General features: G+C 44.4%; 5 protein-coding genes and 1 long non-coding RNA gene across 7 annotated transcripts in view; 3 read left to right on the plus strand and 3 right to left on the minus strand.

Moving 5' to 3' along the window:
* Nucleotides 1–3,388, plus strand: part of LOC135547588 (protein disulfide-isomerase A5-like) — a 54,479-nt gene extending 51,091 nt beyond the window's left edge. The window contains exon 17 of the mRNA XM_064976727.1: nucleotides 497–3,388. Coding sequence (XP_064832799.1) covers nucleotides 497–568 — 72 coding nt within the window. The 3' untranslated portion in view covers nucleotides 569–3,388. The remainder of the gene's footprint in view (nucleotides 1–496) is intronic.
* Nucleotides 3,389–5,193: 1,805 nt separating this feature from the next.
* Nucleotides 5,194–8,516, plus strand: LOC135546989 (uncharacterized). The gene is made up of 4 exons (XR_010456658.1): nucleotides 5,194–5,518; nucleotides 5,745–5,832; nucleotides 8,012–8,142; nucleotides 8,344–8,516. It is a non-coding gene; the product is annotated as an uncharacterized LOC135546989 (long non-coding RNA).
* A 29,316-nt stretch (nucleotides 8,517–37,832) lies between these two features.
* On the plus strand, nucleotides 37,833–56,117 carry LOC135547589 (vesicle-trafficking protein SEC22a-like). Its single transcript, XM_064976728.1, has 7 exons — nucleotides 37,833–38,059; nucleotides 46,994–47,211; nucleotides 50,036–50,199; nucleotides 50,598–50,777; nucleotides 52,863–52,981; nucleotides 53,280–53,345; nucleotides 53,986–56,117. Exons 2-7 carry the CDS (start codon nucleotides 47,027–47,029, stop codon nucleotides 54,184–54,186), a joined length of 915 nt encoding a protein of 304 aa, XP_064832800.1. The 5' UTR covers nucleotides 37,833–38,059; nucleotides 46,994–47,026; the 3' UTR covers nucleotides 54,187–56,117.
* Nucleotides 56,118–58,087: 1,970 nt separating this feature from the next.
* On the minus strand, nucleotides 58,088–66,527 carry LOC135546855 (uncharacterized). The gene is made up of 4 exons (XM_064975426.1): nucleotides 66,522–66,527; nucleotides 65,335–66,286; nucleotides 65,075–65,140; nucleotides 58,088–64,997 (listed from the first exon to the last, which is right to left on the minus strand). The coding sequence occupies exons 1-4, from the start codon at nucleotides 66,525–66,527 to the stop codon at nucleotides 64,825–64,827; spliced, it is 1,197 nt and encodes a 398-aa protein (XP_064831498.1). The 3' UTR covers nucleotides 58,088–64,824.
* A 2,253-nt stretch (nucleotides 66,528–68,780) lies between these two features.
* LOC135547590 (adenylate cyclase type 5-like) lies at nucleotides 68,781–216,213 on the minus strand. Of its 2 annotated transcripts, none has more exons than XM_064976730.1 (21): nucleotides 215,263–216,213; nucleotides 141,172–141,321; nucleotides 138,783–138,904; nucleotides 117,590–117,701; nucleotides 115,216–115,343; nucleotides 108,850–109,008; nucleotides 108,310–108,451; nucleotides 106,277–106,414; nucleotides 103,590–103,612; nucleotides 102,151–102,295; nucleotides 101,149–101,246; nucleotides 97,280–97,367; nucleotides 91,689–91,805; nucleotides 91,269–91,427; nucleotides 89,860–90,035; nucleotides 89,390–89,410; nucleotides 88,970–89,102; nucleotides 88,641–88,904; nucleotides 69,628–69,832; nucleotides 69,276–69,400; nucleotides 68,781–68,974 (listed from the first exon to the last, which is right to left on the minus strand). In XM_064976730.1, the coding sequence occupies exons 1-21, from the start codon at nucleotides 216,211–216,213 to the stop codon at nucleotides 68,846–68,848; spliced, it is 3,585 nt and encodes a 1,194-aa protein (XP_064832802.1). In that variant the 3' UTR covers nucleotides 68,781–68,845. The 2 variants fall into 2 exon arrangements, with proteins under 2 accessions (XP_064832802.1, XP_064832801.1); XM_064976729.1 differs by having other exon boundaries at nucleotides 102,151–102,310.
* Nucleotides 216,214–222,344: 6,131 nt separating this feature from the next.
* Nucleotides 222,345–234,072, minus strand: LOC135547591 (very-long-chain (3R)-3-hydroxyacyl-CoA dehydratase 2-like). The gene is made up of 7 exons (XM_064976731.1): nucleotides 233,892–234,072; nucleotides 232,060–232,177; nucleotides 230,890–230,908; nucleotides 230,210–230,298; nucleotides 229,624–229,745; nucleotides 227,908–228,086; nucleotides 222,345–222,960 (listed from the first exon to the last, which is right to left on the minus strand). Exons 1-7 carry the CDS (start codon nucleotides 234,014–234,016, stop codon nucleotides 222,881–222,883), a joined length of 732 nt encoding a protein of 243 aa, XP_064832803.1. The 5' UTR covers nucleotides 234,017–234,072; the 3' UTR covers nucleotides 222,345–222,880.
* Nucleotides 234,073–236,174: the final 2,102 nt, after the last annotated feature.

The raw sequence follows: 236,174 nt of genomic DNA on the forward strand, positions 1-236,174 counted from the left end.
GCATTGTGTTGTAATACAACTGCACATTTTAGTGGACTTTTATTGTCCCCAGCACAAGGGGTAGTCATGTTTAATCAGCTTCTTGATATGTCACACCTGCCAGGTGGATGGGTTATCTTAGCAAAGGAGAAATGTTCACTAATAATCAAATTTGTGCATTTTAGAGAAATAAGCTTTTCGTGCATATTGAACATTTCTGCAATCTTTTATTTCAACTCATTAAACATGGGACCAACACTTTACATGTTTAATTTTATGTTTTTGTTCAGTGTAGTTTCAGGCGTTTCTTTTGATCCTGCTACGCTAGGTTATAGTCTTAGTGCCCTATTAAAAGATAATTTATACACTTTTGTTGTCCTTCTTACCTTTGAATATGGAATCTGTCAACTTTCACAATTTCTATACTTTCTGTATTTATAAATTCTGCCTTATAATACATTTACACCATTAACCTCTACATCTTTATAACAGGCCTCTCCTGTCTCCCTCTCCCCAGGAGGCGGGGTTTATAGGTTTCATGCGCAGCCTGCGGGGGCGGGACCAGGGCAAGAGGAAGGAGGAGCTTTAAGGCAGGGTGTGGTGAGGAGGAGGAGCCTGTCGTTGCACTGACCCTGGACAGGGGCCTCTTAGCACTGACATCTAGTGATGTCATCATGATCTGACATCATGGGGCGGGGACTTGTGAACCTCAGCGTTTCAGCGAAAGGCTATTTTTTTTATACTGATATAGATCGATCATGTGATCAGCTTTGTAATAAGTGGGATTACCTACCGTGTGACCACTTGAGACCATTTTTTTTTCTTGATAAAAAAACAAAAGAAAACATGAAAATGTTGCCCAAATACTGTGACTGCATTTGTGAAAAGCTACACCTTATACTGTATCTATGCAATACCGGACCCTCCCTTTCAGATCCACTCTTGTGTGGTTGGTTGGTTGCTGTACTGGTGGTTGGATGGTGGGGAAACCACCTACCGTACTGTACATCACAGGGACCAGCACTACAGTCCTACCGGTCACTACATCCTTGTTCATTCACCTCAAGAGGAATACAATCTAAGCATACAACTGTTTGTTTCAATATAACTCTTTCAATATTTGTGTACATACCTGTCTATTAGGTATGGGTTTGTTTCAGGATGATAAGGATCAGGATCTAATAGCTAAAACTGTGGCCTTTTTAATAAATATGTATGAAAGCTAATCACTCAGCGCAGAGTCAGACAGATAGTAGGGTAGTGAATGATACGAGGCCCTAAAACATAAAGCTCTTATAGTGGTGTGTTGAAGCCTGGTGCTTCTGTTTTTCCAAGTCAGCTATGAGAGAAAGAGATGACAAATCAGACACAAATGTAAAATGACCCAAATAAATTTGAATTATTATGTTACTGTGCTGAACCTGGGGGCGGCAGAGTAGCCTAGTGGTTAGAGCATTGGACTAGTAACCGAAAGGTTGCAAGTTCAAATCCCCGAGCTGACAAGGTACAAATCTGTCATTATGCCTCTGAACAAGGCAGTTAACCCACTGTCATTGAAAATAAGAATTTGTTCTTAACCAACTTGCCTAGTTAAATAAAGGTAAAATACATTTAAAACAACTCCAGACTTCAATGATTTACAGAAGCCTCCTGTTGTCGTAGTGATATTTTTTTTTACTGTAGATGTGTTTGTTGTCTCGCAACAAAACCAACGTGCAACTATGGGGCACAACAGATGGGGTTGTTGACAACATGTAAACTTTATTTCGTCTCCAATGTTTATTGAAAACAAATACATTTGAACAATGAGCAATCGTCTCTCAAAAACATTGTTGCATTTGTTGGTTAGCTAGCTAGCAAATGTTTTGCTACATTAGCATAGACGTGACATTAGCCAAAACACCTCAAAACGAGACATGGTATCAAGAACAAGATAAAACTAGCGGAAACGAGCCACCTATGATTCCCAATGTGGCAGCTTCTTGTCATTGTTGCTAGCTATCTGCCATCCAGAATCACAACAGCATACAGACTTCTGACCCATTGAAGTGTGCACATAATTTCCATGTCAGCTAACCCATCTCTTGTCCTGCATTCCTTTTAGTGTTACTGAGATACGTCTAAAAAACAGTTTTGTCTCTTGCAAGTGTTTTTCCATGATATCATCGAAGACCAATTCAAAACAAAGCTCTTGGAAAATATATGGGGCCAAATATGGTCATTAATGTGCCATTTCCACAGGAACAAGACTGCGCCAGTCCCTCCCTTTTTGTCTCTAGCAATCAGAACCAGTCAGCTCAATATCAGGAGTCATATGGGATTATGATTAGAAAAGATCCAAGATATCAGTTCCATCTGAACAAAGTCAAGAATCCAAGAGCATATTGCCTCTGTGTGTGTGTGTCTCTGTCCTCGTCTAAGAAATGTTATCCCATATGTCTCAGGACATCCAAATGGATGACTTCAGATTTCACAGTGCAGAGGTGTGTGAGAAAGTCTGGACATCCTTAACACCCCCGCCCCACACACACACACACACACCACCCGAGCTTGGCACCATCATCAATACCGGAGCCATTATCTTTGTGGCGACTTTAAGGCTGTGTGTTTTTAACTCCCCGGCTTACGCCGCTATAAATATTTAAAGGCCTATCTGTAGCTGAACTTGTGTTTTATTATTCAGGAGTTTGGTTCCTTTCATTATTGAATAAGGTTCTCAGGGATAGCGAAAACACAATTAAAGGGAACTAGCTTGTTGTATTAATTTGCATTGCAGTTAGATGGTTTTGAGCTCTCGAGTCTCCACATTTAAAATAATTGTTTACATTTGTCTTGTATGGAAAAATAACTAAATGTATAGATCAATGGTCCAGTTTACTTTTCCTGTTCGAAGTAATTGCAGGAAGTATTAAATAAAACATGTTGTGCAAATGGGGGTTAATGAACTGACTAATACTGTACATTGTTTGGGTTTCTAAATGGATTAGTTGCAAATGAAAAGTCTTAAGTGAACTGCAGACTGACATAGAACACGGTCTCCAATCAATGTTACCATAACATTTCTGCGTCATGCAAAAGGAGCTGCGACATCGCAGAACGTTGAGGGAATGCTTTACTGTATGGAGCTGGATTTTCACACACATTTTCTTTCTGTTGGGATGATTTGCTTTGTTTGCTTTGACTTTTGTTTCTGCAGTACAAGGCCTACTCAGTGCTATCAAATGGTTAAAGACTTGACAAACTTATCATAAAGACCACCTTTGTCTCATCCCAAAGCCCTCATATTGTGTGGAAACTGTCACATCTATGCATAGAGGTCATTGTCGCCTTGGTTGACTTTCTGTGCCCAGCCATATGTACAGTTTTGCCCTTCGAATGAGGACCTTGCTAAAATAAAAACTCAAACATTTCCAAGATACTGTCATGTTCTCATTTTCAATGATTTATAAGCTTTGCAATAAGCTTTGCAAAATCTCCTTTAATTTTTACCTTAATGCTAACTTTTATGGCTAAGTATTACACTTTACTTGTAGATACTTTTGGATGGTGAAGAATACCATGTAGCATGAAGTCCGGAGATGGTGAAAGCAAAGAAGACTGGGATTGTTTTGTGTCCTAAGTTTGTTTGTGCAAGTATGTTCAACCTATGTCCTGTGAGATTCTAAACACAGATTGCAGCTGATCTCTTTTTTTGTTTTGTTTAGTTACTTACAAACTCAGCCAAAGCAGACAACACTGGACAGCCACCATAAAATACATAGAAATGACATAAATGGAGTTTGACATCAGGGGTCAGCGGCTTGATTGACATAACCGGTGAAGTCCCAGATCTGTTTGTTTCCCAAACAACGTTTGGCATTAGAATTCCACAAGGACTTGGCAAGACAACACAGGCAGATCTGGGACCTAGGCCTAGTGAAAGCTGTTTTGAACCCTCTCACCCCCCCTGTCTGGGGTCTGGCCTGGTTCTCCATCATCCAGTCGGGAAGACAAATAGGGCTGTAGCGGCTCTCAGCGGAACTGACACCCAGGAGTTTGTGACTAGAGCCTGGGCTGGAAGAGAATGGCGATATGTCCTAAATAAAAAATCCCTCTCTCCTCAGGCAGAGGTACCATCGTTATCACTTATTTGATTATTTAACCTTTATCACTACAGAGTTCTTAACCGTTAAACTTGACTAATAACAGTCTAAAAACCTAGACTCAGTTTTAACTTTGGTTTCTTTAAGACTATGCGTAGCTACCTGAATATACTCCTGCTTGGTAGATGCTTCCCACTGGGCACAGACGTCAGTTCAACATCTAGTTTGATTTACATTTGGTCGAACTGATATGAATTCAATGTTAAATTGACAAAAATTCACCATGACATTGCATTTAGGTTAGACGTTGGGTAAAAAAATATGAAATGCCCTTAAATGTATAACTTTTTGCAAATCCAATACATTTTCCGTATCAATTAAATGGCAGTGATTTTGGGGGGTTGAAATGACGTAGAAACAATGTTGATTCAACACTTTTTGCTCAGTGGGATACAACGTACAACTGCAGTAGCTAGCTGATTAATACCTTAGAGTGCAGGACTAGATAACCCACTCAATCACAATTTCACTTGGGAGGATTTTTGTGAGAGCAGGGCATTTTCTCCTGGCTGGTCACAATCCTTTGTATTGAAAGGAGGGTTGCAAACAGTATGAGGATATTAACCTAGAGCAGCGTTTCCCAAACTCTGTCCTGGGGCCCCCGAGGGGTGCACGTTTAGTTTTTTTGCTCCAGCACTACACAGCTGATTCAAATAATCAACTCAGAAAACTTTGATTTTAATTGGCTGTATAGTGCTAGGGAAAAAACTGAAACACGCACCCCCGGGGGGGCCGAGTTTGGGAACCCCTGACCTAGAAGATTAGCGATAGAACTACGTGTTAATGCAACCCAAGGACTGTCTGGAATGATATTAGGTCTCCTATAAAACCTTCCCCAGGTAAGGTCCATGTACGTTTCGTTATTTCGATTTCCGAGTCAAAATGGAGATTCTTAAAACGGTTAGTTTTTTCATTTCTGAGTTTTAAAAATGAAAATCCGAATTCAACTTGTTTTCCAATTTGTGTAAAACATTGACATGGAATAACTGAAAACAAATAAATGCATTTTTCATTTTGTTCATACCCGGAAGTACACACCCCTCATAGGGGTATTCACAGGGCTTTGGGGGGGGGTGTTTACAGCCTATGTTGACAGCAAAAAGAAAGGATTAGACTGAGTGTGACAGGAAGATACAAATACTCATGTTCGCTAAGATTCTGAACTTATTATGAAGTTAGCATCCCAATAAAACAAACTCGACAACTGAACATTTACATTTACATTTAAGTCATTTAGCAGACGCTCTTATCCAGAGCGACTTACAGAACAAAGTTGGCTTGCGCTAGCGAGCCCTACCTGGTTACTGGCTATAGTCATGCTAGCTAGTGGAAGTAAGTTAGTCCCTCAACCTGCTGCAAGATGAAGCTGCCCAGCCAGATCCACCTGCTGCAGAAAGGTCATATTTCTCCATTACTTTCTGTAGCTAACTTATTTTCCCTGGAGGGCCACATTAGACTATATTTTTGCCATCGCTGGCCAGAATCGTTACAGGATTGATTATACATCAAGTATATGACTGTGTTGACAGATATATCTACTGTAAATCATGTCCAGATATGCTACTTATTCAACTTTTTTAGCATGCACAGAATTAAACCACATCCATGTTCTCCTTTTGGTAGGTATTTTCATTATTGAACATGAAATGAACTACACAGAGGGAGAAGTACACTGTGCATCCAGCACCATGGACAGAACTCTTGTTAACAGGTATGCACAAAAACACAAGAAAGAACATTACATTTAAACTACTCAATCAGTGTGAGGAGTGAAGTCTCTGATGGGCTTTGACTAGAGCAGTGAAGTCAGGTATAGTTTCTGACGTCGCTATGAGCAGGATTGCTGAGAGGTGAGAGTCAGTAAGAGATGATCTGATCTTGTTATATTTCATCACTGAAAACGTCTGTTCACATACATAGGTCTTCTGAGCATGACTCCTAATCTTTGGAAAGTTGTTTTGTTCATCGAGAGATGCATAGAACCTTGTCAGTGACAATGTTTTGAAAAGTTATCCAATCACTGCATCAGACTGAAGATCAATAAGCTCAAGTTGTGAGTCAGTGAGAGCGTTATCCACATTGAAGGTAAAAGGAGAGGAAACCAACAGCATGTCAATTTCTAAGTCTTTGAAATCCTCAAATGACGAGAACTCACCGTTCGTAGCAGCAATGTATTCTTCTCCCACTGGTCATCTGATAGGGAACAGGCTAGTAGTGTCGAAAGGCGGAGAAGATTTTTGGCTTCTACTTGGCGGGTCAGGAGGAGTAATTTTCCCTTGAAGGCTTTGACAAGGCTGGACATCTGATGTGCAAAAAGGCCCTTCCCTTGTAGTTTGGAATTCAGTTCATTCATGAGGGCCATGATGTCCACAGTGAAGGAAAAATCAGCCAACCATTCTTTATATTGCAGTTGAGAGAAATCAACATTTTCCTTTCATTTGCAAAAACTCAGCAATCTCCGACTTCAGGTCCCCACCCTTTTAAGCAACTTCACCAAACTCAACCATCTCACATTTGTGTGGAAGGGGAGATCTGCATGACCCAACTCTGTCTCTTCCAACAGTGAGACAAACTGCCTGTGGTTTAAAGATTTTTCTCTTATGAAGTTTACCACTTTAGTGACTGTATCCATAACATGGCTCATTTTCAGAACACATTTACAGAACACCTCCTGATGAATAATGCAATGCAGGAGAAAACTAAATCTGATCTGGGTTCAGCTCTGCTACTTGATCTTGTATCCTTTTCAAAAAGCTAACGTTTTTTCCTGTCAAGTTTGGGCACAGTCACACTGGATAACTTTTCAAAACTTAGTCCCAGCTTTGCCACACACTTAGTAACCACCTCCAATAAATATTTCCCCCTGGTTGTGCTCTTCATTAACTGCACTGAAGCAAGCTCCTCTGTAATTTCAAAGTCTGGGGTTTTGCCTCGTATGAATATCAACAACTGCGCTGTGTAACGTGCATCACTGCTCTCATCCAGGTACAAGGAGAATGGCTTGCTATTTTGTGGGACAGTACATAGCTAGCTCTACCAATTCTGTCATTTGCTGAATGCAGTTTTGTGAAAAGTCTTTGCTGCTTTTCTTTCGATGCACTTGCCCTCTGCTCAGAAGACACATTCCTATGTTTCTCTGCATACTTTGTCTGGGAGTGTTGGGACAAGCTTTAGTCTTTCAAGACAGCGATGTCACTTTGCACACAGCTTTCCCTGATACCTCAATAAAGAAATATTTTGATGCCCACTCTTGCTTGAACACCCTACATTCATTGTCTACTTTCCTTTTCTTTGAAATATATATATTTTTTTGCAATTTCTAGCTAGCTGCTATTTGTAACTGTGACGTGTGTCAGCCTGTCAGTCACTGTCTGTCCTTGTGCTGTTGTTATTTATACATGCCTTCAAAATAAATGTCCCACAGGGGCACAGTATGTATGGCATCTGAGCAGAACATTGTGAACTTCATGTAGTTACATCAGCCAGTACAATAACTTCAATTTACCCTTTTTTATTGGTATGGATATACTTCTCCAACATTCTTTCCTGCTCACTGAAAGGCAGGCTAGACTATAGTCTTCAGTTCTGAATGTGACTACTGTGACAATTGTTCTACTTTTCTGAATCTATACAGGTGTAGGATCTTAATTTGATCACCCTGTTGCAGAAAATACAAACATGTAGCGTATTCAAGGTTTAAAAAGGCTTCTAAAATGTGTAATTTCCATGTTAAAATGTCATACTTGATTTTGCCATTACAGAAATGTCAATGAATTATAACCCACACAATAACTCACATTTCCAGTTGCTGCATTATTATTTTCATGCTGTGAGAAAATGATCAGGTAACTCTCTCTCTCTCTCTCTTTCTTGACAATGTTCACTCACAGATGGTATGTAGGCTTGTTGATGGTACCTGCAGGCCTGTTTCAGGGACAACTGGACAGGACACTTCTTGGACTTCAGCTGAGACCCATCTACGTCCTTCTTTCCTCTTCCTGTTTTGCATTAAGCTCTCAAGGTGTGTCACCATTTCTCTCATGTCGTGTGGTATTACCTATAGATGGTCCCTAAACACTTTAAAATGGTTTGCCTGTGAATGGTTGTCCACATCATCAGGCTATATACTTGTTACCTGTGTCTTTAAATACTGTGTCCACTCACCAAATTTTTATGATTCCTCAGCTGGCCTATGCTTTCTTTCCCCTCTCTTTCTCTCCAGGATACATTAGGGGAAGTTGTTTTTCTGTTGGCACCAATCCTATGCAGCCAGGCTGCCAAATCCCCCTCATATCCCCCTCATACTAAACTTTACTCACTCTTGTTCAACTGCCATTTGATTGAATCGGTTTAATTAAATGTTTAAATTTGCTTCAAGTGTGGTTTTTACTGAAAGTTGACAGTTGGCACTTGTATGGAGGGAAGAAATTGAAGAAACTCCCTCCCCTTATCTTGATGAGTAATACAAGTGAATGTAATTGCTGTATTTGACCTGTGATATAAAATATAATATTTTACAAGCTAAGACAAAGGGTCTTGCTTCAGGAAACTAGGCATGTGTCACTACTTCACAGGAGATGCATTTGAATGTAAACATACATTTTTGATCAAAATGCGTCTTTTGGTAGAAATTCTTTCTGGAACATGTGAACTTTAATGTGCCTTAATAGCAAACATGTATGCCATCAGTAAATACAAATACTACAATTGTTGGTTTAGCCACAGAAAAGGACAGAAACTTTACCGCTAGCCATGATTGGCTGAGATAATGGATGGGCTGGACATGCCGAGAGATGAGTTCAGATTAGTCTGCCATGTAGCACACTTCTGTCTATAACATGAGCTGCTCAGTATGTGTAGTTAATCCTTTTTAATGCAGCTTTTTTTAAAGATATCATGAAGAACTGCAAAAGTGCTGCTAATGCTCCCCACTTTCTGGAGGACCGAGTTTTGAAATCAATGGAATGTCAGGTGGAAGCAGGGTATGATAGCTAAGGAGATGGAGAAAATTCTGGTGTTTGATTGCAAATATGTGGAGGCAGTTGAAAAGAGAACACACAGAAGAATGTTGTATGAAACACCTGTCTCCGGATTACATCTTCAAACTAAGGGCAACTGAGAGGAAGAAACGTTCATCCATGTATACAGGTAAGAGAGTCTAGCTAGCTACATTTTCAGATATTATATGTTTCAAAGTTTTCATTGCAAGTTAAAGCGTACTGTTAGTTAGCTAACTAGCTAGCTAACGTTAGCTTTCAGGCTCACTGGCTAACGTTACGTGTATGATCTGTGTAGTAATATTATTTTATCTCAGAGCCATTTGCATTGCTAGTTATAGCCTAATGTTAGCTAGCTAGCTAACATTGAACCCAGTTGGTTATTTTATCTACCAGCAGATTCATGCAGGGTAGTAATGTTATGAGTTGGGATTATGGATAATTGTTTAGCAAGCTAGCTACATGTCTAAACAAAAGACTCCAATATGCAAGTAACGATTTCACTGTACCATTTACACCTTGTGTATCCTGTGCATGTGACAAAGATACTTTGAATTTATTTGATATAGTGTGTGTTTACCAGAGACTGTAATGTGAAGAACAACATGACCTGCACTAAAGTCAAAGTAGAATATAACTCTAGGCCAACGAGACAGTGTCCAAGTTCTACAATTATCCGGTAGAATGACCTGCTTTTATTTCATCACATTAACAACTGTAAGCTATTTTCTGTAATTAGCTCACCATTAACTTGTAAATAATGATCTTAGGAGTTTATTTTCCTGTAATAATGAATACAAATGAGCTAATGTTAAGACATCCGCTATATGATATGGTCATTATTTGAACTGGCTAGCCATCTAACTTAATGTTAGCTAGCCAGCTAACAAGCTAGAAACTAACCAAAAACATTGTTTAGAAAGTTGCTTTTAATTGTTTGGTTTGCTAGATTGATGTATACTGGGGTGGCAGGGTGGCCTGGTGGTTAGAGCATTGGACTAGTAACCGAAAGGTACAATCTGTTGTTCTGCCCCTCAACAGGCAGTTAACCTAGTGTTCCTAGGCCGTCATTGAAAATAAGACTTTGTTTTTTACTGACTTGCCTAGTTAAATAAAGGTAAAAAAAAAAACTAAATTAATTATTAAACGGATGGATTTATTGGTGTTAAAATACACCAACTATCTAAACATGCTATTTTGGACCACCGGGCTGCTGATGTCATACAGCCTGTCGTTTTTGTGTTTATACTTTTTCAGAACGACAAGTTTGATGTCGGACGACAATAGAATATCCATGATGTCACTGCGACAACTGTATAGACATGTTGATAGACGTAGCATAAACCAGCCTTTTGTCTTGAAATCTTTGTTTAGTACACTACCGTACTCACTCTGTTTTGCACACGGCCTCAAATGTAAATCCTTAAAGAGATGGGTGGGGCTAAGGCTTAAGAGGGTGTGAGCAATGTTGAATGGGTGTAGACAAAGAAGAGCTCACCAGTAAGTGTACCAAAATATTCAAGGGCCATTTTCTCAAAAGTGGGTTTACAAGTTTAGCAACTTTAAAAGCAGAATTACTTTCTCATTGTTCCTCAACTGTAGTGTATGATATACCATTTTCTACCTAGGAGTTTCTACTTTCATCCAATATTTTTAAAAATAAATTGTATTTTGCTACATCAGACCAAATCGAGCCGGTCGGTCACAAATGAGATTTCATGATATTACTTTGTCTTTACACATCTGGCTAAATGCAGTCACCATCCATCTCAGCTAGCCCTTCCCGTTTTTAGGCCTGTTATTTATTTATTTTTAACTACACAAGTCAGTTAAGAACAAATTCTTATTTACAGTGACGGCCTAGGAACAGAAGGTTAACTGCCTTGTTCAGAACAACATATTTTTACCTTGTTAGATCATGGATTCGATCTAGCAACCTTTCAGTTACTGGCCAAACGCTCTAACCATGAGGCTACCTGCCACCCCTATATAAAATGTTAAGGTAAAGCACTTTAGATGAAGTGTCAAAATTGTGACACTGGCTATATTGTTATGCTTACTTGTGTTTGTACTGTATGTACAATAAGATATCCAATATTCTTAAATCGGACAGGGGTTGGATTTAGTATCATTAGTTTTGTGTCAAGTCTCATATGGCTGAATTATAACATTTTACAGAATAACACATGTTGTACACTTTTTCATCCACTAGATGTCAGTAATGTGCTACCACCTTAAAAGAGGCCTAATATGAGAGTTTCCAAACGAATGAAATTCCCAGAATTTGAATTGCGAATGTTGCTTTGATGGATACTATATATGACTGCTTGGGATCCAGACACGTGGCAAAAAAAAACAGTTTGTGTAGAGGGTGTCAAGTTAAACGTGGAGAGGCTGTACCACACCCAAATTGTCCTCTAAAACTTATGCCCTTGTGGAGCTCTGAGATGACTTGACAGCACAGGATGTTGGTGGCACCTTAATTGGGGAGGACAAGCTCGTGGTAATGGCTGGAGTCCTCTATCTCTATGGTCAGGATCACTTTTTGAATCACCACCTACGCCATATGCACTTGTGGAGATCTGAGAGGATTTGATTGTATAACTTTGGGGTGGCAGGTAGCCTGGTGGTTAGAGTGTTTGGCTAGCAACCATAAAGGTCGCTGGGTCAAATCGCAGGCCTGTAAAAATCTGTTGTTCTGCCCCTGAACAAGGCAATTAACCCACTGTTCCCCAGGTAGGCTGTAACTGCAAATAAGAATGTGTTCTTAATTGACTTGCCTAGTTAAATAAAGGTTACACAACTTCAACCTAAGGTGGAGCTATTACCAGATTAATTACACCTGTCAAATCATCTCAGATCTCTGAAAGTGCATAGGTTTTAGGGGATGATTGTGCATTTTGGATTGGACCAGGCTCACTTCTGCGTTGACACCCTCTATGCTAACGGATTATTTGTTGTTGGGCTGATCCTTTTTTATTTTTGGTCAATTGTTGGGCTGTTGTCATCAATAACACTGTTTTCTTATGTTTTTTTTAAACAAAGTAAAAATTGTCATCCAAAAGTCTGACTGCCTCTATTTTTAATGCAATGGGTTTGTTTAATACATTTGTCATCTGCAATTTCAAGGTTCAACGTTCAAGTCTCAAATAGACTCCAGGGTTAACGCCTGCTCGCTACTGCCACCCAAAGGACTTTAAACGCTACTACATGAAATTGAAACTATTAAATAGGCCTTTTTCTGAAATGTTAATAAGAATGCCAAAAATATTTGTTTATATCCATGAAATCACATTTCTTTTGTTGTCAATACTGATGAGTTTAAGGTCTGCATAGGCGAGGGCATGAACAAATATTTTTTCAATAATTTTGTGTGAAAGGAGTCTGAATCAGACTGAACGCTCCAACTGACCCCTTATCATAAGATGTCATAAATAGACACAATTCAATATTAAGACAATTGTTTCATCGCTACAATTACTTATTGCATGTGACTTTTCCTATAATGGGAAGTTGATCAGGGCAGCTGCATCTGCTGACTACAGATGGACCAGATGGACCTTGGGGCGGCAGGGTAGCCTAGTGGTTAGAGTGTTGGACTAGTAAAGGTTGCAAGTTCCCCCGAGTTCCCCCGAGCTGACAAGGTACAAATCTGTCGTTCTGCCCCTGAACAGGCAGTTAACTCACTGTTCCTAGGCCGTCATTGAAAATAAGAATTTGTTCTTAACTGACTTGCCTAAAATGGACCTTTAAAAATACTCAGATCTTGTAGATTATTTGAGCACATTTTAGGGTTAGGAAAGTATATATAAATCATTAAAGAAAATGGTTTGGAGAGCCTTTACGCACATAATATTTAGGAATAAAAAATGCAGAACAAAATCATATTTAAATTCAATCCATGAAATGTTGGAATGTTGAAAAAAAGTGTACAATAGGTGTTGAACAATAATCCTATAAATCTACCCTAATTCTCACTAATCATGGAATTGTATGACAACGGTCCAGTCGTGGTGAACTGTGCGCCAGTATCCAGGTATAATCTGCTAAATGTGGTCGGAGTTATATGATGATTCAAATAGGTTCTAAATGATTGCACATTATATGATCCACTAATGCTAGGTACCCTCGGGAACAATTTACAAGAATGTGACATAGGAAAGAATGGGGAATGGAATAGAAGGATGCAAAAGTAAATCTTTGCGGGTATTACTGACGGTACCTCCCGATAGTACCTTATATTTAACTATATACAAATTGTAAAACAAAATGGAGAAAAGCGCGGGCATATAATGAAAACATTCTAAAGCCATAAACTCGGCAGGTTCAGCCCTACAGAAGGATATAGATTGGGTCTCCAAATTTCATTTTATGAGGGCACACAATTAGAATCCTGAATAATGGCACAGCTATTTATATCCCATTTCACTGTGGAAAAGGGGCCGCAATACATGTCATGTTGATATGATTTTCAGTATGCTTCCATATGGCTGGTTTCATATTCGGCTCAAGGGAAAATAATTGAAAACAATTGCTATGTGGATTTGCAATCTCCTTTTCCAACGGATTACTTATCTATCTAGTGCTTATCAATAGATCTTCTCAAATTGTAAATTACAGTGCATTATTTCTATCGAAAAAATGTTTGATGCATTTTCCACTCGGAACCGGCAGGTTTTCGCGACCTTATTTTTTTTATTTTACCTTTATTTAACTAGGCAAGTCAGTTAAAAACAAAATCTTATTTACAATGACAGCCTACCCAGGCCAAACCCTAACCCGGATGACTCTGGGCCAATTGTGCGCCGCCCTATTCATGCTTTCCTCTCGAGTAAATAGGGAATTAAGTTAAATTCAGAATACGGTTTATCTGTAGACACACCTGCACCACGCCTTCATTTATTCGAGCTCCACTTCAATCAAATGAACAGTGGGTGGAGAGCATTCTAATATCATGCAGGTGTGTGTATATACAGTGTCAGTCAAAAGTTTGGACACACCTCATTCAAGGGTTTTAATTTATTTTTTACTATCATTTACATTGTATAATAGTGAGGACATCAAAATGATGAAACAACACATATGGAATCATGTAGTAACCAAAATATATTTTATATTTGAGATTCTTTAAAGTAGCCACCCTTTGCATTGGTGACAGCGTTGCACACTCTTGGCATTCTCTCAACCAGCTTCATGAGGTAGTCACCTGGAATGCATTTCAATTAACAAGTGTGCCTTGTTAACTTATGGAATTTCTTTCCTTCTTAATACATTTGAGCCAATCAGTTGTGTTGTGACAAGGTATGGGTGGTGTACAGAAGATAGCCCTATTTGGTAAAATACCAAGTCTATATTATGGCAAGAACAGCCCAAATAAGCAAAGAGAAATGACAGTCCATCATTACTTTAAGACATGAAGGTCAGTCAATCTGGTAAATTTCAAGAACTTTGAAAGTTTCTTCAAGTACAGTTGCAAAAACCATCAAGTGCTATGATGACCCTGCTTTCATGAGCACAGACACAGGAAAGGTAGACCCAGAGTTAGCTCTGCTGCAGAAGATAAGTTCATTAGAGTTAACTGTCTCAGAAATTGCAGCCCAAATAAATGTTTCACGGAGTTCAAGTAACAGACACATCTTAACATAAACTGTTAGGGGGGGATGTGGGAATCAGGCCTTCATGGTCGAAATGCTGCAAAGAAACCACTACTAAAGGACACCAATCATAAGAAGAGACTTGCTTGGGCCAAGAAACACGAGCAATGGACATTAGACCGATGGAAATTTTAGATTTTTGGTTCCAACCAAGTGCTTCGTTAAGGGGAAAACATGAATGATTCATGGGGCCCTAGCCTGGTAGGCCCCTAAATGTTAAATCATTGTTTATCATTTAAAAAATGTTAGAAAAAAATCAGTAATGAAAATTAAAACATATAATCAAAATCAGATCAGGCATCTCTACCCAACCATCCCGTTTGTACCCCTCCACCCTCCCCCAAAATGCACATGGTTTGGTCCATTCTCCCCGAGGAGAAAAAAAACACTGCTGATCTGACAGTTGCTCCGCATATAGCTTAAGCATTCACGAGAGAGAACCATTATACCCCACTCAAAAACAAAAGCGGGTTTCCAGAAAAGGAAAGAAACGAAACAGACAGATACAGCAAAATTCCGGGAATAAATGATTTACTACGTTTTTTCCCAGAAAAAAAACGAGAAGGATTTTAGTCGTAAATCAGCTGCCGAACTGAGGAGCCTAGGCAGCCAATATGAGTTAGCTTGCTTGATAGCCAGCTTGATTGCTAGCTACAGGTAGCTGTAATAATATTAATCTAATTATTAACATGATGATGAGCTACCACTACAAACTATGGCTAGCTAATGAGCTATTATTTAGATATCATTATAACTGTATTTCCCAATATTTGCGTGATATTTGTTAGCTAGCTAACGTTAGACCAAAATTAAAACCTAACATGCAGCCTACCTAACCATACTGTAGATGCTGCTGTTACTACTACTGCTGTAGACAAATATCCCAATGTGTCATTTTTAAAGACCATTTTTAAATTGTAAAGTTAGGCACATGATGACTTAGACACACTTAAATACGTATTATATTTGATATGTATACTATAAAAAAATTTTTTCCAGTTGTAGATTTGTAGTATGGTAACCTTTGTAGGAGCGAACATTAAATCCAAAATTCCCTTTGTTTACTCACTTCCTAGTGCAAAGAGAGGCAGAATCTCAACAAATCAAATTTATTTATATAGCCCTTCGTACATCAGCCGATATCTCAAAGTGCTGTACAGAAACCCAGCTTAAAACCCCAAACAGCAAGCAATGCAGGTGTAGAAGCACAGTGGCTAGGAAAAACTCCCTAGAAAGGCCAAAACCTAGGAAGAAACCTAGAGAGGAACCAGGCTATGTGGGGTGGCCAGTCCTCTTTTGGCTGTGCCGGGTGGAGATTATAACAGAACATGGACAAGATGTTCAAATGTCCATAAATGACCAGCATGGTTGAATAATAATAAGGCAGAACAGTTGAAACTGGAGCAGCAGCACGGCCAGGTGGACTGGGGACAGCAAGGAGTCATCATGTCAGGTAGTCCTGGGGCTTGGTCCTAGAGCTCAGGTCCTCCGAGAGAGAGAAAGAAAGAGAGAACGAGAGAATTAGAGAACGCACACTTAGATTCACACAGGACACCGAATAGGACAGGAGAAGTACTCCAGATATAACAAACTGACCCTAGCCCCCCGACACATAAACTACTGCAGCATAAATACTGGAGGCTGAGACAGAAGGGGTCAGGAGACACTGTGGCCCCATCCGAGGACACCCCCAGACAGGGCCAAACAGGAAGGATATAACCCCACCCACTTTACCAAAGCACAGCCCTCACACCACTAGAGGGATATCTTCAACCACCAACTTACCACCCTGAGATGAAAGCAGAAAGCTGTCAGGCAAAGGGAGGAGGAAGAGAAGTTAGAGTAGCAGCAGTGCCAGTGAAGGAGTGACAGAAGAGATTGAACGAGCAAGTAATAAGGAAAATGAATAGTATGGACAGATTTGAAGTGAGGAAGATGAGGTTTTAGATGATCCAGCACTGTGGTCAGAGAAAGTACAAGATAATGAAAGAGAAGCTATTGTTCACAGACTAGCCAACAGGTCTGGTGAGGAGACAGAACTGTATAAAATCATGCCCCCAGACTCAGAAGGCAAGCCATTCCCCAGCTATTTACAGTACAGAGTTCTCTGAATAGTAAGGATGGCTATAAGATTTTGTTAACATTAGGAACCAAACATGTTTGCAATACTGTTAATATAGGCAAAGGATGAAGGTGGAAACTAGAATCTGCACAATTGTAGTATAGAGCAACAGAAGCTTATAGTTAGTACATTTATTAACACATTGTTCAGGACGTTATTTTAATTTGAAACATTCCGATTTCTATGTTAGGGGCCCGGTAGTTTTTTTTATGGGGCCTTTGAACTTTGCATGTCACCTGTCAGATGTGACTGGATCACAACCAGTCATATTTAGTATCCATAAAAGCAACATTCGCAATGTAAGTTCAGGGAATTTCATTCACTTGGAGATTTGCTCAGTACTTGAAGGGTGATTAGAAAAACTCACATTTAGATGTCTTTGAAAGTGGTAGCATATTACTTCCATCTAGTGGAGGAAACATTTTAAAGCAGGTTATTCTGCAAATACATGACAATTCAGACAAATTGAGACTCACGCAGGATTAATAACGGTAACTTAAACCATGTCAGATATAAGAATATTGGATACTTTATTGTACGTACAGTACCAACACATATAAACTCATCAAAAATAGTACAGCACTTTGAGATATCAGCTGATGTACGAAAGGCTATATAAATAAATTTGATTTGATTTGATCAAATATAGAAACGTTCTCTCACTGTCAATTGAGATCCGGGCTCTTCGCTGACCATGGCAGAACATTGACATTCCTGTCTTGCAAGAAATCACACACAGAATGAGCAGTATGGCTGGTGGCATTGTCATGCTGGAGGGTCATGTCAGGATGAGCCTACAGGAAGGATACCATATGAGGTAGGAGGATGTCTTCCCTGTAATGTACAGCATTGAGACTGCCTGCAATGACAACAAGCTCAGTCCGATGATGCTGTGACACACCACCCCAGACCATGTCGGACCCTCCAACTCCAAATTGATCCCGCTCCAGAGCACAGGCCTCGGTGTAATGCTCATTCCTTCGACGATAAACGTGAATCCGATCATCAACCCTGGTGAGACAACACCGCGACTCGTCAGTGAAGAGCACTTTTTTGCCAGTCCTGTCTGGTCCAGCGACGGTGAGTTTGTGCCCACAAGCCCTCGGTCCAGCCTCTCTCAGCCTATTGCGGACAGTCTGAGCACTGATGGAGGGATTGTGCATTCCTGGTGTAACTCGGGCAGTTGTTGCCATGCTGTACCTGTCCCGCAGGTGTGATGTTTGGATGTACCGGTTCCACAGGTGCATGTTCATTAATAGTTTATGGTTCATTGAACAAGCATGGGAAACAGTGGTTAAACCCTTTACAACGAAGATCTGTGAAGTTATTTGGATTTTTACAAATTATTAAGACAGAGTTCTGAAAAGGGGACATTTCTTATTTTTCTGAGTATATATATATATATATATATATATATATATATATATGTGTGTGTATATGTGCGTGTGTTAAGTATATGTTTATAAGCATAATCATAAAGCTTGTCTCATTTATTACACTTCATCCTAAGTGCTTTACCTTTAAAATGTTTAAACAGGCCTAAAACTGCTAGCTGAAGTGGATGATGACTGCATTTGTTTGTTTATGTGTAACTCTGTGTTGTTTTGTCGCACTGATTTGCTTTATCTTGGCCAGGTCGCAGTTGTAAATGAGAACTTGTTCTCAACTGGCCTACTAGGTTAAATAAAGGTGAAATAAAATAAAAAAATAAAAAATTGGCCAGTAGTGAATAGATTTGTAAAGACACAGTAATATCATGAAATCTGATTTTGTCTTAGCTTGTAACTTATTTTACACATTTTATTTTGATATTGTGTAAATTATGATTCATTTACAATTTTGTAAGAGATTATACATTTTTGGTTAAGGCAAATTAAGTCTGACATTTTAAAGTGGAAATTACAAACTTAAGAAGCCCTCGAATACATTACACTAAATTTCCTGCAACAACAGGGTGACCAAATTAAGATCCTACACCTGTACTGAACAAAAATATAAATGCCACACGTAAAGTGTTGTTCCCATGTTTCATGAGCTGAAATAAAAGATCCCAGAAATGTTCCATACGCACAAAAAACGTATTTCTCTAAGTTTGTGCACAAATGTGTTTAAATCCCTGTTAGTGAGCATTTTTCCTTTCCCAAGATAATCCATCCACCTAACAGGTGTGGCATATCAAGAAGCTGATTAAAAGGCATGATCCGTACACAGGTGCACCTTGTGCTGTGGACAAAAGTCCACTGTAAAATGTGCAGTTTTGTCACACAACACAATGCCAAGTTTTGAGGGAGTGTGCAAATGGCATGCTGACTGCAAGAATTTCAACCAGAGTGGTTGCCGAGTGGTTTAGAGAATTTGGCAGCACATCCAACCTGCCTCACAACCGCAAACCACGTGTAACCATGTCAGCCCAGAACCTCCACATCGGGCTTCTTGCCTGCGAGATCGTCTGAGGGGTGCTGAGGCGTATTTCGGTCTGTAATAAAGCTCTTTTATGAGGTAAAACTAATTCTGATTGGCTGGGCCTGGCTCCCAAGTGAATGGGCCTATGCCCTCCCAGGTCCACTCATTGCTGCGCCCTTGCCCAGTCATGTGAAATCCATAGAATAGGGTCTAATGAATTTATGTAAATTGATTGATTTCCTTATGAAGTGTAAAATCTTTGAAATTGTTGCATGTTACGTTTATATTTTTGTTCAGTCTATATACAGTATATGCATTCAGAGAAGTAGGCCAATTGTCACAGCAATAGTTGTGTTCACAACTATAAAGTATACCCTGTATACCCATACCAATAAAAAGGCTTATTTTCAGTAGTGTAAAGTACTTAAGTAAAAATACTTAAGGAAATAAGCCTTTTTATTTAAGTAAAAATACTTAAGTACTACTTAAGTCATTTTTTGAGGTATTTGTAATATACTATTTTGTATTTTTGACTACTTTTATTTCACTGCATTCCTAAAGAAAATAATGCAAGAAGAAGATCTAGCTAAGTTAGCTACAAAAATGAATGGAGAAGTCTGACCTTTCTTAGGCAGGTAGCTTTGGCCGGGCAGCTTCATCTTGTAGCAGGTTGAGCCTGCTAGCTAGTCAATAGCCAGCTAGTGCCAGCTAGCCATCTAGTGCAATCCAACTTTGTTCAGTTGTTGATGAGTTGTTTTTTTGGCACGCTAACTTCCTAATAAGTTCTGCATTTTTGCTAACATGAGTATTTTTATATTCTTTTCACACTCACACAGTCTAATCCTTTCTTTGTGCTGCCAACCTAAGCCATAAACACATCTCTTAAGCCCTATGAATGTTCTGAGGGGACGTGTACTTCCAGGTATGAACAAAAATACAAATCTAATAAATAAAATGGAATTCATTTTATTTTGTTTTCCTTTATTCCATGCCCAGTTTTTAGACAATAAATTAGAAAATAAGTAGACTTCGGATTTTTATTTGTCAAAATTAATAACAAAAACCAAAAAACAAGCCATTTTCTGTTTTTACATTCTCCATTTTGACTCTTAAATCAAAATAACGAAATGTACATGGACCCTGTTGCTTGGGCTGCCTTCTCCTCAAAACATTTTCCATTTGGATCACTGGAAATATTACCAATGACATTGATCCTAAACAAAAATACTGCCTTTGCCTGCAGTTTAGAAAATGAATTGCCTGGAAGATTCAATACACAGAGACATGGGGACAAATTGGTCTGAATAACAGAAGTCAAAGAAATAAATAGACCCTAAAGGATCAGCGCTATCTGGCGAAATAAAGATTTTCTTCTGCTTCTTTCAACGCAGTAATCAAAATGATTTACACCCTCAGCTGAAAGATCCATACTCTCATTTTGTTCAGTGGTATATAGCTGCCAGTCAACCAGCACTTTTTTTCTAAGAGTGTAGAACTGCTTCTGCCTTTGTTGCTGATTAGAAATGTGAAATTCGTAGTTTTGCGTGCCCATCTCAGAGCTTCATCATGTCAGAAGTGTTCATCTTTATTTGCTTCATTCTACACCATCAAACTCATTTTGCCTCGGTGGATGTATTTGGTCTTCAACGAGGTCTTGAGGGCAGCCCTGAAAATTGGTGAAATTTCCTTGTTGTCAAAATTAGCTAAAAAATAATCCTCTATCCATTGTGATCGGAATATTCTATGCTCTCTGACTGTCTAACTCTCGTTTAGGTGAGTAGTCGCAACCAGGACATTCAAGAAACTGCAGCCTATGAACGTACAGTGAGGGGAAAAAAGTATTTGACCCCCTGCTGATTTTGTACATTTGCCCACTGACAAAGAAATTATCAGTCTATAATTTTTATGGTAAATTTAATGTTAGGTTTTTTTGAACAGGTGAGAGACAGAATAACAAACAAAAAATCCAGAAAAACGCATGTAAAAAATATATAAATTGTTTGTATTTTACTGAGGGAAAAGTATTTGATCCCCTCTCAGTCAGAAAGATTTCTGGCTCCCTGGTGTCTTTAATACAGGTAACGAGCTGAGATTAGGAGCACACACTTAAACCTCTTGATACTCCCCATCCCGGATCCGGGATCGTGAATAAAGCCTCAGGCTCATTAGCATAACGCAACGTTAACGATTTCTGAAAATCGCAAATAAAATGAAAATAATGAGCCTGCTCTCAAGCTTAGCCTTTTCTTAACAACACTGTCATCTCAGATTTTCAAAATATGCTTTTGAACCATAGCAAATCACTAATTTGTGTAAGAGTATGCTAAGCTAGTTTAGCATTTTGAGTAGCATTTAGCACGCAACATTTTCACAAAAACCAGATAACCAAATAAATAAAATAATTTACCTTTGAAGAGCTTCGGATGTTTTCAATGAGGAGACTCTCAGTTACATAGCAAATGTTCAGTTTTTCCTGAAAGAATCTTTGTGTAGGAGAAATCGCTCCGTTTTGTACATCACATTTGGCTACCGAAACGAACCGAAAATTCAGTCACCAAAACGTCAAACTTTTAATATCGACCGAAACATGGCAAACGTTGTTTAGAATCAATCCTCAAGGTGTTTTTTCACATATCTCTTCATTGATATGCAGTTCGTAGAAGCCTGCATTCCCCTCAGAATCGCATGGAAAAATACCAGCAGCTGAAAATGACGCACCAATTTCGACGGAGGACACCGGGCGGACACCTGGAAAATGTAGTCTCTTATGGTCAATCTTCCAGTGATATGCCTACAAATACGTCACAATGCTGCAGACACCTTGGGGAAACGACAGAAAGGGCAGGCTCATTCCTCTCGCATTCACAGCCATATAAGGAGACAATGGAAAACGGAGCCTCAAAAATCCTGCTGGTTTCCTGGTTGCCGTTTCATCTTGGTTTTGCCTGTAGCTCCCGTTCTAGGGCACCCACAGACAATATCTTTGCAGTTCTGGAAAATTCAGAGTGTTTTCTTTCCAAAGCTATCAATTATGTGCATAGTCGAGCATCTTTTTGTGACAAAATATCTTGTTTAAAACGGGAACGTTTTTCATCCAAAAATGAAATAGCTCCCCCAGAGTTTCAAGAGGAGGTGTGCTCCTAATCTCAGTTTGTTACCTGTATAAAAGACACCTGTCCACAGAAGCAATCAATCAATCAGATTCCAAACTCCCCACCATGGCCAAGACCAAAGAGCTCTCCAAGGATGTCAGGGACAAGATTGTAGACCTACACAAGGCTGGAATGGGCTACAAGACCATCGCCAAGCAGCTTGGTGAGAAGGTGACAACAGTTGGTGTGACTTTTCGCAAATGGAAGAACACAAAATAACTGTCAATCTCCCTCAGCCTGGGGCTCCATGCAAGATCTCACCTCGTGGAGTTGCAATGATCATGAGAACGGTGAGGAATCAGCCCAGAACTACACGGGAGGTTCTTGTCAATGATCTCAAGGCAGCTGGGACCATAGTCACCAAGAAAACAATTGGTAACACACTACACGGTGAAGAACTGAAATCCTGCAGCGCCTGCAAGGTCCCCCTGCCCAAGAAAGCACATATACATGCCCGTCTGAAGTTTGCCAATGAACATCTGAATGATTCAGAGGACAACTGGGTGAAAGTGTTGTGGTCAGATGAGACCAAAATGGAGCTCTTTGGCATCAACTCAACTCGCCGTGTTTAGAGGAGAAGGAATGCTGCCTATGACCCCAAGAACACCATCCCCACCGTCAAACATGGAGGTGGAAACATTATGCTTTGGGGGTGTTTTTCTGCCAAGGGGACAGGACAACTTCACCGCATCAAAGGGACGATGGAAGGGGCCATGTACCGTCAAATCTTGGTTGAGAACCTCCTTCCCTCAGCCAGGGCATTGAAAATGGGTCGTGGATGGGTATTCCAGCTTGACAATGACCCAAAACATACGGCCAAGGCAACAATGGAGTGGCTCAAGAAGAAGCACATTAAGGTCCTGTAGTGGCCTAGCCAGTATCCAGACCTTAATCCCATAGAAAATCTGTGGAGGGAGCTGAAGGTTCGAGTTGCCAAACGTCAGCCGCGAAACCTTAATGACTTGGAGAAGATCTGCAAAGAGGAGTGGGACAAAATCCCTCCTGAGATGTGTGCAAACCTGGTGGCCAACTACAAGAAACGTCTGCCCTCTGTGATTGCCAACAAGGGTTTTGCCACCAAGTACTAAGTCATGTTTTGCAGAGGGGTCAAATACTTATTTCCCTCATTAAAATACAAATCAATTTATACAAATTTTGACATGCGTTTTTATGGATTTTTTCATGGTTATTCTGTCTCTCACTGTTCAAATAAACCTACCATTAAAATTATCAACTGATATTTTCTTGTCAGTGGGCAAACGTACAAAATCAGCAGGGGATCAAATACTTTTTTTCCTCACTGTAGGTCCATTATAATTTCTACACAGTTTATTATTTTAAAGTATATTAAGTTAATTTACCCCTGGGCTACACTGTCAATGGGAAAAGCTGACTGAAAAAGTGTAATACTGTCAATGGGAGAAGCTGAAGTAAATTCATTGTTTTCTTTAGAATAAATTAATATTATAAATTACTATTGTGTAAAATGAGTGTCTTAGGTCTCTCTTTATGTAGTTTTGTGACATCTCGTAGTAGATTGAAGTGGCTTTCAAATCCATTCACCATCTTGAATGGTTCAGAATTGATCCCAAATTGATCAGTGTTTCTAGTTTATTGACCCTCAGGATATCACACCCAGGGGCACAGAGCCTGCCTTGATACAGTACACTGATTGATTTACAGCCAGACTGCCCTCATCATGTTAAATGAATGTGTCTAGACAAGACTAAGTGGGCTTACGTCTGTAACCTCATTTGGTTAGTCTTAGCTCTTGGAAACCAACCCTGGGAGAAACAACATGACACTATTTTCTCAACAACAAAGTAAGTGTAAGCTCAATGCTTTTACCACCTACGAATCAGCTTAACACATTTCAGGGGATGAAGAGAGGGGGAAAGAGCGAGCGAGATGGAAAGAGAGAGGGAGAGAGAGACCACAATCTTTCTGCTTGTTCCTCCCCGTTTTATTTAGTCAGTATGAACACAATCATTGCCTCTCTCTCATTTGACAGTCTTTCAGCGCTAAACATTCCCCGGGACCACTGGCCATTCATCAAGTAGTCAGTGCGGTAGACATCCATCATCGTCACCATGTAGCTGCAGCACCCACAGCCTGGCCTGCTGGGGTCAAGAGAGAGATTCAGGGAGGTCCTTCCATGCTTAAATGGACCTCTAAGGATCAGTGTACTCTGGGGAGATGGGTGGGTGTGGTAATGTGGTATTAACGTAATTACACATACACGCCACCAGGTGGTGTAGCACTTCAGTACCTATTGGTATTGTTGTAAGAGTTTTGGAATGCACACTAACATTGAGTGTGACTGCCTAACTGTTTCACCATGCTCTGGCTTAGTAATAAAGTAATAAGATTATAAAGAGCTACTCCGTCACTCCTTCTAAGCCATAAAGAGTTCCATGGGTTATTACAAGTGGCGACGAGGTAAAGGTAAAAGGACAACTGGATGCATGAAAAGTTTGCGTTCTAGGGACATAAGGATTCACAAGCTGGAAGACTGAAGCTAGGTAAGCGGTAGGCCGGGAGTTGAAAATGGCGGGGAGTAGTGTGGACGAAATTGAGGAAATTGAGAACAAAGTTGGTGAAGCAACAGCTGTGCTGGAATGCGAACATTATGGCTGCTACTTTTGAGAACACAAACTCTCGCATCTTTCACAACAAAGAGTGAGGGAGTCCGGGGGATGACTGGAGGGGCAATGGTGGAAGTGGAAGTATTGTGCGATTCTCTTGGCGTGAGAATGAGTGGAAGATGGTGACAAAGAGTGCAGTTAAAAGGGATAAAGTTGGAAATGAACAGCAGTTTATGGTTGGAGTGCGATTCACAAACAAATATGTTTTTTTGGGTGACCCATTTGTGGTCTCGTCTATGGAGAAGGAAAATTTGGGTAAAGTGAAATCGGTCAGAGTAACCAGAAGCGGTATGACGTTGAATTCCTGTGTGTCAAAAATGCAAAAGAAGACAGCTTTGTGGCTCAACAAGATGTTGACGTATGATGTGGAAAGCTATGATTTTCAGAGTAGGGCACCGGGTTAAAGATGTCATCTGGTGTCTCGTTGGACATTGAGGCTGTGTGGTTAAGGGATAACATTCCAGGAGTGGTAGACACACATTGCTTGAATCGAATGACAGACTTTGCTCCTTCTTTTATTCTATAGGTTTTACTGTTGTTTGGTGAAGTGTTTCCCCCAACTAATGCAACACCTGGGTAGGTGAAATATGCAGAGATATGTACAGAAGCCGCTGCAGTGTTACAGTTGTAAAAAGTTTGGACACGTGGCAAGTGTTTGTCTAATAAATAAATATGTAGTAGTTGAAGAGTCAGATGAAGCATGTTGTTGTAATTGTGATGGGAATCACGTTTCCGGAGTGCCCTGTACAGATGGAGTTCGCAGTAACTAGGATCAGGGCCATCCAGCAGGTCTCAATGTGAATGCAGTGAAAATAGCTGAAGGAGTGAGTTTAACTGAGATGATAGTGGATGTCCCACAGTCTGCAGTGAAGCCATGCAGGAGAAGAATCCCAACACACTAATAGTGAAGAAGGTGGACTTTGTTGCGTTTTATAAGAGATCAATTATTAGTCAAACTAATAAAACATCTAAGAAGTTCGATATCACTGTGAAGGCGGCAAATAGCTTTCTGAATCTCCAGGATTTTACAGCCAAAGTGTTACAGGGATTTACTGAATGAAGAAGTTACCCTTCCCAGGTTCCTGAGCCTGTGTAGGGATCTGAATAGTACAGTCTGTTTTGGGGGGGGGGGGGGGGGGGTTAATTAGTATGAATTTGTTCATCCAAAACATATTTAGTTTTTGAGGTATTTAGTAAATGGCCACAATGAGTGTAGTCTGCCAATAATTCTCGAATAAAGCTGAAGCTAGCTGCTAACAGAGAAATGGCTACCACAGTAGGATTGGTATTTCCCTTTGATCATCATACACAATCGTGGGTGGAATACTGTGAAGTACTTGGTAATTCTTTCGAGGCAAACTAAATAGAAGATGATGACAAGAAAAGGCCATTCTGTTGAGTTCAGTGAGAAGCCAAACCTACTGTCTTATGAGAAATATGCTGAGTCCTGGTAGCCCTGGAGATCAACACTTTAAGGAACTGGTGGAGCTGCTAAAAGCACATTTCAACCAGAAGCAGAGTGAGATTGTGCTACGGTTTAAGTTTAAATCAAGGAACAGAAATGCAGAGGAGAGTGTTGTGGACTATGTAGCTGTGTTGCGTAAACTGGCATAACATTGTAATTATTGGGAAAATCTTAAGGAAATGCTGAGAGAGAGGCAAGTTGGGGCATAAATAATGACCAGATCCAAATAAAGTTATTACCGGAGGCTGAACTTAACAATTTTGATAGAGCATTGGTCTTTGCTCAAGCAATGGAGACTGCCAACAAGGATGTGCTCAAGTGCTAATGTGACAGGGCAGGGAAGTGTGCACATGAGGTGAGCAAGTGAAACCATTTTACAGATGTTAGGTGGTCACATGGAATGTGAGTGCACTTTTTCAGGATGAAAAGCGCCATAAGTGTGGTAAGCAAGGACACATGAAACAAGCATGTAGGGCTAAATCCACTCCAGAGAGTTCCAATCCAAAAGGGAGATGAAAGCATAGGCAAGAAAAAGGAGTAAAAAAGTATGGGACACGTCACCTCAGCGGGGAAGCTAAACAATGGGACGCCTCGCATCAGCGGGGAAGCTGAACAATGGGACACGTCACATCAGCGGGGACGCTGAACAATGGGACGCCTCGCATCAGCGGGGAAGCTGAACAATGGGACACGACACATCAGCGGGGACGCTGAACAATGGGACACGTCACATCAGCGGGGAAGCTGAACAATGGGACGCCTCACATCAGCGGGGAAGCTGAACAATGGGACACGTCACATCAGCGGGGAAGCTGAACAATGGGACACAACGCATTAGCGGGGCAGCTGAACAATGGGACGCCTCGCGTCAGCGGGGAAGCTGAACAATGGGACACGTCACATCAGCGGGGAAGCTGAATAATGGGATGTGTCACATCAGTGGGGAAGCTTGAACATTGGGACACATCACATCAGCGGGGAAGCTGAACAAAGTTACACAACGCATCAGCAGGGAAGCTGAACAATGTGACGCCTCGCATCAGCGGGGAAGCTGAACAATGGGACGCGTCACACCAGCGGGGAAGCTTGAACATTGGAACACATCACATCAGCGGGGAAGCTTAAGAATGTGACGCCTCGCATCAGCGGGGAAGCTGAACAATGTAATGCGTCACATCAGCGGGGAAGCTGAACAATGGGACACGACGCATTAGCGGGGAAGCTGAACAATGGGACTCCTCGCATCAGCGGGGAAGCTGAACAATGGGACACGTTACATCAGCGGGGAAGCTGAACAATGGGACACGTCACATCAGCGGGGAAGCTGAACAATGGGACACGACGCATTAGCGGGGAAGCTGAACAATGGGACGCCTCGCATCAGCGGGGAAGCTGAACAATGGGACACGTCACATCAGCGGGGAAGCTGAACAATGGGACACGTCACATCAGCGAGGAACCTGAACAATGGGATGCCTCGCATCAGCGGGGAAGCTGAACAATGGGACGCGTCACACCAGCGGGGAAGCTTGAGCATTGGAACACATCACATCAGCGGGGAAGCTTAACAATGTGACGCCTCACATCAGCGGGGAAGCTGAACAATGTAATGCGTCACATCAGCGGGGAAGCTGAACAATGGGACTCCTCGCATCAGCGGGGAAGCTGAACAATGGGACACGTCACATCAGCGGGGAAGCTGAACAATGGGACACGTCACATCAGCGGGGAAGCTGAACAATGGGACGCCTCACATCAGCGGGGAAGCTGAACAATGTGACGCGTCACATCAGCAGGGAAGCTGAACAATGGGACATGACGCATTAGCGGGGAAGCTGAACAATGGGACGCCTCGCATCAGCGGGGAAACTGAACAATGGGACACGTCACATCAGCGGGGAAGCTGAACAATGGGATGCCTCGCATCAGCGGGGAAGCTGAACAATAGGACACGTCACATCAGCGGGGAAGCTTGAACATTGGGACACATCACATCAGCGGGGAAGCTGAACAATGGGACACGTCACATCAGCGGGGAAGCTGAACAATGGGACACGTCACATCAGCGGGGAAGCTGAACAATGGGACTCCTCAAATCAGCGGGGAAGCTGAACAATGGGACACGTCACATCAGCGGGGAAGCTGAACAATGGGACGCGTCACATCAGCGGTGAAGCTTGAACATTGGGACACATCACATCAGCGGGGAAGCTGAACAATGGGACACGTCACATCAGCGGGGAAGCTGAACAATGTGACGCCTCGCATCAGCAGGGAAGCTGAACAATGTGACTCGTCACATCAGCGGGGAAGCTGAACAATGTGACACGACGCATCAGCAGGGAAGCTGAACAATGTGATGCCTCTCATCAGCGGGGAAGCTGAACAATGGGACACGTCACATCAGCGGCGAAGCTGAACAATGGGACACGTCACATCAGCGGGGAAGCTTGAACATTGGGACACATCACATCAGCGGGGAAGCTGAACAATGGGACACGTCACATCAGCGGGGAAGCTGAACAATGTGACGCCTCGCATCAGCAGGGAAGCTGAACAATGTGACTCGTCACATCAGCGGGGAAGCTGAACAATGTGACACGACGCATCAGCAGGGAAGCTGAACAATGTGATGCCTCGCATCAGCGGGGAAGCTGAACAATGTGACGCGTCACATCAGCGGGGAAGCTGAACAATGGGACACGTCACATCAGCGGGGAAGCTTGAACATTGGGACACATCACATCAGCGGGGAAGCTGAACAATGTGACGCGTCACATCAGCAGGGAAGCTGAACAATGGGACATGACGCATTAGCGGGGAAGCTGAACAATGGGACGCCTCGCATCAGCGGGGAAACTGAACAATGGGACACGTCACATCAGCGGGGAAGCTGAACAATGGGATGCCTCGCATCAGCGGGGAAGCTGAACAATAGGACACGTCACATCAGCGGGGAAGCTTGAACATTGGGACACATCACATCAGCGGGGAAGCTGAACAATGGGACACGTCACATCAGTGGGGAAGCTGAACAATGGGACACGTCACATCAGCGGGGAAGCTGAACAATGGGACTCCTCACATCAGCGGGGAAGCTGAACAATGGGACGCCTCGCATCAGCGGGGAAGCTGAACAATGGGACACGTCACATCAGCGGGGAAGCTGAACAATGGGACATGTCACATCAGCAGCGAAGCTGAACAATGGGACGCCTCGCATCAGCGGGAAAGCTGAGCAATGGGACACGTCACATTCGCTGGGAAGCTGAACAAAACAAAGGGGAAGAAGAGGATTTATGTTTACAATGTACAGAATATCAGAAAACATTCCAAAAGCAGATCCTATCCCATTATAATTGAAAGTCAATGAATCATACGTGAAGTTTGAAATGGATACAGGGTGCAGTGTAACCATAACGAACAGAGTAGTGGGACAGTGCAAAAGTTCCGGCCTTAAAGACTAGTTCTCTGCATCTCAAAATGTACACAGTTGAGAGACTAGACACATTCGGTGCAGCTAATGTAACTGTGCAGCACAGAGACACAGTGATTCCCCTACCTGTAGTAGTCGTATCAGGCAATGGTCCAAACCTGCTAGGTTGGGGCTGGATAAAAGAGCAAAAGTTAGAAATGGGAACAGTAAATCAGATCGATGAGGGTCAACAGTGGACATTGGAAGAAGTGTTGACATAGCATGATAATGTGTTCAAAGAGGAACTTGGAACATTTGAAAGGCCGCCCAGCTGAAATATGTGTAGACAAGGAGGACGCACCAAGGTTTTAAAACCCAAGCCCAGATTCACCGTCTCTTGAAAGAGGACAGTATGGAACCAGTCACATTCTCAGAATGGGCATCTCCCATAGTGCCTGTTTTGAAACCCGAAAATACTTTGAGCATCTGTGGGGATCACAAACTGACTGTCAAGGGTATCGAAGTTATAGCTGTATCCTATTCCAAAAATAGAGGATCTATTTACACATCTGGCTGGTGGACAGAAGTTCAAAAAGTTAAATATGACCCATGCATGTCAACAGATCACTCTGGATGAGGAATCTAAGAAGTATTGTACAATAAACACACACAAGGGGTTGTTTATGTTGAAACTTTTACCTTTCGATGTCTCCAGCAGTCATGCTAGTTTTCAGAGGACCATGGAGGGCATACTACAAGACCCATGTTGCCATTTACTTGATGACATCCTGGTGACAGGGAGGAGTAACCAGGGGCATCTGAGAATGCTGACTGAGGTACTACAGAGATTGGAGAGTGCAGGCTTCCATTTCAAGCGGAGAAAGTGTACCTTCATGGGGAACGAGGCAGTGTTCCTAGGACACAGAGTGGATGCCATGAGTATCCATCCGCCCAATGACAAGGTACAAGCAATTCAGAATGCTCCTTCTCCTATAAATGTGAAGCCACAGATATCCATCCACTCAATGACAAGGAACAAGCAATCCAGAACATACCTGGTCCTACAAATGTGACTGAGTTAAATATTACCTGCGACTGCGAAACTATTAAAACATATTTTTGCCAAACTTGTAAACAGTGTCAGCACCTCTTCACACACTACTGTGTAAAGAGACAAAGTGGCAGTGAGGGAAAGAGCAGGAGGCTTTGTTTACAATCATAGAAACTGATGAAGTCATCAGATGTGTTGGTTCACTATGATGGAGAGAACGACCTCATTCTCTTGTGTGATGCGTCACCCTACGGGGTAGGGGCAGTTCTGTCACACCGAATGCAAGATGGAGCTGAGAGACCAATAGGGTTTATGTCGAGAACTCTTAACCTGGCACCGTCTTTCTAACAAGTCAGTTTGTATTTTTTCTTCCCTGTTAGAGCTTCCCCGGTCAACTGTAAGTGCCGTTATTGTGAAGTTGAAATGTCTAGGAGCAGTAATGGTTCAGCCACGAAGTGATAGGCCACACAAGCTCACATAATGGGAGCGTCAATTGTTGAAGTGCGTAGCGTGTAAAAATCGCCTGTCCTCGGTTGCAACACTCACTACCGAGTTCCAAACTGCCTCTGGAAGCATCGTCAGCACAACAACTACTAGTCAGGTTTCATAGCCAAGCAGCCACTTACAGTACCAGCCTAAGATCACCATGCACAATGCCAAGCGGCTGGAGTGGTGTAAAGCTCACCGCCATTGGACTCTGGAGCATTGGAATCACATTCTCTGGAGTGATGAATCCTGCTTCACCATCTGGCAGGCCGACGTACAAATCTGGGTTTGGTGGATGCCAGGAGAAAGCTACCTGCCCGAATGTATAGTGCCAACTGTAAAGTTTGATGGAGGAGGAATAATGGTCTGGGGATGTTTTTCAGGATTTGAGTCAAGACATGTAACACATGTCAGGAACACAGAAAGGCACCAGCAACTGCTCTGCTCCACCCTTGGGAGTTTCCAGAGAAACCTTGGAGAAGATTGTGCATAGATTACGCAGGGCCATTCATGGGGAAAATGTTCCTGATAATCATCGATGCACATTCAAAATGGATGGATGTGTATCCGGTTTGTTCTGCTTCATCCACCACCCGTATAGATGGCCTGCGACAGAGATTTAGTAACCAAGGGATATCTGAGATAGTGGTGAGCGATAATGCGACCTGTCTCGTGAGTACAGAAGCACAAGAATTCTTCAGAAACAACGATATTGTGCATCTGACATATGCTCCATATCACTCATCTTCAAATAGACTGGTGGAACACGCAGTACAGACATTCAAAGAAATTATGAAGAAAAGTGCAGAAGGGAACATAGCAGCAAAAGTGTCATGTGTTCTGTTCAGCTACAGAATAACACCTCAAGCCACAACAGGACTTTCTCCTGCTGAGATGTTATTAGGTCATAGACTACGCTCCCCACTGGACCTAGTCTATCCAAACCTGAAAGGTAAAGTTGAATGTAGAAAGAAAGAGAACCATGACAAACGTACCAAGGGCTGAAGTTTTGGAGAGGGGGTCCCTGTCCTCACCAGAAATGTCAGTCATGGGCCAAAATTCTTGTCTCCTAAAAGGTAATGTTGGGAGACAGTAAAGTGGTTTGCAGACATGTTGATTAGATGTTTGCTCGATGGGATGGAACAACAAGTGAGTTACCAGTTGTGATGGCAAAGGATAGGCTGTTCTCTAGCTATCCAAGTGTTTCTGTGGTGCACTGTTCCGTTCCCCAGTTTCTGTGTTGTTGTGGGTTTGTATGTGTGTATTTCAGGAAATGGCTTCCCAAAGTCCTAGGCAGCTGACTGGTCGGTCCCAATGATGATTGGAGCTCTGACCCCGCCCTCTCGTCAGGAGATACAGCAGTTTTCAATTACCGACTCCTTCTGCAGCTTTAAAAGGCAGTGTTCCGTTTGTTAGGAGGAGAGAGTGTCTGGTTATGTCTTGTATTGGTTGCGGCTCAACGAGAGCGTCTGGGTTTGGCCTGTATTGGTTGCGGCTCAGCGAGAGCGTCTGGGTATGTCCTGTATTGGTTGCGGCTCAGCGAGAGCGTCTGGGTATGTCCTGTATTGGTTGCGGCTCAGCGAGAGTGTCTGGGTATGACCTGTATTGGTTGCGGCTCAACGAGAGCGTCTGGGTATGTCCTGTATTGGTTGCGGCTCAGCGAGAGCGTCTGGGTATGTCCTGTGTTTTGTAGCTGGTCCTGCTGATGTTTGCCATAAGACTGTGTTTTTGATTAGTGAAATTGTTCACTTTAAGTTCAATTTGTTCCCAGGGTGGAAGGCACCTTGGGAGTGCTTAGGCAAGAGGCCTGCGGGCATACATATACCCGTAGTATGTACTGTCTATGCCTACTAGGTAAGACCTGGGCAGACCATCCCCCTGTAGTTTGGTTATTGTGCCACTTGGTGCTTGGTAGGAGAGGGGGCTTTAACTTTTACTTCCTTTGCTTTGGTTCTGTCCAGCCTCTTTTCCCCAAATTACTGTGTGAAGGAATTAAATTATCTGTAAAAGGTACTTAATTGTGCCTCTGTCATCCTTGCCCGCACCTGCAATGACATACCTCTTTCACTCCACAGGAAGTAGGGTGTTGCGTTCACTTCAAGAGGCATGCGTAACATGCACTTTCCACAGACAGAATGTAAAGAAGGAAACACTGCGATCGGTGGCTTTTTGACCGCTGAGAATGAACACTACCCCTACTGCTCTCAGAAGAAAAAGACAACTTAAATACTCAGTTAACCAACAAGTGTAAATTAATGTTTCAGTTAAAGGAATGTGATTTCAGAATGAGTTCATTAATGCAATAGAACAGCATAGGAAATGTCTTGTTGTATATCCTAAAGAAGGGATTATTTGATGTTATATTGGCATATCAAAGGGTGATGTATTAACATCATTACACAACACCAAGTGGTGTAGCACTTGAGTACCCATTTGTATTGGACTGCACACTAATACACACGTTGAGTGCTGCTCCAACTGCCGGCCTGTTTCACCATGCTCTTGCTTAGTAATAAAGTAATCAGTTTCTAAAGAGCATTGATTGGGATTTTAGGCTGGGTTTCTGTATAGCACTGTGACATCGGCTGATGTAAGAAAGTTTTTTTTTATTTTGGTTGAAGAGTTCCGTGGGTTTTAAAGTTAGGGAGGGTTGAGAAACTTGCTTCAAATGTGATTATTAAAACTTATTTCAGGTTAGCTCACTTTCTGCTACAACGTGATCATCCCTGGTGCAGGCATTGGGCGCGTTCCTCTGCCCAGGCGTTGCTGACGCATACCAGATCTTAGAACGCCTGGATAGGTATTTTACTTATCAACTAACCACATATCGTAGGGTCAGTGTATTTAAAAATATATTTTTACTGGCATTTACAGAATTATATGCTAGGGTTGTTGCAGGTAGGATATCTTGAACATGAGCTATCTACAATAAATCCATGTCTGTTTGGTGGGGGGGGATTGCCAAAGCCAGGGGAGACATAGCTGCACGATCCTTCATTGCACAAAGCCTATTATTTGGTAGGGAATACTGTTTGTAGATCAGTGATTCTACACTTTTCTCAAGCTGATCCTTTCCAATGGACTCGGAGGTTGTAGTAAAAATGGGTTAATAGAGCCCCACAGTGTAGGTGTCATAATACCCATAAAACCTAGCAGTCAAACAGGGAAATGGTTCCAATCGTTTTTCCACCATTCATTTTTCCCGTAGGACTTTTTAGAAACATTTGTTTCGTGTAGACTTACCCTGGTGCGATGTTTTGATTACCTTGTAAATTTCTCTCGGACAGGGTGACTTTTATCAATATATTCAGCTCTATTTCCACATATCCGAAAATGCTTGCACAAGACATTTCACATATACAGTACCAGTCAAAAGTTTGGACACACCTACTCATTCAAGGGTTTTATTTTTACCATTGTCTAAATTGTAGAATAATAGTGAAGCCAATAACACACAGAATCAAGTAGTAGCCCAAAAATTCTTAAACATTTTATATTTCAGATTATTAAAAGTAGCCACCCTTTGACTTGATGACAGCTTTGCACACTCTTGGCATTCTCTCAACCAGCTTCACCTGGAATTCTTTTCCAACAGTCTTGAAGGAGTTCCCACATATGCTGAGCACTTGTTGGCTGCTTTTCCTTCACTCTGCGGTCCAACTCATCCCAAACCATCTCCATTGGGTTGAGGTCGGGTGATTGTGGAGGTCAGGTCATCTGATGTATCACTCCTTGGTCAAATAGCCCTTAGGTGACCCAACCTAATGACCCAACACAGCGTCACCAGCAAAGCACCTCCTCCATGCTTAACGGTGCGAACCACACACCCAGAGATAATCCACTCACCTACTCTGCATCTCACAAAGACAAGACAGTTGGAACCAAAAAAAATCTCAGACCAAGGACAGATTTCCACTAGTCTAATGTCCATTGCTTGTGTTCTTGGCCCAAGCAAGTCTCTTCTTATTGGTGTCCTTTAGTAGTGGTTTCTTTGCTGCAATTCAACCATGAAGGACTGATTCCCACAGTCTCTTCTGAATAGTTGATGTGTCTGTTACTTGAACTCTGAAGCATTAATTTGGGCTGCAATTTCTGAGTCTGGTAACTTTAAAGAACTTATCCTCTGCAGCAGATGTAACTCTGGGTCTTCCTTTCCTGTGGCGGTCCTCATGAGAGCCAGTTTCATCATAGCATTTGATGGTTTTTGCAACTGCACTTCAAGAAACTTTCAAAGTTCTTAATGTTACGGATTGACTGGCCATGTCTAAAAGTAATGATGGACTGTGATTTTGTCTTTGCTTATTTGGACTGTTCTTGCCATAATATGGACATGGTCTTTTACCAAATAGGGTTATCTTCTCTATACCACCTCTACCTTGTCACAACACAACTGATTGGCTCAAACGCATTAAGGAAAGAAATTCCATAAATTAACGTGTAACAAGGCACGCCTGTAAATTGAAATGCATTCCAGGACTACCCCATGAAGCTTGTTGCCAAGAGAATGTCAAGAGTGTGCGAAGCCGTCATCAAGGCAAAGGGTGGCTACTTTGAAAAATATATTTTGATTTGTAAAACTCTTTTTGGTTACAACACGATTACATGTGTTATTTTATAGTTTTGATGTCTTCACTATTATTCTACAATGTAGAAAACGGTAAAAATAAAGAAAGCCTTGACTGAGTAGGTGTGTCCAAACCTTTGACTGGTACTAACATATATAAAAAGCCAACCTTTTCAATATATATATATATATATATATTATATATACTGCTAAAAAAATAAAGGGAACACTTAAACAACACAATGTAACTCCAAGTCAATCACACTTCTGTGAAATCAAACTGTCCACTTAGGAAGCAACACTGACTGACAAATTTCACATGCTGTTGTGCAAATGGAATAGACAACAGGTGGAAATTATAGGCAATTAGCAAGACACCCCCAATAAAGGAGTGGTTCTGCAAGTGGTGACCACAGACCACTTCTCAGTTCCTATGCTTCCTGGCTGATGTTTTGGTCACTTTTGAATGCTGGCGGTGCTTTCACTCTAGTGGTAGCATGAGATGGAGTCTACAACCCACACAAGTGGCTCAGGTAGTGCAGTTCATCCAGGATGGCACATCAATGCGAGCTGTGGCAAGAACGTTTGCTGTGTCTGTCAGCGTAGTGTCCAGAGCATGGAGGCGCTACCAGGAGATAGGCCAGTACATCAAGAGATGTGGAGGAGGCCGTAGGAGGGCAACAACCCAGCAGCAGGACCGCTACCTCTGCCTTTGTGCAAGGAGGAGCAGGAGGAGCACTGCCAGAGCCCTGCAAAATGACCTCCAGCATGCCACAAATGTGCATGTGTCAGCTCAAACGGTCAGAAACAGACTCCATGAGGGTGGTATGAGGGCCCAACGTCCACAGGTGAACCTGAATCCAGTTGAGCACATCTGGGACATCATGTCTCGCTCCATCCACCAACGCCACGTTGCACCACAGACTGTCCAGGAGTTGGCGGATGCTTTAGTCCAGGTCTGGGAGGAGATCCCTCAGAAGACCATCCACCACCTCATCAGGAGCATGCCCAGGCGTTGTAGGGAGGTCATACAGGCGCGTGGAGGCCACACACACTCATTTTGACTTGTTTTAAGGACATTACATCAAAGTTGGATCAGCCTGTAGTGTGGTTTTTCCACTTTAATTTTGAGTGTGACTCCAAATCCAGACCTCCATGGGTTGATACATTTGATTTCCATTGATAATTTTTGTGTGATTTTGTTGTCAGCACATTCAACTATGTAAAGAAAAAAGTATTTAATAAGAATATTTCATTCATTCAGATCTGGGATGTGTTATTTTAGTGTCCCTTTATTTTTTTGAGTAGTGTATATATATCTGACTGTTATTGAATGAAAGTGACATTATTTTCCAATATGCTGTGGTATCCATACTACTCATCCATTTCTTGCTGGTGTTAAGGTGGTGCTGATGAGAATGCATTCATGCTTCAGTTGAGCGTTTTTGTCACGAATCTTGTTCTAGAGGCAGCTCTGCAGAGTGGTCACTAGCTGGCACAGCCACAAAGTCAGAAAATATTATTTTAAACCACTAACCACACTGCTAACCTTCGTGCATAACCTTCATTTTAAGACACATACACTTGTTTTCATATGTTTACAATAAAGCCGAATTTGCAGCTGGACAATCTAGCGGAATTCTCTCAATACATCCTCCAAGACCAGACTCATCCCAATAAACGTCAACCTGCGCACGCATCACGTTGGCACTACCCATAATGCACAGCGAGCCGTTCCGTCAAACACGTAAACATACGAGTTTTTTAACGCATTCATGTTCCCATCGGAACTCGAAATATCCAACTTGATAACTGGTATCACGCGGAACGTTACAACTATCCAGTTAGCAATACGGAACTTCCTAGTTCCGACTAATATCGAACGCGGCATCTGTCCTGCGTGTACGTTTGCGCCACAACAGATTGTAGGCAAATAAAAACGGTGCCCGGTGATGCTACGTTACAAGAAATAAACTACTTTGCGGTGAGTGTTGCATTAACACACGCATCTGTTCGGGTTTGCTCACAAAATAACAATTAATGTTCTATGTTTGGAAAGCCATGTTAGTTTTGCTCTTGACAGCTAGTTAATGTTAGCTAGAGTGCAGTAGCTTGCTAACTTACAGTACGAGGAGAGAGCAAAAGGAGAGGAGCTAACTAAAAAAGGTGGCCCCATTTTAATTGATATTATGCGACATGGATAAAGATGGCTATGCATTCCCATTTAATAACTGAGTAGTCATGCTATTAAATGTAACGTTAAGATAGCAAGTTAGCAAACATCACTAGCTAGTTATCACATTTTGCACCATCCTCGACAAATGATTTGGCCAGCATTCTGCTGATCAACCTAGCTAGCTATAGTTCAGTGTTTCTGAGCTATCAATCGCTTATGCATGTACCATATCCTTGTAAACAATGGAGAGACAAATGCAGGCTCACTCAAGACAAATGTAGCCAGTTAGCTTACTATCCAGGGGCTTGGAGAGGGCACATTTTTCGCGAGGCGTATTGAGTAGCCCAATCTGTACTCTTGAAGCCTACAGTTACTCCTTAACCATATGTAATGTTAGGTGTGTATCAATTTAAATGAACCTCTTTTTTTTTTGAAAATTATTTATCACTGATATGAAAGGTAAGGAGGTCTTTATGCTTCCAAAACCGCTCCCGAGTGGCGCAGCGGTCTAACATGCTGACCAGACCTGACACGTCGTGTGCCCGAGCGTCGCAAAATACATTTAGAATTCCATGTTATTCAATTATTGCACCCACACTGCTCGCGCGCGCCAACGAGCGTCTGTGTTGCTGAAAGACCCTGTCTTTCAAAGATAATTAAAGAAAAATCGAAATAACTTCACAGATCTTCATTGTAAAGGGTTTAAACACTGTTTCCCATGCTTGTTCAATGAACCATAAACAAGTGTGGTCAAACCCTCATCGCTGTCAAACGCTCCCTAAAACACTTCAGCGAGTAGGCCTTTCTAATCGACCTGGCCCGGGTGTCCTGGAAGGATATTGACCTCATTCCGTCGGTAGAGGATGCCTGGTGAGGAAAACACTTTTAAAGGACAACCATCTTAAATAACCATGCCCCTTTCAAACAAAAATGTAGAACCAGGGACAGATATAGCCCTTGGTTCACTCCAGACCTGACTTCCCTTGACCAGCACAAAACATCCTTTGGTGTACTGCATTACCATCGAATAGCCTCCGCGATATGATACTTTTCAGGGAAGTCAGGAACCAAAATACACAGGCAGTTAGGTTAGCAAAGGCTAGCTTTTTCAAACAGAAATTTGCATCCTGTAGCACAAAGAGTGCTTTCTTTCCAACGCTGTCAATTATTTGCATAGTCGAGCATCTTTTCGTGACAAAATATTTTGTTTAAAATGGGAATGTTTTTTTATCCAAAAATTAAAAGAGCGCCCCCTATATCGAAGAAGTTAAGCATCTCCAATCCAAAATGATATCTAGAATCGGCTTCCTATTCCGCAACAAAGCCTCCTTCACTCATGCTGCCAAACACCCTCCTAAAACTGACTATCCTATCGATCCCTGACTTTGGTGACATAATTTACAAAATAGCCTCCAACGCCCTACCCAGCAAATTGGATGCAGTCGATCACAGTGCAATCCGTTTTGTCACCAAAGCCCCATATACTACTCCCCACTGCGACCGACTACTCCCAATGCTCTTGTTGGCCCTCGCTTCATATTTGTCGCCAAACCCACTGGCTCCATGTCATCTATAAGGCGAGGCTTTACCGAGAAAAGACTTCTCAGCTCACTGGTCACCATAGCAGCACCCACCCGTAGGTCGCACCCCAGCAGGTATATTTCACTGGTCACCCCCAAGGCCAATTCCTCCTTTGGCTGCCTTTCCTTCCATTTCTCTGCTGCCAATGACTGGAATGAACTGCAAAAATCGCCAGAGACTCCTAACCCCCTCACTGTCTTTAAGCACCAGCTATCAGAGCAGCTCACAGATTACTGCACCTGTACATAGCCCATCCAACTAACTCCAGTGTTTTAAATGCTATATTGTAAAAAAAAAAAAATGCCACTATGTCCCATTTATTGCCTTACCTCCCTTATCCTACCTCATTTGCACACACTGTATATATACACATTTTATTTGTCACATACACATGGTTAGCAGATGTTAATGCGAGTGTAGTGAAATGCTTGTGCTTCTAGTTTCGACAATGCAGCAATGACCAACGAGTAAGCTAACCTAACAATTCCACAACTACAAACTTTTACACACAAGTGGTAAAGGGATAAAGATCATGTACATAAAGATAAATGAATGAGTGATGGTACGGAACGGCATAGGCAAGATGCAGTAGATGGTATCGAGTACAGTATATACATATGAGATGAGTAATGTAGGGTATGTAGACATTAAGTAGCATTGTTTAAAGTGGATAGTGATATTTTTACATCAATTTCCATTATTAAAGTGGCTGGAGTTGAGTCAGTGTGTTGGTAGCACTCAATGTTAGTGATGGCTGTTTAACAGTCTGATGGCCTTGAGATAGAAGCTGTTTTTCAGTCTCTCGGCCCCTGCTTTGATGCACCTGTACTGACCTCGCCTTCTGGATGATAGCGGGGTGAACAGGCAGTGGCTCGGGTGGTTGTTGTCCTTGATGATCTTTATGGTCTTCCTGTGACATCAGGTGGTGTAGGTGTCCTGGAGGGCAGGTAGTTTGCCCCCGGTGATGCGTTGTGCAGACCTCACCACCCTCTGGAAAGCCTTACGGTTGTGGGTGGAGCAGTTGCCGTACCAAGCGGTGATACAGCCCAACAGGATGCTCTCGCTTGTGCATCTGTAGAAGTTTGTGAATGCTTTTGGTGACAAGCCAAATGTCTTCAGCCTCCTGAGGTTGAAGAGGCGCTGCTGCGCCTTCTTCACAACGCTGTCTGTGTGAGTGGACCACTTCAGTTTGTCCGTGATGTTTACGCCGAGGAACTTAACTTACTACCCTCTCCACTACTGTCCCGTCGATGTGGATAGGGGGGTGCTCCCTCTGCTGTTTCCTGAAGGACGTGGCTGGGGATGCCGTCTTGGTCTGCAGCCTTGCGTGGGTTTTACTCACGTCGGCTGCAGTGAAGGAGAGTCCGCAGGTTTTGGTTGCGGCCCGTGTCAGTGGCACCGTATTGTCCTCAAAGAAGTTATTTAGTCTGTCTGAGAGAAAGACATCCTGGTCTCACGACGGGGCAGGTTTTCTTTCTGTAATCCGTGATTGACTGTAGACCCTGCCACATACCTCTTGTGTCTGAGCCATTGATTTGCGACTATTTTGTCTCTATACTGACGCTTAGCTTATTTGATTGCCTTGCGGAGGGAATAGCTACACTGTTTGTATTCAGTCATGTTTCCGGTCACCTTGCCCTGGTTAAAAGCAGTTGTTCGCACTTTCAGTGTCACTCGAATGCTGCCATCAATCCACTGTTTCTGGTTTGGGAATGTTTTAATCATTGCTATGGGTACAACATCGTCAATGCACTTTCTAATGAACTCGCTCACCGAATCAGCGTATTCGTCAATGTTGTTGGACGCAATGCGGAGCATATCCCAATCCACGTGATTGAAGCGTGGAATCAGATTGGTTGGACCAGCGTTGAACAGACCTGAGCGCGCATTAAACATATCTTATAAAAAAAACAATAAATCATAATCACTTGTTAACTACACATGGTTGTTGATTACTAGATATTATCTAGCGTGTCCTGCGTTGCATACAAGTATCTAAGTATCTGACTGAGCGGTGGTAGGCAGAAGCAGGCGCGTAAACATTCATTCAAACAGCACTTTTGTGCGTTTTGCTAGCAGCTCTTCATTGTTCGTCAAGCATTGCACTGTTTATGACTTCAAGCCTATCAACTCCCGAGATGAGGCTAGTGTAACCGAAGTGAAATGGCTAGCTAGTGCGCGCTAATAGCGTTTCAAACATCACGCTCTCTAAGCCTTCTCGTAGTTGTTCCCCTTGCTCTGCATGGGTAACGCTACTTCGATGGTGGCTGTTGTCGTTGTGTTGCTGGTTCGAGCCCAGGGAGGAGCGAGGAGAGGGACGGAAGCTACACTGGCAGTATACACTGCCTATAAGAACATCCAATAGTCAAAGGTTAATGAAATACAAATGGTATAGAGGGAAATAGTCCTATAATAACTACAACCTAAAACGTCTTACCTGGGAATATTGAAGACTTATGTTAAAAGGAACCACCAGCTTTCATATGTTCTCATGTTCTGAGCAAGGAGCTGAAATGTTCGCTTTCTTACATAGCACATATTGCACTTTTACTTTCTTCTCCAACACTTTGTTTTTGCATTATTTAAACCAAATTGAACATGTTTCATTATTTCTTTGAGGCTAAATTGATTTTATTGATATATTAATTTAAAATAAGTGTTCATTCAGTATTGTTGTAATTGTCATTGTTACAAATACATTTTTAAAAATTGTCCGATTTAATCGGTATCAGCGTTGAAAAATCATAATCGGTCGACCTCTAGAGGACGTTACTTTTTTTGCCGTATTTTGTCTTCCTGTCGTTCTTGGGTCCACACACATCACAGCACTTCTTGTTGCTACTGGCTGTAATCTGATGAGAACTTAGTTCAGGAATTTGACTTCTTTCTCACTTGGATATATAGTTACAGCAGGCCACGGTAGGAGAGTCAGGCACACACATGCAACAACATCACTCGCACTTACTTCTGGTATTGGAGTTGTTGGTTCGAGTGGATGGGGCACCGGCATCCTCCTCCTGAATGCTACTCATGATGGCTGCAGAAGCTGGGGTCCTTGGAATATGTTGCAGCCTCTGGATTTGAGGTCTTACCAATGCCTTGCCCAGCTTCTCGAAAAAGAGCCGTCTCCTCTGGAGCTTTTCTCTGTTCCAATCTGGGTTCAACGCCATCCAGATGACGAACGTGTTGTATGCCGAGATGTCCAAGATGTTGATGATTATCCAGCGTAGGGTTCTTCTTTTGCAGCTATAGCCAGTAACCAGCTTGCCTAAATTGTCCACCCCTTTTGTGGAATTGTAATCCATTATGATTTCTAGTTTTACACTCCTGCCCACAGATTCTCCCATCCCTATGCAGCGTACTCATGAGTACCACATTTTTGCCTTTCTTTGGCACATAGGACACTAGGGATGTGTCTGCCATGAACTCAAATTTGGGTGTATTGGTAGGCCTCTTCTGTGTATTCAACAGCAGAAGTGGGAGCGCTGGCTTGTTTTTTTCGTACTGTTCTTACCATCGTCAGCTTCCTCTTGAGGAGCTCCTATCCCAGCTTGTGCGAAGACAAAAAAAAGTTAGCGCATGTGATGTTGTACCCACGGAGTCCCTGTGTCACGTCCAGGACAACCCGCATCCCTTGGTTCTTCTCAGGGGCTCCTCCATCTGGCTTCCCTGTATACACTTGCAAGTTCCACGCATATGATGAAGCAGCATCACAGGCAGCCCAGATCATGATTCCATATTTTGTGGTATGTACTGCCTGAAGGGGCAGCGGCCCCTAAATGGCATATGCTGCTCATAATGTTGGGACCAGTGTTATAAAACAGGTTAACCTGTTTGGGGTAGGTGGCAGTATTTTCACTTTTGGATAAATGGCGTGCCCAAACTGAACTACCTCCTACTCTGTCCCAGATCCTAATATATGCATATTAGTATTGGATAGAAAACACTGATGTTTCTAAAACTGTTTGAGTCATGTCTGTGTATAACAGAACTTATTTAGCAGGCGAAACCCCAAGGACAAACCATTCAGATGTTGTCTCTTCAATATGTTTTCATGGGGAATCCAGAATTCGAATCGACTTTCCTGCATTTTCTACCGCTTCCACTGGATGTCACCAGTTTGTAGAAGTTGGTTGAGGTTTTTCCTTTGTGTAATGAAGAAGTGCCATAGCTCAGAACGAACGTCACTTCATGTGTACTTTTTTGATAGAGGCGCGTAACCAGAAAAGTCTGTTTGTTTTGCTACTAGAAGCGTCAGTTTGTTTTGCTCCTGTATTGAACACAGATCATCCTGTCTTCAATTTGATCGATTTTATATACGTTTAGAAATACCTAAAGTTGTATTACAAAAGTACTTTGAAATGTTTTGGCCAGGTTTTACAGGTAACTTTTGAGATTTTTTTAGCGACGTTGCGTAATTTGGAAGCGGTGTTTTACTGGATCAAACACTGCAAATAAATTGACATTTTGGCTATATCGACGGAATTAATTGAACAAAAGGACCATTTGTGATGTTTATGGGACATATAGGAGTGCCAACAAAAGAAGCTCGTCAAAGGTAAGGTTTATTTATATATTATTTCTGCCTTTTGTGTCGCGCCTGCAGAGTTGAAATATGCTACTCTCATTGTTTACTGTTGTGCTATCATCAGATAAACAGCATCTTGTGCTTTCGCCGAAAAGCCTTTTTGAAATCTGACATGTTGGCTGGATTCACAACGAGTGTAACTTTTTAATTTGCTATCTTGCATGTGTTAGATTTTTATAGAAATCTATTTTATAGAAATGCGCTCTGCATTTCCCTGGCTATTGGCCATGTGGGACGCAACCACCCACTTGTCCCACACGGACCTGATTGCAGCTAGCTTGTCTTTGCTGCTTAGCTGGTCTGGTGTCTCGGTTATTGAAGACAATTAATCCTGGAAATAATGTGGAAGTTTTCCCAGAGGCGTTGTTGCACTGAAAAGATCTCTGCCAGTGTCTGCATCCCACAGGGATTCTGTGGATTTCCCATTGGATCTCAAAACGCAAGCAAGGATAAGAACCCCAAAGTATTAATGTAAATGAGTTTGGTCCATTTCCTTCCATATCTCTCCAAAAACGCACCTCCCTCCAAATTAGTGCAGTCAAGAAAGATTTTCTGGATAGTGTCTGGCATGAACAGTTCAAAGACTATTTTATGTCCTGCACATGAGTAACCGCCATCCGCGTTGGCCCTGGTTGCATCCTTATCACATTGGCAGCCATGAAGGGTGGGTCATTCCTTGGGAAAAAATATTTCACCAACATGTTTATCCCCCTGCTGACGGACTGGTCCTGGGGCTGGCTGCTGACGGGCTGGTCCTGGGGCTGGCTGAGGGGTCAATCTCATCCTCTTCTTCCAACTCCCTGTCAGATTCTGAATTGACAAACGTGATCCTCATATTCTGAAAATTCTTAATCTTCCAAAGTGGAAGATGCTCCTTCATGCCAGCTTCTCTATGTGCAAAAATTATTTTTAAGGCCCTCTGAGCAGAGATTTTTGCCATACTGATTAATTGTGTTAACCTCTAGCGTTGAGCAATCCCGTATCCGGGAGCATAATCATAGCCTCAAGCTCATTACCATCACACAACGTTTCCTATTCATGAAAATCGCAAATGAAATGAATATTTTCAAACACAAGCTTAGCCTTTTGTTAACAACACTGTCATCTCAGATTTTCAAAATATGCTTTTCAACCAAAGCTACACAAGCATTTGTGTAAGAGTATTGATAGCCTAGCATAGCATTAAGCCTAGCATTCAGCAGGAAACATTTTCACAAAAACAAGAAAAGCATTCAAATAAAATCATTTACCTTTGAAGAACTTCGGATGTTTTCAATGACGAGACTCTTAGTTAGATAGCAAATGTTCATTTTTTCCCAAAAAATATTATTTGTGTAGACGAAATAGCTCTGTTTTGTTCATCACGTTTGTCTAAGAAAAATACAGGAAAATGCAGTCACTTACAACGCTGAACTTTTTTCCAAATTAGCTCCATAATATCAACAAACATGGCAAACGTTGTTTAGAATCAATCCTCAAGGTGTTTTTCACCTATCTATTCGATAATCTATCAGTGGTGGCAGTTGGCTTCTCATCAGAAGCAAACGGAAAAATACTGCAGCTGGAGATTACGCAATAATTGCGACAGAGGACACCAAGCGACCACCTGGTAGATGTAGTCTCTTATGGTCAATCTTCCAATGATATACCTACAAATACGTCACAATGCTGCAGACACCTTGGGGAAAACGTGGAAAACGTAAGCTGACTCCTAGCTCCTTCACAGCCATATAAGAAGTCATTGGCATGAGGCGGTTTCAAAAAATGCGGCACTTCCTGATTGGATTTTTACCTGTTTTTTTTTTTTCTGTAACATCAGTTCTGTGTTTTGTGTCCCTCTCAATTTGCACATGGCTGGGTTTGTGTGGGAAAATACCGCATTTTTATTACTTTTTTTACAATGTATCGTAATAACATTGTACAGGCTCCCGTCAAGACGTTGCGTAGTTTCTCACACTACAACGGGTAAAGAGTGCGAGAAAAGCAAGCGACAGGTTCTTGTAGTTTGTTGGAACAGCAGGCCCAGGGAGGAAGAAGACAGGTGACGGCACACAGCAAACCTTTTGTTTAATTTGCACTTGTTTTTACCTACATGCGCACTTTTATTACCTTCAAAACCACATATGTAATATGAATATGTAAAGGGGTGTTATTTTGCATGTTCTTCACAGAAATTAGGTTATTCATTGTCTAAGTTTTTATTTTAGTAAACATTGAAAACGCACAAGAGTTTTAACAAAACTCCCCCATACAGAAGACGCCTCCTTCCATTGACTGCAGTGTAATGGAACTGAGATTCATGACCAAGGGCAAGCTATTAGCACTTTGAAAAACTGCTATCCAAGGTACCGAACCGTGGCAGACAAAGATTAGTCCTGCACTAACTTCAGTTGTCCCATTTATTATGATCTATTCTAGTGTTACACAAGGCTACCCAAAATAATGTGAATTAGGTATAGCTATGGTAATATGTATATGCTGGAAATTCTGTTAAAACTAGGCCTATTTTATCAGAATGCTAATGAATTCACAAATATCATGCTCTATGAACATGTCCCATTTTTTTCTTTTAGGTTTCCAGTGAGTGTGTAGAGCTAGCCAGCTGTATGATGTCAATGGTCTTGTTTGCCTCTGTGGTGCGGGTGGTGGACGGTCTACCCCTGTCTGCCTCCACAGACTACGAGCAGGACAAAGGCCTTCAGGAAACTAAGAAGCAAGTCAAAGCACTGTCTAAGAAGCTCAGCCAGTTCCCTGACCGATGCACTCTGAAGGCTGGACAGTACAATATCAAGTAAGTTGCAATTCACACTTAATGGGATACTTCAGGAGGTTTTGCTAACTAGCGTTACCCATATACTTCCAGTCATTGTGCTAAGTATAATTTAACTGAATCATAATCATAAAGGGTGGTATAGGGTTTGGTTTTTCCATTTATGTTTTGAGGCTGGACTTGAGTACGTATAGCTTGTTAGCACATAGACTGCACCGATTGGTGACCTCGTTAGTCAGTATGTTACACCTGTGCTGGTTGATATCTCATTAGTGGTAAGGTGTTTCACCTGTGCTGGCCTTGGTGCTATTTATGAGGGGCTGGCCCAGTGCTCTAGTTGTCTTGATAGATGCTGGGGGTTAACACCTTTAGTTGGCTATTTTTATTTCTAACAAACAAACCTTTATCTGCTTTTGTTTTGTCACCTTTTTGGAATGTTTCCTGTCTGTTTGGTGGGTTTTTATTTTGGTTTGCTTCTTAGGCATTTTGGTTTGCAACCTTCCGGGTTACTAGGTTCAACGCTCTAACCACTAGGCTACCCTGCCGCCACTCACTGACATCCACTCACTGACAACCAGATTGGTGGAATCATTTTGAACTCTTTTAATTAAAAAAAATGTAAATATTACCCCCTTTTTTTCTCCCCAATTTCGTGGTGTCTTGTTTCATCGCTACAACTCCCGTACGGGCTCAGGAGAGACGAAGGTCGAAAGTCATGCGTCCTCCGATACACAACCCAACCAAGTCACACTGCTTCTTGAACAGCGCGCATCCAACCCGGAAGCCAGCCGCACCAATGTGTCGGAGGAAACACTGTGCACCTGGCATCCTTGGTTAGCGCGCACTGTGCCCGGTCCTCCACAGGATTCGCTGGTGCGCGATGAGACAAGGATATCCCTACCGGCCAAACCCTCCCTAACCCGGACGACGCTAGGCCAATTGTGCGTCGCCCCGAGGACTTCCCGGTCGCGTTTGGTTACGACAGAGCCTGGGCGCGAACCCAGAGTCTCTGGTGGCACAGCTGGCGCTGCAGTACCGCGCCCTTAACCACTGCGCCACCCGGGAGCCTACGGCCATGGACTCTTAAGTTGAAAGCATTTGTAATAAACCCTACATGGGAGATGCTAGATATATTTTATGAAGGCTAATCCGCTCAACATTGCAAAGCATTATATCAAACTGGTATCTGGCAATCCAAAAGCTGTAGGCAGTTGATCGGTACTGCTTCGGTGGAGGAAATCCATCTGGAGATGTTGATGAAATGGGTCCTACGAGTGGTAGAGTACATCCCGGAGACATGCAGCTGAGTGAATTAGAAATTAAGGTGAAATTGGAGGAACAGAAATTAGAACTAGAGCACAAGGAAAAGGAAAGTGAACGTGAGGAGAGATTGGAGGAACACAGGGAAAGACGAGATGAGCGTGCAGCCAAACAACAAGAATGTGCAGCTAGACTAGAACAATAAGAACGTGTGCATGCCATTCGATTGAAAGAGCTGGAAGCACTCCGAATCCAGTCTGGCCATCTTGCTCCCTCAACAGAGTTTGATCTTGGTCAGAACACCTGGTTGTACTGCCTTTTTGATAAAAAAGAGGTGGATGTATGCATTACTTTGTTTGAGGGGATTCCCACATCCCTAAAATGGCTGAGATATTTGGTGTCCTTGTGGGAAAGGCTCAAAGTGTACGCCGCTTTATTTCCCGTGCTATACTTAGGCTTATGAGTTGGTCCCAGAGGCATACTGACAATAGTTCCGGAAATTACAAAAGACACAATCGCAAAGCCATGGTGAGTTCGCTGCGGAACAAGCATGTCTTTTGATCGCTGCTGTGGTTCTCAAGAGGTCAAGGACCTTGAGGATTTGAAGACACTCCTACTTCTCGAGCAGTTCAAAAATTGCCTTCCCCTCTACATTTATGAGCACAAGGATCTCACTCTTGAGAAAGCTGCAATTCTTGCAGATGAGTTTGTGTTGAGACACAAGGATCTTCACAAAGCACCCAGTAGTTATCCCCACGCAAAAATAAATGCAGAGAAGTCACATCCTACTGCCAGGTTTCAGTCCATTCATGAAATCACAGCTTAGCCTTTTGTTAATCCACCTGCCGTCTCAGATTTTGAAATTATGCTTAACAGCGAAAGCAATCCAAGCGTTTGTAAGTTTATCGATCGCATGACAAAACATTAAGTAGCATCAGGTAGCTTGGTCACAAATCAGAAAAGCAATCAAATTAATCGTTTACCTTTGATCTTCGGATGTGTTCACTCACGAGACTCCCAGTTACACAACAAATGTTCCTTTTGTTCCATAAAGATAATTTTTATATCCAAAATACCTCCTTTTGTTTGCCACTTTTATGTTCAGAAATCCACAGGAAAGAGCAGACAAATTCCAAATAATATCCGTAATGTCCACAGAAACATGTCAAACGTTTTTTATAATCAATCCTCAGGTTTTTAAAATATATAATCGATAATATATCAACCGCAAATGTCTTTCACAGTAGGAGAGGGGAAAACAATAGCTGTCCAAATTCTGTTGCGTGAGCAAAACTAATGTGACCACTTGACGCGATGTTATCGTTCTGGCTCATTTTTTCAAAATAAAAGCCTGAAACTATGTCTGAAGACTGACACCTTGAAGAAGCGATAGGAAAAGGAATCTGGTTGATATCCCTTTAAATTGAGCAATGGGAGGCTATGGAACATGGAATAACATGCAGGGACATCTCATGGTTTTGTTTATGAATACTACTGAACTCACTGTGCTTCCCACTGTTCAGCATTGTAATTGCAGGAAATAATAGTCCAATGTATTCTTGCTCACTCTGTGTGTCTGTTTCAGTTTCACCTGCTCTCTGGGTGTGGGTTATCTGATGGTTTGTACAGAGACCTACCCCAACGTCCTGGCCTTCTGTTTCCTGGATGAGCTGCAAAGGGAGTTCATCGTCACGTACGACGCCAAGCGTGTTAATAGCGCTGTGAGGCCATACTCCTTCATCGAGTTGGGTGAGTCTCTCCTCTTGTTTTCCCAACAAACCCATGCATTGTCTTACTTTAGAAACACAGGGTTTCCCTTAGCCTGGTCCCAGATCTGTTCATGCTTTTCTGCCTACTCCTGGCATGACCTTGACTGTAGTGTTGACAAGACTAGACTGCACAAACAGATCTGGGACCAGGCTAGGTTTCCCTGGTTTGACTCTTTCAAAAATATATTATATTCCATTTAGCAGACACTTATTATTTTTGCGTATGGGTGGTCTCGGGAAACTAACCCACTATCATGCCCAAACATTTTAGAGCATGTTTATACTTTACCAGCAGGAACATACAATTCCTAGGTTGTATTTTCATGATAGATTTCTCTATTCTCATACCCTTCATACTTGTGTTGCGGCCTCATCCAGACAACTTCATCCAGAAGACGAAGCAGCGCTTCAACAGCCCCCGCTCTCTGTCCACTAAGATCAACCTGGCCGACATGCAAACAGAGATCAAACTTCGACCGCCCTACCAGCTGTCCCCTGAGGACCTAGGATCCATCAACGGCTTCTCATACCACACCCCCTCCAAGTACAAGGGCATAAGTAGGTACCCCACACAGACACACACAGGATAGTTGTGGGAAAACTTCTTAGGGCTAGGCGTCCCACTAGCGGGACAACTTCCGGTGAAACTGGAGGGTGCTCAATTCAAATAAATAATCATAAACATGATGGATATTAAACATTTAGGTACATACAAGTGTCTTATATTGGTTTGAAAGCTTAATTTCTTGTTAATCTAACTGCGCTGTCTGATTTACAGTAGATATTACAGCGAAAGCAGGCCATGCAATTGTTTGAGGACACCGCCCCACATCAAAATATTTTTCCACCGGCACAGGTTTCATAAATTCACAAATGGCGATATTTTTAAAATATTCACTTTTGAAAATCTTCCCCTGATTTGTCATCCAAAGTGTCCCAGCTATAACATGTCGTTTTGTTGGATAAAATCCTTCTTTATATCCCAAAAAGTCTGTTTTAGTTGGCACCAACGATTTGAGTAATCCACTCGTTCAACATAAAGAAAGGAATCCGAAAATCTACCCCTAAACTTTGTTTCAACAAGTCAAAATATATTTCTATCTATTCCTCAGATAACCTAAAATGTAATCAAACAATAATATTTCTTACGGAAACAGGTATGTTCAATAGGATTTTAGCAGATGTGTCCTTTATTAATGGCGCCCGCAAACACAAATTTCCAAGACTCTGTCCCTGTACTAAAACTGATATTTCTTATTCGTTTTGGAAGTTACAAGCCTGAAACCTTGAACGTAGCTTCCACAGGGTGTCAGTAGTCTATTGGAATTGCATCCTGGGAGCTAGAATTGATTATGCCCTTAGACCATGCTTTTACATTTGCAAGTATCTCTCCCCCCAAAAATTCTGGTTGGGTTTTTCTTTGGATTTTCTCCTAGCATATCTATTGTGTTCTCCTCCTACATTATTTAAACATTTCTACAATCTTCAAAGTGTTTTCTTTCCAATTGTACCGATTATATGCATATCCTGGCTTCAGGGCCTGAGCAACAGGCAGTTTACTTTGGACACGTCATTCAGGCGGAAATTGAGAAAAAAAGGGGCCTAACCCTAAGATGCTTTAGTTAGGTTATGATATTTTCTCACAACCTGTACCGCTCTACAGGGTTTTAACATATATTTTTTAGTGCCTGCAACTGTAGTTACAGTTGAGTTGTCTATTACACAGCTTAGTCTTTCAAATTCAGCCATCCGTTGACAAACTCATACGCTAATTTATGCACATTGAGGTGTTTTTCAAAGTGCCTACCTGCCTTTTGTGTTTTCACACACAGTAAACATGTAAGGCTCTTTACTTAAGCTTTAACATGATCACTTCACTGTGTACTGAATGACAAATTGATTTTATTTGCATTCCATCCACCTCATTCTAATCCTCCCTTTTCCTGTTCACCTAAGGCTTTACTGTAGACATCTCCTTCTGTCACGTTAGCACATGTTGAAAGTGGCTTCCATCCATTCCATACCTCATGGACAGCTTGGTTGGGAACATGTTTGGAACAGAACCAAAGTTAATCACTTGAAAGCCCTATAGGGTCAGTTCTTTGAAGGACACCTTGGCATGCAGCTGTCGTGTGTGTGGCCCCTCCATTAGTGATCCCTGACTGAGACCGGCCCACCACCTCTCTGTTGGTACCTTCACACCTCAGTAATCCCAGCTAAATGATTGTGCCCTGGGTCACCACAGCTCTTCTGTCTACCTCAAGAACCACTGCATTCATATTCACTTTCCTGTCACTCACTGTGAAGGGATGATCATTAAAACATTGTCATTTTGGGATTTAGTCACTGGTTTCTCTTCAAATGTTAGAATTCTCCTAAGATTGCACATGATGGTATAGTGCAGTGGTTGACCATGTCTATACCCTGAACCTAATCCTGCTCTGTAGCTATTCATCATATTTATAAGGATTTAGCTGCACCCTACCTTAGGTCAAGGCAGCCTCTGGCACTGAGTCTGTATTGTGATGTCCTTCAGAATCACAACGTAGCTGTTTATCTCAGTCTGTATAGTCTCTTAATGTGTCAATTGCTCATTGGCCAGGTCATTTCTGCTGGCTCTTAACAGTTCCCTTCTCCGCCCAGCTCCCAGCCAACAGCTTGATCCTGTGACTCTACCTGGCATCGTCTCCTGTGTGCTGAGCATCCTCTGTGGAGGCCTCAATCTACTCCGAGGGGTTCATGCTATAGAGAGCACCATACAGGTAATGCCAGAGCGATGGATACATTACTCTATTTAATTCAGTGGGAAAGTCCAAAGTGACCCCCTGTAGCTATAACTCATCCAAGCCTTTTCATATGAACAGTTTGTAATACCTGTATTTATCTTAGTGGGTATGCTTATTATTGCTTTTCAGAGGCTGTTTTTGTCCAATGCTTTTGTTGGCTTTCTTGTCGATCCAGTTTCACCAAGCCTTGTTTCAAGCCTACCTACTGCTGTACATTGACCTCACTATCTTTTCTTCTCTCCCATGTCTTCATCCCCCGTTGGTTTGCCGGCAGAACGACGACGAAGACTTTAATTACGTGATTGCCTTTTTCCTGGGCACAGCAGCCTGTCTGTATCAGGTAAGTCATATCGAGCAAGAGCTGTCTTGTCTCCTTCTGGCAGTCACTGATGAGTGAGGGGGGGCTCCCGAGTGACGCAGTGGTCTAAGCCATTGCTTCTCAGTGCTAGAGGAGTCACTACAGACTCTGGTTCGATTCCAGGCTGTATCACAACCGGCCGTGATTGGAAGTCCCATAGGGTGGTGCACAATTGGCACAAGGTTGTTAGGGTTTGGCCGGGGTAGGCCATCATTGTAAATAAGAATTTGTTCTTGACTGACTTGCCTAGATTAAATAAATTAAAAACAACCTTGCACTTTGCATCTGTACAGAGGGGGTTGTTAGTGTTCGTCTGAGTCTAGCTACAGTTTACACATAATTGTACATTGAAAAGTGCAAATAATATGTATTACATTTATGTTGCAGAATAGGGCTTGTCATTTTATTGCTGGTAGTTGATTGAAGCTTGCACTAAATAATTGGGGCATCCTTGAGTAAAGGTCAAATATTGTACATAGTTTGAAAGCAAAGAAAGATTGGTCTCCTGCAAGGGATTTTCAATACAATGAAGTATCTCTATTGTTCTCACAGAAGTTGACTCTTCTCTGTTTCCCGGTGTCTGTCTCTCACTCCATATCTCCCTTTCTCTCCCTCTCTTCAGTGTTCCCTGTTTGCGTACTTCTCTGTGTGGAGGAACAGTAAGTCGTTCCTGGCCTTCGCCCTGATCTGTCTGTCCAACATGTACCTTTATGAACTGAGGAACGTGTGGCAGATCCTCTTCCATGTGACTGTAGGGGCCTTCATGACACTACAGATCAGACTGAGGCAGCCGCAGGGCAAAGCTCCGGACTACAACGTCTGACGAAAACTACAACCACGAGATTTACAGTCAAACAATAAGAAATAAACAACTTCAGTGTCTGACAAAACCCAACAAATATACTAATTTTACAACCAACCACCAACAACAAAACCATGTCTAAGGCTACGGAGCAAAGAAGTGACTCTGCTCCTGCTCTCTTTATCATGTTTCTTCCCCACCACAGCTCAGGACTGTGGGCCAGCCTGGCCCTGCCACAATCCCGTTGGATGCTGAGCTCACTTTAGCGTGGCCTCAAAGTGATACGGCCCAATAGGATTAATGGGTGGTGCCACTACAGCCAAATAATTGGCTAATAATATGAATATGTTTGGGGTAACCATCAGGAGTCTGAACAGGGGTTTCTGACTTAAATTGAATCTCTGGCATCACAGACATGTATAGTTGAAGTAATTTAGCAGACGCTCTTATCCAGAGTGAATACAGGAGAAATTAGTGTTAAGTGCCTTCCTAAAGGGCATATCCACTTTTTACCTAGTCGGCTCGGGGATTCAAACCAGCGACCTTTTGGTTACTGACCCAATGCTCTTAACCGTTAGGCTACCTGCCACCCCAGTATCATATCTTATTAAATCTCTTGGCTCGTAAAGATTTGTTTTAATGATTTGAGAATAATTTATTCAAAATAATGTGTATGATCATGTCACACCTGTTACTTCCATGTACTTTGTTGCAGGCTTCATGAATATGCGATTGAGTTTGGCATGGCAAATGTAATGTGGTGGTGTTATCCCACTGTTTTCATCACTGGAGGCCAACCTTATCAACTCCATATCATCTGCCAGACCTCCTGGTGCAGTGGTGGTAACAGCAGCCACTGCTGGAAAGGGTTTAATTTACCTGTGAGCCATCTGCCATCCCGATATTTCAGGGTATTACTCTAAAGGCCAGAGTAGGAGAGGAGCTAGACGAGTTACTTATATTGTAGCAGAAATGGTTACTTCCAAAAATACTCAATGCATTTCTTTTCTTTTTGCCATGTATTTTCCAATGCATCATTTATTTTGCATAGCTTTTGGATTATATTGCAGAAATTGTCATGTCAGAAGCAGAAATTACTGAGGGCAATGTCAGTAAACGTCCTAGAAATATTGTTAATTTAATGATGAGTTAAGGGATTGTGCCAACAATGTTAGTTTTTTTGAGGGATGGAGTGGCCAGTGTCAGTCAGACTAGAGTCATTGCATGAGTGGAGAGTATAAACATGGAACCAAGTATTATGAACATCTGGCAACAAACTGCATGTATATCTGGGCACTACTGCACTGATCCAACCCTTAAGAGTTGTCATCAACAATGGCCAACATGTTTTCTATTAGCCTGTACACCTTAGCAGACTGTGGTACTTGACCTTTGTGACCTAAGTTAGCCTCCAGTATAACATTTAGGACTTAAATGTTTTATTTGATGCTGGCTGTTTCCAGGGGTGCAACTTTCACTGCGTATGGTGCATTTTTACCCCCCCCACCAGTTGAATCACTGGAATGTGATAAAAAATGTGTTAACGGTGTGCTTTAGGACCATGCAGATGCCTCCGAGCATTCAGGTAGAGTGTTTATCCGACTGAATAAAAAAAGTCTCCCCCCACTTCTAAAACCAAAGTTGCGGCCCTGGCTGTTTCTGATGACATACTTTTGCAATCAATGTATGTAACTAAATATACAACCATTAAACAGATCCTCATTTTGCTAATGGTGTGTGCATAACCAAGTAGTTTACTATTTCCACATTCTTTACATCAAGCTTTGTTAAGTTGGTTGTTGATCATTGCTAGACAGCCATTTTCAAGTCTTGCCCTAAATGTCCAAGCCAAGGGGTGTGAATACTTTCTGAAGGCACTGTAACGTTTCTTAGAGGTTTCTTGACTCCTTTACTGTATGTGTAACGTACCATTAAATGTAGTGCCTGTATCAGCGCAATAGAAATGATTCCAAATGGATACCAATCCATAATCTACCACACCTGAGGCAAACCGGAGTAGTGCATTTCTAATTGTTATTTCAAATGAGTTTCATATAAACAAAATCCCCCTTGTGCCTTGGCAGCAGATAATGGGGATCCCTAATAAATATAAATCAGGAACTGTAAGGTTGAATGCAGAAGAAGTCGTAGGTATTAGAAGGGGAATTGTAACTCATTTGGACAGCACTTTAAATTTGTATGCAAGTGAGGGGAGGTCTGTTGCCATCTAGGCCTATTTGTGACTAATACATACATAATCAACATTATTTTTACACTGTCCACAGCAACCGTGGTGTGCTGCTTTTAAAGGGCATGGACTCGGCAAGATTACCAATTTATGAGTCCTGCCAAATCATTGTCTTCATCCAGCTGTATTATGCAGTGATTTCCTTTGAAGTTTAGGGCATTTAAAGTACTTCTACCTTCCCCTCTATGTAAAGATTTAAATCAACATAGTTTTCGTACACAGTAAAGCCTGTTAAATGAATTGATCAGTAGGCTACAATGCATTTTACATCCACCATCTTATGGGCTTGGACTGTTTCCTCTGTAGTCTCCAGTTTATGGGGACTGTTTCCTCTGTAGTCTCCAGTTTATGGGGACTGTTTCCTCTGCAGTCTCCAGTTTATGGGGACTGTTTCCTCTGTAGTCTCCAGTTTATGGGGACTGTTTCCTCTGCAGTCTCCAGTTTTATGGGGACTGTTTCCTCTGCAGTCTCCAGTTTATGGGGACTGTTTCCTCTGTAGTCTCCAGTTTATGGGGACTGTTTCCTCTGTAGTCTCCAGTTTATGGGGACTGTTTCCTCTGTAGTCTCCAGTTTATGGGGACTGTTTCCTCTGTAGTCTCCAGTTTATGGGGACTGTTTCCTCTGCAGTCTCCAGTTTATGGGGACTGTTTCCTCTGCAGTCTCCAGTTTATGGGGACTGTTTCCTCTGCAGTCTCCAGTTTATGGGGACTGTTTCCTCTGTAGTCTCCAGTTTATGGGGACTGTTTCCTCTGTAGTCTCCAGTTTATGGGGACTGTTTCCTCTGTAGTCTCCAGTTTATGGGGACTGTTTCCTCTGCAGTCTCCAGTTTATGGGGACTGTTTCCTCTGTAGTCTCCAGTTTATGGGGACTGTTTCCTCTGTAGTCTCCAGTTTATGGGGACTGTTTCCTCTGCAGTCTCCAGTTTTATGGGGACTGTTTCCTCTGTAGTCTCCAGTTTTATGGGGACTGTGGCCATTGCATTTAAGTACAGTCAGTCTTACTTAACTAAGTTAACAATTATTTATGGTCAATTTGCAGAGGGGCAGATAGACTATGTATACAACTTAAGCACTGATAAAATAGGCCTGTTCATATTGTAGTTTATCTAATAACATGTATAATTCACAACCAAGGGTCATTAGTCATGGTGCCATTTCTGGCAGATTTACTATCACCTATATAGTGCACTACTTTTGACCAGGGCTCTTATGGGTCCTGGTCAAAAGTAGTGCACTATATAGGTGATCGGGTACTATTTGGTACGAATTCTAAATCACCATATTGCTTTCATATAGCTGTATTATTAATGAAGAAAATAGAAAGGGAGCCATTGTTTTTAGTACAGCCCATCTGTTAGGATTTGTACCAATGACAGTGTAATGCTGCCCCCCTCTGGAGATCTAGAGGAACAATCGTAGAGATCCTTTTGAATTTGTGTCCTATATGTAGATCTATCGGAACAATCAACTCGAGCAGTTCAGCGACATGGCAGGCAAGCTGGCTGGTTAAGTTCTCTCTTCTCTTTCTATTAGTAATGTTGAAACATATTACCATTTGGATTGTCAAAGACCAAAATAAGTCTATGGGTGTAAATTTGAAACAACCATCCAAACATAAGGTTATAGAAGGAGAGATATAGGATGCTACATCAAATAAAAAGGCGTTGTCAACAAGTGCCATTTTAGTAGTTTATTGAATGTAACAAAGAAAGACGCTTAGTGTTTGACATGATAGAAAGCAAAGACAACCCACGGTTTAGTCTGGGTACCAGTCCTCTTAGCTAACACTCCTTGTGGAATGTAATAGCTGAACAGACGGCAACCAGGTTATGCAAGTCCTGACTCAAGACACACTGATGTCATTCCTCTTCTCTCCACTCCATCTAGTGAAAACCTCACGAGGTTCATCCTTTGTCCAAATATAGGGAGAGAAAGGGAGCTATGCTCCTCCCTAGCAGAGAAGTTCTGCCCCCCCACCCCACAGTTTGAGAATGCACGTTAAAGGTCAATTGAATTCAATGGAACTGTATTTTCCTTGCTTATTTTCAAAGTAGCAGAAAGTAAAGTACAATCTCAAACAACACCAATGACACACAGTAAAAAAAAAGCAAAAAATGGCACCATTTTGAGGAGTGGAGAGGGACTGAATGGGTTATAGCAGTAGAGTAAGATCCCTCATGTTTCTAGTGGAAGGAGGGTTTTAGTTTGAAAAGAGTAAAGACCAGAGGATAAGGCCTCTATTTAAACCATATAATTGAAGTTGAGCGTTACATCATTAATTAAATTTAAAGTCTGTTCCAGCTTTAAGGCATCTGTATGCTTCCCAGCCAAAACAGTTTGGAAGAGTTTCTGCATATACACTGCTCAAAAAAATAAAGGGAACACTTAAACAACACAATGTAACTCCAAGTCAATCACACTTCTGTGAAATCAAACTGTCCACTTAGGGAGCAACACTGATTGACAATAAATTTCACATGCTGTAGTGCAAATGGAATAGACAACAGGTGGAAATTATAGGCAATTAGCAAGACACCCCCAAAAAAGGAGTGGTTCTGCAGGTGGTGACCACAGACCACTTCTCAGTTCCTATGCTTCCTGGCTGATGTTTTGGTCACTTTTGAATGCTGGCGGTGCTTTCACTCTAGTGGTAGCATGAGATGGAGTCTACAACCCACACAAGTGGCTCAGGTAATGCAGCTCATCCAGGATGGCACATCAATGCGAGCTGTGGCAAGAAGGTTTGCTGTGTCTGTTAGCGTAGTGTCCAGAGCATGGAGGCGCTACCAGGAGACAGGCCAGTACATCAGGAGATGAGGAGGCCGTAGGAGGGCAACAACCCAGCAGCAGGACCGCTACCCCCGCCTTTGTGCAAGGAGGAGCACTGCCAGAGCCCTGCATAATGACCTCCAGCAGGCCACAAATGTGCATGTGTCTGCTCAAACGGTCAGAAACAGACTCCATGAGGGTGGAATGAGGGCCCGACGTCCACAGGTGGGGGTTGTGCTTACAGCTCAACACCGTGCAGGACGTTTGGCATTTGCCAGAGAACACCAAGATTGGAAAATTTGCCACTTGCGCCATGTGCTCTTCACAGATGAAAGCAGGTTCACACTGAGCACGTGACAGAGCCTGGAGACGCCGTGGAGAACGTTCTGCTGCTTGCAACATCCTCCAGCATGACCGGTTTGGCGGTGGGTCAGTCATGGTGTGGGGTGGCATTTCTTTGGGGGGCCGCACAGCCCTCCATGTGCTCGCCAGAGGTAGCCTGACTGCCATTAAGTACCGAGATGAGATCCTCAGACCCCTTGTGAGACCATATGCTGGTGCGGTTGGCCCTGGGTTCCTCCTAATGCAAGGCAATGCTAGACCTCATGTGGCTGGAGTGTGTCAGCAGTTCCTGCAAGAGGAAGGCATTGATGCTATGGACTGGCCCGCACGTTCCCCAGACCTGAATCCAATTGAGCACATCTGGGACATCATGTCTCACTCCATCCACCAACGCCACGTTGCACCACAGACTGTCCAGGAGTTGGCGGATGCTTTAATTCAGGTCTGGGAGGAGATCCCTCAGGAGACCATCCGTCACCTCATCAGGAGCATGCCCAGGCATTGTAGGGAGGTCATACAGGCACGTGGAGGCCACACACTACTGAGCCTCATTTTGACTTGTTTTAAGGACATTACATCAAAGTTGGATGAGCCTGTAGTGTGGTTTTCCACTTTTAATTTTGAGTGTGACTCCAAATCCAGACCTCCATGGGTTGATAAATTTGATTTCCATTTATAATTTTTGTGTGATTTTGTTGTCAGCACATTGAACTATGTAAAGAAAAAAGTATTTAATAAGAATATTTCATTCATTCAGATATAGGATGTGTTATTTTAGTGTTCCCTTTATTTTTTTGAGCAGTGTATTATGACGCCTTTTGTGATGTTTTTGTTAGTTTTGGACTTTGAGTTTTTAGAGGGGCTGTTCAGGCATGCTGTTAACCACTAGGTTCTGTCACCCAGAATGAATAGAGCGCCAAGACATTCTTCCTATCCACACGTACCCCGGGGTACAAAGTGACAATCCAAACAGACAGACTGCTTCTCAAGAACTGATTGGTACCCAAATCACCAATATTGTCACTGTAAGTAGTTTGATGACGGGAAAGACATAAAAAAATTGGTTAAATTAGAATGATGACATCAGATGTAGGATAAGACAAAGATCCCACAGTATGCTGTTACACTGATGGGGCTGCTCTACCAGAGACAGATGAAGATCCCACAGTATGCTGTAACACTGATGGGGCTGCTCTACCAGAGACCGATGAAGATACTACAGTATGCTGTAACACTGATGGGGCTGCTCTACCAGAGACAGATGAAGATCCTACAGTATGCTGTTACACTGATGGGGCTGCTCTACCAGAGACCAATGAAGATACTACAGTATGCTGTAATACTGATGGGGCTGCTCTACCAGAAACAGATGAAGATACCACAGTATGCTGTTACACTGATGGGGCTGCTCTACCAGAAACAGATGAAGATACTACAGTATGCTGTAACACTGATGGGGCTGCTCTACCAGAAACAGATGAAGATACTACAGTATGCTGTAACACTGATGGGGCTGTTCTACCAGAGACAGATGAAGATACCACAGTATGCTGTAACACTGATGGGGCTGCTCTACCAGAGACAGATGAAGATCCCACAGTATGCTCTAACACTGATGGGGCTGCTCTACCAGAGACAGATGAAGATACCACAGTATGCTCTAACACTGATGGGGCTGTTCTACCAGAGACAGATGAAGATACCACAGTATGCTGTAACACTGATGGGGCTGCTCTACCAGAGACAGATGAAGATACCACAGTATGCTGTAACACTGATGGGGCTGCTCTACCAGAGACAGATGAAGATACTACAGTATGCTGTAACACTGATGGGGCTGCTCTACCAGAAACAGATGAAGATACCACAGTATGCTGTAACACTGATGGGGCTGCTCTACCAGAGACAGATGAAGATACCACAGTATGCTCTAACACTGATGGGGCTGTTCTACCAGAGACAGATGAAGATACCACAGTATGCTGTAACACTGATGGGGCTGCTCTACCAGAGACAGATGAAGATACCACAGTATGCTGTTACACTGATGGGGCTGCTCTACCAGAGACAGATGAAGATACCACAGTATGCTGTAACACTGATGGGGCTGCTCTACCAGAGACAGATGAAGATACCACAGTATGCTGTAACACTGATGGGGCTGCTCTACCAGAAACAGATGAAGATACCACAGTATGCTGTAACACTGATGGGGCTGCTCTACCAGAAACAGATGAAGATACCACAGTATGCTGTTACACTGATGGGGCTGTTCTACCAGAGACCGATGAAGATACCACAGTATGCTGTTACACTGATGGGGCTGCTCTACCAGAGACAGATGAAGATACCACAGTATGCTCTAACACTGATGGGGCTGCTCTACCAGAAACAGATGAAGATACTACAGTATGCTCTAACACTGATGGGGCTGTTCTACCAGAGACCGATGAAGATACCACAGTATGCTGTTACACTGATGGGGCTGCTCTACCAGAGACAGATGAAGATACCACAGTATGCTGTAATACTGATGGGGCTGTTCTACCAGAAACAGATGAAGATACTACAGTATGCTGTTACACTGATGGGGCTGCTCTACCAGAGACAGATGAAGATACCACAGTATGCTCTAACACTGATGGGGCTGTTCTACCAGAAACAGATGAAGATACTACAGTATGCTGTAACACTGATGGGGCTGCTCTACCAGAAACAGATGAAGATACCACAGTATGCTGTAATACTGATGGGGCTGCTCTACCAGAAACAGAAGAAGGGGGATAGGTTTTGCAAAATTCCAGTCACTCCCCAAATTCCCAGGTTTTCTAGAAATCTCTGTTGGAAGTTTACTGGATTTCCTGCTTATTCCCTCCTGATTTCGGGAATCTTCCAACCAGTATTTTAGAAAAACCTGGGAATTTTTGCAGAGTTACTGGAATTGTGCAACCCCAATGGGGATAACAATATCCAGCAGGTCCAAGGTAAAAAATTAAACATCTCCACATGAACTCCCACAAGCTGTTCCTCATATTGTTTAACATAAGGATGATGTCATCATCAGTATAGACAAGTATAAAGGCCTCATTGGAGAAAATTGGACATTCATTGGGTCATAACATCTGATTGAGCCAGGGTTAGTGGGATGGCTTCATAGAGTGCCACACCAGTCTCTATCTATGACATGGACTGACTGCAGGGGGTTATTCATCTAAAAGACAATGTCAGGGGATGCCTTGCCACAAGTGCAGGCAACTGCTTGATATTCAAACCAAATGTGTGGAAAAAGCAGGTGAAAGAATGAAGAATACAGTGATGGGAAAGAAAAGGAATCGTCCACCTCTTGCATGATTGTAATAGGTCTCAGTCAGCTATGTACATCCGAATACATGTTTATTTATAGATACTTCTCTCTAATATATTAATGTACAAAATATAGAATCTAAAATATCTGATAGGGTTTGGTGTTTGAGTCAAAATACAAAATGTCAAATACAAAACTTTTCGTTGACATCCTCGGTTGAAAGTGTCGTCAGTTAAAGCATGTGTGTCTATGTGGCTAGTGTAGGTCTGTGTGGCTAGTCTATGTCTGTGTGGCTAGTGTATGTATGTGTGGCTAGTGTATGTCTATGTGTATGTCTGTGTGGCTAGCGCATGTCTGTGTGGCTAGCGCATGTCTGTGTGGCTAGCGCATGTCTGTGTGGCTAGCGTATGTCTGTGTGGCTAGCGTATGTCTGTGTGGCTAGCGTATGTCTGTGTGGCTAGCGTGTCTGTGTGGCTAGTGTATGTCTGTGTGTCTGTGTGCATGTCTGTGTGGCTAGTGTATGTATGTGTGGCTAGTGTATGTCTATGTGTATGTCTGTGTGGCTAGCGCATGTCTGTGTGGCTAGCGTATGTCTGTGTGGCTAGCGTATGTCTGTGTGGCTAGCGTGTCTGTGTGGCTAGTGTATGTCTGTGTGTATGTGTGCATGTCTGTGTGGCTAGTGTATGTATGTGTGGCTAGTGTATGTCTATGTGTATGTCTGTGTGGCTAGCGCATGTCTGTGTGGCTAGCGCATGTCTGTGTGGCTAGCGTATGTCTGTGTGGCTAGCGTATGTCTGTGTGGCTAGCGTATGTCTGTGTGGCTAGCGTGTCTGTGTGGCTAGTGTATGTCTGTGTGTCTGTGTGCATGTCTGTGTGGCTAGTGTATGTATGTGTGGCTAGTGTATGTCTATGTGTATGTCTGTGTGGCTAGCGTATGTATGTGTGGCTAACGCATGTCTGTGTGGCTAGCGCATGTCTGTGTGGCTAGCGCATGTCTGTGTGGCTAGCGCATGTCTGTGTGGCTAGCGCATGTCTGTGTGGCTAGCGTATGTCTGTGTGGCTAGCGTATGTATGTGTGGCTAGCGTATGTATGTGTGGCTTGCGTATGTATGTGTGGCTAGTGTATGTCTGTGTTTTTGCCCCTGTGTTTGCATGATGTGTGTTGTGTAGTGTAGAGCTCTGTAAACTCACACTGAACAGAGCAGTCTCAATGGTCGTTCAAGTAGCCAGCCAGGTTAACACGGCCCACCAAGGCTCCCTGCTAGAGATGAAACACACTGCTCCTTCCTATCTGACCAACTCCAGTAAAGGGTTTGATAGTGCTTCTGTGCTGGCTGGCAATGTTAGTACGTAGTGTACCCATGGTTTGGAGAATTGCAATATCTGTACCACTCAAGTGTACAAAGACAGCATACATGGACTGTATGAACAAAAAACACTTTTTTTCCACATGTACTGTATGTATATATACAGTACCAATCAAAAGTTTGAACACAACTACTCATTCAAGGGTTTTTATTTTTACTATTTTCTACATTGTAGAATAATAGTGAAGACATCAAAACGATGAAATAACACATGGAATCATGTAGTAACCAGAAAAGTGTTTAAAACATAACATGTTTTATATTTGAGATTCTTCAAAGTAGCCACCCTTTTGCCTTGACAGCTTTGCATTCTCTCAACCAGCTTCATGAGGTACTCATCTGGAATGCATTTCAATTAGCAGGTGTGCCTCATTAAGTTAATTTGTGGAATTTCTTTCCTCCTTAATGCGTCTGAGCCAATCCGTTGTGTTGTGACAAGGTCGGGGTGGTACACAGAAGCTAGCCCTATTTGGTAAAAGACCAAGTCCATATTATGGCAAGAACAGCTCAAATAAGCAAAGATAAATGACAGTCAATCATTACTTTAGGACATGGTCGTACATCTAAAGAACTTTGAATATTTCTTCAAGTGCAGTCGCAAAAACCATTAAGCGCTATGATGAAACTGGCTCACATGAGCACCGCTACAGGAAAGGAAGACCCAGAGTTACCTCTAATGAACTTATCCTCCACAGCAGAGTTACCTCTAATGAACTTATCCTCCGCAGCAGAGTTACCTCTGATGAACTTATCCTCCACAGCAGAGTTACCTCTGATGAACTTATCCTCAGCAGCAGAGTTACCTCTGATGAACTTATCCTCCACAGCATGAACTTACCTGCAGCAGAGTTAATGAACTTATCCTCCGCAGCAGAGTTACCTCTGATGAACTTATCCTCCGCAGCAGAGTTACCTCTGATGAACTTATCCTCCACAGCAGAGTTACCTCTAATGAACTTATCCTCCGCGGCAGAGTTACCTCTGATGAACTTATCCTCCGCGGCAGAGTTACCTCTAATGAACTTATCCTCCGCAGCAGAGTTACCTCTGATGAACTTATCCTCTGCAGCAGTTACCTCTGATGAACTTATCCTCCGCAGCAGAGTTACCTCTAATGAACTTATCCTCAGCAGCAGTTACCTCTGATGAACTTATCCTCCACAGCAGAGTTACCTCTAATGAACTTATCCTCCGCAGCAGAGTTACCTCTGATGAACTTATCCTCCGCAGCAGAGTTACCTCTGATGAACTTATCCTCAGCAGCAGAGTTACCTCTGATGAACTTATCCTCCGCAGCAGAGTTACCTCTAATGAACTTATCCTCCACAGCAGAGTTACCTCTAATGAACTTATCCTCCGCAGCAGAGTTACCTCTAATGAACTTATCCTCCGCAGCAGAGTTACCTCTAATGAACTTATCCTCCGCAGCAGAGTTACCTCTAATGAACTTATCCTCCGCAGCAGAGTTACCTCTGATGAACTTATCCTCCGCAGCAGAGTTACCTCTGATGAACTTATCCTCCGCAGCAGAGTTACCTCTAATGAACTTATCCTCCGCAGCAGAGTTACCTCTGATGAACTTATCCTCCGCAGCAGAGTTACCTCTGATGAACTTATCCTCCGCAGCAGAGTTACCTCTAATGAACTTATCCTCCGCAGCAGAGTTACCTCTGATGAACTTATCCTCCGCAGCAGAGTTACCTCTAATGAACTTATCCTCCGTAGCAGAGTTACCTCTGAACTTATCCTCCGCAGCAGAGTTACCTCTAATGAACTTATCCTCCGCAGCAGAGTTACCTCTGAACTTATCCTCCGCAGCAGAGTTACCTCTAATGAACTTATCCTCCGTAGCAGAGTTACCTCTAATGAACTTATCCTCCGCAGCAGAGTTACCTCTGAACTTATCCTCCGCAGCAGAGTTACCTCTAATGAACTTATCCTCCGTAGCAGAGTTACCTCTAATGAACTTATCCTCCGTAGCAGAGTTACCTCTAATGAACTTATCCTCCACAGCAGAGTTACCTCTAATGAACTTATCCTCCGTAGCAGAGTTACCTCTAATGAACTTATCCTCCACAGCAGAGTTACCAGCCTCAGAAATCGACAATTAACTGCACCTGACAGAGTTCAAGTAACAGACACATCTCAACATCAACTGTTCAGAGGAGTCAAGCCTTTATGGTCGAATTGCTGCAAAGAAACCACTACTAAAGGACACCAATAATAAGAGACTTGCTTGGGCCAAGAAACATAAGCAATGGGCATTAGATTGGTGGAAATATGTCCTTTGGTCTGATGAGTCCATATTTGATATTTTTGGTTCCAACTGCCATGTCTGTGAGATGTTCTCCGTATGTGTGGTTCCTATTTATTTAGAATTCAAGGCACACTTAACCAGCATGGCTACCACAGCATTCTGCAGCGGTATACCGTCCCATCTGGTTTGCGCTTAGTGGGACTATCATTTGTTTTTCAACAGGACAATGACCCAACACACCTCCAGGCTGTGTAAGGGCTCTTTGACCAAGGGGAGTGATGGAGTGCTGCATCAGATGACCTGACCTCCACAATCACCCGACCTCAAACCAATTGAGATGGTTTGGGATGAGTTGGACTGAAGAGTGAAGGAAAAGCAGGCAACAAGTGCTCAGCATATGTGGGAACCCCTGTTGGAAAAGGATTCCTCGTGAAGGTGGTTGAGAGAATGCCAAGAGTGTGCAAAGCTGTCATCAAGTCAATGGGTGGCTACTTTAAAGAATCTAAAATCTAAAATATATTTTGATTTGTTTAACAATTTTTTGGTTACTACATGATTCCCTTTGTGTTATTTCATAGTTTTGATGTCTTCACTATTATTGTACAATGCAGAAAATAGTAAAAATGAAGCAAATCTTGAATGAGTAGGTATGTCCAAACTTTTGACTGGTACTGTATATACAGTACATTCAGAAAGTATTATCACCCCTTGACTTTTCCACATTCTGTTACATACAGCCTTATTCTAAAATTGGATTCAATAGTTTGTCCCCCTCATCAATCTACACACAACAAGCAAAAAGGACAAAGCTGTGTGCTTAATGTCGTTGTCCTGTTGAAAGGTAAACCTTCGCCCCAGTCTGAGGTCCTGAGCACTCTGGACCAGGTTTTCATCAAGGATCTCTGTACTTTGCTCCGGTCATCTTTCCCTCGATCCTGAATAGTCTCCCAGTTGCTGCCGCTGAAAAACATTGCCACAGCATGATGCTGCCACCACCATGCTTCACTGTAGGGATGGTATTGGCCAGGTGAAGAGCGGTGCCTGGTTTCCTCCAGACATGACGCTTGGCATTCAGGCCAAATAATCTTTTTTCTCATGGTCTGAGAGTCCCATTAGGTGGCTTTTGACAGCCCACTATGAGATAACCCGATTGCTCAGTTTGGCTGGGTGGCCAGCTCTAAGGAAGAGTCTTGGTGGTTCCAAACTTTTTCCATTTAAGAATGTTTGAGGCCACTGTGTTCTTGAGGACCTTCAATGCTGCAGAAATGTTTTGCTACCCTTCCCCAGATCTGTGCCTCGACACAATCCTGTCTCAGAGCTCTACGGACAATTCCTTCAACCTCATGGCTTGGTTTTTGCTCTGACATGCACTGTCAACTGTGGGATCTTATATAGACAGGTGTGTGCCTTTTTCCTAATCACGTCCAATCAATTGGATTGACCATAGGTGGACTCCAAGTTGAAAAACATCTCAAGGATGATCAATGGAAACAGGATTTATCTCAAGGGTCTGAATACTTACGTAAATAAGGTTTGCCAGTTTTTTATTTTGAATACATTTGCAAACATTTCTAAAAACCTGGTTTGGCTTTATCGTTATGGGGTATTGTGTGTAGACTGATGAGGACATTTTTTATTTAATCCATTTTAGAAAAAGTTAACACAATAAAATGTGGAAAAGGCGAAGGGGCCTGAATACTTTCCGAATGTTTTACGTGTTTATATGTGTTTCAGTGTCTTCATGCAGGTTTTGTTTAGAGCGACTTGGATCTTTCAGCAGAATGTCTATGAAGACACACATATTGGATTGATTTCCTCAGAAAACCTTAGAGATCTACAATACTGCGAGATGATTGGCTTTTAGCCGTTCCTTAACTCACACTATGACCTATAGAAATAAGACCTTGAGAGAATGCTGCTGTCACAATGTGTCTCTCTGCTGTAGTCTGATGGGATTTCTTTGGTCTCTTCAGCAAACCCAGGCCCTCTAAGCTCCTCCCTGTCTCTTTCCCCCAAGCCAAGAGGAGGCTGGGTGGGGTCTCCTTCACTCTGGTCCAATCGGAGGCTGACCTCTGCAGGTAGGGAGGAGATAAACCTAGGACAAGGGGTGTTGGTGGGGGGCAGTCAGTTCCCCAAGCTAACACAGGTCCATGAGCCTGCTCGTCATAGACTTGGGGGGGGGGTCAGCCCCCTTTAGTCCAATCACTCCTCTCCTCTCAGCCTTTTCCTGCAGCAGTGTCAGTCTGTTCCTTGGGCTGCTTCTGAATAGGCTGTGTCTGAAATGGCACCCTATTCCCTATATAGTGCACTACTTTTGAACAGAGCCCTGTGTCCCTGGTCAAAAGTAGTGTACTATATAGGGAATAGGTTTCCATTTGGGACACAGCCTGGGTGTTAACTGCTGGGAGGTCCTCCAGTGAGGAAGTAGGTCTGCATTTCTCCTTTACCCTTCACCTTGACGAGGCCTCGGCACTCTAGTGTGTAGTTATAGGAGTTCAGCACGTTGTACAGGTCAGAGGTCACCTGGTGGGAGAAAGGCCAGAGGAAGGAGAGAGAGAGAGGAAAAGAAAGGTAGTCATGAAGTCACACAGAGGACAGCAGTGTTCACATATCTTGATCATAAGCACACTACCTGCCATTTCACACTGCCAAATTATAATATTCTAAAAGATTGACACAAGGTTAAAAAAAGAGTGCACACTGCAAGCTATGCTTCCATGTGCTTTATTGACAATGTTTCGACCGTTAGGTCTTCATCATAGTTATAATAAAGTCACAATAGAAGTTCTTGGTGTGTTATCAGTTTCTTCTGTGTCTGAGTTACCTGGATCCTCTCCGGTACACCGGTGCTGTCCATGCGGCTGGCCACGTTGACGGTATTCCCCCAGATGTCATACTGGGGCTTCCTGGCCCCGATCACCCCAGCCACCACCGGACCCATGTTCAGACCTGCACCGGTGGACAGGGATATGGTTCAGCATGTTTTTAACAATATATACAGTATGTTCAATATACATTTTTTATCGCTCAGCAGACTTTTCCCTGGTGAGGTCACATTAATTACATTACTCATTATAGACTTTGAGGCACTACTGCTTAAGGATATCGTTCTTCTCATGAATTCACATCAAAATGAACAAGGCAACAAAATGATCTTTCCCAGGGGCGGCTTTTACCGATCTTCATCTTGAAGTTATTGAAGGAGTGTTCGTTAATGTACTTCATCTGATCCATGAGTCTCATGGCGTAGTCTGCCAGGGCTCTGATGTGTGAGCGGCCTTCCTTGTCGTAGGTAGTGTCGTTGAGGCCAGAGGCTGCCATGTAGGTACTGCCGATGGTCTTTATCTTCTCCAGCTGGCGGAACTGGTCCTCACTGATGATCTGGGGGGAGAGGAAGGAATGGGGAAGTGAAAGACATTTACTAGTTAGTTAACTTGGGTTAATAGCATTGATATTGTTAGCTCTATTTCAACATAACAGGGTCCAATAATAGTCACTAGTGCCAATACTGTAGTAATATTAGGAGTATTGGGACAGAACATATGGTCAGTGTAAACACACACACACAGAGAGAGAGAGAAAGGCCCCTCTCACCTTGTTAAATGTTGTGGTAATCTCAATGAGCAGGTGGACACTCCATTCCCTCTCTTCATCTTTCTCCCCTTCCCCCATCCTCATACCTCATAACATATCTCTCACCATCCTCATACCTCTCTCCCTCCGCCCATCCACATATCCATCTCCTCCCTTCCACATATCTCTCGCCATCCTCATACCTCTATCCTCTCATTATCATATCTTCCTCATACCTCTATCCTCCTCCCCATCCTCATACTTCTCCCTCTCCTCCTCCTCCTCCCCCATCCTCACACCTCTCTCCTCCTCCCCCATCCTCATATCTCTCTTCTCCTCCCCCATCCTCACACCTCTCTCCTCCTTCCCCATCCTCACAACTTTAAATCTACTCCCCATCCTCATACCTCTCTCCAACTTCCCCATCCCTCTCCTCCTCCCCATCCTCACAACTTTAACTCTACTACCCATCCTCATCCCTCTCTCCTCCTTCCCCATCTCTCTCTCCTCCTTCCCCATCCCTCTCTCCTCCTTCCCCATCCCTCTCTCCTCTTTCCCCATCCCTCTCTCCTCTTTCCCCATCCCTCTCTCCTCTTTCCCCATCCCTCTCTCCTCCTTCCCCATCTTCATTCCTCATACCTCTCTACTCCTTCCCCATTCGCATACCTCTCTTCTCCTCCCCATCCTCATATCTCCCTTTTCCTCCCCCATCCTCATAACTCTCTTCTCCTCCCCCATCCTCACACCTCTCTTCTCCTCCCCCATCCTCACACCTCTCTCTCCCCCCCCATCCCCACACCTCTCTCCTCCTCCTCCCCCATCCTCACTCCTCTCTCCTCATCCTCACTCCTCTCTCCTCCCCATCCTACACCTCTCCCCCCCCATCCTCACACCTCCTCTCTCCTCCTCCCCCATCCTCATACCTCTCTCCTCCCCCCATCCTCATACCTCTCTCCTCCTCCCCCATCCTCATACCTCTCTCCTCCTCCCCCCATCCTCACACCGCTCTCCTCCTCCCCCATTCTAATCCCCCCACCTCTCCCCTCCTCCTCCCCCCATCCTCATACCCTCTCCTCCTCCCCCCATCCTCATACCGCTCTCCTCCTCCCCCATTCTCATACCTCTCTCCTCCTCCAAACATCCTCATACCTCTCTCCTCCTCCCCCCATCCTCATACCTCTCTTCTCCTCCCCCATCCTCACACCTCTCTTCTCCTCCCCCATCCTCTACACCTCTCTTCTCCTCCCCCCCCCCATCCTCCCATCCTCATCTCTCCTCCTCCCCCATCCTCATACTCCTCTCTCCCCTCATCCTCACTACTCTCTCCTCCCCATCCTACACCCTCCTCCCCCCATCCTCACACCTCTCTCCTCCTCCCCCATCCTCATACCTCTCTCCTCCCCCCATCCTCATACCTCTCTCCTCCTCCCCCCATCCTCATACCTCTCTCCCTCCTCCCCCCATCCTCATACCTCTCTCCTCCTCCCCCCATCCTCCACCGCTCTCCTCCTCCCCCATTCTAAATACCTCTCCCCTCCCCCCCATCCTCATACCTCTCTCCTCCTCCCCCATCCTCATACCTCTCTCCTCCTCCCCCATCCTCATACCCTCTCCCCTCCTCCCCCATTCCTCATACCTCTCTCCTCCTCCCCCCATCCTCATACCTCTCTCCTCCTCCCCCCATCCTCATACCTCTCTCCTCCTCCCCATTCTCATACCTCTCTCCTCCTCCCCCCATTCTCATACCTCTCTCCTCCTCCCCCATTCTCATACCCTCTCTCCTCCTCCCCCATCCTCATACATCTCCCCTCCTCCCCCCCTCATACATCTCTCCTCCTACCCCATCCTCATCCTCTCTACTCCTCCCCCATCCTCATACCTCCTCCCTCCTCCCCCCATCCTCATACCTCTCTCCTCCTCCCCCCATCCTCATACCTCTCCCCATCCTCCTCCCCCCATCCTCATACCTCTCTCCTCCTCCCCCCATCCTCATACCGCTCTCCTCCTCCCCCCCCCATTCTCATACCTCTCCCCCCCCATCCTCATACCTCCCCCCTCTCCTCCTCCCCCCATCCTCATACCTCTCTCCTCCTCCCCATTCTCATCCCCCCTCTCCCCTCCTCCCCCCATTCCTCCATTCCCCCATCCTCTCTCCTCCTCCCCCCATTCTCATACCTCTCCCTCATCCTCATACATCTCCCCCTCCTACCCCCCTCCTCCCCCATCCCATCTCTCCTCCTCCCCATCCTCATCTCTCTCCCCCACTCCCCCTCCTCCCCATCCTCATACTCTCTCCTCCTCCCCCCCCATCCTCATACCTCCTCCCCTCTCCTCCCCCCATCCATCCTCACCTCTCTCTCCTCCCCCTCTCTCCTCCTCCCCCCATCCTCATACCTCTCTCCTCCTCCCCCATCCTCATACCGCTCTCCTCCTCCCCCATCCTCATACCTCTCCTCCCCCATCCTCATCTCCCTCTCCTCCTCCCCCCATCCTCATACCTCTCTCCTCCTCCCCCATCCTCACTACCTCTCTCCTCATCCTCACTACTCTCTCCTCCCCATCCTACACCTCTCCCCCCCATCCTCACACCTCTCTCCTCCTCCCCCATCCTCATACCTCTCTCCTCCCCCCATCCTCCTCTCCCCCCCCATACCTCTCTCCTCCTCCCCCATCTCTCCTCCTCCCCCCATCCTCATACCCTCTCCTCCTCCTCCCCCATCCTCATACCTCTCTCCTCCTCCCCCCATCCTCATACCTCTCCCCCTCCTCCCCCCATCCTCATACCTCTCTCCTCCTCCCCCCATCCTCATACCCTCCTCCTCCCCCATCCTCATACCTCTCTCCTCCTCCCCCCATCCTCATACCTCTCTCCTCCTCCCCCCATCCTCACCGCTCTCCTCCCCCCATCCCCCACTTTCTCCCCATACCTCTCCCCTCCTCCCCCCATCCTCATACCTCTCTCCTCCTCCCCCCCATCCTCATACCTCTCTCCTCCTCCCCATTCTCATACCTCTCTCCTCCTCCCCCCATCCTCATACCTCCTCCCCCATTCTCATACCTCTCTCCTCCCCCCATTCTCATACCTCTCCCCATCCTCATACATCTCCCCTCCTCCCCCCTCATACATCTCTCCTCCTCCCCATCCTCATCTCTCTCCTCCTCCCCCCATCCTCATACCTCTCTCTCCTCCGCCCCCCATCCTCATACCTCCCCTCCTCCCCCCCATCCTCATACCTCTCTCCTCCTCCCCCATCCTCATACCCTCCTCCTCCCCCATTCTCATACCTCTCTCCTCCCCCCATCCTCATACCTCCTCCTCCTCCCCCTCCTCCCCATTCTACCCTCTCTCCTCCTCCCCCCATCCTCATACCTCTCTCCTCCCCCCATCCTCATCTCTCTACTCCTCCCCCCATCCTCATACCTCCCCCCATCCTCATACCTCCTCCTCCCCCCATCCTCATACCTCCTCTCCCTCCCCCCCCATCCTCACACCGCTCTCCTCCTCCCCCATTCTAATACCTCTCCCCTCCTCCCCCCATCCTCATACCTCTCTCCTCCTCCCCCCATCCTCATACCTCTCTCCTCCTCCCCCCATCCTCATACCTCTCTCCTCCTCCCCCATCCTCATACCGCTCTCCTCCTCCCCCATTCTCATACCTCTCTCCTCCTCCAAACATCCCTACTCTCCTCCTCCCCCCCCATCCTCATACCTCTCTTCTCCTCCCCCCATCCTCACACCTCTCTTCTCCTCCCCCATCCTCACACCTCTCTTCTCCTCCCCCATCCTCACACCTCTCTCCTCCCCCCATCCTCACACCTCTCTCCTCCTCCCCCATCCTCACTCCTCTCTCCTCATCCTCACTACTCTCTCCTCCCCATCCTACACCTCTCCCCCCCATCCTCACACCTCTCTCCTCCCCCCTCCCCATCCTCATACTCTCTCCTCCTCCCCCCATCCTCATACCTCTCTCCTCCTCCCCCCATCCTCATACCTCTCTCCTCCTCCCCCCATCCTCATACCTCTCTCCTCCTCCCCCCATCCTCACACCGCTCTCCTCCTCCCCCATTCTAATACCTCTCCCCTCCTCCCCCCATCCTCATACCTCTCTCCTCCTCCCCCCATCCTCATACCTCTCTCCTCCTCCCCATTCTCATACCTCTCTCCTCCTCCCCCATCCATCCTCATACCTCCTCCTCCCCCATTCCCCCCATCTCCCATACCTCTCTCCTCCTCCCCCATTCCACCTCTCTCCTCCTCCCCCATCCTCATACCTCTCCTCCTCCTCCCCCCATCCTCATACCTCTCTCCTCCTCCCCCCATCCTCATACCTCTCTCCTCCTCCCCCCATTCTCATACCTCTCTCCTCCTCCCCCCATTCTCATACCCTCTCTCCTCCCCCCTCCCCATTCTCATACCTCCCCTCCTCCCCCCTCATACATCTCTCTCCTCCCCCATCCTCATCTCTCTCCTCCTCCCCCCATCCTCTCCCCCCATCCTCATACCTCTCTCCTCCGCCCCCCATCCTCATACCTCTCTCCTCCTCCCCCCATCCTCATACCTCTCTCCTCCTCCCCCATCCTCATACCTCTCCTCCTCCCCGCTCTCCTCCTCCCCCATCCTCATACCTCTCCCCCCATCCTCATACCTCTCTCCTCCTCCCCCATCTCATACCTCTCTCCTCCCCCCATCCTCCCCTCTCCCCTCTCCATACCTCTCTCCTCCTCCCCCATTCTCATACCTCCCCCCATCCTCATACATCTCCTCCTCCCCCCCCCTCCTCCCCATACATCTCTCTCCTCCTCCCCATCCTCATCTCTCCTCCTCCCCCCATCCTCATACCTCCTCTCCCCCATCCTCATACCTCTCTCCTCCCTCCCCCATCCTCATACCTCTCTCCCCCCATCCTCCCTCCCCCCATCCTCATACCTCTCCCCCCCTCCCCCATCCTCATACCTCTCTCCTCCTCCCCCCATCCTCATACCTCTCTCCTCCTCCCCCATTCTCATACCCTCTCCTCCTCCCCCATTCTCATACCTCTCCTCCCCCATCCTCATACATCTCCCCATCCCTCCCCCCATCCTCATACATCTCCTCCTCCCATCCTCCCCCCATCCTCATCTCTCTCCTCCTCCCCCCATCCTCATACCTCTCTCTCCTCCCCCCCCATCCTCTCTCCTCCCCCCATCCTCATACCTCTCTCCTCCTCCCCCCATCCTCCCCCCTCTCCTCCTCCCCCATCCTCATACCCTCTCCTCCTCCCCCATTCTCATACCTCTCCTCCTCTCCCCCCATCCTCATACCTCTCTCCTCCTCCCCCATCCTCATACCTCCTCCTCCTCCCCCATCCTCATACCTCTCTCCTCCCCCCCCATTCTCCCCCCATCCTACTCTCATCCTCCATCCTCCCCCATCTCTCCTCCCCCTCCCCCATCCTCACACCTCTCTCCTCCCCCATCATCCTCCCCCCATCCTCATCTCCTCCTCCCCCATCCTCATACCTCCCCCCATCCTCATCCTCCCCCATCCTCATACCCTCTCCTCCTCCCCCATCCTCATACCTCTCTCCTCCTCCCCCATCCTCATACCTCTCCTCCTCCCCCCCATCTCTCATACCTCTCTCCTCCTCCCCCCCCATATCCCATACCTCCCTCCTCCCCCCATCCTCATACCTCTCCTCCCCCCATCCTCATACCTCTCTCTCCTCCTCCCCCATCCTCCCCTCTCCTCCTCCTCCCCATTCTCATCCTCCCCCCCCCATCCTCATACATCTCTCCTCCTCCCCCATCCTCTACATCTCTCCTCCTCCCCCCATCCTCATATCCCTCTCCCCCCATCCTCATACCTCCTCCTCCCCCCATCCTCATACCTCCCCCCCTCTCCCTCCTCCCCCCATCCTCATCTCCTCCTCCCCCATCCTCATACCTCTCCCCCCCCTCCTCATCCCCCATCCCATCTCTCCTCCTCCCCATCCTCATCCTCTCTCCTCCTCCCCCCATCCTCATACCTCTCTCCTCCTCCTCATACCCTCTCCTCTCCCCCATCCTCATACCCTCCCCCATCCTCCTCTCCCCTCCTCCCCATCCCCTCCTCCCCTCCCCCCATCCCCCATCCTCATCTCCTCTCCCCCATCCTCATCATCCTCCTCCCCCCATCCTCATACCTCTCCCTCCTCCCCCCATCCTCATACCTCCTCCCCTCTCCCCCTCTCCTCCTCCCCCCATTCTCATACCTCTCTCCTCCTCCCCCATCCTCATACCTCTCTCCTCCTCCCCCCATCCTCATACCTCATCTCTCCTCCTCCCCCCATTCCATACCTCTCTCCCCCCCATCTCCCCCCTCATACATCCTCCTCATCCTCATCTCCTCCTCCCCCCATCCTCATACCTCCCCCATCCTCCCTCCCCCCATCCTCATACCTCTCTCCTCCTCCCCCCATCCCATCCCTCGCTCTCCTCCTTCCCCATCCCTCTCGCCTCTTTCCCCATCCCTCCCCCCTCTCCCCCTCCTCCCCCATCCCTCTCATCCCCTTCCCCATCCCCTCCTCCTCCTCCTCCTCCCCCATCCTCTTCCTTCCCCCCTTCATTCCTCATACCTCTCTCCTCTCCCCCCATTCTCATACCTCTCTTCTCCCCCCCATTCTCCTCCCCCACCTCATACCTTCTCCTCCCCCATTCTCATACCTCTCTCCTCTCCTCCCCCCATCCTCATACCCTCTCCTCCTCCCCCCCATCCTCTCCCCTCCTCCCCCCATCCTCATACCTCTCTCTCCTTCTCCCCATCCTCATACCTCTCCTCCTCCCCCTCCCCATCCTCATACCTCTCTTCTCCTCCCCCCCATCCTCACACCTCTCTCCTCCCCCCATCCTCACACCTTTCTCCTCCTCCCCCATCCTCACCTCTCTCCTCCTCCCCCCATCCTCTCTCTCCTCCTCCCCCATCCTCCTCCTCCTCCCCCATTCTCTACCTCCCCTCCTCCCCATCCTCACACCTCTCTCCCCCCATCCTCACACCTCTCTCCCCCTCCCCCCATCCTCACACCTCTCTCCCCCCCTCCTCCCCCCATCCTCACACCTCTCTCCTCCTCCCCCCATCCTCACACCTCTCTCCTCCCCCCCCATCCTCACACCTCTCTCCTCCTCCCCCCATCCTCACACCTCTCTCCTCACACCTCCCCCCCCATTCTCACACACCTCCTCCCCCCCATTCTCACACCTCTCTCCTCCTCCTCCCCCCATCCTCACACCTCTCTCCTCCTCCCCCCATCCTCACACCTCTCTCCTCCTCCCCCCATCCTCCCACCACCTCTCTCCTCCTCCCCCATCCTCACACCTCCTCCTCCTCCCCCCATCCTCATACCTCTCTCCTCCTCCCCCCATCCCATACCTCTCCTCCCCCCATCCTCATACCCTCTCCTCCTCCCCCCATCCTCATACCCTCCTCCCCCCCCATCCTCATACCCTCTCCCTCCTCCCCCCATCCTCATCCCTCTCCCCCCATCCTCATCCTCCTCCCCCCATCCTCATACCTCTCCTCCTCCCCTCCTCCCCCATCCTCATACCTCTCTCCTCCTCCCCCCATCCTCATACCTCTCTCCTCCTCCCCCCATCCTCATACCCTCCTCCTCCCCCATCCCATCCTCTCTCCCCCCCATCCTCATACCACTCTCCTCCTCCCCCATCCCTACCCCCATCCTCCCCCATCCTCCTCTCTCCTCCTCCCCCATCCTCCTCCCCCCATCCTCTCTCCTCCATCCCCCCATCCCATACCTCTCTCCTCCTCCCCCCATCCTCATCCCTCCCCCCCATCCTCATACCTCTCCCCCCATCCTCATACCTCCCCCCCCATCCTCATACCTCTCCTCCCCCCATCCTCATACCCTCCCCCTCCTCCCCCCCATCCTCATACCTCTCCCCTCCCCCCCCATCCTCATACCCTCTCTCCCCCCTCCCCCCATCCTCATACCCTCTCCCCCCCATCCTCATCCTCCTCCCCCCCATCCTCATACCTCTCTCCTCCTCCCCCCATCCTCATACCTCTCTCCTCCCCCCATCCTCATACCTCTCCTCCTCCCCCCATCCTCATACCTCTCTCCTCCCCCCATCCTCATACCTCTCTCCTCCCCCCATCCTCATACTCTCTCCCCCCCATCCTCATACCTCTCCCCTCCCCCCATCCTCATACCCTCTCCCCCCCATCCTCCCCCATCCTCATCTCCTCCCCCATCCTCTCCTCCTCCTCCCCCATCCTCATACCTCTCTCCTCCTCCCCCCATCCTCATACCTCTCTCCCCCCATCCCATCCTCCCCCCATACCTCTCTCCTCCTCCCCCCCCATACCTCTCTCCTCCTCCCCCCATCCTCATACCTCTCTCCTCCTCCCCCCATCCTCATACCTCCCCCCATCCTCATACCTCTCTCCTCCCCCATCCTCATACCTCTCTCCCCCATCCTCATACCTCTCCCCCCCCCATCCTCTACCTCTCCCCCCATCCTCATACCCTCTCTCCCCCCATCCTCATACCTCTCTCCCCCCATCCTCATCCTCCCCCCATCCTCATACCCTCTCCCCCCATCCTCATACCTCTCTCCTCCATCCCCCATCCTCATACCTCTCCCCCCATCCTCCTCTCCCCCCCCCATCCTCATACCTCTCTCCTCCTCCCCCCCATCCTCATACTCTCTCCTCCCCCCATCCTCATACCTCTCCCCCCTCCTCCTCCCCCCATCCTCATACCCTCCCCCCCATCCTCTCCTCTCTCCCCCCATCCTCATCCTCCCCCCCATCCTCTCCTCCTCCCCCCATCCTCATACCTCTCTCCCCCCCATCCTCATACCTCTCTCCCATCCCCCATCCTCTCCCCCTCCTCCCCCCCCATCTCATACCTCCTCCCCCCATCCTCATCCTCTCTCCCCCTCCCCTCTCCTCCTCTCCCCCATCCTCATACCTCTCCCCCCATCCTCTACCTCTCCCCCCCCCATCCTCATACCATCCTCATACCTCTCTCCCCCCCCATCCTCATACCTCTCCTCCCCCATCCTCATACCTCTCCCCCCCCCCATCCTCATACTCTCTCTCCTCCCCCATCCTCATACCTCTCCCCCCCCATCCTCCTCCCCCCATCCTCATACCTCTCTCCCCCCCATCCTCATACTCTCCTCCTCCCCCCCCCATACCTCTCTCCCCCCATCCTCATACCTCTCTCCCCCTCTCCCCCATCCTCATACTCTCTCCTCCTCCCCCATCCTCATACCTCTCCTCCCCCCCCATCCTCATACCTCTCTCCACCCCCATCCCCATCCTCTACCTCTCTCCTCCCCCCCATCCTCATACCTCTCTCCCCCCCCATCCTCATACCTCTCTCCTCCCCCCATCCTCCTCCTCCCCCATCCCTCTCTCCCCCCATCCTCATACCTCTCTCCCCCCATCCTCATCCCCCCATCCTCATACCCTCCCCCCATCCTCATACCTCTCCCCCCCTCCCCCATCCTCATACCTCTCTCCCCCCATCCTCCCCTCCCCCCCCATCCTCATACCTCTCTCCCTCCTCCCCCCATCCTCATACCTCTCTCCCTCCCCCCATCCTCATACCTCTCTCCTCCTCCCCCCATCCCCATACCTCTCTCTCCCCCCATCCTCATACCTCTCCCCCCCCCATCCTCATACCTCTCTCCCTCCTCCCCCCATCCTCATACCTCTCTCCCCCCCCATCCTCATACCTCTCTCCACCCCCATCCTCATACCTCTCTCCCCCCATCCTCCCTCCCTCCCCCCCATCCTCATACCTCTCTCCCCCATCCTCATGCCTCCCCCCATCCTCATCTCCTCCTCCCCCCATCCTCATACCTCTCCCCCCATCCTCATACCCCTCCCCCCCCATCCTCATACCTCCCTCTCCCCCATCCTCATACCTCTCTCCCCCCATCCCCATCCCTCCCCCCATCCTCATACCTCTCCTCCTCCTCCCCCCATTCTCATACCTCTCCCCCATCCTCATACCTCTCTCCTCCTCCCCCATCCTCTCTCTCCCTCCTCCCCCATCCTCATACCTCTCTCCTCCTCCCCCCATCCTCATACCTCTCCTCTCCTCCTCCCCCATCCTCATACCTCTCTCCTCCGCCCCCCATCCTCATACCTCTCTCCTCCTCCCCCCATCCTCATACCTCTCTCCTCCTCCCCCATCCTCATACCGCTCTCCTCCTCCCCCATTCTCATACCTCTCCCCCCCATCCTCATACCTCTCTCCTCCTCCCCCCTCCTCATACCTCTCTCCTCCTCCCCATCCTCATCTCTCTCCTCCTCCCCCCATTCTCATACCTCTCCTCCTCCCCCCCCATACCTCTCCCCCATCCTCCCTCTCCCCCCTCCCCCCCATCCTCATACATCTCTCCTCCTCCCCATCCTCATCTCTCTACTCCTCCCCCCATCCTCATACCTCTCCCCCCCATCCTCATACCACTCTCCCCCCCCATCCTCATACCTCTCTCCTCCTCATCCTCATACCTCTCCCCCCATCTTCATACCTCTCCCCCCCCATCCTCATACCTCTCTCCTCCTCCCCCGATCCTCATACCTCTCTCCTCCTCCCCCCATTCTCATACCTCTCCCCCATCCTCATACATCTCCCCTCCTCAACCATCCTCATACATCTCTCCTCCTCCCCCTATCCTAATCTCTCTCCTCCTCCCCCCCATCCTCATACCTCTCTCCTCCTCCCCCATCCCTCTTTCCCCATCCCTCTCTCCTCTTTCCCCATCCCTCTCATCCCCTTCCCCATCCCGCTCTCCTCCTACCCATCCCTCTCTCTTCCTTCCCCATCTTCATTCCTCATACCTCTCTTCTCCTTCCCCATTCGCATACCTCTCTTCTCCTCCCCCATTCTCATACCTCTCTTCCCCCATCCTCACACCTCTCTCCTCCTCCCCCCATCCTCATACCGCTCTCCTCCTCCCCCATTCTCATACCTCTCCCCTCCTCCCCCCATCCTCATACCTCTCTCCTCCTCCCCCATCCTCATACCGCTCTCCTCCTCCCCCATTCTCATACCTCTCCCCTCCTCCCCCCATCCTCATACCTCTCTCCTTCTCCCCTATCCTCATACCTCTCTTCTCCTCCCCCATCCTCACACCTCTCTCCTCCCCCCATCCTCACACCTTTCTCCTCCTCCCCCATCCTCACACCTCTCTCCTCCTCCCCCATCCTCACTCCTCTCTCCTCACTCCTCTCTCCTCCCCATCCTACACCTCTCTCCCCCCATCCTCACACCTCTCTCCTCCTCCCCCCCATTCTCACACCTCTCTCATCCTCCCCCCCATCCTCACACCCTCTCCTCCTCCCCCCATCCTCACACCTCTCTCCTCCTCCCCCATCCTCACACATCTCTCCTCCTCCCCCCATCCTCACACCTCTCTCCTCCTCCCCCCCATCCTCACACCTCTCTCCTCCTCCCCCCATCCTCACACCTCTCTCCTCCTCCCCCCATCCTCACACCCTCTCCTCCTCCCCCCATCCTCACACCTCTCTCCTCCTCCCCCCATCCTCACACCTCTCTCCTCCTCCCCCCATTCTCACACCTCTCTCCTCCCCCCCATTCTCACACTCTCTCTCCTCCCCCCATCCTCACACCTCTCTCCTCCTCCCCCCATCCTCACACCTCTCTCCTCCTCCCCCCATCCTCATACCTCTCTCCTCCTCCCCCCATCCTCATACCTCTCTCCTCCCTCCCCCCATCCTCATACCTCTCTCCTCCTCCCCCCATCCTCATACCTCTCTCCTCCTCCCCCCATCCTCATACCTCTCTCCTCCTCCCCCATCCTCATACCCTCTCCTCCTCCCCCCATCCTCATACCTCTCTCCTCCCCCCATCCTCATACCTCTCTCCTCCTCCCCCCATCCTCATACCTCTCTCCTCCTCCCCCCATCCTCATACCCTCTCCTCCTCCCCCCATCCTCATACCCTCTCTCCTCCTCCCCCCATCCTCATACCTCTCTCCTCCTCCCCCCATCCCATCTCCCCCCATCCTCATACCTCTCTCCTCCTCCCCCCATCCTCATACCTCTCTCCTCCTCCCCCCATCCTCATACCTCTCTCCTCCTCCCCCATCCTCATACCTCTCCCCCCCCCATCCTCCCCCCCTCCTCCTCCCCCCATACCTCATCCTCCCCCCATACCCTCTCCTCCTCCCCCCATCCTCATACCTCTCTCCTCCCCCCCATCCTCATACCTCTCTCCCCCCATCCTCATACCTCCTCTCCCTCCTCCCCCCATCCTCATCTCCTCCTCCCCCCATCCTCATACTCTCTCCTCCTCCCCCATCCTCATACCTCTCTCCCCCCATCCTCATACCTCTCTCCTCCCCATCCCCCATACCTCTCTCCTCCTCCCCCCATCCTCATACCTCTCTCATCCTCCCCCCATCCTCATACCTCTCTCCTCCTCCCCCCATCCTCATACCTCTCTCCTCCTCCCCCCATCCGCATACCTCTCTCCTCCTCCCCCCATCCTCATACCTCTCTCCTCCCCCCCCATCCTCATACCTCTCTCCTCCCCCCCCATCCTCATACCTCTCTCCCCCCATCCTCATACCTCTCTCCCCCCCCCATCCTCATCCCTCTCCCCCCATCCTCATACCTCTCCACCCCCATCCTCATACCTCTCTCCCCCCCATCCTCATACCTCTCTCCCCCCATCCTCATACCTCTCTCCCCCCATCCTCATACCTCTCTCCCCCCCCATCCTCATACCTCTCTCCTCCCCCCATCCTCATACCTCTCTCCCCCCCATCCTCATACCTCTCTCCCCCCATCCTCATACCTCTCTCTCCCCCCATCCTCATATCTCTCCCCCCATCCTCATACCTCTCCCCCCCCATCCTCATACCTCTCTCCCCCCATCCTCATAACTCCCCCCCCATCCTCATACCTCTCCCCCCATCCTCATACCTCTCTCCCCCCATCCTCATACCTCTCTCCCCCCATCCCCATACCTCTCCTCCCCCCATCCCCATACCTCTCCTCCTCCCCCCATCCTCATACCTCTCTCCCCCCATCCTCATACCTCTCTCCCCCATCCTCATACCTCTCCCCCCCCATCCTCATACCTCTCCCCCCATCCTCATACCCTCCCCCCATCCTCATACCTCTCTCCTCCTCCCCCCATCCTCATACCCTCTCCTCCTCCCCCCATCCTCATACCTCTCTCCTCCTCCCCCCATCCTCATACCTCTCTCCCCCCCCATCTTCATACCTCTCTCCTCCTCCCCCATCCTCATACCTCTCTCCCCCCATCCTCATACCTCTCCCCCCCATCCTCATACCTCTCTCCCCCCATCCTCATACCTCTCTCCCCCCCATCCTCATACCTCTCTCCCCCCCCATCCTCATACCTCTCTCCCCCCATCCTCATACCTCTCTCCTCCCCCATCCTCATACCTCTCCCCCCATCCTCATACTCTCCCCCCCATCCTCATACCTCTCTCCCCCCATCCTCATACCTCTCCCCCCATCCTCATACCTCTCCCCCCATCCTCATACCTCTCTCCCCCCATCCTCATACCTCTCTCCCCCCATCCTCATACCTCTCTCCCCCCCCATCCTCATACCTCTCTCCCCCCATCCTCATACCTCTCTCCCCCCATCCTCATACCTCTCCCCCCATCCTCATACCTCTCCCCCCATCCTCATACCTCTCTCCCCCCCATCCTCATACCTCTCCCCTCCTCCCCCCATCCTCATACCTCCTCCTCCCCCATCCTCATACCCTCTCCTCCTCCCCCCATCCTCATACCTCTCTCCTCCTCCCCCCATCCTCATACCTCTCTCCTCCGCCCCCCATCCTCATACCTCTCTCCTCCTCCCCCCATCCTCATACCTCTCTCCTCCTCCCCCCATCCTCATACCTCTCTCCCCCCATCCTCATACCTCTCTCCCCCCCCCATCCTCATACCTCTCCCCCCCATCCTCATACCTCTCTCCCCCCATCCTCATACCTCTCTCCCCCCATCCTCATACCTCTCTCCCCCCATCCTCATACCTCTCCCCCCATCCTCATACCTCTCCCCCATCCTCATACCTCTCCCCCCATCCTCATACCCTCTCCCCCCCATCCTCATACCTCTCTCCCCTCATCCCCCATCCTCATACCTCTCTCCCCCCCATCCTCATACCTCTCTCCTCCTCCCCCCATCCTCATACCCTCTCCTCCTCCCCCCATCCTCATACCTCTCTCCTCCTCCCCCCATCCTCATACCTCTCTCCCCCCATCCTCATACCTCTCTCCCCCCCCATCCCATACCCTCATCCCCCCATCCTCATACCTCCTCCCCCCCATCCTCATACCTCTCTCCCCCCATCCTCATACCTCTCTCCCCCCATCCTCATACCTCTCTCCCCCCATCCTCATACCCTCTCCCCCCCATCCTCATACCTCCTCCCCCCATCCTCATACCTCTCCCCCCCATCCTCATACCTCTCCCCCCATCCTCATACCTCTCTCCCCCCATCCCCCATCCTCATACCTCTCTCCCCCCCATCCCCATACCTCTCCTCCCCCCATCCTCATACCTCTCCTCCTCCCCCCATCCTCATACCTCTCCCCCATCCTCACATCTCTCCTCCTCCCCCCCATCCTCATCTCTCTACTCCTCCCCCCATCCTCATACCTCTCTCCTTCTCCCCCATCCTCATACCTCTCTCCTCTCCCCCCATCCTCATACCTCTCTCCTCCTCCCCCATCCTCATACCTCTCTCCTCCTCCCCCCATCCTCATACCTCTCTCCTCCTCCCCCATCCTCATACCCTCTCCTCCCCCCCATCCTCATACCCTCTCCCCCCCCATCCTCATACCTCTCTCCTCCTCCCCCATCCTCATACCTCTCTCCTCCCCCCATCCTCATACCTCTCCTCCTCCCCCCATCCTCATACCTCTCCTCCTCCCCCATCCTCATACCTCTCCCCCTCCCCCCATTCTCATACCTCTCCCCCATCCTCATACATCCTCCTCCCCCCATCCTCATCTCTCTCTCCTCCCCCCATCCTCATACCTCTCCCCCATCCTCATACCACTCTCCTCCCCCCATCCTCATACCTCTCTCCCCCTCATCCTCATACCTCTCCCCCCATCTTCATACCTCTCCCCCCATCCTCATACCTCTCTCCTCCTCCCCCCATCCTCATACCCTCTCCTCCTCTCCCCCATCCTCATACCTCTCCTCCCCCCATCCTCATACCTCTCCCTCCCCCATCCTCATACCTCTCTCCTCCCCCCCATCCTCATCTCTCTCCTCCTCCCCCCATCCTCATACCTCTCTCCTCCTCCCCATCCCTCTTTCCCCATCCCTCCTCCTCCCCCCCATCCTCATATCCCCTTCCCAATCCCCCTCCTCCTACCCATCCCTCTCTCCCCCCCCTTCATCCTCATACCTCTCTTCTCCTTCCCCATCCTCATACCTCTCTCCTCCCCCCATCCTCATACCTCTCTCTCCTCCCCCATCCTCACACCTCTCTCCTCCTCCCCCATCCTCATACCGCTCTCCTCCTCCCCCATTCTCATACCTCTCCTCCTCCCCCCATCCTCATACCTCTCTCCTCCTCCCCCCATCCTCATACCGCTCTCCTCCTCCCCCATTCTCATACCTCTCCCCTCCCCCCCCCCATCCTCATACCTCTCTCTTCTCCCCCATCCTCATACCTCTCTTCTCCTCCCCCCATCCTCACACCTCTCTCCTCCCCCATCCTCACACATTTCTCCTCCTCCCCCATCCTCACACCTCTCCTCCTCCCCCCATCCTCACTCCTCTCTCCTCTCTCCTCCCCATCCTCATACCTCTCTCCCCCCATCCTCATACCTCTCCTCCTCCCCCCATCCTCCACCTCTCTCCCCCCCCCCATCCTCACCCTCTCCTCCTCCCCCCATCCTCACACCTCTCTCCTCCCCCCATCCTCATACCATCTCTCCTCCTCCCCCCATCCTCATACCTCTCTCCTCCTCCCCCCATCCTCACACCTCTCTCTCCCCCCCATCCATACCTCTCCCCTCCCCCCATCCTCATACCTCTCTCCTCCTCCCCCCATCCTCATACCTCTCTCCTCCTCCCCCCATCCTCATACCTCTCTCCTCCTCCCCCCATCCTCATACCTCTCTCCTCCTCCCCCCATCCTCATACCTCTCCTCCTCCCCCCATCCTCATACCTCTCTCCTCCTCCCCCCATCCTCATACCTCTCTCCCCCCCATCCTCATACCTCTCTCTCCTCCTCCCCCCATCCTCATACCTCTCCTCCTCCCCCATCCTCATACCTCCTCCTCCCCCCATCCTCATACCTCTCCTCTCCCCCCATCCTCATACCTCTCCTCCCCCCATCCTCATACCTCTCTCCTCCCCCCATCCTCATACCTCTCTCCTCCTCCCCCCATCCTCATACCCTCTCCCCCTCCCCCATCCTCATACCTCTCTCCTCCTCCCCCATCCTCATACCTCTCTCTCCCCCCCCATCCTCATACTCTCTCCCTCCCCCCATCCTCATACCTCTCTCCCCCCATCCTCATACCTCTCTCCCCTCCCCCCCCCATCCTCCTCATACCTCTCTCCTCCCCCCATCCTCATACCTCTCCTCCCCCCATCCTCATACCTCTCTCCCCCCATCCTCATACCTCTCTCCTCCCCCATCCCCCCATCCTCCCCCCATACCTACCTCTCCTCCTCCCCCCATCCTCATACCTCTCCCCCCCATCCTCATACCTCTCTCCCCCCATCCTCATACCTCTCTCCTCCTCCCCCCATCCTCATACTCCTCCTCCCCCCATCCTCATACCTCTCTCTCCCCTCCCCCCCATCCTCCCCCCCCATCCTCTCTCTCCCCCCATCCTCATACCTCTCTCCCCCCATCCTCATACCTCTCTCTCCCCCCATCCTCATACCTCTCTCCCCCTCCCCCCATCCTCATACCTCTCTCCCCCTCCCCCCATCCTCATACCTCTCTCTCCCCCCATCCTCATACCTCTCTCTCCCCCCATCCTCATACCTCTCTCCCCCCATCCTCATACCTCTCCTCCCCCCATCCTCATACCCTCTCCCCCCATCCTCATACCTCTCTCCTCCCCCCATCCTCATACCTCTCCTCCTCCCCCCATCCTCATACCTCTCTCCTCCCCCCATCCTCATACTCTCTCTCCCCCATCCTCCCTCCCCCCCCCCATCCTCATCCTCTCTCTCCCCCCATCCTCATACCTCTCTCCCCCCATCCTCATACCTCTCTCCCCCCATCCTCATACCCTCTCCCCCCCCCCCCATCCTCTCTCCCCCCACCTCTCTCTCCCCCCATCCTCATACCTCCCCCCATCCCATCCTCCCCCCATCCCTCTCCCCCCATCCTCATACCTCTCATCTCATACCCCCCCATCCTCATACCTCTCTCTCCCTCCCCCATCCTCATACCTCTCTCCCCCCATCCTCATACCTCTCTCCCCCCCATCCTCATACCTCTCTCTCCCCCCATCCTCATACCTCCCCCCCCCATCCTCATACCCTCCCCCCATCCTCATACCTCTCTCCCCCATCCCCCCATCCATCATACCTCTCTCCCCCCATCCTCATACCTCTCTCTCCCCCATCCTCATACCTCCCCCCCCATCCTCTCCCCCCATCCTCATACCTCTCTCCCCCCATCCTCATACCTCTCTCCCCCCATCCTCCTACCTCTCCCCCCATCCTCCTACCTCTCTCCCCCCATCCTCATACCTCTCCCCTCTCCTCCTCCCCCCATCCTCATACCTCTCTCCCCCCATCCTCATACCTCTCTCCCCCCCCATCCTCATACCTCTCTCCCCCCATCCTCATACCTCTCCCCTCCCCCCATCCTCATACCTCTCTCTCCCCCCATCCTCATACCTCCCCCCTCTCCCTCCCCCCATCCTCATACCTCTCTCTCCCCCCATCCTCATACCTCTCTCCCCCCATCCTCATACCTCTCTCTCCCCCATCCTCATACCTCTCTCCCCTCCCCCCATCCTCATACCTCTCTCTCCCCCCATCCTCATCCTCTCCCCCCATCCCCCCATCCCCCCCCCCTCATACCTCTCTCCCCCCCATCCTCTCTCCCTCCCCCCATCCTCATACCTCTCTCTCCCCCCATCCTCTCCCCCTCCCCCCATCCTCATACCTCTCTCCCTCCCCCCATCCTCATACCTCTCTCCCCCCATCCTCATACCTCTCTCCCCCCATCCTCATACCTCTCTCTCCCCCCATCCTCATACCTCTCTCCCCCTCCCCCCATTCTCCCCCCCCTCCCCCCATCCTCATACCTTCTCTCCCCCCATCCTCATACCTCTCTCCCCCCATCCTCATACCTCTCTCTCCCCCCATCCTCATACCCTCTCCCCCTCCCCCCATCCTCATACCTCTCCCCCCATCCTCATACCTCTCTCTCCCCCCATCCTCATACCTCTCCCCCCATCCTCATACCTCCCCCTCCCCCCATCCTCATACCTCTCTCCCCCCATCCTCATACCTCCTCTCCCCCCATCCTCCTACCTCTCCCCCCCATCCTCATACCTCTCCCCCCCCATCCTCCTACCTCTCTCCCCCCATCCTCATACCTCTCTCTCCCCACTCCCTTCTCACCTCGTCAAAATCTGCAATGATCTCGTTGAGCAGCCTGAGACACTCCACTCCTTCGTTGTTGGCCTCCAGCTCTATGTAGAACTCAGAGAAGTTGGAGATGGAGGCGAACATGACGGCCACACACTCACAGGACTGGTAGTAGAGCTCGTCGTTCCGACGCTCCCGCGCCAGGAAGTGGGCGGCCACGTCTTTGGGGAGGATGTTGTGGAGGAGGCGACGGTTGTAGGCCTGTAGCTCCTCCATCTCCTCTTTCTCCTCTGTGGCCTGGAGGGAGGGAGGGTCAAGGAGGTATCAATGACCTTGGATGGCACATAAACACACACACCTACCTGTAGTTTCCAGAGGAAGTCGAGTCTGGCTGTGGACTCCACCTGCTGGGCGTGTAGATACAAAGCCAGGACGAAGACAGTGATGACCACTGGAGTCATGATCTTCAGAGGGACCTTAGCGTCCATCACACAGCTGGACAGAGAGGACAGATACCAAAGATCAACTACAGGCCTGAGGCCACCGCACTCTTTAATCTATGTTATGCAATAACGCTAGATACTACATACTATTACTAAACAATATACAAGGTCACAACACTGTTGATCAATGTTATCTAACTACCTGAGGCATATGAAGTGCCAGGAAGATCTACATGATGCATTGAAGCTACAGTATATTGGATACAATTGATCTCAATCAATTTGTGCATTTCAATTTGTTTCCAGTGGTTTAATAGTGTTAAGCTACATAAATCTCACCTTGTTCCATTTATGTGCTCACTGTGAAGAGAAAACAAAGAAAGAACATTTTAGGGAGAAGCAACTGAACCCACTCCATCTGAAGACGGATATCCATAGACAGGACCTGACCTAACCAACAGTCATCCATTACATTAAGTAAACTCAGGACAGGTTTTAATTTAAACCTGCTTGTCGTGAATAAATAGCATGGGTTAGAGCAAAGCATCAGTCCACCCATCAATACCTTTCACCTCAATCTAACATTTACCGACTGGGCAATTTACACAGGCCAGAGTTGTTCTCGTCCATCATATCTAAAGCTAGGTGTACATCAGTAAACAAACATGAGACAGCCGACGCGTTACTGCTTCGCTCTGAAGAACATTAGCATAAAATACTATTGACTCATCGCTTATCTATCTTCCTTCCATGACTTTGTTTGGTACCTTGCTGTACCTGCATGCTAATGGGTGTTCTAAACTACTCACATAGCATTGGCCATGACCAGCAGGTCTACGTTGTCGAACAGGCTGACCTCTGGCACCTCCATGATGAGGATGTAGAAGATCTCGATGAAGAGCATGAGTAGGAGTTTACCTATACTGCTGACCTGTAGGAAAACCGAGCTGGCCAGCAGGGTCAACAACACACAGGAAGAGAAGTACTACAGCGGGAGAGAGAGAGAGGGAGGGGGAACAGGGAGGAGAGAGAGAGAGAGAGAGGGAGGGGGAACAGGGAGGAAGAGAGAGAGGGAGAGGGAGGGGGAACATGGGAGGAAGAGAGAGACAGAGAGAGGGAGGGGGAACAGGGAGGAAGAGAGAGAGAGAGAGAGGGAGGGGGAACAGGGAGGAAGAGAGAGAGGGAGAGGGAGGGGGAACAGGGAGGAAGAGAGAGAGAGAGGGAAGGGGAACAGGGAGGAGAGAGAGAGAGAGGGAGGGGGAACAGGGAGGAAGAGAGAGAGAGAGAGGGAGGGGGAACAGGGAGGAAGAGAGAGAGAGAGGGAGGGGGAACAGGGAGGAAGAGAGAGAGAGGGAGGGGGAACAGGGAGGAAGAGAGAGAGAGAGAGGGAGGGGGAACAGGGAGAAGAGAGAGAGAGAGAGGGAGGGGGGAACAGGGAGGAAGAGAGAGAGAGGGAGGGGGAACAGGGAGGAAGAGAGAGAGGGAGGGGGAACAGGGAGGAAGAGAGAGAGAGAGAGAGAGACAGAGAGAGAGAGAGAGAGAGAGGGGGGGGAACAGGGAGGAAGAGAGAGAGGGAGAGAGAGAGGGAGGGGGAACAGGGAGGAAGAGAGAGAGCGAGGGAGGGGGAACAGGGAGGAAGAGAGAGAGAGAGAGAGGGGGAAGAGGGAGGGGGAACAGGGAGGAAGAGAGAGAGAGAGAGAGAGAGAGAGAGGGAGGGGGAACAGGAAGGAAGAGAGAGAGAGAGGGAGGGGGAACAGGGAGGAAGAGAGAGAGAGGGAGGGGGAACAGGGAGGAAGAGAGAGAGAGAGGGGGAACAGGGAGGAAGAGAGAGAGAGAGAGGGGGAACAGGGAGGAAGAGAGAGAGGAGGGGGAGGGGGAAGAGAGAGAGAGGGAGGGGGAACAGAGAGAAAGGGAGGGGGAACAGAGAGGGAGGGAGGGTGAATGGGGGACAGGGAGGGAGAGAGAGAGAGGGGGGACAGTGAGGGAGGGAGGGTGGGTGGAGGGGGGACAGGGATGTAGAGATAAGGGGGAGGGGCGAGGGAGACATGGAGAGAGAGATATCAAACATTTGGTTATGCTAAAACATTTACATTGTGAAAAGTATTGGCCACCTCTGGCATATAATCAGTACAGTGAGAATGACTGCTCAGGCCTCGCTTCTTCTATTTATATTGTTGTTTATATTTTTATACATGTTTGTTTTTTTACACACACACACCTCAGGGAAGTTGCAGTTGGGTGAGGGGCTGCCACAGTAGCCGTCCAGTGATTCGAGGGTGTAGTTGAGGCTGCGTGCATGGCAGGCGTTCACACTGCTGCGACTGATGTTCAGTTCCCAGCTCAGACACTCCCTCAGGTCTCCAGTACTACAGGTGAACTAGGGGCCAGAGGACAGAGGTCAAAGGGGGTTCACATGATTATGAATGAAAACTGGGTAGTGTTTAGTAGGCACAAAATGTCTGAACTTCTGTCCAATAATAAATACTTTTTGTTTTCCGTTGCAAAACATTCTGCTACGAAGTGCTCTAATGAACACAACCCTGGAGACTTTACATAGGATGACCACAGATGTCAGACACTCTTTTTACACCTTCAAATGATCTGTGCAACCATTTGGAGTGGAGGCTCAGGGACTTACGATGTTGATGAAGGCAGAGAGAAACACCAGGAGGATGGTGAAGACTCCCACCAGGGTGCTGTTGAGTCTGGACTGGACTATCATCTTGGACAGAGTCTGTAGAGACGCTGGGAAAAACTGTCCCCGGGGGGGGGGGGGGTATGGTTAGTAGGTCAGTCTCAAATATTTTGGGTTACTAGAGAGCGTTATGTTTGTATCCTACAGCCAACAATCCCAGGTATGACTGTGGGTGCAATTTGACACATGCTGGTAGAAGTGATGCCTACCCCTGTCCCACAAAACCAGAATCCTTGCAATGCCAGGATCAAGCATGCAGCATTTTCAACATGTAAACAATGTGATCTTTTGTTTCATAACGGTAGTCTAGACTGATAGTTCCACCAGTTAGGTTCCTTTTGAATAGTGTGAATTGGTGAAAAAAATAGAAGTTTATTTCACTTCATTTGAATACACTATCATGAAGAGCACATGTTTAACTTAAAATTAAACATGTGTTCCAATATCAGGAAGTTAAATAAAAATGGCTATAGTGGGGGATTTAAGTGCCAAATAAAGTAACAGGGTTGATGGAAAATAAAATGTCCAAAAAGAGTAGAACCAGCTCACCTGCTTTTTCAATCAGATTTTACTTTTAGATGTTCAATGTTTCTTTTGAAAAAGGTATTTAAAAATGAATAGTTGTACATATTAAAATGAGAGTTCCGTTCACGTAACAGGTTTGGCCTTTATTAAATGAAGGACAGTTTCTCTTTCTTAAAATGAATCACTAATCACATGAAAAATAATCATCTTCAGAAATGACTCAAAGCAACCAAATAACTAGGGCTTTACAATGATGGTGAAACTTGGAGAAATGTTGGGGGTTTAATGGGTTAAAATCATAGAAATCACAGAGGATGCACAGAGGGACATGTCAAAATGCTGAATTTGGGCACTTTTGTAAGTCTTTTCAATATTAAAAATTAGATTTAAAGATTTTTTTCACTTAGTCTATATAACAGGCTTTTAAAATTCAATATTGGTGCACAATTTCTCCTTAAAATATCAAAGGGATGCAAAATGCACTGATTTGGTGGATCGTATTTGACCTGGGGAGTTATAAAGAATCCTCTGGAATTCTAAACCCCTCTGTTTTCCAAAGCTTACAGTGCTACAATGACGATATTCATCACAAATCCCTCAACTACAGAACGATTTCAGGCCTATTTCATTCCCCCCAAGCCGGCCATTTCCCAATGAGGAGACAGCAGGAAATGAAATACCCAGAGGGCCCTCCAGGAACAACAACAACAGCTATAACATCATCAGATCACTGCCGTCGATCACAAATGTCCACAACTGACAAAACAGTAACACCCCTAAAGTGAGTTTAGATCCACGTTAATCTTTCGCCCAATTAGATGCCAGTTCCTCTCTAGATGCCTCACTGAGCAGTCTGACTCCACAGGGAACTGCTGCTCTCAGGGCCGGGAAGATCAATACCATCCACCTCGCAGGTTTACCTGCTGTGTGTTCTTCCCTGGCATGCTGTGAAACCAGACATGTTACAGGGGCACCAGGTAGCATAGAGGTTAAGAGCATGGAGCCAGTAAGCGAAAGGTCGCTGGTTTGAATCCCTGAGCCAACTAGGTGAAAAATATGTTGACGTGCCGCTGAGCAAGGCACTTGTCGGCGCCTGTCAGTCGCTCTGGATAACAGCACTGACTATATTATAAATGTATACTGCATGATACAACATTCCCAGACAGCTACAGAGACGTGTCAGGCTAAGTGGCTATGTGGGTATTGGATGGATGGGCAGTGGTGTTGCACATTGTGGTATGGACATTGACGTCGTAGTATGCAGAGGCTTCAGGAACACAAACACATTCCTTGAAAAACATAAGTACTCAAATCAAATCAAATTTTATTGGTCACTTACACATGGTTAGCAGAAGTTATTGTGAGTGTAGCGAAATGCTTATGCTTCTAGATCCGACAGTGCAGCAGTATCTAACATGCATATCTAACAATTTCACAACAAAACCTAATACACACAATCTAGTAAAGGAATGGGATAAGAATATATAAGTATAAAATATACGGATGAGCAGTGACAGAGCGGCTAAGATGCAATAGATAGTAAAGAATAGATAGTGAAGAATACAATATACGTTATATACAGTTGAAGTCGGAAGTTTAAATACACCTTAGCCAAATACATTTAAACTCAGTTTTTCACAATCCCTGACATTTACTCCTAGTAAAAATTCCCTGTCTTCGGTCCATTGGGATCACCACTTTATTTTAAGAATGTGAAATTATTTATTTCAGCATTTATTTATTTCATCACATTCCCAGTGGGTCAGAAGTTTACATACACTCAAATAGTATTTGGTAGCATTGGCTTTAACTTGTTTAACTTGGGTCAAATGTTTTGGGTAGCCTTCCTTAAGCTTCCCACAATAAGTTGAGTGAAATTTGGCCCATTCCTCCTGACAGAGCTGGTGTAACTGAGTCAGGTTTGTAGGCCTCCTTGTTCGCACACATTTTTTCAGTTCTGCCCACAAATGGTCAATAGGATTGAGGTCAGGGCTTTGTGATGGCCACTCCAATACCTTGACTTTGTTGTCCTTAAGTCATTTTGCCGCAACTTTGGAAGTATGCTTGGGGTCATTGTCCATTTGGAAGACCCATTCACGACCAAGCTTTAACTTCTTGATTGATGTCTTGAGATGTTGCTTCAATATATCCACATAATTTTCCTCCTTCATGACCCCATCTATTATGTGAAGTGCACCAGTCCCTCTTGCAGCAAAGCACCCCCACAACATGATGCTGCCACCCCTGTGCTTCATGGTTGGGATGTGTTCTTCAGCTTGCAAGCCTCCCATTTTTCCTCCAAACATAACAATGGTCATTGTGGAAAAATAGTTATATTTTTGTTTCATCATACCAGAGGACATTTCTCAAAAAAGTACAATCTTTGTCCCCATGTGCAGCTGCAAACCGTAGTCTGTATTTTTTATGCCGGTTTTGAAGCAGTGGCTTCTTCCTTGCTGAGCAGCCTTTCAGGTTATGTCGATATATATGAATCATTTTACTGTGGATATAGACTCTTTTGTACCTGTTTCCTCCAGCATCTTCACAAGGTCCTTTGCTGTTGTTCTGGGATTGATTTGCACTTTTTGCACCAAAGTACGTTCATTTCTAGGAGACAGAACGGTTCTCGTGCCTGAGCGGTATGACGGCTGCGTGGTCCCATGGTGTTTATACTTGCATACTATTGTTTGTACAGATGAACGTGGTACCTTCAGGTGTTTGGAAAGGATGAACCAGACTTGGAGGTCTACAATTTGTTTTCTTATGTCTTGACTGATTTATTTTGATTTTCCCATGATGTCAAGCAAAGAGGCACTGAGTTTGAAGGTAGGCCTTGAAATACATCCACAGGTACACCTCCAATTGACTCAAATGATGTCAATTAGACTATCAGAAGCTTCGAAGGCCATTACATAATTTTCTCTAATTTTCCAAGCTGTTTAAAGGCACAGTCAACTTAGTGTATGTAAACTTCTGACCCACTGGAATTGTGATACAGTGAATTATAACTGAAATAATCTGTCTGTGAACAATTGTTGGAAAAATGACTTGTGTCATACACAAAGTAGATGTCTTAACTGACTTGCCAAAACTATAGTTTCTTAACAAGAAATTTGTGGAGTTTTTGAAAAATTAGTTTTAATGACTCCAACCTAAGTGTATGGAAACTCCCGACTTCAACTGTACATATGAAATGAGTAATGTGAGATATGTGAACATTCTTAAAGTGGCATTATTAAAGTGACTAGTGTTCAATTTATTAAAGTGGCCAATACTATCAAGTCTGTAGGTAGGCAGCCGCCTCTCTGTGCTAGTGATGGCTGTTTAACAATCTTTTGGCCTTGAGATTGAAAAATAGCTTCTATCTATCTATCCCAGCTTTGATACACCTGTACTGACCTCTCCTTCTGGATGGAAGCGGGGTTAACAGGCAGTAGCTCGGGTGGTTGTTGTCCTTGATGATCTTTTTGGCCTTCCTTTGACATCGGGTGGTGTAGGTATCCTGGAGGGCAGGTAGTTTGCCCCTGGTGATGCATTGTGCAGACGGCACCACCCTCTGGAGAGCCCTGCGGTTGTGGGTGGTGCAGTTGCCGTACCAGGCAGTGATTCAGCCCGACGGGATGCTCTCAATTGTGCCCCTGTAAAGGATTGTGAGGGTTTTCGGTGACAAGGCACACTTTTTCAGCCTCCTGAGGTTGAAAAGGCACTGTTGCGCCTTCACCACGCTGTCTGTGTGCGTGGACCAATCACCATTGTCGGTGATTGGTACACAGAGGAACTTAAAAATGTCCACCTTCTCCACTGCTGTCCCGACGATGTGGATAGGGGGGTGCTCCCTTTGCTGTTTCCTGAAGTCCACAATCATCTCTTTTGCTTTGCTGACATTGAGTGAGAGGTTATTTTCCTGACACCACACTCCGAGGGCCTTCACCTCCTCCCTGTAGGCTGTCTCCTCGCTGTTGGCAATCGAGCCTACCACTGTAGTGTCGTCTACAAACTTGATGACTTGAGTTAGAGGTGTGCATGGCCACACAGTCGTGGGTGAACAGGGAGTACAGGAGGGGGCTTGTGGGGCTCTAGTGTTGAGGATCAGCGGAGTGGGCACCTGGGGCACCTGGGGGTGCCCCGTCAGGACGTCCAGGACCCAGTTGCACAGGGCGGGGTCGAGACCCAGGGTCTCAAGCTTAATGATGAGTTTGGAAGGTACTATGGTGTTGAATGCTGAGCTATAGTCAATGAACAGCATTCTTACATAGTTATTCCTCTTGTCCAGATGGGTTAGGGCAGTGTGCAGTGTGATGGCGAATGCATCGTCTGTGGACATTTGGGACGGTAAGCAAATTGGAGTGGGTCTAGGGTGTCAGGTAGGGTGGAGGTGATATTGTCCTTGACTAGTCTCTCAAAGCACCTCATGATGACAGAAGTGAGTGATACGGGACAATAGTCATTTCGTTCAGTTACTTTAGCTTTCTTGGGAACAGGAACAATGGTGGCCATCTTGAAGCATGTGGGGACAGCAGACTGTGATAGGGATTGATTGAATATGTCCGTAAACACACCAGCCAGCTGGTCTGCGCTCTGAGGACGTGGCTGGGGAAGTTGTCTGGGTGGGCAGAGGATTAACACGTTTAACACGTCGGCCACGGAGAAGGAGAACCGACAGGCTTTGGCAGCGGGCCGTGTTGGTGGCACTGTATTGTCCTCAAAGCGCGCAAAGACGTTGTTTAATTTGTTTGGGAGCAAGACATTGATATCAGCGACGGGGCTGGTTTTCCCTTTATAGTCCATGATTGTCTGTAGACCCTGCCACATACGTCTTGTGTTTGAGCTGTTGAATTGCGACTCCACTTTGTCTCTATACTGACGCTTTGCTTGTTTGATTGCCTTACGGAGGGAATAACTGCACTGTTTGTATTCGGCCATGTTTCCAGTCGCCTTGCCCTGATTAAATGTGGTGGTACGTACTTTCAGTTTTGCGCAAATGCTGTCCTCAATCCATGGTTACTCACCCCAAAACAGGAGTAGATTGCTGAGACAAACATGACAGCCATCAGGATGATCAGACAGGTGACATAGAACCCAATCATCAAAGTGGAGCTGAGGAGAGAGAGAGAGAGAGAGAGAGAGAGAGAGACCAGTAAATATATCTTAGTGAGAGAAAAGGATTGAGGAAGAGGGGATAAGTAAAAGGGAATGTTAAAGAAAATATTGATAAGGTGAGAGAGAGACAGAGAGAGAGAGTAGAACTTTGCGACCTTTTGAGGCTTCAAACATAAAGATATAAAACTGTATTTTTTTGTGAAGAATCAACAACAAGTGGGACACAATCATGAAGAGGAACAACATTTAGATATTTCAAACTTTTTTAACAAATCAAAAAGAAAAAGCAAAATTATTCAGAGTTAATAGACCTTTTGAGAGTCTCTATCAGTTTTGCACATCGAGAGACTGAAAATTTTCCCATTCCTCCTTGCAAAACGGCTCGAGGAGCAGTTTTCAGTTCTTTCCACAGATTCTCGATTGGATTCAGGTCTGAGAGAGAGAGAGAGAGAGAGAGAGAGAGACCAGTAAATATATCTTAGTGAGAGAAAAGGATTGAGGAAGAGGGGATAAGTAAAAGGGAATGTTAAAGAAAATATTGATAAGGTGAGAAAGAAATACAGTGCCTTGCCATTCTAACACCTGGATATGTTTATTTTTGAACCATTCCATTGAACTTTTGTTTTGGATCATTGTCTTTTGCCACATTTCAGGCTTCAAACATAAAGATATAAAACTGTATTTTTTTGTGAAGAATCAACAACAAGTGGGACACAATCATGAAGTTCAATTTTGGAACCAGACATTTATTGGATATTTCAACTTTTTATGGATTTTAACAAATCACTCTTCCAAAACTGCAAAAAATTGTCCTATGGACAGTCTCCCAAAATTATTCAGCCCCTGCATTACTTTATGAGCTGAAAGTTTGCAGCAAACTCTCTTCCCAGAAGTTCAGTGAGGATTTCTGAAATGATCCAATGTTGACCTAAATGACTAATGATGATAAATACAATCCACCTGTGTATGTAATCATTAGTCTCCGATCATTAAATGCACCTGGAGAGAGTTTGCACTGTGATAGTCTCAGAGGTCCGTTAGCGGTACCCATCAGGCCCCCTGGTAGAGGAGAGGAACAGTGGTGATGGGCCTGTCTGGGACTACCTGTCCTGGGTCCCCTGTCTCAGGTACCAGCCTCATCCAGGTCATATTTGTCTCCTCAACTCAACCCCAAAGCCCTGCCCTCAGTCCCAAAGCCCTGTCCTCCCAAAGAGAGCATCATGAAGAACAAGGAACACACCAGGCAGGGCTTATAGGGGCTTATATGAAAACTACACCACAAAACCAATATACAAATAGTCTAACATTATAATAGTGTCACGTTCTGACCTTTATTTCCTTTGTTTGTCGTTATTTAGTATGGTCAGGGCGTGAGTTGGGGTGGGCAGTCTTTGTTTGTTTTTCTATGATTTTGGGATTATGGTCAGGGCGTGAGTTGGGGTGGGCAGTCTTTGTTTGTTTTTCTATGATTTTGGGATTACATCAGAGGCAGGTGTCATTAGTTGTCTCTGATTGAGAATCATACTGAGGTAGCCTGGGTTTCACTGTTTGTTTGTGGGTGTTTGTTTCCGTGTCTGTGTTTTTCCCCACACGGTACTGTTTTGGGTTTCGTTCGGTCCACGTTTATTGTGTTTGTATTCAGTCGTGTTCATGTTTAGTATTTCTTATTAAAAGGAACCATGGACACTTACCACGCCGCATATTGGTCCTCCGATCCTTCTCGCCTCTCCTCTTCAGACAAAGAGGAGGAAATCCCTTACAAATAGTCCCTTAATAGACTCATCTTTGGTCAATTTCAGGACATTTTAATCTGGATCAACACAGTCATTATTTATCGCTATCTTCATTAATATCAAATGGTTTGAAGACCAGGTAATCAGGGTTGACATAAGACAGATATACAGTAGGAATCATCCAGAGAGTGTAAGGGAAACAGAATTACATGCCTCACATGTCCAATACATCCACACATTTGTGTTAGTCTCATCAATAGGGGTGCACTTCCTATGGAATGCACCTTGACAAAGTCCACATAATACCACTGAAGACTTCAGAGGGTTAGGACCTTTAGAGCAGTGTGTGTTTTTGGTCATGAGGTTAGGTGAAACACATGGTAGAGTAAATATGTAGGTATGTGTGTGTCGAATCAAATGAATCCATGTGATAGATCAACAGACTACAGCCGAGTCCCCTGCGGGGGGGATGACAAGCTGGTCCTACTTCAGGTATGCGATGTTGCCTCTCTTTCCTTCCTTAGTTAGTCGTGGCAGCAGTTCATTTTGAGGCGTACCTTTTTGAAGAAGCTTTCATTAATGAAGAACTTAGTTCCCTTCAGGCACTTGGCATTCTTGAGAATCTCCTCCTTGTTTTTGTACCTGAGCAGTTTCATCAATATAGATCTGGGCCGTCCATCAGGAAGAAAGGTGTCGTTCCTGTGCGCCCTCACTGAGCTTAGGGTCCAGTTTCAGATGACCTGCCAGGAGTTTCTTGGCCTTGGCTTCTGTGTCATGTCAAGTTTCAATTTTAACGTCTTCGATTACATTGATTAGAACGTTGTATAGCCTGGATTGATTTTCCAGGTAATCTCCTTTGGAAGAGAGTTTGTCTAGTGTTGTTTGGAATTTTGCAAAATCTTCTGAGACGGGTTTGAATGCGGCCTGGCTGGGGATATTCGCACCCTTCAGCTAATCCACATCGGACTGCGTTAAATCCATACTGTATTTGAAGTTCATAGCATCCCTTTTTCTCCCCAATTGTTGGTTACTGAAAATCCTGTATGGACTCAGGAGAGGTGAAGGTCAAGAGCCGTGTGTCCTCCGAAACACAACCCAACCAACCAAGCCGCACTGCTTAGTGACACAATGCCTGCTTAATCCGGAAGCCAGCCGCACCGATGTGTCGAAGGAAACACCATACATCTGGCGACCGTGTCAGCGTGCATTGCGGAAGGATTTAAAGTTATTGTTGCTAGAATCCATTAAAAGTTGCAGGAAGGATTTAAAGTTATTGTTGCTAGAATCAATTAAGAGTTGCAGGAAGGATTTAAAGTTATTGTTGCTAGAATCAATTAAGAGTTGCAGGAAGGATTTAAAGTTATTGTTGCTAGGGGCCTCTATGCTCTCAAGGAAGGATTTAAAGTTATTGTTGCTAGAATCAATTAAGAGTTGCAGGAAGGATTTAAAGTTATTTTCTTGCAGATCTATTAGATCTTTATAGAACTCTTTATGTTGATCGAATAGATCATGGAATGCAGTGACACATACTCGTCTTCCACATTGAGCTTTGAGGTGTTTTTGCTTCCAGTAAACATGCTAAATATTTGCTGTGAACTATAGTGAGTTTGCGAATACAACCCACAACCCACCTCCCTAAAACAAGCTCAGCCAGTGAATTGGCAATCACACACAAGCATCACACACCTAAATCACACACCTAAATCACACACCTGAATCACACACCTGAATCACACAGCAGTACGATAAACTGAGAGAAAGCGGAGGACATATGGATCCTGGCTGCACATAGACTGTAGGAGCGGGAGATGACTCGCAAGCTAGTGCTGTGGATACAAGCAATATGCAGAGCAGTAAGACAAAACACAGGTCAAATCAGTTAGGGAGAGACAGGTAGCAGGAGCATTACCCACAAAATGAGTAGCGTGAATGTGCTGTGAATTCTAATAAAAAGATATGGGAAACATTCATTGTGATTTACTAGTAAATAAATGATTCAGCGCTGTGGTACTGTATGAATCAACTTGGAGAGATTCAGTACTTACTGTGGTACAATGACAATCTGGATGAAACAGATGAAAAGGAAGACAAGAGAGGCGCAGGCCACGTACGCTCCAAATCTGGAGTCCACTTGTTTGGAGTACTGAAGGACAAATAGAAATGGAAAATATAAGAGCAGTAAGGTAACCATCGGCTTGCTGACTGCTTCACATCTCACTTGAAACCCTTTAGTGCCACTGATGGACACAACTGTGAGAACAGCATGTTACTGGTTACACAGCTGAAATGCTTTCCATATATCTATCCATCTATTCATCCATCCATCTATCCATCTATTCATCCATCCATCTATCCATCTATTCATCCATCCATCTATCCATGTATTCATCCATCCATCTATCCATCATCCATCTATCCATCCATCCACCTATCTATTCATCCATCTATCCATCCACAAGCAGCCGTGTCTCTGGCTGGGCCTAAAGGATGTGCTCAGGAGATGAATCGTGTGTGTGTGTGTGTGTGTGTGTGTGTGTGTGTGTGTGTGTGTGTGTGTGTGTGTGTGTGTGTGTGTGTGTGTGTGTGTGTGTGTGTGTGTGTGTGTGTGTGTGTGTGTGTGTGTGTGTGTGTGTGTGTGTGTGTGTGTGTGTGTGTGTGTGCGTGCGTGCGTGTGCGTGTGTGTGCGTGCGCGTGCTTCTGGCATAGGTGCTCAGGAGGTGAATTATGAGATCTTTCAGATGAAAGGTAATAGAGGAAAACCAAGTCAGTGATTATCTCTCCCACAGAGAACCGGGCTGGGGGCTGACACACTGAGAGCGGGCTTTGGATCTGTTGTAAGTAGCCACTATACAGCCCATTTACCCAGACGAGAGAGACTGACAGGGAGAGGGGAAAGAGAGGAGGTTGAAAACGGGGCAGACAGACAGACAGACAGACAGACAGACAGACAGACAGACATTTCCACTGCTGAAGATCTATCCAGAAGATTCACACAGGGCCTTAGTCCGATTAAGTGGATGAATTTCCCTGGAGGAGGACGGCACTACCTTCTTCTCCAGGTCTGGTTCTCTGAAGGTCAGCAGGAACTTCTTGACGTGTTCTGAGCGTAGCCGGTCGATACTCCTGGCGTCGATGGCTCTGCCTAGGAACTCGTCCACCTCGTCTTCTGGGTTCAGGTTTTCCTGCGTGTTTCTGAAAATGAAATGTCTAGATAACACAAGACGAGGAGATACTTTTTCGTTTTCCGTTTCAGTCCATCACAAGAGGTCCTTCAGCTCTGTGTCTCTGCGGACTAGCCCACCACAAGCCCCTAACTCACCACCGCACCATAGTACTGCATCACCATAACAAACAAAGTGATTGAGATCATCAAACCACTGTCATTATGTTTGTTTGATTGGACTAATCGGTCGTTGAATCAGCAGTGCATTGTCTGAATGCATTGATTAGAGGCAATCTGGCCTATTGTCAGTGGATCAGTGGACAAGATCAAACCGGGTGATTGAAATGTTTTATGAATCACAGACATCATAAGTTACAGTGAGTGTGGAAGACGCTGAACTCACTGACACCCATGGGTATGGATGTCCTAAAGTGACTGTCACGATGAAACAAATCCCATTGAAGAACATTGATCTGTCTGTAGCACGTAGGGCAACGCATGGGGACAATCAAATCAAACCTTATTTCTTACATGCTTTGTAAACAACAGGAGCACATAGAATCACATAAAGGAGATTGAAATTGAGATATATTCAGGATGAGAATACAGACTGCATTTGTGACATATGCATGGTATGCACAAGGGCCAATGGGCCATCCCCTTGAGTGACAACTGGATCAGCCAATCACATCTCCAGGATCCCCTCCTCACCCAGTGAAAAATTACAATTTGGTGAGTTGGATGTTCTGGTCGTGTTCTTATTTCTCTGACTACCACATACCTATCCAGATAAGTAGTTTATTTCTCTGACTACCACATACCTATCCAGATAAGTAGTTTATTTCTCTGACTACCACATACCTATCCAGATAAGTAGTTTATTTCTCTGACTACCACATACCTATCCAGATAAGTAGTTTATTTCTCTGACTACCACATACCTATCCAGATAAGTAGTTTATTTCTCTGACTACCACATACATATATAGATAAGTAGTTTATTTCTTTGACTACCACATACCTATCCAGATAAGTAGTTTATTTCTCTGACTACCACATACCTATCCAGATAAGTAGTTTATTTCTCTGACTACCACATACCTATCCAGATAAGTAGTTTATTTCTCTGACTACCACATACCTATCCAGATAAGTAGTTTATTTCTCTGACTACCACATACCTATCCAGATAAGTCAAAATATCTGTGGTTATGACACTGCTATTTTGTCTTTAGAAAGCCTAAAAACATGACCTGCAGCAGAAGGTTGCATAACACCTTGACTGACAGGAGGTGAGATGGGGAGATGGGGGTCTCTACTCACTTGTCCTTGGGGTCTTCAAATCCCTGGAAGACAGAAGAAAAGAGCAGAATAGAGACACTGTTGTCTGACTGGAAAATGACTGAATTTCAGGAACAGCTACAAACAGAGAAACGTAAGTGGGGCTAGAGTTTCTTTCGAAGAGAAAGAGATAGAATCCATTCACACAGCCAGGCTGAAAATTGAAGTTGCTTCAACCAGCAAGACAAGAGACTGACACCTCTTCCAGCATCCTCTCTAACCAAACTCCCAGTAAAAGATGCTGAAAAACAACAACAATTTGTGTCCCAAATGACACCCTATTCCCTTCCTTTTGACCAGGACCCATAAAGCTCTGGTCAAAAGTGGTGCACTATATAGGGTATATGGTGCCATTTGGGATGCACCCAAAGTTGAGAACAACAGCTAACCAGGCAGGCATCTTCATAGGAAGATGAGTCAATAGTGGTTTTAGAGAAGACAGTCTTATTAACAACACATTAGGTGAACTGAAGAGTTTCGACATCTACTGTATCACGGACCTGCAGTGCACTCTACTGGATGAAGATAGCAACAACAGCAGGAGATAAAATGTGCTGTACAGGTCCAAGAAACATGAACGCGTCTCTAGTAGATAGTCGTTCTTTTTTCAAATCTAGGTTCCATCTATACTCCTACATTTTCCTAATTATGAACTAAGCTGAACTAAGCTTTTTATTTTGGACATGGCTTTCCAACAGAATGTCTGAATATCTTATAATAACATAAGCAATTCCACTGCCCTCTACAAACATAGAGGTGGAACATCCCCAAATACCAGCATTCTTTATTTTATATGGAATAGGACAACAGGGATTAATGACATAGTAGGAATGTACGACAGAAACACAGTGGTCAGCAAGTCATAAGTCATCTCCACTCCACTGCCTGCCCTGCAGTGCTGGGAGGTTGGAGGACAGGGTCTAGTGTGGGAACTACTATCACTGTGACTCCCTTTCCCCTCACACAGACCCATTCTCTTTACCTCATGCCCTCTGTCTCGCTCCCTCGCTCCTTGCTCCCACTATCTCTGCTCTTTCTCTACTTCTGCTGCTGTGTAGTTTAGGGGGAGGAGGAGAGAGAGACAGGAGGAGAGAGAGAGACAGGAGGAGAGAGAGAGACCAAAACAGAGCAACACAGACAGACAGAAACAGAGAGACAGAGAGACAGAAACAGAGAGACAGAAACAGAGAGACATAGAGACAGAAACAGAGAGAGAGACCAAAACAGAGCGACAGAGACAGACAGAAAGAGAGACAGAGAGACAGAAACAGAGAGACAGAGGCAGAAACAGAGAGACAGAGAGAGACAGAGAGAGACATGGAGAGACAGAGACAGAAACAGAGACAGAGAGAGACAGAAACAGAGAGACAGAGAGAGACATAGAGAGACAGAGACAGAAACAGAGAGACAGAGACAGAAACAGAGAAACAGAGAGACAGAGACAGAGAGAGACAGAGACAGAAACAGAGAGACAGAGACAGAAACAGAGAAACAGAGACAGAGACAGAAACAGAGAAACAGAGAGACAGAGACAGAGAGTGACATAGAGAGACAGAGAGACAGAGAGAGACATGGAGAGACAGAGACAGAAACAGAGACAGAGAGAGACAGAAACAGAGAGACAGAGAGACAGAGACAGAAACAGAGAGACAGAGACAGAAACAGAGAAACAGAGAGACAGAGAGACAAAGAGAGACATAGAGAGACAGAGAGACATAGAGAGACAGAGACAGAAACAGAGAGACAGAGACAGAAACAGAGAAACAGAGAGACAGAGACAGAAACAGAGAAACAGAGAGACAGAGAGAGACATAGAGACACAGAGACAGAAACAGAGAGAGACATAGAGAGACAGAGACAGAAACAGAAACAGAGAGACAGAGACAGAAACAGAGAGACAGAGACAGAGAGAGACATAGAGACACAGAGACAGAAACAGAGAGAGAGAGAGACCAAAACAGAGCGACAGAGACAGACAGAAACAGAGACAGAGAGAGACAGAGACAGAAACAGAGAGACAGAAACAGAGAGAGAGAGAGAGAGAGAGAGAGAGAGAGAGAGAACTGAGTAAAGGGAAATCTGATCTTTCTGAATCTGAATCTGTTCCCAAGTATTCCAATGCATAAATAATGTGATCGTATCCCATTTAATCAATGCCGGAAATTATACTTTTTTTGTCAAATAATATATCTGGAGCAGCAGGTATAGCATCAATGTTAGAGCGTTGGGCCAGTAAACCTGTTGCTGTGCCCTCAAGCAAGGCACTTAACCCAAATTGCTCCAGGGGTGCTGGACAATGGTGACCCGAGCCGTGATCCCACTCCCTGCGGGTGTCTCAGGGGGATTTGTGATATGCAAAAACACATTTGCATTAAAGTGTGTAACAGGAAAAATATAAGCACCTTCCAAATTATTATTATCTGTTTGTAATTCTTGCGGTCAATTTGCAGTGTGAAAATGATTTATAACTATCTTCTGGCCCCTGACTATCCGCTCAAGGAAAAATCAACCCGCAACATCCGCCATAACATGACCGTCACACGTACTTGGCTTTCTATAGTCCCTGGGGAGCACACACAAACACACAACAACAACCTGGCCCTGTTGTGAAGGAGAAGAGTAAATATGGAGTATTCCTGAATTGGGGTGAGGGCAGCATGTTATCTCACCATCCTCTTCATCTCCTTAGAGATCTGGTTTCCTCCCATGTGGTTGTAGAAGGGCCGGTCGGTCCAGGGGCCCATGTTGTGGGTGACAGAGTTGGCTCGCTGACGGTTCATCTTGGCTATCATCGCCTTCTCGTCTTTCTGCAAGGCGAGGGAGACAGACTAATATACTTAGGGATGGTAATGGAAAAGGTCACTCTGGGAAGTAGTCATGTAAAATCCTTTATTAATTAACCATGAAAGGCGCATGTTCAAATGGTTTTACTGTCTACCGGCACCCAGCTCCCCTGGCTTGCCCACCGTTTCTACCCATGACACAGACACAGGCAGCATATTGTATTTCTAGAAGTTGAATTTCATGCATCCTCACAATCATTAAATCTACTGTAAATCATTTAAATGTTTTTCAACGTTTCTTCTACAATTAAATATGGTTAAAGGTAGTGCTATCTGATCTGGGATGAGTGTTGTGATTCAACCAGAACGGGAAATGTAGAGAACTCTAAAGCCTGCATCTTTACTGGCACCCTATTCGCTACAGTGCACTAGGTCTCTGGTCAACTGTATTGCACTCTATAGGGAATAGGGTCTCATCTGGGACGCACGCTGAAAGTTATCACTAATGTAACAGCGATCAGGAGAAATAACCCATTCCCAGTTCACTGATAGGTTAGAATGGAGTATATAGCAATATGATACATCATGTGAAAACACACATGAAATGTGAGCTGGAGTCAAAACTTGTGATATCGCCACAGGACTGATATGACACACACACACACACACACACACACACACACACACACACACACACACACACACACACACACACACACACACACACACACACACACACACACACACACACACACACACACACACACACACACACACTTTTATTTATGTTTGAGTCACCCAGGTACCCAGAGTTCTTCCTGGCCAACTTTCAAGTTTATTTCCCAAATGTAATTATTACATTAGACATCGTGCTCATATCTGTGCAATGAATATATTGGAGATCTTACTCTAGCTTACTCTGCTACTCTATGTTACTCTGTTACTCTGTGTTACTCTGTGATACTCTGTTGCTTTGTTACTCTATGTTACTCTGTTACTTTGTGTTACTCTGTTACTTTGTTACTCTGTTACTCTATGTTACTCTGTTACTTTGTGTTACTATATGTTACTTTGTGTTACTCTGCTACTTTGTTACTTTGTTACTCTGTGTTACTCTATGTTACTCTGTTAATTTGTGTTACTCTATGTTACTCTGTTACTTTGTGTTACTCTGTGTTACTCTGTTACTCTGTGTTATTCTGTTACTATATGCTACTCTGTGTTACTCTATGCTACTCTGTGTTACTATATGTTACTCCGAGTTACTCAGTGTTATTCTGTGTTACTCTATGCTACTCTGTGTTACTATATGTTACTCTGTGTTACTATATGTTACTCTATGTTATTCTGTGTTACTATATGTTACTCTGTGTTACTATATGTTACTCTGTGATATTCTGTGTTACTCTATGCTACTCTGAGTTACTCTATGTTCATGTTACTCTGTGTTACTCTGTTACTTTGTGTTACTCTCTGTGTTACTCTCTGTGTTACTCTATGCTACTCTGTGTTGCTATATGTCACTCTATGTTCATGTTACTCTATGTTCATGTTACTCTATCTTACTCTGTTACTCAATTTTACTCTTATGTTACTCTATGTTAATCTGTTACTCTTTGCTGCTGTTACTGTCTTATCTTACTCTCTTATCCCTTTTCTACACACACACACAAACACACACAAAAACAAACACACACACACACACATGATATGACATGTTAGCTGGATTAGAGCCAAGAGCTCGCCACAGGTCTGATATGATATGACACACACACACACACACACACACACACACACACACACACACACACACACACACACACACACACACACACACACACACACACACACACACACACACACACACACACACACACACACACACACACACACACACACACACACACACACAGACATACCCTTCTCTGGCTGCAGCCCACGATGAGGTAGGTTTCTATGTTGTGTTTCTTCAGATAGACGTTCCTTGCTCCTCCTGATCCTGGCTCTACCTCATAGTCTCCACTCAGGTAGTTCAGAGTGGCCTTGGTGATGTGGATCCTCCTGGCACAGTAACACACCAATGACTTACTGGGCACAATGGACAGGGATTGACACTATTCATTCATTTCATGTTTATACCAGAACAAATTATGATGTAATATTGTCATATTCTTAATGTAGTGTAAATCTTTGTTTCCCATTTGACTTTTACAAGTTGTTCTTCTGTCAAATACAGCAAGACAATGTGAAGTCAGATGAATGAATGGATACAGTACAGTATGTTGCACTGTGTATTCACTGAGACTAGGGTTAAGTTCCAAAATAAGAACGAATGCTCAATACATAGCTTCATTCTATGTGGTACTCTAAGCAGTATGCTAATGTATAATGGAACACAGCCTAGTAGTGTCATTGGGTGAGTGACTGTGTACTGGTTTGTTGTGATTGGCTGGACGTACCCTGCCGCACCCCCGGCCTCCATGTGATTGGCTAACGTGACATCGTTGGACCACACATCAAACTGCCACTTCCTGAGTCCCAGCACCCCACAGTGGACCCTGCCACTATGGATTCCCACACGCATGTTCACGTTGACCCCCGTCACCTCTCTCACCAGCCTCGAGCACAGACAGAAACAGTCAGAAACAACTGAGCACTGATTGACAGATTGACCACATCATCAAGCAATAGAAGGGAGTAAAAGGAAATAGTAAAATGAGAGAAAAATGACAATGCTTCCACAACAATAGCAAACTGAATCCACAGGAAATTCTCCTTCCTCGCAGTGAGGCTCCAGTATGTGTGTGACCTATTTCTGGCTAATGCCTGACCGACTGACTTACCGACCACATGACTGAACAACTGACTACTGACCGACCAATCTACTGATTGACCACTTGACTGACCAACCATTTGACTGACCGACTGATTGACTGACTGACCGACTCACCGACTGACTGACTGACAGACTGACTGACCGACTGACTGACTGACCTACTCACAACCGACCGACCACTTGACTGACTGTCAGTTGGTCAGTCAAGTGGTCGGTCAGTCAGTCAGTCAGTCTGTGAGTCGGTTGGTCAGTCAAGTCGGTTAGTCAGTCGGTCGATCAGTCAGTCAGTCAAATGGTTGGTCAGTCAAATGGTTGGTCAGTCAAGTGGTCGGTCAGTCGATCAGTAGGTCGGTCGGTCAGTTGGTCAGTCAAGTAGTCAGTCAGTCAGTCGGTCAGTCGGGGAGTCTCTCGGTCAGTCGGTTAGTCAGTCAGTCGGTCAGTCGGTCAGCAAGTCGGGCAGTCAGTCAGTCAAGTGGTCAGTCAGTTAGTCGGTCAGTTGGTCGGTCGGTCAGTCAGTTGCAGTCAAGTGGTTGGTCAGTCAGTCGGTCAGTCAATTGGTCAGTCAGTTAGTCAGTCAGTCGGTCAGTAAGTCGGTCAGTCGGTCAGTCGGTCGGTCAGTCAGTCGGTCAGTAAGTCGGTCAGTCGGTCATTCTAGTGGTCAGTCGGTCAGTCAGTCAGTCGGTCAGTAAGTCGGTCAGTCGGTCAGTATGTCGGTCAGTCAGTCAGACCTCTTGACTGACTGACTGACCAACCACTTGACTGACCGGCTGACTGACTGACTGACTGACTGACCAACTACTGACCGATCTACTGACCGACCTACTAACCGACTGACCGACCAACCGTCCACTTGACTGGCCGACTGACCGACTGACTGACTGACCGGCTTACTGACCGACCGACCACTAGACTGACCGACCGACTGACCGTCCGACTGATCGACCTACTAACCGACCGACCGACTGACCGACCAACCATCCACTTGACTGACTGACCGACTGACTGACCGACTTACTGACCGACCTACTGATCGACTGACCGACCACTTGACTGACCAACGATTTGACTGACCAACTGATCGACGGACTGACCAACTTACTGACCGACTGACTGACCTACCGACCAACCTACCACTTGACTGACTGACCTACCGACCAACCTACCACTTGACTGACCGACTGACCGGCTGACTGACAAGTGGTCATTCAGTCAGTTGGTGAGTCGGTTGACCGTCAATCAGTGACCGACTGACTGACAGTAGTGGTCATTCAGTCAGTCGGTCAGTCAGTATGTTGGTCAGTCAGTCAGTCAGCCAAATGCCGGTCAATCAGTCGGTCAGTCAGTAGGTTGGTTGGTCAGTCAGTCAGTCAGTCAGTGAGGTCGGTCAGGTCAGTCGACTCAGTCATCATTGGTCAGTCAGTCGGTCAGTCAGTCAGTCAGTCTGGTCACTGACAAGTGGTCATTCAGTCAGTTGGTGAGTCAGTTGGTCAGTCGGTCAATCAGTCGGTCAGTCAAGTGGTTGGTCAGTCGATCAGTAGGTCGGTCGGTCAGTCAGTCAGTCAGTCGGTCAGTCAGTTCGGTCAGTATGTTGGTCAGTCAGTCAGTCAGCCAAATGCCGGTCAATCAGTCGGTCAGTTGGTGAGTAGTAGGTTGGTCAGTCGGTCAGTCAGTCAGTCAGTCAGTGAGTCGGTCGGACAGTCAGACGGTCAGTCAAGTGACCGGCCAACTGACTGGCCGACTGACTGACCGACCACTTGATTGACTGACCGATCACTTGACTGACTGAACGACTGACCAACCGACTGACCGACCTCTTGACTGACTGAATGACCGACCACTTGACTGACCCGACTGACTTACCGACTTACTGACCGACCGACTCAACGACTGACTGACCAACTGATTGACCGACCACTTGACTGACCGACTCACCGACTGACTGACCAACATACTGACCAACTGACTGACCAACCGACTACTTGACTGACTGACTTAGCACTTAAATGACCGACTGACTGACCGATTGACTGACCGACGACTAACTGACTGACCAACCGACCACTTGACTGCAACTGACTGACCGACCGACTGACTGACTGACCGACCGACAGACTGACCAACCACTTAACTGACTGACTGCCCAACTCACTGACCGACTGACCGACTTACTGACCGACCATTTGACTGACCGACCACTTGACTGACTGACCGACTGATCGCCCAACCAGCCGACTGACCACAGGGCAGAGCAGACAGAGGACCACAGTGTCTGTGTGGCCCCGCCCATCCTTTATAATGACTCACCTCCTCTTACAGGAGTCAGAGAGAGAGAGTAAGGCAATGCGTTTGTGTGGTCTTTCTTTATTAGATATGGCCGGTGGCATACTGTAATCATCCAAACCTCATTATGACGTCAGAACTAATGTTCTAAGGCAGGGCCACCTCAGAGCAGTCGTTGACTCAACCTCTGCAGACACAAATTAGGCTAAGTGCCTCTTCGTGGGGATAGAATAAACTTGATTTTAACTTGCCAACTGTTTGGTTTCTCAGTACTGGGATTAAAGTAGAGTACAATGGAACTAATGCATACCTGCCTCCTACCACCTGCACATTCTGTGGCTCTCCAGTACCAGGGTTAAAGAAAAATCCTCTCTAGACAAGGGTGTTTTACAGTGAGCTGTACTGGACAGAGCCAGACCAGACAAGGTCTGTTGTTTTCCATTGACATATACTTTTATATAATATAGACAGTTTATAGTGCTTTCAGAAAATATTCACACCGGTTTATTTTTTCCGCATTTTGATGTGTTACAGTCTGTTTAAAATTGATTAAATTGAGATTTTGTGTCACTGGCCTGGAATTGTGTTTAGATTTTTTTTAACAAATGTTAATAAAAAATGATAAGCTGAAAAGTCAATAAGTATTAGTATTCAATCCTTTTGTTATGGCAAGCCTAAACAAGTACAGGAGTAAACATGTGCTTAAACAGTCACATAATCATTTGCATTGACTCATTCTGGGTGCAATAATATTGTCAAACATATATTTTTTATGACTTCCTCATCTCTGTACCCCATACATCTCTGTACCCCATACATTATCTGTAGATCCTTCAGGCACAAAGACCAAGGAGGTTTGCAATGTCTTGCATAGAAAGGCACCTATTGGTCGATGGGTAAAAACATTGCTGAAATGTAATATCCCTTTGAGCATGGGCAAGTTATTAATTACATTTTGAATGGTGTCACTACAAAGATACAGGCGTCCTTCCTAACTCAATTGCCGGAGAGGAAGAAAACCGCTCAGGGATTTCACCATGAGGCCATTGATGACTTTAAACAGTTACAGATTTTAATGGCTGTAATAGGACAAAACTGAGGATGGATCAACAACATTGTAGTTACTCCACAATACTAACCTAATGACAAAGTGAAAAGAAGAACCATCAAACAGGTAAAGCATCAATACAGGACTAAGATTGAATCCTACTACATCAGATGTGGCAGGGCTTGCAAATTCTTACGGACTACAAAGGGAAGCCCAGCCGTGAGCTGCCCAGTGACGCGAGCCTACCAGACGAGCTAAATGCCTTTATGCTTGCTTCGAAGCATGCATGAGAGCACTAGCTGTTCCAGATGACTGTGTGATCATGCTCTCCGTAGCCGATGTGAGCAAGACCTTTAAGCAAGTCAACATTCACAAGGCCACGGGGCCAGACGGATTACCAGGAAGTGTACTCAGAGCATGCGCGTATCAACTGGCAAGTGTCTTCACTGACATTTTCAACCTCTCCTTGACCGAGTCTGTAATACCTACATAATACCGGTTTCCAAGAAAGCGAAGGTAACCTGCCAAATGACTACAGCCCCGTAGCACTCACGTCGGTAGCCATGAAGTGCTTTGAAAGGCTGGTCATGGCTCACATCAACACGTCATCCCAGAAACCCTAGACCCACTCCAATTCACTTTAACGCCCCAACAGATCCACAGATGACGCAATCTCAATCGCACTCCACACTGCCCTTTCCCACCTGGACAAAAGGAACACCTATATGAGAATGCTGTTCATTGACTACAGCTCAGCGTTCAACACCATAGCACCCTCAAAGCTCATCACTAAGCTAAGGACTCTGGGACAAAACACCTCCCTCTGCAACTGGATCCTGGACTTCCTGCAAAAACACATCTACGACGCTGATCCTCAACACGGGGGCCCCTCAGGGGTTTGTGCTTAGTCCCCTCCTGTACTCCCTGTTCACCCACGAATCTGTGGCCAAGCACGTCTCCAACACCATCATTAAGTTTGCAGACGACACAACAGTGGTAAGCCTGATCACCAACAATGATGAGACAGCCTATGGAGAGGAAGTCATAGACCTGACAGTGAGGTGCCAGGAAAATAACCTCTCCCTCAACATGATCAAGACAAAGGAGCTGATCGTGGACTCCAGGAAAATACTCCCCCATTCACATCGAACACTCGGTCGAGAGTTTCAAGTTCCTTGGTGTCCACATCCCCAACAAACTATCATGGTCCAAACACACCAAGACAGTCATGAAGAGGGCATGTCAACACCTTTTCTCCCTCAGGAAAATATTTTCCATGGGTCCCCAGATCCTCAAAAAGTTCTACAGCTGCACCATTGAGAGCATCCTGACCGGTTGCATCACCGCCTGGTATGGCAACTGCTCGGCATCCGTCCGTAAAGCGCAACAGAGGGAAGTGCGTACGGCCCAGTACATTACTGGGGCCAAGCTTCCTGCCATCCAGGACCTATATACTAGGCAGTACGCACTTCCCTCTGTAGCGCGTTACAGTCAAAGTAGTAGTTTATGTGTCGGGGGGCTAGGGTCAGTTTGTTATATCTGTAGTACTTCTCCTGTCTTATCCGGTGTCCTGTGTGAATTTAAGTATGCTCTCTCTAATTCTCTCTTTCTCTCGGAGGATGTGAGCCCTAGGACCATGCCTCAGGACTACCTGGCATGATGACTCCTTGCTGTCCCCAGTCCACCTGGCCGTGCTGCTGCTGCTCCAGTATCAACTGTTCTGCCTGCGGCTATGGAATCCTGACCTGTTCACCGGACGTGCTACCGGTCCCAGACGTGCTGTTTTCAACTCTCTGGAGACAGCAGGAGTGGTAGAGATACTCTTAATGATCGGCTATGAAAAGCCAACTGACATTTACTCCTGAGGTGCTGACTTGCTGCACCCTCGACAACTACTGTGATTATTATTATTTGACCATGCTGGTCATTTATGAACATTTGAACATCTTGGCCATGTTCTGTTATAATCTCCACCCGGCACAGCCAGAAGAGGACTGGCCACCCCTCATAGCCTGGTTCCTCTCTAGGTTTCTTCCTAGGTTTTGGCCTTTCTCTGGAGTTGTTCCTAGCCACCGTGCTTCTACACCTGCGTTGCTTGCTGTTTGGGGTTTTAGGCTGGGTTTTCTGTACAGCACTTTGAGATATCAGCTGATGTACGAAGGGCTATATAAATACATTTGATTTGATTTGACGATCAGGTCTACACCTGTTGTATTTGGCTCATGTGAGAAATAACATTTGATTTGATTTGATGTGAAATCCAACACAATAGATCACTGAGTACCACTTTACATTTTTTCAAGCATGATGATGGCTACATCATATTATGAGTATGCTTGTCATCAGCAAAGACTAGGGTTTTTTTAGGGTAAAAAGAAATGGAATATAGCTAAGCACGGGCAAAATCCTAGAGGAAAACCTGGTTCAGTTTGCTTTCCAACAGACACTGGGAGAAAAACTCACCTTTCATCAGGCCAATTGGATACTTATGTAAATGAAAATGTTTTCATTTTGTCATTGTGGGGTATTGTTTGTGGATGGGTTTGAACAAATATCTATTTAATCCATGTTGAACTCAGGTTGTAACACAACAAAATGTGGAATAAGTCAAGGGGTGTGAATACTTTCTGAAGGCTCTGTATGTGGCCATGTCATACTCACGAGATGGCCTCGATCATGTCCACCCCCATCTCCACACAGCAGGATGCGTGGTCGGCCCGGGCCTCTGGCAGCCCAGACACACAGTAGTAGCAGTCTCCCAGGATCTTAATACGCAGGCAGTGGTTTTCCTATTGACACACAGACAGCATACCTTTCATGATCTATTTCTATTCAAATCCTATTTTCCCTAACTCCTAACACTAAACCTAACCCTTACCCTTACCCTTGCCCTAACCCTAACCTTTACTCAACCCTAAACCTAACCACTACCCTAATTGTAACCCTAAACCTAACCCCTAAGCCCAAAATAGCCATTGTCTTGTGGGCTCCCCACGACCCCAAGAGGGAGAATTGTCCTGGTTTTGCTATCCTTGTGGGGACTTTGGGGGATTTCAGGTATCCACGAGGATAGTAATACAAGCCCACGTACACAGAATGTGTTAGTGTGTTAATAGCGTTTCCTTTATACAGTAGAGGGTTTTACATACCATGATTACAATATTTATTATTATTGCTTATTGAAATGCACTTTGTATTGTCTCTCTGGATAAAAGCTTCATGACTAAAATGTCAATGTAAAATAATTCCTTAGCATTTAAAACCTGACAAATATACTGTATCTAGGCTACAGAATTCTGGCTTCACATTTGACCAACACTTGGGATGAAACTGAAGATCTGGCATGTATGTGGTATGATACATACAGAGCAGTGTTACCCATTTATAATGTCACTTCTGAAATAAATAAATACCATATTCCTCATGCCATAGATATGTTAAGGGTTTGGACTTTCACATCTGTTAGTGTTGAATGACATCGGAAACTGATTGTTCCCAGTGGGAACGTCAAGGTCTGGAATTACTGTTCTTCATTTTCTGGGAATTGGTACTGCAAAAAGCCCTCTTTATACAGCATGTTAAAAATAGTTTTAGAAAACAATTTTATCTTTTTTTAATACAATTTCCCTGCAGTGTAAAATACTGTTATTAATAACTATGTGCCATTATTTCCCTCCTTCTCACTGTAAACAACAGAGCTTTGTGAGGAGAAAGTCCTACTGCACTCCATTATTGCTGTTTTACACACTAAAAACAAATGGTTCTATATAGTGTAAACAATAGAGCTTTGTGAGGAGAAAGTCCTACCGCACTCCATTATCGCTGTTTTACACACTAAAAACAAATGGTTCTATATAGTGCCAAATAAGGGTTCTTTGGCTTGTTACCAAAGCAGAACCCTTTTTGATGGTTCTATAAAGAGCCATACTCATAAGGTTCTAAATGGAGCCAGTATGGTGCTATAAAGAACCCTTTCCTAAGGTTCTATAAAGAACCATTAAAAGAAGCTTCTATGTAACACCAACATTCTGCTATGGTTACAACCCTTTTTGGGGCTATATAGAACCCTTTTTTATGGTTCTTTATTGATAATGGTTCTGTAAAGAACCTTTCTCAATCTCAAAGATTCTTTGTAGAACCATACAGGGTTTTTATTCAGATGTTATTATTGTGTTTAGTCACAAGTTGAATCAGGTATGCTAGCTCTGCAACAGCTGGGAGTCCCTGAGGAGAGAATGAGAACTATTGACTTTGTCAATCTTTCTCAATTAACACAAGGCCAAACGTGAGTCTTTCACAAGACACAAGACACCATCACTGGCCATTGTCATATATAACATGTACTGGCATAGCACAACATATTAGATCAACTGAAATGACACTCTCACTCACGGTTGCACAAAAATAGCTGTGAACAAACCCCAAATATTCAAATGAGCCGCCGCCCCTACATTTTAATTATCACTAAAAGTGAAAATAACAATTTTTTTTAATGGCAAAGAACCATTGAAGTTCTCAGTGTTCTTTGGGTCAGTATGATTCCACACAGAAGCATCACCCTTCCCAAAGAACCCTTGAGGAACCCCCATTTTTTTGTGTACTGTAAAAGACACAACATAGGCTATTGTGTGTGTGTGCTTGATTCTTTGTTATTTAGCATTCAAGGCGATAAAGTTAATGGGGTAGTGGGGGTGGAAAAACACAGGGTGATCAAATGCAACTTAAGAGAAAAATCAAACAAAAACTTTAATGGAAAGCTTTAGTAATCATTCTTCGTTACTTCCAGAACACATAGCTGAGAAGCTGAGAAGCTGAGCTTGTCCTTGGTATGACGTTAAAATGCACCGGTTGCTTATCCAGCCTTGTGGTGTGTGTGTGTGTGTGTGTGTGTGTGTGTGTGTGTGTGTGTGTGTGTGTGTGTGTGTGTGTGTGTGTGTGTGTGTGTGTGTGTGTGTGTGTGTGTGTGTGTGTGTGTGTGTGTGTGTGTGTGTGTGTGTGTGTGTGTGTGTGAGAGAGTGTGTGTGTGTGCTCTCACCGCAGCCAGCTTGTCGAAGCGGGCAAACAGTTCGTTGAGAGTCATCACCAGCTCCTGGGCAGTACACTGGGACGCCAGACTGGTAAACCCTTCAATATCTGCAAACAGGATACTGCAAGACACACACGCACACACACATACACACAAAGAGAGACACACAAACACAGAGTGAGAGAGACAGACAGAGACACACACACACAGAGGCAGAGAGAGGGAGACATACAGAGACGGAGCGAGAGAGAGACACAGAGAGAGACAGAGACACACACAGAGACAGAGAGAGGGAGACACACACAGAGACAGAGAGGGAGACATGCACAGAGACAGAGAGAGGGAGACACACACAGAGACAGAGAGAGGGAGACACACAGAGACAGAGAGAGGGAGACACACACAGAGACAGAGAGAGGGAGACACACACAGAGACAGAGAGAGGGAGACACACAGAGACAGAGAGGGAGACACACACAGAGACAGAGAGAGGGAGACACACACAGAGACAGAGAGAGGGAGACACACACAGAGACAGAGAGAGGGAGACACACACAGAGACAGAGAGAGGGAGACACACACAAAGACAGAGAGAGGGAGACACACACAGAGACAGAGAGAGGGAGACACACAGAGACAGAGAGGGAGACACACACAGAGAGACAGAGAGAGAGAGAGAGAGACACACACAGAGACAGAGACAGAGAGAGAGAGAGAGAGAGAGAGAGAGAGAGACAGAGACAGAGAGAGAGCAACACGGAGACAGAGAGTGTGAGAAACACAGAGAGAGAGAGACAGAGACAGAAAGAGGGAGAGACATAGAGAGAGACAGAGAGATAGACACACACACAGAGACATAGAGAGAGGGAGACACACAGAGACAGAGAGAGTGAGAAATGCAGAGAGAGAGAGGGAGAGAGAGAGAGTTATCTCAAGTTACTTGCAAGCACAGTGCTCAGTATCTTACAGCCACCCAGACATTGAACTCAGCACAGTGCTCAGTATCTTACAGCCAACCAGACATTGAACTCAGCACATTGTTCCATATCTTACAGCCAACCAGACATTGAACTCAGCACAGTGCTCTGTATCTACAGCCAACCAGACATTGAACTCAGCACAGTGCTCCGTATCTTACAGCCAACCAGACATTCCTGCCAAGGTAGCAGCTACTTTTCCTGGGGTCCAAACATATTAAAGCACTTACATATAAAACAAAAGATAAAACAGTACATCATATAACATTATTACGCTACTGTACCTACAATACAAAATGTTTGATACCACCATACAACAATATCACAATGAATGCGTATGTGTCTGCATGTGTCTGTACCTTTGTATGTGTCTCGTCACAGTCCCCGCTGTTCCATAAGGTGTTTCTTAAATCTGATTCCACATCAGCTACCCGATGTGTAATAGAGTTCCATGTAGTCATGGCTCTATGTAGTACTGTGCTCCTCCCGTAGTCTGTTTTGGACTTGGGGACTGTGAAGAAATGTCTGATGGCATGTCTTGTGGGGTATGTATGGGTGTCCGGTACATTCAGTTTATCAACACCTCTTACAAAAACAAGTAGTGATGAAGTAAATCTCTCTTCCACTTTGAGCCATGAGAGATTGACATGCCATTGATATGCCATGTCATTAACGTTAGCTCTCCATGTACTTATAAGGGTCAGACGTGCTGCCCTGTTCTGACCCAACTGCAATTTCCTTAAGTCCCTCTTTGTGGCACCTGACCACACGACTGAACAGTAGTCAAGGTCCGACAAAACTAGGGCCTGTAGGACCTGCCTTGTTGATAGAGTTGTTAAGAAGGCAGAATAGTGCTTTATTATGGACAGACTTTTCCTCATCTTACCTACTGTTGCATCAATATGTTTTGACCATAGCATGTTTACGATCCAGGGTTACTCAAAGCAGTTTAGTCACCTCAACTTGCTCAATTTCTACAGATAATCATTATGAGATGTAGTTGAGGTTTGGGGTTTAGTGAATGATTTGTCCCAAATACAATTGGAAATATTTAGGACTAACTTATTCCTTTGCTATCCATTCTGAAACTAACTGCAGCTCTTTGTTAAGTGTTGCAGTCATTTCAGTTGCTGTAGTAGCTGACGTGTATAGTGTTGAGTCATCCGCATACATAGACACACTGGCTTTACTCAAAGTAAAGATTGAAAAAAGCAAGGGGCCTAAACAGCTACCCTGGGGAATTCCTGATTCTAATTGGTTTATATTTGAGAGGCTTCCATTAAAGAATACCCTCTGTCTTCTGTTGGACAAGTAACTGTTTATCTACATTATAGCAGGGGGTGTAAAGCCACAACATATACGTTTTCCAACAGCAGATTATGACCAATAATGTCAAAAGCTGCACTGAAGTCAAACAAGACAGCCCCTACAATAATTTTCTCATCAATTTCTCTGACCCAATCATCAGTCATTTGTGTAAGTGCTGTGCTTGTTGAGTCTACTTCCCTATAAGCGTGCTGAAAGTCTGTTGTCAATTTGTTTACTGAAAATGTGTTTACCTTACGGCCAACCAAACATTGAACTCAGCACAGTGCACAGTATCAGTAACCTGGTTAAATAAAGGTGAAATAAAAAATCTAATAAAAACGTACAGCCAACCAGACATTAATGAACAGATAGAGCAGTAGAATAAAAAGCTACATTTTTTCACCCTTAAGTAATACAACTAGATATAAAGTGGAAGAAGTATAGGATAGTCTGAAAGTCATGATTGCATCCCTCTCCAATAGCGACGCTGAACCTCTTTTCCTGAATGGCATCAGCTGTTACCACTGTTACGGAAGTGGCTCAAAGTAAGGGCTAATTGCCACTGGTCCATTAAATTCAATGGTACCTTTTTATTGGCAAGACATTCTGATTTTCTACAATAATAGCAGCCACCAGAGCACCTTATCGTATCAATATTATACTGATACATCAGCCCCATTATCATGCCAATGGCCTGACTACGTGACCGACTGACTGTGCTGTGATGAGCGCTAAAGTGCTATTGAAAAAGACAATCATTTCTGACAATGTGACTGTGCTGAGTGTTAGGTATCTATGCTAATGAAACACATTTATGTCCCAATGGTGTTGCAGAACAGACCTCACCCAACACTGAGATAGAATGTGTTGAGGCATGTCATTTTCCCTGAGAACAAGGTAACTGATCTGTCAGTCTATAGACCCCTGGGCTGGTGGGATGGGATACATTCACAACAGTATACAGTGTGGATGAAGATGAGCTCATCTGCTCAACCAGTTTCACTTTTCTATATTCAATCTGGAGACAAAGAGTGGCAGCGACAGGTCGATTTCAGGACTAGGCCAAGCCATGGTGGGACTGCCTGGGAGTCAGGTTGGCTTGACACTAGGATCACGGTTCTCAGGGACGTTGTGGCTCTCTGTTCCGTAACTAAGTCTCTGACGGTTGACTGTGAACGCTTGAATGGTTTCAGGAGACCATGCTATGCCATTTAAAGGAGTACTCAGTAGACAGTATGTTTAGAGGCTGCTGTCAATGAACGGATCCACGTTTGACCTCACAACTACTATTACATGAACCTAAAAAGGGAGGGGACTAACATTAGGTCATGATATCTTTTGAAATACTAGTTCCTTTCATCATGAGATGGAGATAAAGAGGGCAGGGGAGGAAGGGAGGGAGAGAGAGAGAGAGTTAGAGATAGAAAGAGTTAAAGAGAGAGAGAGAGTTAGAGAGTTAGAGAGAGAGTTAGAGAGAGAGAGTTAGAGAGAGAGAGTTAGAGAGAGTTAGAGAGAGAGAGAGAGAGAGAGAGAGAGTTAAAGAAGAGAGAGAGAGAGTTAGAGAGAGCAAAAGAGCAAAAGAGAGAGAGAGAAAGAGAGACAGAGGAGTGAGAGAGAAAGTGAGACACTGAGAGAAGGAGTGAGAGAGAGAGAGAGATAGATAGATAGACAAAGAGAGAAATCGACACAGAGAGAGAGAAGTCATTCTATGCCATTAAAAGGAACATTAACTTCTTGAAACTCCCCATCCCGGATCCGGGTTTGTGACTAAAGCCTCAGGCTCATTAGCATAACGCAACGTTAACGATTTCTGAAAATCGCAAATAAAATGAAAATAATGCATCTGCTCTCAAGCTTAGCCTTTTCTTAACAACACTGTCATCTCAGATTTTCAAAATATGCTTTTGAACCATAGAAATTGACTAATTTGTGTAAGAGTATGCAAAGCTAGCATAGCATTTTGAGTAGCATTTAGCACGCAACATTTTCACAAAAACCAGATAACCAAATAAATAAAATCATTTACCTTTGAAGAGCTTCTGATGTTTTCAATGAGGAGACTCTCAGTTACATACCAAATGCGCAGTTCTTCCTGAAAGCGTCTGTGTGTAGGAGAAATCGTTCCGTTTTCTACATTGCGTCTGGCTACCGAAACGAACCGAAAATTCAGTCACCTACAACGTAAAACTTTTTCCGGATTAACTACATAATATCAACCGAAACATGGCAAACGTTGTTTGGAATCAATCCTCAAGGTGTTTTTTCACATATCTCTTCATTGATATGCAGTTCGTGGAAGCTTGCTTTCCTCTCTGTATCGCATGGAAAAATACTGGCAGGTGACTTTTGCGCACCAATTTCGGCGCAGGACACCGGGCGGACACCTGGTAAATGTGGTCTCTTATGGTCAATCTTCCAATGATCTGCCCACAAATACGTCACAATGCTGCAGACACCTTGGGGAAATGACAGAAAGGGTTGACTCACTCCTCTCGCATTCACAGCCATATAAGGAGACAATGGAAAACAGAGCCTCAAAAATCCTTGTCATTTCCTGGATGCCATCTCATCTTGGTTTTGCCTGAAGCTCACGTTCTAGGGCACGCACAGAGAATATCTTGGTATTTCTGGACACGTCAGAGTGTTTTCTTTCGAATGGTATCAATTATATGCATAGTCGAGCATCTTTTTGTGACAAAATATCTTGTTTAAAACGGGAACGTTTTTCATCCAAAAATGAAATAGCGCCCCCATAGATGTAAGAGGTTAAAATCAAAATTCCAATTAGAATCTGTCCAAAAATAAATAAAATCAGTTATAGAACCAATTGCACTATATGGCAGCGAAGTATGGGGTCCCCTCTCTAATAATGAATTTACCAAATGGAACAAACATCCAGTAGAAATACTGCATGCAGAGTTTTGCAAGTGCAAAGAAAAACTCCAAATAACGCATGTAGAGCAGAATTTGTCCAATACCCCCTTCTTACTCGAATAGAAAAAAGAGCCATTGCGGTCGGCGGCCGAGCAGTTGCCATACCTGGCAGTGATGTGACCCATCAGGATGCTCTCGATGGTGCAGCTGTAAAATCTTTTGAGGATCTGAGGACCCATGAAAAATCTTTTCAGTCTCCTCAGAGGGAATATGTTTCATGACTGTCTTGGTGTGTTTGGACCATGTTAGTTTGTTGGTGATGTGGATGCCAAGGTACTTGAAGCTCTCAACCTGCTCCATTACAGCCCTGTTGATGAGATTGGGGGCGTGCTCATTCATCTTTTTCCTGTAGTCCACAATCATCTCCTTTGTCACGTTGAGGGAGAGGTTGTTGTCTTGGCACCACCCGGCCAGGTCTCTGACCTCCTCCCTATAGGCTGTCTCATCGTTGTCAGTGATCAGGCCTACCACTGTTGTGTCATCAGCAAACTTAATGATAGTGTTGGAGTTGTGCCTGGCCGTGCAGTCATGAGTGAACAGGGAGTACAGGAGGGGACTGAGCACGCACCCCTGAGGGGGCCCTGCATTGAGGATCAGCGTAGCGGATCCATGCTCCATGCTTTACCATTAGCAGCCATGCCTGGGGTCAAGACATATTGCTGGAGCTACTCCCAGAAGGCCTGTACTCCCATATTGCTGGAGCTACTCCCAGAAGGCCTGTACTCCCATATTGCTGGAGCTACTCCCAGAAGGCCTGTACTCCCATATTGCTGGAGCTACTCCCAGAAGGCCTGTACTCCCATATTGCTGGAGCTACTCCCAGAAGGCCTGTACTCCCATATTGCTTACACCTGAGAATCCAGTGACTGTGGTCTCTCTTAGCTGGAGCTACTACTTACCTTTACCTATGGAGGGTAGAGCATAGGAGCATAGTAGAGGAGAGGGGATGCTGCCTTCTAACTGATCTGGGATCTGTGTGGATGTGGATAAGCATTCTAGGGTTTGAACCAAGACAAATAAACAACGACAACTTAAAAGCTGCATTCTCATAATTTGTTTTCTTCATCATCCAAGAGTGCCTTGATTGAAAATGGAAGCTCCACCAGTACCACTGTTGTACTTGGATAAATGTTTTGTATGTCAAGTGATGGCAACAAAATACTCTGTCCTTTTTTGTCTCTGTTCAGGTTGTGTCAGGGGAATTATACTGTAATGTCCAGTCCCCCGGTCTGTTTTCTGTGTGATCCCGGATTGGCTGGTTGACACAGACACAGGCGAAGCAGATCATATGAACCAGTCCAGACCTCATCAGTTTAAACATAGATTATCAGCTTGTACTTTAACTGAGGACAGGGGCGCCATGGTGGCTATATTTAGACACAAATACAATCCCTGTGCCTCCCACAACCAGCACATTAAGAGCAACACAAATATTATCGCCCAGAATGCAGTATGTTCAATTCTCTTAGGGCAGGACCATAGATGTATATCTGGGCTGGTTTGGAAGGGTTTTAGCGGGCAGGGGGAAAAGAAGTAGAGAGAGCTGTGTCATGTATTCAAAATTGATGTAATTAGTACCTAGGGGATGACTAATCAGATCTTGGATGAATGTATATCCTAAAACGGTGATGTTTTTCTCCAAAGGGACATTCATCGCATAGTAACCTAGAGTAGGCTACTGAACAAACCACAAGGCATTCAGAGAGTCATGGGTGTCCATCATTCAATACTCCCCTTCAGCAGGTCTTTCATGTCAGAAGAACATAAGTAATTGTCTACTATGTAGAAAAAAACATGTACTATAAATTACCTTATACATGATTTCCTTGATTTGAGACATTCATAAGAAAAATACATTCACAAAAACAGGACGTCACCACTGAGAGAAACACATCAAATGGTTGGTTATTGTGTAATCACTTCACCACATGAGGAAGGTACACTGTTTTGCACTACTGTAAATATGTTGTAAATCAGTTCAAGTGGTGGATCATCTGCACTTTGATGGAGAAACCTTAAACAAGGCCCAGGATGGAATAACAACCCTTTTACAGCTTGGGCTGAAACCGCTGAAACCCAGAGTTCCAGCTGAAACGAGACACCAGAGCTGCAACAGCGCAAAAGGCATTACGTTGTTAGAAAGTTGTTTGTTCCAGTTTGCCTCTGCGCTTGCTTGCTCGCTACGCCTTGGCTCGCATGAAAACAGCAGCCATACCAGGGACCGCGTCCAACAACCTCCCAGGGAAAGAATGCACACACAGGGACAGAGAAACAGAGATAGACAGAGACAGACAGAGAGAGAGATAGACAGAGACAGACAGAGAGAGAGATAGACAGAGACAGACAGAGAGAGAGACAGACAGCCAGAGACACAGACAGATACATAGACAGACAGACAGACAGACAGACAGACAGACAGACAGACAGACAGACAGACAGACAGACAGAGACAGAGAAAGAGACAGAGACAGACAGAGAAAGAGACACAGACAGACAGAGACACAGACAGAGACAGACAGAAACACAGACAGACAGAGCGACAGACAGACAGACAGACAGAGCGACAGACAGACAGACAGAGACAGTGAGACAGACAGACAGACAGACAGACAGACAGACAGACAGACAGACAGACAGACAGACAGACAGACAGACAGACACAGAGACAGACAGAGACAGAGACAGAGACAGACAGAGCGACAGACAGAGCGACAGAGCGACAGACAGACAGACAGACAGACAGACAGACAGACATACAGACAGACAGACAGACAGACAGAGCCAGAGACAGAGCCAGAGACAGACAGAGACAGAGACTGACAGAGACAGAGACAGACAGAGACAGAGACACAGACAGACAGACAGACAGACAGAGACAGAGACACAGACAGAGACACAGACAGAAACACAGACAGACAGACAGACAGACAGACAGACAGAGACACAGACAGAGACACAGACAGAGCGACAGAGAGACAGACAGACAGACAGACAGACAGACAGACAGACAGACAGACAGAGAGACAGACAGAGAGAGAGAGACACAGACAGAGACACAGACAGACAGAGCGACAGAGAGACAGACAGACAGAGCGACAGACAGACAGACAGACAGACAGACAGAGAGACAGACAGACAGACAGACAGACAGACAGACAGACAGACAGACAGACAGACAGACAGACAGACAGACAGACAGACAGAGACTTCCTGCTCCCTGACCGCGTTTCCTCCGGACCTCCTGGCACTGTCACAGACAATCCTCTTTTCATCTCTATAGCTTGACCCTTCAGCACTGTTGTCTCCCTGGCTCCCTCCCTCCCTCCCTCCCTCCCTGGCTCCCTCCCTCCCTCCCTCTCTCTCCCTCCCTCCCTCCCTCCCTCCGTCCCTCTCTCTCTCCCTCTCTCTCTCCTCCCTCCCTCCCTCCCTCCCTCTCTCTCTCTCTCTCTCCTCTCTCTCCTCCCCCCCCTCCCTCCCTCCCTCCCTCCCTCCCTCCCTCCCTCCCTCCCTCCCCTCCCTCCCTCCCTCCCTCCCTCTCTCTCTCCTCTCCCTCCCTCCCCCTCCCTCCCTCCCTCCCTCCCTCCCTCCCTGGCTCCCTCCCTCCCTCCCTCCCTCCCCTCCCTCCCTCCCTCCCTCCTCTCCCTCCCTCCCTCCCTCCCTCCCCCTCCCTCCCTCCCTCCCTCCCTGGCTCCCTCCCTCCTCCTCCCTCCCTCCCTCCCTCCCTCCCTCCCTCCCTCCCTCCCTGGCTCCCTCCCCTCCCTCCCTCTCTCTCCCCCCTCCCTCCCTCCCTCCCTCCCTCCCTCCCTCCCTCCCTCCCTCCCTCTCTCTCTCCCTCCCTCCTCTCATCCATATCCTAAGCAATAGCTCTCGGTAAAAACATCATCCATATCCTAAGCAATAGCTCTAGGTAAGAACATCATCCATATCCTAAGCAATATCTCTAGGTAAGAACATCATCCATATCCTAAGCAATAGCTCTAGGTAAGAACATCATCCATATCCTAAGCAATAGCTCTAGGTAAGAACATCATCCATATCCTAAGCAATAGCTCTCGGTAAGAACATCATCCATATCCTAAGCAATAGCTCTAGGTAAGAACATCATCCATATCCTAAGCAATATCTCTAGGTAAGAACATCATCCATATCCTAAGCAGTATCTCTAGGTAAGAACATCATCCATATCCTAAGCAATAGCTCTCGGTAAGAACATCATCCATATCCTAAGCAGTATCTCTAGGCAAGAACATCATCCATATCCTAAGCAATAGCTCTCGGTAAGAACATCATCCATATCCTAAGCAGTATCTCTAGGTAAGAACATCATCCATATCCTAAGCAGTATCTCTAGGTAAGAACATCATCCATATCCTAAGCAATATCTCTAGGCAAGAACATCATCCATATCCTAAGCAATATCTCTAGGTAAGAACATCATCCATATCCTAAGCAATAGCTCTAGGTAAGAACATCATCCATATCCTAAGCAATATCTCTAGGTAAGAACATCATCCATATCCTAAGCAGTATCTCTAGGTAAGAACATCATCCATATCCTAAGCAATATCTCTAGGTAAGAACATCATCCATATCCTAAGCAATATCTCTAGGTAAGAACATCATCCATATCCTAAGCAATATCTCTAGGTAAGAACATCATCCATATCCTAAGCAATAGCTCTCGGTAAGAACATCGCCCATATCCTAAGCAATATCTCTAGGTAAGAACATCATCCATATCCTAAGCAATATCTCTAGGTAAGAACATCATCCATATCCTAAGCAATATCTCTAGGTAAGAACATCATCCATATCCTAAGCAATAGCTCTAGGTAAGAACATCGCCCATATCCTAAGCAGTATCTCTAGGTAAGAACATCATCCATATCCTAAGCAGTATCTCTAGGTAAGAACATCATCCATATCCTAAGCAGTATCTCTAGGTAAGAACATCATCCATATCCTAAGCAGTATCTCTAGGTAAGAACATCATCCATATCCTAAGCAGTATCTCTAGGTAAGAACATCATCCATATCCTAAGCAATCTATCTCTAGGTAAGAACATCATCCATATCCTAAGCTATCTCTAGGTAAGAACATCATCCATATCCTAAGCAATATCTCTAGGTAAGAACATCATCCATATCCTAAGCAATAGCTCTAGGTAAGAACATCATCCATATCCTAAGCAGTATCTCTAGGTAAGAACATCATCCATATCCTAAGCAATAGCTCTAGGTAAGAACATCATCCATATCCTAAGCAGTATCTCTAGGTAAGAACATCATCCATATCCTAAGCAATATCTCTAGGTAAGAACATCATCCATATCCTAAGCAGTATCTCTAGGTAAGAACATCGCCCATATCCTAAGCAATATCTCTAGGTAAGAACATCATCCATATCCTAAGCAATAGCTCTCGGTAAGAACATCATCCATATCCTAAGCAATAGCTCTAGGTAAGAACATCATCCATATCCTAAGCAATATCTCTAGGTAAGAACATCATCCATATCCTAAGCAATAGCTCTAGGTAAGAACATCGCCCATATCCTAAGCAGTATCTCTAGGTAAGAACATCATCCATATCCTAAGCAATATCTCTAGGTAAGAACATCATCCATATCCTAAGCAATATCTCTAGGTAAGAACATCATCCATATCCTAAGCAATAGCTCTCGGTAAGAACATCATCCATATCCTAAGCAATATCTCTAGGTAAGAATATCATCCATATCCTAAGCAATAGCTCTAGGTAAGAACATCGCCCATATCCTAAGCAATATCTCTAGGTAAGAACATCATCCATATCCTAAGCAATAGCTCTCGGTAAGAACATCGCCCATATCCTAAGCAATATCTCTAGGTAAGAACATCATCCATATCCTAAGCAATATCTCTAGGTAAGAACATCATCCATATCCTAAGCAATATCTCTAGGTAAGAACATCATCCATATCCTAAGCAATCTCTAGGTAAGAACATCCCATATCCTAAGCAGTATCTCTAGGTAAGAACATCATCCATATCCTAAGCAGTATCTCTAGGTAAGAACATCATCCATATCCTAAGCAGTATCTCTAGGTAAGAACATCATCCATATCCTAAGCAGTATCTCTAGGTAAGAACATCCCCATCCATATCCTACATCATCCATATCCTAAGCAATATCTCTAGGTAAGAACATCATCCATATCCTAAGCAATATCTAGGTAAGAACATCATATCCTAAGCAATATCTCTAGGTAAGAACATCATCCATATCCTAAGCAATAGCTCTCGGTAAGAACATCATCCATATCCTAAGCAATATCTCTAGGTAAGAACATCATCCATATCCTAAGCAATAGCTCTAGGTAAGAACATCATCCATATCCTAAGCAATAGCTCTAGGTAGAACATCATCCATATCCTAGCAATAGCTCCAGGTAAGAACATCATCCATATCCTAAGCAATATCTCTAGGTAAGAACATCATCCATATCCTAAGCAGCTCTAGGTAAGAACATCATCCATATCCAATAGTCAAGAACATCATCCATATCCTAAGCAATAGCTCTAGGTAAGAACATCATCCATATCCTAAGCAATAGCTCTAGGTAAGAACATCATCCATATCCTAAGCAATAGCTCTAGGTAAGAACATCATCCATATCCTAAGCATCTCTAGGTAAGAACATCATCCATATCCTAAGCAGTATCTCTAGGTAAGAACATCATCCATATCCCATATCCTAAGAACATCATCCATATCCTAAGCAATATCTCTAGGTAAGAACATCATCCATATCCTAAGCAATATCTCTAGGTAAGAACATCATCCATATCCTAAGCAATATCTCTAGGTAAGAACATCATCCATATCCTAAGCAATAGCTCTAGGTAAGAACATCATCCATATCCTAAGCAATATCTCTAGGTAAGAACATCATCCATATCCTAAGCAGTATCTCTAGGTAAGAACATCATCCATATCCTAAGCAATATCTCTAGGTAAGAACATCATCCATATCCTAAGCAATATCTCTAGGTAAGAACATCATCCATATCCTAAGCAATAGCTCTAGGTAAGAACATCATCCATATCCTAAGCAATATCTCTAGGTAAGAACATCATCCATATCCTAAGCAATATCTCCAGGTAAGAACATCATCCATATCCTAAGCAATATCTCTAGGTAAGAACATCATCCATATCCTAAGCAATATCTCTAGGTAAGAACATCATCCATATCCTAAGCAATATCTCTAGGTAAGAACATCATCCATATCCTAAGCAATAGCTCTAGGTAAGAACATCATCCATATCCTAAGCAATATCTCTAGGTAAGAACATCATCCATATCCTAAGCAATAGCTCTCGGTAAGAACATCATCCATATCCTAAGCAATAGCTCTAGGTAAGAACATCATCCATATCCTAAGCAATATCTCTAGGTAAGAACATCATCCATATCCTAAGCAATATCTCTAGGTAAGAACATCATCCATATCCTAAGCAATAGCTCTAGGTAAGAACATCATCCATATCCTAAGCAATAGCTCTAGGTAAGAACATCATCCATATCCTAAGCAATAGCTCTAGGTAAGAACATCATCCATATCCTAAGCAATAGCTCCAGGTAAGAACATTGCCCATATCCTAAGCAATATCTCTAGGTAAGAACATCATCCATATCCTAAGCAATAGCTCTCGGTAAGAACATCATCCATATCCTAAGCAATAGCTCTAGGTAAGAACATCATCCATATCCTAAGCAATAGCTCTAGGTAAGAACATCATCCATATCCTAAGCAATAGCTCTCGGTAAGAACATCATCCATATCCTAAGCAATAGCTCTCGGTAAGAACATCATCCATATCCTAAGCAATAGCTCTAGGTAAGAACATCGCACATATCCTAAGCAGTAGCTCGACACAGCAAATTCTGCTGTTGTAACAAAGTATAATAATAACACTGAGAGTGTTAAATCAACACCGAACGTGTTGAGTGTTTGGTCCCATATAGACACTTCAACAGTGTTAAATTAAGAGTAAGTTATAGAGTTACCACCCATGACTGTATTGGTTAGTGTTAGTTGAGGGCCTACTTTTACCCTGTGTCAAAAGTCATATATATCACTTTGAACCAAAACCATGCCAATCATTATCATATTTCCCAGCAGGCTCTTTTGCAGGTAAATATTGTTTAATCACTATGCAAGCCAGCATAATGTGACTTGCAGGTAAAGTTGCAAATTCACCAGAATTTTGCAACCCTACTTGCAGGCCTGACGTGGCTTGAGGAATGAATGAATAATGCGTTCTGCACTAGCATCGAACAGCCCCCGTGATATGCAGCTGTTCAGGGAAGCTAGAAACCATTATACACAGGCAGTTAGAAAAGCCAAGGCTAGCTTTTTCAAGCAGAAATTTGCTTCCTGCAACACTAACTCAAAAAAGTTCTGGGACACTGTAAAGTCCATGCAGAATAAGAACACCTCCTCCCAGCTGCCCACTGCACTGAAGATAGGAAACACTGTCACCACTGATAAATCCACCATAATTGAGAATTTCTATAAGCATTTTTCTACGGCTGGCCATGATTTCCACCTGGCTACACCTACCCCGGTCAACAGCACTGCACCCCCCACAGCAACTCGCCAAAGCCTTCCCCATTTCTCCTTCTCCCAAATCCGTTCAGCTGATGTTCTGAAAGAGCTGCAAAATCTGGACCCCTACAAATCAGCCGGGCTAGACAATCTGGACCCTTTCTTTCTAAAATTATCTGCCGAAATTGTTGCCACCCCTATTACTAGCCTGTTCAACCCCTCTTTCGTGTCGTCTGAGATTCCCAAAGATTGGAAAGCAGCTGCGGTCATCCCCCTCTTCAAAGGGGGGGACACTCTTGACCCAAACTGCTACAGACCTATATCTATCCTACCATGCCTTTCTAAGGTCTTCGAAAGCCAAGTCAACAAACAGATTACCGACCATTTCGAATCTCACCATACCTTCTCTGCTATGCAATCTGGTTTCAGAGCTGGTCATGGGTGCACCTCAGCCACGCTCAAGGTCCTAAACGATATCTTAACCGCCATCGATAAGAAACATTACTGTGCAACCGTGTTCATTGATCTGGCCAAGGCTTTCGACTCTGTCAATCACCACATCCTCATCGGCAGACTCGACAGCCTTGGTTTCTCAAAAAACCTCGCCTGGTTTACCAACTACTTCTCTGATAGAGTTCAGTGTGTCAAATCGGAGGGTCTGCTGTCCGGACCTCTGGCAGTCTCTATGGGGGTGCCACAGGGTTCAATTATTGGACCGACTCTCTTCTCTGTATACATCAATGAGGTCGCTCTTGCTGCTGGTGAGTCTCTGATCCACCTCTACGCAGACGACACCATTCTGTATACTTCTGGCCCTTCTTTGGACACTGTGTTAACAACCCTCCAGGCAAGCTTCAATGCCATACAACTCTCCTTCCGTGGCCTCCAATTGCTCTTAAATACAAGTAAAACTAAATGCATGCTTTTCAACCGATCGCTACATGCACCTACCCGCCTGTCCAACATCACTACTCTGGACGGCTCTGACTTAGAATACGTGGACAACTACAAATACTTAGGTGTCTGGTTAGACTATAAACTCTCCTTCCAGACCCATATCAAACATCTCCAATCCAAAGTTAAATCTAGAATTGGCTTCCTATTTCGCAACAAAGCATCCTTCACTCATGCTGCCAAACATACCCTTGTAAAAATGACCATCCTACCAATCCTCGACTTTGGCGATGTCATTTACAAAATAGCCTCCAATACCCTACTCAACTAATTGGATGCAGTCTATCACAGTGCAATCCGTTTTGTCACCAAAGCCCCATATACTACCCACCATTGCGACCTGTACGCTCTCGTTGGCTGGCCCTCGCTTCATACTCGTCGTCAAACCCACTGGCTCCATGTCATCTACAAGACCCTGCTAGGTAAAGTCCCCCCTTATCTCAGCTCGCTGGTCACCATAGCATCTCCCACCTGTAGCACACGCTCCAGCAGGTATATCTCTCTAGTCACCCCCAAAACCAATTCTTTCTTTGGCCGCCTTTCCTTCCAGTTCTCTGCTGCCAATGACTGGAACGAACTACAAACATCTGAAACTGGAAACACTTATCTCCCTCACTAGCTTTAAGCACCAACTGTCAGAGCAGCTCACAGATTACTGCACCTGTACATAGCCCACCTATAATTTAGCCCAAACAACTACCTCTTTCCTTACTGTATTTAATTAATTTATTTATTTTGCTCCTTTGCACCCCATTATTTTTATTTCTACTTTGCACATTCTTCCATTGCAAATCTACAATTCCAGTGTTTTACTTGCTATATTGTATTTACTTTGCCACCACGGCCTTTTTTTGCCTTTACCTCCCTTATCTCACCTCATTTGCTCACATCGTATATAGACTTGTTTATAATGTATTATTGACTGTATGTTTGTTTTACTCCATGTGTAACTCTGTGTCGTTGTATGTGTCGAACTGCTTTGCTTTATCCTGGCCAGGTCGCAATTGTAAATGAGAACTTGTTCTCAACTTGCCTACCTGGTTAAATAAAGGTGAAAAAATGAACTGGGGTACAATTATGCACTTGTAACTAAAGGTAAAAAGGATGACCAAGTGTTTGTACCCCTTTAGGGAAAAATCTAAACCTTTTTTTCCTGAGAGTATTATACAATGGCCTGAAACTCGTGGTTTACATGCCACATCAGGTCTGCAAGTCACATTAAGCTGGCTCGCAAGGTGATGTGTAATCCCTTCTGGAATCCAGTCAGTGTGGGGATATCCAACTTTTTGAGGATTGTTTTCTATCACCCACAACCTGTATTTAGGGTTGGGAAGACTAAGCTTCTTCTTCCTTTTTTAGGTTTTATGGCCGACTACAACCTCTTGGTGTATTGCCGCAAACTACTGTACAGGGTAATGAAACAAAAATATTCCATTGCAGGGAGGGGAACCCGGACATCATACAAAATACAAATAAAACATTTAAATAAACATCCTACTTCTTCAGTCACAGTTCAAATCACATCCCTACACAGGCTCAGGGGCTTGTGGAAACGGAGCAGTCTTCGACAGTATCCCTACACAGGCTCAGGGGCTTGTGGAAACGGAGCAGTCTTCGACAGTATCCCTACACAGGCTCAGGGGCTTATGGAAACGGAGCAGTCTTCGACAGTATCCCTACACAGGCTCAGGGGCTTGTGGAAACGGAGCAGTCTTCGACAGTATCCCTACACAGGCTCAGGGGCTTGTGGAAACGGAGCAGTCTTCGACAGTATCCCTACACAGGCTCAGGGGCTTGTGGAAACGGAGCAGTCTTCGACAGTATCCCTACACAGGCTCAGGGGCTTGTGGAAACGGAGCAGTCTTCGACAGTATCCCTACACAGGCTCAGGGGCTTGTGGAAACGGAGCAGTCTTCGACAGTATCCCTACACAGGCTCAGGGGCTTGTGGAAACGGAGCAGTCTTCGACAGTATCCCTACACAGGCTCAGGGGCTTGTGGAAACGGAGCAGTCTTCGACAGTATTCCTTGTAGAGTCCCAAAACACTCTCAGCCGCACTCACAACAATGGCTATTTCCTCTTATTTCCTCTCTGTTTGCACTGGGCAGTTGATAGCCAATGGAATAAACGCTGCAACGTCCACCTTCTTAACATGCAACATGTCAGGATCTCTCTGTTGACAAGGAACATCATCTGGTGTCTCTTCTCCTACTACCATTACTTCTTCAACTTCACTCCTTTCCTCCACTCTTCTCACTTCCTCCAGACAGGAGACATGCTGGAAGCCCTTACTCTTGCCACATCTGTCTCCTTACTGGACACTTCAGGAATTCAGATACATGTTCACCACCATGATTGCAGCACTTAGACTCAGCTGGCATATGATGCTCCTCCCATCTACATACACTCGACACATGGTATAATCATTTGCATTTATCACACTGCACGGATTTGGGCACAAAGGCTCTCACATGGTATTTCATAAAACCCAAATGCATGTGAGAAGACAGAGACTCTTCATCAACCAACAGTAGAGTGGATGGAGTGGGCTTCCTCCTCACTCCATCCACTATGCGGGTCAGTCGGTGTGCACCAACCACTTCATCCAGTTCTTCACGTACTGTATATCCTTTGCATTCGCTCTAGCACCACCTCAGAGAATACACCCTTGATAGGCACCTTGCATCCCAGATCCACACTCGACACATTCCAATCCTACATCTTCTTGAGGCTCAGAGCACATTCCTGTTCCATAGATACACCAAAAAATGAAATGAGCCCACTTCTTGTTACCCAATGCATCCACCATTCTCATAGAGACATCTCCCAGGTAACTCCAACGACCCCATCGAACATCACCAATATCCTACGCAACAGCAGTTGACAACATCAGCTGGGAAGAGACACTGGGCTCAGTTCCAATGTCCACTCGCACATCACTTGCTACCAGAATGCATAACATCCAATAGATTCTCTTCACATTAAGTGGTATGCTACTGTAGTGTGCACTTGGAAACAGATCTCCACAGAATCTTCTGTGTTGTTTGCTGCAGTGCTATGCTGTGCTGAACAGTGTGTCCGAGTGTCCGAGTGTGTCAGTACTGGTCCTGTAGAGGGGATATTAAGTAATGTAATCTACTGCGAGGCTGGAGAGGCTGGAGGCCACCGTGGACTGGAGCACAACTGCACTGCAGCCAAAGGACGTGTCCCAACTTTTAGACCTTGAGAGGAGTCAGCTAAATATGTCTGATTCCTCTCAAGGTCTAAAGGTTGGGACACTGGCACAAACTGTAACACAACAAAAACGCACCACTATTCTGACTTCTAGTAGACACCCACTTCACTAAGATGAGCTTCAATCCCAACATATCCCGACACGCCACTGCTGCTAACTTGCGTAACACGCTTGTAGTCAGCTTTTTTTCAAGGAGGAGCAGGAAGTGGAGGAGGAGGCAGTGGAGGAGGAGGAAGTGGAGGAGACAGTGGAGGAAGAGGAGGACAAGAACAGGAAAGCAGGAGGGAGGTCTCCTGACTAACAGCAGAGGGGGCTGAGCTGAGCTGAGCCGGGAGGGGCAGGGGACATGACATGCTGCAGGACAAGATGCTATCTGCTCTCTCAGCAACCTCACATCACATGCTAGGCTACTTACAGTATAGTACACCCTCCACTCTTTCTCATCTGTCCAACTGGAGCGCACAGAGAAACACTGTGTCTGAAAATGTTATTAGCCGTCAAATAACTTTTTCTCCATCCTTGTTTCCTTAATTCCTCTCAAAGCCCATTGATGGAGAGGATCCAAGGTCCTTGATGCTAAATTACAGAGGAAGCAAGGATCTGATAGCTAAATGTACCAGTAAGGTTTTCAGCCCCAGACCTCTCCTCTCTCTCTCCACAGCCAAGAGCCCTCTCTCTATTCTCTCTCTCTCTCTCCACAGCCAAGAGCCCTCTCTCTATTCTCTCTCTCTCTCTCCACAGCCAAGAGCCCTCTCTCTATTTCTCTCTCTCTCTCTCCACAGCCAAGAGCCCTCTCTCTATTTCTCTCTCTCTCTCTCCACAGCCAAGAGCCCTCTCTCTATTTCTCTCTCTCTCTCTCTCTCCACAGCCAAGAGCCCTCTCTCTATTTCTCTCTCTCTCTCCACAGCCAAGAGCCCTCTCTCTATTTCTCTCTCTCCTCCAGCCAAGAGCCCTCTCTCTATTTTCTCTCTCTCTCCACAGCCAAGAGCCCTCTCTCTATTTCTCTCTCTCTCTCCACAGCCAAGAGTCCTCTCTCTATTTCTCTGTCTCTCTCCACAGCCAAGAGCCCTCTCTCTATTTCTCTCTCTCTCTCTCCACAGCCAAGAGCCCTCTCTCTATTTCTCTCTCTCTCTCTCCACAGCCAAGAGTCCTCTCTCTATTTCTCTGTCTCTCTCCACAGCCAATAGACCTCTATCTCTATCTCTCTCTCTCTCTTTCTCCACAGCCAAGAGCCCTCTCTCTATTTCTCTCTCTCTCTCCACAGCCAAGAGCCCTCTCTCTATTTCTCTGTCTCTCTCCACAGCCAAGAGCCCTCTCTCTATTTCTCTCTCTCTCTCCACAGCCAAGAGCCCTCTCTCTTCTTTCTCTCTCTCTCCACAGCCAAGAGCCCTCTCTCTATTTCTCTCTCTCTCTCTCCACAGCCAAGAGCCCTCTCTCTATTTCTCTCTCTCTTTCTCCACAGCCAAGAGCCCTCTCTCTATTTCTCTCTCTCTCTCCACAGCCAAGAGCCCTCTCTCTATTTCTCTCTCTCTCTTTCTCCACAGCCAATAGTCCTCTATCTCTCTTTCTCTCTCTTTCTCCACAGCCAAGAGCCCTCTCTCTATTTCTCTCTCTCTTTCTCCACAGCCAATAGTCCTCTATCTCTCTTTCTCTCTCTTTCTCCACAGCCAAGAGCCCTCTCTCTATTTCTCTCTCTCTCTCCACAGCCAATAGTCCTCTATCTCTCTCTTTCTCTCTCTCTCTCCACAGCCAAGAGCCCTCTCTCTATTTCTCTCTCTCTTTCTCCACAGCCAATAGTCCTCTATCTCTCTTTCTCTCTCTCAATTAAATTCAAGGGGCTTTATTGGCATGGAAACATATATTAACATTGCCAAAGCAAGTGAAGTAGATAATATACAAAAGTGAAATAAACAATAATAATTAACAGTAAACATTGCAGAAGTTCCAAAAGAATAAAGACATTTCAAATGTCATATTATGTCTATATACAGTGTTGTAATGATGTGCAAATAGTTAAAGTACAAAAGGGAAAATAAATAAACATAAATATGGGTTGTATTTACAATGGTGTTTGTTCTTCACTGGTTGACCTTTTCTTGTGGCAACAGGTCACAAATATGGCTGCTGTGATGGCACACTGTGTTATTTCACCCAGTAGACATGGGAGTTCATCAAAATTGGGCTTGTTTTCGAAATCTTTGTGGATCTATGTAATCTGAGGGAAATATGTGTCTCTAATATAGTCATACATTTGGCAGGAGGTTAGGAAGTGTAGTTCAGTTTCCACCTCATTTTGTGGGCAGTGTGCACATAGCCTGTCTTCTCTTGAGAGCCAGGTCTGCCTACGGCGGCCTTTCTCAATTGCAAGGCTATGCTCACTGAGTCTGTACATAGTCAAAGCTTTCCTTAAGTTTGGGTCAGTCACAGTGGTCAGGTATTCTGCCACTGAGTACTCTCTATCTATCTCTCTCTCTCTCTCTCTCTCTACCTGCCAGGAGATGTCTCTCTCTTTTCCTGTTGTCTGTCTGCTGTTCAGTGGAGCCCCAATTACTGAGGGCAGCTGGGCGCTGTTATCGGCTTGCTACCCCAGGCCTCCCTCCCGTTAGCAGGGTATTAGCCACATAGTCAGCCAAGCTTAGCTTGATAATGGAGCTATGTATTTTAGATAAGATAATCTTTGAGAACTAACAAACACCAGAATAAAAACCAGCCAGTGAGAATCTAAAATTGGCATAGGGCCCCCATTGAATTTGTTATGTTTGAGTCACTCAGATAGCATCATGAAAAAATGTGTAGAATTGCAGGAAATTAGCTTTGAAACTGCCATTTTTCTCTCAGCCAAATGACAGAATGTGTTTTATTGCAGAAAACTAGCTTTAAAGCTGTCAAATGTTCTCTCTGCCCCATGGCAAAATGTGTAGAATTGCATGAAACTAGCTTTCAAACAGCAACATTTAGTCTCTGCAGCCAAGAGGAGGGCCTCTAAAACCACACCATTGGCCACGCCCACTACAACTGCACTGCAGACAGACCCTACCACTACTACGGATAGCATGTATAGCTGAACCTCAGAGGCTAGGTAATGCTGATAAAAGTAGCATGTTACTGTAGTGAAGGGGAAGACCTAGACATAGCTTTAGAGCATGGCACTGACTGCATGTGTCCCTCCTCTCCCTGATGACGTCAGTGGTGACTGGTACCTGACGTTGTCGTGCTTCTGGATGTAGATCTTGTGAAACATCATGTCTTCCTGCTTGGCGTTAATGTCAGCTTTCATCTCCATGGCAACATGACGGGGAAGCACGGAGAGCAGGAGACGCTCCTGCAGAGAGAGAGAGAGATAGGCAGGGGAGAGGGAGAGAGAGATAGGCAGGGGAGAGGGAGAGAGAGATAGGCAGGGGAGAGGGAGAGAGAGATAGGCAGGGGAGAGGGAGAGAGAGAGGGAGGGGAGAGGGAGGGAGAGGGAGAGGAGAGGGAGGGGAGAGGGAGAGAGAGATAGGCAGGGGAGAGGGAGAGAGAGATAGGCAGGGGAGAGGGGAGAGAGGGAGGGAGAGATAGGCAGGGGGAGAGGGAGAGAGAGATAGGCAGGGGAGAGGGAGAGAGAGAGGCAGGGGAGAGGGAGAGAGAGAGAGGCAGGGGAGAGGGAGAGAGAGATAGGCAGGGGAGAGGGAGAGAGAGATAGGCAGGGGAGAGGGAGAGAGAGATAGGCAGGGAGAGGGAGAGAGAGATAGGCAGGGGGGAGAGGGAGGCAGGGAGAGAGATAGGCAGGGGAGAGGGAGAGAGAGATAGGCAGGGGAGAGGGAGAGAGAGATAGGCAGGGGAGAGGGAGAGAGAGAGGCAGGGGAGAGGGAGAGAGAGATAGGCAGGGGAGAGGGAGAGAGAGAGGCAGGGGAGAGGGAGAGAGATAAGCAGGGGAGAGGGAGAGAGAGATAGGCAGGGGAGAGGGAGAGAGAGATAAGCAGGGAGAGGGAGAGAGAGAGGCAGGGGAGAGGGAGAGAGAGGCAGGGGAGAGGGAGAGAGGCAGGGGAGGAAAGGGAGAGAGGCAGGGTAGAGAGAGAGGAAGGGGAGAGGGAGAGAGAGAGAGGCTAATGGAACATTCACACTTATAGCCTACTGTTGTGTGCGCGTTGCTGCACTTATAATGTGAAAAAATAACCTTATTGTTTATCAACATTTTAAGCTAAATGTTCTCATCTGTTGCGTCTGTCTCGTTGCTTAAAACAGGTTTTTTGATGTTAGTGGTTGTATTTATTTGGAATCTATCGTATCCCACAACTGTCCCAGACTATGTTTGGAATATTTATTTCTCGCGCAGAATAGACTAGGTCAACTTTTGTAGTATGGGGGATGGTAGATTGACATAGGATAGTGCTTTTGCTGTTTGTTTGGCCTACTCATCTTGTTGGCTGAAGAAAAGTAAATGTGGAAGATCTTCCAATATCTTCCATATGCGCCTCGGAATAGGATAAAGACTCATGCAGTTGTGTCCCCGATATGTCTGTCTTCATGACTGAGAGTAATGTGAGAGGTGCATCGGCAGGCTGGTCACTGGCCGCAAAAGGCATGGATTTTTTAGGGGGTATTAATGCCACACAAAGGAGATGCAGCCGTGAAATACCAGGCATTATCAAGTGCTTGTCAAATTGTGAGTGAGAGACTGATGAAGTCTGTGTAAAAACAACAAAGCAGAGCTCATGGCTTTCATGCAACTTTTTTCAAATCCTCATTAGAGTTGCATCTTGCAGCCTTAGAATGTATTAGAAATCTAAACATACATTTGTATCACAACTAAATGAAGCATATAGGAGTACCTGCTTCTATGTTAACCGCTCAACACAGAGTAGCCGCATGTGCGCACTCACTGAAATCATTTGAAGAAAATATACTTTCTATTTTATTCAGCTCTTCTCCACTGTATTCTTCATACTATAAAATAATATAAATAAATAAGCATATAGGAGTACCTGTCACCATAATTTGCAAATAAATTCCTTAAAAATCCTACAATGTGATTTTCTGGATTTCTTTTCCTCATTTTGTCTGTCATAGTTGAAGTGTACCTATGATGAAAATTACAGGCCTCTCTCATCTTTTTAAGTGGGAGAACTTGCACAATTGGTGGCTGACAAAATACTTTTTTGCCCCACTGTATGTGTGAAAGACAGGAGATGCTAAATGTGTTTATATTAATGAAAGGTCAATTACCGTGAGACTGGCAGTTATTTGCTTGACAATCACTGTCTGACAAAATTCCATGACCGCCACCACCCTACTGTCACCATTCATCTAGTTACTGTGAAGACAGCGCTTATGATGGGTAACTAACAAAGCATATGGCACTTGGTAGTAGCTACTCACGTTAGGCATGAATCTGACTATGAACAGGACTGGAGTTGCCTGGTCTATAGAGAGCAGAAGCCAAAGGTTACTTACGGTAACTCAGACCTTGGTTACTAGGTTATTGGGAAATATATGCATTATATTTAATTAATTAACTGTATTTCAAAAGCCCTTTTTACATCAGCAGTAACTCGGCCTAACTATGTTAAGTAATTTACTGCCTGTGGTTACACCACAGTACCACAGTACCTGCTGCTGGTTCTCCCTCTGTGAGTGGAGGCGAGCCTGTATGCATTCCCTGGTCTCCTGGAAGGCTTGTCTCTGGGAGCCCTCGGCTGGGTAGTGGGTACACACGCCCACGATGTTAGTACAGGAGAAGATCAGGACGTTGGACACTATCTGAAAAGGGGAGGAAGAGATGGAGAGAGATTGACAGAGGGAGAGGAAGGGTGAGGAGGAATAGAAGAAGAGAGAGAAAAGAGAGTGCTTGTCACAGATCCCTCCAGAACTGTCATTACGCACATCTGGTCCCTATTCCCATTGATTAGTAATTGCATAAGTGTGCCCTCTGTTCACCACTGTCCTGTTGATTATTGCTCCAATGTCCGTTGGTCGTGTGAGTACCTGTGCTGTGTTGTTTTGGCATTTGTGCCGTGTGTATTGCGCAGATGATTAAGGGTCTCGCCCCGTGTGGTATCATCGTGCATTTGTGTATTTATTCAAGGTAATCCTCGCTCTGTTGTTTGGGTCTCAACCCTGTGTTTTGTATACATGTTTGTTTGGTCTTCGTCCCCGTGCCTTTACATGGCACGCTGTAATTTGGGTCCATAGAAACCCTTATCAAGCATTCCTACGCCTGTCACCCGATCCCTTTATACCAACGTGACAGTGTTCAATAAATGGTGTGATAGATCCCCTCCACAACTAATTCCGTTAAATGACAGACTTTCATCTCTGTGTCAGATTTGACGTACAAGCCAAATGTATCCATTACCACATTCCCATAAATGGTCATTGTGTTTGTCTACTGTCCAAATAACTTAAATTGGACAGATAACAAAATAGGCAAAGAGATTGATGGGAGAGAAATAGAGAGAGAGGGTAGAGAGAGAGAGGGTAGAGAGAGAGAGGGTAGGGAAAGAGAGGGTAGAGAGAAAGAGGGTAGATAAAGAGAGAGAGAGAGAGAGAGAGAGAGAGAGAGAGGGAGAGCAGTTTGGTTCATGCTTTTCAGCCTGCTGGAGCACCATTCCTACTTGTTGAGTGGAGAGTGAGTGGCCTTCAGTTTCCCTGCTCTCCTCCATTCTGGGTTGGAATAGGAGCAGGACAGTGCATCTAAACTCCCTCTTAACACTGTCTGACCGTCTGCTTTCAAATGACACCCTCTTCTCTACCTAGTGCACTACTTTTGAAGAGAGCCCTATGGGTAGTGCACTAAATAGGGAATAGGATGCCATTTGGAATGAAGCCTGTCTGTCTGCTGTCAGGTGCACCAGGACATACACACCACTATTCTCAGCTGAACCGAACTGTACTCCTGCAGACATATCTCCAACCAGAATAACTCAAATTGAACACTGAGCACAGGCGGGTGGGAGGGCGTGCGTGTGTGTGTGTGTGTGCGCGAGCGTGATGGTGTGTGTGCGTCTGAGAGTGCATGTCTGTCCAACTATGTAGGAAAGCATTATCCTCACTGAGGGAAATGGGTCTGTCAGATAGAGAAAGCATTATCCTCACTGAGGGAAATGGGTCTGTCAGATAGAGAAAGCATTATCCTCACTGAGGGAAATGGGTCTGTCAGATAGAGAAAGCATTATCCTCACTGAGGGAAATGGGTCTGTCAGATAGAGAAAGCATTATCCTCACTGAGGGAAATGGATCTGTCAGATAGAGAAGGCATTATCTTCACTGAGAAAAATGGGTCTGTCAGACAGAGAAAGTATTATCTTCACTGAGGGAAATGGGTCTGTCAGATAGAGAAGGCATTATCCTCACTGAGGGAAATGGGTCTGTCAGATAGAGAAAGTATTATCTTCACTGAGGGAAATGGGTCTGTCAGATAGAGAAAGTATTATCTTCACTGAGGGAAATGGGTCTGTCAGACAGAGAAAGTATTGAGAGTACCCTATTATACAATGGGTGGGGCTAATCCTGGTTGCTGATTGGTTAAAACCACATTCCAGGCTGTGTCTATTCCACAAGTTACCACCAGCAACATCTATGATGTTAAAATGCCTATTTACTCTGTTCCATATGACTGTGCAATCCACTGTCTCGTCAGCCCAGCTAGACAATTTATAGACTTGATCTCCACTATAAAAAGCATCTAGACATTATCTTCCATTTCTTTTAAACTAGCAATTGGTTTTCAACAGCAGAGATTTATAAACCTTGTTGCCTGTCTCTCCGACATTTGCAACATTATTTCAATATTGAAATTCGATCTCGTGCTGTCCTATGGTAATGACCATGTCTGGAGTTGAGATGAGACAGACAGGCTGGCAGCTTTTCTCAGCCAGTCGAAATCATGAATCAGCTAAATGTTTATTAATGTACTATATACAAAGAACTGTCAATAGAAAAACACGAAATGTAGCTGGTTTGTTGTCATTACAGCTTTAGTTTGAAGTGATTGTGCCAGCTGTGTAGTTGGCTATCTCTTCTCAATAGTGGCCTGCCGAGAGAGCAAATGTTCTGTGCCAGGTGAAAATTGCACATCATTATAATGCTCATTGTTATGGATGTATCCAAAACAAATCACTAGAAGACTGTGTTAGCCAAAGTTGACTAGCTACAAGCAAGGGATAAGAACATCCAGCCATCATGGCAACGGAACATTTAGACTTAATGACTGGGTCGCGTCTCTGGCAACCGAACCGATAGAACAAACGACCAGCGGGCTTGGGTAGCAACCCTAGACTTGTGTCGAAACTATATCTTGTGGAAGAATGAAATAGTATAAATAAATTTATAAAAATAAAGTTTTTAATTCAAATATGACAATCATTATTTAAATATGTTGGTAACCCATTGAATAAAAGTGATAAACCCCTCAAAGCCGGTGTTTGGAGGATATATTGGCACCGGCCAATATAGATACATTGGTTCCTCCTTTAAAAGTTGCGTCATACTGCGGCACAACTTGCGGGCTGCTGCAGCATTCTGTGGCACATTTCACAGAAACCACATATGGATTAAAACAGAGAATCAGCAGCTGAGACACTCACACCGATGGCATGTCCAATGACAAACAAACAAATAAAATGCACAAAAATAACAATCTATTAGTGAGGTCTTGAGACTTCAGAGAAAAGAGAAATGGCGGGGTGGAGTGGGGTAAGACGGAGGAATAGAGGGATATGGTGAGGCTTGGAGTATATCAAAATGTCTGAAAAGAAAAGAGAGAGAGAAATATAAATAGAGAGAGAAATAGAGAGAGAAAGATGGAGAAAGAGAGCGAGACACATAGAGATCAGACGGACAAGGCAAGAAGGGCCTTCTATGCCATCAAAACAAACATAACATTTTACTTCCCAATTAGGATCTGGCTAAAAATACTTGAATCAGTTATAGAACCCATTGCCCTTTATGGTTGTGAGGTCTGGGGTCCGCTCACCAACCAAGAATTCACAAAATGGGACAAACACCAAATTGAGGCTACATGCAGAATTCTGCAAAAACATCCTCTGTGTACAGCGTAAAACACCAAATAATGCATGAATAGCAGAATTAGGACGATACTCGGTAATTGTCAAAATCCAGAAAAGAGCTGTTAAATTCTACAACCACTAAAAATAAAGCGATTTCCAAACCTTCCCTAACAAAGCCATCACCTACAGAGAGATGAACCTGGAGAAGAGTCCCCTAAGCAAGCTGGCTCTGTTCACAAACAGGCCCCACAGAGCCCCGGGACAGCAACATTAGACCCAATCAAATCATGAGAAAACAAAAACATAATTACTTGACACATTGGAAAGAATAAACCAAACATCTGAGAAAAATGCTATTTGGCCTTAAACAGCGAATACACAGTGGCAGAATACCTGACCACTGTGACTGACCCTAACTTAAGGAAAGCTTTGACCATGTACAGACTCAGTGAGCATTGCCTTGCTATTGAGAGAGGCTGCCATAGCCTGTCTTCTCTTGAGAGCCAGGCATGCCTATGTGCACACTGCCCACAAAATGAGATGGAAACTGAGCTTCACTTCCTAACCTCCTGCCAAATGTATGACCATATTAGAGAAATATATTTCCCTCTGATTACACAACCCACAAATAATTAGAAAACAACCAGATTTGTGACCTGTTGCCGCAAGAAAAGGGCAACCAGTGAAGAACAAACACCATTGTAAATACAATCCATATTTATGTTTATTTATTTTCCCTATATTCTCTGTAGCTGTTTACATACCACCACAGTCAAAGGCTGGCACTAAGATATTGAATGAGCTGTATTCCGCCATAAGCAAACAAGAAAATCTTCTGCATTATCATAAACAGCAGACTCGTACATTTCCTCAGTGAAAACAATGTACTGAGCAAAATGTCACCAAATGTTACCAAATTATCGTACGGCAGACCACATATTCACACTGCACACCCTAATTGACAAGCAAACAAACAAAACAAAGGCAAAGTCTTCTCATGCTTTGTTGATTTCGAAAAAGCCTTTGACTCAATTTGGCATGAGGGTCTGCTATACAAATTGATGGAAAGTGGTGTTGGGGGAAAAACATACAACATTATAAAATCCATGTACACGAACAACAAGTGTGCTGCTAAAATAGGCAAAAAACACACACATTTCTTCCCACAGGGCCGTGGGGTGAGACAGGGACACAGCTTAAGCCCCACCCTATTCAACATACAGTGGGGCAAAAAAGTATTTAGTCAGCCACCAATTGTGCAAGTTCTCCCACTTAAAAAGATGATAGAGGCATCTAATTTTCATCATAGGTACACTTCAACTATGACAGACAAAATGAGAAAAAAAATCCAGAAAATCACATTGTAGGATGTTTTTATGAAATTATTAGCAAATTATGGTGGAAAATAAGTATTTGGTCGCCTACAAACAAGCAAGATTTCTGGCTCTCACAGACCTGTAACTTCTTCTTTAAGAGGCTCCACTGTCCTCCACTCGTTACCTGTATTAATGGCACCTGTTTGAACTTGTTATCAGTATAAAAGACACCTGTCCACAACCTCAAACAGTCACACTTCAAACTCCACTATGGCCAAGACCAGAAACAAAATTGTAGACCTGCACCAGGCTGGGAAGACTGAATTTGCAGTAGGTAAGCAGCTTGGTTTGAAGAAATCAACTGTGGGAGAAATTATTAGGAAATGGAAGACATACAAGACCACTGATAATCTCCCTCGATCTGGGGCTTCATGCAAGATCTCACACCGTGGGGTCAAAAATGATCACAAGAACGGTGAGCAAAAATCCCAGAACCACACGGGGGGACCTAGTGAATGACCTGCAGAGAGCTGGTACCAAAGTAACAAAGCCTACCATCAGTAACACACTATGCCGCCAGAGACTCAAATCCTGCAGCGCCAGACGTGTCCCCCTGCTTAAACCAGTACATGTCCAGGCCCGTCTGAAGTTTGCTAGAGAGCATTTGGATGATTCAGAAGAAGATTGGGAGAATGTCATATGATCAGATGAAACCAAAATATTACTTTTTGGTAAAAACTCAACTCGTCATGTTTGGAGGACAAAGAATGCTGAGTTGCATCCAAAGAACACCATATCTACTGTGAAGCATGGGGGTGGAAACATCATGCTTTGGGGCTGTTTTTCTGCAAAGTGACCAGGATGACTGATCTGTGTAAAGGAATGGGGCCATGTATCGTGAGATTTTGAGTGAAAACCTCCTTCCATCAGCAAGGGCATTGATGATGAAACGTGGCTGGGTCTTTCAGCATGACAATGATCCCAAACACACCGCCCGGGAAACGAAGGAGTGGCTTCGTAAGAAGCATTTCAAGGTCCTGGAGTGGCCTAGCCAGTCTCCAGATCTCAACCCCATAGAAAATCTTTGGAGGAAATTAAAAGTCAGTGTTTCCCAGCAACAGCCCCAAAACATCACTGCTCGAGAGGGGATCTGCATGGAGAAATGGGCCAAAATACCAGCATCTGTGTGTGAAAACCTTGTGAAGACTTACAGAAAACGTTTGACCTCTGTCATTGCCCACAAAGGGTATAAAACAAAGTATTGAGATAAACTTTTGTTATTGACCAAATACTTATTTTCTACCATAATTTGCAAATAAATAAATAAAAATCCTACAGTATGATTTTCTGGATTTTTTTCTCTCTTGTCTGTCATAGTTGAAGTGTACCTATGATGAAAATTACAGTTAGTCATTTTTTAAGTGTGAGAACTTGCACATTTGGTGGCTGACTAAATACTTTTTTGCCCCACTGTATGTCACGGTTCATGAATCTGCCTCTCTCTCTCTCTCTCTCTCTCTCTCTCTCCAGTGTTTGTGTGGGCGTTATCTCGGCCTGAGTCAGCTGTCTTTTATGTTCTGTTACCAGTGTTTCTTGTTGTTGATCGTTGTTTCTTTCTGAGGTTGTGTCGTGTGTCCGTGCTCTTTCTTGTGTGGATTATCTGCTGTGCTCCTTCCTACTCTTCCGGACAATCCCCTGGTTTTCTCAGCACGTTATGATCGGAAGATGCACAGAGTTCCTGGGCTCTTCTGAGTACAGTCTGTCTGTCATGTTGCTGCTGTGAACTACATTCATTAAAACCATCGTTGCTTGCATCTTGCATCCGCCTCTGTGTTGTAACACTGTATATATCAACGAATTAGCGAGGGCACTAGAAAAGTCTGCAGCACCCGGCCTCACCCTACTAGAATCTAAAGTCAAATGTCTACTGTTTGCTGATGATCTGGTGATTCTGTCACCAACCAAGGAGGGCCTACAGCAGCACCTAGGTGTTCTGCACAGATTCTGCCAGACCTGGGCCCTGACAGTAAATCTCGGCAAGACAAAAATAATGGTGTTCCAAAAGATATAGTGTTAATGGTGTTTCAAAAGCAATTCCCAAACCTTCCATAACAAAGCCATCACCTACAGAGAGATGAACCTGGAGAAGAGTCCCCTAAGCAAGCTGGTCCTGGGGCTCTGTTCACAAACACACCCCACAGAGCCCCAGGACAGCAACACAATTAGACCCAACCAAATCATGAGAAAACAAAAAGATAATTAGTTGACACATTGGAAAGAATTAACAAAAGAACAGAGCAAACTAGAATGCTATTTGGCCCTACACAGAGAGTACACAGTGGCAGAATATCTGACCAATGTGACTGACCCAAACTTATGGAAAGCTTTGATTATGTACAGACTCAGTGAGCATAGCCTTGCTTTTGAGAAAGGCCTCCGTAGGCAGACTGTCAGACTCTGACCATTATTTGCGTTGTTTGTTTCTATGTTTTGTTTGGTCAGGGTGTGATATGAGTGGGCATTCTATGTTGCATGTCTAGTTAGTCTGTTTCTATGTGTTTTGGCCTGATATGGTTCTCAATCAGTGGCAGGTGTTTGCCGTTGTCTCTGATTGGGAACCATATTTAGGTAGCCTGTTTTGTATTGTGGTTTGTGGGTTATTGTGTATGTTATGTTGCTTGTTAGCATTGTGTTTCTTTATCAGTCTCGTCAGTGTACTTCGTGTTTTTTCTGTCTTTTCTTTGGTCTACTCAATACGACGATTGTGACACAGACTGGGCTCTTAAGAGACGACAGGCTATGTGCACATTGCCCACAAAATGAGGTGGACCCTGAGCTGCACTTCCTAACCTCCTGCCCAATGTATGACCATATTAGAGACACATATTTCCCTCAAATTACACAGCTCCACAAAGAAAACAAACCCGATTTTGATAAACTCACATATCTACTGGGTGAAATACCACAGTGTGCCATCACAGCGGCAAGATTTGTGACCTGTTGCCACAAGAAAAGGTCAACCAGTGAAGAACAAACACCATCATAAATACACATATATATATATATATATATATATATTTATTTTCCCTTTTGTACTTTAACCATTTGTATATCGTTACAACACTGTATATATATATATAGTTCAATTCTGAAGTTTACATACGTAGTCCTACTTGCTTGCACACACTTTTTCAGTTCTTGCCACAACATTTCTATAGGATTGAGGTCAGGGCTTTGTGATGGCCACTCCAATACCTTGACCCTGTTGTCCTTAAGCCATTTTGCCACAACTTTGAAAGTATGCTTGGGGTCATTGTCCATTTGGTAGACCCATTTGCGACCAAACTTTAACTTCCTGACTGATGTCTTGAGATGTTGTTTCAATATATCCACATAATGTTCCTACCTCATGATGCCATCTATTTTGTGAAGTGCACCAGTCCCTCCTGCAGCAAAGCACCCCCACAATATGATGCTGCCACCCCCGTGCTTCAGGTTTGGGATGGTGTTCTTTGGCTTTTTAACATGTTTCTCATGCCAGTAAAGCCTCTTGAATTCTGTGTTCTGTCCCTGAACAAGGCAGTTAACCCACTGTTCCTAGGCCGTCATTGAAAATAAGAATGTGTTCTTAACTGACTTGACTATTTAAATAAAGGTCAAATAAAACTTTTCATTGGGAGAGAGAGAGAGAAAGAGAAGGAGAGAGAGAGAGAGAGAGAGAGAGAGGATGAAAGTACACGCACAGAGAGATCAATAGAGGTGAAGAGATGGGAGACAAAAGAACCCAAAGACCCTGAAGAGGTTGATCTGTTTTTTTTTGCTCTAAACAGGAAGGTGTATTAAAAGCTATGTGAAGCTGCATTGACCCCTGACCATATAAATACATAATGGCACTCTGGATGTCAATAGGATAAACCCCAGCTATTACAGGGGAACACCATGAGACCTCAGTTTGGCTGGGGGAAATATCCTGGCCCAACTCAGCAGCATTATTAATCTATCTATAGAAGAAAACAGAAGAAATTCAATGAAAAACCATGAAAATACATTGTAGACAACATGAGGAGGAGAGACTGTTAGGGTAAGTGATCCAGTTCTGAGCAGCAGATACGGTCATGTGGATCCTACACAGAGCAAGAAAAGGCCTTGTGATTGCCACTCCCTACTACTGAGATATCTAACCCAGCCCAATACTAGTAGTTGTAGGCCAGTAGTGAAGACAGACCAGGGCCAGGCTGAGGCAGGCCTGGAGCCAGTCCAGATGAACTTATTCCTCCTTCCCTCTCTCCCTCCCTCCGTCCGTCCGTCCGTGTTACGTGCAGAGTGAACACAGTGGGCGTAACAGTAAAGAACTGCCAGAGAGCTCAGAGTTGGAACTTTCATACAGCCTTCCGGTGACATCAGTACATGTTTACCTCCAGTTCGAATATGGCCATGATGAATCCTAATAGTTTATGTAGCCACACTTTAAACAATGATTTTTAAATTTTTTATTATTTGACCCCCTTTTCTCCCCAATTTCTGTGGTACCCAATTGTTAGTAGCTACTATCTTGTCTCATCGCTACAACTGGAGAGACAAATGTTGTCAAAAAAGTCATGTGTTCCCCGAAACACAACCCAACCAAGCCGCACTGCTTCTTTAACACAGAGCGCATCCAACCCAGAAGCCAGCCACACCAATGTGTCGGAGGAAACACCGTGCACCTGGCGACTTTGGTTAGCGTGCACTGCGCCCGGCCCACCACAGGAGTCACTAGTGCGCGATGGGACAAGGATATCACTACCGGCGCAGTGCACGCTAACTGTAAAACATTAGTTCACAGATAGTTTATAAACCTGTAATAAACTGTTCTAAACCATTTGTTGAAACAGTTATGCCCTCTCCAACACCATGGCTGAGTCACAGTCTGCATCTATTAACTGTTCATATTTAACTTCAAATCAAATCACTATGGTCTTTAGGCTATTTTTACTGAAAATATAGTATTATAAATCTTACTGACCCCTTTCTCTATTTAGCAGAGGTAATAATGGAGTGAGTCAGTGAAAACTCAAACACCAAGACCCTGTTGCATTTTTCTGTGGTCGTGTTTCTGTTTACCAAGCCATGCTAATTATACCTGCATTGGTAGTAACCAGGGAACAAGCGGAGCGCTAGCTTGTGTACCTGTGTACCTTTCTAGGTGCAACATTATTTTAGAGGTGGCAATTAAGAATTACCAGCTAGCGTCTAGGAGTCATAAAACCCTGCAGTGTCAATATTTACCTACCCAGCATCCAGAAAGAGAGAGAGACCCGAGAGACTAGCCCAAGCCAATGGCAATGGATGCTCGGCAGGCTCTGTTCACACTTACTGGTCTGAGGCCAAACCACACGACTAACAACATTGGACACTTTAGGTGATATGATCAAAGCACTTCGGATTTGCCAAAGGGAGGGCGGGGGAGGGCCTTGTATGCATCGCAGAAGTTAGAGTAGCAGAGATCCAGTGTATTGCGAGTGCTACAGTCAATATGCTGATAGAATTTAGGTAGGCTTGTTCTCAAATTTGCTTTGTTAAAATCTCCAGCTACAATAAATGCAGCCTCCGGATATATGATGTCAGGAAAACAACCTCTCACTCAACGTCAACAAAACAAAGGAGATGATCGTGGACTTCAGAAAACAGCAGAGGGAGCACACCCCCTATCCACATCAACAGCAGTGGAGAAGGTGGAAAGTTTTAAGTTCATTGGCGTACACATCAAGGACAATCTGAAATGGTCCACCCACACAGACAGTGTTGTGAAGAAGGCGCAAAAACCTAAAAAAGAAATTGAAAAACCTATCCAATGAAAAACATAGAGACCCAGAAAACCTGAGCCTACGTGTTCACTATGGTGAATCACTAAAACAATACAGAAATACACTACGGAAAAAGAAGGAATGGCACGTCAGAAATCAGTTCAATGTAATTAAAGAATCCATAGGCTCTAAGCACGTCTGGAAAACACTAAACAAACTTCAATGCGGCATTGAAGACGTATTGTATTTCACCGAAAGCTAGACCGATGTGCAGTTGACAAACTCTGCTGTAACCTGCATACAGTGAACTCAAGTATACTATACATTCTCAACCTGATGACTGTCATTTAACCCCATAATTCATGCTAGGCAACACATGGGACAACATCAGCATGAGAGCTTAAAATGGCCGTTAAATGACCGTCATCAGGTTGAGAAAGTATAGTGGAGAATGGTTTGATATGGTCTAAATGTGAATCCCTATGGTGTGCTACACTCCTAAGTCAACACAATGAAGTGCATTGTGTGCTAAAATAAATGCAAGTCATGTGCAGGCCAGGCAGCTTGCTGCTTATTGTGAGCTACAGTGCCACATGTTACCGTCATATAATCTCCCATAATGCTCTCATGTGTAAGGCAAGTATGCTGCCTTTTGGTGAAGTACATTTAAAAAATGTGCAGTGTATGGAATTTTATATTTTTTTAATTTGGCAAAAGCCCCATCAGATGTCCTACTGAAACATCTCATTCAGTTCATGTGATGATATGCTAAATCTCAACTAAATCGGAGCATGAAGTCTGATACCAACAGGTTCAGAAACAGTTACTATCTACAAGCCATCAGACCGCTGAACATTTGAACTGAAATGACCACCTGCTCAGAATCGCCACACACACACACACACACACACGCACGCACACACACACACACACACACACACACACACACACACACACACACACACACACACACACACACACACACACACACACACACACACACACACACACACACACACACACACACACACACACACACACACACACACACACACACACCACAGCTTCTGCTATCTTATTATGATTGCTTAATACTACATAATTTAAACACTCCCCCCCCCCCATCCCCAAAACACGTGTAAATATTGGGACTATAAATGGTGCCTTCCTGTATTACAATGATGCTGAAATGTTTATCCTATTCTACTGAGCCATTTACTTTATGTTCATATTGATGTATTTTATTATGTATTATTGTTGTTGAATTTCATTGCATTTCATGTGTATCCTGTACATATGACTAATAAAACCTGAGACTTGAACAGAATTCATGTTCTAACTTTTTGTGATGGTGAGAAACAGTATTCAACTGTCAATTATATAGAATTACTGGGCCCTAATCATGTTGATCCAAACTAGCTCTCAGACTGAAGAATATCTCTAGATCATTGGAACATCCACCTGGGAATAGATGATAATATACAGAAATTAATGACATTCCTCATCTTCAGGCTGAGAGTATTTATTGATTTATAGGGGACAGTGTACATTAATCAACATCAATACTACAATAATGCAACATCCATGTAAATGTGCCGGTGTTAGACAAAGCTAATGTGCACCTGCAGTCCCTGGGCAGGTAAGGGTCTTTACACAGCCACAATACAAATACAAATACTCACTAAAACAATAAAAAATACAACCACATGACATCCAATACAATATGATTATAACTACAGCAACTTATTTGTAATAAAAACACTGTAGCATCAACTGTAGCAAAGTGCATCTCCAAACATAAAGTGTGACATAGTGAAAAGAGAGGGTGGGTATTCTCTATGTGGGTATTCCCCCCAAAAACAGCATTTTCTTCAAATGTGACATGAGTTTGACCTGTTCTACATTAGCCAGCACAGTAGATTTAACAAGAGAGTGTAAATGGATGAGTTTGCACTGAATCATGCATTCCCTTGAATCTATTAGCACTGCAATGCTTCAGACTGAGGCAAAATTAGTCCATTTATTTATAAAACACACACACGCACGCACACGCACACACACCACAAAGCACTTCTGTTCCTGGTTATATCAGCATCCTAACTTTTATCTTTCTTCCAGGAACGTGTTCCTAAATCACAGCTCTATCTTGTGTTCCCATTTGCACAAACACTTCGTCATGTGACACGCTATGAAATCAATGACGTGACCACCACAATGGAGGATCCAATTACAGTTGTTCTCAATTGCTAAAACACTAAAACCCATTGGCTGAACAAAGTTCTCAGTTGCATGGACTCATTTAGCTAATTATGTAGTCTGTTGTCAACACCTTAAACCATTTCACATGGTAAAACACAGTCTGTTGTCAATACCTTCAACCATTTCACATGGTAAAACACAGTCTGTTGTCAATACCTTAAACCATTTCACATGGTAAAACACAGTCTGTTGTCAATACCTTAAACCATTTCACATGGTAAAACACAGTCTGTTGCCAATACCTTAAACCATTTCACATGGTAAAACACTATTTGCAGATCTCACTTAGACTTTTCAGCAAAACTCTAAACACATTCTCATTCTCAAAACACATTCTGCACTCTAATGCACATGTCATCCATACTGGTAAACACAAGTGGCAACAATCAAATACAAATAGAGAATATATGTCATTGATTGAACACAACCACTCAACATTGATTTAACCTGTTTCAAATGATGCGACACAACCAATATAAGCCAGTACAGAGAGCAAACAGGTTGTTGAAGGTGGGAAGGAGAAATTCTGAGAATGGATACTGTAGTACAGTGCATTGTAGGCTGTATACTGTACAATGGACAAATTGTATGGCCCTGAACATTGTGCTTTCCATTTATTAAGAGAGAAATGTCAGTGGAAACGCCTTTTTGCACAAACATTGATATAATAACCATCATATCAAAGTAAACTTGGAGTCACGTGATGACATGGTGAGTGGTCCTCCCACTGCGATTCGGGAAACCTTGCCGTTTCGGCTACAGATTAAATACATGATCATGAATTACACAGGGTGGTGAAAGTGCACGGTGACCTTGACGCTCCATTTCAATAAATATCAATGGTCTTATTCTGTTGACTTGATGATCGATGCTTGACTGCTGTTTGACAGATAAACATATTCTCACTGTTATCCATAATAATCTCATCATGTAGACTAGCCTATCCGCACGGTACCTGCAAATTTAGGGCGCACGTGCCAAGACCAGAGTAGGCACAGTTGCTATTTTACTAAACTGTTTTCGTAAACTGTTGAAAATGCCATGTAAACACATTGAACTTCAGATTTTTGGGGGTTTGATTTAAGCGAAAAAGCATGTTTTGTGTGTCATCACACACTGATTTGTATCCACAACAAGTCTGTTTGGTGGAAACACACCACTGGTGGGAAAATGCCTATATTTTCATGTGGATTTTAGAATATTTGCAAGAATATATGTCTCCAATTGGATGGAAACCTAGCTATTGTCACGTTCTCTTATTTCATCATAACGCATCGTTGTTAGCTTTTCTTTGTCAAATGTATTTTGGCAAATTATCTAACATTACTTAGCTAACTACTTTAGCTTGCTACCAGAGGTTAATAAACAAATTTTATCAAATTAACGTTAGCTAGCTAGCCACCCGGCGAGATGAGGTTTGAATAGCTAGCTAGGTTGTTTGATAACTGAGCAAGCTAACGTGCTAGCTAAATCAAACTGATAATTCTATATAGCTAGCAGCTAACAATAGCTACACATGTTAACAGAGTTTAGCTATACTGGTAGCAAGCCAAGGTGAACCGAAGTATCTAGCTACCTAACTTGCATTACATCCTGTTAACAGAGTTATCTAAAAATAGTACTATTTCTATATCAAGTGTCAACTCCCTTCATATGGAACATGTATATCAAATACATTTCTGAAAGAGCTACTGTGTCTAAACATGCAATATCGGCAATTGATTCAATCCTGGCTATAGGATTGGGGGCCAATGGGATGACAATATCATTGTTATACTTTACTTTAATACAAAATATCTTGTATGCCAAACTAAAGCCTTTAAATTGAGCTTTTCTCCTATGAGTACCGAATGCACCTTTATAATGCTCATGACATGCCATGTGACACAAGAGACTCTGGCTGAGCCCCTCAAGTCATAAATGTCGAATTCTGACTCACACCTTTGAAGAAGAAAGGTGGGGGTACCCACCAGCACAACCAAACACCGAACAGAAGAAAAAGCATTTAACATTTTTCATCTCCCTACCCACATCAAAAAAAGAAGAGAACAGAGACTCAAAGCCATTTCATATATAGCCCCCTTTGCAAACACCAGCCACATGGGGCACAGTGGGCTCTGGAGAGCTTTGATGTCAACAGCTTGCACTCAAATCCAATTTCCTCCCACATATAGGGACCCTAATAAGAAACAAATATATTTGTTAAAAGACGGCAGGTACAATATATATACAAAAGTATGTGGACACACCTTCAATTTAGTGGATTTGGCTGTTTCAGTCACACCAGTTGCTGACAGGTGTATAAATTTGAGCATACAACCATGCAATCTCCATAGACAAACATTGGCAGTAGAATGGCTTTACTGAAGATCTCAGTAACTTTCAACATGACACCGTCATAGGATGTCACCTTCCAACAAGTCAGTTCGGCAAATTTTTGCTCTGCTAGAGCTGCCCTGGTCAACTATACATGCTGTTATTGTGAAGTGGAAATGTCTAGGAGCTCAGCCACGAAGTGGTAGGCCACACAAGCTTACAGAATGGGACCACAGAGTGCTGAAGCGCGAATCGCATAAAAAATTGTATGTCTTCCGGTTGCAACACTCACTACAGAGTTCCAAACTGCCTCTAGAAGCAACGTCAGAACAAGAACTGTTAGTGGGAAGCTTCATGAAATGGGTTTCCATGGACGAGCCTAAGATCACCATGCGCAAAGCCAAGCTTTGGCTGGAGTGGTGTAAAACTAGGCACCTTTGGACTCTGGAGCAGTGGAAACACATTCTCTGGAGTGATAAATCACACTTCACCATCTGGCAGTCGGACGGATGAATCTGGGTTTGGCGGATGCCAGGAGAACGCTACCTGCCCCAATGCATAGTGCCAACTGTAAAGTTTGGTGAAGGTGGAATAATGGTCTGGGGCTGTTTTCCATGGTTCGGGTTAGGCTTCTTCGTTCCAGTGAAGGGAAATCTTAACGCTACAGCATACAATGACATTCTAGACGATTCTGTGCTTCCAACTTTGTGACAACAGTTTGGGGAAGGTCCTTTCCTGTTTCAACGTGACAATGCCCTCGTGCACAAAGCGAGGTCCATACAGAAATTATTTGTCAAGATCAGTGTGGAAGAACTTCATTGTCCTGCACAGAACCCTGACCTCAACCCCATTGAACACCTTTGGGATGAATTGGAACGCCAACCACGAGCCAGGCCTAATCACCCAACATCAGTGCCTGACTAATGGACTTGTGGCTGAATGGAAGCAAGTCCCCGCAGGTAACGTGTCTCTCCAGAAAGCTGTGTCTGAGCAGAGGAGCAGGGTGCCATAACAGGCCTGGAGATGGGGAACAGATGCATCTGTCCCAAGGGCATCCCAACAGGCTGCATGTAAACACCTTGAGAAGAGAACTGGCAAAGTGCTCAATGTCACCTTCCTCACCCACCCTGGAAAATAATCCACAATGCATCTGACACTTTGGTTATCAGGTTGGTCAATAATCCATTCAATTACATGTTTAGAGGTCATATCACATCAAACGTGTATGATTCAAGCCATAACATGTGTCTTCAGGCACAGGTCCTGTACATGGGCAGACTGTGTCTCTGTGGGAGAGCAGGAATGCCTCCCCAGAGCTTTAAGAGAAAAGTATCAGAGGACCTAGAAGCTTCACTTGGATGGATTATATAAACATTTGATATATTTTCTACACCAACCCAAATTGCCTTTATTGCCACCTACTTTTAGCTTCTCTCCCTCTGCTCTTTTCTTTCTATCTCTCCATCTCTAATCCTTCCCCCTCTCAGTCTTTCTCCATTAGAAGTAAATCATTGTTTGATCTCATATGGAATTACTCCTTTCCTAGGGCCTATAACTCTCCTCTCCTGTCTGGCAGCTGTAAGTATGAGGCTCATTTACCATCACAACTGATCTCACCATCAGGGCCTGCATTCATAAAGAGTCTTAGAGTAGGAGTGCTGATCTACCAAGGGAGTACCCCAAGGCTCAATCCTAGGCCCACGCTCTTCTCAATTTACAATAACAACATAGCTCTGGCAGTATGAAGCTCTCTCGTCCATTTATATGCAGATGATACAGTTTTATACTCAGATGGCCCTTCCCCAGATGTTGAGTTAAATGCTCTACAACAAAGCTGGGTTAGTGTCCAACAAGCTTTCTCTACCCTTAACCTTGTTCTGAACACCTGCAAAACAAAGGTCATGTGGTTTGGTAAGAAGAATGCCCCTCTAACCACAGGTGTGATTACTACCTCCTGAGGGTTTAGAGCTTGAGGTAGTCACCTCAAACAACTCCTTGGGAATATGGCTAGACAGTACACTGTCCTTCTCTCAGCACATATCAAAGCTGCAGGCTAAAGTTAAATCTAGACTTGGTTTCCTCTATCCTAATCACTCCTCTTTCACTCCAGCTGCCAAACTAACCATGATTCAGATGACCATCCTACCCGTGCTAGATTACAGAGACATCATTTCTAGATTAGCAGGTAAGGGTGCACTTGAGCGGCTAGATGTTCTTTACCATTCGGCCATCAGATTTTCCATCAATGCTCCTTCTAGGACACATCACTGCACTCTATTCTCCTCTGTAAACTGGTCATCTCTGTATTCCCATCGCAAGACCCACTGGTTGATGACTATTTATAAAACCCTCTTAGGCCTCACTCCCCCCCTATCTGAGATATCTACTGCAGCGCTCATCCTCCACATACAACACCTGTTCTGCCAGTCACATTCTGTTAAAGGTCCCCAAAGCAAACACATCCCTGGGTCGCTCATCTTTTCAGTTCTCTGCAGCTAGTAACTGGAACGAGCTGCAACAATACACTCAAACTGAACAGTTTAATCTCAATCTCTTCATTCAAAGACTCAATCATGGACACTCTTACTGACAGTTCTGACTGCATTGTGTGATGTATTGTTGTCTCTACCTTCTTGCCCTTTGTGCTGTTGTCTGTGCCCAATCATGTTTGTACCATGTTTTGTGCTGCTACCATGTTGTTGTCATGTTGTGTTGCTACCATACTGTGTTGTCATGTGTTGCTGCCTTGCTATGTTGTTGTCTTAGGTCTCTCTTTGTATTGTGTTGTCTCTCTTGTTGTGATGTGTGTTTTCTCCTATATTTATATATTATTTTTTAATTTTATTTTTATTTTTAATCCCAGCTCCCGTCCCCTGTCTTTTTCCTTTTGGTAGGCCGTCATTTTAAATAAGAATATGTTCTTAATGACTTGCCTAGATAAATAAAGGTTAATTAAAACATTAAAATAAAACCGCAGGATGTTGATGGCACCTTAACTGGGGAGGACAGGCTTGTGTTAATAGCTGGAGCCGAATAAGTGGAATGGTATCAAATACATCAAACACATGTTTTCCATGGGCCGGGCGCAGTGTGCGCTAACCAAGACACATTGGTGCGGCTGGCTTCCGGGTTGGATGCGCGCTGTGTTATGAAGCAGTGCGGCTTGGTTGGGTTGTGTATCGGAGGACGCATGACTTTCAACCTTCGTCTCTCCTGAGCCCGTACGGGAGTTGTAGCGATGAGACAAGATAGTAGCTACTACAACAATTGGACACCACGAAATTGGGGAGAAAAAGGGGTAAAATTTAAAAATAATAATAACAATAATATGTTCTTAACTGACTTGCCTAGTTAAATAAAGGTTAATTAAAACTTTTAAATAAAACCACAGGATGTTGATGGCACCTTAACTGGGGAGGACAGGCTTGTGTCAATAGCTGGAGCCGAATAAGTGGAATGGTATCAAATACATCAAACACGTGGTTTCCATGTGTTTAATGCCATTCCATTCGCTCCATTCCAGCCATTATTATGAGCCGTCCTCCCTCAGCAAATGCCACTACTTCAAACCATTATCTACACATCAAAAGGCCAAATATATAATAGCGATGTCTAGGCCGTCACTATACAAGGCTGTCAATGTAAACAAGGTCGTCATTGTAAACAAGGATGTCATCATAACTGACTCGCCTGGTTAAATAAAAGGCTAAATAAAATCTAAATAATAGATGGCCAGGATCAGAGTGAAATCAAATCACTGTGTTGCTAGGAGACGCCATCCCCAATTACTGACAATGGACATCCAGAGGTTGGCGGCTCGCTCCAACTCACACTGAGGTAACAGATCACTGTAAAAGCTTTCAAACTGACTATTGTTCACAGGGAAAATGTCACTCTGACTGAAAAGGTGAGATGAGGACACACCAGCCTCAACAACTGGGTCCATTGTAGGCCAGACACCTGTGTGAATCATCAACTTGTAAAAGCTCCCTAGCCGATCACCTCCTCTCACTCACTCACAGACAAATAGTCTTCGTTGGAGCCCTCGGAAGCCCTGTCCTGAACTAAAAAGCATTCATCTGTGTCCAGAAAACCGACCCATAGAGTACTACTGTAAACACAACCAGCGAAACCGGATTCATCATCTGGCATGGCGATGCATTCTAGGGCTCACCTCGTGAGGACAGATGGTGTTAGTCTGGGCTCGGGCTGGGGGGACAGAACATGTGATTATGTTCCAGTTAAAATATATATATATTTTCTTTGAAACAACTCGACAGTCTCATCAATAGGAGACTCTGTGTTCTCTGTGCGTGACAAGTAGTGCACTAAATAGGGAATAGGGTGCCATTTGGGACACAACCTCTGTGTGGCTGATGTCATTATGTTGAGTTGTGCTCTGCTGTGCTCTGTGGCGCAGGGAAGCATGGCAGCATAGAGGCTGCATTCTGTCCTGTGAGGCTCAGCAGGGCTCAGGCTTAGTGTATGTAACACTGGACCAAAGGGCTCCCTCCCAGCCAGCCAGCCTCCCTACAGATACACAACTAACAGGGGTGCACCAGGATGGAAACAGTAAAATGCTGAACTGAATGCATTCAACTGAAATGTGTCTTCCGCATTTAACCCAGCCCCTCTGAATCAGGAGAGGGTGGTTTAGACTTAGGGTAGACATCCACACTGAAACATCCTACCCTCTACCCTCCCATACACTTTGGTGAAATGGATATGACCACTAATACTTGGATTTAACCCCTCCAACCTATGTGTGATTGGTTGTCTTTCGGAGGGGTTAGGACAAATCAGGATGAATACGTTGCAGATAACTTAAGTTTAAATATGCTTTATGGAGTGTAATTATTTACTTTGGAGGTGCCTACAGCTACTTGAATACAGATCTGAAAAAATTACTACTTTTTAAAGTTATTTGAATACAGATCTGAGAAGCAAGTACTTTTTTTAAATATATTTGAATCAGGGGTTGGAACCAGTTCAGGGAACAGAACCAAAAACCGAAACATAAACATTTTCAAGGAACAGAAACGTAACCGGGAACGAAAGTGATCCATACTGTTCCAGAACAGAAACGTTATTTTAAAAGCATGGGAACCGGTTAATAACATGCTTTTACATTCCATGTATTTTTTTTCGAGTCCCACTCAAACAAACATAACAAAGCACCTATGCAAAGCCCTCACTCTGTCACTCAGTGTCTGCCTGCAAGCTGAAAATCTTTGCCAGCGTGTGTGCGTGTTTAGGTTATCTGCCACTCCCCCCTTCAAAGCATTGGCTACTGTACTGACGTAACCATGGGTTAATGTACTGATGTAACCATAGGTTACTGTACTGACGCTACCATAGGCTACTGGACTGACATTATAAGCATAAATCAGAAGATAGGGAGAGAGATGGATTAACTTTTTCAACGCTAGTTAAGGATACTATAGGCATTGTTATCCCGTTTCACATTGGATGTATTAACTACAAAAAAAAGTTAGACTTGTTTTTCATTCTGCTTCCACTCTGCACGCAAACTCTTGTTAGCTAGCGAGCTCAAAGGACATTCAAAGTTCCTCCATAGAAGCCACTTCTCCTAGGTATCATTCTGTGGACCTAACTCACATAATGCATGTCATAATAAGATGCCCAGCATTTCAAGCCTCCTCCTCAACTCTCTCTTGCTCTCTCCCCACCTGCAAAAATGTCAGTTTCATCTTGCGACATGGGCTACACTTGTCTGTCCATCACGCATGTAAACAACTAGCTTGCCTGCTCTATCTGCTCTAATTGGTGAAGTAATTTAATGAGCTAAATGTAAAAAAACATTTGATTTTACATGTTAAAAAAAGGAACAGAAAAGAAGGATTTAAACCAGTACTTCTTTGGGGTTCGAACCAGTTCAGAACTTTACTTTACAGGTTGGAACAGTGTAACAGAAACCTCTTTCGGGGGGGTTCTGTTCAGAACTAAAACGATTGGAAAGTAATTTTGGTTCTAACCCTTGATTTGAATACAGATCTCGGGAAGTGATTACTTTTCAGAAACTATTGGATTGGCTGCCTTCAACTAATGGCAGGGCTGTATCTGGAACTGCATGTTGCAGCTAGAAATGTAATGAATAGAGAACACACAATGTCCTATACTATTTCAATCTATCTGCTAGTAGATCATATTTGATCTAAACAATAAATTTCTATCTGAACATACTGTAAATGTCTATTCTCCTGAACAGGCACCAGGTGTAGATAATCAAGTCAAAACAATCAACCAATGATATTGTGTAAAGATAAATATGAATAAATTGTGACACTATAGTGTAAGAGCCTTTTAACATGCCACTGGAAAGGTCAAAAGCTGCAATTAATTTTATGATACCTGAAAATACTGCAGATAAATTCAAAGCTATTTGCAAACTTCGCAAAAAACAAGTTGGATGCTCAGCAAAAATAACTTTGAACCACTTTGTCCATCTGAGGATAAGTATTCTGGTTTCAAATAAATACTATACCATCTTTAATCATAATAGAAATTAACATGATTTTCCACCTACCTTGACTGTGGCTGATTCATTCATCCATTTTCGGTTCTATGGACCGACTATATTATCATAAAAAATATATTTATTTAAGACAATACCATACATATTTCATAAGGCCTTATTTTGAGGGTCGAGTTTACCCTAATACAGGGGCATGAAACTCATACACATAACTTTAACCAAAACCACGGCCATCATTATCATATTTCCCAGTAGGGTCTTTTGCAGGTTGATTTTTTTTAAATTGTTTGTTTCTATATCAATTTGTAAGTCGCTCTGGATAAGAGCGTCTGCTAAATGACTTAAATGTAAAATGTAAATCAATGTTTGTGCATGTACATTGATTGATTAATCGATATTATGCTACACAAATATAAATTACAAGCATGTTCTAAACTAATCCAATATTTTACTTGGATTTATAGCACCCATTACTGTAATGTTTGTTCCAATTTAGATGCTTAAGGTAGTCTCATAATTTAGTCTTTTGGACTCTGTTGGCCATAGGTCATTGGTGGGAAAGGGAGATGTAACATGGGGAAGCATAGCGAGGTCAGAGATACCCAGACTTGTAAATTGGGCGAAGGAAAGACGTCAGTGCGTGCTCTGCAAGCGACGCTGTGGATGTAGACGTGGCATGAGCATGGTGAACGGATAGACGTGGTTAGGGACACCGAGGAAGAAGAGCTGAGTGTAATGGGAAGATGTGTGTTGAGGAAGAATGGCGCCAGACATGGTAAAGAAAACTCTGGACCAGTAGGAGTGACATTTTTTGAGAAAGTGGACCCTTGCCTTTTGACGTATCCATTTGTGGTTTCAGGGTATGTGAGAAAGGAGTTGGGTGCAGTTGGATCAGTAACAGTAACCTGTAGTGGACTTTTGATATTTATTTGTGTTTCTTCTGACAAGAGGGAGCATGCGCTCTGTGTCATGCAACTTGGGTCAAGATCTGTTTCTTGCTTTGCTCTTAGGAACAGGGCACCATTGAAAGGATAGATTTCTGGAGTAGATTTAAGTGTGGAGGTGGAGCAATTAAAGTTGAAAATTCCTGGTGTTTGTGACACCCACAAATACATGATGCATATGAGGAAACAATAAACCATTTTTGGATCCATGGCAAGATCAGCAACATCATCACATACAATGCCAGCAATATAAAGAACGCATAACTGACATTAATTAAATTTAAACAGTCATGGTCCACTGTAGCATTTGTTGAGTTCCCAGTTTGTTCCAGGGACGTCCCCAAGGACATTCTTAAATTGTTGTGTCATGGTCCCCTGGATAATTTTGTCAGGTTGTGGTCAAAATATAGTAAATCTACAACTACTTACTGCATTTCTACAGCTAAATTCCAGTGTGAATGTCAAAGGACAGTGTGCTGCTCTTTTGGGACTCACATCACTTGGGATTTGAACTCAAAACGTATTGATTGCTAGCTACCTGAATTTCCTGCTATGCCACCAGGTCTGTGGACATAATGGAGATTGGCAAGAATACATTTCTACACTTTTCTTAACGTTTGAGTAAATATATACAACAACTTGGTGTTATTTCTATAAAATTACAGTATGCTTCTGTATTCTGAAATCTTGTACTGTGACCACAATTGGGACAGCCTTATAGGGGATTTGAACTCTGAACGTCTTGGTCGCTAGCAACCTAAAATGTCCTGCTACAGTGCAGCGACACCACCAGATCTGTGAGTGTGAAAGACATTTGGCCAAAGTATTGGCAAGAATGCATTTCGGCACTTTGTTAAAAGCTGCCCAGAACCAAGTAAATAATTGTCAAATTATCACCAACAAAGTAAAACTAGCACTGCTCAAGAACTCTTGACATAGAGTATAAATTCATTATTTGGGAATTTGAACTTGCAACATCTTGATTGGGAGGGCATCAATGTTTCTGCAGTGCCACTAATTGCTTGGAACATATACTAACACAATCTATAAATAATAAGGGTATGTTTGGGGTACACTACAGTGTTGTTAGCTGGGGTACAAAAAGGTACACTTCACAAATTTTGTAACAATGCGGAGGGCTCCGTATAGCTCCACATTGACATGATTGGTTGATGGTACATGTAGGTAGGGGCGGTACATCCTGTATAAACACAAACTCACTTCCTTGACAACTTCCTTGACAACAAACATGGAGAACTTTGATGAAAGGCTATCAGAACAAGTTCACAAATAAAAAACATATTTATGTTACCTCAAGAAGGGTGGTAATGGGGGTCGATGAAGTAAAGAGTTCAGTTGAATGCAGACCGTGGGGGATAGAGAGATGCTGGATTGGCACACATTCAACAAATATGACCGAACAAAGTGAATATTTGTCAAATCAGTCATGATTTATGTATTGTAACAGCCCCACAATGGGGTTACTAAAATCCGATTTGGATGTATTTGGCTGTTATCGCTGCATAATATTTAAAAGTTGTCCCTTTTCAGGTTTAGAAAAAGTCACAGCTAAATTCTGACTCCCATTCGTATAAGCTGGTAGCGTAGCTAGCATACAGAAATAGGTGGTTGTAGTCAAAGGAGTTTTTAACTGTAATGCAGTTGATTGATGATGATGACATGAACATGTACAGGGTTGACATCCATACAAGCATTGTACTGCTATTATTAACTAAACAAAGTGTGAAATACACATATAAACAATAGCATAAATGTAGGCATATTTTCCTGGATGGTAATGGGGAGATTGGGGATGGAGTTGCAGGTGGGAAAACAGTGCAGTCTATTTACTTCATGCTATCTTGGCTGAGCTCCTACAGTGCATTCTGAAAGTATTCAGACCCCTTCACTTTTTCCACATGTTGTTACATTACAGCCTTATTCTAAAATGTATTAAATAGTTTTTCCCCCTCATCAATTTACACACAATACCCCATAATGACAAAGCAAAAACATGTTTTTATACATTTTTGCTAATGTTTCAATAAAAGAAACTGAAATATCACATTTACATAAGAATTCAGACCCTTTACTCAGTACTTTGTTGAACCATCTTTTGCAGCGATTACAGCTTTGAGTCTTCTTGGGTATGACGCTACATGCTTGGCACACCTGTATTTGGGGAGTTTCTGCCATTCTTCTCTGCAGATCCTTTCAAGCTCTGTCAGGTTTGATGCAGAGCATCGCTGCACAGAGATTTTCAGGTCTCTCCAGAGATGTTCGATCAGGTTCAAGTCCGGGCTCTGGCTGGGCCACTTAAGGGCATTCAGAGACTTGTCCTGAAGCCACTCCTTCGTTATTTTGGCTTTGAGCTTGGGGTCGTTGTCCTGCTGGAAGGTGAACCTTCGCCCAGTCTGAAGTCCTGAGCGCTCTGGAGCAGATTTTCATCAAGGATTTCACTGTACTTTGCTCCGTTCATATTTCCCTTGATCCTGACTAGTCTTCCAGTCCCTGCAGCTGAAATCATCCACGCAGCGTGATTCTGTCACCACCATGCTTCACCGTAGGGATGGTGCCAGGTTTCCTCCAGATGTGACGCTTTGCATTCAGGCCAAACAATTCATTATTTGTTTCATCAGACCAGAGAATCTTGTTTTGGTCTGAGAGTCCTTTAGGCGCCTTTTGGCAAACTCCAAGCGGGCTGTTAGACGGGCTTCTGTCTGGCTGATACCATAAAGGACTGGTGGAGTTCTGCAGAGATGGTTGTCCTACTTGAATATTCTTCCTTCTCCACAGAGGAACTCTGGAGCTCTGTCAGGTGACCATCGGGTTCTTGGTCACCTCCCTGACCAAGTCCCTTCTCCTCTGATTGCTCAGTTTGGCCAGACGGCCAGCTCTAGGGAAGAGTCTTGGTGGTTCCACACTTCTTCCATTTACAAATGTACGAGGCCACTGTATTCTTGGGGACCTTAAAGACCTTCAAGACTGTTGGAAAAGCATTCCAGGTGAAGCTGGTTGAGAGCATGCCAAGAGTGTGCAAAGCTGTCATCAAGCCAAGGGGTGGCTACTTTGAAGAATCTTAAATATAAAATATAATTTGATTTGTTTAACCCTTTTTTGCTACATTATTCCATATATGTTATTTCGTAGCTTTGATGTCTTGACTATTATTCTACAATGTAGAAAATAGTAAAAAAAAAAAATTAAAAAACCCCTGGAATGAGTAGCTGTGTCCAAGCACTGTATCTGTTTTGGTATCTGTTTTGGATATAAATATATAATATTAAGTTTTGTTAGCACCAAATAATATTGACAGTTTAAATGTCCGTCAGTGGAGTTGACCCAGTTGTGCTGTACTGCATAAATACCGTCTATGTGACCTAGTAAGTCTAGTTGAATAAATAAGTGATGACTGACCACCAAGTTAGCATGATCAAAACGGGTTTATTATGTAGCCATCTTCTCAACATGACATGAACTACAGAGACCACATAACATCCTTACATTTGGGGTAATGACCTGCAGCTGTGTCACTGCTGGCTACAGTATGAGGCTATGAGCTAACTTTAGCAATAGTGAATTATAGGGATCTAAGGCTAGCTAGCTACCCCATAATACACTCATGATATGCACTGACAGTGGACTGACAGTGGGTGTCAGTGGATGAGGTACTCTCTGTTACTTGACCTAAAACACTTAGTGGAGTGGTGGAGAGGTGAATAAATAGTGTGTTGCATACACACACATACACTCACACACACATATGCACACACTCACCCGTATACACACACACACACACACACCAACGCACTTACACACACGCACACACTCACACACACTCACGCACACACACACACACACTCATGCACACACACACACTCACTCACACACACTCACGCACACTCACACACACACACACACACACACTCACACACACTCACACTCAGTTGCAACAGTGGCAGATTGTGTGCTCTGACCTTGCATGTGCCTACCCAGTGGTGACTGCAATTTCAGTCCCCATTTACTAGGAATCTAGAAAGCTGTCCAATTAACAAAGGTTGAACTGAAATGTTTTTATTATCCTTCAAACCACTGCCACCCAAATTACTATGATAAACAATCTGTGGATCAATCAGGGGGAAAACCATCACAATCATAAAAAAATTACCTAAATGATGCCATTTGGGCTGTTCAGCCATTTGAATGCCATAGTCTGTATCGGATACAGGTATCTTCTTGTTGGATGGCCACATGGGACAGCTGTACTGCTGGTTTGAGATGGGTTAATTGAATCAGGCTCTTTACCCTACGGCTTTGGGGTGCTAGGCAGCTCGTTAGTGAATCGCCATTCCCCAGATACAACAGTAGTCCTCGCCACTGAAAATATACTAACGACCAATCACATCAAATACAACTTTATTTATCACATGCTTTGTAAACAATAGGTGTAAACTAACAGTGAAATTCTTACTTACGGGCCCTTTTCCAACAATGCAGAGTTAAGATAAAGATAAAAAAATATAAATAACATTTGAAATAGTGACATGAGAAATAAATACACAGTGAATAATGAATAACAATAACGAGTAAAAACATGGCTATATACAGGGAGTACCAGTACTGAGTCAATGTGCAGGAGTACCAGGTAATAACATGGCTATATACAGGGAGTACCAGTACTGAGTCAATGTGCAGGAGTACCAGGTAATAACATGGCTATATACAGGGAGTACCAGGTAATAACATGGCTATATACAGGGAGTACCAGGTAATAACATGGCTATATACAGGGAGTACCAGTACTGAGTCAATGTGCAGGGGTACCAGGTAATAACATGGCTATATACAGGGAGTACCAGTACTGAGTCAATGTGCAGGGGTACCAGGTAATAACATGGCTATATACAGGGAGTACCAGGTAATAACATGGCTATATACAGGGAGTACCAGTACTGAGTCAATGTGCAGGGGTACCAGGTAATAACATGGCTATATACAGGGAGAACCAGTACTGAGTCGATATGCAGGGGTACGAGGTAATAACATGGCTATATACAGGGAGAACCAGTACTGAGTCAATGTGCAGGGGTACCAGGTAATAACATGGCTATATACAGGGAGTACCAGTACTGAGTCAATGAGCAGGGGTACGAGGTAATAACATGGCTATATACAGGGAGTACCAGTACTGAGTCAATGAGCAGGGGTACCAGGTAATAACATGGCTATATACAGGGAGTACCAGTACTGAGTCAATGTGCAGGGGTACCAGGTAATAACATGGCTATATACAGGGAGTACCAGTACTGAGTCAATGAGCAGGGGTACCAGGTAATAACATGGCTATATACAGGGAGTACCAGTACTGAGTCAATGTGCAGGGGTACCAGGTAATAACATGGCTATATACAGGGAGTACCAGTACTGAGTCAATGAGCAGGGGTACCAGGTAATAACATGGCTATATACAGGGAGTACCAGTACTGAGTCAATGTGCAGGGGTACCAGGTAATAACATGGCTATATACAGGGAGTACCAGTACTGAGTCAATGAGCAGGGGTACCAGGTAATAACATGGCTATATACAGGGAGTACCAGTACTGAGTCAATGTGCAGGGGTACCAGGTAATAACATGGCTATATACAGGGAGTACCAGTACTGAGTCAATGAGCAGGGGTACCAGGTAATAACATGGCTATATACAGGGAGTACCAGTACTGAGTCAATGTGCAGGGGTACCAGGTAATAACATGGCTATATACAGGGAGTACCAGTACTGAGTCAATGTGCAGGAGTACCAGGTAATAACATGGCTATATACAGGGAGTACCAGTACTGAGTCAATGTGCAGGGGTACCAGGTAATAACATGGCTATATACAGGGAGTACCAGTACTGAGTCAATGTGCAGGGGTACCAGGTAATAACATGGCTATATACAGGGAGTACCAGTACTGAGTCAATGAGCAGGGGTACCAGGTAATAACATGGCTATATACAGGGAGTACCAGTACTGAGTCAATGTGCAGGGGTACCAGGTAATAACATGGCTATATACAGGGAGTACCAGTACTGAGTCAATGTGCAGGAGTACGAGGTAATTGAGGTAGCTATGTACATATAGGTAGGGGTAAACTGACGAGAAAACCGGATCGATAATATGCAGTAGCAGCAACGTGTGTGTGTGTGTGTGTGGCATCAGTATGCATGTGTGCGTTTGCTATGCGGTTCAATGCAGGTATTGTCTTATGGCTTGGTGGTGGAAGCTGTTCAGGGTCCATCCTGTTGGATCCATACTTGGTGCACTGGTACTGCTTGCTGTGCGGTAGCAGAGAGAACAGTCTATGGCTTGTGTTGCTGGAGTCTGACTTTTTTGGGGGGTGTTCCTCCAACTGCCTGGTGTAGAGGTCCTGGATGGCAGGGAGCCCTCCGTTCTACTATCAGGCAGTTGATACCATTCAAACAATGGCCACATTTCAAAGGGTGATGGTCTGAAGTAAGATAACAGAGAGCAATGGCTTAGGTCAGTGTACTAAGGGAATAATGATTTTTCAATTAAGATACATTTCGGGTAGCTCAGTCAGTTAGCAGAGATCAGAGTTCCCAGACAAACTGCCAGAAACATTTTACTTTTGCGGGTGGATATTTTTTTTTTCTTTTAACCTTTATTTTACTTGGCAAGTCAGTTAAGAACAAATTCTTATTTTCAATGACGGCCTAGGAACAGTGGGTTAACTGCCTGTTCCGGGGCAGATTTGTACCGTGTCAGCTCGGGGATTTGAACTTGCAACCTTCCGGTTACTAGTCCAACGCTCTAACCACTAGGCTACCCTGCCGCCCCCATGAAAACAAACAACGGAAAATAAATAGTCCTGCTCGTGTCTGCAGTTCCAAAACGATGTAGGCTGCAATCGCAGTCTCTGGTGAGTTCAACAGGTGCCTGGCAGTTTCAGCAGAATGATCAACTCATCTTAAACAGACAGGATTTATTCTATCACTCTCTGAGGCAATACAGATAGATCACAGATAACTCAGAGATAAGTGCCTGAGTCTGGCCAAACCACAGCCACGTCACAGGCCCTCTCTCCACAACACAGTCCAAAGAGGAATGGAAAGACAAACTTGGCCAACTGTATCGAGCCGAGTTGAGCAGGGTGTCTATCTGCTCTTCATCATTACTTATGCCTAGGCATAGTATACCCAGAAAGCATACATTATTAGGGCGGCAGGTAGCCTAGCGATTAACAGAGTTGGGCCAGTAACTGAAAGTCTGCAGGTTCGAATCCCCCATCTGAGTAAGTGTGCCCTCGATGTGCCCTTCAGCAAGGCACTTAACCCTCATTTCTCCTGTAAGTCGTTCTGGATAAGAGCATCTACTAAAATGTTATGTTCTTCTCTAGACCAATTGGCCATCTATATTATTTTTTTAATGGGATATTGCCAGTTATAAAGATATAGCTAGTTATAAAGATATAGCCAAAGCACTCTATTTAGAACTAGTAGAAATAGAGACCCATGGAAAACCAAACTAAACAAATGTTGAGGCACAACTGGCATTGAGTGAACAGAACAGACATAATGTTAGAATTGAATCTGTGACATCAACAGGGCTTTTTGTCTTCTGGTTCATAGTCAACAGGGCAGTTCTAATGCACCTTAACATGCTGACCAGACCGAACGCGCGTGCGCCATTGTGCGAACGTTGATTTTGTCCACCCACACCAGACGTGTTCAGGACACGCAGGTTGAAATATCAACAAACTCAGAACCAATTATATTAATTTGTGTTTTTTTTGGTTGTTCTTGCCCGCGCCCCTTCATCTGTCATTGGCAACAGTAGGGATTCTTCAATTAAGTGTTTATTGTCATTCAACGATAGATGACTCGTTTTCATGCAAATTCTTTCACTTGAGAACTGCTCCAAACATCTCAGTTTGTTAGTAAAACTGCACGACTAAGATCTCCTAGGCAAACACGTCAAAATGTTATGACAGATTTCTTAAATTGTCTTAAATTAATTCTGACTACTTTGAGGAAGTGTATACTGCCTACGGCGTCTCATGATGAACAAACAATACTATTGCCGCTTTTTCAACTGGATTACCATGTTAGATAAACAGACTAGCTGTGACCAGGGAAACATCATCCACCAGGACTTCATGGAGACTTACTTGAAAGCAGTACTGTATATCAATAAGGCATGTTTGCCTGCAGTTTACAAGTATCTCATTCCCATAATATAACAGAGCCAATAATGGGCCACTCAGGCACAGCAAAGGGAATCTAAACCAACAGAAGGAGTAGCTGGACTGGAGCAGAGCGCACAGAGCTCAGTCATCGAACAAATCACCTAACCGTAACGGTTGACATACCATCCACGGACCAACTGTGGGTAAATATTAATGTTGTCCTAGGATATCTGTTTTAGTGCTTAATTGTTTTTGGAGGGTTGACAACTTGGCTTCATTTGAATGCTGCACCTTCAAAACAATATACAGTTGGAGATAGTTAGGATACACAGTTCTGAGCCAGATTAGATCATGTCTGTATTATAGCACCTGTCAACAGCTAAGAAAAAACACAATGGAAAGGGAAAGGGAAAAGAGGATCCCTAGTCAGTGTATCCCAATCCCATGTCCATACCACTTTACACATGGGGCTAACATTCTGTTTGTCCTCATAGCACATAATAATCAAGTAAATCCCTTCCTAAATAAAACACACTCACAGACACAACGAAACACACATCTATTATCTCTCACACATGCCATGTATGTATGAAGTCACAATCAAGCTTAAACACACACCTGAATTTGGGGGGGGGGGGGGGACATTCAAAAGCACATCCCTTGAAAAAAGACATTCATGCTAAAAACATACCAAATACAACTCTCCAGTGAAAAATAGGTCAAAACTGTGATTTTTCCATTTTTTTAATGATATTTCCACACTATGAAATTGAAACAATACTCTGAAATTGTGAAAATTATAATTATGCCCTTTTTGTGTAAGATCTGTTTGAAAAAGTTACTGGCATTTCAGACTGTTCAGGTGGGATGGAGTTTTAGGTCCAGATCATGAAATAATCTGATCTGACTATTCTAACAAATGACCAGTCATCTTTTATTTGCATACTTTATGTCTCCTCCTACTTTGAAGGGTGTAAATGGGGTAGGCTCTAGAGCAGTGGCATTAAAAGTCGGTTGAAAGGGAACTGCTGTGGGGTAGCCAACAAAGAAAACAAGAAAAATAATAATAATCATATTTAAGAGTACAAATCATTATATGGGACAAACATTTTTGAGAAAGATTACTTGAAAGAAAAACTATTTTATTGAGTACATTTGTTTATTGTTTACTTTTCATTTTGATGAAAATGCAATGAATTGAAGGTTATTTGTTGATGTAAAAGTCCAAATTGACCGATTTTATGGTTGTGTCATTAGATTTTGGGTGGGGTGGGGTCAAGAGACATTTTTGGGGGGGGAAAAATTGAGTCTAAAGAAATTCTGGCAGGAAATATGTGGTCCCCGATCCTATCTGCCAATCAGGGCTGTGCATGTAAATATATAAACATTTGTATCAACACTAGTGCTTAGCAATTAGTGCTTTTTGGGTTCGGTTCGGTTTTGGTTTTGGTCATCTCTATATAGCTATGCTGTCTGACAAAATCACTATTTTAGTAGTTCTTCAAAGTAAATAAGGCATACTTTTATGAACACTGAATGCCAACTATCAATCACGTAGATCATGTATTTTCAGGTAGACATACCTCACGAAGCCGTCGCTGTCTATCCCTCTCGAACATCTGCTCCACACACACCAGACAAGTAGTTAATCATTGTAGTTAATTACCACGTGTTCTGTGCTAAACTATGTAGAATATTGGCCTGTTACAAACTCTAACTCCCAACTACATCGCACAGTTTGGGTTTGATCTCATTTATCTCTAGAGAAACTGCACATCGAGCTCACAAGAAAAGAAAAAAACTAAATGGAACTCAAATAATTGAACAAACATCGGTCAATTAGTTGCTTAAAAATAACCGAAAATAACTCTAATAGCACTCATCTAAACACCCACACAATCAGACTAAGCATTTCAATGGCAAAAGTAGACTCAGGAAAATATTTTCTTTTAAATTTATATTCATGAAATAAACACACACAGTGATTTATTAGACATACAGCGATGATTTTTAAATGACATTTAAAAGAATGGATATGGGCTTTAACACATCAACAAAACCACATAACCTTAATGTTCCTGAGTGGCTAAGAGGTCCTTCATGACTACCCACTGGAGAGCACTGCCACAGTGCATGGCTGTGTCCCAAATGGTACTCTACTCCCTTTATAGTGCACTACTTTGCACCAAAAGGTTGCTGGTTAAAATTCTTCGAGTTGACTAAGTGAAAATAAAGTCAATGTGTCTTTGAGCAAGACATATAACATATGAAAATGAAAATGCTATTTGATCTCCTCAGATCTTCCTTGGAGAATCAGACCTGAGGAAATATTTGCCTCGATATTCCCAAAAATTTCCTGACCTCTTTGTCAAGCAACTTCAAAACCCATGAGCTGAAGTAAAACGATTCACTAATGGTTAAGCAGAAATGTAACATCATTGAATAATCTCTTACAGCTCACGGGCCCCTTTATCTGTGCATTATAATAGTATACTTATGTCCAATCAAGCTATCAAACTAAACCCAAACATAATGGTCCTTTTTTTGCTGTGAAAGACTCCAAGATTTTTCATTTACCCATCCATAATTGTTCTGTTGTGTTATTTTCTACACATTAACCGTGAAACGCAGAGAGCGGAGAGGCAAGAAAGAAGCGAGGGACATCAACTAAACAAACTACAGTTTGAGTAGTGTTTAAATGGCAACAGCTTTGGCGGCGCAGGAGGACCTATTTTCAGAATCATTAATTGCTTTATGTGTTTCCATCAGAGGAGGCTGGTGGGGGGAGCTATAGGAGGACATTCCATCAATTCCATTTCAGCCATTACAATGAGACTGTACTCCTATAGCTCCTCCCACCAGCTTCCACTGGTTTCCATAATTCAAGTGTTTCACCGTCTGGTGGCTAATGGATTACTCTTGCAGTGGGAAAAGTGCATGGACACTGGGCAGGCTCTGGTCAAATGCAGTGCACTATGTAGGGAATAGGGTGCCATTTGGAACACATCCTAGGTACCAGCATGCTAGCTGCTAAACCCAAATGCTAGGGATATACAATAAGAATACAAAACATTAGGAACACCTTCCTAATATTGAGTTGTACGCCCATTTTGCCCCCAGAACAGCGTCATTTCATCGAGGGGAATGGGCTCTACAAGGTGTCGAAGTGTTCAACAGGGATGCTGGCCCATGCTTGCCACAGTTGTGTCAAGTTGGCTGGATGTCCTTTGGGTGGTGGACCATGGATAAAACATGGGAAACTTTTGGGTTTGAAAAACTCAGCAGAGTTGCAGTTCTTGACACACTCAAACCAGTGCGCCTGGCACCTATTACCATACCCTGTTCAAAGGCACTGAAATATTTTTGCCTAGCCCATACACCCTGAATGGCATGCATACACAATCCATGTCTCAAAAGTCTCAAGACTTAAAACTCCTCCCCTTCATCTACACTGAATAAAGTGTATTTAACATAGCAAATGTTCCTACTGGTTTGTACACTCAGTGTACATTTACATTCCAGTCATTTAGCAGAAGCTCTTATCCAGAGCGACTTACAGGAGCAAATAGGGTTTAGTCTTATTCAAGGGCACATGGACAGATTTTCCACCCAGCGATCCTTTCTGTTATTGGCCCAATACTCTTACAGTTTTTCTCAATTGCTAAAACACAATTTCTGAAACCTTGCTCCATTTCCTGAATACATTAAACACAAAACCTCATCTTCAAGCACTATTTACATAACCTCTGACTCCTCTTGCAAAATGAAACATTCGCCTCAAAACAGTTTTACCTGTGTTCAAAATCAAACACTGCTCTCAAATCATAAACAATGTGATCAAAATCATATACACTCTCAAGCAGTCAGTAAACAATACACCAAAAAATAGAAAACACATTGTTCAAAACATACAATTCTCAGGGAGAAGTACATTTTTAATCTAAAAAATATTCATATTTTTCTGTAATTGTCTTTTGATGAATGAAATCATGTTCTATCATAGTAGCTCAAAATTGATCCGAAATTACTACTCTGCTTTGCTCTTTGCAATTTTGTTTTTTGTTCTTCCTCCTCCTTGTACCCCTATTTTTACAGTACTGTACCCTGCATCTCACAAACTTGTCCTTTGTCTCTGTGATACTGTAATTATTGTTCTTTGTTGATATGAACCTGCAACCAGTCAAAATCTATTGAGCAGTCAGTACTGTTAATAAATTGAAAGCACAATGTTCAGGGCCATACAATTCATCTATTGTACAGTATACAGCCTACAATGCACTGTACTACAGTATCCATTCTCAGACTTTCTCCTTCCCACCTTCAACAACCTGTTTGCTCTCTGAACTGGCTTATATTGGTTGTGTTGCATCATTTGAAACAGGTTAAATCAATTTTGAGTGGTTGTGTTCAATCAATGACATCTGTTCTCTATTTGTATTTGATTGTTGCCACTTGTGTTTACCAGTATGGATGACATGTGCATTAGAGTGCAGAATGTGTTTTAAGAATGAGAATGTGTTTAGAGTTTTGCTGAAAAGTCTAAGTGAGATCTGCAAATTGTGTTTTACCATGTGAAATGGTTTAAGGTATTGACAACAGACTGCAAAATTAGCTAAATGAGTCGAGGCAACTGAGAAATTTGTTCAGCCAATGGGTTTTAGTGTTTTAGCAGTTGAGAAAAGCTGTAAGCGCTAGGTGGTTAATTAATCTACAGTGCTGTAGCATTCATTTGGTGTAATAGTGCCACATCAATTAGGATAGGCTACACATTTACAAGAACCCATTGGCTCAGGGTCTGTGTTTTTAACAGATTGGAACTTCGGCAAAGACAAACCATAAACATATACTGAACACATCAATAAGGCTAATTTACTACGCTCCGCCACCCAATATTGGTCCAAGTCCTTCACTCATAGTTTTTCTTGAACACTTCTCATGTGGTTCTTGTATAAATCGTGTATACACATTCTACCCAAACACTCACACACTGGTTGCTTTCTCTAACTATGAGGTTTAGCATAAATACAAAGGGCTTGCAGGTGGACAATAGAAATAGCCAACCTCTGATAGCCAGAGGGGGGGGGGGTTGAGAAGAGGGATGGGGAGAGGAGAGGGGTACACAGAACCAATATTTCCTTCCCATTCCCTAAATACCAAATCATGTGTACCTACATCTCCATTTGTCCTCATAACACATAATGTTCCAGGAAGATGGTGGTAACTGTCAGTGTGGATGGGTAGGTGGAGTGAGGAGTTATGTGGGACTGACTTCCTGTAGTCCATCTGTGGCCTGTCCTGTGGCATGTGTAAGACTTCCCTTCTTAGCTACCCCACTGCCTTCCAATGCTCCAAATACTGTTTAGTACAGTGTCCACCAACCTTTTCTGAGCCAAGATCTCTATCTGAGTCAAATTTAAACATTACTTAAAAAACACAAGCCTATGCAACATGAACCTATTAAAAACAGTTCTGTAACAAATTAGGTTTGTGCAGTAAGCTATAGGCTCAACACATTAATCCTGCATAGTAGCTATTTTTCAATTGCCCTGCCAATGTTGTTTTTCTCAGACCATTTAAAAAAACGTGAAGTATAATCACAGTGGTAATAGATAATGTTGTTGTATTACTCGTGAGGCATCAATTGAAATCATGAGCGGGTTTTTTGACTGATGACGCCTGAATCTGATGTTCAGTCTCAGTGGATATATGGAAGGAGGAAGAGAGAGACATTGCATCGGCAATGTTAACATATGTTTCCTATACCAATAAAGACCCTTGAATTGAGAGAGAGAGAGAGAGAGAGAGAGAGAGGGGGAAAGAGAGAAACGGAATCGCTGCCCCTCACAATCCCTTAGTGCTTCCTCCCTCCGCTGACCAAAAAGGGGACACCGTCTTCCAGCTAATGGCGAAACTCGAGTCACACTCGTGCACCAATTCATGTTGTTACTCGTATGACAAGACAGCGTAAAATACTCCTTGATTTTAGAAAGACTCACGCCGCCAAAAACAATGCGAGTTTATCGATGCACTTTTTAGCACGAGGTGATAGAGGGCGTTTCATGGCTTATAAAAGTGTTGAATAAAGTGTTGACAGTGCTGAATAACATCTTAAACACTAACTCACTCATAAAAACTGCAGCTACTTGCTGCATTCGTTGACATTGCCTCTCCAGTCATGGTTTTTAAACAGTAGAGTGGACTATCAACTAGTGATGTGCAGTTCGTGAACGATTCGTTCTATTTGAACGACTATTTTTACTGACTCGAGACTCATGATTCGTTTTTCTGCGTGACTCGTTCATTTAAATCGTTCGTTTGACCTGCTACTGCTGGTCACAATGAGTCCTACAGCAGGTTTGAAATCCAATTTATGCTTGATCCGAAAATGTGGTCGGATGCTTCGTATAGACTATAGACTCAAATGCGGGAGTTCGCTAAGTATTTTCACTAAGAAACTGCTAAAACACGCGTGAAACATCAAGGTGACTTACAAAGACGAGTACCAAGAGCAAGAGTGCAGGGATTTAGTGTCCACCACTAAAGAATCATTGTGGAATCTGAACATGCACTTATCCCAAAAGCATGCTACATACCCATGCTAAAAAAAGGAAAGAGGTGGGTAGATAACAAAGTGTGTCATTGTAGCAAAGTACTTTTAAACGAAAATTCAGATCTCTTAAAACTTTTCGTTCATTTTCATTCTATTATCTATATACAATAGGCCATCATTGATTTTGTCCCAATAGGCCTGGTATATTCCCACGTTCAAGGAGCTTTCCATTTTTATTGGGTTATTTTGCTTAAAAACCTTTAGGCGTACCTATAGAAAAATAAAAAAAACAACTCTGCATCTCTGCCCAGCCTGGCAAGACTGACCAAACGGGTGTTTCGCATCCCCAGTGGCTCTGCAGGTGTGGAGAGGATATTCTCCGCTGCTGACAAGCTCTCCAGGCACCATCACATGAGCCTGAAGCCACAGACCGGCCAAACTCGCGTTTATAAAAATGAATTCAAATGCACTAAGTCATTTTTCGTTTAATTTCGATTTAATTCTAAGTAAGTCACAGCCGATACGCGCAATTGATATACTATAATGATTTAATACAACAACAACAACAAATGCTGAACGCTTTGTCTTACCAGACTATTCTGTCGCACTCGCAAATTCGTCACAATGTTTTTCTTTATAATAATATATAGCCTAAATAATTAATTGTCTTTCCTTCTTAGGCTCCCTGTCTGGCTCCTGACCTATCTAGAGTGTTTATGTGCTGTTTAATATGACATGTAGCCTATCTAGAGTGTTTGTGTGCTGTTTAATATGACATGTAGCCTATTTAGAGTGTTTATGTGCTGTTAAATATGACATGTAGTCTATCTAGAGTGTTTATGTGCTGTTTAATCAAATCAAATCAAAGTTTATTTGTCACATACACATGGTTAGCAGATGTTAATGCGAGTGTAGCGAAATGCTTGTGCTTCTAGTTCCGACAATGCAGTAATAACCAACAAGTAATATAACTAACAATTCCAAAACTACTGTCTTATACACACAAGTGTAAGGGGATAAAGAATATGTACATAAAGATATATGAATGAGTGATGGTACAGAGCAGCATAAAGCAAGATACAGTAGATGGTATCGAGTACAGTATATACATATGAGATGAGTATGTAAACAAAGTGGCATAGTTAAAGTGGCTAGTGATACATGTATTACATAAAGATGCAGTAGATGATATAGAGTACAGTATATACGTATACATATGAGATGAATAATGTAGGGTATGTAAACATTATATTAGGTAGCATTGTTTAAAGTGGCTAGTGATATATTTTACATAATTTCCCATCAATTCCCATTATTAAAGTGGCTGGAGTTGAGTCAGTGTGTTGGCAGCAGCCACTCAATGTTAGTGGTGGCTGTTTAACAGTCTGATGGCCTTGAGATAGAAGCTGTTTTTCAGTCTCTCGGTCCCAGCTTTGATGCACCTGTACTGACCTCGCCTTCTGGATGATAGCGGGGTGAACAGGTAGTGGCTCGGGTGGTTGTTGTCCTTGATGATCTTTATGGCCTTCCTGTAACATCGGGTGGTGTAGGTGTCCTGAAGGGCAGGTAGTTTGCCCCCGGTGATACGTTGTGCAGACCTCACTACCCTCTGGAGAGCCTTACGGTTGTGGGCGGAGCAGTTGCCGTACCAGGCGGTGATACAGCCCGCCAGGATGCTCTCGATTGTGCATCTGTAGAAGTTTGTGAGTGCTTTTGGTGACAAGCCAAATTTCTTCAGCCTCCTGAGGTTGAAGAGGCGCTGCTGCGCCTTCTTCACGATACTGTCTGTGTGGGTGGACCAATTCAGTTTGTCTTTGATATGTATGCCGAGGAACTTAAAACTTACTACCCTCTCCACTACTGTTCCATCGATGTGGATAGGGGGGTGTTCCCTCTGCTGTTTCCTAAAGTCCACAATCATCTCCTTAGTTTTGTTGACGTTGAGTGTGAGGTTATTTTCCTGACACCACACTCCGAGGGCCCTCACCTCCTCCCTGAAGGCCGTCTCGTAGTTGTTGGTAATCAAGCCTACCACTGTTGTGTCGTCCGCAAACTTGATGATTGAGTTGGAGGCGTGCGTGGCCACGCAGTCATGGGTGAACAGGGAGTACAGGAGAGGGCTCAGAACGCACCCTTGTGGGGCCCCAGTGTTGAGGATCAGCGGGGTGGAGATGTTGTTGTCTAACCTCACCACCTGGGGCGGCCCAGGTCTGTTTAATATGACATCCTGCAAATTATTATTGTAGGAAGTCCAGTACCCAGTTGCACAGGGCAGGGTCGAGACCCAGGGTCTCGAGCTTGATGACATGTAGCCTATTTAGAGTTTTTATATGCTGTTTAATATGACATGTAGCCTATCTAGAGTGTTTATGTGCTGTTTAATATGACATGTAGCCTATTTAGAGTGTTTATGTGCTGTTTAATATGACATGTAGCCTATCTAGAGTGTTTGTGTGCTGTTTAATATGACATGTAGTCTATTTAGAGTGTTTATATGCTGTGTAATATGACATGTCACGCCCCGGGCCTTAATTATCTTTGTTTTCTTTATTATTTTGGTTAGGCCAGGGTGTGATATGGGTGATTTATGTGTTTTGTCTTGTCTAGGTTTTTTTTGTAGATTTATGGGGTTGTGTTCAGTTTAGGTGTCTAGGTAAGTCTATGGTTGCCTAGATTGGTTCTCAATCAGATGCAGGTGTTTATTGTTGTCTCTGATTGGGAACCATATTTAGGCAGCCATATTCTTTGAGTATTTTGTGGGTGATTGTTTCCTGTCTTTGTGTTTTATGCACCAGTTAGGACTGTTACGGTTTTCACGTTTGTTGTTTTGTAGTTTGTTCATGTTTGAGTTTTCTTATTAAAGAACCATGAACTACAACCACGCTACGTTTTGGTCCGCCTCTCCTTCCCAGGAAGAAAGCCGTGACAGAATCACCCACCACAACAGGACCAAGCGGCGTGGTGATAGGCAGCGGCAGGAGGAGCAGTGATGTCAGGATTATTGGATTTGGGAGCAGAATCTGGACTATACGACTTGGGTAGAGATAGACAGGTGAGCAGTCGACCCAGGGAGAGTGCCGGAGCCCGCCTGGGATTCGCTGGAGCAGTGCGAGGAGGGTTATAGGAGAATGGAGTTGGAGAAAAGAGCACGGCGGCACGGTAGGAAGCCCGAGAGTCAGCCCCTAAAATTTCTTGGGGGGGGGGGACAGGAAGTGTGACGAAGCCAGGTAGGAGACCTGCGCCAACTTCCTGTGCTTACCGGAAGGCGAGAGAGACCGGGCAGGCACCGTGTTATGCTGTGGAGCACACGGTGTCCCCAGTGCGGGTGCATAGCCCGGTGCGGTACATACCAGCTCCTCAGATCGGCCGGGCTAGAGTGGGCATCGAGCCAGGTGCCATGAAGCTGGCTCTACGCATCTGGTCTCCAGTGCGTCTCCTTGGGCCGGCGTACATGGCACCAGCCTTGCGCATGGTGTCCCCAGTTCGCCTGCACAGCCCAGTGCGGGCTATTCCACCTCGCTGCACTGGCAGGGCGACCGGGAGCATTCAACCAGGTAAGGTTGGGCAGGCTCGGTGCTCAAGAGCTCCAGTGCACCTGCACGGTCCGGTCTATCCAGTACCACCTCCACGCATCAGCCCTCCGGTGGCAGCTCCCCGCACTCGCCCTGAGGTGCATGTCCTCGGCCCAGTACCACCAGTGCCGGCACCACGCACCAGGCCTACAGTGCGCCTCGCCTGTCCAGCGCTGCCAGAGCCTTCCTCCTCTCCAGCGCAGCCGGAGTCTCCCGCCTGTCCGGCGCTGCTAGAGCTTCTGCCCCTCAGTCCAGAGGCGACAGAGCCCCTCAGTCCAGAGGCGCCAGAGCTCCTCAGTCCAGCGCTGCCAGAACCTTCCTCCTCTCCAGCGTTGCCGGAGCTGCCCGTCTGTCCAGAGCTGCTAGAGTCTCCCGTCTGTCCAGAGCTGCTAGGGTCTCCCGTCTGTCCAGAGCTGCTAGAGTCTCCCATCTGTCCAGAGCTGCTAGAGTCTCCCGTCTGTCCAGAGCCGCCAGAGTCTCCCGTCTGTCCAGAGCCGCAGGAGTCTCCCGTCTGTCATGAGCCGCCAGAGTCTCCCATCTGTCATGAGCCACCAGAGTCTCCCGTCTGTCATGAGCCGCCAGAGTCTCCCGTCTGTCATGAGCAGCCAGAGTCTCCCGTCTGTCATGAGCTGCCAGAGCCATATTCTTTTGGGTATTTTGTGGGTGATTGTTTCCTGTCTCTGTGTTTTATGCACCAGTTAGGACTGTTACGGTTTTCATGTTTTTTTTTGTTGTAGTTTGTTCAAGTTTGATTTTTCTTATTAAAGAACCATGAACTACAACCTTTCCAGGAAGAAAGCCGTTTGAGGTCTATTTAGAGTGTTTATGTCTGTTTAATATTTCCAGTGTTTATAGTTTAATATGACATGTAGCCTATTTAGAGTGTTTATATGCTGTTTAATATGACATGTAGCCTATTTAGAGTGTTTATGTGCTGTTTAATATGACATGTAGCCTATTTACAGTGTTTATATGCTGTTTAATATGACATGTAGCCTATTTAGAGTGTTTATGTGCTGTTTAATATGACATGTAACCTATTTAGAGTGTTTATGTGCTGTTTAATATGACATGTAGTCTATCTAGGGTGTTTATGTGCTGTTTAATATGACATGTAGCCTATCTAGTGTGTTTATGTGCTGTTTAATATGACATGTAGCCTATCTAGTGTGTTTATGTGCTGTTTAATATGACATGTAACCTATTTAGAGTGTTTATATGCTGTTTAATATGACATGTAGCCTATTTGAATGATGTCCCCTTCTTACCTCTACCTTTTCATGTTTTATTCAAATAATTTTCTTTCAAATCCATATGGTTTGATTTCAATACTTAAAAAACAATTGGTAAGTCCAGGGAGTCACAAAAATAGATGGGTGTTGGTTACATTTAGATTTTAATGAATGGAGCGGATTTGGAGCAGCCATTTTTTCCTTGTTATCGCAGAGCGGTTTTTAGCAGAGTGGTAGGAAAGCACATGGAGCGCTGGAGTGCTGCGCAAGCACAGCTCCATGAGCGGGACTTCCAACTGTTCAAATCTGCATGCTCTGCTATGCAGATGCCAAATCAAGCTCCCTACCGCATCACCATGCGCCTCCACAATTTTGTAAGAGTGCAAGAAGTATGAAAGCCCTGACGTCTGCGGCGGCAGCATCGCAGTAAACTTCAGACATCAGATTGACTATGTCAAGCCTTTAATACACACTCCTCCGGCACAGTAGGTCCAGAGATGTGCTCCGACCGGGAACTGTCTGTCATATGCACGCAGGAAAATAAATAATGAGCATGAAGTATACAAATACATGTTTAGAACTAATAATTGATCGCATGGTGCAAGAAAGGCTACAATTAATTGATTACAGAATGTTATGGTGGGCAAAACTTTGTTGAATCAAAACATACACAGTCTCAGCACAACAAACTCGAACTCAAGAACAAATCGTTTGGGGGGGCTGCAGTTCGCTAACTTATCACCTTGCCTGGCTACCCAGACTCCTTGCTCCGGACAAGCACTACGCCACGCCCACGGACGTTAAACCTCGTTCACAATACTCATAAACACTCCGTTATGTTGCGCCAGATGTCATGCATTCCAATGGAGATATCCACAACTGATTCAGGCTCCATTGCAAGACAGACGCCGCATTCTTTGACATTTTTCAAACTGCATTGTCTTCAGTCCAGCCAGACTAGTCAAAGAACAGGAAGTTACCAAAACACAGAAGAAGATGAAAATATGTGTTTTTTAGTGATGGCTTTATGGGATAGCTAGCAACTTGTAAACAATTACCCATTCCTATAAGTGAGTAGGCCTACTATTTTAATACTAATGTTAAATAATACACATTGGTTGTTAAGACAATTATATTATATGACTGTTGCCTCACGTTTAAAGTGTATTATGATGGTAATAAAGTTTGTTTTTGATGATAATTGTTAAGTGGGGGTCGGTAGTTACAATAGTATCTTGAACCTAGCCTGGCTGGTCTGCAGCGCAAGCTAGCTTGACTTGCAGTAACAAGTTGATGGAAAAGTAACTAAACAAGACACATTTTATTATCACTTGAAACAATATATTTATCCTGTGTCGAATGAAAAGGTCACATTTTTTAATCTCCCAGAATGAAAAGGTCTTATTTTGAAATCTCCCAAAAATAAATGCAATGGTGGAAATACTACTGTATTTATTTATTTTTTACTTTTGCGTTTTACTAAGAAATGGCGGAATGGTTTTTATGTGTTCAGGAAGTGGAAATGTGTCTAATAAGCTATAAGAAGTTTGTTAATGGTTATTTATATTTTGTGTTTTAACTTATCATTCAGTTGTACTTGTCCGTTCAGATGCGGGGCAAGACTCCATGAAGATGACGTATGGCGTAATGAAATACATCACGATGTAAACTGGGCATTTAGTTTCTTCTCCACAATGAGAGAGATACATAACGAACGACAAAGCAGCGGAAGAATTTAGTGTGAGTAATCAGGGTACGTATCACCCTCACCGCAGTCAAGCTATGCATTCCGCCAAGAATCGTTCACAATCTAGTCCGGTTACAGCCACAACTAGACATCCTTTAAAATTTATCAAGGAATAATTGTCAGCCATTTTGTATGCCTAGCAATCAACAAATGTGCATTGTTTAAAGTACACAAATAACTGCTCAAATATGCCCCATTATGAACAAAATGTGAACAAGAGGCTCGTAGAATCATGACTCGTGTTTTTAGTTCATTGTTAGCCGTTTGGGGGTCCAACATGTTCTGGGCATTACTGAGTCAAATCCACTTCCGTTTGTTTCCCGCCACTTCAATTGAAGGACGTTGCGGAAAAAATATGTGTGGTTATTAAAAGGACTACAACATCTAATGTTGGCTTCAACTTAGCTTTCCATACAAATCCTTTCTCATTATAAAACAGCGAAGGTGAGATTCAAACGGTGAGATTAATGCTACCGCTATCCATGCCTTAATTATGTATGCCTGCGTCAGCCTCACAGGCTACAGAAAAATCGCCATGCATGCATCCAATTTATTTAGTCAAGCAATGTCCACATTATTCTCACATATTTTATAGCGGTTAATAGCGTTGGGCCAGCAACCGAATGGTCACAGGTACGAATCCCGAGCCGACTGGGTGACAAATCTGTCAACGTGCCCTTGAGCAAGGTACTTAACCCTAATTGCTCCTTTAAATCGCTCTGGATAAGAACGTCTGGTAAATGACAAAAATGTACATGTCCAATTAATATAAATACATTTGCAAGGACTTTTAGGCCCGATATGTACAACTATAGAAATTATACAATTATATAACATTAAAGTCTTTGAATATTATAATTAAGAATGAATAAGTCCCTGAATTTGTCTTGCCTATGTCTGTATGAACCCTGCTTATAGGATGTATAAGGTGGAGTTGTGGGCCAATTTGCATATATTCACTTTTACTTCTCTAAGTACACATGTGGAACTGCAGGCAAATCCTTTTTATTTTCGTTCCAAACCATTTTGAAATTCTGATCCCAATGTCACACATTGGCCCCATTATTTATAGATACCCTCTCAACCAAACCCTCTCTCTCGAACCTCCAACAAGATTCAGAAAGCCTGCTGTTGAAGGATACTGTAGTACTAGTTGCCGTGGCAATACATCTACAGATTCATTGGTCTTCTAGCACACTTGAGTGTGTGCATATTAGAATGTGGCATATTAGAGTGTGGCATATTAAAGTGTGGCATATGCAAATCTCAGCATCGCTATTGAGACAAGGCTAAGTGGGACATCAGTGCAAACATGGATGTTTGGCTACCCTATGGCTCTCTCTATACAGTACAAACCTGGGTGCTCTCCTGGTTCCCAATGACACCTCTAGGATCCTCTCCCTTGAATATTTAATGCATGCAAACAACCACAAGTATTGTTACACTATCTACTGTATGTACAGTGCCTACAGAGAGTATGCATACCCCTTGACTTATCAAGACATTTCAGCTTTACATTTTTTTATTAATTTGTTGTTGTTTTTAATCAAAAAACATAATTACACTTTCACATTATGAGGTATTGTGTGTAGGTCAGTGACAAAAAAAATCTATATTTAATGCATTTTAAATTAATGTTGTAACATAACAACATTCAGAAAAAGTAAAGGGGTCATTTCTGAAGGAGCTGTATGTAAGCAATATACCCCTATCTGATTATACTACTATATCCAGTATCCTCTGTAATAAAAAACTATTTTGTTTATGCTTATTCATTATGTGAAAAACACAAACATTTTTGTTTGGTTAAAGAAAAATGAAGGATAATATTAACAAAACAAACTCTTGCATCACATCCCCCAACACATTCCAAGAAGAGGACACAAGCATGGGCACTGGGTAAAAGAGCTCATCTAAGCAGTAGCTATGTACTGTAGTCCCAAATATGAAAATACATCTCTATCTCTAAATTAATCTTGGTTAACCCATTTATGCTTACTTAGTCTGTCCACGAGAGATTATCTCTAAATAGCTGTCCATACATTTCCTGTGAATATACACTACCGTTCAAAAGTTTGTCCATTAAAATAACATCAAATTGATCAGAAATATATTGTAGACATTGTTAATGTTGTAAATGACTATTGTAGCTGGAAACGGCTGATTTTTAATGGAATATCTACATAGGCGTTCAGTGAAGCAGTGACTCCGGAATGCTGGCCTTCTAAGCAGAGTTGCAAAGAAAAAGTCATATCAGACTGGCCAATAAAAAGAAAAGATTAAGATGGGCAAAAGAACAAATACACTGGACAGAGGAACTCTGCCTAGAAGGCCAGCCTCCCGGAGTTTCCTCTTAACTGTTGACGTTGAGACTGGTGTTTTGCGGGTACTATTTAATGAAGCTGCCACTTGTGAGGCATCTGTTTCTCAAACTAGATACTCTAATGTACTTGTCCTCTTGCACAGTTGTGCACTGGGGCCTCCCACTCCTCTTTCTATTCTGGTTAGAGCCAGTTTGTGCTGTTTTGCTCTTCTCTGCATCACGGAGGCGCTCCGCACTGCTAAAGCTAACTCTCTCTCCTCTGCTCTCATCCTTCTAGACCTATCGGCTGCCTTCGATACTGTGAACCATCAGATCCTCCTCTCCACCCTCTCCGAGTTGGGCATCTCCGGCGCGGCCCACGCTTGATTGCGTCCCTACCTGACAGGTCGCTCCTACCAGGTGGCGTGGCGAGAATCTGTCTCCTCGCCACGCGCTCTCACCACTGGTGTCCCCCAGGGCTCTGTTCTAGGCCCTCTCCTATTCTCGCTATACACCAAGTCACTTGGCTCTGTCATAACCTCACATGGTCTCTCCTATCATTGCTATGCAGACGACACACAATTAATCTTCTCCTTTCCCCTTCTGATGACCAGGTGGCGAATCGCATCTCTGCATGTCTGGCAGACATATCAGTGTGGATGACGGATCACCACCTCAAGCTGAACCTCGGCAAACGGAGCTGCTCTTCCTCCCGGGAAGGACTGCCCGTTCCATGATCTCGCCATCACGGTTGACAACTCCATTGTGTCCTCCTCCCAGAGCGCTAAGAACCTTGGCGTGATCCTGGACAACACCCTGTCGTTCTCAACCAACATCATGGCGGTGGCCCGTTCCTGTAGGTTCATGCTCTACAACATCCGCAAAGTACGACCCTGCCTCACACAGGAAGCGGCGCAGGTCCTAATCCAGGCACTTGTCATCTCCCGTCTGATTACTGCAACTCGCTGCTGGCTGGGCTCCCTGCCTGTGCCATTAAACCCCTACAACTCATCCAGAACGCCGCAGCCCGTCTGGTGTTCAACCTTCCCAAGTTCTTCACGTCACCCCGCTCCTCCGCTCTCTCCACTGGCTTCCAGTTGAAGCTCGCATCCGCTACAAGACCATGGTGCTTGCCTACGGAGCTGTGAGGGGAACGGCACCGCAGTACCTCCAGGCTCTGATCAGGCCCTACACCCAAGCAAGGGCACTCGTTCATCCACCTCTGGCCTGCTCGCCTCCCTACCATTGAGGAAGTACAGTTCCCGATCAGCCCAGTCAAAACTGTTCGCTGCTCTGGCCCCCAATGGTGGAACAAACTCCCTCACGACGCCAGGACAGCGGAGTCAATCACCACCTTCCGGAGACACCTGAAACCCCACCTCTTCAAGGAATACCTAGGATAGGATAAGTAATCCTTCTCACCACCATCCCCCCTTAATGATTTAGATGCACTATTGTAAAGTGGCTGTTCCACTGGATGTCAGAAGGTGAATTCACCAATTTGTAAGTCGCTCTGGATAAGAGCGTCTGCTAAATGACTTAAATGTAATGTAATGTAATGTAATGTTTTGTGAAGGGAGTAGTACACATCGTTGTACGAGATCTTCAGTTTCTTTGCAATTGTTTGCATGCAATAGCTTTCATTACTCAGAAAAAAAGAATACACTGACGAGTTTCAGAAGAAAGTTATTTGTTTCTGGCCATTTTGAGCCTGTAATCAAACCCACAAATGCTGATGCTCCAGATACTCAACTAATCTAGCCAGTTTGATTGCCTCTTTAAACAGCACAACAGTTTTCAGCTGTGCTAACATAATTGCAAAATGGTTTTCTAATGATCAATTATCCTTTTAAAATGATAAACTTGGATTAGATAATGAAATGTGCCATTGGAACACAGGAGTGATGGTTGCTGATAATGGGCCTCTGTACGCCTAGGTAGATATTCCATTAAAAATCAGCCATTTCCATACACTGTATTTCTGATCAATTTGATGTTATTTTAATGGACAAAAAATGTGATTTTTCTTTCAAAAAACAAGGACATTTCTAAGTGACCCCAAACTTTTGAACGGTAGTGTAAATACACTTCATATAATATATGCACATAGAGACACGTAAAATAGTGAACATCATAATCTAAAACTTCCCCTGCAGCAAGACAATTTAAAATCTTAGTTTAAACGCTCTCATTGTGAATTCTCACCGGAGTGCTTTACCTTCTTTCTACAAGAACAAAGTGAATCCTTTCCCTCCATCCCTCCCTCCCTCACACCACCCTGAAGATAGAGAGAGAGAGCATAATTTTACCTCATTAGTCATGATAATATAATGCAATTCCTTCTCTGTGCGTAATTAGCATAATGGCACATAATGGTCGTAATGGTGTCTTCTCATCACCTTAACAATACCAGCCTGTTAACTATGCTATAAAAAGTACTTCAAGTAAAGTGCATTACATAATTCTGCAATTGTGATGCTTCACCACTTTCTGAGGAGTTCAAAGCCATCAATCATATGAGGAGATGAAATCAGTGTTGCCTCAGCTGCATCCTTTTACTGTGAACTGCGAGGTATTTTCTTAGAAGTTTTTTTTTCTTAGAATATATATGGTCACATTTTCATTTGTAATAATGACATAGTAATTACCCTAAACATTCCATTTCGGTCTCCTAGAGATGTAGGCCTGCTAAAACAAGCTCAACTATATGCAATTGAATCTAGGTAGTAAGGTTTCATCAAGCGGTACTGTTGCTACTGTACATGTCCACAGATACTTGTGCTTCTACCTGAGCCTTGCTAGTAAATCTATACCCTGGACCAATAACGCTGCTAGGACAAATGGCATGCTATTCCCCTATGGGCCCTGGTCAAAAGCAGTGCACTATTTAGGGAATAGGGTACCATTTGGGATGCAGTAATGGTCCCTCGTCCAATCAAAGGATCATCTAACATTACCAAGCATATGGGCTCAAAGAGAGAGCAGAACAGAACACATGCATGCAGACAGACGGTATGCCAGCATATCGTTTCCCTGGACATCATAGCCCTGGCTTGTTTTAAGCAAGCGGACCAGACACAAACAAGCGCTCCTGTATTCATGAGATTCTCTAATCCATGAGATATGATGCCAGTCCCAGCTTCTGTCCTGACAGAATACAGTAAAGAAAGACTGTCTGAAATGATACCCAATTTACTATAATACACTACTTTTGACCAGTCCATAAAAGTAGTGAACAGTGAATAGGGTGCTATTTGGGACAAACCCAGAGACGAGTGAGCTCTGTTGAACTATTTCATTGGTTCCATTTTGCCAAGCAAACTCAGTCAAGCACAGCTAAAATTATTATTAAGAAAACAAATACTATTTGAATCCAGGTCTGTAAATAAGACAGACACATAAAAACAACGTTCCATCCAGCAGCCTGTTACTTTTATAGCAAAAACTATTTTTAAACTACTCCTGCATTCTTTTGCCTCTTTAGAGACAAACATGTCCCTCAGATGTTCAGAAATACCAATCTGGAACCACACTGTTGCAAGGAGGTCCGTCCATGCATGCATGGGGCTACTCTGTGGTTGAGCCACAAGAGCCAGTGCAGTTAGTTAGTAGTGAGTCCCTAAGATGACACAGGAGGCCTGTGGGAAGTGGGAACAGTAGCCTGGTCCCAGATCTGTTTGTGCTGTCTTGCAAAGTCCTATGCTCATTGTAGCCCCAAACAACAACACAACAAAACAGGTCTGAGACCAGGCTATGGGAACAGTTGATATCATGGCCATGTATTGTACTCCTCTCCTGAATGAGCATACCCAGCGTCTGGGATTGTGGGAGCAGCTAGTGGATAGCGAGCCAAAGCCCAGACCCCAGAGGACAGAACAGATGTATTTACGAGCAGCAGGGCATACCCATCTGTCTATCTGTAATATGCATGTTACTTTTGGTACTCAGACCAGGCAGAGAGAAATAGAGAACTAGCCAGACCCAACCTGGTCAGTGAAAGGCGGGCTTGTATCCACACCACACAAGGGGGATTTTATTTTCCCACTAGTACAACAAAAGCAATGTGATCACACTGTCTCAGTTAGTTTCGGATGACTTCTGTTGACCATCCGGCAATTTACTCCCAGCCACGGAGATGAGAAAGAGAGATTCTCGTAAATCAGCTCCGCACCATGGTGCATTTCTCACGTTGTTACGCCATCTGGGTGGAAAGAAGAATGCTCAGATAAAGAGCCTTTGCCTCTCAAATACTTCTAGTTGAACTAAAAGTCAATGAAAAGTCATTATAATTTCAAATGTTTTTGGTACTGACTCAAAACTAAATGAGAAGTCACACCAACTCTATTTTTTAAAGTTATGGTAACAAATTAACTTTTTTCCCAGCATGCTCTACTGCAGGTTTATTTTTTTTCATAAGTGTTTTTGCATGTACATTGAGTGATTGATTGATTAATCTTATGCTACACCAAGATAAATAACATACACTTTTCTAAATTAATCCAATCGTTAATTTAGAATTTCTGCACCCGTTACCGAAATGGTTATTCCAGTTTAAATTACATAGGTAGTGTCCTCCCACTGTTCTTAACCCTGGCAGTCATGAATGCTGGTTGTGGGTGAATACAAATTTTACACATCACTTTGCAAGGTTCCAGAAATCCTTGTTGGAAGATTCCTGGAAATCCTTAAACCAGTTTTTTTTTTATCTGGGAATTTGGGGGAAGTTACTGGAATTTTGCCACCCTACTAGCAGACCTGATGTGGCCTGTAAACCATGAGTTTTAGACCACTGTATTAGGGCGAAGCTAGGCCTCAAAATTAGGCTTTATGAGATATGTAATGTATTATCACAGTTTAATTATAACAATAACATTCGCTTAGGAACTCACTTGGTGAAGGCAACAGGACGGAAAATGAACTAATTCAATAACCATGTCTCTGTCACTAACAAATACAGTCATGGGTGGTAACTCTACAATTCACTCGAAAAGGCAAGGCACACTGGGAAATTATACTGGAGGTGTTAATAAAAAATGTCAAGCTGATACAACTCCAATCTGGACCCCCTACAGGGTCACAGTGACTCTATCAGATTGAGTAATGACCACATAATCACTTTATGTAACTGTACTCAGATACACACCACAAAAGTATGTGGACACCCCTTCAAATGAATGGATTTGGCTATTTCAGCCTCACCCGTTGCTGACAGGTGTATAACATTGAGCACACAGCCATGCAATCTCCATTGACAGTAGAATGGCCTTACTGAAGAGCTCAGTGACTGTCAACGTGGCAGCGTCATAGGATGTGGAAGAGCCCTGACCTCAACCCCATCGAACACTTTTGGGATGAACTGGAACGCCGACTGCGAGCCAGGCCTAGTCACCCAACATCAGTACCCGACCTCACTAATGCTCTTGTGGCTGAATGGAAGCAAGTCCCTGCAGCAATGTTCCAACATCTAGTGGAAAGCCTTCCCAGAAGAGTGGAGGCTGTTATAGCAGCAAAGGGGTGACCAACTCCATTAATGCCCATGATTTTGCAATGAAATGTTCGACAAGCAGGTGTCCACATACTTTTGGTCATGTAGTGCATATAGTGCAATGCGTTCCTCTAAAGTTTGAGTAATGACAGCACATTGGGGTTTACAGTGAGGGAAGAGGGGGAGAGGGCTGGGGCACTGCTGTCTTGGGCCGATTAACTACGTAAACATGTCTCATGTCTCAGCCGTTCTGCTCTCTTGTCGCTATAGGCTAAAGCGAACACAGAGGTAGACAGAATACTTTTGTCTAGAAAGAACGCTGCAATAATCCCCCAACCAGAGGTCACCTCCTGAACATGTCATCAAGAGGAAATATCCTATCTGCTCTGCCCACCCTCTGTGTTCTGAACAACCGGATACATCCAGTTTTCAGGGGAAATGGAAAGAGCCTGTGGAGTTCTACTTTTGGGCGTTAACAAGGCGACACTCCATCTTACGTATCTCCTCCTCCACATTTACTGGATTGGTTCAACAGTACAGAAAATAACCTCACCTGGCAGTATTTTGTTTTCTTCTTTTTTTCTCGCAGGACCAGAAAGAAAGGTTAGGTTCTAAATTAGGTTATGCTCTGCCTGGGAGTGAATTACAGTAGAATCAGATCAAGGACAAAGCTAGGACAACAGAGGACACATCTCTTATTAAACCACTGATTCATTCATGAAGGCTTATTAAAAAGGAACCCTCCAGAGAATCCCTATGGAACAATCAGTGGGAGACTATAGGTCCAATCAGTGCTTCTACACCTGCATTGCTTGCTGTTTGGGGTTTTAGGCTGGGTTTCTGTACAGCACTTTGAGATATCAGCTGATGTAAGAAGGGCTTTATAAATAAATTTGATTTGATCAGTGGGAGACTATTGGTCCTATCAGTGGGAGAATATGCTACTCAGGGCCCATAGGTCTCTTGTCAAAGTTAGTGCACTATTCCCCAGCTAATTATTGTTATTATTGTTATTTTACTTTATGAATTCCCCACGCTCCATCCAGCCCTCCCTCTCACCATCAATGAGAGGGAGGGCTGGATAATGGTTCAAACAGAAGTTGATATAGCAGCACAAACACTGAGGAAAAGAAATATGCATCGGCCTCCCGAGTGGCGCAGCAGTCTAAGGTACTGCATCGCAGTGCTAGCTGAATCGCTACAGATCCTGGTTCGGAACCCAGGCTGTGTTGCAGCCGGACGTGACCGGGAGACCCATGGGGCGGCACGCAATTGGCACAGCATTGTCCTGGTTAGGGGAGGGTTTGGCCAGCTGGGTTGTCCTTGTCCCATCGTGCTCTAGTGACTCCTGTGGCGAGCAGGGTGCAGTGCATGCTGACACAGTCGCCAGGAGTACGGTGTTTCCTCCGACACATTGGTGTGGCTGGCTTCCGGGTTAAGCAGGCACTGTGTCAAGAAGCAGTGTGGCTTGACGGGGTCGTGTTTCGGGGGACGCATGGCTCTCGACCTTAGCCTCTCCTGAGTTTGCATGGGAGTTGCAGCGATGGGACAACACTGTAACTACCAATTAGTGTGAAGATAAAGGAAAGAATACGGAAGAAAGTCACTGAACATTAGAATGTTCTCCAAATAGATGATATGGCATTTTACTCTATGGACACAATCATGTAAATATTAGTCACAGGTATCACTGACTATTTTGTTATTGTAATTTAAAAAATTGGAAAAAGTTTGTGGTTGCATTCGATCAAAGTTTTTATTTAAAGTATGACTTTCAGCACCCGTGGAATGACCTCAGTTTTACAGGATAAACATAGGTACAGGTAAGCGTTTTCTGAATTGACATTTTTACAGGAATCAACTGATGGTTGTTGTTGCTAGCAAATCCTGTGACCTGTTACCAAAACTCAACTCCGCCTTGATATTAAAGAACGAAGTTGAGCGTTCCTCAGCCAGCTTCCCAGTAGATTACAACGGTGATGGACAGAGTTGTGGATAAAACGTTAACAGTATGTTGCCATGCTCAACATGAATTGCCTATGTAGCTGCCAACACCCCAGTATACCAGAGCAAGACGGAAATGCAAAGACACAACACAACATAGTCTCCCCTCTGCATTCAAGCAGCCCTTGACAGATGATTCTGACCAGGCCAAATAGATTCCAAGAGCGATAGGTGGGCTATGTTTATGTTTTTTACAGTCGTTGGTTTATAGCCATGGATATACGCCCATGTTAGGAACTTCCCTCTTGCACCCATTTCAGCAAACGGGTAGTACCGGCTCTATGTAAGCAAGCCAACGTTTTCAATGATTTGGCCAATGAACCCTGTGGAGCACCTAGTTAACAGTGACAGCCCATCACATTACCCAGGAGTGAGAGATGTACCCTTCTACAGACATGCCCCCCTTTATGAGAGTCACAGGTGAGCATCTGACACTGAAGGAGGCAGTGTAATTCTGCGTTCGTAACCAAGTGGGAAGTAGGACTTTATCACATTCGACAGGAAAAAAATCCACTTGAACGGTCCTCAAACTGGTAATTACTAGTGGAACACTCGTCTATCATCCTGAGCACCCACTTCTTCCACATGGTGACCTCTAACGTCACCTAATAAGGAACTGGCCTCTATAACAGCAGTTAAATGAAACAACAAAACATTATTTATACAAATCTATTAATGTAGTTTTTGAACATTCTAATTTGCCAATCAGCATTTCTCAACGAGTTCAAATCACATGAACGCATCCAACTGGTATTTGTGACTTCCCAACTGGTAAATTCCCACCTCCCACATGGTTACAAACGCAGCATCAGTGGAAACTTCAGAGGCCCAACATAACAATTAAATCACAACACAAAATGCAAGGAACATTGTGAATGCTGAACATTGTGAATGGAATTGCATTTTCCTGCAGTAACAAAACCAAACCGCAGTGGTGGGCCTGTCAGAGCCAGCAAGACCTTCTCTGCTGGCCTAAACATCATCAGAATATATATATTTTTAAAATATATTTTCCCACAAATATGTATTAAATTATACCCCAGAGTACAAGTTACACTCTTCATTTCATAGCGTTCCTCTTGGTTGCACTGCTTCCAGCCCCAGGTTGAGATTTGGAGGGTGGTCTTTATGTTAGATATTTTATCCAATCATATTCAGCCATCATGTGTTACCAGGGGTCTAAAATCTGCCCTCAGGCCTTCAGAATCAACAGTGCAGGCGCTTGTAGCTTAAAGTGAATGGAAATTAAAATTTAGTGTCAACCAATCAGCTTTAGAGTTGGCTATTGTACGCCTGCTGGCTGGCTCCAGTGTTACACAGGAGCCAGCTAGCAGGCGTAGTGCCTGCACGTCTTTTGATTGGATTACCAACTAGGAAACTAGGAAACTGAAATTGATCAACGATTGATCAACAAATAAATTTGCGTCAAGACAAACTTTTCAAGAAAAGTTAGACATTGTCAGGAGAGGTAGACACCGACGCTACAAAGCCGACGCTACGAAACAGGCTCCGAGAAGCACTGCAAACTGTACTGCTGGGAATGCCTATTATTTGCAAGTGATCGATTTGGTGTTTGGAGCCACACTGGCTTTGCAAACCTGAGTTGTCTAACCAAGGCAGCAACGAGACACCAAAGTACGGCTGGGCACTTACAAACAATGGTGCTTTTGAAAACTTTTGGGGACACCCGAGTGGATCTACAGCTCAACAAACAAGCACGCAGGGTAACGAAGCTGCACAATGAAAAGGTATTGTACTCTTCCCCTGCAATTCTCTGAATAAAAATGTCAATTTCAAGGTGACGCAACGCCTGGTTATACTGCGTTTCTGTCTAAATGTATAGAGTCTAGAGCCATGGCATCATAATGATGGTAATAAGAGGTGGATTAATTCGGGCGGGACTGTGTAGGACTTCACTAAAGGCCCAGGCCCCAGAACCACGGCACGCTACTGCCAAACCGTGACACCAAAACTGCAATACGTACCGAACTGTGGGTTTGGTGAACTTTCATTCATTTCCCTAAAGAGACACAGTAAGCACAGAGCAGCACTCCGGATTTTTTTTGACATTTTACTAAATTATTATTAATCGAGAGAGAGATCTAAATTCAAAGCAATGAGTATCAGAAGCCCAGATTACTTTTTATCACAGACTATGAGATGAAAACGATCTGTCTCTGTCTCTCTCTCATACACTGCCTCTATCTCTCTTTCTCCCTTTCTCTTACACTCTCTGTCTCTCTCTCTTCCACTGTCTCTCTCTCTCCCTCTCTTAAACTATGACACTCTCTCTCCCTCTCTCTTACACTATGTCTCTCCCTCTCTCTTACACTGCCTCTATCTCTCTCTTACAATGTCTCTCTCTCTGTCTCTCTCTCTTCCACTGTCTCTCTCTCTCCCTCTCTCTGACACTATGTCTCTCCCTCTCTCTTACACTGCCTCTATCTCTCTCTCTTACAATGTCTCTCTCTCTCTCTCTCTCTTACACTGTCTCTCTCTCTATCTCTTGCTCTCCATCTCTCTTACACTGTCTCTCTCTCTCTCTTACACTATCTCACTCTCTCTTAACACTGTCTCTCTCAATTAAATTAAATTCAATTCAATTTGCTTTATTTGCATGATGTAACAATGTACATATTGCCAAAGCTTACTTTGGATATTTACAATATGAAAGTAATACAAATCCAAATTGTCAATGGGACAACAGTAACAACAACAACCAAGGGCCAAAATAACCTTACATTCAACGATAGCAATAAGCATACAGTAGAGGACATGTGCAGATTGATTGGTCTGTCAGAAACTGTCCATCATCTTATGGCAGGCAGCAATGTAGTGCGCTGCCAACCCACAGCTCTCTGTGTCCTCCCCCAACAGGACGGGTAGCTTACTCTCATCAGAGAAGACTTTGAAACCTTGAATAAGGGTTTCAAATTTGGAGAAATGACACTCTCTAATTGTTTTATATTTTTGACATTTAGTCAGGAAATGCAGCTCCGTCTCAGGTTCTACTGTTGTGAAGTGGTTGCACAGCCTTTCCTCTACAGGGAGACAGGTTTTCATGTGTCTGCCCTTTTCAATGGAAAGGCTGTGCTTACTGAGCCTGTACTTTGTCAAGGTTTGTCTCTCAATTCAATTCAAGGGGCTTTATTAGCATGGGAAACATGTGTTAACATTGCCAAAGCAAGTGAGGTAGATATTATACAAAAGTGAAATAAACAATAAAAATTAACAGTAAACAACATTACACATACAGAAATTTCTAAACAATAAAGACATTACAAATGTCATATTACGTATATATACAGTGTTGCAACGATGTACAAATGGTTAAGGGTACACAAGGGAAAATAAATAAGCATAAATATGGGTTGTATTTACAATGGTGTTTGTCTTTACTGGTTGCCCTTTTCTTGTGTCAACAGGTCACAAATCTTGCTGCTGTGATGGCACACTGTGGAATTTCACCCAGTAGATATGGGAGTTTATCAAAATTGGGCTTGTTTTCGAATTCTTTGTGGATCTGTGTAATCTGAGGGAAATATGTCTCTCTAATATGGTCATACATTTCGCAGGACTTCAGGAAGTGCAGCTCAGTTTCCACCCCATTTTGTGGGCAGTGTGCATATAGCCTGTCTTCTCTTGAAAGCCATGTCTGCCTACGGCGGCCTTTCTCAATAGCAAGGCTACGCTCACTGAGTCTGTACATAGTCAAAGCTTTCCTTAAGTTTGGGTCAGTCACAGTGGTCAGGTATTCTGCCACTGGGTACTCTCTGTTTAGGGCCAAATAGCATTCTAGGTTGCTGTTTTTTTGTTAATTCTTTCCAATGTGTCAACTAATTATCTTTTTGTTTTCTCATGATTTGATTGGGTCTAATTGTGCTGCTGTCCCAGGGCTCTGTGGGGTGTGTTTGTGTTTGTTAACAGAGCCCCATGACCAGCTTGCTTAGGGGACTCTTTTCCAGGCTAATCTCTCTGTAGGTGATGGCTTTGTTATGGAAGGTTTGGGAATCGCTTCCTTTTAGGTGGTTGTAGAATTTAATAGCTCTTTTCTGGATTTTGATAATTAGTGGGTATTGGCCTAATTCTGCTCTGCATGCATTATTTGGTGTTCTACGTTGTACACATAAGATATTTTTGCAGAATTCTGCATGCTGAGTCTCAATTTGGTGTTTGTCCCATTTTGGTTGGCGAGCAGACCCCAGGCCTCACAACCATAAAGGACAATGGGCTCTATGACTGATTCAAGTATTTTTAGCCAGATCCTAATTGGTATGTTGAATTTTATGTTCCTTTTGATGGCATAGAATGCCCTTCTTGCCTTGTCTCTCAGATCGTTCACAGCTTTGTGGAAGTTACCTGTGGCGCTGATGTTTAGGCCAAGGTATGTATTGTTTTTTGTGTGCTCTAGGGCAACAGTGTCTAGATGGAATTTGTATTTGTGGTCCTGGCGACTGGACCTTTTTTGGAACACCATTATTTTGGTCTTACTTAGATTTACTGTCAGGGCCCAGGTCTGGCAGAATCTGTGCAGAATATCTAGGTGCTGCTGTAGGCCCTCCTTGGTTGGTGACAGAAGCACCAGATCATCAGCAAACAGTAGACATTTGACCTCAGATTCTAGTAGGGTGAGGCCGGGTGCTGCAGACTTTTCTATCTCTCTCTCTCTCTTACACTATGTCCCTCTCTATCACACTATGTCTCTCCCTCTCTTACACTGCCTCTCTCTCTCGTACACTATGTCTCTCCCTCTCTCTTACACTGCCTCTTTCACTCTCTCCTCTCTCTTACACTATGTCTCTCTCTCTCCCTCTTTGTTCTGCATTGTGCTCTCTCTCTCAGCGACCGTGACGGAACAGAACACAAGACAGTCCACTGACTGGATGATAAATCTGAAGGCTCAGATAAAATGTCAAAAAAGGTCATTGAGCACCAAGAGGTTTCTGTTTCAAGCAGCCTCACTCCTCACTCCCAAGGTCTGCTCAACGAGGAAAATGCATACAATCACCCGTCTTAAATGGTAATGTGGTCAATCTGACTCGGATCAGATTCAACATTTGTTAGGGAATCACTTGTCTTGCACCAAAGTCCATTACTAACATCTGCATTATGTTCTTGTACTACTCTTAAAAGATGCTATAAAAACAACTCCACAGAAAAAGTTTCGCCCAGAGGACAGATGCTGGGTGTTAGGCTGTGTTTACACAGACAGCCCAATTCTGATATATTTCCACTAATTGATCATTTTACCAATCACATCCGATCTTTCATATCTTTCCATTTTCAGAGCTTATCTGATTGGTCAAAAGACAAATGAGTGAAAAAAAGATCAGAATTGGGCTGCCTGTGTGAACGTAGCCTAACAACCTACATCTGTTCTGTGGGAGAAGGTTTTTCTGTGGGGGTGTTTTTATGGCATCTTTTAAGATTAGTACAAATCGCAAGGAGGTGACAGAGCCAAACAACCCAATTGGAGTAAGCCAGGTTCTCCAGAGTTTACTCTTGCTATAACCGAGTCATACTAGGAAAATACAGAATAGGACGGACTTTAATGTCCTCAAGGGGAAAATTGTCTTAGACACACAGTACTACTCTATACAAAATAGACACTGTACATTACACACTCAACATAATACATTGCATGTTACCCCTGACATACATAATGGGGCGGCAGGTAGCCTAGTGGTTAGAGTGTTGGGCCAGTAACCGAAAGGTTGCTGGATCGAATCCCTGAGCTGACAAGTAAGAATCTGTCATTTTGTCCCTGAACAAGGCAGTTAACCCACTGTTCCCCAGTAGGCCGTCATTGGAAATTAGAATTTGTTCCTAACTGACTTGCCCAGTTAAATAAAAAAAACATTTCCCTTACATCCTGTCAGTGGCGTACTAACACAGCTCAGCTTACTTATCGCAGTTTAGGTATTTGATGGGCATGGGAATGAAGAAGTTCTTCACTAGGATTATTATTTCCAGAACACTTGAAAATATTAAGAAACACAGTCAGCTAAGCTAAGTGGGGCGTTAACGCTTCTGCTTGTAGTGAACATAAGCTTATAGAAAAAATTATGGATAACATTTGATTTGGCTGTAAGTGTTCAACATAGATCAATTTCCTTTGTTTTTTGTGAGATAGGCTAAAGCTTTGTATAGAGGCAAGACAAACTCAGGTAGACAAACTCACTCAGAATGGCTAGAAATGAATTTGAATATCAGACAGGGCAGAGGATGGTTCATTTGCCTGGCAGGTACCATATAAGGTATAACACATTTCTTTTCCTGGAGTGGAGAGGAGAGGAGCTCAGCCTAACACATGCTATATTCGGACCACGATTCAGCTTCAATGTCAACACAGTGTGAATGGACAATCATGTCAGGGGCAAATACTAAGGGTTACACAGAGGTCATGGCTGGGCCAAATGTGTTTTCGATACATTCTATGGCTCTGTGGTTCAATACAGTGTGAAGCGATGGAGCAATACAGTTGTTTCCAGCCAACAATGCCTGGGGTGTTGGGGATCCATGACAACCCATATATTGTTGCCCAGTACTGTACTGTGTTGATTTGAATCAACACATGATATGACACAGGTGAATCAGTTCCATTGACGACGACATGGATGATGCCCTTGTCTCTCTGGAGTCTCCTTCCTCCTCACTAGTCCCTCGCTCCTATTGGTGACACTAAAGCATATGTTACCCACGGATGAGAGCTCTGGTAGAAATGAATAAGATTCTTATTGGGCTCTCAACCTAACAGACAGTTTGACTAATCGATTTGAGTTTCAGTAGAGAAAAAAAAGCCATCGAAGAACAAAGAAATCTACAGAGAAACCAAAATTCGATGAGGCGTTTGTTATCATCCATGCTAACTGCCAGATCACCAGGGACAAAGAGAGAAGCTCTGGACAGTTTCCAGCTACAGGCTTAATTTGTCTGTGTTGCTCGGAGGCTAACCCTAATTTAGCACACAGCATAGCATCGCTCATGCCAATTCATGTCCCAAAAACCACAATGAGAAGAGGGAGGAGGAATATGAATATCTCTCTCAATATGTTGCTCAAAAGATGTTGCACATTCTCTATATGATATAACTGTTGATTTGCAGACATACACATCCACACTTTGCCTAACTTGTGTTGCATCCTAAAAGATCATTGCAGTAATTAAAAATATTTAAATACAGATTGCTTCTAACTGAGCACTGTGTAAAGTGAGCACTGTGTAAAGTGAGCACTGTGTAAAGTGAGCACTGTGTAAAGTGAGTACTGTGTAAAGTGAGTACTGTGTAAAGTGAGTACTGTGTAAAGTGAGTGAGCACTGTGTAAAGTGAGCACTGTGTAAAGTGAGCACTGTGTAAAGTGAGCACTGTGTAAAGTGAGTACTGTGTAAAGTGAGCACTGTGTAAAGTGAGCACTGTGTAAAGTGAGCACTGTGTAAAGTGAGTACTGTGTAAAGTGAGCACTGTGTAAAGTGAGCACTGTGTAAAGTGAGCACTGTGTAAAGTGAGCACTGTGTAAAGTGAGCACTGTGTAAAGTGAGCACTGTGTAAAGTGAGCACTGTGTAAAGTGAGCACTCTCTTTAGTCTAAAGAGAAAGAATGTTCAATCAACCATTCTTGAATGTGGGGAAAAAGAGATTCCTGGTGCATCAAGGAGCAGGAATAGCCCAAGCATGACGTTACTTATCCGTTGTGCTTATTATATTGTGTTTATCATACACACCCACACACATACCTAAAATGCCGACTACGAACATTAACCAAAGCCAGAAAAGTTTAATGAAGTGGTGTAGCCAAGAGGTAATCCAGAAACATTTCCAACAGGTTTATTGGTCCAGCAGCCCGTGTCTTTTCTAAATTACAGCCAATTACAAATAAGGAGAAAGTAAGTCAACAATCGTGAAGAAACCACCGTCCAATACAAGCTACAATTAGATATCTGTCAAATGCAATAATTTCAGGAAAACATAGTGACTGTGAGCTCTCGTTCTCCATGGTCGACGTGAGTAAGACATTTAAGCATGTTAACCCTTGCAAGGCTGCTGGCCCAGACGGCATCACTAGCCGCATCCTCAGACCAGCTGGCTGGAGTGTTTACGGACATATTCATTCTCTCCCTATCCCAGTCTGCTTCAAGATGTCTACCATTGTTCCTGTACGTAAAAAAGCGAAGTAACTTAACTAAATGACTATTGCTCTGTAGCACTCTCTTCTGTCATCATGAAGTGCTTTGAGAGGCTAGTTAAGTATCATATCACCTTCACTTTACCCAATACTCTAGACCCACTACAAATTGAGTACCGCCCCAACAGATGCACAGATAACGCAATCACCATCGATTGCACCTTTGCAGTAGTGCCCCCCTTCATGGGAGCCTGGCCAGGGAGGAGGGGCATGGGGAGGGAACCGGCCGAGGCATGGGAGGCCGAGGCATGGGAGCCTGGCGAACCGGCCGAGGCATGGGAGCCTGGCGAACCGGCCGAGGCATGGGAGCCTGGCGAACCGGTCGAGACATGGGAGCCAGGCGAACCGGCCGAGGCATGGGAGCCAGGCGAACCGGCCGAGGCATGGGAGCCTGGCGAACCGGCTGAGACATGAAGTCCTGAAGATCCCGTTGGGGCGTAGAATCTCAATGGGCCGGCTGAAGCATGACGTGGGATGGGAACCTGCCGAGCCAACAGAGGCAAGGAAACCTCTCGCGCCAGCAAGGGCGTGGAAGCCCGACGAGCTGGCTTAGGCACCCCCGATTTCATCAGTGGCGGCCCCCGAGTCTGACATCACCCACAAAACAAAAAGAACTCCCCGATGCTTCTTGTAGTGGTGTCCGCATTCTGTCACATATTGTCACGGGAGCGACGCAGGAGATGAGAAGCAGGTACGGGGAGTGAAGGTCTATTAGCTGATGGACATGAAATGGAACAGGAACAGCGTCAGGAAAAGGAACACATAACAAACACAATACGGAACAATGCAGACACAGGGAACACAACCAAGGAACAGACAGGTATAGAGGGGGTAATCAACAAAGTGAAGGAGTCCATGTGAGTCCAATGAGCGCAGCTGCGTGTAATGTTGGCAACAGGAGAGTATGATGACGGGTAGCCTAGTGCCCTCGGGCGCCAGGGAGGAGGAGCGGGAGCAGGCATGGCACATTTGGCCTCACTTGATTAAAAAAAATATAAAAAAATTAGCCAATCAGTGTTGAGCTGAGCTCAACTGTCGGTTGTCTTGTCACAGCAAAATGTGACATTACATTTTAGAAAACAAGCATCGATGACAAAGCGCATGGGCCCTCACAGCTCGTGCCCCCCCCCCTCCACCCCCCACAAGTGGGTCTGCAGGGGTGTCCCGTACGCCAGTGAAGGTGCCCATAAGCAATCATTTCTGGTGAAAAAACATGGATATAGCATTTTGGAAATAAACTCTTATACAGTATTTATTTATATTTTTTGTCAGGGACCCACGGTCCGCCAGTTGAGTGTGGGGGCCATAGAGGATAAAAATCACACCAGGCTTTGACACGGATTGACATCAAGGTGTTTAAAAAGGGGAGTTGTGCTGATAACGTTTACACTGAAATAGCCAACCGAAGCCATTTCCACTTAGACAAGGGCTGGGGCACAGGCCATGGACAGGGCACTATTCATAGAAATAGAATTCCATACAGAAGGATTCCATTTCTATGGCACTATTCACTCTCCTGACTAACAACAGAGCAACCGGGAGGTTGATGAGGAGGAGGTTTGTGTGGGAGAGGAGAGAGAGACACGAAGTGACTCGGGTGAGAAAGGAAAGCAGTGAGGTGGATGCAAGAAGAAGGGACTGGTGGGGGAGGGATAAAGGGAGGGAGGGAGTGAGGATAGTGCTGAGCGATTAACCGAAATGTCGGTTATTTCTCATTTTTTAAACAACTAATTGACCAGTGTGGATCAAATATTTTGATTCCATTTCTTTCTTTCTTTTTGTGAGCTCAATGTCCACATTGTGCATTTCTCTACAGATAAATTCGATCAAGCCCATCAAGAGTTCTTTTAACTTGTTTTGTACAGTAGTGGGCACTATATGCTGGGGTCATGGGTCACTGGTTACATGTATATAGGTAGCACAGATGACCAGGAAGGGTTAGTACAGGTGAGAGGAAGGGTTAGTACAGGTGACCAGGAAGGGTTAGCACAGGTGACCAGGAAGGGTTAGTACAGGTGACCAGGAAGGGTTAGTATAGTTGATCAGGAAGGGTTAGCACAGGTGACCAGGAAGGGTTAGTACAGGTGACCAGGAAGGGTTAGTACAGGTGACCAGGAAGGGTTAGTACAGGTGACCAGGAAGGGTTAGCACAGGTGAGAGGAAGGGTTAGTACAGGTGAGAGGAAGGGTTAGTACAGGTGAGAGGAAGGGTTAGTACAGGTGAGAGGAAGGGTTAGTACAGGTGACCAGGAAGGGTTAGTACAGGTGACCAGGAAGGGTTAGTACAGGTGAGAGGAAGGGTTAGTACAGGTGACCAGGAAGGGTTAGTACAGGTGAGAGGAAGGGTTAGTACAGGTGACCAGGAAGGGTTAGTACAGGTGAGAGGAAGGGTTAGTACAGGTGACCAGGAAGGGTTAGTACAGGTGAGAGGAAGGGTTAGTACAGGTGACCAGGAAGAATTAGTACAGGTGAGAGGAAGGGTTAGTACAGGGGACCAGGAAGGGTTAGTACAGGTGACCAGGAAGGGTTAGTACAGGTGACCAGGAAGGGTTAGTACAGGTGACCAGGAAGGATTAGTACAGGTGAGAGGAAGGGTTCGTACAGGTGACCAGGAAGGGTTAGTACAGGTGAGAGGAAGGGTTAGTACAGGTGACCAGGAAGGGTTAGTACAGGTGAGAGGAAGGGTTAGTACAGGTGACCAGGAAGGGTTAGTACAGGTGAGAGGAAGGGTTAGTACAGGTGACCAGGAAGAATTAGTACAGGTGAGAGGAAAGGTTAGTACAGGGGACCAGGAAGGGTTAGTACAGGTGACCAGGAAGGGTTAGTACAGGTGACCAGGAAGGGTTAGTACAGGTGACCAGGAAGGGTTAGTACAGGTGACCAGGAAGGATTAGTACAGGTGAGAGGAAGGGTTAGTACAGGTGACCAGGAAGGGTTAGTACAGGTGAGAGGAAGGGTTAGTACAGGTGACCAGGAAGGGTTAGTACAGGTGAGAAGAAGGGTTAGTACAGGTGACCAGGAAGGATTAGTACAGGTGACCAGGAAGGGTTAGTACAGGTGACCAGGAAGGGTTAGTACAGGTGACCAGGAAGGGTTAGTACAGGTGACCAGGAAGGGTTAGTACAGGTGACCAGGAAGGGTTAGTGCAGGTGAGAGGAAGGATTAGTACAGGTGAGAGGAAGGATTAGTACAGGTGACCAGGAAGGGTTAGTACAGGTGACCAGGAAGGATTAGCACAGGTGACCAGGAAGGATTAGTACAGGTGACCAGGAAGGATTAGTACAGGTGACCAGGAAGGGTTAGTACAGGTGACCAGGAAGGATTAGCACAGGTGACCAGGAAGGATTAGTACAGGTGACCAGGAAGGATTAGTACAGGTGACCAGGAAGGATTAGTACAGGTGACCAGGAAGGGTTAGTACAGGTGACCAGGAAGGGTTAGTACAGGTGACCAGGAAGGATTAATACAGGTGACCAGGAAGGATTAGTACAGGTGACCAGGAAGGATTAGTACAGGTGACCAGGAAGGATTAATACAGGTGACCAGGAAGGATTAGTACAGGTGACCAGGAAGGATTAGTACAGGTGACCAGGAAGGGTTAGTACAGGTGACCAGGAAGGGTTAGTACAGGTGACCAGGAAGGGTTAGTACAGGTGAGAGGAAGGGTTAGTACAGGTGACCAGGAAGGATTAGTACAGGTGACCAGGAAGGATTAATACAGGTGACCAGGAAGGATTAGTACAGGTGACCAGGAAGGATTAGTACAGGTGACCAGGAAGGGTTAGTACAGGTGACCAGGAAGGGTTAGTACAGGTGACCAGGAAGGGTTAGTACAGGTGAGAGGAAGGGTTAGTACAGGTGACCAGGAAGGATTAGTACAGGTGACCAGGAAGGATTAGTACAGGTGACCAGGAAGGATTAATACAGGTGACCAGGAAGGATTAGTACAGGTGACCAGGAAGGGTTAGTACAGGTGACCAGGAAGGGTTAGTACAGGTGACCAGGAAGGGTTAGTACAGGTGACCAGGAAGGGTTAGTACAGGTGAGAGGAAGGGTTAGTACAGGTGACCAGGAAGGGTTAGTACAGGTGAGAGGAAGGGTTAGTACAGGTGACCAGGAAGGGTTTAGTACAGGTGAGAGGAAGGGTTAGTACAGGTGACCAGGAAGGATTAGTACAGGTGAGAGGAAGGGTTAGTACAGGTGACCAGGAAGGATTAGTACAGGTGACCAGGAAGGATTAGTACAGGTGACCAGGAAGGATTAATACAGGTGACCAGGAAGGATTAGTACAGGTGACCAGGAAGGATTAGTACAGGTGACCAGGAAGGGTTAGTACAGGTGACCAGGAAGGGTTAGTACAGGTGACCAGGAAGGGTTAGTACAGGTGAGAGGAAGGGTTAGTACAGGTGACCAGGAAGGGTTAGTACAGGTGAGAGGAAGGGTTAGTACAGGTGACCAGGAAGGGTTTAGTACAGGTGAGAGGAAGGGTTAGTACAGGTGACCAGGAAGGGTTAGTACAGGTGACCAGGAAGGATTAGTACAGGTGACCAGGAAGGGTTAGTACAGGTGACCAGGAAGGATTAGTACAGGTGACCAGGAAGGGTTAGTACAGGTGACCAGTAAGGATTAGTACAGGTGACCAGGAAGGATTAGTACAGGTGACCAGGAAGGGTTAGTACAGGTGACCAGGAAGGATTAGTACAGGTGACCAGGAAGGATTAGTACAGGTGACCAGGAAGGATTAGTACAGATGACCAGGAAGGGTTAGTACAGGTGACCAGGAAGGATTAGTACAGGTGACCAGGAAGGGTTAGTACAGATGAGCAGGAAGGTTTAGTACAGATGACCAGGAAGGGTTAGTACAGGTGACCAGGAAGGTTTAGTACAGGTGACCAGGAAGGGTTAGTACAGGTGACCAGGAAGGGTTAGTACAGGTGACCAGGAAGGGTTAGTACAGGTGAGAGGAAGGATTAGTACAGGTGAGAGGAAGGATTAGTACAGGTGACCAGGAAGGGTTAGTACAGGTGACCAGGAAGGATTAGCACAGGTGACCAGGAAGGATTAGTACAGGTGACCAGGAAGGATTAGTACAGGTGACCAGGAAGGATTAGTACAGGTGACCAGGAAGGGTTAGTACAGGTGACCAGGAAGGATTAGCACAGGTGACCAGGAAGGATTAGTACAGGTGACCAGGAAGGGTTAGTACAGGTGACCAGGAAGGATTAGCACAGGTGACCAGGAAGGATTAGTACAGGTGAGAGGAGAGGGCATACAGTTCTTACCTTATCACAGCTTATAGAATCCATCTCCCTTCATCTTTTGTATAGGAATATGTGCATTGGCACTATTTATATTTTATATGCGCAATAACTGGGAGCTTCACCCGAAAAGGGTAACGTTTGGAAAGCTGATTCTTGTTAACACATTATGGATGGCTCTCCTGTGCAAGTGTCTTTTCATAGACAATCACCACTGCACGTGGTAATTAACTACAATGACCATAATCCATTGCGCAATCGAGAGGGATCGAGAGCATTTTCTTTGTGATATATCTCTACCTGAAAATACATGACCTAAGTGATTGATAGTTGGTCTTCAGCAGTTATAAAAGTTGGCCTTATTTACTTTGAAGAACTAAAATTGTGATTTTGTCAGACAGAATAGGCAGCAGCTCTGTACAGATGAGATGATGACTTGGAATGAAATAATAAAGTCATCAAATAACACAAATGTAACATACACAACAACTGAAATATTTGATTGAAGTAAATGATGGTTAATACCGTAAGTAATAAGCAGTAATGGAGAGTCACTACAATCATGGGACTTGTACTAATTGTTTAATTCTGGGTTGTTACAGCGTTCAACCCACATAATGCACAGTGCATTTAATGTTTAAAAAATAATCAAAACCGAAATAGAAAACTGTAATAATTTTTTAATAATCGAACCGAAGCCGAACCGACCTCAAAAAGCACTATTCACTCAGCACTAGGAGGGCGAGATGGGAGGGAGGAGAGGAGGGAGGGACTGGCGGGGTAGGGTAGGGAAGGAGGGAGGGATGGGATAGAGGGAGGAGTGGAGGGAGGGACTGGCAGGGTAGGGTAGGGAAGGAGGGAGGGATGGGATAGAGGGAGGAGAGGAGGGAGGGACTGGCGGGGTAGGGTAGGGAAGGAGGGAGGGATGGGATAGAGGGAGGAGAGGAGGGAGGGACTGGCGGGGTAGGGTAGGGAAGGAGGGAGGGAGGGTTGGGATAGAGGGAGGAGAGGAGGGAGGGACAGGCAGGGTGGGGTACGGAAGGAGGGAGGGATGGGAGAGAGGGAGGAGAGGAGGGAGGGACTGGTGGGGTAGGGTAGGGAAGGAGGGAGGGATGGGATAGAGGGAGGAGAGGAGGGAGGGACTGGCAGGGTAGGGTAGGGAAGGAGGGAGGGATGGGATAGAGGGAGGAGAGGAGGGAGGGACTGGCGGGGTAGGGTAGGGAAGGAGGGAGGGATGGGATAGAGGGAGGAGAGGAGGGAGGGACTGGCAGGGTAGGGTAGGAGGGAGGGAGGGATGGGATAAAGGGAGGAGAGGATAGAGGGACTGGTGGGGTAGGGTAGGGAAGGAGGGAGGGATGGGATAGAGGGAGGAGAGGAGGGAGGGACTGGTGGGGTAGGGTAGGGAAGGAGGGAGGGATGGGATAGAGGGAGGAGAGGAGGGAGGGATGGGATAGAGGGAGGAGAGGTCCTGCTCAGCTGCTGTGATTATCAAAAAAAGGTCTCCCTGTCCAACAGTTTCTCAAAGCAGTATACCTGGGTCTCTTTCTGTTGTTATTTTCCTCTTTCTTGTATTTCTGAATTGTTTTTATCTAGCAGGTGTGGACTGGGCCATGGTGCCTCCCTCTGTAATGATTAGGCTTAATCATGTTCATGTTGTTGACAGTGGAACGTCAATAAAGGGGGTAAATAAAGTGATCAATAACGTGTAAACCTGAGGACAACATTTGGACAGAGCTACAGCCTCTGCTTTGTGTCTTTGGCCAGAGAGAATTCTGAAGAGTATAGGAATAGAAATGCAATGGCAAAGAGGTAGCTAAGAGATCATAAGAGATCCTGTTGCATGTGATATTGACTGGATCAACGTTCTACACCTAAAACCTCTGTAATAACAACTAACATGATACTAGAAGATAAAAGAAGGAGGGGAGGTTAGGTTAGGGTAAAGTAAATCAAATAACACTGAGGCCAGCTGTTTCCCAATTATCTCCAATTTGAGCCTCCATCTGTAGGTTTTGTCCCAAATGGCACCCTATTACCTATGAAGTTCATAAAAGTGCACTAAATAAGGAATAGGGTTCCATTTGGGATGCCAGTGTACACTAAGCGGTGGGAGGGAGGGTGAAGAGGTGAAAAGACAGAGGTCTTCTTGCAGGGAAGATTTCTCTAAGAGGTTCTGGATGGTGTTGTGTTGTGATAAAGGGCTTCTGTTGCTAAGATACTGGAAGCAGTGTGCATGCAGGATCTACGTTGCTGGGGTGGGGGGGTCACAGCCAAAGTGGTTTCTGAGAGGTGATGGGGATGATGACGTTTGGTCCTCAAGATCAACTCCAAACGCATGGGACATACACCAATCTACTTTGATAACTTTTGACCCTAACCCTTTTTGACCCTAACCCCTTTTGACCCTAACCCTTTTTGACCCTAACCCCTTTTGACCCTAAACCTTTTTGACAGTAGCCCCTTGTGACCCTAACCCTTTTTGATCCTAACCCCTTTTGACCCTAACCCTTTTTGACTCTAACCCCTTTTGACCCTAACCACTTTTGACCCTAACCCCTTTTGACCCTAACCCTTTTTGACAGTAGCCCCTTGTGACCCTAACCCTTTTTGACTCTAACCCCTTTTGACAGTAGCCCCTTATGACCCTAACCCTTTTTGACCCTAACCCCTTTTGACCCTAACCACTTTTTGACCCTAACCCTTTTTGATCCTAACCCCTTTTGACCCTAACCCCTTTTTGACCCTAACCCCTTTTGACCCTGACCCTTTTTGACCCTAACCCCTTTTTGACCCTAACCCTTTTTGACCCTAAACCCTTTTGACCCTAACCACCCTTTTTTATCCTAACCCCTTTTGATCCTAACCACCCTTTTTTTATCCCAACCCCTTTTGACCCTAACCCTGTTTGACCCTAACCACCCTTTTTTATCCTAACCCCTTTTGACCCTAACCACCCTTTTTTATCCTAACCCCTTTTGACCCTAACCCCTTTTGACCCTAACCACCCTTTTTTATCCTAACCCCTTTTGACCCTAACCACTTTTCCACAAAATGTGACTTCCCTTTTTACTTGCACACACCTCATTGTACATGTGGTCATGGGAATCAACCAAAAACCAAACTGTTCTGATAGAATACACCTGGACATGGACAGACACAAGAGGGAGATTGGGGCTACCAGATTGCTTAAGTATAATGTACAGTATACACTGAGAGTACAAAACATTAAGAACACCTGTTCTTTCCATGACATAGACTGACCAGGTGAATTCAGCTGAAAGCTATGACTCCTGATTGATGTCACTTCTTAAATCCACCTTTATCAGTGTAGATGAAGGGGAGGAGACAGGTAAAAATGTAAGCCTTGAGAAACTTGAGACATGGATTGTGTACAGTATGTGTGCCAAAATATTGAAGTGCCTTTGAACGGTCTAGCTGCCAGGTGATTCAGAGCCTCAGTCCCCGGACCACTTTCAGCGAGGGCTCGTTCTAGAGTGCTCATACTCCAGTACTCAGGAGGTGGTTAAATGCTTCCATGGGGGTTGAATCTCAGAGGCAAATTAATAGCAGATCTGTCGGGGGAGATTCACGTTACGGCGCAGGGGAATTCAATTACAGTGGCTGCAAACCTGGTTACAGCTGGAGGGGAGCCAGGAGACTTGAGCCCGCTCACCTACACAGTCAAATCGGCAGAATGAATTCAACTACCATGGAGTCAAATGCAACACTATTTGACCCCCATTTTGTGTTAAAACAACTCATGTCATGGTGTTGATATTTTGGAGATAATTAAAATTATATATTTGTTGTTTTTAATTAACTACCTTAACATTTTACACTTTTCTGTGTTGTTTTGAATTAACAATCAACTACAGCAGAGTTCTCTTTCAGTTTACTTCCTTTGAGTTATAAAGATGTAAAGCTTTGTTTGAATATTTCTTAATGTGTCACATTATGGTGGTTTGCAATGTGATATTCAATCTCTGGAAGCCAACGTAATGGAAGATGACCAGAACTTTTACATCTCAACTTGAATTTTAGAATGCCTGACAGAGTAGGGGAGGAAATACAGCACATGAAGATGACCTACACCATGTCAACTGGAACAACTATCTCACGAACGGTTGCTATATATCCAACCACATACAGATTGGATAAGTATAAAAAATATATATATTTCTTATATTTGTGAAGCATAAGATCCCTGTCCGAATACCCATACTAGCGTACTAAATAGAATGTGAAAAATTAACGTTTTATAGTACTTTTGAAAATAGTGCTAAAAATACGTCATCTATAATGCACGATTGCGTTGACTCTAGCCATTCGTTAATTTTGGTACAGCACGTCAATTTATCTGATTAGCACTAGAACCACGTTTTTCTCCATCCACACTGACTTAAAGCGAAGGGAGCAGAGGAGAAGAGGAGTGAGTTGGCTAACTGCCACACAGCCCTGGCTGGTTCATTCTGTGTGTCACCTGACTGGACGTCCCCTCTGAAGGCCTCTCTCCAGCCAGGCGAGGCAGGGGAAGGGACAGTGGCTCTGTCTGAAGGAGACAAGCCAGGTGATATGGAAGGTACTGCAGGTGTAAACTCCCTAGGGCTCCTCCTTCCTTAAAATATAGAAACTCCTGTCAAACCAGGAATTAACCCTTCATAGGTGGATAGAAGAGAAAGTCAACACTATATTGAAGCATGTCAAACTATTGTCAATGTAGCCATTTTATCAAGGTGAAAAGGCTAAAAGTCATATTCATGGTGATTTTAGCCAATAAGCATCCAGTATCTAAACTACCAGGTTTATAAATGTTTTTCTTGTATTGTCAACGTTTAGACAGTTCAAGTTACCTCACTGTGGTTTAAGGAAGAAGCGGGTCATCCCTGCAGGCATCTGGAGTACAGTGCACCTACACAAAATACAAAGCCACCATCTCAAGCCAAGACTCAGCCAGCATGGTTATTTGTGCCTTGGGCTAATTCATGTGACCACTCCTGATACAAGCATCATCTGGGGAGCTTACATAAACATACAGCTCCACAGTGGAGAGCTGCTGGGACCTATATAAACAGGGGGAGATCTGATATAGTAAAAACAACAGGATTGTGAGGAAAGAGAAACAAATACACCAGTCTGTTCCCACACTTAGATATAAGGGTCACATGTCTGTATCACAAACTCTCTGACTGATATAATCAAAAGACAAAGAAAGTGGATTAGACTGATCTAGAATGCTGTATTGGAACACAACACACAACTGACCCATTGTAGCCTACGGGAAAGAGGTAGTATTGTGTGGAGTCTTGCTTTTAAGTTTGAGTTATTTTTTTCACTTGCTCAATAATTCATTTACAAGCCCTTAAATTGCAATAGGGGACTGATGAACACTTTCCATTCCCCAGGTGTGTGAAACAGCAGTTCTTTGGAAGAGCACATATTTATATGTAGTAACCAGATAGAGAGAGAGAGAGAGAGTGTGTAAGAGAGGGAGAGTGTAAGAGAGAGAGTGTAAGAGAGAGTGTGTAAGAGAGAGAGAGAGAGAGAGAGAGAGAGACCCCCAAAGACCCAAAAAGCATCCTATTCCCTAGTGGAGTCCTTTCAACCAGAGTCCTATATGTCCAGGTTAAATGTGGTGAACGATAAAGGGGATACTGCCATTCGGGATGCAGCCTTAGTCTCCTGAATTGTTTTGGGGATATTCTACAGAGCACATAGAAAATGATCTGGGGGGGCTCTCAAACACAACTTCCTTCTGACATAGAACTTGATACTAAAAAAGTATTATATCTTACAAACATCCTAAGTCATTTAAGTAGCCTAGCCAAACATTTCCCCTCCCTCAGACACAATCTATAAAGGCCTAGTTTATTGTAAAGCAATTCACATTTCAATAGGACAGACGCAATGATACCGGTCGAAGGAACTGCATTTCCGTGTCAAAGGCGTCACTACAGACTGGTTTGATTGCAGGCTGTATCACAATCAGCGTGATTGGGAGTCCAATAGGGCGGCGCACAATTGGCCCAGTGTCATCCGGGTTAGGGTTTGGCCATCATTGTAAATGACAATGTGTTCTTAACTGACTTGCCTAGTTAAATAAGGTTACATAAACAAATCAAAATTATTAAATATATAATTAAAACGCCAAATTATCAATAGGAAGCCGAATAATAAGAGGGGAATGAGAGATGACACGCATGGAGTTTTACAAATCAAGAGCTCTGAGCTCTGATGGTCAAAGTTTTTAAAATGAATAAAATAGAGCAGTTGGCCTCAACATTTTATTAGGAACATAATAAAACACAAAACACAAAACAGCATATAACTGTTGTTTCTCTATATGCATATCCTTCGCAAAATCTCAATAACAAAATAACCCCACGTTTACATCCCAATTCTTCTAAAGTCTACAGACCCGAAACAGTACACACTAACTACAGGAGGATGCTCATCTGTGCCAGCACTATCACCCCCTTCTGCCTCATAATTCTACAACTTCTTCTAGAACTGTTATTTTGCCTAAATTCTTAAAACTTACGTTTTACCCAGTGCGCTCAGATTGGCTTCGTATACGTGTTTTTTCGCTATCTAATATTAAATGGATGCTTTTGCTAATGGTCTTCTCCATGATAACAACTAGGGGACTGAGCAATGGTCAATCGAGACCGTTTCCGTAGCAACAAGCATCAGCAGCACCTCAAGACAAATTCAGCATCATTGTAAGTCACTGTCTATTAACCAGTGAAAAGCGTTGAATGTGGGAAACATTAGTTCTAGCAATAATGAGAGACATTGCATTCCTGTATTCCCTAATGAGTATTCGGTCAATTATGAGAAATTGAATTATCTGCAATAAAATAGGCCTTTGACTCAGCAATTATGCTCCAACCTGGCGTAATAACATTGCCACTTGATGGAAGGCACCCCCTAAATCCATCTTTAAACTAAAAATATTTGGTAGATTATTCCATGCGTAAAGTTACTTTCACGTGTATCAGTTTATTCATGAGTAATAAATGCGTCGCCTAATAAGAAATGTATAAAGCAGGACTTACCTGCTTCCATACAAAGGCATCCTTTTCGTTTAACTTCCAAGACCCGACCACGTGGATGGCAGACAGCATAACTCCAGTGATAACCGCAGCCCGCATCCGAACCGGGAGCAGTGTGTAAATGACATGGATAAAAAACACTGTCCACCAAATTCCCTCAGAGGCACTTTGCGGATGTACGAGGAGGACCCCAATCACCTGTAATACCAGCACGACTAGAATGACCACATAGCAGACTATCCACATGTGATCCTGATCAAACCCGTTCCGATTGCACACCACCATCAAGATGAGGATAAGTAAGATGGCCAAGGAAAATACCACAACGTAAGCTATCCGGCATCCTCCCCCCGCGCAATGGAAGGTCAGCATGACCGCGCACAGGAGCACCAAAACGGCCATGAGCATGGTCAAACTGCTCTGGTTGAGCCGGAAAAAGTAACGCTGGTACAGCCTCTCCAACTTCTCCGATTGGAATTTCTTGGATCTGAAAATCTGCATCATGCTGCTGCAGCACGCGACCATGGAAATGTGAACTTCGGGCATGAGTTCCTCCTCCTCGGGTTTGGTGCCCTTCACTCTACGGTCCTCCAAGCCCAACTCCACCGATATGGGTCTCACTTCCACGGCTCCATCTGCGTGTTTAGGGGACGATCGTTTGTTGTTTCGGCTCTCCTCTCCAGTGCCATGCTCTTGCCACGCAGACCGAGACCTAAAACTGACCCTGCTAACCATTGTCGTGGTTCGTCCTGGTCTGGGCTGTCGGTCGGGATCATCATCTCCTTCAGTCCATCTGCTGTTCGAACGGGCGAGCTTTTTGCTCGGAGATCTAGCGGAGTATGGGCATCCGTTGGCAATATACTCAGACTCGCCCCAAGCTGATCTCAGTTCAGTCCCTCCCCTCAGCCCAGGCGCACCGACTCCGGGCGGGCTAACACTGTTAGATCGGGACATGGTATTTCTCAGATAAAAATAATAGAAAAAGCAACGCACAGAACCACACACGCGCCTGCTTAAAGTTTCTCATGAAAGCCAACTCGACCCTAAACTTTTTAATAATTAGGCTATTGTTCTTGTTACAAATGTTGTTACATTTGTTACAATGTTTTCTTCGGCGGCAGGTCTATGAAACGCATGGTAAATCAGCGACGGGTTAATTCTAGAGGTAAGGTAACAATCAGAGGACGTTAAAGTCAATTAAATGTGTCCAGTTGAAAGTCCACTACGGTAGAACAAATGTGTGTCCAGGATACTGTTGAAATTGTGATGCATAGGCCTATTCATGACTTTGGATAAATTTGGCAGCAGATGGTAAAATGCTCTGAAAATCACTTAAAATCAATGAAATAGGAAGAAAAGTCACATGGGAGATATACGATAACAACAAACGCAACTATGGTGGATAATATATTTCCAGGGAAGTTCGTTTTAATTCATTATAATCCAAACATTAAGCTCTGTATGCAGAAATGTTGCCGAATGTTGTTATATAGGCCACGGAATAAAAACGTTACACAACTCCAATAGTTGATCGTACAAACATATTTACGTTACGAATATGTTACCCAAACACTTTATTTTTAAAAATAATGAAAATAAAAAATGCGATGTTGTGGGGGACAATCCCATATTGACGTCTAGGCTACATTAGTTTTGCGTCTCATCCAGTGCTAGAAGTCGTACACCTGTGCATCTTATTGCAGCCTTGTCGCTGCTTGGATGGTTACATCCTTACAATTAATATGAAAATGTATCCACTCACTACAGTACATCGCTCTGGATAAGAGCATCTGCTAAATTACTCAAATGCAAATGCAATGTAAATTACGAAACCATCACAGTACGACCCTCGCGCGCTTTCATTGTCGAGCGGAGGGGAGGAAGACTCCGCAATTCCAAACACCCAAAAGTCCACACACCGACATCCAAAAAACGGTTCTCATCGGTATTAGCCTATGACTGCATAGTATGACAAACTGCTAAATCCCTGAAGACTCCCTGAATCCAGTTTTGATCCAAACGATTCATGCAGCACACATCACCCAACAATACCGCAGCATTTGGTCCTCATTCCTTCCCCTATTTGTATTCCTGCAACGTCGAACGTAAAGTATTCAGACCGATTGACCGGAATTATTATTTTTTTCTGCGCGCAATCCCTGCAGGGTATGATATGGAGTCATGAATTGTGGTTGTAGGCAGGCATCATCGGTTTACTGCTCGTTGTTGTTGGGTTGCCATTCAACCAAATCTGATTCCGAAAATTCGGCCTTTTGCTCATTCCCATTGGATATGCAAGAGTATGACTTTCACTTTGAATCTTTTTTCATTGGCTGTCGACCGTGTCAGTTGGAGACGCGACTCCTGCGCGGTCTCCCGCGTTTGGATAAATGGGCGGGTCTGTGATCACAGCTGGACCTCGAGCGAAAGCAAACAACCCCCGACGTGCTGCTGGACCCCCATGTAGCTTATTTGGTGGGGCATATTGATAAGCAAATAGAAGCCAATTGTGTATTTTGCTATGACCTGTGCAGCAGACCTAATTGATTTTGGGTGTGACTTCTGCCACCCTGGCAACCAAGGGACATTTTCCTTTTATGGTCTCCAGACCAAAGCCTGGAGGCGACTGCTATAAATTTCAGTTGACAGCCCTGTACCTTGCAAGTCAATGTCATTCTTGAGTCAAATGGCCAAGGTATTTGTTGAGTTAGTGAGATATAGACAAGTTGAGCAGCATGGTGGGGCAAAATCTTTATTCTAATAACTTTCCAGACTTGTTCTCTTTCAGTTATCATTTCAACTCATAATATAGTCCATGATAGTAATGATATGAACATAGGGTTACATAGGTTTACCCTCTTGAAACCACATGTCGATCTAAATTCCACAATTTTTACGGCATGTTTGTCATATGACAGCTTGGTGACTGTTTTTTTTATGCTGAGAGGAGCTCTCTGTTAATCTGTCACATGTATAACTCCTTATATGGCCATAAAAAAAACAGGAAGCTAAGATCCCAACCACACCAAGTCACCATTTTATATATGCAGTGTGTTTTTCTTTGGTCACCTGATAAACCGATTGCATGAATTACAACCAGGAGAGACAAGATGCTACTGTGTCTACTATCTATTTCGCAGCGCGTCCTGAGAACATGCTCGTTTTAGATGTGGCATTTGTATCGTAAATCGTAATGACACTGGCTGTGTGTCCAATGACGTCTAACTAATTCTTCACCTAACCTCTTGAAAGGCGGATAGTGTGTATGTTTCACTTTCCAGGGACAGGACATTCTGGAAACAAGCATAGTAGGATCACTGAAACTCCACAATGGTAGGGAACCTGATCGCATGTTTCAACATCAGAGTCCATCATTATGGCATACAGTATCATTGCCTTTGTTGGTCAGTGAAACAAATGGCTCTGAACAAAACAAACACAAAACACACAGAGTAGGGAAGTGCACGTGACCCGTGTCTTTCCGACAGCCCTACGATCTGTCATTTTTTAAATGTAACCTTTATTTAACTAGGAAAGTCAGTTAAGAACAAATTCTTATTTACAATGAAGGCCTACCCTGGCCAAACACTTCCCTAATCCAGATGACGCTGGGCCAATTGTGCATCACCCTATGGAACTCCCGATCACGGCCAATTGTGATACAGCCCGGGATCGAACCAGGGTCTTTAGTGATGCCTCTAGCACTGAGATGCATTGCCTTAGACCGCTGTGCCACTCGGGAGCCCCAAGCATTAAAAAAACTACCAACATCTTGATAATTAATTCTGATGCTTCCAGATGAACAGTTATATTACTGTGGGAATCACAGTGAGGATTAAACCTGTGTCATGACTGTCTTGATCAGGTCAGGTTACAGGAGACCACAACCCTACAGATTATCTCTCAACCCCAACAGAGGAGGAGAGATCTAGGGGTCTGAAGACATGGGGGGGGGGGAGAATGAGTTTGAGAAAAATCTAGCCCTTGCCTCATTAACTTGGTACACCCAGAGAATTGCCCTAAAGGCGGCTACGCCCACTTCTGACCCAAGGGTTTAAAACCTGTGAGTATAGAATTTACAATAAGACTACGTGACCCCAGCTGCAGCAGGGTCTTAAAAAGTCAACAAACCCAGAACGCAAACCAAGTTTAAGGACAAAGAAATCCTTTTCTACCCAAGCTACGGATGAGTAGCTGTGTCTAAGCGGGTGAATTCAAGTCGAACCACCTAGCCTCCACTCCCCATTGAATCGTGGTATCTAAGGGTTTCTTTCCTATGCTATGAGCTCTGAGCTACAGAGCTGTCTGGCCTCAGAAGACCCCTTCCAGAGAAAGGGGTGAGGGAACAGACTCCTAGGCCAAAAAGGACACTGACACCGGGAAGACGGTCAGAGAGGTGCGCCGGAGTAGCTTGTCATTGAACAGCTGAAGGTCTACGCAGAGAATCCCCGGAGATCATTCCCACATAATTACATCATTATATTCTGATCCATAAGAGCGGCAGTTTGGGGCAAGGCTACGGTTAGAACAGCATAGCTGACAAATTCACCCAAATGTATATTTCTCTTATGTACTTCTTTTTTTTCTCTCTCTTTTGAAATCCTCATTGTGGGTATCACGGGCCAGTGTGTTGGCCCGTTATACTAAGTTCTAATCAATAGCCTATAATGTGTTTTGTCTATGTGTATCTTTTATCATCATTTTAGCTCTTAGTGACCCTGGCCTGTGTGCAGCACCAGCATGCGTTTCAGTCCTCAGTGTTGATGTACATAAGGGGCTTGGTGATCAATATAGAACAACAGGAATCAGATTTATGGGATAAAGTTACCCTGCTAAAGCAGTTGTCTACACGTGCACTGGCAAAACGTGTCTGAATATAGTCATTTATCTAGGGGGAAAGGGTACAACTGTAACATCCTACATAGCTTTGGCATAGAACACTACTGCCATCATGTGAGTGGTAAATGCATGTGTTCCACATCAGTACTGCGTCATCGCGCTCTCACATACACACACAGACAGACACACAAGTACAGTAATCAGATCACAGATGTGGATCATTAAAACAATCCTCAAAATAGAGAGAAAAAAAACAATCTGTTTTACGTCCCATGTTAATAGTTTATTGTAAATATATAGTTATATCCCTAATCATACTTATACAAAGTCTGCTGGTCCCCATGCAAAACATTTGAATCAAAAAGCTCAGTAGAACCGGTGGATGGAGTAGCATTGTGCCATGCTTTTTCCATACTGTAAATTGTACCAAAGTATCATCACTTTGCTACATGCAAATGTACACTCTAAAAAAGTCTGTGTTAAAAACAACTCAATGTGGGTTATTTGGTTACCCAGCGCCAGGTAAATATTGGACAGAACACGTGCTGGTTATTTTGACCCAGTCAGTTGAGTTGCGTGAATAACCCAAAATGTTTGGTTGTCTGGATTACCCAAACATGGGTTCATTTTAACATCAGTTTTTTTTGTAACCATCAATTGGGTTGACTCAGCAGCTTTTAAAAATGTTTTTTTATAAATGTAATTCATTGGTTATTTTCAGGAGGTGTGGCCTACAAGGGTAAATTTAATTCCTGTTCATGTTAGGTTTGTATACTGCAAATTCCAATTTTCCTTTAATAGGTTTTTGCACATTACATATTCTAATATAATATTCATAACATTATTTACATATCCCAAAATTGGGATATGCATAGGCACTCGTTCCTCTCACAAGCTTTTCCAACAGTTCTGGCCACGCTTAAATGTCCTCTACTCTGGGGAATGTTAAATCAAGTTAGTTGGAATGTTGGGTGGTTGTTGATGTACTAAAGGCACCTTCAGTTCACATTGCTAGCTCAACTCTTTCATAGGGGTGTAGACTACATTTAAGGTCAACAAAGAACAGAAACACAGGAACTCAACAACTACCAGGACAATGGGACATTTGGAGAAAAGGAGGGAAACAGACATTATTTATGAGAAAAATGCCTTGCATTTAGTAGGCCTTGAACAGCACCATTCAGGGTATCATAAATATACGCAGCTCAAAGAACATCAGGCCAGTGTGAGGTAACTCCTGATCGATGTCTACAACCGCATGCAGAGATGCAGTCCCACAGACAGGGATCACTACTCAAACACAACCTGGACACTTTGTTTTTAGGCTAACAGGTATTCATTTGGATGTGAACAGTAACTGCACTGCATGGGCATTGACTGCTCAAAGAACCAGATTTTAATTTCAGCTACTAAATTGTTGTAGAACAATTGTGAAAGACAAACTACATTTTCTGGACTTAAAAATGGTTCTACAACAATTTAGTCGCTGAAACGAAAATCTGGTTCTTTGAGCAGTCAATGCTCGTGCAGTGCAGTTCCTGTTCACATCCAAATTAATACCTGTTAGCTTTTTACAAAGTACTCATATGCAAATTCATTTCTCAGTTAATTTCTAAGCCAGGGAGATGGAAAGAAACTCTGAACCACACACAGAAACTCCTGACTGACTCCCAGCTCTCTCTGTTTGTTGTTAGATTTAACTAATTGGAAATGCATGACTACAAGCTCTGTAATTCAATTGGCTCCCGTGTCTACGCAAGCTTCCTGTAGATCAGTTCATGTCCTGGCACCCTACCATAGTACAACACAGACCTTTAATTTAAAAACATGAATAAATAATCAGAAATGGCTGGTGGGTGGTTAGCTCTTCAATATGTTTTCAAAGCAATGTCCAGCAGTGTCTTGGTCCAACGTCACACGAAGACAACCTTTAGTTTTAAAGCTTAAATCAAATAATTGAGTTTCCTCTGAAAATATACAAAAGAAAGCACATTTACAACTGGTCCACCTATCAACATACTATCCACTCTAGGTCATGGAGGCCTACTCTACAAATCAATAACCAACCCACAATCAACATGAATATATTAATGTAAAGAAACCCAATGGTCCAAATACTCAACTAATAATGTCAACAACAACAAAAATCCTAAACATAAAAGCAAGAAGCTATCTTATGACAAGAAGCACTCAGTTACTTCAGTTAGTACTTGAGTATTTGAAAAGAAAACTATGTAAACACAGAATAAAAGAAAATTGTTTTATTTCACCAAAACAGGGAATTTGATCAGAAGTTCTGCAGATAAAAAATAAATGACTCAAATCATTTAACAGGCATAGTGCTCAGTTGAGAGTCAGACTAATATGGAACCTTCTATCTTAACAAAAATAACAACTATTCATTTGAGCACAAGGCATTTCTGCGTCCCAAATGACACTTTATTCCAAATATAGTGTCCAACTTTTGACCAGGAACCATAAGACTTATAAAGAAAACAAAAAGCAGTTTGTATATTGTAAATGACTTGAGCATCTGATTGACCAGGCAACAGTCCAAAACTGACCCAAGTGATTACCAAGAACCATTGCTAGATCGATCATCCCCATTCCCCATATTATTTTCTTGATCTGAAAAAGAGATGGCTTTCTATGATATTTCAACAAGCAGACATAAAAAATAAATATAAAAAAAACATGCTTGGCCAATTTAAAAGGTTCTCGTCTTTTTCCATTCCTGCCCGTGTCATGAAGTGATCAGGCTGCTGTGTGTGATTGTGTTTGTTTACTCTGTTTTGTACTCCTCCACATGGCACAAGACTTTCTTCCTCTGACGTATCATGTGGAAGTAGAGCTGAGGAAACACTGGAAAGAAAACAGTCAGATCAACAACAAGGAACCATAGAGTCATACTCAGAACTATCAATTTAAGTGTGTTGACAGTAATACATGGGATTTTTACAGTGCTATTATAAAACCCTTTTTCTCTCTTCCAAACAATGAATTCATGAGCGATTTCATAAAATGATGACTGCTAAAATGGGTCCCCATAAGATCTATAGCAGGAGTCTACAACCTTTTCTAGCATGAAAGGTACTTTAAAAAAATGAAACGCCGCCAGCTACTCTTTTTTTAAGGCTTTCAAATAGTCACATCATTCTCCTCTGCCCTGAAACTCTTCCCTGGGGCTTTGGTATAGAAGAGATGTGTTCTGTCAATATACTGTTCCTGGTAATATTATGGTTAATAAACAGTATTTAGCATGACAGGTCCCATCCAATTCTCTTTGTATTTACCAGAATTCTATTTTTTATTTTTTTTACTCTCAATATAACAATTATTCATACAGAAAAAAAATGAAAATGTATGTTCCGAGTCCACATCAATGCTTTAATCACATTTTTGAAGTATGGAAGAAGAAAAAATTAACAAAATGTAGATTTTTTGGGGTGTAATTCCCCATTAATTGAGCATCTATCAAGAGAGGAATGTGTCAGTCTAGAAAGGTTTCTGCTGTTAGGACGAATGTTTCAGAAAATGTCATGGCAGAGTTTGCAATACAAGGGCCACCAAAATTGATACAATGAGTATATACAGTTCTGTCAGCCTTCTTTGCAGTTTACACATAATTGAGAAAGTTTATGGGGAACGTCTTTCCGTCTACCCACAAGACACCAGTTTTCACTACCTGGCTATTTACGGACTGATAGACAAACTCGCACCAAACAGACACAGATGGAAATGAATTGGCAAATATTGTGTTACGTTTAACTTTAAGCCAATAGTGGCTAACCAGAGGTGGGATAATGTCAATGTGGCTTTGATTGGATAGTAGCTGGGAGCTTTATGTTTATGACAGTTTGCCATGGAACACATGGAAAAATAGGCAAGTACTTTCAGATTTGATTGGTGAGCTACTCGTAGGTGGGCTGAGCTCGCAATCTACCTGTTGGGAGACCCCTGATCTAGAGTAAGCAAGCACAAAGTGCAAGGTAGAATATTACAATTCACAGCACGAAGCTGATTCACCTTAGACATAGCTAGGTCTTTCCACGAATAGAGTGCATTTTGGGTAGTGTAACTTGGTAAAAACAAAAATGGTTTTAAATCACCTAATTTTAACATTCTGTCTTAAAGAGCACATGTTCAACTCCATAAAAAAAACATGTTCCCCCATCTCAGGGGTTAAATCAAATAAAAAGACGATAGTAATTGCCAATAAAGCGGCATTAAAGAAACAGGCTTGACTGTAACAGTACCGACTGACAGGGTTGAGGTTTTCCTCTTAAAAGTCAGCCATAAATCCCCTTGTGACAGGAGAAATGGAAGCTTGTGTGCAACCCGGGAGGGGCAATTGAATGCAAGCTTCACATGTTTTTTAAAATATTTTTTTAAAGGATCAGACCTTTTTTTGTCAATTTTCACCTAAAATTAAATACCCAAATCTAACTGCCTGCCTGGAGCTCAGGATCTGAAGCAAATGTGATATGCAAATGCTTGATACCATTTGAAAGGAAACACTGAAGTTTGTGGAAATGTGAAATGAATGTAGGAGAATAACACATTAGATCTGGTAAAAGATAATACATACAAAAAAACATGCGTTTTCTATTTTGAAATGTAAGAGAATAGCCATAGAGTTAGAATCCTAGGTGTAATTTAGATTTTGTCCACAAGATGGCAGCAGTGTGTGTGCAAAGTTTCAGACTGATCCAGTGAATAATTACATTACTACACAATATTTTGTATCAAGTCTGCCAGGAGTTTACCCAAATGAGCCGAATTGGTCAATTTATACATTTTGAAGTACATAACTATAAAGAACATACAACAATGTTATGGTAATAAAACATTTACGTTTACACTCCCAGGAATCTCATACATGAATCATTAGCTTCCCTACAGAAAATACACCAACTTTCACACATCTAGATGGCCGGGCAGGGTGGGTGTGGAGCCAGAGACAGCAGTGGGGTCAAACTGTAGACCCTAGTTCCTACTTTTTAATATAAAAATGTATTTTATCAAATAAAACTATGCTACATATTTATCTCTGGGACCCTCAGGGTGGCAAATCAGAGCAAGATTCAAATCAATCAAATCAAATCAAAATCAAATGTTATTTGTCACATACACATGGTTAGCAGATGTTAATGCGAGTGTAGCGAAATGCTTGTGCTTCCAGTTCCGACAATGCAGTAATAACCAACAAGTAATCTAACTAACAATTCCAAAACTAATTTCTTATACACAGTGTAAGGGGATAAATGTACATAAAGATATGAATGAGTGATGGTGCAGAGCAGCATAGGCAAGATACAGTAGATGGTATCGAGTACAGTATATACATATGAGATGAGTATGTAAACAAAGTGGCATAGTTAAAGTGGCTAGTGATGCATGTATTACATAAGGATGCAGTAGATGATAGAGTACAGTATATACATATACATATGAGATGAATAATGTAGGGTATGTAAACATTATATTAGGTAGCATTGTTTAAAGTGGCTAGTGATATATTTTACATCCTTTCCCATCAATTCCCATTATTGAAGTGGCTGGAGTTGAGTCAGTGTGTTGGCAGCAGCCACTCAATGTTAGTGGTTGCTGTTTAACAGTCTGATGGCCTTGAGATAGAAGCTGTTTTTCAGTCTCTCGGTCCCAGCTTTGATGCACCTGTACTGACCTCGCCTTCTGGATGATAGCGGGGTGAACAGGCAGTGGCTTGGGTGGGTGTTGTCCTTGATGATCTTTATGGCCTTCCTGTAACATCGGGTGGTGTAGGTGTCCTGGAGGGCAGGTAGTTTGCCCCCGGCGATACGTTGTGCAGACCTCACAACCCTCTGGAGAGCCTTACGGTTGTGGGCGGAGCAGTTGCCGTACCAGGCGGTGATACAGCCCGCCAGGATGCTCTCGATTGTGCATCTGTAGAAGTTTGTGAGTGCTTTTGGTGACAAGCCGAATTTCTTCAGCCTCCTGAGGTTAAAGAGGCGCTGCTGCGCCTTCTTCACGATGCTGTCTGTGTGAGTGGACCGATTCAGTTTGTCTGTGATGTGTATGCCGAGGAACTTAAAACTTACTACCCTCTCCACTACTGTTCCATCGATGTGGATAGGGGGGTGTTCCCTCTGCTGTTTCCTGAAGTCCACAATCATCTCCTTAGTTTTGTTGACGTTGAGTGTGAGGTTATTGTCCTGACACCACACTCCGAGGTCCCTCACCTCCTCCCTGTAGGCCGTCTCGTCGTTGTTGGTAATCAAGCCTACCACTGTTGTGTCGTCCGCAAACCTGATGATTGAGTTGGGTGAACAGGGAGTACAGGAGTGGGCTCAGAACGCACCCTTGTGGGGCCCCAGTGTTGAGGATCAGCGGGGTGGAGATGTTGTTGCCTCCCCTCACCACCTGGGGGCGGCCCGTCAGGAAGTCCAGTACCCAGTTGCACAGGGCGGGGTCGAGACCCAGGGTCTCGAGCTTGATTACGAGCTTGGAGGGTACTATGGTGTTGAATGCCGAGCTGTAGTCGATGAACAGCATTCTCACATAGGTATTCCTCTTGTCCAGATGGGTTAGGGCAGTGTGCAGTGTGGTTGAGATTGTGTCGTCTGTGGACCTATTTGGGCGGTAAGCAAATTGGAGTGGGTCTAGGGTGTCAGGTAGGGTGGAGGTGATATGGTCCTTGACTAGTCTCTCAAAGCACTTCATGACGACGGAAGTGAGTGCTACGGGGCGGTAGTCGTTTAGCTCAGTTACCTTAGCTTTCTTGGGAACAGGAACAATGGTGGCCCTCTTGAAGCATGTGGGAACAGCAGACTGGTATAGGGATTGATTGAATATGTCCGTAAACACACCAACCAGCTGGTCTGCGCATGCCCTGAGGGCGCGGCTGGGGATGCCGTCTGGGCCTGCAGCCTTGCGAGGGTTAACACATTTAAAGTGAATTTAAGTACATTATTTACCTTCAGAGGAGATTAAATCAAACCAGTTGCTGTGGTAAAAGTGTTTTGTTGTTGTGCACTATCCTCAAAACAATAGCATGGTATTTTATTTCTGTAATAGCTACTGTAAAATTGGACACTGCAATTCAATTATTTTCTACCCATATAAACATGTCTATGTCCCGTAAAGTTGTATACAACGTTTTCCGGTCACATTATCGCATATTGAGCAACAACCATCCTGGTTTAGGGACACCGATCCCGTAGAGGTTAAAAAATGTCTAGCCTATCTATGGTTGACATGTTATGCTTGACGCACTCAATTTTCCACCAGAAAACACCAGAAAAATGGGCAAAAAGTGTACAACCAGCTCACCTGCTTTTACACTATGATGTTCAATGTTTCTTTTGAAAAAAATCATTTAAAAAGGAATAGTTTCACTATATTAAAACGAGAGTTCAGGTCACGTAACAGGGTTGACCTTAAAATGAGGGACACATGTAAATTAATCACATGACAAAATCAATAAAAATCTTCAGAAATGACTGTCAAAGCAAGAATATAACTAGGGCTTTACAATGATGGTGAAGACTTGAAATGTTGTGGTTAAGTGGGTTAAAAATCATCCTAGAAGTCGGAAAAACATGACGAAGGTAGTTTAGCAAGTCTTTTTTCATATAGAAAAATCTGATTTATTGAATTTTCCATGTGGTCACTTCATTTAATATAACAGGCTTTTAAAATGCAATATTGGTGAACAATTTCTACTTAGAATATCAAAGGGATGCCAAATGTACTTTATTCGTGGAACAACCCAGCCACAGTAGTACTGTACATCAGTGGTGAATTGTGGTGGGTAGGAGAGAGACTTACATGGAATGTAGGAGACCATGGTAAGGATGAGGAAGGTGTGGTAGTCGAATGAGAAGTTGTACTTGTTGGGAAGGGTGACAGAGTAGAGGCCTGTCTTCTGAACGTAGGGCAGGGCTGCATAGACAGTCAGCAGTTCGCCAGTTACTCCCATGGGGTACAGCACTAGGAAGAATGTGTACCTGGAGAGATTTTATTTCATTTTTTAGAAACCCTTTATTGGCACCATTTAGCTACTGGAAAGAGGGAGAGGAGGCATCACTGGTAAACAGGGACTAGCACACCAAATGGGTAGCTCATGAAGATAATGCTTTACATTTTACAAGTTGCTTGTCATAGTAATGCTGTATATTACAATAGTAACATTGTATTATCATTAGTTATATCATTAGTATTGCATAGTAGTGGAGTGAGACCTGATCTAAATCACTGAGGCTAATATTGGCACCCTTAGTTGAATTTCTCACCTATGTGACGCTACCTGTCATATACCTCAATCTGCCTTTGAAAAGCAAATTGAATGTGAAAAGAGCAAAGCACCAGAACATTGTCTGACATTGGGAGAAGATTCATCAATATTTTCTACCAGGCAACAAAAGAAGGTCCTTCCCCACCAGTAGGCTACTGGAGCTCGTTAAGACTTTGTTGCCATGGTTGTGACTGAGAAAAAAAATATTATGGAGGTGGAGTGTCATAACAGTTTCAAACACTCCCATGTTCCATCATTCTATATTTAACTTCCATGGACACATATAGAATAAGAAAGCCTCCAGGGATAAAGTCAAAGTTTCCCCTACCATTTAAAATATTGCTTTTTTTTACAGCTTTCAACCCAGAATGTTGCTTTATGGCCTTAGACTTTTAGTGAATGAATAGAGGGGTGTTTTGGGACCCACGTATTCAAAGGACACAGATCATTACACTGTATTTATGACATCCTGTCATGTCTTGTTATGTCTGTTCCTGTCCTTTCTCTTCACTCTGTCTCTCTCTGCTGGTCTTTTTAGGTTACCTTCTCTGTCTCTCATTCTTCAGCTGTTCTACATCTCCCCTAACTAGCTCATTCACTCTTTCCCACCTGTTCTCTCTTCCCCCTCTGATTAGGTCTCTATTTCTCTCTCTGTTCCTGCTACTTTCAGGGTCTGATTCTTGTTTGTGTTTTTCATGCCAGAAGCAAGCTGTCGTCTCGTTTGCTTCCACCTTGTCCTATCCTGTCGGAGTCTGCCTGGCAGGTGCATCCTGCATTATACTAACGTTCTTTTTGTTCCATTGACAACGTTGGAAGAGGATTTATGCCATTCCTGTTTTTTCATTAAAGAACTCTGTTTTCTGTTAAAACCGCTTTTGGGTCTTCACTCAAGTACATAACACATCCTATTTGATTAAATTTGAGTGCCTGTGTCATCCACCTGTCCAAGTCAAATCAAATGTTATTAGTCACATGCGCAGAATACAGTGAAATGCTTTCTTACGAGCCCCTAACCAACAATGCAGTTTAAAACCCCCCAGATAAGAATAAGAAATAAAAGTAACATGTAAAAAATAAGTTATAAACAACGCAAAGAAACAAACAAAAAACACAATTGGTTGGGGACACGTAAAACGTCAGCCTTCTTCTCCGGCACCAGGGTTATGCCATAGAGATACATAATGCATTCAAAACATTCTATCATATATTCAGTATAATGACTGTGTTCTATTTCATTATGTGAGCCTTACCGTGCCCATTTGATGAGGTAGGGCAGGTGGTTGAGCAGACTGAAAGTGTAGAAGGAGTAACGGATGATCTCTGTGATGGTCCAGGCTGACACAAAGAGCAGGACACTGTCTTCATTCTGGACCTGTAGGGACCACACAGGCACCAGACAAGCATGAGGTGGGTAACAGGAAGCACTCAAGCAGGAGATAGACGGGGTTATGGCAGAATCGTGCAGTTTGTAGCACCCACTACATACAGCATTCTATAGTAACTTTGCATCTCATGACAGGCAAGGAGACAGAGACACAAGTCAGCACAAGTTAAAAAGCTAAACTCAGTCTTGGTAAGTTAACATAGATTCAAATGCTCACAAACATATAGAAAGTTTGAATGTTTCAGAGCTCACAAGCATGTCAGCGTTATTCACCATGTTGGTTTCAAGCATGTTTACTATTTCAGGCTCACAGACCTTAGTGTCTCCGCAAAGCTCTTTCTTTGGGACGAAGACAACTGCTGACGTAAAAAGGACTTTAGAAATAAATGCCATTGATTGATTGACACTGATGCAAATAGAGATAAGGGGTAAGAGAAAGAGAAGAGACGTACCTCTCGAACACTGTGTGTCACGGCCCAGGTGAGGAAGACTCGTGACAAGACCTGAAACCCTGTTAAAACTACTGAGGATGGCACGATCCCTGGAGCAGAAGACAACACAACGGTTAGAGAAGATGTATCACCTCACATCAGTTTTACCACCTTTTAGAGCACGGTGATATGGAGAAAATTATATGATTTCAATTAGCCAAACAAGAGTTGACTACAAATAAAAAAAGTATGCTACAAAGAATGATAAATAGGTAGCAAAACCTAATGCACAGTAGCAATATTAGCTCATTCAAATACAGTAGCATTCAACTATATAACTCTATAGTAAATGAGAATACATGCTATGGTGTGGCATCGGTGTTTGGCCAGTAGAGAGTAGCAGAGAACAAGGCCAGGAGTGGACAGACAGCTGCAGTATGTGAAAGGTCAGGTTTAGCTTTAAATCCCAGATAATGAGTAGTGGACTGTGAACCGGGAACGCCACGACCACAACGTAGCAGGGCCAGGCTGTTATCAGGCTTAGCTTATCCACCATCTTCTATATAGACTGAGCAGAGGAAATGGCTTTTTGTAGTAGGCCTATAGCTCCACATGCCTGGTTTAGTCATAAAGAAATACCACTATGTGGTCACCCTTGAACCTGTATGGGACTTTCAACAGGAGCAGAAGAATGAACTTACCTACTGCACAGTGCAATATCTGAGGGGAAAGGAAAATAACTTTATACATAAACACAACACATGGTCAGCGAACATACTAAACATGCAATAATATAATTTCCTAAATAAATACTCAAGCTGAATTGTCATAATACTGTTGCTATAACACAGCTACGGTATACTGTATGTAAAAACTCCTCAAATTGTTCTTCAATGAACCATGGTTAAAAATGTAAATAAGATGGTTGTTGGAACACAATAGATATGTGCACCACAGTTCTTTCCACTAGTCAAGGAATAGACAAAAGCCTACACTAGTCTCTAAACCTAATCACAGCACAGGAAATGGCCCGTGTTTGAAGACGTTTTTATGAATGATTGGAGTTAGTATGACTGAGAGGACAATTACCCGGTAGACAGAGCTGGAGTTCCACTAGGCCTAATCCTTATCTCTGTGTTACAGTATGACTGGCTGGAGGGGATCACACGAACACCCTACTAGGTATTCGTACTGAGTAGAGTAGGACAGAGGTGGAAGAGGGGAAAGGCCAAGGCCAGTCACTATGGAGGACTTAATGTAACAGCACTGTGAGACTAAACATTCCTGCCATTAAGTTGTATTCGTACAGTAGGGGGCATAACCAACTCACCACCCACAGAAAGCGATGAGTCTGTTCTATTTACCCTTCTCTGAATAAAAGCTTGTATTCAGTGGGGAGAAAACATTTGGAAGGGAGTGAAATTCACATGTTGTTATTAGTCATTTAGCAGGCGCTCCTATCCAGAGCAACTAGTGCATTCATCTTAAGATTGCTAGGTGAGACAACAACATATCACAATCATAGCAAGTATATTCCCCTCAACAAAGTATAAAAATACATTGTTGTAAGTTTGTTAATGTTTTTAAATAAGGGGGGGTGGCACTACCGAAAAACGTTTTGCTAGTGTACCTAATGAACATGACCCAGGTCTGAGCTGTACAACAGAGACTCGGGGGTATTCATTACAAAAACCATTTACTGTTTAAGAACCAAACGGAAGCAAATGGAACAAAACAGGGAGGGACCTATCTGAATTTGTCCAATAGAAACTCTCGTCTGTATTTTTAGTTAAGAGTAAACGTTTCCTGTTACAAAACATTTTGCAACAGAATCTGCATAACGATTGCACCCTTGGCCTACAGCTACTCACCTCCAGAAGAGCTCCGGTCTGGAAAAACTTCAGTGGTTTCTCTATAGAGTAGTACAGGCCATGGTAGCTGCCTCTGGCCAAGTAGGCCCGCACCAGGCCCACGGCTATGACCAGCCACCTGGAAGAACACACAGATTTTCATTTAGGTCATTTAGCCAGGATAGTCCACTCAGTAACAAATGGCACTATTGTCCAAGGAGTCCTGGGTGGGAATATGTTTCTGATATAAAATAATAGCCTCAGTTTGCTTTTAGAGGACAGGGTAAAGCAAAACAGTCCAACCACGTAGAACGGAGGCCCAATACATAGATACTTCTATCTGTGTCTGCATAATAATATACTTGAATAGGCATGATTGGTATGAGTGACTGAGGTTTTGAACAGATAGAAACTCATCTACTAAATAAAGTAATAGAAACTGAGCAGGCTACATAGCTCCTGAAAAGGCGGGATGTATCCCACTGTAGCTGGTATTCAATAGACAGAGAAAGTATGACACAGGGCAAATACCACCTCACCAGACAGGAAACAGAGGGGGGGGGGAGCATTTCATATTACTCTGTAAGTAAATTCATTATACTCCATTTTGTATGAAGTTTGGTATAGTTACATAAGACAATGGTTACTTAAGGCAAAAAAAGAAAGGAGGGTGGTTGGTAGGGGTAGAACGTCAACTTTAGCATCTTTTCAACTACTTAGCTAACCCTTCACTTAACCCTAACCCTTGAACCTAACTTAACCCTAACCCCTAGCCTAGCTAACATTAGCCATCTAGCTAGAATTTGTAACTTCTCATGCATTTTGCAAATCCATAACATATGGTACATTTTTCAAATTCATAACATATGGTACATTTTTCAAATTCATAACATATGGTACATTTTTCAAATTCATAACATATGGTACATTTTTCAAATTCATAACATATAATACGAATTGTAATTTGTAACATACCATACGAAATGTAACATATCATACCAAATGCTGTGTCTTGCATTTACATACTCAATAATACAAAATGCTCTGAGACCAGGTTGTGTAAAGTCACCTAACTGGTCAGGATGGGAGAGCATCCATAATTCTGCACTTGTGCAATTTCTTTCACAACAACTTTGTGTCATAATAACCTCAGTGAAATCAGAGATATTGCCATAACATTTTTGTCAAAGCAATACAAATATGTATTTAATGTAACCAATTATGATTAGATTGAAACGACATGCAGTATAGAACAATAGCTATAATTGTACATAATGACACCGTGGGCGCCAATTGTTTCTTGAAATACACCATTCACAGGATTACAGTACATGTTATTTAACTAGACAAGTCTGTTAAAAACAAATTCTTATTTACAATGACGGCCTCCACCGGCCAAACCCGGACGATGCTGGATCAATTGTGCGCCGCCCTATGGGATTTCCTTCACAACAACTTTGTGTCATAATAACCTAAGTGAAAATCAGAGATATTGCCAGCACATTTTAGTCAAAGCAAAACAAAAATGTATTTATTTTTAAACTCTAGGCAACATAATTGCAGAGTATTTTAGACGCGCACTCGGCAACAATGTAACCAAAGACACTGACAATTGATTCATTCCCGACGAAGTCGGTTACAAAGTAACAACACAGAAGTTCAGTGTGTGGCTGAGTTGAATTGCTACAGTGTAGCTGAAGGCAGCACAATGAAACGAGGCATTATTGTGCAACATATCCATAAAAACAGTTCGGGATCTTCCCAAGCCATTCACTCTGGCATTTCATGCACCCTTGCACCCAATTGTCGTCAAGTAGCCTACAACAAGAACTGTATCAGAATTATGTACATACCCAGCTGTCATAACCACGTTATATATAACCAGATACGCCGTAGCCAGTGCACCCGGTCCCCTCTTTTTCTTCGGGGCCACATCATTGTGCGAGGTCTTCGTGGTCCCCATAGCAGGTGCCGACATGACTGAACCCCACTTGGCGCTGCGGGATAAGTGTGCCCGATGGTACTAGTATTCTACAAGCAGCACAAACTGTGACGTCACTTTCACATGGCAATGAGGAAACCTTCTAAATAAAAGCCTGCATTTCAAAACATTGCAATGTGGATAACTCATTCAAATTATATAGAATTTTAATCAATAGCCACGTTTATTGTGAAAACAAGAAAATGCAATAAGTAAAGAAGAAATATGGCTTTAAAAACATTTTTTAAGACCAATAATGAAAATAATACAATATTGACACTGGTATGTTGCGAATATTGGGCTGTAGAGAGAAACATGGTCTACCTGTCTCAGCTAAAGTGGGGTGGGAAATACTCAGTAGGGTCTCTACTAACCAAATATGCTAAGTTTTGGAGGGGGACTGTGTCATACATACCAGCAGCACTTCATTATCTACCCCTTCCATAGCCCCCAATGCAATGCACTGAAATAGACTGTACATGGTATACATATTGGCTTTTAGAGAGAAAGTTTTTACCTGTCTCAGCTAGTGCATGGGAAACTTTAACTTTAACACTATTAAGTTGCTTACCCGGTTTGCATCCAGTGTGAAATCAAATGACAATTTAGACAGACAAAATGTAATCAATGATGAAATGGCATACATGTTAACAGCCCAGATTAATTTAATGGCGATGGTAATGGGTGCATCTTTACAGATTTAAATCAACTCTTGGCCAGCCTTGACATGTGCCAAAACATGCATATGGAAGCAAGCACAATATGAGTCTGAAATGCACTTTTCGCCTGTTTTATACTTTATTTAAAAAAATCTTGTTTTAACTTGTGCTCCTTCCCTTGTGCTCCTTCCAATCTCCCTTTCAATTATTGGGTAGAATCTCTAATTTGATAGGCCTACCTGTAAAAGGGGAGGGGTGTCATATCCCCTCAACCAGTATAAAAGAGAATTAAAGGATAGACCACTTCCCCTTCAGAAATACCTGGCATTACAGTATCTGGTACTGCATGGATGTGACGCTTAACTATTCATTTTCTCATCGGTGCCCCAATTTAATGCCTTTGCTGACCTTGAAAGATAATCATGACAATATTGCTTATACAATAATCATGTCTATGTTATTACCCTTTTAAACTAGGTAACAGGCCTTTACTCTATAACAGTGATTCCTACCCTGGTCCTCCAGTACCCCCAACAATACACATTTTCATTGTAAGCCTGGAAAAACAAACTCATTCAACTCATTGAAGGCTTGAGGATTAGTTGACAAATTGAATCAAGTGTGCTTGTCCAGGGTTACAGTAAAAATGTGTACTGTTGGGGGTACTGGGGGACCAGGGTTGGGAAACACTGCTCGATACGGCAAAACTTCATAGATAAGACTTGTAAATCATTTTCTCCATTGCTGTTCAGAAAGCGTGATAATACTGTGTCCTAGCCTGGTTAATAGTCATTACATTTATAATTATTTTTTTTAAAGGTTGCTTTTGTGTTTATTTTCTTTTTTGGTGTATTGTTTTCAGGACTGTGGATACTGCTGGGTCATTTAAAGCAGTGTTGCTGGATATGTACGACACTGTCCCCCTCCAAAACTAACCATATTTGATTATTTCCCACCACACTGAGACAGGTGGAAAAGTTCTCTACTAGCCAATATGTATCCCATGTACAGTCTGTTACAGTGCATTGGGGGCTATGGAGGGGGAAGAGAATGAAGTGCTGCTAGGTATGTACTACACAGTCCCTCTCCAAAACAAAACATTTTTGGTTAGTAGACACCCTACTGAGTAGGTCAAAAAGCTCTCTCTGCAAGCCAATACGTATCCCATATACCATATATTGAGGCGAATGGAGCGGGTGGAGTAAGGAGTCTACAAGTACTCTGCATTAAACCCGTTGCCGAGCACAAGAGACCTATTTCAGTTTTACAGACTTTATTGAGTAATTCCAATAACATATATTTGTATTTTATTAAAAGTGTATTATTTTAAATATTGCCTACATATACAATAGCTTTCAACATACCAGTATTTTGTGTACACTTTCAAAATAAATGCTGGTATAAGTAATACATTATTAAAAATAAAATATGCCAAATTATCCTTGTATTTATTCAAATGTAGTTACAATGCTATGCAAAACAGTTGAAATGCACTA

Source organism: Oncorhynchus masou, chromosome 10 (genome assembly GCF_036934945.1).
Source record: "Oncorhynchus masou masou isolate Uvic2021 chromosome 10, UVic_Omas_1.1, whole genome shotgun sequence".
NCBI lineage: Eukaryota > Metazoa > Chordata > Actinopteri > Salmoniformes > Salmonidae > Oncorhynchus > Oncorhynchus masou.

Excerpts from the sequence above, each read along its gene's own strand:
- LOC135547589 (XM_064976728.1), top strand. The coding sequence starts at position 47,027 with ATGATGTCAATGGTCTTGTTTGCCTCTGTGGTGCGGGTGGTGGACGGT. Across the intron at positions 50,200-50,597 it reads ATACTCCTTCATCGAGTTGG|ACAACTTCATCCAGAAGACG; the intron begins GTGAGTCTCTCC and ends GGCCTCATCCAG. Across the intron at positions 50,778-52,862 it reads CTCCAAGTACAAGGGCATAA|CTCCCAGCCAACAGCTTGAT; the intron begins GTAGGTACCCCA and ends TTCTCCGCCCAG.
- LOC135546855 (XM_064975426.1), bottom strand. Across the intron at positions 65,141-65,334 it reads GGAGGATAAGTTCATCAGAG|GTAACTCTGCTGTGGAGGAT; the intron begins GTAACTGCTGCT and ends AGTTCATTAGAG. Across the intron at positions 64,998-65,074 it reads GGAGGATAAGTTCATCAGAG|GTAACTCTGCTGCTGAGGAT; the intron begins GTAACTCTGCTG and ends AGTTCATCAGAG.
- LOC135547590 (XM_064976729.1), bottom strand. The coding sequence starts at position 216,213 with ATGTCCCGATCTAACAGTGTTAGCCCGCCCGGAGTCGGTGCGCCTGGG. Across the intron at positions 117,702-138,782 it reads CAGAAGCACGACAACGTCAG|TATCCTGTTTGCAGATATTG; the intron begins GTACCAGTCACC and ends TGTGTCTTGCAG. Across the intron at positions 90,036-91,268 it reads CCAACTGCAACTTCCCTGAG|TACTTCTCTTCCTGTGTGTT; the intron begins GTGTGTGTGTGT and ends CTCCCGCTGTAG.
- LOC135547591 (XM_064976731.1), bottom strand. The coding sequence starts at position 234,016 with ATGTCGGCACCTGCTATGGGGACCACGAAGACCTCGCACAATGATGTG. Across the intron at positions 232,178-233,891 it reads AACGTGGTTATGACAGCTGG|GTGGCTGGTCATAGCCGTGG; the intron begins GTATGTACATAA and ends GTGTTCTTCCAG. Across the intron at positions 222,961-227,907 it reads CATGGTCTCCTACATTCCAT|TGTTTCCTCAGCTCTACTTC; the intron begins GTAAGTCTCTCT and ends TTTTCTTTCCAG.